Genomic DNA, 288,358 nt, shown 5'->3' on the forward strand with positions numbered 1-288,358 from the left:
TGCTAGTAGGACACTGGACTTAGGACTTCAAATGTTGTGGCCTCTATTCATTGCATCCACCATGACTGATCCCTTCACCTTGCTTCTTTTGGTTTTATTCCAGTATCACTATGGATTTCTGTAGTAATGTAAATAAACATACCCATCACTAAAAAACTGCCTACTACCTCTCTTTTTTAACTGTCTGAAATGTTGAATGCTAATCACATGTAAAGCATAAGAAGGTAATGGATGGAGGGAGATGTCTCAGATAGTGTCATGCTGAGGATGACTAGCAACACAATGTCATAAATGTATGGTCACACCAAACGTTTTATTGTACTATTTTGCACATAGGCTGCTGAAAGATTCTGGACAGTCATAGCCATGAATAGCTTAGCCATTTTGAGTCAGGCCAGATATCCCAAATGTACCAAGTGTACCATCAGTGGCTCCCACTACTTGTGGAATGTGTGCCAAACCATAGAAGCCAGCCTACACATGTGCAAAATCCTCATGTTGAGTAAACCAGATGTAGCTGTCCAGGTATTTCAACATACCTGAGAATACATCCTTCAAGACCAGACAGAACATGGGCTGGGACATCCCAGCAGATAGGGCCACTGTATTTTGGAACAACCTTAGGCCAGGAAGTGCAACACTGCCATGACTTGAGAGATGGGTGGTATCCCATTTGGATGACTAATGGCTGGCATCAGATCAGGCGCCAACTGATGACAAAGATCCATGATTGTCTACCTATCCAGGCAATAGATATGGATGATGGGGGTTATTCCAACTTTGGAGGAGGTGTTAATCTGTCCCAAAAGTGACGGAAAAGTGACGAATTTACCACCAGCCTTATTACGAGTCCATTATATCCTATGGAACTCGTAATACGGCTGGTGGTATATCCGTCACTTTACCGTCACTTTTGGGACGAATTAACACCTCCTCCAAAGTTGGAATAACCCCTGATGTGTCTCTTCTCCATGGCCTGAAGATCTGCCAGTGGACGGTACACAGGAGGTTGTCGGATCCTTCCCCTCCCAGGGTAAGTATGTGGGGCAAAAGTAGAGTATACCATCATTCTATGTGTCCCTTGCAAGACACATCATACATGTCATTTATGAACAGTGAAGTAGCATGTGAGTAGCAGAGGACATAATACACAGCACACATCACCACTCACAATTACACATAAGTGACACGTTTCCCCCTTGTTTTTCCACATATGTGTATACATCATCTAACTGGACAGCAACAATATGTGCATGTAACTTGCCACTCAGACTGTGATTCAATACCCCAAATAGTAAATTGCTCTTGTGGGAGTGGGTGGGGGCTCGGCCCCTAAAGATTTTGGGGGTGATTCCAAGTTTGGCTGGCGGCGGGCGCCGCCAGCCAAACGGGAACCGCCAGAATACCGCTGCGCGGTCAAAAGACCGCCGCGGTTATTCTGAGTTTCCCGCTGGGCGGGCGGGCGACCGCCAGAAGGCCGCCCGCCCGCCCAGCGGGAAACCCCTTCCCACGAGGATGCCGGCTCCGAATGGAGCAGGCGGACTGGGAAGGGTGCGACGGGTGCAGTTGCACCCGTTGCGATTTTCAGTGTCTGCTATGCAGACACTGAAAATCTTAGTGGGGCCTTGTTAGGGGGCCCCTGCAGTGCCCATGCCATTGGCATGGGCACTGCAGGGGCCCCCAGGGGCCCCACGACACCCGTTACCGCCAGCCAGGTTCTGGCGGTCAAAACCGCCAGAACCAGGCTGGCGGTAAGGGGGTCGGAATCCCCATGGCGGCGCTGCCTGCAGCGCCGCCATGGAGGATACCCCAGGGCAGCGGGAAACCGGCGGGACACCGCCGTTTTTCCGTTTCTGACCGCGGCTATACCGCCGCGGTCAGAATGCCCATGGATGCACCGCCAGCCTGTTGGCGGTGCATCCGCGGTCCCCAACCCTGGCGGTCTCGGACCGCCAGGGTTGGAATCACCCCCTTTGTCATATGTGCTTGAGGTTATACCAAAATGATTAAACAATCAAATGACCTACATGACAGGACAAAGCCAGCACTCGTGAATCGCCTGAACAACATATTCGGAATTGTGATGCATCAAAAATAGCTGTTAATAGCATTGCATGCCTATAAAATGACAGGTGTCTGACCTACTCCACTGGACATTAGGAACCCACCATGATCAGCGGTTAAGTCGTCAAAGTAGTAGGCAGATGCTACAGCCAAGGAAACAGCCATAGGTCAACATTGTTGCTTCTGGAGGTATTGGGCAAATGGCTCTGTCCGCCGGCAGTGATGGTTGGGTACGTGTAGGAAGTGACCGCCATTTTCAGCTGAATCTATCCCTTGACTCCTGACACTGATTCCAGCAAGACCTCCACTATCAGTTGCTGTGTACCACCTCTGGGAGCATTAATGCCACGTCCAATGAGTGATAGGGCCCCTGCCTTCTCGCCAGAAGAGTTGGAGAAGCTCGTGGAGGAGGTTCTACCCCTGTATGAATGGCTCCATGGTGCACCAGAGGAGCAGGTAAGTGCCCCATGTGCACACTCTTCTCAGTACTTTGACATATCTTACCTTAAGATAGCCTAGAGTTTGGCTCAGTTTGCCAGATTGTGGAGTCAATGCCCTGTAGGAGCTGTCATTGTGCATCAATGGATGAGTCAGTGGGCATATTTCTCTCAAGTGACAGGTAGTGTGTCCTGAGTGTGTATTGAGTGTTTCCTGACCCAACTTGTGTTGGATGCACATGACTAGGTGAGGAATCATAGCAGTCATCCCCAGGCAACTCTTGACATCAGATGTTATCAATGAGTGGTCACATGTGATTGCATGACAGCAGGAAAGGTGAATTCATGTTGTATGTGTCAGTTGTTTGTAAGTTGAGCTCTGTCTATGTTGGCACAGTAATCTCAGGCCCTATCTGGCATTGCTGTACTGTTGTTCAGACGCCAGGTAAAGACTCACTATGCCCCCCAGCTCTGCACGTTGACACCACATGGCAATTGGCTGTAGGCTACATGATGTACTGTTATGCATGTAAGTGTCAGATATGGTGTTTAATGTAGGTCTGTCTGCTCAGCCTGCAGAGATCATGGCCTGTCTATTGTTTCTCACACTAGTAGTTGCAATCTAGGCTGATATGGATTCTCTTTTGCTATGCAAGTGTGACTCTGAACCCACACCCAGTATCCCTGCACAGCATGTTATGATGTCAATTCATGCCTCAGTGCCAATATGCAGCTTCCTCAGCCTGTGTCCAGTGATTAGCATGGAAATGGCATTAGGGGCAGGCTGGTGGACTGTGATTGATGTGCTCTTATCATCTTTGTCAATGTGTTTTACATAGCCTTGACAGCTCCCTTGATCCCAATGCCCTGTTGTTTCTTTAATCCAGCTCAAATGTGGCCTATGCAGGATCCTTGCATTTTGGTAATTGCATTAGCACACACAGGGGTCATTCCAACATTGGCGGTAAAAGCCGCTTACTGCCGCGCAGCAAACCTCCAGCACACCGCTGTGGCCGCGGAATTCTGCCACGGTCATTATGATCCACAGCTCGGAATCCGCCAAAATCGAGACACCCACAGAAGTCTGCCACATCATAAGGTCAGTGATAAACTGACGATAACAAAACCTCCACCGTCACGCCAACAGGAATACGCCCACACTATCACGACTCACGAATCCACGCAGCGGTCTTTCAACCGCGGTATTCCATTGGCGGTACACACCGCCGCGCTCAAAATACACACACTTTTACAAAACACTACCACATTGGACAACTCCAAATACACACACCTGATACACATACACACACCACTCCCACACATCCAATACAATATAAAACACACACCCACATCACCCACAAACCCTTACGTCAACAATTGCGACTGAAGGCCAGAGAGAGACACCACCATCTACAAACTGGCATCGACAGGCACTCAACAGCACCACTCAAACGTCATCCAAGCACCTCACACAACACACGTCTATCACCCAACACATCACAACACACAACACCCCACACATCACCCACACCACCCCATGGCACCTCAAAGACACCCCAGGTTCTCTGAGGAGGAGCTCAGGGTCATGGTGGAGGAAATCATCCTGGTAGAACCACAGCTATTCGGATCACAGGTGCAGCACACCACCATAGTTAGGAAGATGGAGCTATGGCGAAGAATCGTGGACAGGGTCAACGCAGTGGGACAGCACCCAAGAACTAGGGATGACATCAGGAAGAGGTGGAACGACCTACGGGGCAAGGTGCATTCCGTGGTCTCAAGACACCACCTTGCGGTTCAGAGGACTGGCAGCGGACCCCAACCTCCTTCCCCACAGCTAACAACATGGGAGGAGCAGGCCTTGGCTATACTGCATCCTGAGGGCCTCGCAGGAGTAGCAGGAGGAATGGACTCTGGTGAGTCAAACCTTTAACTACTTCATCCCCCACCCACCTGCATGCTATCACATCCCCCCACCCTCGTCCTCACCCCTATCACTCCAACTCCTCACACATGTCCCAATCTCACAAACCACACATCCCAAGCCCTGCATGTAACACCAAAGCATGGACACCCATCACCAAAGAATGGCCACTGCACATACCCATACACCCCCCTAAACCAATATCACACAAGGTCCCACACAGGAATGCAAGCACTGGGGTACAGGGTCACCCACCCATTGCACACCATGGCACACACAGATGCAATAATCATGCCTTTACACCCCTACAGGACCGCTACCCAACGTCACCGGACAGAAGGGTCCAGATATGTCCACTCCACCCACAGAAGAGGCCCACAGGGATGACAACAGCTCTGTCCAACTGGATCAAGATGACCAATCCGGCGCATCTGGGATCTCAGGACAGTCGGTTCCCCTCACACTGGCACAGGCCACTACAGAGCTTCCCCCCTCTGGAAACACCAGCACAGCACCCACCCAGCAGCCCTTACCTCTGTCCCCAGGACACGTCAATCAGCAGTGTGTCCACCACTACAGGGAACCCAGGCTAACCCACCACCTCAACAACAGCAGTGACCTGGGGGCAGTGGTAGTGGGCACACGGTTCAGGGGACAGAGGCACAGGAACACAGGGGAACTGGGAGGGCTGCCGTGGGACAGGGGGAGGACCGGCCCAAGGAACTCACTCTCCATGAGGCCCCCTCCAACATCATGGGAGCCTACCACCATTCCCAGGAGACAATGGCAACGGCACTGGCCAAGTTTCAGGAGACCCAGCAGCTGCAGGAGGAACAGTATTTGGGCTTCAGGGCGGAAGTCAAATCCATCAATTCCACCCTGGGCACAATTGTAGGGGTGCTGAAGGAACTCGTGAACACCAGGAGGGACACTGTTACACAACAAGGGGCCCCTGACACTAGCCTGGACGAGGAACTGCCCACCACCTCTGCGGGCGCTACTGGACAGGAAGCACTGCCAGAAGACCACCACACCAGCACCCCACCCCACCCCCTGCAGATGGAGAACCACCCCGCAAGCGGTCCCTGAGACTCAGGACAAAGACAGAGAATAATGCCAAGACCCCTGCCAAGAAATTAGACCACCCTGATAGTCATCCTTCTGTCCCACTTTGTCACCCTGTCCATCCTTAAACTGCCCCAGCTCCACTTCCTATGCCCCTTTGGACAATGCACCTGTGAGACTAATAGACTGGACTCTGCCATGGACATTCCTCCACCATCACCCCTGACCATTTTACAACCCCCTCCACTATTTAGCACTTAAATAAACACCCTTAAATCACAAAACAATCTGGAGTCAGTCTGTGCTTTCACAATTGTGTATTTGCAATAACTGAGGGAAATAGCAATGTCCATTGTATTGTCAACATACCTATGTCACAAGGCTCTAGTCCATGAGGAAACAGTGACCATACACTGGGTGAAAATGACAGGCACATGCGAGGTAGTACAATTAAATCAGATGTAGCAGCCAGTGTTGTCTTCTTACCTGTGTCTCACTGGAAGTATTGCAGGATCACTGTGTTCCTGTTGTATATGTCCTCTTCTTCTACTTCCTTGCCTTCACTGTCCACAGGCTCCAAAGCTGCCACAACACCTCCATCTGGACCATCCTCCTGCAGAAAAGACACCTGTCACCGCAAAGCCAAGTTGTGAAGCATACAGCAGGCCAGGATGATCTGGCACACCTTCTTTGGTGAGTAGAATAGGGAACCACCTGTCATATGGAGGCACCGGAACCTGGCCTTCAGGAGGCCAAAGGTCCGCTCTATAATCCTCCTAGTTCGCACATGGGCCTCATTGTAGCGTTCCTCTGCCCTTGTCCTGGGATTCCTCACTGGGGTCAGTAGCCATGACAGGTTGGGGTAACCAGAGTCACCTGCAAATTTTGAGGGACAACTGTTAGACACACACTAACTCATAGGGACATCCCCAGACCCAGACACCTAGTCACACTGTATTGGGTCCATGTACTCACTTAATAGCCACACACGGTGCCTCTGGAGTTGCCCCATCACATAAAGGATGCTGCTATTCCGTAGAATATAAGCGTCATGCACTGATCCAGGAAATGTGGCATTCACATGGGAGACATACTGGTCTGCCAAACACACCATCTGCACATTCATCGAATGGTAACTCTTCCGGTTTCTGTACACCTGTTCACTCCTGCATGGGGGGAACAATGCCACATGTGTCCCATCAATGGCACCTATGATGTTGGGGATATGTCCCAGGATATAGAAATCACCTTTCACTATAGGCAAATCCTCCACCTGAGAGAAAATGATGTAGCTCCGCATGTGTTTCAGCAGGGCAGACAACACTCTGGACAACACGTTGGAAAACATAGGCTGGGACATCCCTGATGCTATGGCAACTGTAGTTTGAAAAGACCCACTTGCTAGCACCTGGAGCACCTGCACTTGAGGGGGGATTCCTGTGGGATGGCGGATAGCTGACATCAGGACTGGCTCCAACTGGGCACACAGTTCCAGGATTGTGGTACGATCAAGTATATAGGTGATGATCACATGTCGCTCCTCCATTGTCGACAGGTCCACCAGCGGTCTGTACACATGCCCCAGCGGACGGTGCCTATGGAGGAGAACAGCGAGCAGAGAGTCAACCAACTCTGAGGTACGTAAACACAGCTTAATTGGAAAATATTAGCAAATCGACATATGCCTCTATTAGTGTTTAAGCAAGGCCTAGATATGTGTGACGCATTACAAAATAATGCCATGTGGCCCACTGAAATGGCGGCTCCCTGACCTATAAAGTGGGACAAGGGGATATGAGGTAACTGCGCTGGCATTGTACACCGTTGCGGTAGGAGGGCAAAGACCGCAGCTCAGTCCAGCATTGGTTCACATTGGACCCTATGGGTCCCAGGAGCCAATGACGATGTACGCCAGCGGTGACGGTATGCACCGCCGCGGACGAGACCGCCATTTTCTCTCTGTTCAATCACTTGATACCTGATCTTCGACAGGAGAGGACCTACACTGCAAGTGCTGCTGTGACCTCAGTCTGGAAGAGACAATGGCTCATGTGTCTGGGGAAAGGGCCCCTGCCTTCAGCACGGAGGAGTTGGAAAAACTAGTGGATGGGGTCCTCCCCCAGTACACGCTACTCTACGGTCCTCCAGACAAACAGGTAAGTACACTGTGAGCATGCTGTATGGGCAATGCCGGTGTGGAGTGGTGTGGATGAAAGATGGGGGGGTGAGAATGAGGCGTGCATGAAATGACAGTGAGTGCATGTGCGTTATGGCAAGGGTAGGGATGCGGGCCAATGACTGTGACGGTGCGGACGGTAATAAGTTCTCCTTTTCCCCTGTACTATTCCTGTAGGTCAGCGCCCACCAGAAGGACATTTGGCGTGTCATCACCAAGGAAGTCTGGACCCTGGGGGTCCACCACAGACAGAGCACCCACTGTCGTAAAAGATGGGAGGACATTCGCTGCTGGAGCAAGAAGACGGCGGAGGCCCAGCTGGGGATGGCCTCCCAATGTGGGAGGGGTGTCCATCGCACCATGACCCCCCAGATGTTCAGGATCCTGGCGGTGGCGTACCCAGAGTTGGATGTGCGCTTGAGGGCATCACAGCAGCCACAAGGGGGTGAGTACACTCTCCTTCTGCTGATTCAGCGTGCATTGTAGGTGCAGGAGCAGGAGGGAGCTGCATCCCACATGGCCATGGAGGGTGATGCAACGGAGTCTGAATTCACAAGTGGGACGGAGGGCTAGGGGAGCTCCACGGCGGGGACAGGAGCTGAGACCAGCGATACGGACTCCTCCTCTGATGTGAGCTCCCTTGCGGTGGTGGGCCCATCTGTGCCCCCCCATCTACATGTACAGCCGCCACCCCCCTACCAGCACCGCCCTCTCAGCAGCCCCTCAGCATGTGTCCCGTGCCTGCTCACCCAGGAGGGTGGACATCTTCTTTGCCCCAGGTACCTCAGCCCCTGCCCCTGTCACCCCTGCTGCCCTCAGTGAGGAGGCCATTGACCTCCTCAGGTCCCTCACTGTTGGACAGTCTACCATTTTGAATGCCATCAAGGGTGTAGAGAGGCAGTTGCAACAAACCAATGCATTCCTGGAGGGCATTCATTCTGGTCAGGCAGCCCTTCAGCAAGCTTTTCAGACTCTGGCCTCAGCACTGATGGCAGCCATTGTCCCTGTCTCGAGCCTCCCCCCTCCAACTTCCTCCACCCAAACCCCTGTACCTCAGCCTATCCCAAGCACACCATCAGACCAGCATGCACACACCTCAACACACAAGGGAAGCTTTGGCAAACATAAGCACCACACATCCCACAGGCACTCACGTAAGCATCATACACATGCAGACACACCAATATCCACTGCCTCCACTGTGTCCCCCTCCTCCACGTCTCCCTCCTCCCTCCCTGTCTCATCTCCAGTCACACCTGCATGCACTACATCCTCAGCCACTACGTCCATCACCAGCACGCCCACCACCACACCCCGCTCACGTGCACTTACCACCGCTACTACCATTCACACATCCCCTGTGTCCTCTACCAGTGTGTCTGTGAGCCCTCCTCACAAACTACACAAACGCAGCCACACACCCACCCAACAGCCATCCACCTCACGACAGCCTCCAGCCCATGCACCTACACCCAAAGTCAGCAAACGTACACCTCCTACAACCACTACCTCTTCCTCCACTCCCAAACCCCCTCCATCTACCCATCCCAGTGTTCCCAAAAAACTTTTCCTGTCCAACCTTGACCTCTTCCCCTCACCTCCCCCACCCCTTCAGTCTCCTAGGGCCCGCCTCTCCAGGTCCCAACCCAGCACCTCAGCCACAACATCTGCGGGACCAGTGGTGCCAGTAGTAACCGGCTTCTACAGTGTACCAGGCAGTAGGGCAGCCAGTGTGGCAAGGCGCCAGAGCACGGACAGTCCCCCACCTGTAAAGCACAAAAAGTTGGCCAGTGCCCGGCAGGAGAGGGGAAAGAAATCAGCCACCAAAGCCGCTCCCAGGGGTACAGTTGGGAGTGTGGAGACAGCTGCGCCACCATCCAAGGTGGGGAAGGGGCACAGTAAAACCGGCAAGTCTGTGAAAATCTGCACGGCGGATAAGACTGCCACCAGCACCGCTGCCCAGGACACCACCGCCACCAGCACCACTGCCCAGGACACCACCGCCACCAGCACCGCAGGCCAGTGAGCGCCAAAGATTCCAACGCTACTGAGGCCGCCACGAGCTGGATGAAGCACTCTGGGCACAAAGCCCCCTCCAGAACCAGTGGAGAAATGCATCCACTACCTCAGTCCTTGGCAGGATGAAGCACTCTGAGCAGAAAGCCCCCTCCAGAACCAGTGGAGAAAGACATCCACTACCTCAGTCCTTGGCAGGATGAAGCACTCTGGGCACAAAGCCCCCTCCAGAACCAGTGGAGAAAGACATCCACTACCTCAGTCCTTGGCAGGATGAAGCACTCTGGGCACAAAGCCCCCTTCAGAACCAGTGGAGTATCACATCCACTCACACAGTCCTTGGCAGGATGAAGCACTCTGGGCACAAAGCCCCCTCCAGAAACCAGTGGAGAATGTTATCCACTTGAGAGACTGTGGCTTTGCACTCCCCAGGATTGAACAGTGGGCAAACCACCCACTGTAGAGACTTGAGAGACTGTGGCTTTGCACTCCCCAGGATTGAACAGTGGGAAAACCACCCACTGGAGAGACTTGAGAGACTGTGGCTTTGCACTCCCCAGGATTGAACAGTGTGCAAACCACCCACTGGAGAGACTTGAGAGACTGTGGCTTTGCACTCCCCAGGATTGAACAGTGGGCATGGAGCCCCCTCGTGGATCTGGTGTCGTGCACTCTTCCGGCTAAGGTGCCTCCCCTTCCCTTCCCCCTGAGGTGCCTTTTTTATTTCTATCTGATGCCCCAGCAGTGTTCTCTCCGTCTTGTTCGGGTATTGAGTGCGGGCCTCGCCCATGCCTTTTGGGCCCAGTGCTCCACAGACTATGATAGTGGAATACCTTGGACTTGTATTCTTGGTGTATATATTTGTTTATAGTGTGAATATCTTTATATATGTATATATTTTTGATTACTGTCTTTGGATATATTACAATCATTCAACTCATTTCCTTTTGTCCTTGCATTCTGCCAGGGAGGTTTAGGGGGTGTAACTGTAATGCATCATGATGTATTAGTGGTGTGTGTTGTCGTGGGTGAGGGTGGGGGTGGGAGTATTGCGGGTTGTTTGTGTGTGTGTCACTGTTTTTTCCCTCCCCCTCCCCTGTGTCGTAGGTGCAGTACTTACCATGGTCTTCGCCGCCGGTGTTCGTGCTCCTGGTAGAGGAGCAGGAAGATAAAGGCTGGAGGAATCTGAAGTTCTCGTTCCATGGCATCCTGGTTCCTCGTGGGATGTGTAGAGGTGAGCGTTTCCCCTTCCAAGTCCTGTTTCACGCCGTATTTTTGTTTGCGGTGAATCTGCTTCGGAAAAGGTGGTGGATTGGCCTGTTGTAACTCTGTGGGCGATACATTCTCCTCCGCCTGTCTGTTGGCGGTTACCGCCATGGTGTTTGTTTGTACCGCCTTGGCGGTCGGAGTGTTAAAGTGGCTGTCTATTCTGGTGGTTTCCGCCACAGTCGTAATTCCATTTGTTTTTGCCACCTGCCTGTTGCCAGTTTTACTGCTGCTTTAACACCGACTGCCAGGGTTGTAATGACCACCACAGTGTGTTGTTCACTGATGAGCCATGATATCTGACTCTGGGCATGGAGCGGGACATTGACAATGCATGCCCATATTTTTCAGAAGGTATTCTAGGTCTAGGGGACACACGTGTGGAGGTGTGTATTGTGATGTGAATGAGACAAACATCCCTCCTCCCCCTAAAGTGGCATGTGCCTGCATCTGTCTCTGTCCATGTCTACACATGGATAGGCTTGACTCTTTGTGTGCCCAACATGCCACTCCCTTCATTGTGAGCTATGTGCGAAGGAGCAGTTTTTATGCTGGCTCTGGCCTGTCAGGATTGTATGCAATAGGTGATATTCAGAGGTAGTGGAGGTTTGTGTGCATTCTTGGCTGATGGGTTTATCTGTCAGTTGCCACTTTGTGTGAAGTGTTCCATAGTGTTTCTGAACAATATCAGGTTGCTAACTCCTGTCCCACAAAAGTCACAATTGGCCTACCTAGTCAGTGCACGGCCAGAACTGAGTTGTGTGTAATGCAGCCTATTGGGGAGTGTATGTGGTCATGTCCCTGTGTCCAATGACTGCTATGTGCCACAGGTGGGCAGGATGCTCAAGACAGGTTGTTCTTAGCTTGGCACACTGACAAGTATGTGACTCAGGAAGTTTGTATGGGACATGTGGACATAATTACCTGTCTTGTCTTTTGTATTCATTCAGGTCAATGCCCATCAGAAGAAGCCCATATGGAGAGCTATTGTCAAGAAAGTGCGGACCCAGGGGACCACAGCTGGCGGAGCACCCACTGTCGAAAGAGGTAGGAGGATCTGAGATGCTGGGTCTGGAAGATCGGGGAGGCCCAGCTGGGGCTGTCCTCTCAACATGGATGGGATGCCCGTCGGACAATGACACCCCCCTAATGGCCTGCATTTTGGAGGTAGCCATCCTGGAGTTGGATGGGCATTTGTGGGCAGCACAGCAGCCACAAGGGGGTAAGTAGAAGGCAATGCTCTGCTTGACTCTTTGCCAGGTGATTGAGTAAAGGACTGAGTGCTCCCCTTGACAATGAGGGATGTGTTTTAAGGTCATTTGTGAGCTGATTTGTGCAGATGGGCCTTGTTTTTCCACTTGGTGTGCTCAGCCTTTTGTACCTGGAACCTAGGACCTAGGGGAAACTGTTAGGAATCCTCAGTCCATTTGCTTAGCTGGGAGAACATATGACTGTGTTTAATGTAATCATTTTGTGTATTACCTCATTTGGTGGATGTTAGTTTTCACCAACAGATCACTCCTCCCAAATGTTCAGTCCAAAGGTAATTTGAATGTGGGTCACTGTACTCTGCCATGTGTCTGGGGATATGGGTAGGTTGACATCTGCCACCCAGGAGCAAGTTTTCCCATGTGTATGATGGGTGCTGGTGCCTCACTGCAGTCTGTGATGTGTAGGTGTCCATTATACATGTGACATGACTTACATGGCTAATTTTTGGGTGCTGTAGCAAACTACTCTCCCTTGGTAAGTGAAGGATGTGTCATCACTGCAGCCAAAATTCCTTGTGCCTACACGTTTGTATGTGCTCCATTCCATTTAGGATACATATCAATGTACTTGTTTTAGGCTTTTGCTAGCCATGTGGATGGAATTATGTCTGGAGTCTCTCACATATATGTACATGGAGTACAGTTGTAATGGTACATCTATAATGATCAGCCATTTCTTGGGGTGACACAGACAGGAGTGTGTCATCATGATATGTTGTCCGACAGATGCATTCATTCTTCATGGTATGTCATTAGCGATGTAGAACTGCAGTAGCTATGAGGGACATGACAGGTAGAGCCAGAGTGTGGATCCACTTCATGTTCATATGTACCCTTTGATGTGGAATTATGTTTGGAGGTGCACTGCACCTATGTAAATATTGGGCATTGTGCCCTGCCTGTTGGGATGCATCATGAATTGACTTACAGTGATGTTTGCATCACATGTGTTTGGGGTTAGGGATTCATCCACAGACTGATGCTATGTCTGAGATGTGGGTAGAGATGTTGCTTCTTATTGGACAACAAGTTGGGATACTTTTGTTAGTGTTTGCAAGGTCTGTATCTCTCCTTCCTGCACTGTACAGCTTTCTACTACTAACACACTCAGATGATGTCATTCTTATGGGAGTCAGACATTGGTGGTGGCTATTCTGGGCCTTATAGATTCATTGTTATGTGCGTTCTGGAAGCCTTTCCCCATGAGATTTAGGACCTGACTTCATTGAAGTTCCTTGCAACGCCACATGTGGGGCACGTCAGAGTGACCTTGCTACTACCTCCTTTACTCCTTTTGGGCAGGTGTCACTTATGAAGCTGTACATTGTTATGAAGTGTTCACAGTGACATGGATATTTCCATGTCAGCTATTCCTGGTACAGCACATTTGTACCAGTGTTGTCTGCATTTCCTTAGCCACATTTGTTATTGTTGGTACAATACATCAGTGCAAATTAGAGGTGTACATAGGCTTGTGACTGTGTAATTGGTAGGGTACTGCACAATGGGATCCAATTGTTGGCTACTGGTTCACTGGGGTCTATCGCATGTGGCACCGGTTTGAGGGTGGAGTGGTCACCTAGTTGTGGTATGGTTAGTGTGGTTGCTAGACTTCATAGATGCTATTGTAGTTGGCTGAGAGCCTGCATTTCTCATGTGTTACTTTTGTAATTCCATATGGCATGCATGGTTTAGTATTGCCACATGACTGTGCCACTAAGTTGGCACTTTTTTATGGGGGGCTTCTTCACATGATGGTATGGTTTGTCTCTCAGAGTTGTGATTCAGGTGCTTTCATGTCCATCTTGTGACCCTATTCCTCTTTGTTTTTGCAGCATCAGCACAGGCAGGTGAAGAAGACGGGACCGAGCCGAGTGGGGAAGCATCTGACCACAGGACCTCAGTTCAAGACACTACTGATACAGAGGAACCCAGTGGCCCAGAAGGCATGGGGAGTGCCATGGGGAGACCGGATCAGCATCAACATCCTCGGATTCCTCCTCCAGTGGTCACTCCCAAGTGGTGGTGGACACATCAGGGACCACCCCCAGCACCATACTTGTCCACCACCGTTCTATCACTGACTTTACTGTTGCTCCCCAGCCAGTTGGCCGTGCCCACTTACCTACGAGGGGGGCGTCTCTTTTCATGCAGGCATCACTGCCCCAGCCCCTATAACACCTGCCACCCTCAGTAAGGAAGCTATTGACCTCCTGAGGTCAATCTCTGTGGGTCAGTCCACCATCGTGAATGCCATCCAGGGACTGGCAACTAAAGTCTAGCAGACCAACATATGTTCCAATTCATGGTGCAATGGCTGTCCTACAGAGGTCGAATCACACACTGGCCTCCATACTGATGGCAGCCAGTCGCCCCGTGCCTTCCGTTCCCCCTCCATGTTCTTCTTAGTTCAAATCCCCCTTCCTTGACCTAACCATAGCACACAGACAGGCTCTCATGCATCCACCTCAACAGACAAAGGTAGCGCACACAAACACAAGCACCACAAGACACACCTGCACATACAATATCAACATCCACCAACAGACACAGCAACAGTCACAACTTGCCCTGGCACTCCCCCAGCATCACACAGACAACATCTGGCACACCTACAGTCACCACATGAACAGCCACATATTCAGCTACCATGCCTATCCTACTGCAGATACCACCACAGCAGACCTTCAGACATCTACCCCAGTCACCACCCCTGCAGACACCACAACTACAGACACACCTACATGCACCACATCCACCATACCTGCAGTCACCACCCCAAAAGACACCCCCCCACTATGGCATCTACCAGCACCTCCACTTCCTGTCAGTCCAAGACACATCTACCATACCTTCAGTCACCACCCCAACAGACAGCCACACACCCACCACAACATCCCCCAGCACCTCCATCCCCTTCAGCCCAAGACACAAAAATGCCCTCACTCACCACTCACCCAGCAGACACCCACCACATACAAGCATACTTCCCACAAGCACACAACCGAGACATCCACTACTACATGTCAGACAACCACTCCCTCAGCCTACAAATCCCAGTCCCCTTCTGATTCCTGTCCCCATGTGTCAAAGAAACCTTTCCTGTGTGAACTTGACCTTATTCCTGTTTGCCCTCCTGTACCACACCCAAAAGGACTACAGCCCTCTCCAAGGCTATCCTTTCTACCCCCAAGGCCTTGCTTGCCCCCCCTGAAAGCACCTATGTTCCTCCCCCGCCAAGAAGAAGCCCACCCATCCCAAAAAGGACCTCCCACACAAGCCTAAACCTAAAACCCCTTATGCCCCCCACCATATAATCCCTGAGGTACCTAGCTGATCCTTTGATGACCCTTCCTTTGGAGGCTACATAGCAGTCAGGAGTCAAGTAGGGGGCACCAGGAATGGACTGGCCTATGGTCTTGGACATATGAACTGGTCATTTAATAAACCCTACCACTTATTGATTTGTTGGGTACACCTTTGCCCTACTATCCCATTCCTAGCTTTCTGTTGTTCCTCAGTGACTTTTGTTCTGTGCCTGTAGTTGTGTGTTTGTGGCTGCTTGCTGCTCCATGTGATGTTGTTTGCAGTACGTGAGTTTGTGTGCAGTGCTGTTGTCCTCCAAGAGAAGGACTTCTGTTGTGTGATGGGTATATGTGTGTGTAGAAGCAGTGGTGGTGTCATGGCATTGTGTAGTGTTTGTCATGGTAAGTATTTCCTTTTGTGTTGTGCCATGTGGACATGCATGTGTTGGACTTGTCCCCCTGAAATGGCTATTGTATACATGTGATGTGTATCACCTTGAGTTTGTCGGTGTAGACATGCAGTGTGTTCCCTTGTGCTAAGCTGCTTTGCATTTGAGTGCGCATGTGTCCATTTAGGGGTGTTTCCCTTGCTGCTGGTTAGTGTAGGTGTATGTCCCATGGAGTAGTAGTTGTGTGTGGTTTGTTGACTTTCCCTTCCCCAACGTGTAGCTGGACATGACAATTGCTTTTGGTATTGCTTGTCCCTGAGATCCATCTATGGCCATTTCCTATGTGCATGTAGTTTGAGGGCCCTCTTCAACGTGATATGTATCCCAGTGCACCCTCCTTCCCTGTATGGTCCTGATGCTCCCATACGAGCTGTGTCATTGTGCTGCGCTTTGTCTATTTTGTCCATTTGTCTCTCTATGTATTGTGAATGTCATTGTGCTTCCACTGTGGTGTGATGTGTGTCCACTGCAGGATTGTTTCATGGTGGTGTTGTATGTGCTCCATGGCACTTCGATGTGTGTTGTATGCGTGGACAGCCCCTGGCCAGTGTTTTGTGTGTGTATGTTATTTGAATATGTGCAGTAGTTGTGTTGTTGTTGTTGTGTGTGAGAATGTTGTGTGGCCTTCAGTTTCCCTATACCTGAGCTTTGTGGGCATGTTTAATTGTGTAGTGTTCCCATGCAGTGTGTGTGTGTGCTGGCAGAAGTGTCCTGTATTGTGTGTGTATGTGTCCGTGTTGATGTATGTCTGTGAGTTTGTGTTGCATAAGACATGTAGCTGTTGCCTGTGGCATAACCCCCCCTGTGTTTGCCAGTGCAGAATGCAGTTTTTAAAGGGTTAATGTTACAGATAGGTGTGTATATTTACGGTTGCTCTCATCCATGGTGGTGTTAATTTTGTTGTCTTTCGGCGAGCAGGAGCAGCTGTATGACATTTTTTGAAGGGCTCCATGGCAGCTCTGGACATGTGTAGCTGTCTGCACTTGAGTGTCTCCCTTTATTGTGTCCATTCCTGCCAGCTTCTACATGGTGGTTAGACTGCCACGGTCACATTGGCGGTGTGCAACCTCACAATGGGACCGGCGGAAACATGGGCTCTGCCAGTCTCCTTGTGCTTCTGGGTCACTGTGCCAGTCTGTGCTGCCTGGCATGGCAGCGGACTGCTGGTGGTCTTCTGTCTGTACAACCGCTAAACTCACAATACACTGTCATGCACTGCCAAACTAATAATCAGTCCCTTAGTCCAGCAACTTGCAGAACAGAGGGCCAACCACCCATATATAAATGAGCCCCTATGTTTGGAATGATACTATTTTTGTTATGGTTGATACTGCATAAGGACTACAACCCAATCACGATGGGAACAAACAAAATAATTCCACCTCATAGTTTTTTGTCTTCATTAAGTGTTTTCGCTTCGTACATTTCATTTGACAATATATTTGCTCCACTTTGGCCACCTGTGATTTTCTTTTCCTTCACCATGTTTCCGGCACTAGGGCTCATATTTTGAGTAATTCCCAACTGCCATTGTCGTGCTTTGTTTAGAAAAAGATATAACTGTTCCCTCTGAAGACTCTTTTTTACTTTCCTGTATAAACAGCATCTGACTAGTAAGTGAAGAAGCACAATTTTCGCTATGCACTCAGCATTAACCCAACCAGATTGTAAGTCTTCATGTGTTTTAAATAAATCAAAAATTATTGAGGCAATGCAAATTTATGCTAATTACAACCTTTATCAGTTGAAAATCGATGACCGACTTCACCTAAAGTTTACAGGCAACCTTCCACAAATTAGCAAATAGCTGAAATAGTAGTTGTAATTAAATCTGATGCTTGCACATCGCTAGGCCAAGACATCTAAGATATGCACCATAGAAAGAGATATTGCTAGAATTCACAATAACACATAATCCTGTCGCTTTTGGATTGGGATAGAGTTACTGAAAAATGTAAACACCATTCGCTTCCGCCAAGTACAAGAGGTAGGTCCTTCCTGAATGCTATTTAGTATATTTCTACATTTCACAGAGAAGCAATGTGAAGCTTTCCCGTCCTTTCTGCTGCAAGAGCTTCAAAATGTCAGTAAGGCTGTGCAAAAGGGATGAAACAATTAACATTATAAATAAAAGTGACCATTAGCCACAACAGGCATCTCAAGCCCCATCCCCCAAAAATCTTTTAATGGGTAAAATTTGATGTAGTTTTGTTTCGAAAGTGTCTGCAATCAGTGGCTGCATAAGGTTATCCATGTCATTTGGCTACAAGGTGTGTTAGATGGGAAAGCTCACTGCATAGTATAGAGGCATTTCCCCCGGCCTGACAGGTGTGACTCCCGCCACACCTGTCAGAACCTACAGAGATCAGCTGTGGAGAACCCCAAGGATTCTAGTTGAGTCCCACACTGTTCAACACCTACATGGCAAGCTTGTTATGGCATTCTAGTTGTCAGAAAACTACGGATTGAACATTGTCTTTTATGCCGATGACACCCAGCTGATCATCTACCTGACTGAAAACCCCACACCGGTCAAAAAGAACCAACACAATAGGATGGAAGCAGTCGCCGCCTGGATGAAGGAGAGCTATCTTAAGCTAAACACCGGCAAGAAAGAGATCCTCATCCTGGGTCCCTTCTCCTCAGCCTCAGATGACTCCTGGTGGCCCTCCACACTTGGCAGCCCCCACACCTCCACAGACTAGCTTGCAACCTCGGCGGAGTCCTTGACTCAGCACTCACCATGACCAGAAAGGTCAACTCCATCGCCTCCACCTGTTTTCACACCCTATGGAAGATCTTCAGATGGATCCAAAGTGACTGCTGCAAGGCTGTAACACACACTGTGATCACAGGCAGACTTGACTACGGCATCGCCCTCCATCCTGGAAACACCAAGAGGAACCTGAGCAAGCTACAACAAATCCAGAACATCTCCACTAGATTTATCCTGAACTTCCGCCGCCGAGAACACATCACAGGACACCTGAGAGATCTTCACTGTCTCCCTGTCGAAAAGAGGATGAACTTCAAGCTCATCGTAATTACTTACAAGGCCCTCCACAAACTTGGACCCAGCTACGACAACCACCACATCACTTTTTCCTCCCTTGCTAGATCTCCCCGCCCCTCCCAGCAGTCATTTGCCACCGTACCTGGCAAAAGGAAGTCCTCGGTTGGAGGGAGATCTTTCACCTACCTTGCAGCAAAAGACTGGAACACCTTGCCTCTCCACCTCAGGCAGTCACCATCACTACCTCAATTCAGGAAGGACCTTAAGACCTGGCTCTTTAACTGAATCTTGAGGACCCACCCCACAGTGTCTTGAGACACTATGGGTGAGTAGCACACTTTAAAAATGCTAATTGTAACTGTATTGTAGCATCTTGCTAGCTCATGCATGTATGCAGAGGCCTAGTCCTGTCTCTTATTCTGATAGGACTTGGACTTCTTCTGTGGCCTGGAGGGCACACAAGTGGTGCCCTTGTAGCGAACAAAGGGCTACCTTCCCTGTCCTTTGTATAGCGCAAAAACTGGTGTTAGAGATTGATAGAGTGACCAGACCATTTTATCTGTGGCATTCACAATGTAGTCTCCAGGCCCAACTTGGGTAAAGTTCTGTTGTTATGTGCATGGCAAGATCATGGCAGTGTGTATTTTGAGTGTGTTGTATGTGTAGTATTTTTAGATCATTTGTGAAGGAGTAGGAATTTGTGCCTGAGTGAGCCTGAAAATGGACGCCATTAGGATGCACTTTGGATGCCATGGGCTTGGTATAGCACGAGATGGAGAAAGAGGACAATATTCCCAATAGCTGAAATTAATTGACTGCATTTCTGTGGCTGAAAACAGGGGAGCAAGACACTGAAGTGAGGAGAATGGAGGCAGGGTTACCTTTAGAAAATGCACAAGAACTTTATTTTGGTAAAGAGTTTATGATTAGATCTTCCACTGCCCTTTGAGGGGGGCTGGGGCTGAGAGGTGAGACTGAAGTTTATGTTGTGATAGGTAAGTAAGTTTCCTGATCAGGCATGCCCTTTTGTCTATTCCTGATTACTGCATCAGAGAGGCTAATGACAGCCAGATGCAGAATCCTCACTGTTAATTGAGCCTGTGTTGTAGGTTCTCCAGTCCGGAGACAGCTCCAGTGCTACCTGTTGTGAGAAGCATTCCTTTACATAAAGTCTATGTCTAGAAAACAGCCTGAGAAAGACACTTGAAATAGAACCACTGCAAACAAGTTCTGACGTTTGTGACAGTGGATCCACATTTCCTGAATATAGGTTGTTTATAAAAGTGGGACCAAGCCACCCATTTCAAAGTCCTTCAAGATCCAGGAAGGGAGTGCACCATAGAGCTTTCAAAGGACTGCTGTGTGATTGAGGCTGGTGTCTACTTGACAGCCCGTTTTGCAGAGCTGAGGTGGCATCACTTGAAGTATGAACTTTCAATTGGAGTTGCTAAGGTCTGCCCGAGTGCCTTGAAGTGTGAATGGTTGCTGAGGGAGAAGAAGAGTCTGCCTGGCTGTTAGAAATTGGGTCTTTGGTTGGCATTCGGGTTACCCCCTGTCCAAGCAAGGACCCTCACTCTAGTCAGGGTAAGTCACACACAATCCAAATTATCCTGTGCCCACCCTCTGGTAGCTTGGCACTGAGCAGTCAGGCTTAACGTATAATGCAATGTGTAAAGATTTGTGCAATAAATCATACAATACCACAATATTGCACCACACAGTGTTTAGAAAAATATATAATATTTATGTGGATAAATGCAGGCCAAAACAATTAAAATGCAATAAGTATATGTTGAGATATCACTGTAAAGTGACATAAAGGGCCTGATTACAACTTTGGAGGAAGGTGTTTATCCGTCCCAAATGTGACGGATGTACCACCAGCCATATTACGAGTCCATTATATCCTATGGAACTCGTACTACGGCTGGTGGTATATCCGTCTCATTTGGAACGGATTAACACCTCCTCCAAAGTTGTAATCAGGCTCAAAGTGTCTTAAGTCTTATTAAAGCAAAACAAAGTCTCTTTCAAGCACAAAGTACCTGGTTTGCATGAAAAATCTCCACAAAGGACCGCAGAGGAGGAGATGCGTAGAAACAAAGGGGTGTGTGTCAATTTCTCGTGCCTCACACGGTGATGCGTCATTTAGTTTTCACACAGGGACAGCTGTGCGTCGGTTTCCGGCGTTTGGTCGTGGATCCTCTTCGGGTTGCAGGGTTTTCGGATGCCACGAGGACGATGCATGGATTTCTGGCACTGACAGGACGAAGTCACAGGGACAACGTCGATCCTGTGGGTGCTGCATTGAATTTTCTACCACACGGAAGGCTCTGTGTCGAGTCCTCACTGGAAGTCGGGCTGCATCATTCCGGCTCAGCTGTGCGTCGATCCGGCTCGACTGTGCGTTGATTTTCTGGTCACTACTCTGGCACTGCGTCGATCTTCTCATTGTGAATTTGGGCTGGGCCGTTCTGATTCGGCATGCAATGACATTTTCACCATGGTGCAGGCTGTGCTTCCTTTCTGGCATGCTGTGAATCGTATTTCGCCGCACAAGGAGTCCTTCTTATAGAGATGAAGTATTTGTGGTCCTCAGACTTCAGGGAACAGGAGGCAAGCACCATCCAAGCCCTTGGAGAGCACTTATTCACCAGAGCCAGAGAGCAGCAAGGCAGCAGAGAAACAGCAAGGCAGCAGTCCTTCACAAAAAGCAGACAGGTGAGTCCTTTGAGCAGCCAGGCAGTTCTTCTTGGCAGGATGCAGGTTCTGGTTCAGGTTCTCTTCTCCAGGAAGTGTCTGAGTTGGTAGGGCAGAGGCCCTGTTTAAATACCCAAATGTGCCTTTGAAGTGGGGGAGACTTCAAAGAGTGGCTTGGAAGTGCACAAGGTCCCCTTTCAGTTCAATCCTATCTGCCAGTAGAGGGTGTAGCAGTCCTTTGTGTGAGATCAGGCTACTGTCCTTTGACATGAAAGTGTCAGGCCCTCCATCCTCCCAGCCCACGAAGATCCATTCAAAATGCAGATATATGAAAGTGAGGCTGAGTATTCTGTGTTTGGAATGTGTCTGAGTAAATGCACAAGGGAGCTGTCAACTAAGCCCAGGCACAGAAAGATTTAAGTGCAGAGAAATGCTCACTTTCTGAAAGAAATCCAACTTCACCAGTCAGCAGGATTTTACCATTCCGGCCATACTAAATATGACCTTCCTACTCCTTTCAGATCAGCAGCTACCAATCAAACAATGTATGAGGACATCCCCAATGTTAGCCTATGAAGGGAGCAGGACTGACAGCAGTGTAAAAATGAATTTTGAAGTTTTACACTACCAGAACATGTTATCTACATAGGTACACGTCCTGCCTTTTGTCTACACAGCACCCTGCCCTAGGGGTTACCCAGGGAACACCTTAGGGGTGACATATGTAGAAAAAGGGGAGTTGAATTGGCAGTGAAACTTCACACACAGGCCTTGCAATGGCAGGCCTGAGACAAGGTTAAGGGGCTACTGAAGTGGGTGGCACAATCAGTGCTGCAGGCCCACCAGTAGCATTTAATCTACAGGCCCTGGGCACATATAGTGCACTCTACTAGGGACTTATAAGTAAATTAAGTAGTCCAATTGGGTATGATCCAATGTTGCCATGTTTAAAGGGAGAGAGCATATGAACTTTATCACTGGTTAGCAGTGGTAAAGTGTGCAGAGTCTAAAAACCAGCAAAAACAGTATCTAAAAAGTGGAGGGTGGCAGGCAAAACGTTAGGGGTGACCACCCTAAGGCTGTCAGGTCTAACACTGTCCCTGCAGGAGGTGAGATTAACCAGGAGGAGAAGCACAGTGTGTCCCTTAGGGACATCCAGAGGAAGCAAACCACCTTTGAGGAAGCTGGGTGGTGCTGCAAATGGTCCCTCTAGTCTCTCGAACATGACTCCTAATGGGAACTACATTAGACAACTGCCTGTTTTAGCCCAGTCAGGGCCTTGTTGATGACATCGGCCCAATCAAGGTTACAACTGCTTCTTCCAGGTCAGTTGGGCTGCAGCTACAATGTTGGCATTGGCCTAGTGATGGCTACAAATGTCTGTATTGATAACACCTGCTATGGCTATAGCAATGTCCAAATTTGGGCTGTCACTACCACTACAGACACAGTCAGGATGCACCTGTCATGTGGACGATGTTGGGCTGAAGAAGGTCCAGACCTGCTTCATGGTTGGGTGGCGCAGCAGTAGCCAAAGCCACATCTATGCACCACTTGCCAGGGGTGATGCACCATAGAGTTAAAACTGGGTAGCTGTGATCACAATAAAGCTTCCTTGTCTGGCCATTTAGTGGCCCCCGATGTTGTCTGTACTCACCATAAGCCTGCATTTAGGGAGGAATATCAGGCTGTTATATACACTCCAGTGGGAGCACCATAAACTACTGATTAATGTCTTGAGACACTATGGGTGAGTAGCACACTTTAAAAATGCTAATTGTAACTGTATTGTAGCATCTTGCTAGCTCATGCATGTATGCAGAGGCCTAGTCCTGTCTCTTATTCTGATAGGACTTGGACTTCTTCTGTGGCCTGGAGGGCACACAAGTGGTGCCCTTGTAGCGAACAAAGGGCTACCTTCCCTGTCCTTTGTATAGCGCAAAAACTGGTGTTAGAGATTGATAGAGTGACCAGACCATTTTATCTGTGGCATTCACAATGTAGTCTCCAGGCCCAACTTGGGTAAAGTTCTGTTGTTATGTGCATGGCAAGATCATGGCAGTGTGTATTTTGAGTGTGTTGTATGTGTAGTATTTTTAGATCATTTGTGAAGGAGTAGGAATTTGTGCCTGAGTGAGCCTGAAAATGGACGCCATTAGGATGCACTTTGGATGCCATGGGCTTGGTATAGCACGAGATGGAGAAAGAGGACAATATTCCCAATAGCTGAAATTAATTGACTGCATTTCTGTGGCTGAAAACAGGGGAGCAAGACACTGAAGTGAGGAGAATGGAGGCAGGGTTACCTTTAGAAAATGCACAAGAACTTTATTTTGGTAAAGAGTTTATGATTAGATCTTCCACTGCCCTTTGAGGGGGGCTGGGGCTGAGAGGTGAGACTGAAGTTTATGTTGTGATAGGTAAGTAAGTTTCCTGATCAGGCATGCCCTTTTGTCTATTCCTGATTACTGCATCAGAGAGGCTAATGACAGCCAGATGCAGAATCCTCACTGTTAATTGAGCCTGTGTTGTAGGTTCTCCAGTCCGGAGACAGCTCCAGTGCTACCTGTTGTGAGAAGCATTCCTTTACATAAAGTCTATGTCTAGAAAACAGCCTGAGAAAGACACTTGAAATAGAACCACTGCAAACAAGTTCTGACGTTTGTGACAGTGGATCCACATTTCCTGAATATAGGTTGTTTATAAAAGTGGGACCAAGCCACCCATTTCAAAGTCCTTCAAGATCCAGGAAGGGAGTGCACCATAGAGCTTTCAAAGGACTGCTGTGTGATTGAGGCTGGTGTCTACTTGACAGCCCGTTTTGCAGAGCTGAGGTGGCATCACTTGAAGTATGAACTTTCAATTGGAGTTGCTAAGGTCTGCCCGAGTGCCTTGAAGTGTGAATGGTTGCTGAGGGAGAAGAAGAGTCTGCCTGGCTGTTAGAAATTGGGTCTTTGGTTGGCAGTCGGGTTACCCCCTGTCCAAGCAAGGACCCTCACTCTAGTCAGGGTAAGTCACACACAGTCCAAATTATCCTGTGCCCACCCTCTGGTAGCTTGGCACTGAGCAGTCAGGCTTAACGTATAATGCAATGTGTAAAGATTTGTGCAATAAATCATACAATACCACAATATTGCACCACACAGTGTTTAGAAAAATATATAATATTTATGTGGATAAATGCAGGCCAAAACAATTAAAATGCAATAAGTATATGTTGAGATATCACTGTAAAGTGACATAAAGGGCCTGATTACAACTTTGGAGGAAGGTGTTTATCCGTCCCAAATGTGACGGATGTACCACCAGCCATATTACGAGTCCATTATATCCTATGGAACTCGTACTACGGCTGGTGGTATATCCGTCTCATTTGGAACGGATTAACACCTCCTCCAAAGTTGTAATCAGGCCCAAAGTGTCTTAAGTCTTATTAAAGCAAAACAAAGTCTCTTTCAAGCACAAAGTACCTGGTTTGCATGAAAAATCTCCACAAAGGACCGCAGAGGAGGAGATGCGTAGAAACAAAGGGGTGTGTGTCAATTTCTCGTGCCTCACACGGTGATGCGTCATTTAGTTTTCACACAGGGACAGCTGTGCGTCGGTTTCCGGCGTTTGGTCGTGGATCCTCTTCGGGTTGCAGGGTTTTCGGATGCCACGGGGACGATGCATGGATTTCTGGCACTGACAGGACGAAGTCACAGGGACAACGTCGATCCTGTGGGTGCTGCATTGAATTTTCTACCACACGGAAGGCTCTGTGTCGAGTCCTCACTGGAAGTCGGGCTGCATCATTCCGGCTCAGCTGTGCGTCGATCCGGCTCGACTGTGCGTTGATTTTCTGGTCACTACTCTGGCACTGCGTCGATCTTCTCATTGTGAATTTGGGCTGGGCCGTTCTGATTCGGCATGCAATGACATTTTCACCATGGTGCAGGCTGTGCTTCCTTTCTGGCATGCTGTGAATCGTATTTCGCCGCACAAGGAGTCCTTCTTATAGAGATGAAGTATTTGTGGTCCTCAGACTTCAGGGAACAGGAGGCAAGCACCATCCAAGCCCTTGGAGAGCACTTATTCACCAGAGCCAGAGAGCAGCAAGGCAGCAGAGAAACAGCAAGGCAGCAGTCCTTCACAAAAAGCAGACAGGTGAGTCCTTTGAGCAGCCAGGCAGTTCTTCTTGGCAGGATGCAGGTTCTGGTTCAGGTTCTCTTCTCCAGGAAGTGTCTGAGTTGGTAGGGCAGAGGCCCTGTTTAAATACCCAAATGTGCCTTTGAAGTGGGGGAGACTTCAAAGAGTGGCTTGGAAGTGCACAAGGTCCCCTTTCAGTTCAATCCTATCTGCCAGTAGAGGGTGTAGCAGTCCTTTGTGTGAGATCAGGCTACTGTCCTTTGACATGAAAGTGTCAGGCCCTCCATCCTCCCAGCCCACGAAGATCCATTCAAAATGCAGATGTATGAAAGTGAGGCTGAGTATTCTGTGTTTGGAATGTGTCTGAGTAAATGCACAAGGGAGCTGTCAACTAAGCCCAGGCACAGAAAGATTTAAGTGCAGAGAAATGCTCACTTTCTGAAAGAAATCCAACTTCACCAGTCAGCAGGATTTTACCATTCCGGCCATACTAAATATGACCTTCCTACTCCTTTCAGATCAGCAGCTACCAATCAAACAATGTATGAGGACATCCCCAATGTTAGCCTATGAAGGGAGCAGGACTGACAGCAGTGTAAAAATGAATTTTGAAGTTTTACACTACCAGAAAATGTTATCTACATAGGTACACGTCCTGCCTTTTGTCTACACAGCACCCTGCCCTAGGGGTTACCCAGGGCACACCTTAGGGGTGACATATGTAGAAAAAGGGGAGTTGAATTGGCAGTGAAACTTCACACACAGGCCTTGCAATGGCAGGCCTGAGACAAGGTTAAGGGGCTACTGAAGTGGGTGGCACAATCAGTGCTGCAGGCCCACCAGTAGCATTTAATCTACAGGCCCTGGGCACATATAGTGCACTCTACTAGGGACTTATAAGTAAATTAAGTAGTCCAATTGGGTATGATCCAATGTTGCCATGTTTAAAGGGAGAGAGCATATGAACTTTATCACTGGTTAGCAGTGGTAAAGTGTGCAGAGTCTAAAAACCAGCAAAAACAGTATCTAAAAAGTGGAGGGTGGCAGGCAAAACGTTAGGGGTGACCACCCTAAGGCTGTCAGGTCTAACACTGTCCCTGCAGGAGGTGAGATTAACCAGGAGGAGAAGCACAGTGTGTCCCTTAGGGACATCCAGAGGAAGCAAACCACCTTTGAGGAAGCTGGGTGGTGCTGCAAATGGTCCCTCTAGTCTCTCGAACATGACTCCTAATGGGAACTACATTAGACAACTGCCTGTTTTAGCCCAGTCAGGGCCTTGTTGATGACATCGGCCCAATCAAGGTTACAACTGCTTCTTCCAGGTCAGTTGGGCTGCAGCTACAATGTTGGCATTGGCCTAGTGATGGCTACAAATGTCTGTATTGATAACACCTGCTATGGCTATAGCAATGTCCAAATTTGGGCTGTCACTACCACTACAGACACAGTCAGGATGCACCTGTCATGTGGACGATGTTGGGCTGAAGAAGGTCCAGACCTGCTTCATGGTTGGGTGGCGCAGCAGTAGCCAAAGCCACATCTATGCACCACTTGCCAGGGGTGATGCACCATAGAGTTAAAACTGGGTAGCTGTGATCACAATAAAGCTTCCTTGTCTGGCCATTTAGTGGCCCCCGATGTTGTCTGTACTCACCATAAGCCTGCATTTAGGGAGGAATATCAGGCTGTTATATACACTCCAGTGGGAGCACCATAAACTACTGATTAACCTCCTACACCTCCAGGGGTAAGAAACAAAGTGAAGTGAATTCACAATTGACCTGTGGGGGACATTTGAATTCACATCTGCGCCTGATTCATACTGTTACGTTAACTTCTGGGTATACTCGCCATGTATGGGTTACTTAGGGAGAGTTATCAAGAGCGCCCAGTGCCTATACTGCAACAAAAGGGAAGTGCTGCCAAGCTCACTGTCTTGTGTCTTAAATTGAATGAGTATTTTTTGTTATTTCATTGACTTTAAAAACAACTTTTTCCCTAAATGACAAGCATTAAAGTTAGTGTATTTTTGATTGATTGTTATGTTAGGTAGGCCTAATGCTTGTGTACCTTACCCTCCTGACAAGCTTGTGACTGCTTGCTCCCCTACCTAAAGAGTCCTTGAGAGTCACATATAGAAGGGGTTGTACTTGCCCCAGATAACAGAACCATAGTAGGGCAGGCCAAAGGACTCTAGTGGCAAACAAACTCAGCCATAACAGTTGAGTACCAGGAACCATTGTCAGCACTCCGCGCCTTGCCCCAGAAAATCTGACAATGTGTATTTTATCATTCCCATCAACACTGCTGCTGTAGTGCCATTTTTACAAGTAGTTTCTTGGTGGGCATTTTTGTGAAGGGAAGAAGGGCACACATTCCTCTGCTTCCTGTGTCTTACTTTCATACTGTAGGTACTCTACATAATTTTCAACGTTGTTACATTCATCAAAATGACCCTAATATTGCCAGGCATAAATGTCACTTTTGTCTTCTTTCTGGTGACCCTCTAAGCTAATAAAATATAGACTTAGCAAAGAAGGTCTTTCACTGGCTTGTTGATATTTTATTTTTCCCATAAGGTGCACAATCCTGTCAACATGTCAAATCTAGTGCTATTTAAATCTGTGCATCTGGCAAAGAGAACAACTCATGGTTACATATATTTTTTAAAGAAAATTGGACAACCCTTCCTCAAATTGGAATGTGTGTATATTTTTTAATATTGATTAACGATAGTTCCAATTGGAAATGCAAACAAATTTGCCTTTCCTGAAATCTCCAGGGGCAGTAGTATTTTAATATTGTTTTATGACTGTGACACTGCCAACCAGTGTCACAGCATATGCTATGTCTCAAATACTGCATGTTTAAATTGGCTACACTCAATTGGTATAACTTACCAGTAAGGTCATGGCAAGTTGGTGCCAATATCTCACCAGTGGCACAGAAAATGCCTTAGTAGTTTGTATTACATTGTTTAGTGGCAAAGTAATTTTATAAAGGTGTAATTTGAGGTGAGCATGAACAAACTTCTTTAGAACTAGGAGCCCCAGTAGCTTTGCTGCAGTGAATGAATTGATATCAAAGGTCCCTCCGGTCCTATGTGTTCTTGGGCCGCTGCTCTGCTGTTCTGACTTCAACGCTCCTACTAGCTGCTTTTGATCCTGCCCCCTGCTTCTGCTCCCGCTCCACGGGCTCTGCATAGGCTCCATCTCCTAGACTCCGTCCCACGCAACCATAACTCCTTTTCACAAGGCTACCTGTCGACATCACATCATTCAATAGGGCCACCACTCCAGGGTGACCTAGCAATCCAGTGTGCTCTTGTCCCCCCCAAACCTCGGTGAGAAATACACCCGGGGAGAGTGGCGGAGCTGGACAAGATGCTCTAAGGTCAAGGTCCTGGGACAACTAGGGTCATCAAACAAGCACATCCCCTGACCACCTGCATATGAGACTCCTCATTAGAGTCTGCAGCCCCTTCAAACCTGCTTGCCTACCCCCTTCCTGCCTCTCTCCAGCTCCACTAGCTCAACTAGTGATTCATCCTGCAAGGAGAATCAAAGTAGGAAAACTCAGGAAGTGAGCTGGACAGGCTGTTTGCACCATAATTAGGTCAAGGAGAGAAAGGAAAGCAGGACCAATGGCAGCAAACAAAAGCAAAAGGAACTGCAAAGGGACAATTGGAGTAAGCAGAAAAGGACATTAACACTGGAAGTGCACTGACCCCACCCTCTACCCAGCCTTGGTAACCACAGAATCTACTACAACAGATACTACAATGGGGTTCCAGCCAAAGATCTACAGAAAATTCTCAAGTTGTGAAGGATGCAGGGCAGTGTTATAACAGGCAATAAGGGGCTTAATGGTCTTCCATAGCTCAGATCAATACGTCAAGCATTCAGCCAACCTCCTCAGACAGGAACTAACAAGGATATTAACCCCTTCGCTGGCAGGCCTTTTCCCCCTCAGGTGGCAGGCCTTTTTTTGGCTATTTGGGGCAGTTCGCACATAGACCCCCATAACTTTTTGCCCACATAAGATACCCACACCAAATGTGCGTCCTTTTTTTCCAACATCCTAGGGATTCTAGAGGTACCCAGAGTTTGTGGGTTCCCCTGAAGGAGACCAATAAATTAGCCAAAATACAGCGAAAATTTCATTTTATTTTTTTTAAAGGGAAAAAGGGCTGCAGAAGAAGGCTTGTGTTTTTTTCCCTGAAAATGGCATCAACAAAGGGTTTGCATTGCTAAAATCACCAGCTTCCCAGCTTTCAGGAACAGGCAGATTGAATCAGAAAGCCCAATTTTTCAACACAATTGTGGCATTTTACTGGGACATTCCCCATTTTCATGATTTTTTGTGCTTTCAGCCTCCTTCCAGTTAATGACAGAAATGGGTGTGAAACCAATGCTGGATCCCAGAAAGCTAAACATTTCTGAAACATAGACAACATTCTGAATTCAGAAATGGGTAATTTGTGTAGATTCTACAAGGGTTTCCTACAGAAAATAGCAGCTGAAATAAAACAATATTGAAATTGAGGTAAAATAACTGCCCTTTTTCTCCACGTTTTACTCTGCAACTTTTTCCTGCGATGTCAGATTTTTTAAAGCAATATACCGTTATGTCTTCTGGACTCTTCTGGTTGCAGGGATAAATAGGGCTTGTAGGTTCACCAAGAACCCTAGGTACTCAGAGCCAATAAATGAGCTGCACCTTACAATGGGTTTTCATTCTACACCGGGTGTTCAGCAATTCATTTTCTGAAATATAAGGAGTGAAAAATTGTTATCAAGAAAACCTTTGTATTTTCAAAATGGGCACAGGAGAAGGTGTTGGGAAGCAGTGGTTATTTGCACATCTCTGAATTCCCGGGTGCCCATACTAGCATGTGAATTACACGGCATTTCTGGAAGGAAAACATGTAGAGAAAGACAAGGGGCAATAATACTTGTTTTGCTGTTCTGTGTTCCCCCAAGTCTCCTGATAAAAATGGTACCTCACTTGCGTGGGTAGGCCTAATGCTCATGACAGGAAACGCAACATGGACAGATCACATTTTTACATTGAAATCTGATGTGATTTTTGCAAAGTGCCTAGCTGTAGATTTTGGCATCTGGCCCAGCCGGCACCTAGGGAAACCTACCAAACCTGCACATTTTAAAAGACTCGACACCTAGGGGAATCAAGGATGGGGTGACCTGTGGGGCTCTCACCAGGTTTTGTTACCCAGAATCCTTTGCAAACCTCAAAATTTGGCTAAACAAATACTTTTTCCGCACATGTCAGTGACAGAAAGTTCTGGAATCTGAGAGAAGCCACAAATTTCCATCCACCAAGCATTCCCCCAAGTCTCCAGATAAAAATTATACCTCACTTGTGTGGGTAGGCTTAGTGCCCGCAACAGGAAATGCCCCAAAACACAACGTGGACACATCACATTTTCCCATAGAAAACAGAGGTTTTTTGCAAAGTGCCTACCTGTGGATTTTGGCCTCTAGCTAAGCCGGCACTTAGGGAAACCCACCAAACCTGTGCATTTTTTAAAACTAGACACCTAGGGGAATCCAAGATAGGATGATTTGTGGGGCTTTAACCAGGTTCTGTTGCCCAGAATCCTTTGCAAACCTAAAAATGTGGCTAAAAAACACATTTTCCTCATATTGCAGTGACAGAAAGTTCTGGAATCTGAGAGGAGCCACAAATTCCCTTCCACCCAGCGTTCCCCCTAGTCTCCCGATAAAAATGATACCTCACTTGTGTGGGTAGCCCTAGTGCCCGCGACAGGAAATGCCCCAAAACACAACGTGGACACATCACATTTTCCCAAAGAAAACAGAGATGTTTTTTGCAAAGTGCCTACCTGTGGATTTTGGGCTCTAGCTCAGCTGGCACTTAGGGAAACCTACCAAACCTGTGCATTTTTTAAGACTAGACACCTAGGGGAATCCAGGATGTGGTGACTTGTGGGGCTCTCACCAGGTTCTGTTACCCAGAATCCTTTGCAAACCTCACAATGTGGCTAAAAAAAACTTTTTCTTCACACTTCGGTGACAGAAAGTTCTGGAATCTGAGAGGAGCTCAGCAGCTATTGAGGGAAACCTACCAAACCCAGACATTTCGGAAAACTAGACACCCGATGGAGTCCAGGGAGGTGTGACTTGCAAGGATCCCCCAATGTTTTCTGACCCACATTTTTCCCACATTTCTGTGTGGGATCACTGCACTGGGACAAATTTCCTACCACCCAACATTCCCCTCAGCCTCCCGGTAAAAATTATACCTCACTTGTGTAGGTGGGCCAAGTGCCTGTGACAGGGAAGAGCCAAAAACATGTTGAAATTGAGGGGGTGCCAAAGCAGGTCCAAAAGGGCAGTTTGAAAAAAAAAATGTTTAGGCTGACAAGTGCAGCAGAATTTTTATCGCTATAGATGAGACAATGTTGGGTGGTAGGAATTTTGTGGAATCCTGCAGACTCCGAAAGGTACATCACAAAAATGTGGGAAAAAGGTGTGATTTCCATCAAAGTTGGAGGTTTGCAGGGCGTTGTGGGTAAGGAAATGGTGCGGGGTGCATGTGAAGCACTCCACCCTGGAATCAACCAGATGTTTAGTTTTCAAATGTGTCTAGGTATTATGGATTTTTCTACATGGCAGTGTCCCAAAGTAAAAACAAGTGCAGCCCTCACCATTCCAAGTGGGTCGATTTTGCGAGTTACCAAAACCCAAAATAATCAAATGTCCTCTTGCTTGCCATGGGAAAAGATGTTTTAGTATGCGGGGAGAGCTGAAAGACTGTTACCCCCCTCATTTCGGGTGGGGACATTTCCAGGCCCATACTTGTTGGTAGCCACCACCCCACTATTTTTTTTTTATTCCCTGGCATCTAGTAGACTTTCTGCCCTCCCGGGGTGTGGATCTGGGGTGATTGCCCAATCTGCCAACTGATGAGCAGAACAACTTTGGCCCCATTTATTTGGGGTGGGGGTATGGCCATACCCCCAACCTCTTATTTTGAAAAAAGAAATCTTCCCTGGTCTCTGGTGGGCTTTCTGCCTCCCTTGGGGGAAGATGGGCCTTCCAAAAATAGGCCAATTTGCCCCCAAAGGGGGCAGATATGGCCAACAGTAATCTGCCCTATGGGGAGCGACACTTGCTCAAGGGGCTGCCCCCTCAAACAAAACACACATACCAATCCATGGTGTCTAGATGTTTCTGTCCCCCTTGGGGGCATATTGGCCTAACAAAAATAGGCCGATCTGCCCCCGGGGGGAAGAAATGGCCTAAATAAAATTTCCCCCCAGGGGAGTGTCCCTTGTCTAAGGGGTCACTCCCCATACATATAAACATAAAGTAAATACAAAAATGTATATATAACTGGAGTCTAGAGGCTTCTGCCTTCCCTGGGGGCAGATCCGCCTAATTATATTAGGCCAATCTACCTCGGGGGCAGAAAAGGCCTAAAAATGTTTTGCCCCCACTGGGGAGCAGCCCCTGCCAAAAGAGCCGCTCCCCTTATGCTTTAGTATAAACAAATACAAATTCCCTAGTGTCTTGTGGTTTCTTCCCCCCGGAGGCAGATCGGCCTAATTATATTAGACCGATCTGCCCCCAGGGAGGGCAAAAGTGGGCCTAAAAATAATTTGATACCCCGGGGAGCGACCCTTACCTAAGGTGTCGCTCCCCACACATAAAAAAAATAAAAATAAACAAAAAATAATGATCCCTGGTGTCTAGTGTTTTTCTGCTCCCCCTGGGGGCAGAAATGGCCTAAAAATAATTTGGCGCCCAGGGAAGCAACCCTTGCCCAAGGGGCCGCTCCCCTTATTGAAATTTACAAAAAGAAAATCCCTGTTGTCAAGTGGCCATTTCTGCTGCTGCCCACTCGCATTGTGATCGGGCAGCAGAAATGCTGTGAGAGACAAGAAAGGAAAGGAAAGGTCTTTCCTTTCCTTTCTTGTCTTTCCTGCCCCACCTCCCGGTTGGAAGAGAAATGCAAAAGCATTTCTCTCTGGGATCACGCTGGAAGCCGTCATCAGACATCATTGGAGGGGTCTGGGAGTCAGGTGTGGAAGGGGAAGCGATTCGGGCCAGGTGCAGGACGAGCTGGTCTCGTCCCAGGCACACGGGAACCCTGTGCCTGGACGAGACCAGCTCATCCTGTCGTGTTGACTCTCATTATCCTAAATGAGACTACTGGATTTCTAGGTAGCAGGGTTGTTCCTTGTGTGGGTGACTAAGTCTTACCCACTTGGAAGGACCACTGTCACCTCAAATCCGGTTTTGCTCCGGCTAACTAGCAGTGCCTCTTCTCTCCTAAGGGGAAGAGATGATTGGGCAGCCGAGCGCATGACATCTTTGGAACTTCTCAGGAAAGTCGTGGTCACTCAGATCCAAACCAGCTCTCTCATTTACAGTATGATCTCATATACAAATGACAAAGGCAGTTTGAGTTTTATAGTTTGTTTTAATAAAACGACTGCATTTTAGATATTAAGGCGTGAGCCGCGATAACCAGAACCATACAACACAGTAGGATTGAAATAGTCACGAGGAGAGTGAAACACAAGAATAAAGCTATCATGGTGTTAATAAATTCTACTCTCTCTCAGTTAGTTCTATTTCGAGCACAGCATGTTAAGCTTCTAACTTGCCTTTTAGATTCCCTGGGAAGCCATCAACCCTCATACCTGAGCAAAGGCCTGTGATCTGGTTCAGCATCTGCAACGAGGCAGTCAGCGTCTAGTTGTGGTTCCCTGGTCGGAATCTCCCTCTTGCCTGTATTAGGACAAGGAAGTGTTTTTATAACTAACATGTCAGTGTGATCACAAAATGTCCCTACGCAAGAATGCCAAGGACTAAACTCCTACCACGTCTATCGGCAATGTACCAGACTGTATCCTTGACTGAAGCACAGAGTGAACAAGAATGTTTTATTGAAAACTCCAGTGCTGAAGTAGGCTAAACAGTGTGTTATAAAAAATAAAACAAGACCTTAGAAATGGCTATTTGAAAAATAACAGTATGAAGCTGAATAAAAAGCATTTAGAGCAAAGTGCACAGAGGCTCTATGCTGCGAGCAAAGGAATAAAATACATCCAGGGCAAAGTGCACAAAGGCCTAACGCCTGACGCTAACGCGCAAAGGATACATAAAACTGACCACACTATACCCTCCCCTTGTCGGTAGCAAGTGGTTCTAATCAAAAGTGAAAATAAAAATATGCCCCAGATACAAAAATATACAAAATATATTTCGACAAGTCCAGAGGACATCAAAGCATAAAACCAATTTAAATTTGTAAGCATGTGACGGTAAAGCCAAATCGTTACAATGTCAATTACAAAACATCCAATTCTTAAACAGAAGCCACGGAAATCAGGAGATCCTCCACTTCGACAGAGGTCAACACCGGAAAATCCACGCCAAAAATGATCATGGAGCAGGTGTGTTCCAAAGCCCCAGAACCATCCAGGGCGGCATCCCGTGCAGGGCCTATGAATGAGACAAAACCATCTTCCTCCAGGAAGGGAATCTCATAAACTGCCTCACGAAGCAAACGCAACCGCAGTGCACAAGTCTGGGAATGAGCCCTAATCGGGAACATCAACAGATTAGTATCAACCACTGGGGGGCGCTGCAGAGAGAGAGCGAGAGCCAGTGCATGTTCAAACGAACACCAAAGGCACCAAAACACGGGCTGCACACAATCCAGAACTGGTCGGAATGACAGAGACCAGTCACACTCCAAATGTCCCAGGAGTGTTGCTCCAAAATGCTGCATCAAGCGTTCACGACACAGCTGCGCTGATGGGAGCGCCAATATTAGATCTCGTTGTGGTGAGACAGCCATTGCGGAAGAACAACAGCAACAGCAAAACACCAGCCAACAAAGCCAAAGTAATCGGAAATCCCCCAAAAATGCTTCCGAAAATAGAATGAATAGCCGAGGGTATCAAACCGAATATGGAAGAGAATGCATGAGCAAAACCAACACCAACGGCTTTGAAAAAATGTGCAATTTCAGCAGTGCTGGACGCATTAAATATACGTCCCACGAGTTCACTAAAGTGGCTCGGAAAGTTAGTATTTAATAGGGACTGTATTTCTGCTGATGACCTCGCCACCTGAAGTGCGTAGGTCTCGCGTGCAGATGTAAGGGCCACATGCTTTTGAAACAATAGAGCCTTTAGTCGACTCAACTTGTCAAAATTCACCTTGGAAGTAGCAATGTGAGGCCAGATGTCCGCTACCTCCCTAAATCGAGTGGGGGGAAACAACATATTCCCGCAGCACGTAACAGCCTTGGTGACAATGACTACGTAAACTATTCCGGCACGCATGCCACAACAGGCTTCACTGTTAAGAAGGACGTAGCTGCCGTTTGAAAGCACCTGGAAAGTGTTTTTAATTACTGGGACTGGAAATCCCTTAAGATAGCAAGCCAAGTTTGCAACCGAGGCAATACATGCCCCATACAAAGACAGCTGCTTACAAACCATCGAATGGCTGACAGAAGTTTCGCATTCGCTATCGCTAAGAAAAACCTCCCTCATACCATTAAGACATCTGTATAAAAAGGGAAGCTCCCACACCTCATGTATGTAACTGTCTCCCAACTTCTCATAACTGCCCACCAGAATATGCTTCAAACAAGAAGTGAATTGCAGAGTGGAGATAGGCAAATTGATAACCCCGTGAATCAACCACTCAGCTGACGGAATCTCAGCCACAGTAAAAGGCAACTTCTCCAACTTTTCAATATTTACCATAACATACGTCGCTTCCTTTTTAGCCATTAGCTGTTGTTGATGTGTCAAATTAAAGGAAAAAAATATCACCCTGGCTCGAATGTGCTGCCACGGAACGCGACCTGCCTTCAACCTCTGTAGAGTCCAACCCAACTGCATGATGGACCTCGTTTGACTCTGCCCATGATATAAAGAAGACATATCTGATTTAATAATGTCTATAGCAGAGGAAACAATGTTATCAATCGTATGTACACGGTCGGATAGGGTATGCATTCCATTATCCACAACAGACAATGTTTGTTTCAAATTCTCCTGATCTATCTGCCTTAACCGGGCCGCCGCCTCTTGTTGTGAAAGTTTCCAAATCTCATTGTACACTTCATACAAGAAACGTCTCTTCCAGGGGGCTCTTGGACCTGACAAAAAATCTTGCAAGTCAGTATTATTAGACAGTAACGTGAGATGTGACTTAACTGCATCTAGCGTGGATGACTTCAACCATTGTTGACAAAGTTTCCCCACGCTATATGTAGTAATGATATCAGCATGTTCTGGTGATATGTAGCGAGGGCCTGCCCTACTAGTCCTGAACCCCCCCGAAGAGGTGACAAAACATTGATTACACCCATTAGTGTCTATGGGCCACAATAACCACCCGCCCGGACGTGTCAATGAAGTGTTAAGCGTACCATTCTGGACCCAGTCTGTAAGCTCATTAAACGTGGCATTAATATAGTGCTGCTAATTTCTCAATTTGGAAGGGACAGGTATGCTAGGCAAACTCAAGTCTCTGATTGTTGCTAAGCCCAAACAGCTAGTCTGTTGTACAGTGTCATTTAAGAAAATCATTTGGACAGGAATTATACACGCCCTAAACAATGTGTCTCTACCCCACATTTGCCAATTTTCAAATCAACAGTTTTGGACCAGTATTCATACTCCTAAACCAAAAGTTTGGATACAAAAAAATTTGAATACAGGAATTTAGTATCAGTCAATAACATTTGCTTATTAGCATGCAGAGTAACCTTAAAATAGTAAGACTTAGCACTCTGTTGATTATGCCCAGAAAAATATGCAAATTTATCAGAATAAGTTTTAGAACTCCCCTGTGGAGGAGTCGGGCAATGTTCCCGTTGCATATACTCAAATATTGATTTAGGGCTACTAGCTTTATGAATAAAGTGGTGTCCATAATAATTGTAACAAAACACCATAATTATCTCTAAATTGGTAAGCATCTTCATTTTCATAGACAGTATAATATTGCAATTCTGTCAACATAGAATCCACTGTCTTTACATCCCAATCATCAGATACAATGCCTGGTATAACGATATCATTCATTGACAATTTGAGTACAAATGGTATTTTAATTATTTCCGTGGGACCATATATATCAAACATTACTCTATCCCACACAATCCCTTCTGGAATAGGTACAGCAGAAATGTTCACAAAGGACAAGTCTCTTCGAACCATATGTGATGAAAAATGCGGTTTCAACACCTTCTCCACGTGCTCAATCTCAGATCGTTCAGGAAGAAAATGACCATGTATCACTAGAAAAAAAGTAACAACAAACCCCAGCCACAGAAAAAAAGTCATCATAGCCATGAAAAGCCACAGATAGTACCACGAAACAACAAAATATGTATGTTTGAGCCAACACAGCATCTTACGTGGGCCCAGGGCTGATGTTGAAGAGGACGAGGAGTCCGACACGGTATCATCAGTGGTGTTGAAGCAGCCGCAGGCAGTTCTCGCAAAAGGTGCAACCGTAAACAAAGGAGCAGATTGTGGCTCTCGCCTTGGTACGCTGTAGACTACACTTTCAGTAACATCAGGAGTACTCACAGCAACTTGATCAAAAGATTCCAAATTATTCGCAATTAGTGGAACAATCGCAAGATCAGTTTCCACCCTCCCCAAGCTCGGAGAGGAAATAGCGTCGGTGCAAATCACCTGCAGCGGAACTTCGTCCCCAGTAGTGAGAGGGATTCTGGAACTACTGGGCATCCCTCTTGGTCTGCTGTGCAGAATCGGCCACATGTTGTAACTTGACATTGTCAATGGAAACAAAGCGATTTCCTTTGGAACCTTACAGCGGGGGCAAAATCACAGTTATTGTGCCGTGGATCCCCAGCACAGGGACTGGCACTCGATATGAAGGGCCAAATTATTTTTTCACTGCAACCTTCTCACGCACAAGATCCCCAATTCTGGGTATCCAACCAGTAGGCGTTACTGGTTCATCCTTAATTCCTGTGGAGGCAGCACTGGCAGAAGAGTTATCTTCACGGAATTGTTGTAAATCCTGCAAAACAGTGACACAATCATTTATGTCAAAGGGCGTATCTGCCGTCTCCACATCAGGACCTTCTAGATCAGGAACATACATTCGTGTTCCAAACAGGCACTCATATGAAGTACGACCCCCCAGGGACCTTCTAGGCAAGTTATTAAGTGCTCTCTGTACTCCATTCAGGTGGAACCATAAACAAAGGAGCAGATTGAGGCTCTCGCCTTGGTACGCTGTAGACTACACTTTCAATAACATCAGGAGTACTCACAGCAACTTGATCAAAAGATTCCAAATTATTCGCAATTAGTGGAACAATCGCAAGATCAGTTTCCACCCTCCCCAAGCTCGGAGAGGAAATAGCGTCGGTGCAAATCACCTGCAGTGGAACTTCGTCCCCAGTAGTGAGAGGGATTCTGGAACTACTGGGCGTCCCTCTTGGTCTGCTATGCAGAATCGGCCACATGTTGTAACTTGACATTGTCAATGGAAACAAAGCGATTTCCTTTGGAACCTTGCAGCGGTGGCAAAATCACAGTTCTTGTGCCGTGGATCCCCAGCACAGGGACTGGCACTCGATATGAAGGGCCAAATTATTTTTTCACTGCAACCTTCTCACGCACAAGATCCCCAATTCTGGGTATCCAACCAGTAGGCGTTATTGGTTCATCCTTAATTCCTGTGGAGGCAGCACTGGCAGAAGAGTTATCTTCACGGAATTGTTGTAAATCCTGCAAAACAGTGACACAATCATTTATGTCAAAGGGCGTATCTGCCGTCTCCACATCAGGACCTTCTAGATCAGGAACATACATTTGTGTTCCAAACAGGCACTCACATGAAGTACGACCCCCCAGGGACCTTCTAGGCAAGTTATTAAGTGCTCTCTGTACTCCATTCAGGTGGGCTAGCCAACTACGACTCGTACCTATAACTCTGGCCATTAAGGATTGCTTTAAATCGCGATTTAAACGCTCCACAACAGAATTTCCCTCGGGATGAAATGGAGACGAGAACTGGAGCTGGACCCCCAATGAAGCCATGGTGTCCCTGAATGCCTTAGAGGCAAAAGCAGGGCCTTGGTCCGAATGAAAAGCCCCAACTGCATATGTATCAACAAAGATGCGTAAATCTTTAATAACAGTTAGAGCCAGACCCACACAAATCTGGAGCACGAATCTACAGCAACCAATATATATTTGTATGCACTATCTGGTGTCAGTGGACCACAATGATCCAAGTACACAGACTGTAAAGGTTTATTTGATATCAGAAGGGGCATCTGCTGCAGGCGTCTAGCCGTGGAAACTTTAATTCTTTGGCAGATATCACAACAAAGGACATACTGCTTTGTCTCCTTATTGAGACCAGGCCACCAATAACGAGCCTGTAAGAGTTAAATGGTGGCAGCCACGCCTGCATGTGCAGATGCCGCCCCCTCATGTGCTGCAGTAATTAATCGAGGTCGCTCAATTTTATTGGGCATTTCACATACACCAACGCCTGGGATTTTAACTACAGTGTTCAGCATACCACCCATGCACTAACTATATTTAGAAGGAAATCCTTTAGGAAATGGCATGCCATCAGCCGTAGCCTTTATGGCAGCCAAAATCTCTGTGTCTGGTTTGGAAGTCGAACGAGTTACTGCGGCCACAGTGGCAACTGCCACTGCCGATTTCGCAGCTTCATCAGCCAAAGTATTCCCAGCAACGTGTATTCCAACGCGCTGGTGTCCAAGTGTATGCACAACATGGACTTTAGGAAGCATTTCCTTCAGATACACAACCTTCCCCCACAGCAATTTGTGTTTAATGGTGTTGCCCTTGGAAGCTCTGAACCCATTCAACCTCCAGTAATGTAAATATTCATTGAAAGACTGAACACAGTAATAGGAATCACAAACCAGCAGTGTAACAATCGCCAGATCCGCATGTTCCAAGCCTAACAACAGAGCTTTTAGCTCAGCCAACTGTGCCGTACAGTCTCCCAAGGTCTGTGTATAAGTATGTTGGGGGCAGAACTTTTCCCCCTCCATATAGCCGCTGATCACTGCACATGCAGCAGAATACTGTTGTTTAGTCCCAACCGCTGGTTGCGCAGAGCCATCGGTGTACATGACCACCTGATATTGATCAATAGGCAATGTGCCAGCGGAACCCGGGTACTCCATTTCATATTGAAGAAATTCTTGAGTCTGCAGTTTAGGGTCAAATATGTAATCTACATCAGTGGCTGTCAAAGACATTGCCCATTGTATCCATCGCAGGTGTAAAGCTTTCGAATTAGGAACACTTGCTTTTGTAACAGCCTCTAAGGCTGGAATCGGGGAAACTACAGCGATGCGTTGGCCCTGGGCAAGAGGTCGTTCTTTAATCACAGCCATCTGTACAGCAGTGAGAATTTTCTCAGTCTGTGCAAAACGTTGTTCTGCAGCAGAGTACAAGTGGGACTTGTATGCTATCAGGACTGTCTAGCCCACATTAAAGGTGACATATGTAAACCCAACGGCCCCAGGTATAACCCTGATGACCAGATGCATTTTATTGTCCCGTGTGTGTAAATGCTTTACTGCTAAGAGATCAGTTTGCAAATCGCGAAGAATATGTGTATGCTCATTCGTCCAAAATCTACTCGAAAAATTTGGGCGAATCAACTCGTATAATGGTTTTATACGTGTAGCGTAATCAGGAATGTAAGTTCTGCCAAAATTTAGAAACCCCAATAACGACTGGAGTTTCCGAATCGTATTAGGAGGTTGCAACTGTGCACATTTTTCCAAAAAGTGTGGCGCTAAACTCTTGCCCTCATTCGACAACTCATATCCCAGGAAAATGACTCTGAGGAAGGCAATTTTTGATTTTTTTAAATTAAATTTGTAGCCAATTTCGGCAAATCCCACAACAATGCGGGCTACCCGCCTTAAATGTTGTAGTAACTCATCATCTGACAGATATATATCATCAACATATGACAAAGCTTCAGGGTCTAACTTGTGCAGAATTTCAGTCACACGAGCTGAAAACAGTCCTGGGCTATTCTTATACCCCTGAGGCAAACAACAACATTTTTTCTGAGAGCCAAACGCACTAAAGCTCGTAAAGTTCCTACTTTCGGGTGCTATATTTTGGCAGAAGAATCCATTCGAGATATCCAATGTTGTTTTGTATTTTTTATGCACAATATTATTCATAAGCGCTGCGCTGTGTGAATTTTGTATAGCATATGTGCGTGTATGTCCATTTAAATGTCTGTAATTCACCACTATCTTATAAGAATGGTCCGCTTTAGCTACAGGAAATAAGGGATTATTCATTGGCGAGACACAGGGTTCAATAACTCCCTGATACTCCAATTGTGTAAGTATTTTCCTCACCGATGCCCTTGCCTCAAATTTTATAGGATATTGCGGCTGAGGTTCGCCCTTTATCGGAATTACATGGTAAGGTGAATCCCTATCCCACCCCACATGATTTCTATATAAGGCGGGTGCCTGTGCCAGAGCCCATGTATTACTATAGGACTCTGCTAGCTCTCCCGGAACAAGTGGTGAGAATGAAGGTGTAATAACCTCCTCCCCAACTGGACAGTCGCGAACAAAGTCTGGGGGCCAATCCTGTTCGGCCAGCAGAATGTCATACAATTTGACCACACGATCCCAAAAGATGGCGTTTATAGTGCGCTCAATGTCCCCTTCTAATTGCAAGGTTACTGTATAAACTCTAATAGGATCAGAGACACGCATATCTGCTGTTTCGACTTGTATGAAGTCATCAGTTGCTTTCACCTCCAAATGCTCTAGAAGATTCCGGCGAACTATTGTGACCTCTGCCGCGCTGTCTAACAGTGTTAACGCCCACGTCTTGTTCTTCAAGAGAACTCTCTTCTTGTGTGGCATGTCTAACTGAGACTGCCGCCACCTTCTTCTTTTTACATTGCTGCTTTTGTTGGATCGGTTTCTCTTCTTTCTTGACAGAAACCTCAGTTGAGCGTTGTGATTCCTGTCTCGGTTTCACGTACTCTGTTCTCCGCTCTGACCGCCCACCTGTCTCGTTTCTCTTTTCCGATGAGTCCTGAAAGGAACGAGATTGGCTTGTATCAGTATATTGATATCTATCAGGCGTCTTCAAATTATCCCTATTCCTGAGATTATACCTATTCTGTGGAGTCTCCGGTTGCGGAGATTGTCCCCTGTCTTTTTTCGGTGTTTGCTGTTTTTTCTCCCAGTGCTTTTTAGTACCCTCAGGTTGCTGTTGTTTAGTAGTATCCTTACTACTCTTACCCTGTAACTGTGGTTTTTGCGGTCTAGCCCCTAAACTATCACGACCGATACTTGAATATGTTTCCGCTATTATTCTCGCCAGCTCCCGCTCTTGATTAAGTTGCGGGACGTCTCGAAGATGCATACGCACCGCTAGTGCCACTGCCTCCCCTTTGAGATTACTCAATATAATAGAAGAAACCGAGGCAAAATTGCCCATCAGCTGCATCCCTAAATCTAAGGCTGGGGCAGCCCCATATTCATCTTGACTTTGTTTTAGCACTTCCGGCAGATTAGCCAATGTTGGTGTACCGTGTGCTGTAGTGTAGAGCGCGGCAAACACCGTGCCCCAGGTATTACAATGGTCCACAGTAGGAACCATTCCATACAGCAAACACATCAACAATATTCTATGTTTATCCTGAGGTCCCGTATGGGGAAATACTGCTTCCAGCATATTAATTTTTTGCGCCAGCCAAAATGGAGTTTTCTCTCGTTTTGCCGGTACTTTACCCATAACTGAGTGTACAGTGGCCGGATTGATACCCGGAACCACCGCATGTGGTTGCGCCGGAGCAGCACGCACTGCGTTTGTATTTAGTGTCTGCATTACAAACTGAACTAATCTTCTATATGTAGTCGCTAAGTCTATATATAAACAACGAACTTCAGCCACCGCTAAGTTAGCAACCGCAGGATATGGTGTATATGTAGCCAATAAAGGCCAGGTAGGACCATCATTACTCAGTGGACCTAACCTAACTTGTGCTACGGTGTGGGGGAGGGCGCCATCAAGCCAATTAAGGTGTTCTTGATAAGATAAAGGTATCTCTAAGTATGCATATGCCCTGTATTGTCCAGGGACATTCGCAATAGTGTAATCATGAAAAGTGTGTGTACCCCCATCAACTGCTGGAAATACGACCCAAGAATAAAAAAGCTCTGTTCTATAGGCTGCATGGGCATCCACCACAAACATGACCGGACCCCCCTGGTTCGTCAGACCATGTGCTATCAGATGTCCTGTGAGCGGTTGTCGCATATTAAGCCAGATGTTCGCTATTTGAGGATTCGCCATTATAAAAACAGCACTAGGTTAGAGAAGGCACACCAATATCGGGGTTTTCCTTTCAAAGTTCAAGCTTGAACAACGACCACAAAAGAATAGGATGTATCTATATTGTGGTGGCGGAAATCCTCAGTGCCACGGATGTCTCCGTTAACGGAACCGAGGAGTCAATATATATATGAGACCGAGAGAGTCAGCGGGACCCGAAAATTTGAGCCAGACCAATCGTTGGCGGCGCCATGTCACGTGGGCTCTCATTATCCTAAATGAGACTACTGGATTTCTAGGTAGCAGGGTTGTTCCTTGTGTGGGGGACTTAGGGGGTCATTCTGACCCCCGCGGGCGGCGGAAGCCGCCCACCTGGCGGGAACCGCCAGAAGACCGTACCGCAGTCAAAAGACCACAGCGGTCATTATGACTTTCCCGCTTGGCGGGCGGGCGACCGCCAAAAGGCCGCCCGCCCGCCCAGCGGGAAAGCCCCAACAACGATGAAGCCGACTCCGAATGGAGCCAGCGGAGTTGCTGGTGTGCGACGGGTGCAGTGGCACCCGTCGCGATTTTCAGTGTCTGCTAGGCAGACACTGAAAATCAATGTGGGGCCCTGTTAGGGGGCCCCTGCAGTGCCCTTGCCATTGGCATGGGCACTGCACGGGCCCCCAGGGGCCCCACGACACCCAATCCCACTAGCCTGGTTCTGGCGGTGAAAACCGCCAGAACCAGGCTGGCGGGAAGGGGGTCAGAATCCCCATGGCGGCGCTGCTTGCAGCGCCGCCGTGGAGGATTCACAGGGGCAGGGGAAAACCGGCGGGAAACCGGCGGTTTCCCTTTTCTGACCGCGGCTTTACCGCCGCGGTCAGAATTGCCCTTGATGCACCGCCAGCCTGTTGGCGGTGCATCCTCCAACCCCGGCCCTCGGAATGACCCCCTAAGTCTTACCCACTTGGAAGGACCACTGTCACCTCAAATCCTGTTTTGCTCTGGCTAACTAGCAGTGCCTCTTCTCTCCTAAGGGGAAGAGATGATTGGGCAGCCGAGCGCATGACATCTTTGGAACTTCTCAGGAAAGTCGTGGTCACTCAGATCCAAACCAGCTCTCTCATTTACAGTATGATCTCATATACAAATGACAAAGGCAGTTTGAGTTTTATAGTTTGTTTTAATAAAACAACTGCATTTTAGATATTAAGGCGTGAGCCGCGATAACCAGAACCATACAACACAGTAGGATTGAAATAGTCACGAGGAGAGTGAAACACAAGAATAACGCTATCATAGTGTTAATAAATTCTACTCTCTCTCAGTTCTATTTTGAGCACAGCATGTTAAGCTTCTAACTTGCCTTTTAGATTCCCTGGGAAGCCATCAACTCTCATACCTGAGCATAGGCCTGTGATCTGGTTCAGCATCTGCAACGAGGCAGTCAGCGTCTAGTTGTGGTTCCCTGGTCGGAATCTCCCTCTTGCCTGTATTAGGACAAGGAAGTGTTTTTATAACTAACATGTCAGTGTGATCACAAAATGTCCCTACGCAAGAATGTCAAAGACTAAACTCCTACCACGTCTATCGGCAATGTACCAGAGGCACTAAAAGAGAAACCGCAACAGCAGTGGCATTGAAATATCTTAAGAACAAAATTGCCAGTCCAATCCTTTCTCCGCTGATCAAGGTAATGCAGGAAAAACTCTCCATCACCTACAGCAGTGAATGCATGAGGGGCAGGGATGCGAGCACACTTGACGGCATAGTAATATGATCAATGAGAATGATTTTTGACTTACCAAAATACACCTCATCGGCACAAATAAGACTGGAATTTGTCAAGGAGATACAACTTGCATGCAGAGGAGCATATATTAAACGCTGGTTCAAGATTAAGAGAGTTGAGTCTGGCTCCTTAAATGCTCTTCAGTATAAAAAAAACAATGTAGCAAAGGCTTACCTGCAAGAGCCAATAGACCAACTAGTACTTCATGACCCCTAGGAGGACTCAGAGTCCTACAACAGCTTTAAACAGATTGTCAACAAAATAGTTAAAAATACCTCCTTGGCAGAGGACAAAGCACTGCTGTAGGGGAGGGTGCATGTTTGGTATACACTGCACAGCTACCTTTGGGCAGTTCAGCAACCTTATCTAGGTGCCGAAATTTCTAGACTATCTCAAGAAAAACTATTGTGGTACCGGCTCAGCATCCGCTGTTCTCTGCTCCACTTACCACCATGGAAACGCCCAAAATCAGTATTCAATTGGGCACGTAAAAAGTATGAGATACACCTGCTGTGCATATGTGATAAACTTACACATGAATTTAGATCATTGTTCAAGCCCCTCTTCAATGCCAAAGGAATAAGAATATGCAGGCAGGCAGTGAAAGCATGCTATGCAGGCAGCGGTGTTCAGCTAGCCTGCCACTTTGTACGATTATTGAGTACCGCTGAAAAAAAAAACCCAAAACATCGGGAACAACTTGCAGCCTAATAGATCAAGGATAAACAGATATCTGTGAACGTTTCTCTCGGCCAGAGTATGGAATTCTCTCGTTTTTGCAGTCTATACATAGCCTTGTGACCCTATGGCCTCCAGATCCCCATTTTTTTTTTTAAATTGTTAACATCAGGTTCTATTTTTGATCATTATTTTAACTGATTCTGCCCTTGCTCTTTGCAAAAAGTCTTTAATAACTGTTGACTTGTACATCGATTCTCAATGCCGAAATAGGACTTCATGGTCCCACAGGTTTTATCATAACATAGTAGTATCTTCAATTTGGAACAAGATCAGCTGGGAATCTCAGACTTTGAGGACAGCTGTAACTTAATATTATATGCCTTTATTATTGGAACGGTTTTCATTAATCACACAAATAAAGATATTATTATTATTATAAGAACACAGGTTGGCTGGTAATGCCTCTGCTCCTGGAGGACAATGGGCTTGCCTCTTTTAGCAAACAGACTGTTATGATGTTAACAGTGGCCCGCCTAGCAGAGACTAGCCATCCGGAAAGTGGAGCAGAAAAAGTTGGTAACACAAAGGTAATCTTTCACAGCTCATACTATTGATCTGAAGATCTCATATGGGGATCTCAGGAATTGAAACCGTTTATGCCCACAAACACCCTAATCTTTATGTTTGTGATCCTAGTAGGAGGTAAAACCAGTCCCCTTTCTGGTAGAGGAGAGGACGTTTCATTTTCATATGAGAGTGGCTAGAAGGTAGGCGGGACAAGCTTCTGCAACAAGGACTTTACAGGACTTAGGGGCTGATTTAGTTTGGTGGACGGGTCACTCCCTTACGAATATGACTGATATCCCGTCCGCCGTATTATGCTGTACATAGGATATACTGGAATTGTAATACTGCAGACAGGATATCTGTCACTTTTGTGACAGAGTTACCCCATTTGCCAAACTCTACATCAGGCCCTTAATTATTTTCTCCATCTCTAGAGGACAGCAATACCATGCTGAGTCTTCCCCATGGAGGGCAACAAGATATACAGCTTTGTCCTGCTCAGAGATTTCTGTCACGCATGAAAAGGGTTTAACTAGGCCTCTCAGAGAAGGTATCTGACCTTGTGGTGACCTGCCAAGCTACATTATATAGCCTTGCTCCACCCCAACAAGGACTTAAAAGTGAGTATGGCCTAATTTAAATATTGGAGGACAGGTTACTCAGACACAAAGGGGAAAACCCACCAGCCGGCATGGTGGGCCACACCGCCACATAAAGAACACCATGAGGGCCACCATTGGCAGCCCTCACTCACTGCCAGGCTGCCTCCATCAGGCAGCCTGGCGGCAGTCGAAATTATTATCCAACAGGGCAGCGGTGCTGCCCCCCCGGATAATGATTCCTCAGCCTCCAGTCTTTCCCTGGCGGGTTTCCCCAGGGCATGGCATGGGCAGTGCAGGTGGCCCGGTTGCAGTGCCCCATTGTTCAGCTGCACCTGCTGCACAGAGGCATTGGGGGCGGCTCTGTCCCGGCCAGGCATTCCTGTGGGCCGGCGGCGGAAACAATGTTTCTGCTCGCCGGCCCACATGAATGTACATTATACGGCCGGCAGGGATCCGTGGACGCTGGTGGTCAGTTTTTTGACTGCCAGCATGAACACAGCGGTTTGGACCGCCGTGTTCATAATGAGGGCCATAATTTCCACGCTTGTATGATAATTTAGAAAACATTGAGCCAGATGCACAGACAACTTATTATGTGATCATCTAGGGGAGACAGAATATTTCCACACCTTCATCATGTATGTCCAAAATAAAACACGACGATGAAGGATGACCCGATTGAAGACGGGCCATTTTGTCCACCAATTAAGACAGAAGGCTCTTATGGCCCACTATTGAGAATGTATGACAATCCCCTGAACCCGCTTTGAATCATGTTGGGTGATTTAATTAAATGCTAGTGACAAGGGGATCATTTCCATCTCTTGTATGACCACTTAATAAGCATTGCAATAGGTGTACAAATAGATGCTAGGTGAACATTGGAGGGTAAGGAAAATATATTTTTATGTCCCCACCATGCATGAGCAACTGGAACTAGATGATGACTAAGGATGACTTAAAAGGAAATCGGGTCATCTGGTTCACAAATATAAGACATGGGGGCTTTTGTGGCTCCGAGCTGAGAAGATACTGTACCACCAGAATTCTGTGCTGAGCACCCCAGATGACTAACATAGCAGGCAATGGTACGGAGAGGCCACTGACCCAGCAGGTTTATAAGGCGCCGGTCTGTGAAAGACACTGAGCAGCAGCAGTCCAATGGGGCAACTTCACCGAGCTGGACAAACTGAGGTCTCCCTTTGATGACATAAGGGGAACAGTGCAGGGGGCCTGTGAAGGTCAGAACAGAAGGTTCCGTTAAGATTATGAGTGTGACCGCTGGACATTTTGTGCTATATTCTGAAGGTGTGCCTACATAAGTGTGGTATTCCGTCAGTGAGTACGGTTTCGTCTTCGTTAAAAAACGTACACGATGGTGAGCCGGGGACGATCGGAACATGACATTCCATTAAAGATTAGGAGATTAAAAGTATGATCAAGAGAGGATGTCATGTGTAAAGATGTGGTGCTACATCAGAGCGTAAGGCTTCTGTGCAATACAAAGAAAATCCAAAACTTATTAGTGCAGGTGGTATTTCCAGCAGTCGAGTTCTGTTGATATGATAAAGCACCAAGAAAGTTCTGAGCAACGATTGATAGTGTGGAACACCACCTTGGAGTAGACACCACCTGATTTGACTATGGTTTTTAACTAATATAGGATGCAGACGTGCTAACAACCATAAGGTTTTGATAACCTGAGTAATGGTGAAGTTTGACTGGCAAATGCACATTTTTGCTTAAATTTTGATTACTGTTTTGCACCTCGACACAAAAAAGAAATTTTAAGTCAACACAGGATTCCCATGCTTTCATTAAGTGAAGGAGGTCAAGGGGATGATTAGCTGGTTAAAAGTTCTATAAGGGATAGCGTTGAACTATCTTGATGAAATACGAGTATACCTCCATTATAGTGATAATGCATGTGAAATATGCGTAAGAAGAGGTTGGAGGGACCAGCCTCACTAGATGCTGTAATAATAAGATTGTTTCTCACCTCCAGAGTGTGACAAAAGGGGCCCCTCCTCACCTCTTAGTGACTGATGAGATCCTTCCCTGACAGTTGCATGGTGAGTACAGAAATGTCAGTAAGATTAGATAAGTTAGAGCAGTAACAATGTATCATGCTTTACTGGTTGACAAAGGGTTTTTATGCACTGTTTTGATGAACTATGTGCAGTTTTGTTATCCACTGATGTATGCTCCACCTGGTTGTCGTTGGGCACAATGAAATGTCTTTGGTAATATAGATTCTCTTTGGTAAATGTCTCTATGTGATTTATTGTTCCAGGAGATGCCCAGAGGAAGAAGGTAAGAACTAGTCTTGCCTGTTTCTGCAAGCCGGTTACTAGACATGCTAAGACAGAAGGGATAAGAAAATAGTTGCCCTGAGGAATGCCTGACAGTGGATGCTTTGCAAATTGTTTCTTGGTATGTGGCCGAAACATGTTGACAGATTATATAAGGTGCATGGATCCCTTATAGATCCACATATCACTTTTATCACCTTTCCAATGGAGGGTGTTCTATGTTTATTTTAACCCTACCCAACATCATCCCTAATAACGAAAATGTATTGTATAAATGCTGAGGTAGTTTTAACTAGTTTGTCACCAACTTGGTACCCTACTGACCAGAAGGCGATTTATTTTGATGTCCCTGACGAAGGGGAGTTAGGTTCTCCCCAGGGGCTACAGGCGAGACTGCCAGGTTAGTACCATCTTATCCTGGTGAGTTGGACTAGTCAATGATAAAGCATGCCACTACTAAGTGGGTGAGGTTTTAACATCCATAAGGGGCAGATCCCTTAGGGAGGGGCTATATAAAGGGTGGAATATGGACATGAGAAGAAAGATAAGAGTGGATGAAGAATATTCCAGTGGAAATACATGCTACAGGCACTACTGGCTTGGGGGCCCTGTAGTGAGGAAATTACTATTTCCATGTTGTTGGACTTTTTGCCTTACGCAGGGTCATCCCCAGTCTTTTTGCCTCCTTCCTCCTGGTTTTTCTGACCTCTCGCTGTTGGCTCTAAGACTCTGAGCACTTTACCACTGCTGACCAGTGCTAAAGTGCAGGTGCTCTCCCATCTAAAGTTGGTATGATTGGCTTATCCCTAATTGGCATATTTAATTTACCTATAAGTCCCCTGTACAGTGGTATCTCTATACCCAGGGCCTGTAAATTAAATACTTCTAGTGGGCCTGCAGCGCTGCTTGCGCCACCCACTGAAGTAGACTTTTAAACCTCTCTCAGGCCTGCTAGCGCAGGGCCTGTGTGCGCAGTTTTCTGCCACAGGGACCTGGCATCTAAACTTACTTGCCAGGCCCAGAACTCCCCTTTTACTACATGTAAGTCACCCCTAAGGTACGCCCTAGCTAGCCCTATGGGCAGGGTGCTATGTATGTAGAAGGTAGGACATGTGCCAGGTTGCGTGGCCTGTCCTAGTAGTGACAAACAGCCTAACTTGGTGTCTCACTGCTGTGAGTGCTGCCTTCTCATAGGATTGCATTAGAAATGCCCTGCCTTATGTGTAAGGGGTATTGTCTGATTTATGAGGGGTAGCGTAGGCGTGTTTGGTATGGTCGTGATGGTGATAATAAATGCTGCTTACTGGTGTGGGTGTATTTTTTATTACTATCATAGAAATGCCACTTCTAGAAAGTGCGCATTTATCTGTGATTATGACTGAGAGGCGGGGCACACCTGCATTTGTAAAGACTGTGCCCTGGCCTCACACAATAGGGTCGTTAACCCCCCACTGATGTTTGGAGCCTGTGCTGAAAGGACAGAGGGGGCACTCTCAGAACCAGTTATAACTGGCTGGAACGTCCTCTCCCTACCATTGTAAAACACTGTAAGAACTGACTATAAGTACAGGGGAATTTTCCCCACAATTTGGAGACTCTTGGAATCATCTTGTAACTGGACACCAAAGGCTGAAAGGACTCACCAGGAACCGCCATGGACTGCTGCTGCTGTGCTGACCTGTGACCTGCCTGGTCACTGTGAAGGACTTGCCACTTTGCCTTTCCCTTGTGCTGGCCTGTAGCTGGGCCCTCCACCTGAGGACCTTGTCTTAAGATTCTGCTCCCCAGGGGCAGGGTGCTGTGGCCCCTGACCCCTGAATCCATTTCTTCACGAGGGGTGCTTCTCCGTGGTTTGCAGCGCGCTTATGGAGCCTTGGGAGCTCGTAGGCTCCTGGCTGCATTGTGCCCCTTTAAATAGGATCACCGCAGCGGCTCGGGAAGCTGGAAGAACACTCGTGCACCGAATCGGGTGCAGGCAAGTGTCTGCTCGGGCCCCAGGAAATGTTCCTTTTATGGACAAGCTTGCTAATATGTTTTTCTAACTTGCCATATGTTTTCTAATGTTCCTACTATCGGCATTTTATGATATTCTTATGACAAATGTGTTATGTGTGACTACTGCTAATTTGCAGAGTAACTAATGTGTAACGTTCTGACAACTGCTAAGGTAGCAGGATAGTACTGATATGTGATGTTTGGTCTGATAATTGCGTTGTGTACAATACAGTATATTTTCATATAATCTGGTGTTGTGTTTCCTTTGTGGTGGGGATATTGCGTCACATGTGTTGTGTGTGTTGTGCAGACGCTTTACACATTGCCTCCAGGTTAAGCCTGACTGCTCGTGCCAAGCTACCAAGGGGGTTAGCAGGGGTTATCTTTGACGTGTAACTCCCTTGCCCTGACTAGAGTGGGTAAGTTCTGCCTGGCTGAGGTGCATACCCTAGCCAACCAGAAACCCCATTTCTAACATTGGTCGGCAGCGGTGAGGATAGGACTTGCGCTTGCACAATACCATTGTGACTCATTATTTCACTACAAGGATTGCATTTAGACCATCACACGTTTGGCTTCTCTTAACTTTCTCTCTTTGGTCATTTTTCCTGTTTTCAGTTCTCACGCTTGGGTATTGTGGTTGTCACATTTGAGTTATGTGTACCTTTTCAAGATGGGGCTTACCTTTGATTTAGAGGACCTGCCGTTTTACACGCAGGAGGAATTAGAGGGGTTCTGTAGAGAGAGAGGGCTGCCTGTGGAAGGGGACCTCAGGAGATCTCTGAATTTCTTTGAAAGGTTTGTGACATATACCCAGGGAGGGAGTGTGCTTAGGGTGTACCCAGAGGATCCTGAGTGTAGCGAGGTTCCCAATGGGAGGGCTCCCAGACCTCATCCCTAGAGAGTGGTAGAGAGACTGATCAGGAGGGTGAGAATGACCGGTTGGGGACGCCAGTTGACAGGGAAGGCCCCAGTGATAGGGAGTCCCTTGCTGGGTCCAGTGTAAGAGGCAGGGCTACCTCTCATTCCTTGACGCCTTGTGAGCTAAGAGATAGTCGGGAAGAGAAGGACCTGAATTTGCAGTTAGCGCGCCTAGCTGTTGAGGCGAGAAGGGCTGAGGTAGAGAAGGTCTTAGTACAGAAGAGAATGGCAGAGAGGGCCTTTGCCAGAGAAAGACTCGCTCTAGATCGCAGTCTGAAGGTTCTGGACTCACCAGCGCTGCAGGTGGAGTCCAGTGGTGGTAGCAATGTACAGTGCTGTAGCAAAGATGTTCCTCACATACCCATAGATCTGGTATCTAGGTTCCAAGAGGGGGGTGACATACGTCAGTGGTTAAAGGAATATGAGAGGGCTCTGGTAGAGCGCAGGATCCTGGAGAAGGATTGGGGAACTGGCCTAGGGAGCTTTATTCCTGAGGAGGGGAGGGATGCCCTACTGACTCTAGAAGAGAGTGGCAGGGAGGGGTACTCCGCTGAAAAGAATGCACTGATTGTGAAGTATGGTTTTTCCCCTGAGGAAAACAGAAAAAGGTTTAGGAGTGGTAAGAAACTGTCCCACCAGTCTTGGGAGGAGTTTGTGGAGGATTGCTGCATTGCACTAGATGGATGGGTGAAGGGTAGCACAGTAACCACTTTTGAAGGGCTGTTTAATCTGATTGTCTGAGAGCACCTGCTTCGTTGTTGCTTTTCAGAGCTACGCCAACACTTGTCAGTGTGTGAGCTCTCTGACCCCAGGGAGCTTGCAAAGAAGGCAGACTTCTGGTTGCGTACCAGAGGGTCTGGTGTGGCATTAGGGGGTGTTCCTAATGAGAGTGGTCTAGGTGTTTCCCAACCAGGTGTGGTGGGAAAGGCTTGTGTCCCAGGTAGGTCCCAGTGTATTGGGGCGGGTAAGGCACCCCATGTCCAGTCTCAGAGGAGAGGGAATGGGGTTGGGCTGAGGCCCAGGGTACCTGAGCTCCAGTCCCAGGTCCTGGAGGGTTCCATGAGTGAACGCCAGGAGGTGAGCCTAGCCTGTGCCGTAGGGCCAGCTGTTCAGAAGGATCCCATTTTGTCATTAGGACTTGGGCGGGTGGCTGGTGATAGCGTTCCGCCGGTCCTGGTGTCTGGTAGTCTTGCTCTACAGCGGAGGAGGCGGAAATCCAGGCATAGGGTTGAGAGGGGGCTGTGGGCCCCAGTGGAGAACCTGGAGGGTCAGGGGTCAGCTCTGAGAGCAGAGCCCCCCAGGAATGACATTGGTGAGACCATTTCTGGGCGGTGGGAATCCAGACTCTGTTAGATGGGCAGAGGTCAGGAGACCTGCGCCAGCCAGACTCTTGTGTGGCCCTTGGGGAAGGTGTTTCCCTGGTAGGGGGTAGGTGTGTCCCCCAGGAAGTCCTGGTGCACCAGGCAATGATTCAACCGCAGGGTGGTGACTCTGGGTTGGATGATCAGGTTCAGGGGGTAAACTCTGACCTGATGGGGAGTAGGTGTGCTCCCAAAGAAGTCCTGGTGTGCCAGGCAGTGGTTCAACCGCAGGGTAGTGACTCTGGGTTGGATTGCCAGATTCAGGGGGTAAGCTCTGATCTGGTAGGGGGTAGGTGTGCTCCCAAAGAAGTCCTGGTTCGCTGGGCAATGGTCCAGTCTAAGGGTGTCGTCCCTGGACTAGATAGACAGGTTCAGGGGGTAAACTCTGACCTGGTTGGGGGAGGTGGTTAGTGTGCTCACCCCCCGTGTGAAACTTCTGGTGGCTTCTCCCTAGGTGGGGAGATGCAGGACTCTGGAAGTGGGTTTCAGGGAGGGGGAAGCCCAACCCGGACCCCGATGCAACCCAAGGGTGTCGTCCCTAGGTTGGGTGGTCAGACGCCAGGTAGTGATCCTGGGCTGGCGAGAGAGTTGTGCAGGGCTGCTGTACCCAGCACCCTGGCAAGTGTGGATTCTGGTGATACCCCTCCTAGGAGAGGAGGGCGGGATCCTAGACGGAGGGGTAGAGGGAGGAGAGCCTCGCCTCTAGCCCCTGTAGAACCTATCGGTGCGGACCCTAGGTTGGTGGATCAGTGGCAGGGTAGAGCCCCAGAACTGATTGGAAATGGAGTGGAGACAGGCTGCTTTGCACCTGGGGCTACCGCCCCCCACTCGTTATGGTTTCAGAGACCAGAGGCTCCTAGATGGCCTGGGGCCTGGTTCTGGCCATTGGCAGCTAGAGAACCCCCGTGGGTTGGTCTAGGCTGTCTGGGAAGCATTGACAGAGAGATCCAAGTGGAGTCAGGAAGGCGTAGAACTGGAACATGCCCCTGCTGTTGTGGGCCTGGGTCCTTGTTCTATCGCCCCAATCAGGGAAGTACATCAAGGTATTGATTGTTCTCCCCTGGCTCTTGGCTGGTAGGGGGTTGTGTTGGACTTTTTGCCTTATGCAGGGTCATCCCCAGTCTTTTTGCCTCCTTCCTCCTGGTTTTTCTGACCTCTCGCTGTTGGCTCTAGGACTCTGCGCACTTTATCACTGCTGACCAGTGCTAAAGTGCAGGTGCTATCCCATCTAAAGTTGGTATGATTGGCTTATACCTAATTGGCATATTTAATTTACCTATAAGTCCCTTGTACAGTGGTATCTCTATACCCAGGGCCTGTAAATTAAATACTACTAGTGGGCCTGCAGCGCTGCTTGCGCCATCCACTGAAGTAGACTTTTAAACCTGTCTCAGGCCTGCTAGCGCAGGGCCGGTGTGCGCAGTTTTCTGCCACAGGGACCTGGCATCTAAACTTACTTGCCAGGCCCAGAACTCCCCTTTTACTACATGTAAGTCACCCCTAAGGTTCGCCCTAGCTAGCCCTATGGGCAGGGTGCTATGTATGTAGAAGGTAGGACATGTGCCAGGTTGCGTGGCCTGTCCTATTAGTGACAAACAGCCTAACTTGGTGTCTCACTGCTGTGAGTGCTGCCTTCTCATAGGATTGCATTAGAAATGCCCTGCCTTATGTGTAAGGGGTATTGTCGGATTTATGAGGGGTAGCGTAGGCGTGTTTGGTATGGTTGTGATGGTGATAATAAATGCTGCTTTCTGGTGTGGGTGTATTTTTTAGTACTATCACAGAAATGCCTCTTCTAGAAAGTGCACATTTATCTGTGCTTATGACTCTGGTGTTTTGCAGCTTGACTCCAATCGACGTCTGGGCAGAGTGACAGTTGGGGCTTTTCATGCATACTTTTCAGACAGCCTGTACACAGGGAGGGTGGAGGTGTCACAGAGGTGCATCTGCATACTGAATAGTCTTCCTGGGCGGAGAGAAGGGAGAGGCGGGGCACACCTGCATTTGTAAAGACTGTGCCCTGGCCTCACACAATAGGGTCGTTAACCCCCCACTAATGTTTGGAGCCTGTGCTGAAAGGAGAGAGGGGGCACTCCCAGAACCAGTTGTAACTGGCTGGAACCTCCTCTCCCTACCATTGTAAAACACTCTAAGAACTGACTATAAATACAGGGGAATTTTCCCCCCAATTTGGAGACTCTTGGAATCATCTTGGAACTGGATACCAAAGGCTGAAAGGACTCACCAGGATCCGCCATGGACTGCTGCTGCTGTGCTGACCTGTGACCTGCCTGGTCACTGTGAAGGACTTGCCACTTGCTGCCTTTCCATTGTGCTGGCCTGTAGCTGGGCCCTCTACCTGAGGACCTTGTCTTAAGATTATGCTCCCCAGGGGCAGGGTGCTGTGACCCTTGACCCCGACATCCATTTCTTCACGAGGGGTGCTTCTCCGTGGTTTGCAGCGCGCTTATGGAGCCTTGGGAGCTCGTAGGCTCTTGGCTGCATTGTGCCCCTTTAAATAAGATCACTGCAGCGGCCCGGGAAGCTGGAAGAACACTCGCACACCGCATCGGGTGCAGGCAAGTGTCTGCTCGGGCCCCAGGAGGGATCCGATTTTCTTGTGGCTTCACAGCAGGACCAGGGGAAGGTGCGGGGAGTGTCCCCTTCCCCCTGGCCTCTGCGTTAGGAGCAGGACGATCCTTTTCTGCTGTTGGGTAAAACAGGCATTATTGTGGGCCCACCCCCTTGGTGGAAGGGCCAGTGGAGGCCCCAGAGATCGCGGGTCCCGGGAGGGGCCTATCATTAAACCGGAGGGGGTGCGCAGTGCCCCCTCCTGCCCTAAGTTGTTTTTGCTGGCTTTGGCCCCCCTCGTGAGGGCCGGTTGAGGCCCTCGGTGGCCCCCCAGTAATCACGGTCCCCGGAGGGGCCTGTCTATAAAAGAGAGGAGGTGCATGTCGCCCTCCTCTGACCCCAGAGTATAAGGGAGGCCCCCGTTTTGCGCATAGGAGCGCCGGGGGCCCCATTGTTCGCCTTCTAGGCACTGGAGGTACCTTCATCCAACCAGGTACTGTTTAAAGGACCAATATATTTGCAATCCAAAGTTCTTTCTACAGACTTTTGTTTGATTCATATATTACCTACCTGCGTTTGATGTTTTTACATATGTGTATGCAAATGTTCCTTTTCTGGACATGCTTGCTAATATGTTTTTCTAACTTGCCATATGTTTTCGAATGTTCCTACTATGGGCATTTTATGAAATTCTTATGACAAGTGCTGTGATGTAATAACGTGTTTCCTGACTACTGCTTATGCTTCAGAATACTGAGTACCCTATGTGTTATGTGTGACTACTGCTAATTTGCAGAGTAACTAATGTGTAACGTTCTGACAACTGCTCAGGTAGCAGGATAGTACTGATATGTGATGTTTGGTCTGAAAATTGCGTTGTGTACAATACAGTATATTTTCATATAATCTGGTGTTCTGTTTCCTTTGTGGTGGGGATATTGCATCACATGTGTTGTGTGTGTTGTGCAGACGCTTTACACATTGCCTCCAGCTTAAGCCTGACTGCTCGTGCCAAGCTACCAAGGGGGTGAGCAGGGGTTATCTTTGATGTGTAACTCCCTTGCCCTGACTAGAGTGGGTAAGTTCTGCCTGGGTGAGGTGCATACCCTAGGCAACCAGAAACCCCATTCCTAACACGTGATAAAATATATTCTGTTCTTCTTAAGTAGGACTTCTCTTTCCTCTGAGTTTTCTGTGAAGGTTTGCTGTATAGTAAATGCATAGACTATAGCAGGCTTGTGAGTGTCCCTGTAAATCCACAAATGTTGCAATGAGCTAGGAAGGGTACCTTTGTGTTTACCTATGCCTGCTTGAGAGAGATCCAGCAAGTCTACCTGTGGCCTGAAAGATGTTGGGTCTTGGACTTGAGAAGGTCAAGCTAGGGTGTTTATCCTTGATATATAATGGTAAACTAATGCGGCAACAAGAATATTGTGTTGATAATAATATCGTGGGACATATTATGACCGGTAACAATATTGGGTGCTTTACTTTTTTTTTTAAACAAAGTATTTAAAATCATTTTATTAAATGTGATTTATATAATATCTGTTTTTGATTTTTTGTAACTTTTTATTAGTTTTATTGTTACAGGGTATCATTATTTGAAGGCTATTTATTTCTAATTAATTTTTGTAAAGTTGCTTATTTTTGAGTGTGCTAAGTTTTTAAAATACATTTGGGACATATAAATGGGGAACCAGTGCAGGGCAAAGCAGCAAGCTACCTTTCTGCGCTGTGCTGAGCAAAGTGAAAGGACAGGAAAGGGCATAAAATGCATTCTTGTCCTTTCCCCTGGACCGGTACACAATTGTCTGCCTAGGGCAAACGCAGGCACCCTCACACCGAGGTGCAAGAGTGTCTGAGTTGCATGCAGGATTGTTTTTGTGGAGGAAGGACACCTTCTTATAAATCTGGGGATTGGTCAAAATTCATGGATGTTGCGTGGGAACACCCACCACAACATCCTTGGAACGCCTCCCTTGCACAGATTAAGCCAACTCAGAAATTTCCGCTGCTTTGCCTTGCTCCATATTTATGAAGCCATTTAAATGTATGCAAAGTGGCTTTGCTTGGCCTCATAGATAAGAGTTCAAGGTTTGCGCTGCGGTTGTCTCACAAAAAGTGAGACAACTGCAGAGCAAAGGGTTCATAAATATGCCCCCAAGTTTATTTAAAAATAGATTTTTCTACATATTAGTGGTTTGTTGTGTTTGAAAAGGAAATGGGTGAGAACTTTTTTAAATTATTTATTTTATAAATTGTTAATTTATTTAACACATTATAATCAGAGTATCATTTAGTTTGTTATTTAATTTATCTGTACATTTTCTATAAAAAAACATTTTTAAATGACTTGTTATCATCTATTAATGCTCCAAATTTAAATCTGAATTTTTGTTGACAGTGATATATTTATTGTATTACTTTTTCTTTATATAAAGTGTGGTACCTTGTGGAGAAGTTCGATTTACCATTCCCACTCCAGGGTAAACAACAGTAGAAAAAATATTGGACAGGACTTTGAAGAGATCAGGCTTATTATGTCCAGTCCAACCTGACCAGCAGTACAAAAGGTTTAGACCCCCAAAAAATCACGTTTGCTATTCCTAAACCTAACAAAAAAAATGTAGAATACATAGAATAAATAATATATATATTCACTGAAAAAAGGAATATTATAGGGACTTTATAGTTAGCTTGATGTTTTATTCATAAACAAACATAGAAATTCAGCAGTATTAGTTACACTTATTGTTATACTTATGTTAAGAAACTATGGGGCAGATTTAGAAGAATAGTGGTGCATCAGCTGTGATGTGCCACTTTTCTTGCGCCCCCCCCTACCGGCATCTAACGACCACATGTGTGCGCCGTATTTACAATTCAGCACACCATGGCTCACGTTAGGACAATAGCCCCAACATTTAAGGATGCTACTGTGGTACTTTACAGGATTAGGGACATACATTGTGGAGCTAATCCTGCAAAGTTAAGGGGGCCCATTGAAAGTAATGGGCACATCATTTTAACGCCTGCTTTGAGCAGGCATTAAAAATGACACTAAAAGTGGTGCAGTGAAATCCTGCATACTTGACTGTGCCAATTTTATGGGCCTCCCTGCCCTGGAACATCCCCTTTGCACACATTATGCCTGGTGCAGGCATAATGTGGCAGAAGGGAGGGCAAAGTGGTGCAATGCAAGCTTTGCGCCACTTTGTAAATATGGCAAAGGAGAATGGCCTCCTTAATGCCGCATTAGTGAAAAAAAATTATGCTAGTGTGTTGCTAAGAGGCACTAAGGCCTTGTAAATCTGACCCTATAACTCATGGCCTAAAGTTAATTAATGAAAAGAGCTTTAGTTTCTTCAGTTAAGCATAGCTATAAGTATCACTATAACTGTTTTATCCTATAGATTTGTATGGATAAAACATCAACCTAACTATAACTCATTACCGCACATAAATACAACCACCTCTGTGCAAGGCGTGGCCTGTGACCTGACCCTCGGGTCACCCCCATGCATGCACCCAACCACACACTGCACACGGCCTTTCGCCCTGCACAGTGTTTTTTGGTGTGTGAACAGTTTTTTTTCTATTGTTTTTTGAATCCGCAGATAGTTCACAAGTTTACACAAGGGGGCCACACTGCAAAGCACTGGGGAATATTTTCCCAGGAGTACCTCAGGGACCCCTCTATATCCAGATTTGGTATAATTCAGTACAGCGGTTTGGGCTGTAGTTGTGTCTAAAGTCCCTATGGGCAACTGCATGGGGAAAACGTGTTTTGGGACCCCCCCTTTTCTCAGCCCTCACTTGACGAATAGCCCCAATACTTTCCACATAGCAGCTAAAGAGACAGGCGTACTACTTTTGAAAAAATTTGAAGTTTCGTCAAACAGCACCAGAGTTATAGGCAAAAACATTGCTTCTCCAATGGAAACTAGGACATAACTATAACTACCTACTGGCGATTGCCGGTAGGTAATATATGTGTGGTGTGTGTGTATGTGTGTGTGTGTGTGTGTGTGTGTGAGTATGGGTGTGTGTGTGTGTGTGTATATGTATATATGTGTATATATAGATATACATATATACACATATATACATAAACAAATATATATATATACAAACACACACACATGTATATGTCATAGGAACCTCACCTACCGAAAGTAAACCTCTCTCAGAAAGGTGTCAGGATCCATACATTAAAAAACGATTTAGCACAAAGGAAGGCAGTATTGGGATAAGGACTGGGGGAAGTGAACAGCGTTTTAAGACTAAGGGGGTGATTCTGACCCCGGCGGTCGCAGGGTCGGCGGGAGCACCGCCAACAGGCTGGCGGTGCCCCGCAGGGCATTCTGACCGCAGCGGTTTGGCCGCGGTCAGATGCGGAAAACCGGCGGTCTCCCGCCGGTTTTCCGCTGCCCTTAAGAATCCTCCATGGCGGCGCAGCTCGCTGCGCCGCCATGGGGATTCTGACAGCCCATACCGCCATCCTGTTCCTGGCGGTTCTCCCGCCAGGAACAGGATGGCGGTATGGGTTGTCGTGGGGCCCCTGGGGGCCCCTGCAGTGCCCATGCCAATAGCATGGGCACTGCAGGGGCCCCCGTAAGAGGGCCCCACTTTGTATTTCAGTGTCTGCATTGCAGACACTGAAATACGCGACGGGTGCCACTGCACCCGTCGCACCTTCCCACTCCGCTGGCTCAATTCTGAGCCGGCGTCCTCGTGGGAAGGGTCTTTTGCACTGGGCTGGCGGGCGGCCTTTTGGCGGTCGCCCGCCAGCCCAGTGCAAAAGCCAAAATACCCTCAGCGGTCTTTCGACCGCGGAGCGGTATTTTGGAGGGGGGAAGTCTGGCGGGCGGCCTCCGCCGCCCGCCAGACTCAGAATGACCCCCTAAGCCATTAAGGAGATCACGGGGAAGTAAAGTAACAAGCTTGTGTGAACAGGGAGCATGGCTTGGTGAAACAATGTGTGGACCGCAGGTGGCACAGTGAGCCACGGACCACAGAGTGTGATGTGGGACCGTAGATTGAGCAATAGGCCATAGAATGATGAGACCACAGAGACAAAGGCGGCAGAGAGCAGGTGGAAGCTGAGAGTGAGTGGAGGGAACAAAGTGAGTTAGCAGCCTAAAATATTTCGGGTGAGAGGTTAGAATAAATGTGGGAGGAAGACAAAGATACAAAAGGAATAGCTTCCAACTTTAGAAAGTTGTGAGGAATCAGGGTGGTCCAAAAATACACGTAAATTTGGAATTTTAAATTTGGGTTGAAGTTGTGTTGGGATTTATTGTATATGATTAAGAGTCATTAAAAAAAAGCAGAGAGATCTCGAGGGAAAATAAGCGAGATAAAGAAGTATTGAGCGAGACAGCTGATTGTGGAGAACATCGCACAGACTAAATAGTAAGAAAGTCAAGGCTGTCTATTGTAAGGTAGAATTCCTATACATGCTTCCTTATTTTATCTCTCTCTCTCTCTATCCCCCACCCCCTTCCATCACTTCTTCTCATTATTCAAAGAGCTTTGGCTTGTTTACCACTATCTGTGCTTATGGAATCACCCGATGCGGACAGTATGAATAAGTCGTATATCTTAATTTTCTTTTCAGGCTGAAACCAGTTGCCTGAATGTGCTGCCTTCCCTGTGTGATATGGATTCTACCGCAACCTAAGGCTGTCAGATCCCGAAAAAAGAAGTGCATCGTGACAGTGATTCATGACCAGTGGAGGCGAGCACGGAGCTACGGAGATTATTTACACCCACACTAGAATATAGAGCTCAGAACACGTATGACCCAGTTTAGTCAGTTTTACATCTGTATTTGCATCTACATACTGTTAGCCCCATAAGAAATTTACTAGGTTTAAAGTAGATATTTTCTACATCTATCACATACCGATTGTATAAAGAGCTGCTTTATCTGAAAATAAATCCCCTGAAACAAGTCGAACTGTAATTTATAGTTAGACTGCTATTAAGCAGTCATAATGTATTTCCTGTTGCCCTAGTTGCAAAAGTAAGGAGCTCAAACATTGGCAAATGCAAGTCAGGCATGCGGTTTGTTCTGGGACTTTGTGAAATTTGACGTTAGGAAGAGGTCTGTGGTTTTTCAATGCAGAGCCTTCAGTCATTTTTAAACAGAAAGTCTTCCAAGCCGTTGGAGGGAGTTCCTCCAGACGCACAGCGGGGATGGCAAGCCTTTGATGCTATTTCTTGAAAATTATTTGAGGCGCGCTTGATGGCTGAGGCAGCCTATTGGAGGCCTGGCTCGGTTGTTATTATTTACTGTCGACCCTGTGGTGGAAATCTCCCTTTATACATTTACCACAAGGGCAGCTGCAATTTTTCTGTTAGAGTGTGGTTCTTGAGCAAATCGCCTCACAAATTTAAAAAAAGGTCCCGAGAAAGCATAGAATACTTATTTGAACACAGGAGACATAAATATCCAACAAGTGGTGGGGAGTACCATATTTTGGATCAAGTTGGTATGTGCCACTAAACGGTATCATGTGGTCGCCATCGGTAGATATTTGGTGGCATATTTATACTCCATTTGCGCCGAATTTGCGTCGTTTTTTTCGACGCAAATTCGACGCAAAACTAACTCCATATTTATACGTTGGCGTCTAGCGCCAACGTTCATGGAGTTAGCATCATTTTTATGCGTGAACACCTTCCTTGCGTTAATGATATGCAAGGTAGGCGTTCCCGTCTTAAAAAATGACTCCGATGCATATGCGTCGTATTTATACTCCCGGGCAAAAATGACGCCCGGGAGTGGGCGGGACTAAAAAACCCGCATTAGCGCCGGATTTTAGCGCCTGGGTCAGGGCAGGCGTTAAGGGACCTGTGGGCTCAGAATGAGCCCAGAGGTGCCCTCCCCTGCCCCCAGGGACACCCCCTGCCACCCTTGCCCACCCCAGGAGGACACCCAAGGATGGAGGGACCCATCCCAGGGAACTTAAGGTAAGTTCACGTAAGTTTTTTTTTTTTTTTTAAATTGTGGCATAGGGTGGCCTGATTTGTGTCCCCCTACATGCCACTATGCCCAATGACCATGCCCAGGGGACAGAAGTCCCCTGGGCATGGCCATTGGGCAAGGGGGCATGACTCCTGTCTTTGCTAAGACAGGAGTCATTTCAATGGGGGTTGGGCGTCGTAAAAAAATGGCGCAAATCGGGTTGAGGCGATTTTTTTGCCTCAGCCTGACTTGCACCATTTGTGGACGCCCATACGCCATTTTCCCCCTACGCCGGCGCTGCCTGGTGTACGTCTTTTTTTTAACGCACACCAGACAGCGCCGGCGGCTAACGCCGGCTAACGTCATTCAATAAATACGGCGCCCGCATGGCGCTTCAGAATGGCGTTAGCCGGCGCTAATTTGTTTGGCGCAAAACTGCGTTAGCGCAGTTTTGCGTCAAAAAGTATAAATATGGCCCTTGATTTCTCGATTAATAGACTATACATGCATGTCATCACGGTATTCAGTTACATAGTCTGATCATACCTTGCTGCGATGTTATGGACGTGGCCCATTCTGACCCCCTCACCCCCCGTACCTCTCCCGATTCGCGTACATCAGTGTACCCAAGTTTGGTATTGTTCTGTATAAATGCCATGGCAATTGCAAACTCGTTTCTGCATTAATCTTTCAAATATTTTGCAAGTGCCAAAACTTGATTGTGCAAAGATTGTTTGTGTGTGGATGAGGCATACACACAATCATGCCCAGGGCTTGAAGTGGGCCAGTCTCCCCGGGTCTCAGATCCGGTAGTAATTAAAAACGGAGATTGAAACGGGTCCTTGTTGTGCCGTATATTTGGGTCCTTAACTTCACTGGCAAAGACACTGGCCAATTTCAGAACATTAAATGTGAAAAAAAGTTAAATTACTCCACGTCAGTGTTTTGGTTCCTGATTACATTTCACATGCCTAACAATTTTAGGGAATGCAAAATTAAACAAGCTCTTTCCACGTGTTGTGTTCCTTTATTTTTTCGTACAGCACATTGATCTTGTATAGTGTAAACCTTCAACTGAGTGCCTTACAGGTGTTTCTCGCACTGCCTGTCAGCAGGTCAAATAGGTGCAATTGTGATTCTGTGCACATGTTTGCGAAGTGGGTACACAGTTGTCAAAATATTGACAAGGTGAAATTAAAGGAAAATGCAGTGCTTACACTTGAGCGGCTGTGTTTTGTGTTTGGGGGTGGAGAAGTGAAGCAGATGCAAGAAAGTGCATTCAGGAGAGTGAAAAAAGTTGCTGACTAGGAAAGAGTTGAGGTGTAAGATATGCAGATTGATAAAATATGGAGAGAAAAGGGCATACATGTCCAACAGAGTGAACATAACTGGAGTGGTTGAGATACCCCGAAGACCAATATCCCTTTCAAAGGCCTTGGTTATGTTTATTCACAGTCTCACAATTTTAGGATTGAAACATTTTCTAAATTATTTACAGCAAAATCCTTGTTCTTACTCATTGATCTTAAACAGCTAACAATCACTGACAAAGCCAATAGTGCTGACCGGTTTTAGGAGTTTGTCAGATGTTTTATATCTGGATTCAATAACAGAAAACCTAGAGTGGAACCAAAATACTGGTCGGGTGGCACACTAGGGAAATCAGAGAAATGTGGTATATATGTTCAAGCCACGCTCCTACGTTACAGAGGCCATGCTTTCTTTAGAGACTCTCTCACTTTTTTCATCCAAATTAAAGCCCTGATCATGCAAAAGTTCATTGTAGACTGGAGTCAAAGCTGGGTTGAATGATATAAGCTTGTTTAGTCATATTCACCACATCGCTCGTGAAATACATGCAACTTTAAAATAATTGTCACTGAGGGTCCTGATTCACTTCTGTGAAAAAACATTTTCATCTAGCCTACGCAGTGCTACTCAGTAAATCAGTATAACAGTTTCATTTTGTTTCTCTGGAGACCTTATGATACACACAGACTCCTACTAAAAAGGCCTCCCGATCTCTATAATGAGCAGTCTACCCACTGGAATTAATGGAAATGGTAAGCTCTGAGTATCCCTCCTGCTGGAAGTGTTCTTTTCGAAATCCAGCAGTCTATCACAGTCCCCATCTTAATGTCGTAATTATTGTATAAGTGCTGAGAGGTCTAGCCACGCCTGGCCCTTTCCAGGATGAGCACAGTTAATTGTTCATTTGAAGCCAGCAAAATAAGTTATTTAATCAAAAATGTATTCCTTCTGCATATGTCAAGCTTTATTGTGGTTTAAAATATGTTTTAAAATGACTTGCGTGCATTGGCAATGCCAGTATATTTGGCCTTTGTATACATCTTGCACAGCGAGGAACATGTTAGGAACACACACAGACCAACCCTGCAGCAAACATACACATACAAACAAAAACTGACCCGATGCACAGATATACATATGTAGGGATGGAAGGGAAATACAAATTTTTTTTTCATGCATGGAAGTATTCTACATTTTCCATAGGTGAATAGTAAGTACAATCGTTTTCGAAGGTTTTATTACTGCTCATTGTGTAATGAACTGCAGTCCCTGATTTTCATGCTAAGGTGACTGCTACTAGAACCTGGCTTCTGTATATCTTTTCTCACTATGTAGCAGAGGCACTGACTAAAGTATAACTTGCACCGCTATGATGCACTGCTCATGCCCTCACATATTACATCACTGATGACATATGAAACCTACAGTGGTGCAAGTTATTCTTAGGTCAAATTTTATATCTGGTGAATTTCAGTGCTTTTTGGTTTTAAAAAGTGTAATCTTATTATCACTAGAAGACATGCCAACAGATTCTTCAACCTTTGAGTTTTTCTGTGAATTTGTAATGTAAATTAAAATCTTTCTACCTTTTTTTTAAATACAACACTTCTTCAACCTTTGTTTAAATTCACTTTCTTTTGTATGAATTCACTGAAGAAAACAAAGGTTAAATTGGCATCATATTTAGATGTTAAAAGGAGATAAGAACAAACTTTAAAAAGGCAAGAAAACACTGAAGTGTACCAGTAACACCTAGTGAGCAAGCTATGATTTGTACCCATCATGCTCTGCTTATTACCTAAATATCAGTCATGATATGCTAAATAGCATCATTGATGACATCACTGATGACATCTCAAACCAAGAGCCATATGTGAAGTCTTCAAAGCAAGTATAAATTCTATCTTATATAGTGGACTTCAACATAACATAACACTTAATCTGATGAGGATAACTTAGCCTTGGGTGTTATTTTTAAGTTTCATACCTTCTTTCCCAAACTCGACATAAAAATCTCCCAAAACATCTTAGAAAATAAGCTGAGGAGCAATACAATTTGGTACAAGTCAGTATCATCTGTACGCAAATTGCTATCCTGGTTTTTGATTTTTGTCCCTAGCCTCACACTAATTTAGAGTGTTCAGAGACCTTGACATGATGCTTGAGGTCTTGAGGGTCTGGTTCTGTCCTCTCCTGGTGGTGAGCACTATGCACAATCTCATTGCACTACCTGGTTTGACTGCACACAATTAGGCCCTGCTGACCCACATGTGATTCCAGTTCAAGTTCCTGTCACTAAGGAAGAGAGTTCTCCGCAGAATACTCAGAAGATTGATGTGCAACCAGAACAGCTGTCTGCCTACCAGCCAGCTTCCCAGAGATGAGCAGATATCACCTGAGTCTATCCCTTGCTCGAATTCCCTAATGTGAAGTGCCTTAAAGCCAGCTTGCCTGCTAAATGAGGGAAAACGCTTGCCAACTATACAGGAGGGGTGACTGTTCACGTGGAGTGAAGTGCTACATGACCCTGTGCTTGTGGGCCTGCTAGAGAAGGAGTATCAAGGAGAGTGATCTGTGTGTCCCAAGAGTCAAAGGATATCAGACGGTTTGCTTCATGGTTCTAGGTGGTAACTGTGGTTGAGCAGCGTGACCTGCACTACTGTGATTAGAGCAAAAATGCAGCTTGACTGCCGTCACTGTGACCAGAAGGAAAATACAGTGAGAGCTGCATAACTTTGACATTAAGAAAAGCATGGCCCATTCAAGGTACCTGGCAGACAGAAGTGGAGCCTGTGTGTAACCCTGCTGCCCCTGAAGTTGACCTGGGTGTGCTGCATCTAGATTGATCTGTAAATGACTGCCATGAGCACAGAAAAAGTTCCTACCTGGTAGAGGGTGAGGTGATATCTGTCTGAGTCCACTGCACATGCTAATGAAGCTGCCGCCTGCCAGCAGCAACCTCGCAGAAGAGGCATCTGCAATACGGGTGCCCAAAGCTTGGGAGTAACCTCGCTGAAATTGCAGTTCACAAGCCTTCCAAGAAGAGGGGGTCAGCCATGTGGAGAGGAAGTTGGAAAGCCACCTCACCAGAGGCCCATGGACTGAACAACCAGTTCTCACTCTGTGATACCGAACACTGTGAGAGACTGACCGCTTTGAGGGGTACATTTACAAATATGTCACGCAGTGAAGCACAGCAAGTAACCTTCTTGCCCTGTGTGATAGGGAAAGGGCAGGAATGCACCATATTTAATATAAATTAGCACATTCCTGCCTTTTCCCAGTGACGGTGCACAATGTGCTGCCTAGTGCCAATGCAGGCACTCTTGCACCATGGTGCAAGGGTGCCTGTGCTTTAAGCATGATTGTTTTGTGCAGAAGGGGGCACCTTTCTGCACAAAAATAATCCCCTGCAGCATTTTCCTCTTTCTATGTGTGTTGCAGAATGCAAAAAAGAGGAGAAATAAACATATTTCTCCTCTTTCCACCTCACCTGGGTAGGCGTAGCAGTTCTGGTGAATTGCCAGGTCTACCACTTATGATAAATTTGGGACTGTATCAAAATCCACAGGTGTTGCATGGGAACACCCACGCACCACCACCCATGGAACACCTCCCTGGGGCAGGGTAATACAACGCAGTGACTTGCTGAACATTAGTCTGGATTTATCAAGCCACTCAGGGCCATGCAAGCTGATCATGTGTGGCTTAATATATCACACTTAAGGGCTGCGTTGTGCATACACCCCATTGTTTGGTGCAAAAGCAACACCACCCTGTTAATAAACCCAACCCTCTGACTATAATAGATCTAATCTGCTTCTGAGCCTAACCACAGTTTAGCTTTATACCTGTTGTAAACCGCCTGGACCAGACAACAGTGACCCTGAAAGGGAAAGGTCAGGCAGAGGAGCAGTCACCCCAGCACACAAATTTGCATCTTGCTTACATTAAAACTGTAGTATTTAGCTCTAGTGTGCATTCAAGCTCTTTTCTTCTTGAAAGTACAGCACTGGGTTGGAAAATCCGTTATTTTGCTGTGTGATTGTTGAATCTTGAGCTCAAACACTCCCACTCTACTTCCCTGAGTATCATGTGAATGTTGGCAATCTCTACCACTGAATGTCAAGTGCTGAATGGGTTTACCTGTTCCACTTTGCCGAGCCAAAGTAGGAGCATCCTCAGGACATCAGTATTAAGCTACCTCAACTTCCACAGTTGAGCCCTAGTAGCCTCGGCTGACAATCAGGGTGAACAGGAGTTGAAGGGGGTTTGTTACAATTGCACTATTTTTGAAATTCACACTACAGTAGGTTTTAACGGTGCTACACATTAGTGCACAGGACATCTTTTAATGGGCTGGGTTGCTTAGCTCTTTCAGGATACTCACATTGTCCTTGGTTGGATTTTCAAGTCAACAAAGTGCTGGCCAGGTGGCATTTCTTTGTTTTTTTCATTGGGGACTTTTGGTAACACTTTCTACTACTAATCAAACAAACTTTTCCCATTTTGGAGTTTGAAGGAATCTCTTCACATTCGAGATGTTAGCACTGTCTTTTTAGTAGTTGGTTTAGGATTTGTCCTCTGTATGTTGGCCTAACGTCCACCTTCGGTGGTCTGAAAGTTATTAGTGTTTGCTGGTATATTACAGAGTACACAACATGGGGCAGAGTTCTACCATAACCCCTTCATAAATGCTCACGGACTCTGTATGAAAACCTGTACTATGAGATTACTGTGTGCCTCTAGAGCCCTTCAGGACAACTTACAAGTTTAATAATGTTTGCAATGGGCAATCAATACTTTTAATGATCTTGGAGTTAGCGAAGCTTCAGAACAGAACAATAAAATCTACATTATTTTAGAGCAGAAAGTGGTACGTGGCAAAGTCAAACCTCCCAAAACAGAGAAAGAACAAACTCAAGATGCTGAAACCAGGAAAGAAGATTGCATTAGATGACAAGCTTCCAAATCATAACTATGCAAAAACCAGCACTAAAATTATATTAGGCCAAAAACATCTTTAAAAAAAACAAGGAAGTTCAAAAATTTGAAAAGCCAGCACAAACATGTGACCTTTACCTTCTTTTGAACTCTGCTCTCTTTGTCTGCTCATAATTCTCATTCCTGTGTTTTGTTCAATTTCACAGCTTGTGCTCATGTTTCTTTCTGTTCTATAGTCTACACTCTATCTCCTGGGTCACAACACATGCAACTGGATGTTCTCTGCTCTATTCCTCCAACCTTTGCATTCATGTCACCCTTCTAATCGTGAGTCTCCTCTAGTGGTTCTTTCTCAATCAGTCTATTCATCTAGAAAGGAAGAAAGAAAAAGTAGCAAGGAAAGATGCATTGGCAAAGTCAACAGGTTTGGTTTATTATTATTATTTATGGTCAAGTATGAGCAAATTGTGTTGGTGTCCATGTGGGCTTGAACTGAGCAGACGACTCATTGAATGCAGGGTCAAGTGAGTAAATTACTGTGGATTGATATGTATTTGTGGATGAATGATTCAGTGAGTGACTGACATCATGGATGAACTTGTGAGTGAATGGGTGAGTGAGCGGCATTAGTTGTAGTGGAGAATAACCTTCTGCTACCTACAAGTCTCCTTTGATCCATCCATTCAAACATTCATCTAGTCATCTGCCTATAAATGTGTTCACCCATCAGTGCACTCACTCTTTCATCCATCTACCATTTGATTCACTTTCACATTTATCAACTGTTGGAAAACCAAAAAGCCTAACAATCCTAGGGAGCATAATCGTGACAAAAACTTGTTATGTCAATAAAACACATATTGAGGCTAATGAGCATATGAAATTAACAAAAGAACAACATCCACTTATACCATGACACTCTTGATGTGGCATTCCCTCAACATTTTGCCTTTAACCCTCCTGTTTGGCAGAATTAATTATTGTTTGTTTTAGGCCTCTTTGCACTTTATTACTGCTAAGTAGTGCTAAACTGCATATCCTCTCTCCTTCAACCATGGTTAAATTGGCCTACACCTAATTGGCGCATTTAATTTGCTTGTGAGTATGTAGTAAATTGGTAATTCATGTACCCAGGGCCTGTAAATTAAATGCTACTAGTAGGCTTGAAGCACTCATTGTGCTACTCACTATCATGTTTAAAACATGTCTCAGACATGTCACTGCAGCCTATCACACAATTCTTAACTGCCATTTCGACTTCGAAAAATAAACCTTTTGCCAGGCTTAGACCTTCCTTATTAACACATAAACATCACCCCCGAGTTAGGCCCTGAACGGTCATCGAGCAGGGTGTACTGCATTTAAAAAGTAGGACATGTGAGCTTAACTTTTACATTTCCTGGCAGCAAAAAATCTCCTAAACCATTTTCACTGTTGTATGGCCTATCTTTCCCATTGACTAACACTGAATTACCTTATTATATTTTATAAGTGCTAACTTTGGAATAGGAGCAAATACTGCTTACATTCCGATGAGCTGTGATATAAAATCATCATTAATGGTAAAGTAAAATTTTAAGTTACAAATCTGAAAATGTCACTTTTTGAAAAGTGGCATTTTCTTGTCTTAACGATTTGTGCCACCTGCCAGTGTCCCGGGTCACATGGCTGTGAACAGCTCTGCTATTGGTGTTTGTGTAATTCTTCCAGACATTAACACAAAGAATGGCTTAGGTGTGGACTGGGTGGCTGAGGGAGGTTCTGTTCCCAGCCATCTCAGACTTAAAAGGGCTTTGCCTTCTGTACACACAAAGGAATCTGATACCCAGTCTGTCCTACCTTTTGTCACCCCAGTTTAGAGCCTTACAAGGGTGGAGGAAGAACTTTTCAAATCAGTGTAGAGAGTAGGTTAGGGAATCCTCCACACAAAGGGTGGAACCAGGGATACATATTGGACCTCCACTGCCACTCTTCAGAACAGAAGAAGAACTGCCCTGCTGCCAGAGGAATACCTGCTGCTACGGACTGTTGTGCTGCCTGAGAAGAAAAACTGGACATATTTATCTTTATCCTAGTCCAACCCAGAGTGATTCTAAGAGTCAGATCATTAACCTCCTTCGTGAGCTACAGGGATACAACAATCTTCAGAACCCCCTGCAACTACCTATCTGACCTGATACAACTGGATACAAACTGGACCTGCCTGCACCTGCAACTGAACCTTCCTGGGCCCTGCTGGAGTGACCCCAGATCCCCAAGAGGTACCTTTCCAAGTCCTGGACCCTTGACTGTCATCAAAGTGTACGCAAGAAAAGGTGAATATCTTGTTGTTTGGACTTCTCACTAACACCAACAGGCACTCTGCGTTGAGACTCTGCTGACCAGAAACAACGTCCAGCATGAAGTTCCGATGAGACCTGCTCTTTGTGCTACAGTGACAACCGGAAATGTGAGGGCATCACTTTGTGCTTCAACAACTACAACCCATGGCGATCATCAACATGAACCTATTACAATGACCATCCCTGATGCCTGACCAGCTCTTCGCACTACAGAGACATCAGTCCACGGCATCTGGCCTAGTCTTTGCCCTATAGCAGTGCCCATTCATGATGCACTACCTTATCCTCACAACCTTCTCCCCACAAAAAAAACTCTTCCTGCCATAATCAAAAAGTAACTCTTCAATGGGACTAAATTGGTCCCTGTGTCCTCCCTGTACTTCATCGCAGTTAACCTGAACTTGTGAATTTCACCCCGAGTAGTGCAACCAAATGACCACAAGTAATTTTGTGTTTTTAGGTGCTATCTTCACTAAAAACTTTTAAATGTAATTTATCTGGTTCTACTGATTGGATTTGTCTTGTTCCTGTATCATATTATTTAATAACATTTGCTTTGTCTAAACTGGTTTGGGATTTTTCTTGTGTTGTGGTTTCATTTTATAGCTGCTTGTGTGCTGCATAAGTACTTTACACATTGCCTCCAAGTTAAGTCTGACTGCTTTTGTGCCAAGCTACCGGAGGGTTAATCTCAGGTTAATTTAGTGACTGCTGTGGTTCACCCTGACAGGGCTTATTATTGTTGCCTGATTAGGGCTTCCACTCCCATGAACCAGTAACCTAATTTCTTACATCTACATTTGGTTATAAAATATATCAGTGCATGTTCTGGTATACATATGCAGAGTCATGGCCAGCTCTAGGGTGGTGCGTCAGGGGCAGCGCACTTGGCACTAAGTCTTATAGGGGGGTGCTGTGTTTAAAAATAACACATGGGTTTACAGGCCCCTGCTGCAGAGTTCCATGTGTGTTGAACAGTTATCACTCTCCAAAGAAAATGTCAAGAGAACTGTGGTGATTAATGTTCCTGGTGGAGATAGATTGGAGTTTTGTCTAGTGGTGGTTTTGAGTCATAATAAAGTAGTGCAGAGGGTTAATGTGCCTGTGCAAGGAACGGGTACCATGCAGATCACAGAAATGAGTGAACTATGAGTAGTGCTATAAACAATGAAGCACATGTCAGAGAAGGGAAATGAATGGATGTGGGGCATTGTTTTGGATGGTAGCGAGTGAATTCAATTAGAAGCTGGTCTTGGGGAGCACTAACAAAGACTGCCCTGTGCAGGGGTATATTAATGCCAAAGCAATGGGAATAAAATATTATGTTTCCACATAACTCAACAATCCACATCACCACATACATAAAATTACAATCAACAAACAAGTATTTTTAACAAACAAATCCAGTCATTACTTGTTTAACTTTACTCTAGCTTTTCCATTGCTTAGGATCTCTTGTGGATTGTCATTTTTAAAATCTTTCCACCCGGCTGTATCTCGGTTGTGCCTGCAGGGCTCACCTCATGCCTGATATGTCAGCAAGGACTCTCCGGACTCGGTAGTACCTTACTGGGGTCGTAGAAGGCAGGACATGCAGCCGGCTCTCCCCCCTTGCATCCGGGAATACCATGCATCGATGTGCTGGGGTGGAATCACAGCAGGAAGGGCTGCAGGGGCATGCACAGGCAGCTGGCAGGCACAGAGTCGTCTAGGTCATTTTCTCTGTAAGACACAACCGAGCTGCAGCCTATACACACGTGGGGTAGACCCACTCATCGCCATTGTGGTATTGGGGGCCTTAGGCCCTCATACTGCTAAATAGAGGTGACACTTAGTGAGGGTGCATACAACTGGCCTCGGGCACGTGCGCCTGGCCCTTTTTATTAGCAGGGTCACCTGACTGGTGAGGCCTGTGTGGTGAGTGTGGAAGCCAGCCCTCAGGAGAGTGGCTGGTGGAAACATTAGAACGTGTCCTGCAGGACACTACAGTTCTGTTGTTTTGTAAATGTCATTGTGTTATGTGCTGTTGCTTAATTATAGATGTATCAACAAATGCTGCTACAGTATCTGACACGTTTGTACACGCGTTGTGTGATATTTTGTTGTGGTAGTGATGCATTCAGTTGTTTTTTATGCTGCTCCGATTTTCTGCTGTATTGTTGCATCGTGATTTTGTTGTATTAAACAGCAGTAGCTGTGTTGTATTCCGTTTTGACCACATTAACCCATCCACAATCACATTTTGATAATGGGTGGTAAAAGGTGCCTGAATTGTGCCAACCAAAAACATTTTACTCTGTGTCTTAAAATAGCACATTGCAGTGATCAAGATATGGCTCACCGAGAGGACCCAAGCTGCGAGCCTGTCAAGCCTCCTCAGTTAGGATGGAGAATGACCTCACGATGTTATTACACACATTTGTTTCAACTCATATCCTACCATCTTGTTTCCTAATAACTTGCCCTTCATTTTTGTTGATATGAAATAGAATGTAACTTCTTTGACTTCATTTTGTGATTGGGAATGTATTGCGAGGAAAAACTATCAAGAAACCCAGTGTAATACAAAGCCCAAATATGCACTGGGCAAATATGGATATACCTAGGGTGACAGAAGGCATGCAAGGTTCTGATCTTTTTTATTGTGCTAAAGTGTGAATGAGTGGTATTTGTGTACTGAACTTGGAATCATGCATTAGGAATATTTGGTACACATAGTACTTTTCAAAGTGCTTCTTTTCCACAGTGCAACTTTACAAAAAAAAAAAAGACCAAAGTTTAGTAGGGAGGAATGAGAAATCAGGCGCAAAATGCACCTTTTCCAATTAATTAGTTCAGAAAAAAAGACCACGTTTGAAAAGTATTGGGTGTGTAAAATGAACTGCTGCAATTAACCTAGGCAATTCCTGTAACATTCAGAGCACTAGAACAAAGAGGGCTAATTGACAGCCCCAGATGTGGTGGAAGGAAAAACAGAGCGTAAAAAAGATTTTAAAAATGACAATCCACAAGAGATCCTAAGCAATGGAAAAGCTAGAGTAAAGTTAAACAAGTAATGACTGGATTTGTTTGTAAAAATACTCGGCAGCTCGGCAACAGGCTCCAGGAAGCACGGAGATCACCGACAAAGACTAGTCACCCAAAGACTATTGCACTCAGGCAAGAGCACCTGATGGCCTGAGCACGTCAACCTGCGACAACCACCCTTGTGGCTCCATGCGTGACTGGGATGTGGGCCTGTGGGCAGTTCCTCAGCAACTCCTTCACTTGGCCTGCGATAGGCCTGGCACAGTCCACTCGGTAACGTGGCAGCCCACCAAAGAGCCTTGAGGAGACTCCTGTCCGATGGAGTTCTGGCACAAGAAGAAAGCCTGATGCTGCTCTACCAATGGATGTCAGGTCGCACCAAGGCTTTCAACAACTACGCTTCTGCCATCCAGGTTATCCGCAGTCTTCGGAGGTGTGCCATCCCTGGAGCCGGAATGCCTTCCAGAGATCCTTAAAGTGGACTCCCCACTTCTCCTGAAGCACCAGCATCAAACTGTGTAAATAGACTCAAACACTGCAAGCCCAGGCGGGACAGGACCAACAGGGCCCAAACAACTGTGATGTCATGGACAGGTGACTGAAGTATCTGGCCGTCATCAACACAGCCACTCGTGTCCAGAGCAGTCTGGTTAAACAATGGAGGCGTGTCATGATACCGAGTGCCCAGTTGTACCTGTTCCATGCAGCATATCCGGCGGACAGTCTGAAGAGACTCAGCAATTGTTCTATTGTTTATGTTTTCTCTTCCACAGGTTTGACTTAGTTTGTTTTCTTTTTCAATAAAGTTTGGGAGGGATGTTGTGTCCTGCAGGACACATTCTAGTGTTTCCACCAGCCATTCTGCTGAGGGCTGGCTTCCACACTCACCCCACATCCAATCATCACAGGCGTCACCCGTCAGGTGACCCTGCTAATAAAAAGGGCTGGACACACGTGCCCAAGACCAGTTCTATGCACCCTCACTATGTGTCTGTGTCACCTCTATTTAGCAGTTTGAGGGCCTAGGGCCCCCAATACCACAATAACAAACCTATAAAAAGACAACAGGGCCCTGTAGAGTCCAGCTGGACTCGTTCTAGTGTTTCTGCCAGCCACTCTGCTGAGGGCTGGTCTTACAGATGTAACCCACACCCACCCAACACAGGCGTCACCAGTCAGGTGACCCTGCCAATAAAAGGGGCCGGGTGCACGTGCCTGAGGACAGTTTATTACCACCCCATCACCGTGTCTGCGTCACCTTCCTTACAAGCATGAGGGCCTAGGGCCCCACATTACAGGCCCAACAAAGCAATCAACGTAGACTGCAAAACGCTGACTATTTTGTTGGGCCCTCCACAGTGCAACTCCAGAGTGCAATAAACACAACAACACAACACACAGCACAAAACAGCACACAGCACAAAATCTCAGTTCAATAATGCAGCACAAAACACAGCACAAAATCGCAGCACGACAAAAAAAAGCATAACAAAGCACCACTACAGCGAAGTGGCAACTGGAAACCTGCTTTCATAATGGTATGTGATAATAGCAACTGGTTATGCATCAAGTTGCCACCAAGGACTTCAAATAGCGCCAGTTAAAATGTGCAGGGATCCGGCCAAGCAAGTCCATTCCTGAACTAGGCGTTAGGATTCCTTCCAGAGACAGCTGCGCTCTATCAGAGAGTGCGTACTGTTTTAAAAGTCTGATAAATAGACCCAATCTGAGACTGTTATTTCCCACGGGCATTTAACATGTACTATAAAAGACGTTCTTCTTTTATTGTGCAATTCGCATGTCAAGCATTAAGTAAAACAAATAACCCCTCGACTTTTCTCTCATTAATACTGGGCTTAAATATACAGAGGCTGCGAACACCTCTGCCAATGTGCAAGGATTGGACACAACAAATGATGCCTCGCGCATAGGAGCCTGTCAAGTTGACAATGCCAAACTCGTTGTAAGGGGCCCTAGGGAAAAATAACAGCTGATGTTTCTTTACACTGCACAAAATGTCATTTTTACAAAGTCTAAAACGCAGTCTTTACAGGGCGGTGCGCGGGGCCACTTTGTAGGAACACAAAGCAGAGGTCGTATTAGAACAAACCAGCTCTATCCATCTTCCGTCCTCGCCAGTAAGGAGCGTAGGCCGCTCTGAGGCTGCATAAACACCGAAGGATTAATAGCCGGGGAGGACGATGAGCCCGGATGCAAACTTATAAATGTTGCTCGCTGGAGAGAAAGGAGAACAAGGGATCAATAGGAAATGAGGACTGCAACTGACCAGAGACATCTTAAGGATTTTTGAGGGTCCTGGGACAAACGTACTTTAGGTTCCATGTTCGAAACAGTTTTGAATTTGTGATACAATTTCAACTCTTCCATGCCCTTTTTGACCAGGTCACTGACAGTGCACAGGCGTCCAAATTCTCAATATATTTACGTCTAGTATTCAGGGATAGTGATGTATGTTTTCGGTACTGTAACACAGCAGCAGCTCACTAATACTACAGCAAATAATCTCTATGACAAACTTCCATTACTCGTATGTGAGGTTCTGGTTTAATCTAAAAGGATCCTTTATTTTAATGGTTGCATGAAAACCACATTTCTGGGCTAAATGTCTGTAATAGACTGTGGCACATGCTAGCGCAGGTGTTTAAATAAAAATGATTAATGAGTGTTTATGTATTTTGAATAATGAGTTTGTGATCACAAAGAATGGCCACCAATCTTAACGAAATGTACTAATCAATGTTTAAATATTTTGAAATGTTGAATATATGTTAGACTAATGCAGTAATATGTCATATTGAGGGTTATGCAATAAGCTTTAACTTAATTAATTGTAGACATTAACTTAGCGAGTGTCTTGGCCTACTTGCCAGGCCTCATGTAAAAGCCATATTTCTTAGCGTTTAATAAAATTGCTGACCAAGTGAGTTAAACTGTGAATTTCTATTTTATAGTTTAAGTGTGCTCATAACAAGCTTTTTGTGAGAACCGGCTGCAAGGAGGTGATGTTCTTGCTAATGCAACATTTTTTGTGTAATGTGTGTGAGACTGACTTCCCCAGGACAAGAACAATGAAGATACTGACTAGAATAGAAGCTGCAACAATATTGTTACCTGACAAGCGGAATGATGAGGACATCTTGAGACAAACCAATCAACAATATGAGAACGGAGAAATATTCGAATTCATAGATTTGAGATTTTAATTTTATGGGACAGAATGTGAACACACGATTAACTGACCAATAGGGATTTGGTGGACAGTTTAGGTGACTTTAACTTAACAACACTGCACAGTGAAGAAGACAGACATTCTGCCCTTGCCTTCAGACAGTCATTTTTCCCCATATTTTTCCTGACCAAGAGGTTACTACTTTCTTATGCGTCTTGATTAGAGACATGCTTAACTTTAATGGTTAAAGACTTTGCCCTTTTCAATTCTGATGCTGAAGCCTGATGTCTTGCTGATCGACTGATGTCCTGAGGACGCAGACTGATTCTGCTTTGGTGACCCACACTGAGGATAGATATATCTAAATAGTGATTATCCTGCATCTTTGCTTTTTCTTTCTAGGTACCCGCTGCGCTGTTTTGATAGAACCATAGTTAGATGTTTTTTCAAATTTATGTTACTAATTGCATGAAGCCCAACATGCTGATGCTAATCTTATGTTAGTTAATGATTCTCACTAATGACTTACGATAACAGGGAGTAATACTTGCCGAATTTCTCTGCTGAATTTCTTGTTTGTTATAACGTTGACGCAGTTGACTTTGCTATTGATTTCCACAATAACTTTAGAATGTGTTGTAGTTCAAGCTTTGATTAGATTGTGTTTTTTCTGCCACTTTGGACAACCAGTGTTGTTTCTGTATGTTTTTCATCTGATTTTGAGATTAATCTGCATGACCTCAGCATTGTTAACATAGGGAAATAAACATTCTAAACTTTTACTAAAGGTGTGGTTATTCATGACTGAAAGGTCATGGTGCGTGACAACTACTGACTCCATTAATTATTGATGTTATTGATTACTAATTTATTATTGACTATTGTGTACTGATTATTGATTATGTACTGGATCTACGGTAAGAACATCTTTATTGCGAGTCAAAAGGTTCATCGACCTATTCGTGTCCCCTTGTAAGTTTACTTATTAAGGTCAGACGTGCTAACACACATCACCCACATTAAAATACATTAAAAGAAAACAGTATTTCAAACAATCTGTTTTAAAATTATTCAAGGTCATTGGTGAAAGACTCTGCACAGCAGAGCTGGCTCTATCAGAGGTCTCTTGAAAGGTTGGGGCCCTGGGCCAGAGCCCACTTTGCCCATGCCTTAAAATGTCTCTACAACTGATTGTAAATCTAAAACTCCAGAAATTACCAAATAAATTAACATTTTACTGTTAGGGGCCTAGAGCCCTGGGCTTGTCGCACAGGTATAGTATACATTTTGATGTAATAATAAATGTAATTGTTATAGTGCCTCAATTAATGCACTATGAAACTAAATGATGACCCAGCTACACTGTTCACACCTGCCTTTGGAGAGAGTGACACGCTTCTAGTCTCCACACAAGGATAACTCCAAGTCATTAGAAACTCTATATTCCAGTAAATGTTTTGTGAAAACCACTTCTCAATTTAATGTTAGTGCAAACGGTTTAATTGCATTAAATTCTAGAATGTAATGTGCTGTTAAATGAATCCCAGAACTGGAACTTGGAACACGGTGTGCCTGGTGATGTGAAGTCATCTGGCAATTTGAAATATAGTCTCATCATCTGTAAACTTGACTTGGTCTGGCATTGCTTGTCAAGGTTTTGGTGTCAACCCCTTACTGTAAATGTAATAGTATTTATACAGTGCTTACTACCTTTTATGAGGTGGTGAAGCGTTTTACGGTGAGTAGGCTGCTACCCTGGAACCCAAGGTAGGTGGTTAATCCAGCGATAAGTTTTTTATTGGGATTAGTCATGTGCTCTCCTGAAATAAATTGCATGCATTTATTCCAGTTACTTTGTGATATATTGTATAATATCAGTTAGGTGTGATCGTTGGTGGGGGCTATGAATGGCTGGTGAGATAGCTAGGCAGACATGGGTGAGTCTGAGAGGAAGCTATACTCAGAAATAAAGGGCCATACAGAGCATGAAATGTAAGAAGGTGGTCACTTTGAAGAGAGAGAGAAGAGGATCAGGCGGAACTGACCGTTTTTCATGCAGGGTTTTAGGAATATAGTGGGAGAAGGCTTTCTGAGATAGCAAGCAAGTAGAGGATATAAGCTGTAGAAAGAAACAACATTATACGTAATGCACCATACCTGTGGCAGACAGCCTAAATGTGACTTTGAGTGCACACTACTTTTAAACAATTAATAGCCCTAGTCTTTTGTGTGCCAAACCCAGGACAGCCCTTTTAAACATAGCCTTGACTAACTCAACCTTGGTACAGAGTCTGTGCGTATGTTGCACAAGGAGAGTTGGTGTAAAATAAGGAAGGATCCCATTTAAAAATCCTCACTCACTATTCTGTAATTAAAGTTTTTTTTTCACTCACTCACTCACTAAAAAATAATTATTTTGCACTGCCTGAGAGCACCTTGCCAATGCACAGTCAGATTTATACCCCTTTTTGTCAGCTAATCCTATCCAAGTATATGATGTTAGTGTTTGTGCATCTGCCCATTGTAGTATAGGAAAAAATTTTAACTGAGACCTGTGGGACCTTTTCAAAAGCCCCTGACCTTTTTATGTGCACAAGGAGGGGGTGATATTGTTTTCTCATTTTCTTGGAAGATTATGATTTCTTGTGTTTGTGTATCATTAGAAAGTCAGAAATCTACTTTAAACATTGGATTAAAATATGGGAGTAAATTTATAAAACTGAGCTAAGAGGAACAACAGTTTGTGTGTCCTGGGCACTACAGTCTGTGACGTTTCTAAATATTTTTGTGTTCAAACATCCCTATGTGCTAGCAAATGACACATTCAGATAATTAGATACAGGATTCAGAAGGCTAAATATTTGCACCTTAACAGCACCTCAAGAGAAAACTCTTCTAACACGTCAGTCCATGACAACAGTGCACTTTAGATGGTATTCCAAATATTATCATGCACACAACATTTCTCCAAGCCTTCTGGTGGCCGAAATCTTGCAACCCAGTAACACATCTAGATCAAGACATATTAATTTAGCTCCATGTTAACAGAACACCTTAGGCACAACAGGTGGTACCTCAATCAATCAACATGGTTCAAAGCTACATATATTATCTGCAATTAATACTCACATTCTTGCAACATCTCAGCATACAACACTACATACATATTGACTTTTTATCCAAATTACATAATATAAAAGATGGCTGACACATAACGATCATCTGAAGCCAAAAAGACAAATAAACTCCAGCAGGGCATAGAAATAGAAATGGCTATCACTATGCACATCCATTCCCTTAGCTCTCCACATGTAACCCTGAGAGGGTCATGAAGGCAATCCCCAATATTATCAACTACTGAGCAATACATTCATTTGCTTAAGCTTTTGACCACTACCTTATATGTCTCAGCCTTAGCAGCACTAAACAACTAAACACAAGGTCAACAGATCACTCTGAACACAGTCAATGAGAATCCAATAACCATATTGGGCATGCATGTTTGAAAGTGCTTTGGGATTGTGCAGATGATAGGAATGTGCTATGCAAACACCTACTGTAATATAGCTTAATACATCAGAAAATCCAGTTGTCTAATCTGCTCCCTTAGTCCCATCCAAAGTGACTCCATGGTTCAGCTGGCTGACCGCCTGTACTGAGCTACAGGGACACAACAAGTCTTAGAGGCCTCCCTGCAGCTGTCCAGCTGACCTACTGCAACTAAACCTGCCTGGGCCTGCAACTGGATGTGCCTAAGCCCTGCTGGTCTCTGCTAGAGTGAGTCCCTGATCCCCAAGAGGAACCTCCGCAGGTCCTGGACACATGGGGCCTGATTATGAGTTCAGGGGACGGTTTTGCCTGTCTGCCAAACTTCCGATGGGGAGGTTGCTGCCATGGTGGCTACCTCCATGCTGGGCCCTGAGTTTCCACCCGCTGGCCTAGCGGGAAACACCCTACAGCATTGTCTCTAGCTTGTAATCGACCTGTAGAATGTAGGGTGCACCAGCACCCTCACAATGTTCACTATCTAGAAAACAGGTAGTGAACATTGCAACGGTGCTTGCCAGGGGGGCCACTGCACTGGCCATGCCAAGTGCATGGGCAGTGCTGGGTGCCCCCCTGGGTCCACCTTCACCCTTTCTCCATCAACCTTTTCATGGAGGTGCTACTGCCATGAAATCGCTGGCGGAGAATGAAGTTGGAATCCCCAGGGCAGCGTTGCTTGGAGCGCTGCCCTGGTGGATTAGGACCGCACAACCGTCAGACCAATGGGACAACTAATCCTGCTGGTGCTGGCGGTCCAACTGCGGCACGACCGCCGTGGTCATAATGTGGTGCTCAGACCGCTGCATTGGTGGTGGTCCGAATGCCTCCGCTAGTCTGGCGGTCAAGAGACCACCAGACTCGTAATGACCACTATAGTGTTGAACCAGTTGAGCTTCTTCTAGAAGAAAAGGTGAAATCATGAACTTTTGAGCTCTTCCTGACCACATAGGCCCATTTACATCAAAATCTTGGTGCCCTCGCCAACCAACAATGCAAGCCCATGGTGACTGCCAATGCGAAGCTCCAGCAACAACCATTCATGACACCTGACAGGATCTTTGCACTACAGCAACAACAGTCCACAACACCAGCCTACTCTTTGTGCTACAGTGACAACCTTCCAAGACGCTCTTCCTGCTGTTCGTGGCCTCCTCCACTGCAAATGGAACTCTTCGTGCACCACTATAGAAGGTAACACTTTCACTGTTAATATCCTGCATAACACACTCCAATGCAGTCGACTTGAACTTTTGACATTTTCATTCGCTCTCGCGCAACCAGAGGTCCGCAAGTGGTGCTCTGTACTTTTATGTGTTATACTTACCATAAATCATTCAAATTGTATATATTTCTGATTCTACTTATTGGAGTTTTTCATTTTGGTGTTAAGTAATATGTTAAATGGTACTCTATTTTTCTAAATTGGTATGGGATTTTCCTTGTGTTGAGTTTTCACTCTATTATGGTTTTTGTGCTGCATACATACTTTTCATATTGCTTCTAAGTTAAGCCTCACTGCTTTTGTGCTAAGCTACCAGAGATTTAAGCACTGGTCAATTAATTGGCTTTTGTGGGTCATCCTGACAAGGACCCTGGCTGTTGCAAGAGAAGGGCTAACACCTTTCTCAACCAACAATCTAATTTCCCACAGTTATAAAACAGTAGGTCCTAGTGAGGTCTCAATACATCTTCAGGATGCAGAACAATTACTATTCTTTTCATGGTAAGTAGTGTTCATACGGTTACAGTAATCAAATTAAGATTCCAAAATCCAAAAATCAACTGTGGACAACATGTTTGCTGCTACACAGTTAGAGGCAGGTAGCAATCTAAGGCGAAAGAGCAGTGGTTTTTATGAAGGGTCTGGTATCCAGAGCCACAGTGGATAGTAAAAAAATGATGGATCACAGCACTGACTGCTATAGTAGTTGTTGGAGGCAGCACATTCTGGTTGGCTGTGGCAGGGCCACAGCCAGACAAAACCTACCACTCCATCAGGGGTGGATGATTACACTCATAGTATAACCTGCGCTCACCCTTGGGTAGCTTGGCAATGAGCAGTCACACTTATCACAAAGGCAATGTTTAAAGCATTGGCAGAGCAGTCTTACGTAATGCATACACTGAGCATCGTGAAAGAGACTTCACACGTGCGGTTGGTAAACAAAGGTTGTATTCAACATATACATTAATTAACAACACATAAACATTATGACCTCTGAGCATAATTCACACTTAGTATTATCAGTAGCAGTACTCAGCCATACCACGTTATAATATCACTGGTTGCATGCACACTTGGGAGAAATCCTACATTACCCCCAACCTCCCAGCACCGTTATGTGGTGAGATATGTTGTCAGAACTAGGCCCACCCTGGCAATTATAATGCAATAAAACACAGTTATAGGATACAGCCCAGATCACAACAATATAATTAATATTTATACACAGACAATGACAGCACTTTTAGCACCACCGTGGGCCAAGGCCGCACAGGTAGAACCAATGCTAAAAGTAATATCCAGTTGGCAAGAAATCAACCTGTAAAGCAACAATGCTGGTTGATGTAATCACTAGCAGGTGGTATTCATGCAAGCACTCCCACATGCAGACGTTCACTCAGCACCTGGTGCACAGATATCACATGGTGCTACAGATATCAAGCAGGTCCGTATGGAACACACTTACACATGTACATTCACACAGCACCGTAATGCGCTGCAACTGATGTCTGGCAGATAAGCTGATAGCACAATGCAGACCCCATGGTCCAAACCCTCCTCACCCATCCATCACACCCCTACAACCCTACACCATGGATTATAAAGAAATCACCGCCGAGGATAGCACATGGTGCTAAAGATATCAAGCAGGTCTGTATGGAACACACTTACACACATACAGGCACACAGCACCGTAATGCGCTGCTACTGATATCTGGCAGATTAATTGATAGAACAATGCAGACCCCATGGTCCAAACCCTTCTCAACCCTCCATCTCACCCCTACGACCCTACACCCATGGATTATAAAGAGATCACCCCCCGAGGTTAGGCTGATCTTGGCAAGAGTCACACTTAGTTGATGACCCATTGAAGAAGGTGGGGATGTAGGTGGCAGGTCTGATTAGGAGGCAGTTGACAAACAAAAGGGGGTTGCCAACCACTCAGGAAGTTCACTCAAAGGATGCGGAGCAGAAGCAGCTGAGGGCTCATGTCATGTTGTCCATTGGAATCCAGCAGATGATGTGGGCACTTATGAGGGCACCGCTCTCCAGGTGTCACAAGTGGTGTGGGTCCCTTATGGAACGTCTGCAACAGCCCTGAGACCTCCACAAGTGAACAGGGGGCAAGCCAACAAGCTTGTGGAGAGCACACTTCAGGGTGCCACACAGCAGCAGGCAGTCTGCCCAGGCCAGCAAAGTTTCGGGAAGGATGTGCAGTCCCTTCCAAGGGCAGTAATTCTCCTTGTGCACAACAGATTCCTCTGGCAGTGTGCACCACACAGTACAAGGTCTCTGGTCCCACAAGCTGCAGTATGGCACCACTAGTTATACTTTTGTGTGCCTTTGAAGATGGGGGTGGTTCAGAGGTTCCTTTTTTGAACCGCAGATATCTCCTTTAAATTTCAGTCCTGCCTGCAATTGGTCTGAGGAATGCAGATATTATTCTTTAGTGAGGCCATGACCTGGCCCCCACATGACAAGTTTTACAACCTCTCCCTCTAATCTATACAGGCAGGCCCTCAATGGCAGAAGTCTGTCATTCCAATTGTGTGTCCCTTGTTTATAGCTACCACTGGGGAATGCACAGATGTGCTCCCCCAACCTCCGCTGTCGATTGGAGCCATGTAGAAAGGCACACAATAAACTTTAATGCAGAGAAATGCCCACTTTCCAGAAGTGGCATTTCTCAGCTATTAACAACAAAATCACCCTTGCCATAGGATGGTGTTTCTCACTAACTATTTCAGATGGGAATGATTTCAATCATTCCCCCTTGGTAGCCTATGAAGTGAGAACCCATGAGTATTCTTCACTACGTTAAGAAACACCCTTGTTGCAAGGGCACACATGCAAGCCTACAATGGCATGCTGGACACATGTTGAAACACCATTGTGCAAGCGTGCACTCTTGGGACTAAAATGGCAGGCTGGACACGTCAAAACACCCTTGTGCAAGCATGCATACACTGGTTAGTGCCACTTCCTAACATGCCTAGGAAGGGTGTGTGCACTTTCACACTGTATTTAAAGAGGGAAGTGTCCTGGTCCCTAAGGCCACTAAAGGAGAATCAGCAAAATCCAAAGGAAAAAGCAGAAAGTTTGGAGAAACACTACCTCAGCATGTCAGGTTTAATAGTAGTACTGGTCATGCTTGTCATAAGGGGGCTGAATGTGTTACAGGGGCTTTGGGAGTCGTGTCACCCAGGCAGTAGATCTGCAGTACATCAGACGAATCATTAGTTGGACCTGGGTACTGTTATTGTATTGTGCATCTACATTCTGTCTACAGGAACGTCCAGGTCAAACAAAATGATGTACATGACATCATACAAGATCAGGGCTACCACAATCCTGTCTTGGGCTCCTCACTTTGGTGAGGATTCACCGATGCTCCCATGGCGACCTCACTTCTCCAGCAGGGAAGCCAAATGTCTCAGTCCTTGGTGCTCCCATTGACCCCCTCTGGTATACATGATCAACACAACTAGCAGTCAATGGGATCAGGCATGGTAATGTGCTCCATGGCAGACCCTCCTGGCATGTGGGGGTCCCCCTTCACTACAGTACAGGGCTACAGCCCCTTTCCTCACAACAATCTTTCCCCAGCAGCCCCTCCTGGCATATGGGGTTGCCATTTCACTACCACACTGGGCTCAGGGTCTTTTCTGTACTGCAGTCTTCCTCTGGCAGTCCCTCCTGGCATACTGGGTTGCCACCTTACTACCACACACATACTCTAGCCTGACTGCTGCAGCATGACACATGGATACATTTATGGTGGCCCTCCCGTGGCATATGAGGGCAGCCAACTTTGTTCTACAGAGTCAAATGACCTGATGGGTGAAGTGGCCGTTTCTTAACACCTCACACAGAAAGTTCGACTTCAGTTCCTTCAAACCTCTCCTCTTCCGTACAGAGCACACAGATCTTTGCAAGCAGGCAGATGCTGGTATTCCATGCTCCTGGTCTGGTGGTCTTGGTTTCCCTGGGTAATGTCCCTTCACCCTCACCCAGCAGGGAGACTAGCAGGCCGTGGCTCCAATCATGGTCACAGGAAGAAATCTTGTAGAGCTTCCTCTCCGCACACAGCCTTTCTGGCTGCTTTGGCACATGAGAATCTTTGGTGTTTCAGCTTCCTATTCTTAAAGTTCCTTTCCAGACACCAAATGTGATTTATGGTCTGGGTCTTTGAAGTTGTACTCCGGGACTCTGCTTCTTTTAAAGTACCCACTCCTCTGCTCCCTTTCCCTATAGAAAAACGATTTGTCACAGCAGGAGTGTCTCCGAAGCTGACCTCAGTCCCACAACTCAAGCCATGGGAGTGATTAGAGTTCACACCCTTTACTTAGTATATTTTAAAGTATAACAGTTGCACTTTATGGCAAATGTTTGCACAGCATGTCTGCACTTTATTATTACTAGATGAAGGGTTTGCCTTGCAGTAGGCCTTGGCCAATTTTGCATTATACTGGGAGTAGTATCTTAGCTGATTGTATTAAATTATTATTGTGCAAGTTTTAACTGTTTAAAGTTAAATGTGATAACATGCACTGACTTACTATTTTTCTTAAACATGATGTTTTAGGGGCTATATTGTATTATCATGATAATATTTTAATATGCTTTATGTACATATAATGTTTTTAATAAGTATACATGAATAAACTAAACTGAAACTGGGTACAATTACAGTCATGTGCAGTTGAACAAGGAGAGCTATAGTAGGGGCACCATAATATAGTTGGTCCAGTAGGTATCAGATATAATATAGTCACCAAGGAAGATATTGTTAGAGTTAGAGGTTGTTCTTCATAATGATAAGTAGGAGAAGATGTCAATTACTTTTTAGTCTCAGAGACAGGTACAAGTAGAATGTGCTGAGATGGATGGATGGCTTTGAGAATCATACTGAGGGACATTCAAATAAGGAAGGAGAAAGGAGAGTGGTGACTAAGAAGGTGGGCGTGCATGTGATGTAGAGGTTGGCAGCTGTTTTTTGAAAGCAAGATAGTTGGGTTGTTGGAAAATAATTGAAGCTATTCGGGATTAGAAAACCAAAGACATGAGAGGATGTGGAGGTGATATAAGAAGATGTATAGATCAGGTGGGATGAACTCACAAATGCTCAGAAGTTAGTTTATTTTTTGAGAGAAGTTTTCTGTGTAAGATAAAGATAGTAGGAAGATACAAATAAATGTGTAATCTTTACAGACAAGGCCTGATGAGGTTGGGTTGAGTGTGATTGCAAGTGGGATAGTATTTGTTGTTTTATAGCAATGGTACAGAATGAAGATGTATGAGAGAAGAGGGAGTACGAATCAGTGTGCATTACCTTAACCACCTGTGTGCTCAGACCTGTGGACTGAGCAGACCCAAACTGTGGGAGAGAGTGCATAGCAGCTTAGGTCATTTGCTGTGATGCTAAGACGATGCTCTTGTACCTATAAGGTAGAGGAAAAATGAGTAAGTAATATTACTTCAGAAGGCCAATCAGAGCAGGATGGGTATCATTTGGACCTGTTAATAAGTATCTTAATATTTACAGTTCTCCACACAGAATTTGAAAGGTAACCCAGTGATGTTACAGTATTCTTTTGAATGAAAGAAGTCATGCAGGAAAATATTTGTTGTCTCCTAAAATCAGATTTTGAGGGGTGCCTGACCCTATTGGACATTTGTGAGCATGCTCAGCACTTCTTGGAGCAAAGGGATTGAAGCTGATCTTCCCCTTTGTAAATCTGCCCCTTTGTTGGGTAGTCTAGGAATGCAGCAACAGGCAGAGCGCAGGCTTGCCGGAAGGCTACCACATTTACAGACTCATTTCTCATACAGAATAATTTCTAAACTTATTATGACACTTCACGATTTGTCAAATTTCCCTGCCTCAGCCCAGAATCAGATCTGGCAGAAGAAAATAACTCTGCTCCCCAGCAGAGGAATCAAAAAGGCCTCTCCTCAATGTCTCTAATAACTGGTGACCATATATTTCTCTTTCATCGCCTTGTTTTCTTGCTAATTGTCTTATGCTATGGCACATTTCTACCAGAACACTGAGGTCTCATTAGACACTGGGCCTGATTTAGAACTCGGTAGTTGGAGTACTCCGCCACAAACATGACGAATATCCCGTCTGCCGTAATACGATCCCCATATGATATAATGGGATCTTAATGTTGTGGATGGGAAATCAGTCAAGTTTGTGATGGATTATTCCCCTCCGGTAAGATCTAAATGAGACCATCTGGGCCTGAATATACTGCATTACATGTGCCGGCATTTCAAGCATGAACTGCTACACGTTTCATATTTATCAAAGGTGCAGTTTACTAATCTTAAAAAAGCATCAGTTTCTTAAATCTACATCTCTGTTTTGTGCCAAGAATGAGGATGCACATTGTTTGTGGTTCTTTCTATCCTGTGCCTTCATATTATTCTTTCTCATTTCTTTGTTGGAATCATGAGGCTACTGCAGAAAAAGTGTGATGTAAGTTATTCACCTGCACTTTAATTTCTAATATCCCTGTATATTTTAGAGTAGGTCTGCCTGCCCTTCTGGCCCACTGCCCTCGATCTCTATAACAAGCACAAAGCAAATGCTCACGTCCTCTGTGCTAAATCTTTGGCTCCCAGCTCCTACTCATACAAATCAGGGAACTCCTCTATCAGCAGGGATTTGTGGAGCTGGCTCCTAAATCTGTTTCTATGAAAGAATCGCATGACCTTCTGCTTTGCATTAAGTAGTTCTATCTGCATCCACCTTTATGACAAGGAATACGGAAAAACAAGGAAATTGGTTGCTTCCTAAATCTTCTTCGACGTTGCATCCTGATGTTCGGCTGAAGCCATTTGCCTACCAGAGTTTCATTTCACTGGCAAGTCAGCTGGAATTGAGGTGCTGCCTTGTGCAATAATTTGAGGTTTCAGACACTGTTTGCAATCTGGACGACATATGAAGGTTATTCCTCATATTACATAGTAAAGAGCTTGGCAAGGAGGGCAGAGTTGGCTTGAGGATAATAACCAGCTGTACCCTTCCACAGTCCCTGGCTTTGCATAATAGATTCAAGAACAGTGGCTCCAGAAGGCTCCATTTATACAATACTTATATAATCTTTGAATCATTAATGAACTCCACCAGATTTAGTGGATTTTTCAACCAGTGCTCACAATGTTTATTAAACACGTTATTAATGTTCACTACATACGCTTTTCCTTGGTAAAAAGAGGGGAGGTTAACATTATGCATATTGTTATAGTATGAAAAACAAAGACAACAAAGCACAAATTAAACAACGCAAGCATGTTACATAGAACACGATTCATAAATTTATATTTAGTTTACATTTTTTTACTTTTTCGGGATTAGCACAGTAATATATTTCATGGAATACTACTAGAGGACACAAAGTACTCATTCAGGTTTCAGTAGACTTTAAACATGCATGACCAAGTCAGGTGGAAACGTGTAATTGCTCTTTTAACTTTGCTTTTGTCATTGTTCCTACTTTAAACACACACTCAGACCTGCCAACTCCACCAAAAACCTCATAGCGTGAAGAGGGGGCAGGGCTTGGAGGGGGCTTGGCCTCGTGCCAAGAAGTACCTATGAGGCAGTTTTGCCCCGGCCCAAAACCCACCTCCTTAAACAAACACAAAAAAAAATCTTGCTAAGACTGCTCTTGAAGTGCTGGACTGTCTTTTAATGTTCATTAATGGACATTAGCAAGTATAAACCTCAGAAAACTGGCTGAAAACCACTGTTCACAGTGGTTTTCAGCTTGTTTTCTCTGCCACTGTGTGATATTGACTCCTCACTGGGAGACCGTGCGAGGGAAGCCAATAGCGTGTGTCAGACAGTGGCACTGTGTGAGTTGGCAGGTCTGCACACTGCTCTACACCATTCTAAGATTTGGTGGAGTTTCACTTCCCTTTGCCACTCTGAAAAGGCACTTTCCCTTATCTTTAACCTTTAATTTGGACCAGTTTTATGTGCATTCCCAAGAAAGAAAACTAGATGAAAATGTTTGTAAATACAAACAAACAGCTTTACACTATATATTGATGGACAACCTCAAATTTAATGGTTGTCCCTCTCTGCAGTTTAATTTACAGTAGTAGAATCAGCCACACTTGTGGATTTTACCATGTTGCAAATGCACTTTGCACCTAAAAAACACAACTACTTCTGATTGTAGACGCCTCCCAGTCTGGATTCTGCAAGAACCACAACACTGAGACCGCCCTCATCGCTTGTACTGACGACATCAGAACCAGAGTCGACAAGGGCGAGACCGTCGCACTCATTCTCCTCGACCTCTCCGCTGCCTTCAACACTGTCTGTCACCAAATACTCCGCACAGACCTCCACAACGCAGGTATTCAACACAAGGCCCTAGACTGGCATGCCTCCTTCCTCACTGAAAGAACCCAGAAAGTCTGCCTCCCTCCCTCCCTTCTACTCTACAGCCACCAAGATCATCTGCGGAGTCCCCCAAGGGTCCACCCTCAGCCCCACCCTTTTCAACATTTACATGGCCCACTTGCCAACATCCTCCGACCACACGGAATCACCATCATATCCTACGCAGACGACACCCAGCTCGTCATCTCCCTCACCCGAAACCCTACCACCGCCAAAACCAACCTCCACGCTGGACTCCTTGACACTGCTAAATGGATGACAACAAACCACCTCAAACTAAACTCCAACAAAACCGAAATCATCATCTTCGGCCCCAACAAAATTATATGGGACGACTCCTGGTCGCCCACCGCCCTAGGATCCCAACCAACGTCCGCAAACCACGCACGCAACCTCGGTATCATCCTAGACCCTTCCCTCTCCATGACCCAACAAATCAACGCCATCACCGTCTTCTGCTTCAACACCCTCCTCATGCTACGAAAAACCTTCAGATGGATTCCCATAGAGACCAGAAAGACCGTCACCCATGCACTCATCAGCAGCAGGCTAGACTACGGACACGCCCTCCTCGCCGGCACCACACTCAAGCTCAAGCAAAAACTCCAGAGGATCCAGAACGCGGCCGCCCACCTCATCCTGGACCTCCCACACCATGAACACATATCCTCACACCTCAGATCCCTTCACTGGCTTCCGATCGACAAGAGGATCACCTTCAAAATCATCATCCACGCACACAAATCCCTCCACAACACTGGACCAACGTACCTCAATGAAAAAGTGAACTTCCACACTCCCAGTCGCCACCTCTGCTCCGCCGACCTGGCACTCGCCACAGTCCCCCGCATCCAACGTGCCACCACCGGAGGCAGATCCTTCTCCTACCTCACCCCCAAAACCTGGAATTCGCTCCCCACCAACCTCTGCAAGACTCAGAACCTCCTGCTCTTCAGAAAACACCTCAAGACATGGCTTTTCGAACAGTAATCAACCTCCCTGCCTCCCTACCCACCCAGTGCCTTGAGACCCTTATGGGTGAGTAGCGCGCTCTATAAGTTTTTTGATTGATTGATTGATTGTGTGTATCAGAAAGAGGTGAGTATACTCTGCAGTGAATCAACCCACTTGCGAACTAATGAAAATAACTGTGGGACAGATTTCATTGCATTTGTTGCAACATAGAGTAGCAAGCAAAGTTGCTGCATGCATTCTCTCAAAGGGACAGTACAGGACAGGGCCATATGTACTAAGAGAAGGTGCTGCTTCTCTCTCTCTCTGAGCTAGTTAAATGTAGGCAGCATAGCGGCATGCAAATATTCTGTATGTTAGTGCAAGGGTGTGTGTATGATGTCTAGAATAGATGTTGTACTGAAAGCCTACCCTTCCAGTATGAGTACTATACTTAAAGGTAGTTTAAAACAATTTCCAAGTTGGTATGTGTGCTGTACATTATGGAACACATGCAAAGTTGGAAAAGTTTGGAGAAAATAAAACTTTTCTCTAATGTTGTGCCTGCATTGAGGAGGGATATGGTTTGGGGCAAAGAATACTGGTTACCTTTTTTAGTAGTATGGCTTTGGGCCAAATGCCGTGTGTGTTTGCATGTAACCACATATCCTCCATGGGACACCCCCTTGACAGTAGGGAAAAGTCATTCAAATCAAGAATTGCATTGTAAAATAAAGCTATAAGACTTAAGGCCTCATTTACGAGGCCTGTGGTGCAAGGCACTTTCTGCACCACCCTGTGCCACTGGGAAAAGGCAAAAAGGCACCATTATCTACAAGATATGGCACATTTCTGCCATCTTCCTTTGCACTGCCGTGCAAATTACTGCCTAGCACCAACGCAGGCACTCTAGCATAATGGTGCAAGGGTACCTGTATTGTAGGGATGATTGTTTTTGTGCAGTAAGGGACAACTTCCTGCACAAAAACAACCACAAGAGGTGTTTCCCTCTTTCTATGTGTGCTCCTCTCCGGGAGACTGTGTGAGGGAAGCCATATAGAAAGAGGAAGAAATGGGGAGGAGTAAAGATATTTCTTCCTGTTGCTTCATTCTGACACCACCCTGGAGGTGGCATAGAAATCTGACGCATACCCAGACTTCTAAATCTGGGAATGCATCAGATTCCTTTGGGTTCCAAGGGTGTTGCGTAGGAACACCCTAAGCAACACCCATGGCACGTCCCTTTCACACAGTGTTATGCGTGAAGGGGTCCATATTTACAAGGCCATGAAAAGACACACATGGTGGATTTGGGTGGCCTTGAAAATATGGGCTGATACACTGAGCCACTTGACCGAAAAATAAAATGACTCTCCGGTCGCACAGTGTGCCACTAGGGCCTTGTAAATGAGGCCCTTTGTACTGTTTGTGACATTTTGTATGACACTCCTCTGGTGCAGAGCCTTGATGCACCATCATTCCTTAATTCCTGGAAGTTTTTTTAAACTCTCCATGAAGAGTTTCCAGGGAAAGTGAAATAGGCTGTCCGCAGAGGTCACATATGAACTGCTGAGAGATGCAATGTTTTGCATAATGTAGGTGTTACTAGGGTGCTTACAATAGCTTTCAGTAATTCCTGATGAACATCAAACATATCCTGATGGTGGATGATTTTACTCTGGATAGGGGGTTTATGCGAAGCAAAATCCAACTCCGAGACACTAACATGAAGGTTTCACTTTCAGCACTGGAGAACAAAGTATTCAGAGACTTAGCACAGACACAGATCACTAACTACTTTTTAGAAAACAGAGCTACAGCCTCAGTCCTTCTTGTTAAATGAGAGGCACTTCATAAGTGAACACTGCATTAAAACGAAGGTGGGAGGGAAATCAACATTGATTCGAGACGTAAAATGGCAGGAAAGCAGAGTGAAAGTCCTACAGAAAAAAAGCAAAACAACCCCTTTATACAGGAGGAACAGAGGAAGCAAATGCAAAAGCTAGCACAACCATTAGAGCTGCTAAGATGTTTAGATTATAAGGCTTATCAAGCAAAGATGCACAATAAATGTGATAAAGCTGGGATATTGCATGGCTTGTGAACAGAGATACTTCCAACGCAATCATACATACACAAAATGGAAACATGGCATACTAACAAGCAGAGATAAATCAGGAATTTGTAAATTATTATAAAACTCTCTACAAGAACGGTGGAGAGGAAGCAGACCTAGAACTGTACAGCTATGTTAATAAGGCCCGGTTGAAGATGATCCACCAGGTCTAACTGAAATTTCGAGGACAGAAGTAAAAGTGTCACTTAAAGAAATGGCTAAAGAGAAAATACCAGGAACTGATGACCTTCCCTTTGAATTCTACATCATGTACAGGGAACAACCATCACCCCTGCTTGATAAGTTGCACAAAATGATGCTCAAAGTGCAGTCCTTACCTGCCAAAACTCAGGAGTCCTTCCTAACATTCCTTCCCAAAGCCTAGAAGAGATGCAGGGGATTTGGGCTAGATATATCAATGGGTTCTGCCCATTCTGTGTCTATGAGAAAATGTGTTCAGACATATGACCCTTGGTGTTATGTAGGCTACTATCAGTGCTTAACACTGACTACAAAGTCTTGAGTAAGTTTCTGGCCAGCAGATTCCTCCCATTGATTTCATGTGTGGTCCACCTGGCCTGTTTGGGGGGGACATACCTGGGTGTAACACATTCTTGAATATGAAACAGTTGTTAGAGGAACTGGGAACACTTTGAGCTGGAGATTCTTTATTGCCACTGCTGTATACAAACCTCATAATGAGAGCTTGCATGAGCAAATTGTCTGTGGTCCATGCAGGGTAAGTAGAAGGACCCACTAGGGATCCCCTCTCTCTCCCTGGCTTTTTTCTTTGGTGAAAGTGCTGCTCCAAAGCCTGTTAAACAGTAGGTATAACAACTAGAGGCAGCACTGACCACTTCCCCTGTTTGCAGGTGACACACTGCTGCTCCTAAATGATGTCAACTATGGCACTGACCTGAAGCATGGGGGAAATTTGACAGAGAACCTGACCTAAAAGTGAACTCAAGCAAAGCTTGCATATTCAAGCTGTACCCTGCCACAAACAAAGACATTCTACCAGAGTCATGTCAGTGACTGAAATGGGACCCAGTAACTATTCTGTATTTCAGAGTGCAGATATATCACTCTGAGTTAGGATATTTAGGCCTGCACTGGCGGCATTGAGGCAGAAGTAGCATAGCAGAGAACACTCCCTCTGTTCTCAGCAGAGGGAAGATCCCTGTCAATGATGGTTGCTCTGCCTTGATTACTACATCATTTCAATGCACTACTGATAAAGATCCTTCAAATGATCTTCTGGGAGTTAGACACTGTATTAAAATACTTAGGGCCTGATTTAGATCTTGACAGTATTACCTCCAATCTGCCATGGTGGCAGTCCAAAGTAGTCTGTCAAGCTAACAGCGGGCCGCCTGCCATATTTAGATCCATGGTGGGTCAGCCACCGCCATTGTCAGTGCTACTGGAGTGTACTCTGTCACACCAGCTGTATCCTGCAGCTGACACAGAGGACTCCAGTGCTGGAGATGAGCTCACCGTCGCCGTCCTTACCATATTTTAATAACACAGTCATGCTAGCCATGAATCAGTGGTAGTTTCATGTTGGTGGGAGTTCTTCTCGAAACCTGTTCAATATTGTACTATGGCAGTGGCTATTGACTGGATGTTAGCAGCCCACACCTGATGTATATTGAGTTATTGTGAATGCCTGCAAAACACATATTAAAACACACCTTATTGCAGACCATGTTCCTTTGCCATTCCACTGCAGCAGATAATTTTGATGCAGAAATTGCCACTCTGGAGGCATCTTTTTTCTGTGTTTATTTTTTTCCTCTGCGCATTTTGTTACTGCTATTTTTTAATTTGTCTTTAACCTTTGCGGCACTAGATTTTTTTCACTTATTTACTATGGCAGGGAGGAGGAATCCACGTTTCACAGAGGGAGTATTGTCTGACATAGTGGATGAAATTATTCAAGTAGAGCCACAATTGTTTGGAGCAAAGTACAAAATTCAACTTTATCTCAGAAAAGGGAAATGTGGACCAGATTAGTGAACTGAGTGAATGATGTAGCTAACAATCTCCACATAAAGGAGGAAATTAGGAAGAGGTGGAATGACCTGTGGGTGACAGTGCATTCCCCGGCCTCCAAGCATCACCTTGAGGCCCAGAGGACTGGTGGTGGTTCTCCCAGACCCTCTTACAACTCCTTTCCTGGGGGGATAAGGTCTTGCAAATCCTAAATCCTGAAGGCTTGACTGGAATACCTGGTGGAGTGGAGACTGGTAAGTTGCACTAAGCAATGTCCCAACGGTCACAAAGAAAGTTCTTGCATCATGGCTGTATCTCTTTTATTAACAATGATCAATATGTTTTGTTAGACCAGGATGCCCTGTTGTTGTATATGCAAGAAATAGTGCAATGTAATGTAGCTCTACCTGCCTTTACTTTCATAAATGCACACGTCAGAAAGTTGTGCTTTTGTCAGTCAACCTGTCATGCATGTTGCCACCTTCTTTTTACTACACTGAATTGATGTAATTTCGTACATAATTCATTACCTGTGTAATCCAATATTTGCTACCATATTATGTGGCATGCTGAATAGAAGTATTATCAACACACTATTTACTTTGCAGTGTCCATATGATGACCAATACAATTATTTCCATTAAGTTGTACTACAGTTTGTTTAAGCCTGCTAGGCCTTGAAATGGTTTAGTACTCAATTCTCCTCACAAATATTTTGGGTTGAATGTCTGGTACATGTAATGTACATTTCATAAAAAGAAATGCATTTAAAGACATCTCTTCAACATCATTACTGGAGGTTGCATCTGTGTAAATCAGCCTGCATGTGTAAAATAATGAAAATCACACACAGGCCTATCATGCTAGTAATCTTATTTTACAATTTTAGGTTGCCTCATTTGTAGCTGAGACACATGTGAGGTACAATCCAGATTGTTGCTTTCATATTGTCGGTATTCTTTCCAGGTCCAACCCCTAGGACCAGTGGACCACAGTCTGCTATGGAAGACACCTTCACTCCAGACTAGGATAAAGCCTTTAGTGAAGACTCCGCTACTGCAAGTTTGAATGATAGGGAGCTTCCCAGTCCATCTGGTCTGTCTGGGCTGACAGCTCCAATGAGGCTCACTCGGCCCACACCTACACCTCCCACCCTAGCTACGACCACCCATCAGTCTCAGGATACCTCCACTTCCTGTGTCGAGAGGAACTTTGTACCAATCTTGTGCACCCCCCAGTCCAGGCTGCCATTGAGACAACAGCAACACCGCCTCCAGTTGTGCGAGGACCCAGTGGGATGGGGCACACTGTCTCCAGGGAATAGGGTAGTGGGGGAGGGATTTTGGGAGGGAATCTGTGGTCCAGCAAAGTGAGGCCACTGTCATCATTGCCACCCAGACTACCATTGACCAAGTCTATGGAACACTATAACAGTCCCAGATCATAACTGAGCTCCAGGTCATTAAGAAGGTGCAGAGGGAGCTCATATTAGAAATACGCAATCACGACGACAAAATTAGCTCCATGGCTGGTGTGCTTTTTCACATCTACCATCAGGTGTGGTGGGCTTTTGTGGTACCATCAGCCTCTATCTGTGGTCCTCCTACGTCTGGACAAAATACACCTATGCTAGACAAAGCCAGGGAGGCCCTCCCACAAAAGGAGACTGCTCCGACCACCCTAGTCCCTGCACCTGTGCCCTCCATCCCCAGAGGGAATGGTCATCCATACCACCAGGAGAGGATAGCAAGACCTCCACCACCACCTCCAGGAGACTCAGATCCTTGTTTCCTCCAGTCTATCATTCACTCTGTTGACTATTTCAGGTACACATTTACCTTTTTTGAAGACAATTATATTTTTTACTTTGGACTTCAAGCAATTTTGCATCTACTACTATACTTTCATTCACCATGTTTGACCTTTTTGCCTTTTTCATTGGTTTTATTTTTAGTTCATTTGTGTGATGAAAATTAGATTAGTGGTAATGACACATAGTCAAAGACTTTTGTTGTATTTATTGTGCTATTTCCTTTGTCATGTCTTCTTTCCATTGTCACTTGGTTAAATCTATTGAACAATTAGTTCCAAAGAAAAATTACATATGACAAATAGCTAATGTGTTACCCATTTAATTCAAGCATAACAAATCAAAATCACAATGTATTGGAATTATACATTTGTAGGTAACAAGTCTTTGACAAAATTAGAGCTGATTTTCACAAACCATGCATTACCTAAATAGTCTGTGCTATTTAGAGGTTGACACTCCACGACCTTGACACCCTGGAAGAAATGGAAAATTTCAGAAATCTGAATTAAATAAGCAAAATATTATTGATTCATAGCGTCAGCTGGAGCCCCACATTCTGCCCTCACTACATCAATAACACCAACAGTCAAAATCATTACAGTTACAATAAACATTGAGGCCACAGGACCATTCAAGAATACTGTGGCAGTATCTGGTATAATGTCACAACCACCTTTGTGGTGTGCTACAAAACAGGTCTTGCAACTATGATGAGACACATCAACAGCTTTATAAACTGAATACAAATTGAAAATTTAGCCAATGCGAAGGGAGATCACTATGCTATGGCTTGACATATACACGTGGTTAGATCATGTTAAGCAGCACATATTGCCTTGGTTGCATCCTCCAACAGAAAACAGGTCTGATACAATCTCTAGAACTTCCATTCAATCACCAAGAAAGTTGTCTCTGTACAAGAGCTGTATATCCAAAGTGGGTGTTTGTCGCTGGATCAACCCATGTTCCCTTTGTACTTTCCAACAGCAACATATCACTGCAAATGTCACAACTTTGAAATGTCCAAATGAAGATGGCATGGGTAAGGATACTAAAACAGAATATCAAGGGAACGCTAATGGTTTCACTGAAGACGTTAGATTCAAATGATCAGCTAGGAGGACATGTATACTTAGCACAGGCAAAGAAAATATTTGTTTATAAATACAGTAGTCCATATGAAAACTTTGATCAATAAATATATTTGCCTTGGACATTCCTGAACTGACCATTTCTACTAAATTACAATCACTGACTAATATGTTCAGTATGTCACTATTTGTTCTGAAATTGGATGTTATAAAATGTAAGGGTACACATAAACTCAACTGAAGAAGTGGTCAATGACATATTGACGTAGGTCTTTTACTTCTTCTTCACCACTATCATCTTCATTGGGCATTTTGACATCCTCACCTTGTGGCTCTTCTTGGTCTCCATCCTCTGCGATGATTGGAAAGCTCTGTTGCATGGCGATGTTGTGCAGCATGCAGGAGGCAACTGTGATTTGGCACACCTTATTGGGTGACTACAGGATGGTGCCACCAGTCTTGTCTTGGCACTGAAATCTGGCCTTCAGGAGCCCAAAAGCCCACTCCACTGGCATCCATGTTCTTTCATGGGCCTCAGTGAAGAGGACTTTCCCTGGTGTTGTTGGATTCCTCAGCCGTGCCAACTACCATGATTGGTTGGATACGCTGAGTCTGCTACATGGAAGCAATAAATAGATGGATTAAAACCATATCAAGCCACTGTACATTCCTAAACTAGGATTAAAGTAAACAATCCTCAAGGCATATTATACTTACCAACAAGCCAGGCCCTCTCCAAGTTGTAACAATTGCAGAGGTATGGTGCTGTTCCATAGTACAAAGAAATCATGTGTTGACCCAGGAAACTGGGCACCTGCACTTGAGATGTTTAAATCCAGTAAGAAGAGAACTTGCACATTGATGGAATGGTAGTTTATCTGACAGTGGTAGCCTTGTTCCCTGGCATGTGGTAGCACCAAGGCAATATATATATATATATTTGCCATAAATTGCTCCATCACATGTGTTGCCAAATCCTGAGCTCTTGGAAACTGGATGAAGCTTTTGATGTGTTTCATCATTGAAGCAAGGACTTCTTGTAGCACACAACTAAAGGTTTGCTGTGACATGCCTCCAGATACTGCCACAGTGAATTGAAAAGATACAGTGGCCACAAAATGAAGTACTGCCATGCTTTTCACTATTGGTGTTATTGCTGTTGTATTTCAATTGTGAGGCAGGAGATTAGGCTCCAGATGCTGACACAAATCCATCAATGTTTGCCTATTTAATTTGAACTTGTTTATTATGTGTCTTTCCATCACGGTGGCAAGGTCTGGAAACAGTCTGAAACTTGATGATGCCTTCTTCTACCCATCCCTGAGTTCATATGTCTGCATGCAAACAAAACAAACTTTCACTTAAAATTGTCACACAAGACTTTCACAATCAACACACATTTTATGCCCTGGTTAGATTTGTGATGTTATTGTGTCATATATGTTCCCATAATTTTGAAACATTTTTGCTACTTCAAATCTAAATGTGTTTTTATGTGTGACATTCTGTACAAATAATGTGTAAGTAATACATTTTTTAAATCTTTTTTTCACAATTACTGTCAACTGAAGTATAACATACACCACAGCACTATCAATGTCAAACACAGTAACAATTCACTTCTTTACATGTCATCTTTTGGCAAAAACAGTTTTGTACTTACCTGACATTTGTATACAAAGTAGCCACCATTTTGAGTGCTGGTGTCCTAAAATGGAAGGTGGCTGATCTTGCTGCCAGGACATTGGCTATCTGATGGCCGTCGGCAGAAGTTGACCAAGTAGTAGGTGGAACACTCCATAACAGACACTGCCATACGCTACTGTGTATGACGGATTCACACAAAAGCCAATGGCTGCGTCTGACTCCACCGCAGAGCGCATATGCCATGTACTTGTCCATGACTCCTGGAAAAAAGCTCACTTGCCAGTTAACTCTGCTGACAATAATACCTCCTCGACTTGTGCTGCTGTTACCAACCTCTGGGAACCTGAATGCCATACAAAGCAGGTGACAGTGCCCCTGCCTCCTCCCCTAATGAGTTGTAGCTCCTCGCCAGAGAGGTTCTGACTATGAACAGCAAGCTATATTGGAACTCAGAGGAACAGGTACATGTTTGAGTGGGAAATGTTCCTCAAATTAACTTGTTCCTCCTTTGTGCACTGGCTAATTTGTCCCTTTTTGTTCGAGAGTGAAGTGTTGGTATTGGGGTGTAGTGAACTGAATGATTTAGCTTGGTATTGAATGTTGTCTAACAATGTTAGAAATCTCTGTACATTGAAATGAAACGTTGTCTGATTGAATAAAATCAATTTGCAATTCATATTAATCCCAATTCCAGAATTTATTAGGCAAACTGCAGGTCTCTTACTTTCAGTGGCCAGTAGCCACTGTACCACTAGTACAAATGAAAACATACAGCCCATGTAACGATGAATGAAATGTAAAGAGCAAGAAAAACTTCAAAGTTGTGGAGTTGTCTAATGCTGTTCTGTCAAATTACAGCCTGTAATTTGAAATGAGGGTCTCTGTAAATTTCAAACATGTCATGGTGCCTCATACTAGGAAAGGTATTTTCTGTGCTGCAGGTATAAATTACACAGGCTCTCAATCATCCATACAAATATGTCCCTTTAGCACAGACCCTTGTTCATATCTCACCTGTTAGACCTGGCATCCTTGGCTTAATCTCCCCTGTCTTTTTTGCCTCTGCTTCCTATGTTTTGACTGTGTGCTGGACTCTGTTTGTGCTGTTTTTGGTAGTCTGGGCACTTTACTACTGCTGATGAGTGCTAAAGTGCAAGTGCTCCTGTGTAAATTGTATGTGGAATTGGCTTTTACCTGATTGGCATATTTGATTTACTAGTAAGTCCCTAGTAAAGTGCACAATAAATACCCAGAGCCTGTAAATCAAATGCTACTAGTGGGCCTGCAGCACTGTCTGTCCCACCCACATTAGTAGCCGTGTAAACATGGCTCAGACCTGCCACTGCAATGTCTGTTTGTGCAGTTTTAAACTGCCAATTTGACCTGCTAAGTGTACCCACTTGCCTGGCCGAAGCGTTCCCTTTTTATACATGTAAGGCAGCCCTAAGGTAGGCCCTAGGTGGTCCCATGGGCAGGGTGCAGTGTATGTTAAAGGTGGGACATGTACTGATGTGTTTTACATGTCCTAACAGTGAAATACTGCCAAATATGGAGCCAAGCCTGGGCAAGGCAGGATCTTGTGAACAACAGAGACTTTCCTTTTAAGTTTGCCTACTTCAAAGACAGAAAGGGGTATAAGTAGTGGACCCAAAGCCCCAGATTTTTAGATTACTTCTGGAACCAAGAGGACCCTCTGCCACGGAGAAGAGTTGAGGAGAAGTTCTGCCCCTGTCTGTGACTGTGCTTTGCTGGGCTGTCCTGCAGTTTCTGTTGCTGCTGCTGCTTTTGCTTTTGCTTTTGCTGCTTCTGCCTGTGAAAGGGGGCAAAGACTAGACTTTGTGGTATATTCCTATTGAGAACTTTCTTCAAGGGCTTGGACTGAGTTACCCTCCTGTTTTGAAGTCATCAAAAACTTCATCTGCCAGCACCTGGACTCTCTGCTGAGACTCCTGTCCTACCAAGTGGTGCCCTATCCATTCCCTAGGCCTTTGAAATGTAAAGCAGGTAGAACAAGGAGTGAAATCCATGCACAGAAAGCCATGCATGGATTTTTCAATGCACCACCTGCAATGTGGCTGTAAAAATGACACGCTACCCACCTTGCGGCTGAAATCCACGCACCACCTGCATAGCGGTGGGGAAATCAATGTATCACCTGCATTGCAGCTGAGAACTCAACGCATTACCTGCATCATGGCTGGAGAAACGGCACAACACCTGCTTGCAACTGCTGAAAATGATGTAAACCCCATGCAGTGCGGTTTTTCATCACCGTGCGATCGAATTTCACACGTATCATCGCTGGGTGTCAAAATCACCATGAACCTGCATGGATCCAACATGCCCCGTCTGGAAATCAACACATCCCTCTCTTGCAGGAGAGAAAAATTATGCTTCACCTACCTGACCGGAGAAGAACAACGCACGGACACACATACAAGTAAGGAATCAATGCATCAATGACTTTTCGGATGCATGCTCGCCCGTGTGGCTTTAGTTTTGATGCAAACCAGGTACTTTTTGTAACAACGTTTCCATTCTTTTCTAAGGAGTAAGACTCTTTTTACTTTAAACATTCATAACTTTACTTGTGTATGTTGGATTTCTGTCATGTTGGTCTTGTTTGATTTAGATAAATACTCGCTATTTCTATAAACTGGTGTGGTGTCCATTTTGTAGTGTTTTCACTGTATTACTGTGTCTGTTGGTATAGGTACTTTACACAATGACTTTGAGATAAACCTGACTGCTTGTGCCAAGCTACCAAGGGGGTGAGCAGGGGTTGTGTTAGGAGTTTAACTCCCTTACCCTGGCCAGAGTGAAGGTGCCTGCTTGAACAGAGTGAAAACTGACTGCCAGCCAGAGACCCTATTTCTAACATCACTTAACACCATGGGCTCACTGATCGATGGCAGCTCTTACTCACTGTATGTGGTTCAAGCCATAGAATCTGGCTCTTAGAAGATTAGGCATGAAGCCAATGTAGCTGTGCATGGGGTTATGTGCAAATAAAGAACAGATTGTTTGGGCTTTACTAGCTCACAATGATGTGGACTAAAGAGGAGTGGTTCTCACTACAGAAAAGTGTTCATAGTCCTGGGCTACATGATGTTTGTGGTCTAGATTGGTTACATGAGGAGGTATAAATTGTTGAGGGTAATCAACAGATCACTGTAAATTAGTCCTAGGACATTTACATCTTTGAAAATAATGTGTACTGATGGTTTTGGGAACACATGTGAGAGATGCAACACAATTGTGCCACACCACTACAAACAAATGAAATCACTCAAAACCTCTTTTGTTTTTTTCTCATTCATGCAGGTCAACGCCCATCAAAAGTGGGACATGTGGAAGGCCATCAGCAAGAAGGGTAAGAAGGTGAAGACCATGGGGTTTCATGAGTGGTGCAGCCAGAAAGTCAGCTCAAGTCCAGCTCAGCTGGGCTTCCCAATGAGGCAACCATGTGCGCTGCACCCTAACACCCCTGAATGGCCTGCATCTTTGCGGTTGTCTACCCGAGGTTTGATGGGCAATGGAGGGCCCAGCAGCAGCATCAAGGGAATGAGTTGTCCTATGTAGCTATTCTTGTTGTTTAACCTTTCTAATTTACAGCAATGTTGTTTGGCATCAACATGATGGTTGATGAGGATTTCTGGAGGTTTAAGTTTTTCAAAAGGTATCTAATGCTGTGTTTGGTGTATTTTTGTGTGCTAAAGGTTGTCACTAGATTTCTCATCACAAGCTTAGTACTGTTTTGAGCAGACACATCCTTACCACACCTCAGACACCACACCAACCGCAACACAAACATTCACACTCACTACCACACATATAGGCAACAGCACATCCACAAGTACCACAACCACACACAGAACCTCCATAGCACATCTATCCACACACACAGATACATTGCATGATACACACTCTGTACACAAATGCCCACACTCTCCCAAACAATAGATGCCCAGTAAAAGACACAAACCAAGATGTACATCACATACACCAGACCCACTGGCAACTGCACCATCAACAGACACATGCACATCAGACACTACCACTCCCTCTATTACACAACCTGAACTTCCCCCCAACCACCCTACCCATTTTCCAATGGAAGACCTTCTATTTGCCCTGGCCCAGACCCCTTATGAATCCCAAACCACCTCTCTCAAACTCTTGCCAAACTCTTGCCAACCGTTCCACACCCAACCCACCCCTTCCAAACCCAAACCGTCCCTCCCAAATGTAAATCCACCCCTCACAAATGTATTGTCTGCCCTTACATACCCCAACCCACCCCTTCCACATCCCAATCCACCAGTTCCAAAACCAAACCCACCCCTCACAAACCTAATGTACCCACAAAGTAAGATCATCGAGGTGACTGCTCTCTGCCCCATAGATGCCCCTTCCGGAGGAGGTTGATTACAGCAGTGTGAATAGGAGGCAAGTACTGGGCATGCAACCCAGGCTTGGGACTTTGGGCTTTGACCCTTTGGATTCTTGCGCTGGATTCAAGATACTGGCAATTAGATACAAGGGTCAGAACTCAGATTTCCCTGTAATGAAACCACACTTTAAAACAGGAAAAACGAAACAGATCTTTGCCATTAACTAACATCAAATATACATACGAATAATTGAAACTAGAAACATTACCCGGTGTGATTCAATAATTATCCTGGAATCATCATGTACAAGAATTTCAATGAGAGAAAATAACTGGGTTAATCACAACAAAACTACTTCCAATTCTTCAGTAGTTCAAGAGTCTCACAAGTTCAGGGTTAATATGCAAATATGCAGTGGCAATGAGATTATGGGGGTCATTACAACATTGGCGGTAAAAGCAGCTTACCGCCGTGCAGGAGACCGCCAACACACCGCCGTGGACACAGAATTCCGCCACAGCTATTATGACCCACATACCAAAATCCGACAAAATTCAGACACCCACACAAGTCCGCCACACCAAAGGTCAGTGATAAACTGGCGAAAACAAAACCTCCACCGTCACGCCAACAGAAATACGCCCATGCTATCACGACCCACAAATCCACGCGGCGGTCTTTCAACCGCGGTATTCCATTGGCGGTGCACACCGCCGCGCTCAAAATACACACACATCTCCAAAACACCACCACATTGGACAATCGAAAGACACACACCTGATACACATACCCACACCACTCCGACACACTCAATACTATATAAAACACACACCCACATAACCCACAAACCCCTACAACCTAAAAATCTGAAAGAAGGCCAGAGAGAGACACCACCATCCACAAACTAGCAGCCACAGGCACTCAACACCATCACCTACACTACTTCCATGCACAAAACACCACACACCACTACATATCACCACACTTATCACCACATACACCACCCCACACATCACCTACACCACCCCATGGCACACCAAAGACACCCCAGGTTCTCGGAGGAGGAGCTCAGGGTCATGGTTGAGGAAATCGTCCGGGTAGAGCCACAGCTATTTGGATCCCAGGTGCAGCACACCTCCATAGCTAGGAAGATGGAGCTATGGCAAAGAATAGTCGACAGAGTCAACGCAGTGGGACAGCACACAAGAAATAGGGACGACATCAGTAAGAGGTGGAACGACCTACGGGGGAAGGTGCGTTCTGTGGTCTCCAGACACAACATGGGAGGAGCAGGTCTTGACTATTCTGCATCCTGAGGGCCTCGCAGGAGTCGGTGGAGGAATGGACTCTGGTAAGTCAAATCTTAACTATCATATCCACCACCCTACCTGCATGCTATCACAGACCCCCACCCTCGCCCCCTCCCCTATCACTCCAACTCCTCACATATGTACTAATAACACAAACCACCCATCCCAACACCAAGCCCTGCATGACACAACAAAGCATGGACACCCATCACTAAAGCATGCCCACTGCACATACCCATAACACCCCCCTCAACCATCATCACACAAGCCGCCACACAGGAGTGCTAGCACTGGGGTACACGGTCACCCACCCATTGCACACCAGACACACGCAGATGCAATAATCATGCTTTTACACCCCTGTAGGACCACTACCCAACGTCACCAGACAGGAGGGTCCAGACATCTCCACCCCACCCACAGAAGAGGCCCACAGTGATGACAGCAGCTCTGTCCAACTGGATCCAGATGACCAGCCCGGAACATCGTGGGCCTCGGGACAGTCGGTTCCCCACACCCAGTCACAGGCCACCACAGAGCTTCCACCCTCTGGTAACACCAGCACAGCACCCACCCAGCGGGCCCATACCTCCGTACCTAGGACACGTCAATCAGCTGTGTGTCCACTACTACAGGGAACCCAGAATAACCCACCACCCCAACAACAACAGGGACCTGGGGGCAGTGGTAGTGGGCACACGGTTCAGGGGACGGAGGCCCAGGAACACAGGGGAACTGGGAGGGCTGCTGTGCGACAGGGGGCGGACAGGCCTAGGGAACCCACTCTCCACGAGGCCCTCTCCTCCATCATGGGAGCATACCACCACTCCCAGGAGACGATGGCAAAGGTACTGGCCAAGTTTCAGGAGACCCAGCGGCTGCAGGAGGAACAGTATTTGGGGTTCAGGGAGGAACTCAGAACCATCAGCACCGCCCTGGGGACCATTGTAAGGGTGCTGAAGGAGATACTTAACACCAGGAGGGACACAGTGGCACTCCAAGGGGCCCCTGACACTAGCATGGACGAAGAACTGCCCACCACCTCCGCCGGCGCTGGTGGACAGGAGGCATCGCCACAGGACCACCACACCAGCACCGACCCCCTGCAGACGGAGAACCATCCCCGCAAACGGTCCCTGAAATCCAGGAACAAGACAGAGCACGATGCCAAGACCCCTGCCAAGAAATGAGACCACCCTGATTGTCATCCTACTGTCCCACTTTGTAACCCTGTCCATATTGGAACTGCCCCAGCTCCACTTCCTATGCCCATATGGGCAATGCACCTGTGAAACTAATAGACTGGACTCTGCGATGGACAATCCTCCACCATCACCCCTCACCATTTTACAACCCCCCTCCAATATTGAGCACTGCAATAAACTCCCTTGAAGCACAAAACAATCAGGAGTCAGTCTGTGATTTCGAAAATGTGTATTAGCAATGACAGTGACAAAATGGGTTCTCAAATGTAATGTCAACATACCTATGTCACACATCTCAAGTCCATGAGGAATCTAAGCAGATGACACACGTTGGAAACCACACCTGTGAAACCGTAATGGAAATGTACAACTCAGTTACCATATACTGGTTGAAATCAATAGACAGGATAGAGGTAGAAGTGTGAAAGTACTTGTAGTAGGCAGGAATGTGTTCTCACCTGTGTGTCACTGGAAATAACGCTGGATAACTGAGTCCCTGTTGTCAATGTCTTCTTCCTCTGCTTCCTCCTCCTCACTGTCCACAGGCTCCACAGCTGCCACAACACCGTCATCTGGACCATCCTCCTGCAGAAGAGGCAACTGTCGTCGCAAAGCCAAATTGTGAAGCATACAGCGGGCCACGATGATCTGGCACACCTTCCTTGGTGAGTAGAATAGGGAACCACCTGTCATATGGAGGCACCTGAACCTGGCCTTCAGGAGGCCGAAGGTGCGTTTGATCACCCTCCTAGTCCGCCCACGGGCCTCATTGTAGCGTTCCTCTGCCCTGGGATTCCTCACTGGGGTCAGTAGCCATGACAGGTTGGGGAAACCAGAGTTCCCTAATAGCCACACCCGGTGCCTCTGGAGTTGACCCATCACATAAGGGATGCTGCTATTCCGCAAGATGTTGGCGTCATGCACAGAGCGAGGGAACATAGCATTTACCTGGGAGATGTACTGGTCTGCCAAACATACCATCTGTACATTCATGGAATGATAACTCTTCCCGTTCCTGTACACCTGTTCACTCCTGTGGGGGGGGGGCAGAGTTACATGGGTCCCATCAATGGCACCTATGATGTTGGGGATATGTCTAAGGGCATAGAAGTCACCTTTAACTGTAGGCAAATCCTCCATCTGAGGGAAAACGATGTAGCTCCGCATGTGTTTCAGCAGGGCAGACAACACTCTGGACAACACGTTGGAAAACATAGGCTGGGACATCCCTGATGCCATGGCCACTGTTGTTTGAAATGACCCACTTGCAAGGAAATTGAGTACTGATAGCACCTGCACTTGAGGGGGGATCCCTGTGGGATGGCGGATTGCTGACATCAGGTCTGGTTCCAACCGGGTACACAGTTCCTGGATTGTGGCACGGTCAAACCTGTAGGTGATGATCAAATGTCGCTCCTCCATTGTCAACAGGTCCACCAGCGGTCGGTACACCGGAGGATTCCGCCATCTCCTCACATGTCCCAGCGGACGGTGCCTAGGAAGGACAACAGCAACCACAGAGTCAAACAACTCAGAGGTATGTACCCACAGTCTACCCTGAACACCATTCATACACAGATTCTGGCCTGTATTTGTGTTGTGCGACAAGGCCTAGGTCTGTGTGACGCAGTTGTGAATCAGGCCATGTGGGCCCCTGAAATGGCGGCTGCCTGACCTCTAAAGTGGGACAATGGGATGTGAGGTAACTGCGCTGGCGTTCTACACCGTCGTGGTAGGCGGTCGAAGACCGCAGCGCAATGCTGCATTGGTGAACATTGGACCCTATGGGTCCCAGGAGCCAATGACGATGTACGCCGGCGGTGATGGTATGCACCACCGTGGACGTGACTGCCGCGGACGTGACCGCCATTTTCTAGCTGTTCAATCACTTGATACCTGATTTTCAACAGGAGAGGACCTACACTGCAAGTGCTGCTGTGACCTCGGTCTGGAAGAGACAATGGCTCGTGCATCTGGGGAAAGGGCCCCTGCCTTCAATGCAGAGGAGTTGTAGAAGCTCGTGGACGGGGTCCTCCCCCAGTACACGCTACTCTATGGTCCTCCAGACCAACAGGTAAGTACACAGGGAGCACGTTGTATGGGCTATGCCTGTGTGGAGAGGGCTGGTTGTAAGAGTGAAGGGGGCACAGTTCTGCGTGCATGAAGGACTGTGAATGCATGTGCCACATGGCAAGGCTAGGGATGTGGGCCGCTCACTTCGACGGTAAGTACACAGGGAGCACGTTGTATGGGCTATGCCTGTGTGGAGAGGGCTGGTTGTAAGAATGAAGGGGGCACAGTTCTGCGTGCATGAAGGACTGTGAATGCATGTGCCACATGGCAAGGCTAGGGATGTGGGCCGCTCACTTCGACGGTGCAGTTGGTAATGACTTCTCTTCTTCCCCTGTACATTTCATGTAGGTCAGCGCCCACCAGAAGAAGGATATTTGGCATGCCATCGCCAAGGACGTCCGGACCCTGGGGGTCCACCACAGACGGAGCACCCACAGCCGGAAAAGATGGGAGGACATTCGCCGCTGGAGCAAGAAGACGGCGAAGGCTCAGCTGGGGATGGCCTCACAACGTGGGATGGGTGCCCGTCGAAACATGACCCCCCTGATGTTCCGGATCCTGGCGGTGGCCCACCCTGAGTTGGATGGGCGCTTGAGGGTATCACAGCAGACACAAGGGGGTGAGTACAACATCATTCAGCGGACTTTGCGCGTAGTGAAGGTGTCTGGGTGGGGGAGGAGGGCTGTGGGTTTCCCTAGGCCAAGGCGAGTTCCGTAGGCTAGGCCCCTCCGTAATGCAGTCCATGTGGCACCCCACCCCACCTCTGTAGAGTGGCAAGTACAGGTATACATGCCCCTGTGTCATCTATGTGTGCAGTTGTCGACCATAGCCATGTAGGACATTTCCCAGGAATTACATCTGTAGAGCCCAACAGTGCAGCATAGTGCAGGGGGCTGCTGTGTCTGTATTGTCCGCCAACGGTAGCGGTAAAGCCATGCACTCAACCTGTCTTTCTTCTGTCGCCCCCCCCCTTTTTGTGATCTCCCTGTTCTTGTGTGCATCAGCATCATCAGGTGGGGGTACAGTGGCACCGGAGCACGAGGGAGCTGCATCCCACATGGCCATGGAGGGCCACACCACAGACTTGGAATACACCAGTGGGACGGAGGGCGAGGGGAGCTTCACGGCAGTTACAGGATCTGCAACCAGCGACACGGACTCATCCTCCGATGGAAGCTCCATTATGGTGGCGGCAAAATCTGTGCCTCCCATTTCTACAGGTACAGCCGCCCCCCCCTACCAGCACCGCCCTCCCAGCAGCCCCTCAGCCTTCACCCCGTGTCCGCTCACTAAGGAGGGTGGGCATCACCTTCGCCCCAGGCACCTCAGCCCCAGCCCCTGTCACCTCTGCTGCCCTCAGTGAGGAGGCCATTGACCTCCTCAGGTCACTCACTGTGGGGCAGTCTACCATTTTGAATGCCATCCAGGGTGTAGAAAGGGAATTGCAACACACAAATGCATTCCTGGTGGTCATTCATTCTGGTCAGGCTGCCCTTCATCGAACCCTGCAAACTCTGGCCTCAGCACTGATGGCAGCCATTGTCCCTGTCTCTAGCCTCCCCCTCCAACTTCCTCCACCCAGATCCAATCCCCTGTACCCCAGCCTATCCCAAGCACACCATCAGACCAGCATGCACACACGTCAACACACAAGGGAAGCTCAGGCAAACATAAGCACCACACATCCCACAGGCACTCACGCAAGCATCACACACATACAGACATACCAACATCCACTGCCTCCACTGTGTCCCCCTCCTCGTCGTCTCCCTCCTTCCTCCCAGTTTCGTCTACACTCTCACCTGCATGCACTACCACTACAGCCACTACGTCCCGCACCAGCACACCAACCACCACACACCGCTCACGTGCAGTCACCACCCCCACTCCCATTTACACGTCCCCTGTGTCCTCTCCCAGTGTGTCTGTGACGCCCCCTCCCAAGATACACAAACGCAGGCACACACCCACCCAACAGCAATCTACCTCACGACAGCCTCCAGCGCATGCACCTTCACCCAAAGTCACCAAACGCACACCTCCTACAACCACTACCTCTTCCTCCACTCCCAAACCCCCTTGAGCTACCCGTTCCAGTGTTCCTAAGAAACTTTTCCTGACCAAGCTTGACTCCTTTCCCACCCCCCCTCCAACTCATAGGTCCCGTACTAGCACCTCAGCCAAAAAATCTCCGGGACCAGTGGTGCCTGTTGTTACAGGTATGCGGAGTGCACCGGGCACCAGGCCAGCCAGTGTGGCACAGAGCCACAGCAGAGCCAGTCCCCCCCCTGTGAAGCACCAGAAGTTGGACAGTGCCCGGCGGGAGAGGGGGAAGACTCCAGCCAGCAAAGCCGCTCACAAGGGTCCCGGGGGGAGTGTCAACTCAGCTGTGACTCCTCCCAAGGTGGGGAAGGGGCAGAAGAAATCGCCAAAGTCTGGGAGGAGCAGCACGGCGGAGAAGACCACCATCATCCCCGCTGCCCAGGAGGCCACCGCCAGCCCAATCGTCACTGGCCAGGAGGCCACCGCCAGTGTCACTGCTCAGGAGGGCAGCCCGATCATCACTGGCCAGGAGGCCACCGCCAGAGTCACTGCCCAGGAGGCCAGCCCGCTCATCACTGGCCAGGACGCCACCGCCAGAGTCACTGCCCAGGAGGCCAGCCCGATCGTCACTGGCCAGGAGGCCACCGCCAGAGTCAGTGCCCAGGAGGGCAGCCCGATCGTCACTGGCCAGGAGGCCACCGCCAGAGTCACTGCCAGGAGGGCAGCCCGATCGTCACTGGCCAGGAGGCCACCGCCAGAGTCACTGGCCAGGAGGCCACCGCTGGCCACAGCCCAGCTGCCCAGGAGGGCCCCGCCAGCCACAGCCCACCTGCCCAGGAGGGCCCCGGCAGCCACAGCCCAGCTGCCCAATGAAGGACCGCCAGCCCCAGCCCAGCTGGGCAATGAAGGACCGCCATGGCAAGCCCCGCTGAACAGGGCAAAGACCTCCATGGCAAGCACCGCTGAACAGGGCAAGCACCGCTGAACAGGGCAAAGACCGCCATGGCAAGCCCCGCTGAACAGGGCAAGCACCGCTGAACAGGTCAGAAACTGCAAACTCAAGCACCGCTGAACAGGGCAAAGACCGCCATGGCAAGCACTGCTGAACAGGGCAAGCACCGCTGAACAGTGCAAAGACCTCCATGGCAAGCCCCGCTGAACAGGGCGAGCACAGCTGAACAGGTCAGAAACTGCAAACTCAAGCCCCGATGAACAGGGCAAGCACCGCTGAACAGGTCAGAAACTGCAAACTCAAGCACCGCTGAACAGGGCAAAGACCGCCATGGCAAGCACCGCTGAACAGGGCAAAGACCGCCATGGCAAACACCGCTGAACAGGGCAAGCACCGCTGAACAGGTCAGAAACTGCAAACTCAAGCACAGCTGAACAGGGCAAAGACCGCCATGGCAAGCACCGCTGAACAGGGCAAGCACCGCTGAACAGGGCAAAGACCGCCAACTCAAGCCCCGCTAGCCCATGAGCGGCAGGGGCAGTGACGCAACTGGGACCGTCACGGGGTGAGTGATGCACTCTGGGCACCAGTCCCCCTCCATAACCAGTGGAAAACAGCATTCACTCCGTGTGTCCTTAACAGGATGAAGCACTCTGGGCACAAGCCCCCTCCAGAACCAGTGGAGAACAGCATCCACTCCGTCTGTCCCTAACAGGATGAAGAACTCTGGGCACCAGTCCCCCTCCAGAACCAGTGGAGACATGCATCCAGTCTGTCTGTCCTTAACAGGATAAGGCACTCTGAGCACCAGTCCCCCTCCAGAACCAGTGGAGACATGCATCCACTACCTCTGTCCTTCACAGGATGAAGCACTCTGGGCACCAGTCCCCCTCCAGAACCTGTGGAGACTGTTATCCACTTGAGAGACTGTGGCTTTGCACTCCCCAGGATGGTACAGTGGGCAAACCACCCACTGTAGAGACTTGAGAGACTGTGGTTATGCACTCCCCAGGATGGTACAGTGGTCAACCCACCCACTGTAGAGACTTGAGAGACTGTGGCTTTGCCCTCCCCAGGATAGTACAGTGGGCAAGCCACCCACTGGAGAGACTTGAGAGACTGTGGCTTTGCACTCCCCAGGATGGTACAGTGGGCAAACCACCCACTGGAGAGACTTGAGAGACTGTGGCTTTGCACTCCCCAGGATGGTACAGTGGGCAACCCACCCACTGTAGAGACTTGAGAGACTGTGGCTTTGCACTCCCCAGGATACATCAATGGGCATGGAGCCCCCTCGTGGATCTGGCGTGGTGCACTCATCTGGCTGAGGTGCCCCCCCTTCCCTTCCCCCTGAGGTGCCTGTTGTATTTCTATCTGATGCCCCTGCAGTGTTCTCTCCATTTTGATCAGGTATCTAGTGTGGGCCTCGCCCATGCATTTTGGGCCCAGTGGTCCACAGACAATGAATGGTGCATTACCTGCACTACTAATCGTGGTGTATATTTTGTTTAATGTATATATATATATATATATATATATATATATATATATATATATATATATGTATTTATTTGGTTACTGTGTTTTGATATATTACAATGGTTCCACTCATTTCCTTTTGTCTTTGCATTCTTCCGGGGGGGGTTGGGGGTTGTTACTGTAATGTTTGGATATGCATTGGTGTGTGTGTTGTAGTGGGTGAGGGTCAGGGTAGGGGTGGGGGTGTTGCGTTTGTGTGTCCCTGTCTTTTGCCTTCCCCTCCCCTATGTCGTAGGTGCAGTACTCACAGTTGTCTTCGCCGCCGGCGTTGATGATCCTCGTATAGGAGCAGGAAGACTAGTGCAGGAAGAATATGGAGTTCCGGCTCCATGGTGTCGTCGTTCCTCATGGAATGTGTAGAGGTGAGCGTTTTCCCTTTGAAATGGCTGTTTCCGCCGTGTTTTTATCTGCAGTGAATCCGCCCTGGAAAAGGTGGCGGATTGGTAGGTTGGAATACTGTGGGCGATACATTGCGTTCCGCCTATCTGTTGGCGGTGACCGCCGTGCTGTTTGTCTGTACCGCCGTGGCGGTCTGAGTGTTAAAGTGGCTGTCTTTGTTGGCGGTTTCCGTCACGGTCATAATTCCCATTTTTTTACCGCCGTCCTGTTGGCGGTCTTACCGGCGCTTTAACACTGTCTGCCAGGGTTGTAATGATCCCCTATATTTCTTAATTGTCCCACGTCTTTAGAACACCAACATCAGATTCTGATTGAGAAAACACAGATTGAAAACCAACTATGACCACAAGATCCAGGAAGGCAAAGCTATTATATGAAATTCAACTTTTCTCTAATGTCGTTTCAGTGACGAGATTGATCAGAATTTAATTGCTGGCTTTAGATAAATTTGATTAATCAGCGCTGATCAAGATCCCATATTAAACAGAAAAACCTTTGTTTCCTTATTTGGGATGACTCATGTCTTTCACCAGCACAAGAAAGTGCAATGCAAGAGATTAATTTCAAGGTGCCTACCTTTTACAGGTACAGAGAAGATCAGAAATACTAAGTCAGAACTCAGGAAGAGCATCACTGTGAGAAGTCTGTTGGTGTGAAGCTATAGATGCTGCTGCAAAGAAAGGACTGCTGATGCGAAGACAAGACAGGTAAGAGTCGCTTCCAAGTTCAATGGGCCTAAGCAGAATTTAGTCTGAAATGCCATCTTTTATAGCCGGCCTAAACCAGGTGCAAGGAAACACATGGGGAAAACAGAGGAACTCGTTAGTCCTTATTGTAATTGCTCATGTTTCTCAACTTCTTCAGAAGGATCAATTAAAAAAACAGAAGTTGTCAACTGTTGACATGTGCTTCCTGGATTACCTGGGTAAGGCCCTGGTGGTTGTAGACAGTTGACATGTACTTCCTGGATTACGTGGGTGAGGCCCCAGTGTTCAGAAGTAATCCTGACAACAAGAATTGGTATAGATCTGCTTTGACATATGTATTGCACATAATTGTACTGTTGCTTGCAAGTATTTGTTAAAGATGCATGAGTCAAGTACTAATGTGCACTAAGTATTCTGAGAATGACAGGTAATACAGTGACTTCCCTTGTGTTCTGGCAACAATGGGGTTGATTCTCATCTTGGTCCAGGAGCATGCAGCAATGGTAGGATTTGTGTGACCAGGCTCATGACAGCAGGAAATAGGAAAATAAAGGAAAAAAGGTGAGGTTCATCTTTTTATCTTTCCCTGTCTCCCAACGTATGTGTGGAGGTTTAGCCGCCACGGTTGCTTGGGCAAAAAGGCACATAATCATTTATACAACAATGACATCAACAATTGTGGCTGTGTATGAGTGGTGCGCACTTCCAAAGTTTCTACTGTCTTGGATGTTGAAAGTTCATGAATGAGAAGTCTTATTTGAAGAAGGGAGTGCTCAAGTGGTTGTACACCCAGCCACAGGGTGTGTAAGCTGTTACCTAAGCAAGGTCACAGTCCATATATGAAAAAAAGAAAACCACGGCACATCGCAGGCTCAAGGTAAAATCCATTTATTCCTTGGTGATGTATCAGGAAAAGAGTCCCCTGATCCCATGAAACATACTGGGTAAGTGGTTTGAAAGCACAATACAATTTTCATGTTTGCAAGAAAACAGCCGACACGTGATTCGTCATCATTGACTTTTTCAAGGCTTTTAGGATATAGAGGTTATGACTGTATTAAACGGACTCCAATTTTCAAGAATGTAAGAAAAAATACACAAATTGTGGCATGGATGAAATCAGAGTCCAGAGACCATGGTAAGTCTGTAACCAATCTGTGCTTCTAAGCTGTCTGTGTGTGGCGTCACACATTTTAGCTTCTCTTTTGGTTAGCCTTTTTATTTCTGATATCTCCATGATGTTAGCAAAGATAAATCTGCTTTCCCTCAAAATTGTAGAGTTCCATGTCCCAGGCCTTATGTATGTGGACAATCTAGTTTTAAAGGACAACACACCTACAGCCTTACAATGGAAACTGTAAGCCCAAGATGATTATTCTGAGTCAAATAGCCTCATAGTGAATATTGGCAAAAGAAAGAGGCCTGAGAAGGTTATATGGTATTTATAGAAAGGTCTATAAATATCTAGACCTTCACTTCACCAATAGTTTGAAATGGGACAGGAACCTTAATGCCCTAAAATCTTTTTTAATGACCACATCAAATGCTTTTAAAAGATTCACGGTATGGGGGGTCTATCTGCAAAACTGAAAATTGAAGAAAATAATATTGGGAAAAGGTTAACATTCATTGATGAAATCATGTTTGCCTACTCAGCTTAAATTCCTGAGATGGGATTGCAAATTAGAATTCTACTCATACAAATAGTAGCATTTGGAGACTTTCCAGATTAAAATGAAGGATTAGTTCAAATTATATTGGCTCTATTTATAAATTGAGGGTCCATTACAGCATAACCCACCTTCTTCTATACTGCCTATTATTCTTGGAAGAGAAAAAAAAACTTAACACAAGTTTTAAAAATTTAGTTATAACATCAAATAGGAAAGACCTAGACATTTTATTCTCCACTGAAAATGTGGATACAGTTGTGGTCCTTGCCAGATGTATCAGCCTAATTAAAAGGAATTCTTTTTATGCATAGTGATGAAATCAAGACTGTTACTGTAATCCTTAGGATGTTTGTTTATGAGTACTATCTTGTTGACATTTTAAATCTGATTTAAGATGATCTTCTTTTATGAGTATCTTCTTGTTGACACTTTAAATCTGATTTAAGACAACGTTTGATACAGTGACTAATTAAATGAATTTGTTGTTGATAGTGTTACCAAAATTATTTATTTGCTTCTAGTCCATGTGTATCTTTTCAAATATTTAAAAATGCATGTCTAATCTGTATTTCTATAAGATATTTTTTCAGAAATAAATACATTATCAGCCCTACCATTGCTCCTCAAGTATTGCTAGAAAAACTGTCTCAAGTAGAAGCACACACAGTATTCCAGGGATATCACAGGGAAGGCTACCAGATCTGCAAGAAAGCAGATGCTTGAGAGTACTACAGAGATGGGAGAACAGGGGAATAAATAGATGTCGGCACTGCTGTTGTGGCCTCGTGAAAGAGTACCCTGCTTCACATGGAAACCAAGAGAGGTATGGGAAAGCTAGAATAAGGGCCTGATTTAGAAGTCAGCGGATGGATTACTCCATCACAACGGTGAGGGATAACCCGTCTACTGACATCGAAATCACATTACGGGGCATATTTATACTCCGTTTGCGCCGGAATTGCGTCGTTTTTTTGGCGCAATTTCGACGCAAAACTAACTCCATATTTATACTTTGGCGTTAGACGCGCCTAGCGCCAAAGTCCATGGAGTTAGCGTCATTTTTTAGCGTGGACACCTACTTTGCGTTAATGAGATGCAAGGTAGGCGTTCCAGTCTAAAGAATCAACTCCGAGGCATGTGCGTCGGATTTATACTCCCGGGCAAAAATCACGCCCGGGAGTGGGCGGGTCAAAAAAAATGACGTACGCCCGCTTAGGCGCCGTTTTTTAGCGCCTGCAAAAGGCAGGCGTTAAGGGACCTGTGGGCTCTGAAGGAGCCCAGAGGTGCCCCCCATGCCCCCAGGGACCCCCCTGTCACCCTTGCCCACCCCAGGAGGACACCCAAGGCTGGAGGGACCCATCCCAGGGACATTAAGGTAAGTTCAGGTAAGTATTTTTTTACATTTTTTTTGTGGCATAGGGGGCCTGATTTGTGCCCCCCTACATGCCACTATGCCCAATGACCATGCCCAGGGGACAGAAGTCCCCTGGGCATGGCCATTGGACAAGGGGGCATGACTCCTGTCTTTGCTAAGACAGGAGTCATTTCTATGGGGGTTGGGAGTGAAAAAAAAATGGCGCAAATCGGGTTGAGGTGCAAAAATTGCCTCAACCTGACTTGCCCCATTTTTTGACGCCCAAGCTCCATTTTCCCCTACGCCGGCGCTGCCTGGTGTACGTCGTTTTTTTTAACGCACACCAGACGGCGCCGCCGGCTAACGTCATTCAATAAATACGGCGCCCGCATGGTGCTTCAGAATGGCGTTAGCCGGCGCTAATTTTTTTGACGCAAAACTGCGTTAGCGCAGTTTTGCGTCAAAAAGTATAAATATGGGCCTACATTCTATGGGATTTAGATGATGGCGGATGGAAGATATGTCACCATTGTGATGGAGTAACCCGTCCGCCGAATTCTAAATCAGGCCCTAGGTTGGGCACAGGATGTAATCCTGGTCACATTAGAGAAAAATGCCACAGACACAGGCACCCCCACTAGCACACATAGTGATGACAGACAATGTAAATTGACTATGAACCAAAACCCATATGGGTACTGAATATATATCTAAATAAATGCAAAGATAAAGGGGGCCCTAACCTCATCACATTAAAACACACTTGATAGTTACTATATACTTGATAGATTATTAACTACACCCTGGTCATATACACTCAAGTGACCCAAATTTGACAGTTGTTCTGTGTTTTTCCTTTTTACAGACATTGCAGCAAATAGTACAGCACATCAGACAATGCTGATGATCTACTTTATGGCACAATATACAAAAATGTACATTTGACGGGGTGCTGAAGTGCTTTATGGTGAGTAGCACACTACCCAGGAGCCCAAAGTTAGTGGTCAGCCCATTAGTTATTGGAGTTATTGTATCCATGCATCTACTCCAGTTTTTTTGTGATACGTTAGGGACCTCAGTCTGGTCATTAGAGGGGCTATGTGAGAAGCAATTGCTTGCAGGAAATAATAGACATTGTTATGGTTTCTAAAAAGAACTTTAAGACTGACATGCATAACCTATAAAGTAGTTTAGGCAGACGGGGAAGCAGAGATCCATTAAAAAAAGAAGGTGTGGAAGTATGCAACAATTTTTCCATCAGGATTTTAAGGAAGATAGCAGGAGGAGACAGGGACATCATAAGGATTTTTGGTGGCCTGTGGCAAAATGTTTTTTGGGGGTCTCTTTTCGGAACAGGTTTAAACTTATTATTCAATTTTATCTCTTTGAAGCCCTCTTTCCGTACTGACTGTGCACAGGCATACTGGCCCCAGTTCTGAAGTTGGTACATCTAATATTCAGGTAAAGTGACATTTTTCAATATTGTAATACAGCAGCAGAAGGTCATTAAGTTCAGAGGGGCGTGTTGGTGGTGTTAAACCCCCCTAATAAATGTATTTTCTGGTAAATAGTCAGGAACAGGTGCTTTTACTCGGGTATGGAGAGGTGTCTGTTTGATTTTACCAGCCAAGGCAGACAAAAACAAAAAAACTGTTCTCTCTTTTGAAAGTATTCCAAAATGTTAAGTTTACAAATAATGTATTTTCCCACAACTAGTACCCCTACTAATCTGCATTCCTCTTTCTTTCAACTGCCCCTTAAGACCGTCTCATGCAACCTTCTTGTTGAATAATGTATTTTACCATTATATGTAAGCCTGATTGTTGGAAAATCTGAAGCTCACACCACCCTAATATTACAGGCCAAGCTATGCCCCTGAGCAGCAGCTCACACATTTTACTGCAAATAATCTCTGTGATGTGACACCCTCTCATTTCTCTCATATGGCATCCTGTTTTGATCATAGAGAAACTTTTTTTATGATTGTTGTACGAAACATAAACCCAACACCTTTCTGCAAAATGCCTGTAATAAAAACTCACACATCATTCCCATTAAAAAGTTATCAAATGGAAACAGTATGTAAAACAAGCTTTGAGGATTATTCACTGTCATTATTAGGAACTGGGTTTCTGGTTGGCAGTGGTATTCATCCTGACAACCACGATCTTAGTCAGGTTTTAGGTCAGTGCGACCGATGTGTACCTACACTGGGAGCTGACCTGAAGGGAGTGGGCACTAAGCTCAGGGGGGTGCGCTCTGTTTAGCAGTAGCTTATGATATGAAAGCAATGGCTACTGAGTTCCTTGTCCATCTTTCAGGGAGCAAGAAAAAATTTCAAGATAACTCTTTTGATTAATGTTCCTGCTAGAAAGAGAGATCAGAGTTGTGTCTAGTGGCAGTTTTGATTCACATAAAGTACAGAAGGTTGATACACCTGTTACAAAAACAGATCTGTATTTTATATGGATAGATGAATGGATGAGTAAAGCCAGCCTTTATCAGTGCTTTAAAGCAAATAAAATGTAAATGAGAGAGAGGACATTTAGAGACTAGAGGCACTTTTGCTGGGTGGTAGTGACCAATCCGAGGAGCAGGTAAATAGGGGTGTGTCAAAAAAATTGTTGCACCCGCTGCCACCAGTGGTAAAGCCGGCCCTGACCCAGGTCACGGTAAGTCACAAACACACCCTAAATTAACCTGTGCTCACCCCCTTGTATCTAGGCACAGAGGAGTCAGTCTTAATTAAAGAGGTAAGGTGTTAAGTAATTGTGCAACACTTCAAACAGTAAAACAGTAGACCCACTACATGTAGAGAAACCACACCTGGTTACACAAAAGTGGTAAAGTAAATGAGCAAAACAAAACTAAAATGACAAAATTCCCATAAGTAGCAGTCAAGATATGAATCCTTAAATAATATGCTTAGTTGTGGTGCTTAGAAGCATAAGATGCTAACCAGGGCTATCTAGTTGCCCTACACAGGGCCAAACCTGAAAAGTCAGACCAACCATGATAGAGTTTGGGTTAGATACAGGGACCAGCCTTGGCATACTGAAGGAGTACTTTGGCTCTGAGTTGTGTCAACATCCAGAAGAGGATGCGAGGAGCTAAGGAGGTAATGCGTTGGAGTCAATCCTGAAGATGTAGGTGATGCATCAGTTCCAAGCTGTGCAAAGTCGAGGATGCATTGGGAATGACGGTAATGCGCTGTGCAATCAGAAATTTGGTGTTGTCAATCTTTGCAGCAGCAGTGATACGCCAGTGTTGATGGCAATCGGGTATCCTCAATCCTCGCACCAGTGGCGATGCATTGGTGTCAATGGAGATGGGGAGATGCACCTGTTCCAAGCGGAGCAACAGCATCAATGTGTGGACTTTGGACTGGAGCAGCACTTTATACCCACTTTCCAGGGTCTAGGACTGGATTGGCACCACTTGGCAGGGAAAGAATCTCAAGTGCTGTAAGTGATGAGCTGGAAGTCGTTTGTATCCCTGAGACTTTAGAAGAACAGGAGGCAAGCCACCAAGACCTTAGAGTCGCTTTAGTTCTGGGTCAGAGAGCTTCAGATTCAGTCCTTCTCACTACCAGGCAAGGACGGCAGCAGGCCAGCACAACAGAGCAGGAGTCCAGGAGTACAACAGTCCTTCTTCCTGCCGGATTGTCCACAGGTCCAGACATGTCCTGAGTTGGTGACGTCTGAGGTCCAGTACTTATAACCTGTTGTGGCTTTGAAGTGCACAGAGTGCCATGGTCCAGACTCGCTTTGTGGGGGGGTATTGAGCCCTTTATGTGGGGAATGGACACTATATATTCAGGTGTGTCACCCTCCCCCTCACATCCTAGGCAGGATGGACAATCAGGTTCTCGTCCCTTTTGTAGGAAATGCACTTGCCCAGTTGTCACCCCACCCTAGGCCTGCATTGGACACAGGCCGTATGCACGAAATGGCTAAAGTAAGAAAATGCCACCTTTCTAAAGTGGCATTTTCAAAATTACAAATTTAAAATCTAACTTCACCATAGGTTGTGATTTCAAATTGTGATTTCAGAGTCACCAAATTTAAAAGGTTTTCACTACTAGGACATGTAAAACATAAAAGTACATGCATGTCCTTCTTTTTAAATACACTATACCCTTGGTTGTCTAAGGATTACCTTAGGGGTAATTTATGTGTATTAGTGAAGGAATATTTGGGCCTGGCAAGAGGGTCAACTTGCCAGGATGACATGGCAGTTTAAAACTGCACACACAGGCTCTGCAATGACAGGTCTGAGACATGCTGAAAGATTACTTATGTGGGTGGCACAATGAGTGCTGCAGGCCCTCTAGTAACATTTCATTTACAGGAACTGGCCACAGGCAGTGCCCTTTGTAAATTAAACATGCCAAATTGTGGGGATAAGCCAAGGTTACCATGTTTTAAGCAGAGAGCACCTGCACTTTATCACTGGTTAGCAGTGGTACAGTGCCCAGAATCCTAACAATTCCTATACCACAAAATTGGGTCTCGAGGGATCAATCAATGAATATGAATTGGTACAATAAAACATTAATTATTATTGTCTTAATATATATAATTTACTTTATCTATTTCAATGTACACTCTGCACAGTATTGACCACTTGCCACTCTAGAAACATCTCTGGTACAATTACCTAAACATCACCTATACTCTCTAAAACCATTATATGAAGTACATAGAACTTATGTGCTACTTAGTTAACGGCCGTAGTCCATTTCCATTTCAAACAATACCGGTCCTTTTATTCAGGTAGTCAACTAGGCTAAACTCAAATGCCACGGTCTATTGCTGTAGTTTATACTGTGGAAAAAATAGTTGAGTCCGCCACTGTCCATATATCAGTAAATAACAAGGACTCCTGGTATGTTGATGTCGAAGCATTTCAGCATATTTATTTCTGTCCTGTTCAGGGCCCATAAGGTGCATGTAACACAAATGCCCTAATTACGAGTGTGGCGGTTTGGGCAAAGCCAAACTGATAAATGCCGCCAGTACCACCAGGGCGGTCGGACTGCTGGGCTGGAGGTGAGCGCCCCTCCTTATGCATTATGTCAGAGTTCTAAAGCCAGCAAAAATGAGGTCAGCAAAACAGTAGGCAAAAAAGTTAGCAGAAAACATGGTAAGGATGCCAGGTCTATCCATCATCATGGTGAAACTCTACAGAACAGAGCTGTCCCTATAAGGTGGCCCCCTGAAATGCTGGTGCCCTAGACCAGTGCCCTCTTTGCCCATGCCTTAAAAGGTCTCTGGGCGGAGATTGACAGAAACAGTTTTAAAGTCTGCTCCAAAGGAATGTAGCTTTCACACTTTTTCTAGAGGCACATCAGTGGTGGGGGAGATACTTCCCCCAGTGGAAAAGGAAAGCCTACTTCTTTCTGTCTAGACCTTACAAAACTCCTAGGTTCTGATTTATACTTTTTGACGCAAAACTGTGCTAATGCAGTTTTGTGTCAAAAAGTTTAGCGCCAACTAGAGCCATTATTTAATGCTACCTGGGCGTCATATTTATACTATGACGCTGGGTGGCGCTAAACATCATTAAGAGTCATATTTCTCGACGTTAACCATTGCGCCTTGTCGTAAGGCAAAATGATGTTAACGCCGGAAAAATGATTATAATCCATTTTACAACAATGCCTGCCCGCAATAGTGTTAAATACAGACGCTAACGGATATAATAGTGCAAAGGAGAGGCAAAATTGTCCCAGGAAGCCAGGAGACACCCCAGGGAGACCCCAATCAACCAGGAACCAGTCAGGAGGACACAGACAAGACCCAGGGAAGGGAGAGGAAGAGAAAGTGTTGTTCCAGTGTGGAGGAGCATGAAATACTAGTGAGAGAGGTGACAGAGTATCAAAATCAACTCTTTGTCATCTCAAAATTGCCAATTGGAAGCAGAGAGGCAATTTGGCAGCAGATAATAGACAAGATCAACAGTATGGCAGAGGTCAGGAGAACCATAACAGAGTGCAAGAAACGCTGTCATGACTGCAAACGAAGGACTAAGGAAAAAACGGCAAGGAACAGGAAGGCAGCACTGCAAACTGGAGGTGGGAGTCCAGCACTTGGACGAGATGGAGGCGATGGTTGCAGTGGTCATCCCGGAGGATATTGTCACATGATTCGCAGGACAGTGCAGACTACCAGAAAACACCACAAATGCAGGGTAAGTTGCATGGGGGAAATATATGCTAAAATGTCAAATGCAAGAGTGGGGAGGCACATAGGACCCACACAATGGATGTCAAAGGATCGCAGAGGGACACATTGCACATGAAGCAAGTTGCACCATGCTGACGTAAGATACACATGTACCTATGCCTTGGTAGTACCATGCACCATAACACATACACAACCTGGACATATGTTGATCACCAGGCCTAAATACCTACATGTACATATGCAGCATATGGGATGGATGGCATGTATAATCACTGTGCCTCTGGTTGTGTCATCACAACATCCCTTGCATATAGTCATATCAACCCTACCAACACGACCAAGACTTCAGAGACTAGGTATTCAGTCAATACCATTCCTGATGTAACATCATGGTGGTGTCCCTTGCAGTAACACCTTGCAATTGCCTTTCCTCATTGCCCAATAACATGTGTGCTGCATTTCACCGCACACCAGTCACTGTCTCAACAGTATCCAGACATGTGCTGGTAGCACCACCACCCCGCACATTGACAACATCCACTGAAGGCAGCCACTTCTGCATCATGCAGTCAGGATGCCCTTTGGGTGCAAGGAACAATGAACTGAACAGGCACTGGGGGAATAGCAGGCTGGTCCTGTATCATTGGTAACATGCCACTACCTAGACCAACTAAACTGCTGTAGTGTTGAACCACACATCTTGATACTGAACAGAAATGTGCCACTATAGAAAATATGTACCACAGATAGCAAACAGTAGGTCACAACAGTCACAGGCTGAGCCCACAACTACTCTGACACAACCATGTGGGACACATGTGGATGGGGAAATAAACACACACATAGAACACATGGGGTATGACTGTGAACATAATGGTGTAGAATTCCACATCGTTGGGTGGGGGATGGCGCAAGGGCAAGTCTGGTGTTGTAAGACTGCCAGTGCAGTGTACCCTTTACGGTTGGCAGTATGACTCACACATTGGGATGGCGGCTGGAAATCTGTCTGCTCATGGTAGCTCTGTGGGGCACCTAGTACAACATAGTTGATGGATGAAGTAAAGTCTGTGTCAGTTTTGGGGTGCATTGGGTGTGACAGGACACACTGCACTTAGCTATGCAAATCAGGCAGTTGAAAGGGCAAATGGCAAGGGCATGGGACCCCCTGCACTGCCCATGCCAGGTGCATGGGCTGTGCAGGGGCACCCAAGGGCCACATCACCACAAACCTTTGCATGGGGGTCTCAGCGCCATGCAAAGGCTGGTGGAAATGCAGAAACAGACCTGGTGTTTAGCGTTGAACGTAATACTGGTCTGATGTCACAGGATAGCTGGCATTGCCAGTCTATAAGCTGCTGGAAACCTGCCAGTGCCAGGCAATTGGCCCATGGGGCATTCTCCATTGCTAACAGTTGCCACTATTACTGTGAAAATGTAAAAGTAAACTTCACACTTGGATGCATATGGAGGGTTGAGAACAACAAGATGGTGTCAAACCACAAAAAAGGATATACATCACACCTAGAAGATATGATGCAGCCAATTGCTCCAACTGGGCTTCCCTTCATGTGACATGCAGGTGGGGCATAGGACTGATAGACTACAACTATTATGTACAGGAACAATGTTTGGGTACTAAGATGACAATGAGCCTCCAATAGCAAGTCAGTGACGTGACATATCAAATGCCACAACACAGATAGACTGATTTTACACCATCTCATTGCGGAGGATGATGGCTCTCATGTGGATCTGCCTGTCCTGGAGTACTCCGATGACCTGGATGACCAGCTGACAACCATCAGCTAAGAGACCTTTCAAGACCTCCTTGTATCCCTCCAGACACTACCTCCAGTTGCAAGGAGGAGTATTAATGTAGCAGCCATCCAAGAGGCACCCCCAACACCCCAATAGTATGACCTGCCAGCACCGACACAGCTGTGGACTCCCAGGACCCAGGGACCAGTTTTGAGAGGACAGTAGTAGGAATCCAGTGGGAGCTGGCCAATGAGGTGCAGGTAGGGATGCAAACTATGGCAGCCAACCTAAAGGGTATGCACATGTGCATCATTATGGCCAATGAACAGACAGCAGCCAAGCGAGGCACACACTCCCCAATGCATGGAGTCCAACAGTATCTGAGGGACATAGCTGCTGCCATGAGGGGGAGGCCACAATAACTGCCCTCCCAAACTGGCAGCAGTGGGATTGAGAACAAGCTGGACTCCGTGCACCGGGAAGTAGCCTCCCTCAGGGCAGACATGGCTGCCTACCACAGGGATGTTGCTGCTATCCTCAAAAATCATCAGCTCGTCCTTGCTGAAGGGATGCCATATGCAATTCCACAGGTGGCAGCTGCTGAGAATTGGGAGTCCACATCTCCAACCACTCAAGTGTGTATGACCCCTTCTGCCTCCCCACCACCACCATCAAGGGCCAAGGAGGCACCACACACTTCGAAGAATGAAGATGTGGAACAGATCATCTTCACCCATAGGAGTTGCCTGTAGCACCAGCCCATGCCACATGGGCAGTGATTTTCCATTGTCCTGTGCTTGACATCATGCCAGTGTTAGCACAGTTGGAGATATCCATTCTTCTGCGACACACTGTTGACCTTTCTGCTATGGACTGCAATTGTTTTCACATTTCAATTGGCAATTCATGTTCCTCTGTAGTGAGTGACACTTTACCCAAGCATGTCCCATGACATGTCCCCAACCCTGGACTTGTGTTCTGTCACAAGTGGATAGATTTTATCGATGAGGTGACAGATCTGGACATTGTAAATATTCCACTATGACGCTTGTAAATAAACACCACCTACACCTGTATTGTGACACATCTACTAAGCTTAGGAATTGTGTGTAACATGTCTATTGTCACAGAGTGTCAGTACAAGAGTGCAGGAATGTGGGGGCACATATCTGCGTGCACGGTACCTACATGATGAACGCCGATGCTGGTCTCATCCCCTACAAGCAATTCCCTGAGTATGTCAATAAATGCTGAACACATGTATGCTTCACCCACTGTGAAACAGTTCTCGGCCAATATCATTAGCTGGGAGTACCAGTAGAACACATTGGTGTGAAACAGAGGTGCTTAACTCATCTGTAATTGCCACTGGTTAATTTAGCAGGATAGATATTAAATGTAGGCTGTTGTCAGATGTCCCACAGTGCCCAGCATTCCTACACAGAGCCCAAACAATGACAGCTGAATACCACATCTACCTGTCCAATACAAAGTTAACGTAGTCCCTTTGAGTGGTGGTTACATTGGATGGCATATGCATAGATAAGTAGATGTGTTGTAGATGCCAATGTGACAGCTCAGTTGTAAGAATGTGATGAACATGTCAAGAGAGGGATTTGGAGGCAGGATGGAATCCCTAGGCCAACATACAATTCTCATTGTACACTCATGGGAAGACCCTGAGACCCAAGCATATGGCACATGAAGTAAGGGAGTACCCAAAGATTTTTAATAAGTGAACTAAACTAAAACGAATGAAGAACACCTATTCTAACCTAACCTATCCTAACTATGCATAATCAACAACTGACCCTAACTATCCAATGCTAGACTTATCTAACACATTTAACAACACACTCTAAACATTGGACCCCCACCCCCTTATATTACAAGACACATGCAGAATAACATATACAAAACTACATATGTTTTTCCTATATCTAGATGGTAGATTGTTTATAATTGTTTTCTCTTTTTTTTATACAACACATAAATACCCCAACATTACCCCCACCCACCCACAAAGTAACATGTAAAAAGTAGAAAAGCCACCCCCAAACCCACTTATCCTAACTAAACTACTAACCTAATCTAACCTGACACTAACCCCCTAAAACACACTATAAAGCAATGAAACAAATGAGGAGGGAGGGGACAGAACTGGGAGTGACAGCCATGAAGCCAATTACAGGTTGGCCCCTTTGAGGGTTTCTTTTATGAACTTAAGTCTCTTTGTGTTATTTTCTACCTCCGTCTCCAGACTGTCCAACTTTTGAAGGACCAGTGTTACATCCCTCTGTAGCTCCTTTATCACATTCATTTCCATGGCAGCAGGTGGTGTGGGCTGTGGCACAGATGTTGATGGTGTAGCAGCTGGGGCTGTAGCAGTGGTGGCAGCTGTGCCCCCTAGCACAGCTGTGGAGCTTGGTCCTCTGTGTGTGGCCAATGTGGCCAATGTGGCTCCCCCTTGGTTCAATGCCCGCCATTCCCCTGTGGATCTCTCCCTACGATAGTGGCGTGCCATCCTCCCGAACCTAGATTCCACCGCCAGGATGTGCCTATAGCGGACTGCCCTCTTCTTAAATGCCCGCAGGTCCTCATTGTTCATGTTGGCATCTGTTAAATTGAGACAGGCAACCATCAGTGTCAGCATTGTATGGAGTATAAACAGATTATTAGCTTACACTTTACATCTAATTGCACATGCACTCCAACTCACGTTCCGGATTAAACAATGGCCCTGATAAATACAATGACAACGCTGCTTTAGCATCATTTCATTGACACCAAAAGGACGCGCAACAAGATTAGGAACAAAATCAAATTAGGTGTGCATTGATTTTGTGCCATGTGTAACAATGCAGAGGCAGCATCAACTTCACATAGATCAGGGTCAATATTCCTCATCATCTGTGTCAATTTACAACCATATATCAACAGTAACTTCAATATGTCACTTAGAGTATGGGATGCAGTTGGTAACCATAGGAGTTCAGTGTCGATAGGTAGACATGCAAGACTGAGCAACACGACTGTCACCTATACTGTGAGCATCACATCTACCTACAAATTTGTTGTTCCTCTCCCCCTGTGCCTCAGGAGGGATGGCCATGCATTCCATCATCTCAACTGCCTTGGTCATTTACCAAGGCATGCTCACTCATACATGGAGTCAGAGAGTGGACCATATGTTGGGAGGGCTGCCAACTAGGAAGCTGGTATCCATAGGTCTATCACATCTACAGTTATGCATTCAGGTGTAGACACCCATCAATACCTGATCTGCCAATACTATTCCTTACACACCCAAATCCATGCCAGCACACGTCTGTCCTTGACCTGCATACACGCCTATTACATTCCACATAAGTGTAATTAAATGGAGTACAAAATATGCAGCACCATGCTGGGGGACAATTGCCCACCCATTCCCATGTGTACATTACAATACAGGGATGCACCAAATTATGTACAAAATGGTGCATCACTGTGTTGTGAGAATGACAGTGTGTCCCAGTGCCAGTATTCTCACAACGGAACACTTCTTAGTCACCTATGGGCCTACAAGTGGCTTGTCATCACGTTGTTTGCACAATGCTGCCCATTGAGCACATCAAGCCTCACAAGATATGACTCTGCTTGTGCATGGGGAACCTTTAAATGGGACACAATGTCACCGTCCAGCCTACTTTGATATCTGATTATTTGACAGCTTACCACTTCTAGCATTGTGTGCAACACACATGTCTCACACATACCGAACCCTCAATTACTACACAGGACAGACATTATCACACTTCCTGGATATATCTGGGACCTCAAATCTTAACCAGTGGTGTATGGGGCAGGTCCACCTGTAAGATATGGATGGAAAACCATGCTTGGTGTCATATCACTGTCACTCTTAGCGGACAACATATTACAGTGTGTACTATTTTAGAGGAGTCAGCAAGTTATTCTGGTGTAAAGCAGTCCAACAGACACATCACTGCAAACTCACAATAATACTGACTTTGTGATGGACATGCAGCTCAATCATTAGTCTGCAATGATCATGCGTTGAATATTCCATGACTGATGTGGCAAAGGTGTTTGATGGTATCAAATGCCCCATTTCTAGGGCACCCTAAGGCGGGTAAGCCCCCTTTGCTGACATAATTGCAAGGGTCATGTGTGTGAAATGATAACAATGTAGCGCTATACATGGATTGCCCTACTTTGTTAACACAATCCAGTGAAATATGGTAGGCTGGCAGTGTCTTGGTGTATCAGACATGACACTGTGCCGGGGCAAAGATGTTGCCATGGCCCCTGAAATGTGTGACTTAGTGATGGTTGTGCATGACTTACCAGACATCTGACGTGCATTGGTAAAATGGAAGGACATGTGAAGTCCATGTCTAGACTGGTGCAGTTACACTTCATTCTGGTTGCATACAACCTTTCCACAAGCATTGCATGCAGCACTCCAACACATCTGCTACTGTCATTCAAGAGCGGTGAACAATAAATAGTATGCCAATGGGAGACTCTCCAACAGGGCCACCAATCACCACACCAAGATGGTTAAGCAGATCCTGCTCCCTGGCCACCAGATCTGCCCAGCGATGCTTGAGCTGGTGCTTGTTCCGGGTGCTGCAAAATATCCTATTCAGGTGGTAGAGCACCTTGCCCCACCAAAGCCACCTTGCCTCTGTCTGGTAACCTTGGATTACACTGCCCCCAACTTCAACATTAATGACAGGTAGTGGGCTACAAGCTACATTAAGCCTCCCAGTTCCTCCTCTCCCATCCTTGTCATCCTCCCCCCATCAGACATGATTACCAGGTACAGGTTGACGAAAAAATAGAAATAAATGAATAGAAAGGAAACTTAAGGCCCAAAATAAATCCCAACTAACCCAACTTATCAACTATCCCGACAGACACCCCACAGTACAAGTACAATGATAGACAAAAAAAACACACAAATTTAATGACACTAGGACAAAGTACAGTCAAAAACATGAAAAACACAACAGGAGGGACACCACAAGATACAACACTGAGCAAAAACACACCACCAACTCCAGGACACAACCACACAGTCATAAGAGGCACAGACTGTAAAGAGAAAGGGAAAGTACACCCACTGTACCATGCCTGTTAACAGGATTTCCCATTACATCACTTCCTGTCCCCGTGCGTCACGTTTTCTGTTATGCATGTATTCATTTGACGCATGTGATATTTGTGTGAGTATTTTGGATGCATGACCAATGTGGGTCATTTTTTTTGACACATTACCTTTATGCGTTTAATTAACAGAAAATCACCATTGAGATGAGTGTAAAGGTGCAAGTCATGCTAGGGGCTCATGGGTCGTATACTTTGCGTTTGCAGCTGTTTTTGAAGCATTTGCATATTTTTTTAAATCTATTTCTGATTGCGTGATTTTGTACCATTGTCTATGGATGCACCCGGCATCAACATACAAATGGGCTGTGCTGCAGTGTGGTATATTGTGTATGGCCACATGTGGTAGTCCATGCAACAATGTGATTTGGGTGTGATTGGTCTGTAACACGGAAGGGTGTGTTACAAAGTCAACAGCATGCAAATATTTGCACGTCGAGCACATGTATGCATGTGTGACCACAGTGTATCCACATATGTAGGGCAGTCAGCACTATGCAACAGTTCTGGATTGTGATTGTGAATTGTGTTTACTTATGTGATGTGTGAAGTTGTCTTACAGAGCATAACATTTAAGACGACATAAACAACTCAAGCATTTTTGATGACGGCTGATGAATGCTACCTAGGAAATGTTACCCGACAACTGTCTCCATATGTAGATTTTGAGTTTATGGTGACTTATGTGTGGACTACACATGTGTCTGATGTGTACATATTTGGTACATATTGCGATTTACACACTCTGCCTATATTCCACCCATATTATGTTGTGTCCACAAATATTTGAATAGGCTCATTACATATAGCAATGGTTGTTATTCTTGTGTGATGGACCTGCAGCCTTAGCTGCATATGTTCGCATCTGATGTGCATTCCACAGACGTGTCCGTGCAGAGTGTGAGGTCATGTGTACCCTGTGTCAGAATTGGGCCCCATGGCAGGACTGATTACCATGGATGTACTGCATCGGCCCAAATAATTCCATTGCTTGTCATATCTGGGCTAATCATAATGAACATTGTTACCAATGATGTCCTCCTTGTCACACATGCTCCATGTATCCATTGCAACTCTCACACTGAGTTGTGACAGTGGTCTGTTCAAACATTACTGCCTTACCAAATTTTGACATCCACTGCCTCATGTGTGGGGCACTTGTTACCTCCTATTTGGACAAGTTGTAATTGTGTGTGATGAGCTATTGTTGTACAAGTTGGCAACATAGATGTAATTATTATGTTGTGGTCCATAGATTGTGTCCTTCAGTTGTCACATTCAAGTGATGAGGCTATTTGTGATGTGTGTGATGGTAGCAGTACAATCTTATGCATCACATGTGATGTAGCAACAGTACTTTTCAAATTAGTGTTTGTAACATACTCCCTGAGGTTAAACTCACAATCCTGAGGTATATGTTGTGGAGATTGAAGAGACCAAGCTGGATTGTGTGAATAAGTGAGGTGTTTATTGACAAAATTTACAGGGTGAGTTAAGTGATTTTTAAGTGAAGAAGTTCTCAACTATGTCCAGTCTGCATTTTCCCAGCAGCTGTGTTGTTCTGTTCTCCCTCATTTTCTTCACCAACATCCTCTTCCTCCTCCTCAGGCAGGTCATCTACGTGCTCATAAAAGGTGACATTCATCCGCACACATATATTGTTCAGGATAGCACATGTCATTATGATCTTGCAGATGATGTGTGGGCATAGAGGAGGCTGCCTCCTGTGATGTCCAGACACCTGAATCTTGACTTGAGGATGCCAAATGTCCTCTTTACAATAGTCCATGTCGTCTGATGTCCCTCATTATATGCACGCTTTGCTGCTGTGCTTGGGTTGGGAAATTGGGTCATTATCCATGGCTGTATGCCATAACCCTGATCCGCTGCAAAAGATTGAAGGAGTAAGTTGCTGTTAAGGCTTGCAACAGGTTTGTCATGTAGCATGGCAGTTGATATTTTGAGTTTTTTGTGACTCATATGTGTTTGTGGTATGGTGTGAGTTCCTGGCCTTGTGTAAGATCTTCTCAGCACTGGGTTGTTGGACATGACAATCTTGTGTTTGGCTCAAGGACCTGGGACATATGGGGCTTGATTACAACTTCAGCGGAGGGGATTACTCCGTCCCAAACGTGACGGATATCCCGTCCGCCATATTATGAGGCCAATATATTCTATGGAACTCGTAATATGGCGGGTGGGATATCCATCACATTTGGGACAGAGTAATCCCCTCCGCCGAAGTCGTAATCAGACCCATGATTTGGATTGGTAACTGATGGTCAATTTGTATGTGCCATGCATTGTGTGGTGCACCATTGTATCAGTGTGCTATCACTAGAGGGGACATGACACAGCCTCACAACACAATGGGGTCAGATGTGGTGGTAACATGGTAGCACTACAGAGCATGGACATCCCTTCCATTTTTACATGAGTCATTGCAGATGATGTGCGACATTTAGGGGCATTGAAATGGGTAAGTGACAATGCACAACACGTCTCCAAAATTGGCAGCACTGTCCTGCAACACTAAGACTATGCAAGAATGCCCCATGTGTGACATATTACTAGGCAACCCTTTGTTGACCCCTACGGCAGTTGTTCATATGCAGCCGTGCACCTACACTACCTCCCTTGTACCAGGGTCCTTGGCTAGCTGCCCTGGGGAGGTGGATGTATCTGTGCAGGAGGGGACACCACCCTATACATATGCTGTTTTGATGGCCAATTGGCTCTTTCTGTGTGTGCAGCGGTATGCATCATGTATTGGCGGCACAATCATCTGAGTTCAAAGCACACTCTACTTCCTTATTGCAACCTGCAAACAGCATCCCTGGTGTGGTGTTTCTTGCTGGTGCTGCCTCAGGTTTTAGGTGACACCTACATCTGAGTCAGCATCATCATGCTATGTATCTTGTGGTGAAAGACCTACAGCAACACACATTGTGCACCCCTACCACGCTACATACTGCATGGGAGGGTGGCCGATTTACTATGTGGCTTCAAGTCACATTAAATAATGGTCATCTGCCAAGTTGTACATACAGTGCAGGCCATGACAATGGCACTGTGGGCTTTTTTATAGGTCCCTTGGCGATCCAGAGTGGCAGCTAATGTTTGTGGCAGCCATGATGTGTCCAAGGGTGTGTACCCCATTGTTACAGGATGATCAACATATCTACCAGTGTCTCTCCTATCTTCAAACACATGATTCAACATTTATACTGTCAACACATGCACAGTGAAACCTAGAGGATGGAGCTCAGCTACTTAGAAAATGTGTCCCTTGGCACAATGCATGTGAGGTCAGTGATGTCTTGTATTCTCCTACAGGATCCTCCCATGCTATCCATGATCTGCACTGTCTGACAGTGACTTTGCCCCATGGTGGGCCATTTATGGTATCTGGTACAGACATGATGGTGTTGTGGGTCAGTAAGTGGTGCATGAGAGGTGGCACTACAGTAGGTGTGGTACCACTTATCACACATCTGGCACATGGTATGTGATAGCATTGATCTTTTATTCCTATGTGTCTGAGCCAATGCGTCAGGCAGATGTCTCTGCACACTACAAGTAAGTCAGGAATGTGTTGATGAGATGTAGTTGGTATAGGTAGCAGTCCTGGTATTTGATGTTTGTTCTGGCAGAGATCTGCACGGCATGATTTGAGGGATCTGTCCCTATATGGAACTTTCATAACGTGGGCATTGTGTATGCCATTGACATGGCTGTGCTATTGTTTGTTAGGTGTTCTGTGTGTGAAGTGTACGTAGTAGGCAACCTGTGGGCACTTGTAGTGGTCTGTGTAGTTCTTCTGTTATCAAAAGGTACATATCTATACCTGTCCTTCACGTGGTGTGCCTGTCAAGTAGTGGGTGTGTTACATACATGTGGGTTTATGTGTTTGTGGTGTGCACTGATTGTGCTGTACTCCAGCCTGGTGCATATGTATTGTTACCTGCACATCTGTGTTACTCTGACCATGTGTTAATATAGTGGTGTATGTCCTGTGTATCCTTTAGGGCGTGTTGTGTGTATATTGCTAGGTTTGTTGACTTACCCACAAAGTAGGCCATTTCCATATTGCCCCTCATGGAATTGTTCATTGATCCTGCTGTGCCGGAATATGAAGGCTTCATGGACACTTCAAGATACTTGGCAAAATGTTTATGATTAATGAAAAACCCACTATCCAGTAAAAAATTTAGTTTGCCATTGGTTGTCTAGAAATGCAAACTTTAACATCAACAAATATACAGATATATTGTTCGTGAGAAGGGTTGGCTGGGTCAGTCCCTTTGCTAAAAATCTAAATGGAGATTGTGTTATTAGCTGTAAATACCGAGGGTTGACGTGTAGGCTGATTGACAGAAGAACTAAGAGGTTTCTGCAAGCAGCAAATATATCAATTGTCCCCATAGACTTTTTTTAAATACACCTACAACCTAGGAGGGGTGATGGACCTTCAACTACTAAGACAGGTGAGGTAGCTATATGCACTGATCCTGTTGCAAAAGATTCCTTCCTGTCTCAGATCTGACCAGCATTGATTAACATTAGAGCCATTAGATGAACCTATTGAGACAACTTGTTTTTTAGGGGATAATTATATTCTGGGAGCACATGGCAGGAAGGGGGTCTCGCCACTAAAGATAGTCTGCTGAAACATTATTGGGGCCAGGAGAAAGCAGCAGGACCCTAGGTGGCTTGGATTCTTTTCTCAATTTTATATAGCCATGCTGCAGGAAACTTGGACCTTCAGGGAGCTTATATGGGACGGCTTTGAGAGGTACATTATTCCAGCAGTTGCTTCCCAGGGACCACAGGGGGAATCTGATGCTGTTGGTTCAGATTTCTTTACCTCTAACAATCGTCCCAATAGTGTTAAGTGATAGCGGGATTCAGGTAGTGTCGGTCGTACTGCTATATAAGTAAAATTTTTCTTAAATAAACTTCTATAATTCTGTGTATGAACTGGGCTGCCGGATAGACTTTCTTTTTACTGTATTCACCACTCTGAATTCAAGGTTGTCCATTTGGGGCTGTGACTTTAATGCTATTGAGGGGAGTGAATTTATTGCTAAATCAGGCACACTTATCACAGTGATTGACCCCTTCATGTTGCAGGACGTGTCTAACCATTTTGTCCGACCTGATAAAAAAATAGGAAAGCTGTTGAAGGCTTTGGACTCTTTGGGTCTATCCATTGCAATGTAATTAGTGGTTTACCCCTTAAGTTAATCCCCTACATTTGTTGGTTGGGGTCAGCGTTCTACCATAAATTATGTTTTTATTTCAAGTTGTCTGGAAAGTAGTATTTTTGGAGGTGTCATAGAATCATGTTTTAGCAATAATAACCCCTTAGGATCCTCCCTGATGCTACCTTACTACCCCAGCTCAACAAAAAATGTTAGGCCACCAGAGTTTCACAAAAGGAAAAGGGCTTGATACTTCAGTGGCAGTTCCCAGATATCCCCACGCTGATGAGATTGGTGATAGTTGACTGTAATTTAACTACTGGCTCGCCTGTCCCTGATATCCTAGAGGCTTATGCTAGCACCGGTTCCTTTGTTAGGTCAATTTTGCTTAACCGGTCTGGATGCAGAGGACCTAATGAGTTGAGATAGTTCAGCAAGGAGTGTAGTTCTGCTAATCGTAGGCTCAGAAAGCTACTGAATGCCAGACCCCGGGAGCAGCCGAGTATTGTGGCTGCTAGAACTGTATAAAGGGAGGCCATAAAGAAAAGAAAACAAGACCTGAAGTAAAATTGATGGGAGCGCCTAGTTCCCATTTGTAAATGCAAAGCTACAAGGGGACTTTGGGATATAGTTTATGGTAAACAGGCCTTCCAGCAGGTATTTGATGGATTAGGATCTAGTATATATCCAGAGAAGTATGTGACTCATTTCAGGCTAATCTACTCATCATCCACCGATTTTACAGCAGTGACAGTTGAGGCTTTAGATCAGTCCCCTTTGGAGCATTCTTTTGAGTATCCTGGGGTCATCAGTGCTATCATAGTTAGCCTTGCTACTAAAATCCGAGAATCATGGAAATGTGCCCTAATTGTACTGGTTTTTAAGAAGGGCAACAAACAGGAGCCATGTAGTTATAGACTGATATAATTATTGGACTCCACAGTCAACATAGTGGGGTGGATCATACTTCATCGAACTTAGTCTTAGTTGCAGGACAATAATGTTCTCTGTCCGGTGCAATTTGTCTACAGGGAGGGTTGGGAGACAAATGAGCAAAGTCTTAACCTCAACCTTATCAGTGGGAAGTATGTCACAGCCAAGAAAGGTGCGCCTTATATGGCATTTATCGCCTCAAGCAAATCTTTTGACCGGGTTAACTGGTCTAAGCTGTGGGATATTTTAACTCTTATTGGTATGCCTTCCTCATTGATTGCTTTCTTAAAGAGTTGCATACAGGCCTGAGAGAATCCACTTGATATGGTGTCGAGGGGGAATGTGCAGACTTCTTTGAACTCTCATATGGTGTTCAACAAGTTTGAGTTCTGGATCTCATCTAAATTTTATTGTATACTAATTGAAATATTTCCTTTTTTAACATCCAATGGTAAGGACAAGCCCAAGGTAAAGCCTACATTTATTGCAGCCCTTATGTATGCTGATGGTGTAGTTTTGCTCTTTTATACTCCCAATGGCCTAAGGGGTCTTGTTGAAGCTTAAGTAAGGTTCATGAATGGGTTGAACCTTAATACCAACATTTCTAAAACACACTATGGTCCTCACTATGACACTGGCGGTAAATCCCGCTTACCACCACGCTGATGGCCACCAACTTACCGCCACGGTGGCGAATATCCACTCACCACATTATGACACACACACACCAATCAGACAGAATAGAGTCACATACACAAATCCGCCAGACCAAAGGCCAGTGATAAACTAGCGGTCACAAAACCCATAGCGTTATGCCAACAAAACAATAATTATGACCCACGAATCACTACGGTGGACATTCAATGGCAGTAAACCATTGGCGGTACATACTGCCACACTCAGAATGGACACCCACAGACAAAACAATACTCTATTGGCCAATACGAAAAAAATACACACCTGACAACCATACACACACCACACCCACACCACTATAAAATACACACCCACATTGCCCACAACCCTTTTCCAACATCAGTTACTGCCAGGAGACTGAGAAGAAGAGCACCGAGACAACTACACATACACACCACATACATCCATACACCCCTCATGCACTCCACATGACACACCCCACCACATTACTCAACACACCCTCACCAACACACATCACACAACACCCAGGGCACCACAAAGGCACCCCGGTTTCCCTAAGAAGGAGTTAAGGGTCATGGTGGAGGAAATTGTCAGGGTAGAGCCACAGCTGTTTGGAGCACAGGTATAGCAGAGATCTATAACAAGGAAGATGGAGCTATGGTGGAGAATCGTGGACAGGGTCAATGCCGTGGGACAGCACCCAAGAACAAAGGACGACATCAGGAAAAGGTGTAATGACCTAAGGGGAGAAGGTACGTTCCATAGCAGGAAGACACCAGTTCGCCATACAGAGGAACCCCCACTTCCTCCCCCACAGCTCCCAGCATGGGAGGAGCAAGTCTTGGCCATACTGCATCCTGAGAGACTCGCTGGAGTAACCAGAGGACTGGACACTGATAAGTCAACATTTAATACTTATTACACTGCACCTACACATCTGACTAACCACAATGCCCAGCCCTGCATACCATACCAATGCATGGACAGCCCTCTCAGCCCTGCATGGACGCCCATCACCAAAGCATGTACAGCATAGGGAAACTAACATACCCACAATACATCACCATACCCAAGCAAAAGCTGGCAGGGCAACACCAACCAATGAGGTGAAGCTACAGAAGTACAAATGTCACACACATGAAGCATAATACATCATTTGCATCCCAACAGGTACCCCAGCCAATGTCAGTGGAGAGGAGGTGCCACCACTATCCAGTCCCCCAACAGAAGAGTGATGACAGTAACTCTGGACTTCTGGATCTGGAGGACCTACCAGGCCCATCAGGGACCACTGGACAGTCGGTCACCCAAGCCCACTTAAGGACCACCACAGAGCCTCCCCCTTCAGTATCCCACACCACAGCACCCACTCAGCGTACCCACACCTCTGTCCCCAGGACACTTCAATCAGCAGTGTGCCCACCTGTACAGGGACCCCAGGCCACATCTCGCCCACAAGACAATCCGGGACCTGGGGTCAGTGGGCTCAGCATTCAGGGGACAGGGGTACAGGCCAACAGAGACACTGAGAGGACTGCTGTGCGCCAGGGGGAGGACAGGAGCAGGGAACTGACTCTCCAGGAGGCATTCTCCGAGATCCTGGGAGCCTATCAACATTCCCAGGACACGATGGGCCAGATCCTTGACAACGTGCAGGACAACAGGCCGCTGCAGGAGGGACAGTATCAGGGAATCAGAGATGACTTGGAGGCCATTAACAACTCCCTGATCTCCATTGCAGGGGTGCTGGCAGACATGGCCAACATCATGAGGGAGGCAGTGTCACACTAGTGGGCCCCTACCACTAGCCAGTCAACTGAACAGACCTCCACTTTCGCTGCCGCTTAGGGCCAAGAGGCCCCGCCACAGGACCCACAGGCCACCAGCATCCCTCCCCCTGCAGAAGGTGAACCACCCCGCAACCGTTCCCTACGACCCAGACAGAAGCCAGAGACACTTGCCAAGACCACTGCCAGGAAATGAGACTCTCCTGATTGTCCCCCTTGTGTCCCACCTTGTCCACCTTGAACTGCCATTTCTTCCCTTCCTATGTCTCCTTGGACACTGCACCTGTGCTACAGACTGGTACAATACCGTGGACTTTCCTCCGTCATCACCCCATTCTATTGCACTTTCCCCTCAATTTATTAGCACTACAATAAACACCTTTGGATAAAACTCGACTACTAGTATTTCATGTTTTGAAAATGTGTGTTGATTGAAACAGCTACATCTATTGCAAATTAACTGTACATAGTGAGAGCATAGAAAGAATGACCTGTTGCTTGCTGTTGTGATCACATCACAAAATTGTTGTCATATCACCAACATCTGTAATATGATAATCCATAAGTGACAGTAAGTAGAGGAAACAAGTGGGTATTGCCAGCATGCCAATGCAACAAAGAATATAACAATAGTCATAGAATTGTGAAGTTGCACTCTCTCACCTGTGTGTCATTGGAAGTACTGACGGATCACTAATGTTCTGTTGTCCACATCCTCATCCTCGATCTCCTCATCCTCACCGTCCTCAGGGTCCACTGCTGCCACAGGGGCATCTCCAGTCTCCTCCTCCTGCAGAATTGGTACATGGCGTCTGAGGGCCAGGTTGTGCGACATGCAGCTTGCCACTACTATCTGGCAGACTTTCTCAGGTGAGTAGCACAGGGATCCACCTGTCAGATGGAGGCACCTGAACCTGGCCTTCAGGAGGCTGAAGGTCCTCTCAATTATCCTTCTGGTTCGCCCATGTGCCTCATCATAATGTTCTTCAGCCCTTGTCCTGGCATTCCTCACAAGGGTCAGCAGCCACAATAGGGTGAGGTAGCCAGACTCACCTGCAAGTATTGAGGTACAACATTTAGCCACACACTATCCTATTTTGCTTACAGCAGAGGCATACACCAACATGCATTTGGTGGGGACCAAGGCTCACCTATAAGCCACAACCTGTCCCTCTGTAGTTGGGCCATCATATTTGGGAAGCTGCTATTCCTCAGGACAAAGGCATCATGCACCGACCCAGGATACTTAACATTGACGTGGGAGATGTACTGGTCCGCCAGGCACACCATCTGCACATTCATTGAGTGGAAACTCTTATGATTCCTGTACACCTGTTCATTCTGGCGGGGGGACAAACACAATGGGCGTCATTCTGACCCTGGCGGCCGGTGACCGCCAGGGTCACCGACCACGGGAGCACCGCCAACAGGCTGGCGGTGCTCCCAAGGGCATTCTGACCGCGGCGGTTCAGCCGCGGCCAGAAAGGGTAAACCGGCGGTCTCCCACCGGTTTACCACTGCCCTTGTGAATCCTCCATGGCGGCGGAGCACGCTCCGCCACCATGGGGATTCTGACACCTCCTACCGCCATCCTGTTCCTGGCGGGTCTCCCGCCAGGAACAGGATGGCGGTAGGGGGTGCCGCGGGGCCCCTGTGGGCCCCTGCAGTGCCAATGGCATGGGCACTGCAGGGGCCCCCGTAAGAGGGCCCCACAAAGTATTTCAGTGTCTGCAAAGCAGACACTGAAATACGCGACGGGTGCAACTGCACCCGTCGCACCTTCCCACTACGCCGGCTCCATTCGGAGCCGGCGTCCTCGTGGGAAGGTCGATTTGCCCTGGGCTGGCGGGCGGCCTTTTGGCGGCCGCCCGCCAGCCCAGGGCAAATCTCAAAATACCCTCAGTGACCGCGGAGCGGTATTTTGACGGGGGAACATTGGCGGGCGGCCTCCGCCGCCCGCCAATGTTAGAATGACCCCCAATATGTGTAATGTCAATCGCCCAAATGATATTGGGGATATGTCGCATTACATAAAATCTGGCCTTCACAGTGGCCAAATCTTTCACCTGGGGAAAAGAAATGTAGCTACACATGTGTTTTACCAGGGCAGACAAGACTCTTGCCAGCATGATTGAGAACATTGACTGTGACATTCCTGCTGCCAAGCCCACTGACACTTGGAAAGAACCTGTCACCAGGAAATGGAGCACTGATAGAAACTGCACAAGAGGGGGGATCCCAGTGAGATACACCGCCGTGGACGTGACACCATTTTCTATCTCAAACCTCACTTGTTTTCTGACCTTCCACAGGAGAAGACCTATACTGCATGTGCTGCTGTGACCTGTGTCTGGAACCTACCATGGTCCGTGTGACCGGGGAAAAGGCCCCAGCCTTCACTTTGGAGGAGTTGGAGCGACTGGTGGATGGGGTCCTGAGTACACTGTGGGCACGATGCATGTGGCATGAATGCATGGAGATGTGTGTGAAGGCATCGTGTAAGGGTGGGTGGCTGCTGGGGGAATGTCTATTAGAGGTGTACATGCTGTGAGCTGGCCTATGTGTGTTGCAATGGTGATCAGATCGGGACTGGTGGGCCATGTGTGTGACAGGCTGGACTGTTTGTTTAATGGAGTTCTCCTGTATGTATTACCTCTGCAGGTCAGTGCCCATTAAAACAAGGGATTGTGGCGTGCCCTCACCAAGGACGCGCAGACCCTGGGCTTCTATGGAAGGTGGAGCACTCACTGTCAGAAACAGTGGGTGGACCTGAGACGATGGGCACGGAAGACTGTGGAGGCCCAGCTGGGGATGGTCTCCCAATGAGGAAGGGGTGCCCGTCGGACCCTCACCCCCCGATGGCCCACATACTGGTGGTGGCCTACCCTGAGCTGGATGGGTGCTTGAGGGAATCACAGCAGTCACAAGGGGGTGAGTACAGTGGGTATCATTACAACTTATGGCTGGTGGGGTGGTATCCCAGTGGTGGCTGTGTGTTAGTCTGTGCCCCTAAGGCCAGGCCAGACATAGCAGCAAAGGACCTCAGCAGGGTAATGGTTGCATGGCAAACACAGGTAACCTAGCTTGTTAGTATTCACTTCTAGGCAGGGCTGCATGGGTTCCAGGTGTGCTGCAGTTGCCGGTGAGTGCTCCACCTCATGCCTTGGTGACTAGCCATTTCACTGGTAGTGCAATGAATAGTGCGTAGGCCAGTTCCCTGTGTGTGAGGGTGCTGTGTATGCCAACGGTGGTGTTGGTGCAGTCATTGACCCAGTGTATTCTTTGTCTCTCTCTCCCTCTTTCTTGTTTTGTCATCCTGTCCTTGTGTGAATTAGCATCATCTGGTGGAGGACCAGAGGCACCGGCAACAGAGGGAGCTGCATCCCACAGGACCCTGGAGGCAGAGTCCACAGACACAGAGGGAACAAGTGGTACGGAGGCGAGGGGAGCTCCACGGTGGAAACTGGAGGGGACAACACAGACTCTGATAGTGCCTCAGATGAACGATCCCTGGTGGTGGGGGATACCTCTGTGACCACCCCAGCTGCAGGTACAGCTACCACGCCCATACCAGCACCGCCCTCCCAGTAGCCCCTCAGCTAGCTGCCCGTGCCCGCTCAAACAGGAGGGTGGGCACTCCTTCACCCTAGGCACCTCATGCCCTGCCCCAGTAAGCCCTGCTGCCCTGAGTAAGGATGCTATTGACCTCCTGAGATCCATCTCTGTAGGGCAGTCAACCATTATGAATGCCATCCAGGGGCGGCATCCTAGATGCAGCAATGCACTGCATTCCTAGAGGGCATTCATGGTGGTTTGGCAGGCACAACAGAGAACAATTCAGGCTCTGTCCTCCTGTCTGATGGCAGCCATTGTCCCTGTTTCCACCGCCCCCCCCTCCAACTTCCACTTCCCAGTACCATTCTCCTCAACACCAACCCATCCCAAGCACACAGATAGACGAGCATGCACACAAGGCAACACACAAGAGTGGCACAGGCAAACACAAGCACCACGGTTCATCCCACAGGCACTCACACAAACAACATACCTTTGCAGACACAACAAAATCCACATCCTCCACTTTCTCCACCTCCTCCTCCTCCTCCATCTCCTCCTCCTCCACCTTCCTCCCAGTTACATCCACACCCACACCAAACAGAACACACACCACACTGGTACACACCCCTACAACATCCATGCACCTGTCCCCTGTGTCCTCTCCCACCGTGTCTGTACCCCACCTAAAGGACACAAACGCAAGCACTCAGACACCCAACCGCCATCCACCTCACATCAGCATACGGCCCATGCACCCGCACCCAAATCCAGGAGACATACACCTCCAACAACCACCCCCTCATCCTAGTCTCCCATTAATCCTCCCTCCTCCCACCCCAAAGTCTCTAAAAAGCTTTTCCTCTCCCAAATTGACCTCTTCCCTACCCCTGGCCCCGTCCTGCACGTATGGGCAGGGTTCCAAGGACACAGCCCAGCACCTCAGCCAAACAGTCCACAGGGACAGTGGTGGCACCACCTACTCGTGCTGGTAAGGATACCAGACCTACGACATTGAAGGGGAAGGAGCCAGCACCATCAGGGATGAAAGGGAAGAGTCCTGCACCAGCTGTGAGGAAGGGGAAGGGGCCTGCACCAGCTGTGAGGAAGGGGAAAGAGCCAGAACCAGCTGGGAGGAAGGGGCAGGAGACTGCACCAGGTGTGAGGAAGGGGAAGGAACCTGCTCCACCAGTCAGAGAGGAGAAGAGCCCCTCCACCCCTGCCAGGAAGGGTAAGGGATCCCCGACCCATGAACAGCAGGAGATGGGGCACTCTGCATCAGCGGAAGCTGTCAGGCAAACACCGCCACCACCACCAGCTGTCACAGGGCCCCCACCGCCGGCTGTGGATATGCAGCCATCAGTTAGTGCAGGGGGTGCCAAGAGGCCTCCTCCAACAACCACCACCATGCAGCCATCAGTGAGTGCAGGGACTGCCCAGTAGCGTCCTCCAACCACCACCACAGTGCAGCCATCACTGCCAGCGGGCGTCATGTAGGCCATCTTCCAGGGGCTGCTGTGCGGGCTGCCCTCTCCAGACCCAGTAGGAAAGACACCCACTCCAGAGACTGTGGCCTTGCACTCCCCTGGACAAAGCAATGGGCATGTTGCCCCCTCCAGAACCAGTGGGAAAGACTCCAGAGACTGTGCCTTGCACTACCCAGGACAAAGCAATGGGCATTTTGCCCCATCCAGAACCAGTGGGAAAGACACCCTCTTCAGAGATTGTGGCCTTGCACTCCCCAGGACAAAGCAATGGGCATGTGCCCCCTCCAGAACCGGTGAGCAAGTCACCCACCTGAGAGACTGTGGCCTTACACTCCCCAGGGCAAAGCAATGGGCATGTTGCCCCCTCCAGAACCAGTGGGCCTGTTACCGCATCCGGCTGAGGTGCCCCCCACCACGCCTGAGGTGACTGCCTATTTACAAACTGATGCCCCTGCAGTGTACTATTCAGATGTGGTCCGGGCTTGCGTTGGGTCTGAGACTGTGCCCTGTGGCCATGTGGGCCATTTGAACATTGAACTGGGCAGTGTCCCTTTGTGTACATGTGTACATATCTGTTTCATTGACAAATCCAATTATTGTTTTTGATTTTGATCTGATTAAAATCACTTTCATCCATTCCTTTTGTCCTTGCATTATTCTACTGTTTTTTGGGGACAAATTGTTTTTTGTGTGCAGCTGTTTGTGTGTATAGTGTGTGGTGTCACTCTCATTTTCTTCCCACCCACCCTTGTGTGCTAGGCGGCTGTACTCACTGTCGTCGTCTTTGTCGGCGTTGGTGTTCCAGATGGAGCATAACATAGAAGATCATTGGGAAAACATGCAGTTCGGGTTCCATGGCGACGTGGTTCTTCCCTGTGTCTCCAGTGGTGAGTGCTTTCACTTCTGAGCTCTGTTTCCACCAGACTTTTGTTGGCGTTGGTACTGCCCTGGAAAAGGTGTAAGTTTTGTGTGTCGGAAAATGGTGGGCTGTACTTTGTCTCCTGCATGGCTGTTGGTGGCTTTTGTTTCTGCCCTGGTCGTTGGGGTGGTACATTGGCTGTCTATGGGAGTTATCACCGCCATGGTCATAATTTGGCAGTAATTACAGCCAGCCTGTTGGTGGTATTACCACCACTTTATTACCCACCACCAGGGTCGTAATGAGGGCCTATATATGGTGTGTGGCAAACAGTCCAGTAAACCAAGGCTGATTTCTATCAAGGGCAAAGATATTGGAAGGCGGAGTGAATTTCCATCTTTGAGTGTTATGTTTGATTAAACCAATAGCTGGTAGTCCTGCCTCCCCAATTGCTTTATGCTCTTCAGATAATCCTCTGGTAATTTAAATAAATTCTCCTCTTCTATTGGTAGTAAACCCATCTTGCCACTGTTGGAAGTGTCCAGGATGAAATGGTTCCCCATCTTGACCTATGGGGCAGGCTTGTAGGGTTACCAGGATTTCACCAATTTGCAATGAGAAGAAAATCACTTGGCCCCAGAGACCAATATTTTTTTAATGCATGAGGAGTTAAATTTAGCCTATGTGGCGGACGGCATTAGATATGCTCCTGTGCACCTGTGTCTGGCAGTTTGGAGTAATCAGACTACTGCCCCTACCCGTGATGTGATCAAGGACTAGCTACATTTTGCGCATGGCCACATAATCCTGTGGCTAGTCCGTGTTAGGCAACGGGCAGTTTTGATGGGCCAGAATTGTTTTTTTCCCTACAGGTGATTGAGCACAAGAGAGGGTGCAAAGGTCAGGGAGCAATTTACCCTGAGTGTGAAAGGAATTGAGAGCGAGGGAGAGCCTGGATAAACTAACTCTGAGATTTGATTTGGTGATCAAAACTTGGCCATGGCCTAAGCCTTATCTCTCATTGGCAAAGAATATTTGGGAAAGGTCCCTGTTAATAAAATGTAGAATAGGCTCTATTAGAAGCTATTTATGTGTCCTTCTGGTCACTTTGCTCCCAACATTATATTGACCTGTCCATGTGAGGTTCCTCCCTTCAGATGCCCGATCATTTTACACTGTTTTGCATTCGTTACACCCCTTTTCGCCATAGGCTAGGCACCTATTATCAATTCCTAGAGCCTGCAGATTCTGCCAGCATAGGCCAGCTTTTCTCTTCCTGCAATCTACGTCTGATCCGGTGGTGTGATTTGCTGTTGGAGCTTTTTTAACAGGTGCCCTGAATTGGCGTAATACTGCTACTTTTTAGTACAGCCTGTTTGTATCACAAAGGGTAATCATGAGCTTACTGATTTTTTAAGTGTTCTCAAGAATTTTTCTTTCAATGTTTTATTTATGTATTTTTGCTTATGTCGGTGTTATTTTATTATTATAATTATGCAGAAATATATTTTTATTCTTTTATGATTATTTATCAATAATTGAATAAAGAGTTTACAAAAAGAAAAACCCAGTTCTTGTTGAGACCCTTTTACAAGTGGCTGTCAAGCTGTGCAACATTTAAGCACATCCTGTATCTATAATTACAATTTGAGAACACCACTAATGACCCACTGTATGGAATACAAGCAATACTTTCAAACCCAGGGAGACCTCGTTTGTATACAATCCAATAATACAAAGTGTTGCTACTATTTAGGAAAATCATTTGCACCAGGGTAAACTACAAATATAAAACATATGTTATGTAAACATCCACCAACTTAAAACATAACAAGGGAATTGATAAACACTTTGCAGCAATCATTAGAAAATTCAGACCATGCTTATGTGATCCATTCAATCCTGGGTTCAGAAGGTGTTGTCCCCTGTATGAAGAGCACTGAGCCACTCAGGAACAGACAACATGTCCTGCAGAATGGAAATATCCGAGCTAAGCTTAACCCTTCGGTAGCTATATTACCTCATAGGTTATCTAGTTTTTATCAGTGTAACATACCTTACACAGTAGTGGGTGTCAGACAAAATCCCAAGCCAAAATGGGCAAAATAAGGGTGTGAAAGGAATGGAAACTTATCAAAACAAATTCCAGTCCAAAATGGACTAAGACAAGGGTGTATTTTAGCTTCTCTTTGGTTAGTCTTTTTATTTCTGATCACTTCACAGTGTTAGTAAAGACAAATTTGTTTTCCCTAAAAATTGGAGCAGTCCACACCTCGGGCCTTATGTATGTGGAAGATCTAGTTTTAATGGACAACACACCTACAGAATTAAAACGGAAACTTAAAGTCCAAGGCTATTGCTATGAGTCCACTAAACTCATAGTGAATATTGGTAAAACAAAGAGGATTAAGACGATTGTATGGTTTTTATATCCCCCACCAGGGGATCAGGTCAAGGTCTGTAAGTATCTAAGTCTCAACTTTGCCAATAATTCGAAATGGGACAGGAACCTTGAGGCCCTAACATTTCTTAAACAATAGGGGGTTAGATGCTGCAGGACTAATAAGAGTACACAAAATAAACTATACTGTGTGGATTGCTGATTGTTGTTAGAAATGTAATATAGAAACTTCAAATTTGCCTTTAGATAAGGAAAACTACCCTGGTGATATTGACAACCTATATAACGGAGAAACATTACTGCGAGAAACATCATTCCAAATGAGTCAAACGGATAAATGTGTGATGTGCAGAATTCAAAGTTTTGAATGTTTTCTTTTAAAACTGTGCTTATTTTTTGATCAAACTATACATGAACAATTAAGAAATACAGGTGTTAACGTTTTCATGCAAATAAATGTGAAATCCTACAGTTTCATGTACCTAAAACTACATCTTTTCCTACTGAATGTTGTAAATGATTATAGTGCCAAGTAAGTCAATATTGAATTGAGCCAGAGAAACAAATTAGCTGAGTGTATTTAAGTTATAAAAAACATGAATATGACTGGTGCAGTTTCCTCAAGGGTACAACGGCTCAGGTTGGGGGCATGGCTTCTCTGCCAATCAAGATGGTGGCTGGTGTCTGAGCTCCGGTGTCTCATGAAGCTTACTCCAGAAACAAAAGCCTCAAATTCCCCCTTTGGAGCTCTGCCTGGCCCCAATTTCCACTTGTGGCATGTTTCTGCCTCTTGGGGACTCTATTCCGTGACTCCTGGCATCACTCCATTGATATACAGGTGAGGAGTTTTCTGAGCACTTGCTCTATAAAATGGGACTGCTGCGTTTTCTACATAAAAAATGTCACAGATATTCCAAGATAATTTCTTTGGTGCCCTCCATTGCTTCTATCTTCTCCATAAATAAATTCCACCTGCTTGCCTGGGCTCTTCTACTATTTGACATTTATTTTTGCCAATTCACAAGGATATAGGGAGCCATTATGAGTTTGACAGATGGAAAAGGCCATTCGCCAAACTCCTGTGGTCAGGTTGCCACCAGTGCTCCCCCCTTACTGCAGGCCTCATTAGGAGTTTCTTGCTGGATCAGTGGGCAGAAAGGGTGTGTCCACCGTCTGGCCCAGTGGGAAACAGCCTTCAACATTGACGCCAGTTCCTAATTGAGCTGGCGGCAATGCTGCAGTGCGTAGGGTGCACAAGCACCCGTTGTGCTGTTCACTGGCTGCAAAGCAGACATTGAACAACACAACTGGGCTGGACAATGGGGCCCCTGCACTGCTCATGCCAAGCGCATGGGCAGTGCAGGGGCCCCCTGGGGCTCCCTGCACCCCACCTCTGCCACCCTTAACATGGCTATGCTGCAGCCATGTAAAAGCTGGAAGAAAGGGGGGTCGTAATCCCCAAGACAGCACTGGTTGAAGTGCTGCCCTGGAGGATTAGGACCACCAGCACAGCCAGTCCCTCGTGTGGAGGAAAACTGGTGGTCCAACTGTGGCAACACCTCTTGGTAGCGGTCAGACTGCCACTGCGACACTGGCGACCTGAAGACCGCCAGTGTCGTAATGACCCCCATAGTGTTTAACTGTCATTTTGAATGCTGCTTATTTCTGAAGGTCCCCTCGTAGCAGCAGCCTCCTGCCATTAATCCTTTTCTTGTTCCAGTAGCGGGCTTTGCTCTCGTCTCCATTTGGTGGCCACATTTAAATCTTTAATAAAGTCCTCTCAAAATAAAGTGCTTTAAATTAGGATGGCTAATGACACACTCAGGACTGATGCTACCTCTACTGGTAGAAAGTCTAAGGGGCAGATTTAAGATTTTTCTAAGCTAATCTGGCCCAACAAGGCCAAAATCACAACGCCACATTTACAAAGTGTTGCACTTCATGCATTGTGTCACTTTGTAACCCTTTGCTCTACATTATGCCTGCACCAGGAATAATGTATGCAATGGGGGCGTTCCCCTGAGAGGAGGGCTAAAAAAATGGTGCAAAGAAATCTAAGAGATTTCTTTAGCATCATATTTTTCGTCACTTTTATCACCTGCTCCGAGCAGGCATTAAATTAAGGCACATCTTTGTTTACAATGGGCATCAATAGGCTTTGCAGGATTAGCATCAATGTTTTTGGATGCAGCACCACTTTTTTAAATCTGGCCCTAAGAGAGCTAAAATGATCCTCCATCACTTATCATTTCATTTCCAGATGTCCAGTTCTGGACACCAATCTTGATGATGTGAAGGGCCTTCAACCTTTTATGAGTCCCACGACTTAGAATTTGCAGCAGATTAAAAGAATGTGGATTGTTATGGAGGGTTAATTGGTAGAGATGGAACACCTCTTCAAGATATGACTACCAAAATTCCTCATCTTGAACAAGAGATCCTGAAACATAAACTTTACACAGAATATTTGGAAAACAGGAACCACTGTAACAATCTCCATTTGTATGGTCTCCCTAAAGCTCTTGAGGGATCCAATCTCCTTGAAATCTTCAAGAAATTTCTTCCAGAACTGCTTGCCCTTCCTTCTGCACCTCCTCTCAACTTGCAATGGGCTCATCATCTAAGTTGGCCTGCTCCTCATTCATTCAAGCCTTGAGGCATTATTATGCTGTTTCTTGAATTTACAGACCTTCTTCGTGTTTTGAAAGCTGTTATCCACAAGCAGTGTCTGGTCATAATGTTTTCATATCCCAAGATATTGCTAATGCAACCAATATCAGGCCAAAGGAATTTCTTGTCCTGAGACCTCAAGTGAAACACTTGAAAATATGTTATGGCATTCTCTCTTAGTGTTTATGTAAGATTACCCACAAGGGAACTACCAAATCCTTTGATGATCCCATCGAATTGAAGATGTTCCTATAGAACATCTAATGCAATGGATACTGTTGCTCCAAAGCGCTAAGACACTTTGGGCCAGATGTAGGAAGAAAAATAATTGCGAGTCGGAAATTGCGACTCCTAGCAAATCGCTATTTCCGACTCGCAAAATGAGATGCATGAAAAAATCGCAATACCAAATTGCAATTCGGTGCGGAGTTTCATCGCAATTTGTGACCTCACAATTTGCAAAATTGCTATTTGCGAGTTCGCAATTTGCGAGGTCGCAATTTGCACAAGTGTGTGGTCCGGAGTCGCAAATTGCGACTGGGTCGCAAATTGCACGCAGTTGCAAAAAAAATAATAAAAATCACACTTCCTGGTTCTGAGCAATGACATCAGAACCAGGAAGTACCCCCATGGAACAGGGAGGAGCCTACCCAGCACAAACAGCAGAGGCACACCCAGCTGAGAAGAGCTACTACAACCATGGCATCCCAGGACAAGGAGACACCTAGTGCTGGCAGGAAAAGGAAACTGATTTTTCTGAAAAGGATCTGGAGGTCCTAACAGTGGAGTGCTGCCTGCACCATGATGTCTTGTTTGGAAAGGCAGCAATGATTGTCCCTGACACCCAAAAGAAGAAAATCTGGCAGGACATCCTCACCAAGATAAATACCATTGGAGTCAGCCATCGCAAAATAGATGAGGTCTGCAAAAGGTGGTATGACCTCCGGTCCAGGACATAGGAAAGGGTGGTCGAGCATATTAGGGAGATGCATGGCACTGGAGGAGGACCATCTACAGTACCACCACCTACAGCCATAGAGATCATGGTGGAGACCACTCTGGAGCCGGAGGCAGTAATCGGAATTGGAGACCTTGACAGTTCTGCACCGGGAACATCCAAAAGTAAGTACCAAAATTTACTTATTTACACCACTCTATGCACCATGCACGCAACCACAGTACACATAAGCATGCATCCTCCAGATTTGCTCCATGCCTATGTTGCAACCTATAGAACAGTGCATTATGGGCAATGTAGTTCAGTAGTCCAAATTTTGAGAAATATTTATTCTGAGACATCAAACATATGTGAGGCACTGACAGTTTATCCCCTGTGTCCCACAGGTCTCCCACAAGGACCCACCAACAACCCCACTTGGCTGGGAGATGAACCGGCCACAAACACAGCAGACAAGGCAGCCACAGAAACTGCTGGGTAGTGCATGACTACACCACCTGTCCAACATGCACCAGAGAACATGGATGAGACTGATCTGGGTCTTGAGGCAGGCAACCTGACACCGGGGCCACTGATGAGGGAGATTCAGCCACATAGGTCAGCTGGCTCTGTGTGGGGACGGCAAAGCCCAATGCATTCAGCGAGTGAGGAGGATGTCTCCGATGAACAATTTTTATTTGCATCCTTACTGCAAAGTCACCAGCTGCAAAACAAACACATGCGGGTGATGAATAGGAACCTGAACAGACTGCAGCAGACACTCTCCCAGGGTTTTGCCAATGTGGACAACCAGTTTACTTCCAAGAACACAAACATGGTAAACCTGATAAGCTCCATAAATGGCTTGGTCAGGGAAATGGTGGCAGATAGGGCACATGCAAGGCGCAGAGAGCGCAACACTGCTGCCCCTTTGGACAGACTGAGTGTATCAATTGACCGCCTTGCAACCACAACAACCTGCCTGTCAAGGCGCACAGTGAAGCTGCAGGTGGAACTTGGCCATTTTGCTGGTGATGTGGCAAGAGGACTAGGGCGCATCAGCCATACAGTGGACATGATAGAGACCAGCCAGGCAGCAAGGGGCATTGGCGATACCCCTCAGGATAGCAAGGAGATCTCCAGTGTCAGCAGTGTATCTGCCTCTGATGCATGGATCCTGCGGAGTAGCAGTGCCCGGCAAGGATCAGGGGACCAACCTGGATTGGGCCATGTTGGCCGTAGTCGCAGGAGGCTGTGAGTTACCAATCTGTGTTTTGACTGACGCACATGAACTTAATGTGTCAGACATTACTTTTTGCTTTCTTCGTGCAGTTGAGTTGAAAATATTTTCTGCATTATATTCCTGAAATTAAAGGGATAATTTGTTGTACTACACAACTGGGCTATGTGTGTCTTACATTAGCGAGTGTTGTCAAGGTTGCCACGTACCTGCCAAAGTAGTGGGTTGCAATGTGGTTCCGTCTCTGTCTGCCCTCCATTGCGATACTTCCATCCCCAGGCTGTTGGTGTGGTAGTTCTTGCTCCTCATCCTCCGAATCTGTGTCGTCGGGGGTGAGGTATAGCCCACTTCTGGTGGCAATGTTGTGGAGGAAGGCACAAGTTGCAATGATCTTGCATGCAGTTTCTGGGGAATACTGGAGTGCTCCTCCACTTTTGTGCAGGCATCGGAAACGTGACTTCAACAAGCTGAACGTCCTCTCAATGACAGCTCTGGTCCGCCGATGTCCTTTGTTGTATCGCCTCTCATTCTGATTGCCAGGTGTTAGGTATGGGGTGAGTATCCATGGTCTCAGGGCATATGCACTGTCACCTGTTTGACAAAAGAGCCAAAATTAGCAGGGCATCCCAGGGTTACACAGTGACATGTATTTAAGGCATCAGAGTGTACTCAACAGTACCTAATAAATATCCTTCGCCAAACCTCCCACGTTTTAGGAGTTGGTGTATCCCACTGTGCCTGAATATGTATGCATCATGTGTACTCCCTGGATATTTAGCCACAATGTCAGTAATTACATTATGGGCATCGCATACCACCTGGATGTTTAGTGAGTGGGTACATTTCCTATTGCAGAACCCATATTCCAGATTTGCTGGTGGGCAAATTGGTATATGTGTCCCGTCCACACACCCTATTACATGGGGGAAGTTGGCAATTCTGTAGAAGTCTAACTTGGTGCTGTTAATTTCCACCTCATTCCTGGGAAGGTATATATATCTCGACATATGTGCGAGTATGGCATCTAGGAAACGTCTAAAGAATCTTGAGAGGGCACTTTGGGATACCCCGCCTGCCTCTGCAATCACCCCCTGATAGCTACCCGAGGCCAAGAAGTACAGTGAGCAGAGCACTTGCACATGTGTGGGGATTGAGCAGCCGCGCATTGTCCGGCATTCAAGCTGAGGTTTCAGCAGTTCAATGATCTCTACGATAACAGCACTGCTCAGTCTGTATTTATCATAAATCTCATCCTCAGTTTGTTGAAATAGTGTCTGCCTGGGTCAGTATATCCTCTCCTCTCTCTGCCTCCTCCTCCTCTGCTGGGCAGCCTGGACTCTCCTCCTCCATGCAATTCCGTATAGTGCAGCCATTTTGAGAATACCAGATGCCTTCCGGGTCTCATTTTATACTTTGGTTCTGGTTACCACCTGTTCGGAATCAGTGCTAATCTGGGTGTGCAAAATGGGCTTTTTGCGACTAGTCGTAATTTGTGACTGCCTTTTGCATTCGGTTTGCGACTCGCAATTTGCAACTGTAATTCCAAGTCGCAAAATCAGGTCGCAATTTTTGCAGCTCGGTAATGGGTCGCATCACTATTTGGAACTCCAAAATGGCATTGGTACATACCATTTTGCTTTTTGCAAGGTCGTAAATAGCGCTGCGACCCATTTGCGACTCGTAAAACTTTCCTCATACATCTGGCCCTTTAGGTTTTTTTTCTTTCTCTATTATGCCTTTATTTTTTCTTATTCATTTTATTTTCCCATGCTCAGCAGTAGGTCTTGTTATGGTGTGCACATGTCTCATACCTTTCATTACTAGTAGTCTCCTTAGGTGTGGGTGTTTTCTTATGCATTTCCTTCTTTTATCTCTATTCTTCTTTTCCCCTCTAGTTTCTGTGAGTGCCTATATGATATTTGTCTTCTCTTTTTCTTGTTCATATATCCCCCGTTTTGTACAATCAAATGTGTTATTTGGACTCCTTTCCCTTTATCGCACCTTGTTGCCCTTGTCCCTGTATTTTTGTCCTTTTGCGTTCAATATGTTTAACGTTGTCTCATGCAATGTTCATGAACTTGGCCACCCTGTCAAATGACAAAATGTATTATCTTGTTTATTTAAACTTGATTCTAAAATTGCCTTTTTACTGGAAACAAATTGCAATGCTTCTGAATCTGCTACATTAAACAAACTAAAGGTACTTCAGGTTTTATTTATTCTGCAAGTGATAGTAAAGGTGGTGTGGCTATTCTTTTCATACAACTCTGAAATTACAGGTTGTCTCTATAGAATCTGATAGTGATGGATGTTGGGTGTTGGTTAATATATGATCAACAACAAACTGCTTACCTTGTTCAATGTATATAGCCCTGTTATATCTGACCCCGAGTTCTGGCATTCAATTATGGTCAAGCTAGCTAATATTGTTATGGCAGGTATTTTTAAACAACTGTTAGATTGTTTTTTGTGGATAGAAAATCTAAGTACAAGTGCAAGCCAGATAAATCAGACAAAACATTTCAATCCACAATTATATCCTGGCTATTATTTGATGTTTGGAAAACTTTTAACCCTGAGAAACTGGAATACTCCTTTTTTCCAGTGTGCATAAAACAATGTTTACTACTGATTATATTTTAATTACTAAAGTGTAACTTCTCTCTTTGAAATCTGGTAAATATCCCACTTTCACTTATCTTTTAATTCCCAAACTGGTAGACAGATTTCAATAATTTTCTATTGTCAGATGATCAGTTTATTTCTAAAGCTAATTACAGAATTCTTTAATTTCAATAATTCTGAGGACACGGCTATTGCTAATAATTAGGATGCATTAAAGACTTCTCTTTGAGCCTTCACCAATGCTTATTCAGCCAAAAATGGTTTAAATGCTTATTATTGTCTTTTATTACAAACAAGCAAGCCAATTTCACCACTATTTCTTAATCCATGCTACCTGACTTGATAAAATCTAAATCGGATCTTAGCAAACTGGCCACAGCTGATGCCTGTAATATATAGCTTTAAGTTGAGCCTAAATTTCATGGCAGTCAGAATAATGCCAGTAAAATGTTTGCCAATTATTTAAAAATTAAAACAGAATGCAAAGTTATTGCATATATTATTCATGAATAAAATAAGTATGTTTTATATCTAATACAGATACCTCCATTCCTTTCAAACATTTGATTAAACACTATATAATGAAGATACTTCCCATTCTGCAATTATTATTCAGATATTGTTGTTGAGCTTCCTCACCCACCTTCCTTCCCTATCTGATACATTTGCTGCTCTAGAGGCTGATATTACTCTTCTGGATGCAATTCAATCTCTAAAGAGAACAAAAGCTCCTAGCCCAGATGGGTTTTCTATTGAATTTACTTAATCCATGTCTCCATTTTTTCTCCTGAACTATTAGAACTTTTTGACTCCTTCATTTCTAACTCTATTGCTCGTGGCTCCTTTTGAGAAGTCTTGATAACTATATTAATCACGCTAGATAAAGATCCCACATTTTGCAAAACATAAACATTATAAGACCATTTCCCTTAATAATTACAATTATAAAATGCTGCTAAGATCCTAGCTTCCTATTGAGAATTTGTTGTTCCTCATGTTATTAAACCCAACCATTCTAGTTTTAGTAAAGGGCAATTTGTTACTAGAATTTTCTTTTGACATTTTAGGTCTAGCTGAGAATTTTAGGTTCCCACCCCTGAGCTAGACTTTCTGTTAATGCTTGTTTTCTTTCCTATTTTGATTTACATGAAGGTACTAGATAGGGTTTCCCTCTCCCTCCTCTGTTATTTGTCCTACATCTGGAACCTTTTCTAGAATAACTCTGTTGCAATGCACCTTATATCTAGTTGTAAAGATGGTTCTCTTGAAGTTAAGTCATCTGCTTATGCTGATGACATCCTGATACATATGTTTGATGGCCTAGTGTCTCTGGATTTTTTTTTTAATAAAAATCTCATTGTTTTCTAGGATGTCAGGCTATAAACTGAACTTTATCAAAACTGAGATTCCACCCTTAAGCTCTCTTTGCTATCAACATGCATTCCTTTCAACGTGGTCCCCATTATACCTCTCATGGTTGGGAAGACATGATACTATTAAAATGATGAATGTACCTCATATTCTATATACTATTGCCATGTTACCTGTTACAATCCCTAATTACTATCTTACCCAACTTAATTCCACTTATACAAACTTTTGGTGGAATAATAAGGCTACACATATTACTGTATCTAAGGTTAAATAACGAAAACTTGAAGGGGTGTTTGATTTTCAGATTTTAAATTATACCATTCTTCTTTTTTAATAAGACAGTTTGATGCTCTGATTCATAATTTTCAGAATCAGCCCATATCAATGTGGATTAACTTTGAATGTTCTCTACTAAATGATTTTTCTTTTATAGGTGTTCTACATATATCAAATTGTACATTTACTTCTAAAAATCCCATTTTAAAATACACACATTTTGTATGAAATATAACATGTTAGATAAACTTGATTTTGAGCACTGTTTCTTGTACTCCTTCCTTTGGAACAATACATTTGTCAATTTATATAGTAGATCATTCTATATTAAACATTGGAAGAATAAAAGTATTATTTATGTACACCAATTTGTGGAACATAATTCTATTGCAACCTTTGATCACTTACAAACACAATATCATTTACATGACACCTTTTTAGAGGAATGTAAATTAATTTCTTCCTCTATTAAATGTTTATTTCCAAGTATCACATCATACCTGATTCTCTATTACCAGTACCAGTTATATCTCTTAAGAAGATCTTGTTAACACCAAACTCCAATAGAATTAAAAGCCCATTGTACCTGTTATGACAAGATGATATATTTATCTCATATTCTCTTCACATTTGGGATAAAATATGACTTAAAATATACACACCTTCCAAAGCTGCTTGTATTATAAAAACACTCTTTTTTATCTACCATAAAGCTGTTCGTACATCTACACAAATTGCTATATTTGACCCCTTTATTTCCCCGCTATGTTGGTCCTGTTCCAAATATGATGCTTCTTTATTTCAAATGTTATACAACTGTTGCCATGTTAAAGCTTTTTGGACATTGGTCTGGTCTAAATGTTTAAAAAGTGTTCAATGTAATATTTCGGTTAAACTATAGAATATTTTCTTGGGTTCTTTATCACCTAATATTACCCATTTGCATATTAGACTGCTACTGTTATATCTTTTCATTGCAATTACTTTTAAAGTAATACTTTAATGTTTGAAAGATATTTCAAAAATATCCGTACTCATGTGGCAGAATTGTATATGTGATGAACACACAATACATACTGTATCTTCCTCTACTTTATATCAGAAGGGGAAATTTGATTTATATTGACTACCCTTTACTTATTTTCTCTCATTGCACTCATAAGTTTATGTTATTCATCTCTTTCTCTCTTTCCCCATTTCTGTATCTTGTACTTGTTTTGCCTAATGACTGCTTTGTGAAATTTCAATAAAAAAAATCATTTAACAAAAAAGGATGGTTCTGCTTGAGTGCCAACATAAGGTAGAAGGTAAAATAGCAGTGTAGAAGAAAAAAGAAATAGAATCTTTCCTATTCTCATTTCTGAGACAGCAGGTGTGTAATGACTCATGTACATAGTCTTAAAAAATTATCTTTTTTATCTGACACAAAATAGTGGTATACAGCGTCTGCCCTACCTACTTAAGTTAGGCAGTAATCAGGGTTGGAATGTCTGGGTCAAAGAAACAAATGTTTACCACAGAAAGGCTACTTGAAAACTTGTGTTTATGAACATGGGAAAGCTTGGGGGAGAAGACTGACGTCATGTCGTGAGTGGAGAAGAGGATGTTGGGAGATGGAAAGTTGCCAAATGGGGATGTACCTATCTTAAATATGTAATGTTTTACTTTCGGTGTCTGATAATGTGGCTCTGTGTAGCTGTGAGTCTGACAGAACAGGTGTTTGGGCTGAACAGGGGTCTGGTCTTGTGCTTTTGGATGTTGCCTTATGGTTGTTCATGTTCTGAATCTGGGCTGACAGCTTCTGTTTTCTAAAGTTGTCTTATTTAGAGAGACAATCACCTGCTATTCTAGACTTAGGTTTTTGACCTGACAGTGTGGGAAGACTAAACACAGTAGCAAGAGGCAAATACCTCACAGCAGCCTTTTTGAGACTCAGCACAGTAGTACCTCTTATACAATTGCTCAAATACCATACCATTACAATGAAGGACATGGATTGACTTTATTGTGAGGCAATAACCAAAAGTGTGACCTAATTCTTTAGGAGAGCAACAGATATGGTAGTGGAGAAGGTATATTATATTATAAATAACACAAACATTTACAGTCCTACTACGAATCACCCCTCAGAGTTACTATTACTGGAGGTCTCAGTAATTGTAGGATGGACATAATGCAGACTATGCACTCTTGGGGATCAATATACAGGAATCAGTGTTTCAGTGTAGATTCCTCCATGTTCCTCACTGCAAAGTCAGCACCTTTCAGAAATTTCCCAATTTACTAACCCCATTGGGATTACCAGGGTGTCTCGTAAAGAGTGCTTTATTGTTTTAGGATGGTACAAATAGTTAAACATTGTAGATCGTATTAGCATAGTAGATGGGTGTTTCTATTTGTGGAAGCCTAACATTGCATTAAAAGTTACTTAGGATAAACTACTGTTCTGGCTGACAAGGTTCCTGACCAATTCCTCTATTTGACTTTGAAGTATTCATAAATTACGTTTCATGAGTAATTTGAAGAATAAACTTTTGTATAGCTGAAAAGTTTAATGAAGAGTTTTGCCAAGGGCCAAACAAGAAGGAGAAGGTTTTGACATGATTACCTGTTTCAGGAATTAGGACCAGTACAAGTGATTGTACGTAGTAGAATACTAGTTCATATTCTAATCTATACATGCTTTTACCACTTTAAGTACTTCTCTTGTTTGCTTTCGTACTTTGCAAAATCGTCATGTTTCCTCCTCTTTTCCTGTTTTCTTTCAATCTTTCCATCAATTTTCCTTGTCTTATTATTGGTTTGAGTTATAATATTTTTCTTTCATTTGCTTAATCAGTTACCATTCTGATACTCTATCTTGTTGTCTCTCTTCCACTTTTTTACTATTTGATGTTTTGTATTCATTTTCTATCTGTCTATGGCTACATCCCATCTATCTTATCTGCTATATGTGTCATGTTACGCTTAAAGATTATTGGTCTGTGGTCCATGCACTGTGTTGCTTAGAATGTGCCAGAAGTATGGTCAAATGAAGGGATTGATGGCTCCAAAGATGCCCATGCTAATAAACTCACCAATGTGTCACTCTCTTTCACTGTACATGTGAAACAAGAGGCTGATCCAGACACTGTTTCAACCAGGTGGGGTGTTAAAGAAAGAATCCCTGAGCCCTGAAGGCAATCAATTTGGTGAGTTAACATTTAAAGCAGTAATCCTAGGCAGGATGACTATGTTTTTGTTTCCATGTTGGGTACCCTCAAACCCCTGAATCTTCATATATCACTAAGCTGTCTAGAACACTTTGCTGGTACATATTAAATGAATCTCTTGTTGCAAGTCAACATGTAAGTAGACCACCACCACAGGTGCTTAATTCAGTTACATGGAGCTCAATTGGTCATGGCAGCAACATGTCAAGTAGCATAGATGTTTCTCTTGCTCCTTCAGTTGCATGGTTCCTCTCCATTGTCCAGGCCTGGTCCTCTCATGAAGAACTAATGACAATATCTCTACCTAAAATGTCACCACTATTTACATTCTCACAATCTCTGCTCCCCTTTGCAAAGCTTCACCTCCTGCCCCAGGGGCATAGAAAGCAATCAATCAATCAATCAATCACTGCATTGGTAAAGCGCGCTACATACCCGCGAGGGTCTCAAGGCGCTGGGGAGGGGGGGTGCTACTGGTCTTGAGGAGTCTTCTGAAGGCCAGCAGGTCCTGGGTCTGTCGTAGGATGGTGGGGAGAGTGTTCCAGGTCTTGGCGGCGAGGTAGGAGAAGGATCTGCCGCCGCCAGTGGTTTTTCGGATTCGGGGGACTGTGGCGAGGGCGAGGTTGGCTGAGCAAAGGCTTCGGGTGGGGGTGTGGAAGCTGAGTCGGTTGTTGAGGTAGGTGGGTCCGGTGTTGTGCAGTGCTTTGTGTGCGTGGATCAGGAGCTTGAAGGTGATCCTTTTGTTGACGGGGAGCCAGTGCAGGCCTCTCAGGTGGAGTGTGATGTGGCTGCGGCGGGGGACATCGAGGATGAGTCGGGCCGAGGTGTTCTGGATGCGTTGGAGTCATCTCAGGAGCTTGTTTATAGTTCCTGAGTAGAGGGCGTTCCCGTAGTCGAGTCTGTTGGTGATGAGGGCCTGGGTAACGGTTTTTCTCATGTCGAGGGGGATCCATTTGAAGATCCTGCAGAGCATACGGAGGGTGTTGAAGCAGGACGCGGAGACGGCGTTGACTTGCCTGGTCATGGAGAGAGTGGAGTTGAGGATGACCCCCAGGTTGCGTGCGTGGTCCGTGGGTTCCGGGGCTGTGCCTAGTGACGTGGGCCACCAAGAGTCGTCCCAGGCTGATGGGGTGGGTCCGAGAATGAGGACCTCCGTCTTGTCTAAGTTCAGCTTCAGTCTGCTGTCCTTCATCCAGTCGGCTACGGCCTTCATTCCTCGGTGGAGGTTAGCTTTGGCGGTGTGGGGATCTTCGGTGAGGGATATGATCAGCTGGGTGTCGTCGGCGTAGGAGATGATGTTGAGGTTGTGTTGTCGTGCGACGTGGGCGAGGGGGCCCATGTTGATATTGAACAGTGTCGGGCTGAGGGAGGATCCCTGTGGGACGCCGCAGATTATCTCGGTGGTTTTGGAGCGGAAGGGTGGGAGGCTGACGCTCTGGGTTCTGCCGGAGAGGAAGGATGTGGTCCAGGCCAGGGCCTTCTCTTGGATACCGGCGTCATGGAGGTGTGCTGATAGGGTGCGGTGGCAGACCGTGTCAAGGTCCAAGAGGATGAGGGCAGCTGTTTCTCCTTTGTCCATCAGGGTCCGGATGTCGTCAGTGGTGGCGATGAGGGCGGTCTCGGTGCTGTGGTTACTGCGAAAACCGGATTGGGAAGGGTCCAGGATGTTGTTGACTTCGAGGTAGCGGGTCAGCTGTTTGTTGACAATCTTCTCGGTCACTTTTTCCAGGAAAGGGAGCAGGGAGATGGGCCGGAAGTTCTTGAGGTCCTTGGGGTCCGCCTTGGGCTTCTTCAGAAGGGCGTTGATCTCGGCGTGCTTCCAGCTTTCTGGGAAGGTTGCTGTCTTGAAGGAACAGTTGATTGTTTTCCGGAGGTGGGGCGTGATGGCTGCGCTGGCTTTGTTGAAGACGTGGTGAGGGCAGGGGTCCGATGGGGATCCGGAGTGGATCGAGTTCATGGTTTTGATGGTGTCTTCGTCGCTGACGCTGGACCAGACGGTCAGGCGACTGGTGCGAATGGTAGTCGCAGGGGTGGTGGACTCGGTGATGGGTGCGGGGGTTGGGGTTGAAGCTGTCGTGGATGTCAGTGATAATGTGGTAGAAGAAGGTGGCCAGGGAGTCACACAGGTTTTGAGATGGCGGGATGTCATTGGTGATGGAGCTGGGGTTGGAGAGTTCTTTCACGATGCTGAAGAGCTCTTTGGTGTTGTGTGCGTTGTTGTCTAGGCGGTCCTTGAAGGCAGTCTTCTTGGCGGTCCTCATGAGTTGGTGGTGTCTGCGGGTGGCGCTCTTGAGGTCTGTGTGGTTGTCTGGTGTTCGGTCATGGAGCCATTTCTTCTCCAGCTTCCGATAGGTGTGCTTGGAGATCCGGAGGTCCTCGGTGAACCAGGCGGCTTTCTTGTTGGTGTGGTTGGTTGTAGAGGTCTTGAGAGGGGCGAGGGTGTTGGCGCAGTCGTTGATCCACTGTGTGAGGTTGGTCGCGGCGGTGTCTGGGTCTGTGGGGTCGGTGGGTGGTCTCAGGGCGAGGGCGGTAGTCAGTTGGTCCTCGGTGACCTTGCCCCAGCAGCGGCGTGGTAGCTGTTGGGTGCGGTGGTGTGTGGTGAGTTTTCTGAAGGTGAAGTGGACGCATCTGTAGTCGGTCCAGTGTGGTTCGGTGGTGTGGTTGAAGGAGACGTGGGGGCTCGCGGAGAAGATGGGGTCGAGCGTGTGTCCAGCGGCGTGAGTGGGTGTTGTTACGAGCTGTTTGAGTCCGAGGTTGGCGAGGTTGGCGATCAGGGCGGTGGAGTTGGCGTTGTTGTTGTTCTCGAGGTGGAAGTTCAGGTCCCCGAGGAGGCTGTAGTCCGTGGAAGCGAGGGCGTGGGTGCTGATGAGGTCGGTGATGGTGTCACTGAACCGTGGGCGGGGTCCAGGAGGTTTGTAGATGAGAGTTCCTCTGAGGGTGGTGTTGGGGTCTGTGTGGATCTGGAAGTGCATGTGCTCGGCGGTGGTGAGGGTGTCATCGGTGTTCATTGAGATTTTGATGGAGTCTTTGTGGATGATGGCGATTCCTCCTCCCACTCCGTTGGTGCGGTCTCTGTGGGAGATCTTGTAGCCCTGTGGGATGGCTATGGCGATGTCTGGTGCTGAGGTGGCGTTCAGCCAGGTCTCCGTCAGGAAGGCGACGTCGGGCGGTGGAGTCTAGGAGGTCTCAAAGTTCGATGGCGTGCTTGCGAGCGGAGGGTGTGTTGAGGAGGATGCAGCGGAGGTGGTTGGGTTCTCTGGCTGGTGGTGTGGAGGGTTGGATGCTGGTGAATCTGCAGTTCCGGCAGGTGAAAGGCCCCTGGGTGCATTTCGAGGTGGCCCGGTAGCAGGGGTGGTCTCGTCTGGTGTTGAGTGCGTGGGGGGTGCTTGCATCGTAGTGCAGTCTGGCGTTGCAGGGGGTGCGGGTTCCAGGGGTTCTGGTGCTGGGTGCGGTTCAGGCGCGGACGGGCGCAGACGGGCTTGCCTTCGGCGCGCCTTTGGCGTGCCAGCGGCGCACCCGCTGCGCGCGACCTCTGCGCGCCCGCTTCGCGTCCTCCATATGAGGGCAGAGGGAGGGAGGAGCAGCTGGGAGGTGGGAGCGGGGCGGCCAATGGGAGTGAAGGGGGCGGGGCAGCAGGGGCTCAGCGGCGAGGGAGAAACCCAGGGAAAAACCAGGGGAAAAAACGTTGGGAAAAGACAGCGGGAGAGGGACAACAGAGCACAGAGGTACAGAAAGCAAAACACAGGGGCACAGAATGAAAAAACGAAGTGGCACAGAAGCCAAGCGCAAGGGTACAGAAAAAAGGGAGCGAGTAGTCAGGCGGCAAAAGCATCAATGGAGGTTCAACCCACAGGGGGCTGCGTGGCAGATGGGGGGAGCGACCTGCCTTGTGACAGCAAAACACACCCTTACATGGAGGACAGGCTCAAGCAGTGCTGCACCATGAATGGGTGCTTTTTCACCCAGCGGAATTCAGTGTTACTTGGATTTGTCAGCAGGAAACAATCCTGAGATTACATTTACACCAGTTGGACATGGTTGACACCACTCATTGTAGCAAAGTCAACAGCTGGAAGACCAGGATATGCTCCTGCTGGCTGGAAGACCAGGATAAGCTCCTGACTGTTGCAATGGAGCTCTGCCATTAACCTTTTTTATTAGTGAGACAGACGAAGACCCGGTCACATAGAAGGTGGCATACCAAGTTCCAGAAGCTCTTGTGCTCACTTGATGATAAGCTGCTGGTTAAACATGGGCCTAATCAAGATCCTGGAATATCTGGCACTGCAACCCTACAATCTGCAAGATCCCACCCTCCCAAGTGATGTTCTGGATCACAAGATAAACAATAGACCAGTTCTGCGTAGCAAAGGTGTGCCCTACAAAATATATCTGTATGGGTATTGTTATAACAAGATAATGGAAGGAATTCCTGAATTGATCTCAGTCACTGCCAATTCCTCGGGTCACATCAGAGTCCATTGTTTTTCACCAACGATATCACTCCAGACAAAGGCTAGCCATATGCAAATTAGTCTGCAATAGTAACAGTACTACCGAAACTGAAAGGCCTGACTCCCACAAAAAACCCTAGATCAGTGTCAGTCTCCTTCAACTTTGGCCCCATCAGTGGAGTACAGCTTGAGTCCTTTGGCAAAGTGAACACTGGACCCATATATGGGCATAACTGAAGCACTTAGGGAAATGCTGCTTCGCCTCTTTAGTTTCTCTGAAGCATTGAGTCTATCATGTTTTAAGTCTACCTCATGCCATTATGCAGACATTTAATTTTGGTGTATGCACTGATCCTACATTGATCATTATGCATTAATGAAAACACTCTTAGATTTGATGTGGAGAATAGTAAAATCGTTTTTGCACGTCTGACTTGATTTCAGAATGGTTAATGCAGTCAATTGACAGTACCAGCTGCAGAGTGATCTATCTATCTATCTATCTAGTTTTTTTATGTTTTCATATTTTCATATTTTCTTTGGTAAATTATTGAGATGGTCTACCTGAGTATCGCAGGTTGGCGAGTTTGTTGCGGTCAGTCTTTCAGAACACATTGGATACAGCTAATTGGTTGAAATGTTTGTAGTGACTCAATGTGTGCTATTTTAATGTTCAGAGGTTAGTAAGTAGGAGCTGTGTTGAAACCAGAGAGACACATAGCGAGAGTAGCAGAGAAAGTAGAGTTTTATCCCCAGACTAGAGCCCTTGGAGCGGGGTTCTCGTGAGGGGCTCATCTGTACGTAATGGCGGGGACCTATGCACCATATTTCACAGATATACTGGAGCTATTGATTGCTGAGTGAATCAGACTGACAGGCAGTCGTTCAAAGAATAAATTTATTGCGTTCCTGACACCTGGAAATATGTCAAGAAGAATTCTTATTTATATAGAAAGAAGACTGACCCATCTATACATCTGACTTTCAGCCATATTGTGGAGTTCTCTAGTCATGGTGAGAATACCAGTTTCAGCATATCTGACAGAGAAGTTGAAAGGAAACCTAATGTACACAGCCCAGTGTGAAAGTAGATGGTTGGAGTCTTTTTCCATTTTTCATGTTAGGGGTATTAAATCCCAAAGGATGTCAAAACTATCAGGAATTGTCCACTCTTTCTGTGACTGGGAAGTACAAGTAAAAAAAAAACACAAGAAAAAAATGCTTTGTGGTTGAATCCCCTCGTATATAAGGTGAGAGTAAATGTGCTATATAGATGTTATACAAAATGATGCATTTTGATAGCTAGAACTGAACAACAGCTTCGTCAAAAAGACAATACACATTTTAGCAAGACTTGTTTTCATTACGTGTTCCATTTAGGGCCTGCTGAAATACTTTTGTTGCCCTCACATTTATATTTCTCAGAACAATATGTATTTGAATATTTTAATAATTGTTTTCTTTTGTGAAAAGATTAGCATGCACTGCTATTTTCACTATTTCTGTTATCCAGAAAGTGCCACACCATGTATTGCCCAGCTTGCCGCTGTCAGTCAGGGATGAGCTAACAGATCTCTTGATACTATTTACTACCCCAGAGAGATGGACTGTCGCCTGTTCTTCAATGTGATGAAAAGTTCATTATTGTCCTACAAGTCTGAGCAATCAACACCAAATGATTTTATTGTCCAACAAAGTCTGAGTTAACCTTGTTATCCTCCGTATAATGCTCTTTTCATTGTCCCTGTGAGCTGAGCTCTCAGGGCTGTCCGGTATTGCACCATAGTCTAACCACATTTACTAAATGAACAGTTGCACCACTAGGCTGTCTACATTGCATGAATTTTACTGGCCCAAAGCGCTATGCTTATTACATCGAACTGTACAACACTGCAACAGAATAAATGATAAACGGAGTTCTGAGACTATAAACCTCCCCTTCGAGGTAAGCTGTAGCTGAAGACCACCACAGTTAAAACAATCTAGTGAATAGAAGTAAACACCGGTTTCTGTGAGAACAACCTTAGCCTTAGTAGCTCAGCACAGACAGCAAGGCCTTCCTTATTAATTAATTACAAAAAATATACATATATATAATGTTTAAAATGACCAAAAATACGCTAAGAATTTATGAAAACGTCCATAAAGCTTCCACTTAAAAAACAAAGGACCATATTTATACTTTTTGACGCACAACTGCGCCAACGCAGTTGTGCGTCAAAAATGTTAACGCCAGCTAACGCCATTCCAAAGCGCCATGCGGGCGCCTTATTTATTGAATGACGTTAGCCGGCGCAGCTGACTGGTGTGCGTCAAAAAAAATGACCCACACCAGGCAGCGCCGGCGTAGGGGAAAATGGAGCTTGGGCGTCAAAAAATGGGGCAAGTCAGGTCTGAGGCAAAATATTGGCCTCAACCCGATTTGCGCCATTTTTTTTTACTTCCAACCCCCATTGAAATGACTCCTGTCTTAGCACAGACAGGAGTCATGCCCCCTTGCCCAATGGCCATGCCCAGGGGACTTATGTCCCCTGGGCATGGTCATTGGGCATAGTGGCATGTAGGGGGGCACAAATCAGGCCCCCCTATGCCACACAAAAAATAAATAAATACTTACCTGAACTTAACTTAAGTTCCCTGGGATGGGTCCCTCCATCCTTGGGCGTCCTCCTGGGGTGGGCAAGGGTGGCAGGGGGTGTCCCTGGGGGCATGGGAGGGCACCTCTGGGCTCCTTCCGAGCCCACAGGTCCCTTAACGCCTGCCCTGACCAGGCGTTAAAAAATTACGCAAAAGCGGCTGGACGTCATTTTTTAAGGCCCGCCCACTCCCGTGCGTCATTTTTGCACGGGAGTTTAAATAAGGCGCACATGCCTTAGAGTCATTTTCTAGAAGGGAACGCCTACCTTGCATATCATTAACGCAAGGTAGGTGTCCACGCTAAAAAATTATGCAAACTCCAAGATCTTTGGCGCTAGACGGGTCTAACACCAAAGTATAAATATGGAGTTAGCTTTGCGTCGGATTTGCGTAAAAAAAAACGACGCAAATCCGGCGCAAACAGAGTATAAATATGCCCCAAAGTAACCTAGAAAGTCAACGTCTTCTTTTGGAGGTAATTGTAGATTTGGTGACAAATCTGAAATTACCTACTGCAAATCCTCTTAATGAATGTATTCTCCTATAGGAGACGACAAAGCACCCAGACAACAATTCCAAGGTTGACCAGGCAAAAGATACCAAAGTAAGTGAGGAGAATGAAAAGTACGAATTATCAGATTTCTCAGATAAATCTCGTTGAGGTGGAGACTGCATGCCGCTCTTCCTACTCTATGACCAAGAGACAGACTTCACTATGGCCTAGAGAGACCACCTTGAGATTTAATGAGGATGAGTGTGAATGACACTTTTTTGAATTCATACAATTTTTCATTCAGTTTTTGCAAGCACATATATAGCAGCAGGTAGAAATAAACATAGGAGGACAAAGGACATAAGTTTAGCTCACTGCATGTTATGCACCTATATTTGTGAACAGTGTCATACTTTGGAGAAGAAAAACAAAAACGGCAAAGTAGAGGTGCTTGGCCAAACTGTGATATGTGAAGACTACTTGTTGAAATCTTGTACACAATGGTGTGAACAACACAAGCACACCTCCTATTATTATCACTAGCTTTTTCAACCTGCGTAATATACCTCCTGCAAACGTTAAACTGAAATAGAGTAAACATAATCAGGGCACCTGCACCGTTCACTTACCATCTATATTGCTCCCTCTCTGGCCCGATATGCTGGTCTCTACTCAGGAAAGCTTAACTCGAGAAAAGGTAGGCCAAGCATCCTCCTCGTTTTTCCCTCTGCACTAACTTAACACTGCAATTCAATGCTATGCCTCCATGTTGGCAGAAAATAACAAGCATTTGCAATGCAATGGGCCTCGCGTTTGCTCAAGTTAGAGCTATTACCATTGTAAACTCCTAACCGGACTTTTCTTGCCACATAAACTGAATATTAAAAGATAAACAGTTTCACATAAGTGAGCCGATGGCCATGAAGAAAACACACAAAAGGAAACAGAAGTTAGCTCGCAGTGAAACATATTGGCAAAAGTGCAATTATCAATGTAACAGGATCGATGTCATGCAAAGCGTGTGACTAATGCCCAGCAAGACCGCACTGTCTACAAAACAAAGAGGAAAAAGTAGTCCACAAACCATACAGAAAACATGGAGCCTTGTATGTTTTCAGTAGTTGGTGGTGCGCTTGAGAAGGGCTAAACACCAGAAAAGGCATGACGTGTGCATGCCTTTCACTAATCAAATCAAGCGAATTTTAAAAGGCAAGCCCATGAAGCAACCAAAGTGATGGGTGTTGTTACCAGCCCGTAGAGATATAACAACAGGGACAGAGCGCTTTGTGCGCTCCACCCTAAAAAACTAGAGCACTGAAACCATGATTAAATCACCTGTGTGTGACCCCCACCACGCGGTACTGCAAACAAGGGAAACAGGCTTGGCAAAAAACAAAGTTAGCAGTGATATAAAAGCTACTGAGGCCACAGTCATGGTGCACTGTAAACCTTATCACCCAACTGTGTTTTGGCACCACCAGCTGTTCCTGCAACTACAATCAAAAGTGGTGTTGTGCAACCACAAGGAACCATGAAGTGAACACCACCCAAGACAGCTGCTGTTAACATAACAAACATAGAGCTTAATTAAGTTATGTAAGTTTAACATCGATAGCAGAGCCAGTAAGCAACACAATGAATAAATGCTGTCCTGTGACCGTAAAAGAAAATGAGAAAGTGAGCAGCACCCAAGCACCAACTGTAACCCTAGATAGAGAGTACAAATGCTTAAGAGTGACAAACCATCTGAACAGGGGCCTGAACCCTGGAGCCTCAGATTAAAGATCTGGGAAAGATAGGCCCAGGTAGATGAGCAGACCCATTTAAGTGAGGTCATTTAACATGTTACTGTAATTCTTCTGCAAGGCCACTAACATAGTTACTACCGCAGCAGAACTCAAGGTGAGGCAACCAGTGTGGCCCGTTTTCTCACTCGGACCATGCATCCTCGTGTTTAGAAGAATGGGAGTAGAAGCCCCACGTGCACATTACATAGGTGCTTTGCAAGGAGATGCCTATTCAGCCATTGCAATTGGTGCTCTACAGATTGAGCTATCCAGGAGCACAAATGCTGCCACCTCCACACCTCGCAGAGTTTACATGTCCGTGACAGGTGGTTTGTGTAGTGTGCATATGTGGGCACAGCCAGTACGCGCTCATGCTCCATAGTAGGCCTCTGAAAACACACAGACTACTCTGCACTGACTCCCACCCGCTCTGAAACTAAAATGAACACATTGCTCTGTCCCCACAATGAAAATGTTAGAATGCGCCACCCCTCACACAGCCGCAAAAAGCAAAATGAATGCAGTCTATTGCGACAGCAACTTAAAAACTAAAATTAGGTGCCCTCAAATAGCCACTATGTATCAAAGTGAATGCAGTGCGCTGCCGCAAAATCAAAATGTGGCGCCCAACCTGCTGCATTAAAAAATAAACACGGTGTACTGAAACTGTGAAGTAAACACAAAACTGTAATGACCCAACCGCCATATCTAAACTAAAAGTGGTGCATTGCAATCGCGAAGTAAAAATAAAATGTGGTGCCCCAAGCAGCCACAATAAACAAACTAGATGTCCTGCACTGTAACTTTTGAAGAAAACACAAAAAGCACCACCTCCAGCATTGCAATAGCAAAGTAAAGACGGTACACTGCAACAACGAAGTAAAAAATAAGCACTGCATCCAAAGCGATTGCGATAATCAAGTAAACGCGATACACTGCAACCACAAAGTAATAAATAAACATTGCACCCCATGCAGCTGTAATAATCAAGTAAATGCAGTGCACTGCAACCACAAAGTAAAAACAAAACGCGGCACCCCAAGAAGCTGTGATATGTCCAAACAAGCGAGATCACGCTGGACGGCCTAAGACGAACGGTCAAACAAAAATGCACACTTAGGTTTCTCCAGCCTGGCTGTGTAAACAAACCAGGCTGGAAAAACTGCACAGGCCCGGGGCTTGAGTCTGAGCGGCAGTTCAAGCCACTCAGACCGATCCTGACACTGCTTTTGCTGCAGCGCCAAGAAATCCTAGCTATTATCTCAGACCAAAATAGTGGATCTCATGCCTTAGGCCGATGGACCACACAACATTGATTAAAGAGGATGTCAATACTATGGCCCTCATTACAACCCTGGTGGTAAAGTCCGCTGACCGCCATGCTGATGGCCACCAACATACCGTGGCCACGGCGAAAATCCACTACGGGTATTATGACCCACACTTAGAAATCCTCCACAATACAGATACCCACACAAGTCCGCCACACCAAAGGTCAGTGATAAACTGGCAGTACCAAAACCCACACCGTCACTCCAACAGGAATACGCCCACACTATCACGACCCATGAATAAACGCAGCGGACATTCAACCGCAGTAAACCATTGGCGGTACACACCGCTGAGCTCAAAATACACACACATTTACAAAACACAACCACATTGGACAATTCAAAATACACACACCTGACACACATACACACACCACACCCACACACTCACACCACTATAAAACACACACCCACATTACCCACAACCCCTTACAACAAAATATTTGGAAGAAGCAGAGAGAGAGAAAAGCAAAGACAACACCAGCATCCAGAGGCACACAACACCATCACTCATACACCATCCACGCACCTCAAAGAACACACCCCAACCCATCACCCCACAAATCACATCACACATCACCTCACACATCATGGAACCTCAAAGACACCCCAGGTTTTCTGAGGAGGAGCTCAGGGTCATGGTGGAGGAAATCATCCGGGTAGAGCCACAGCTATTCGGATCACAGGTGCAGCAGACATCCATTGCAAGGAAGATGGAGCTCTGGAGGAGAATTGTCAACAGGGTCAACGCAGTGGGACAGCATCCAAGAACACGGGATGACATCAGGAAGAGGTGGAACGACCTACGGGGGAAGGTACATTCCTTGGTATCCAGACACCAGGTAGCCGTACAGAGGACTGGTGGTGGACCCACACCTCCTCCCCCACAACTAACAACATGGGAGGAGCAAGTCTTGGCAATAATGCATCCTGAGGGCCTCGCAGGAGTAGCAGGAGGACTGGACTCTGGTAAGTCATATCTTTACTATTATATCACCCCCACTCTACCTGCATGACATCACAAACCCCAACCCCTACCCTCACACCCATCACTCCAACACCTCACATATACCCCACTATCACAACCCACACATCCCAATACCAAGCCCTGCGTGTGACAACAATGCATGGACACCCATCACAGACCTGCATGGACACCCATCACCAAAGCATGTCCAAGGGAGAGACTCACCCAGTGCACCCAATCACCACTCACACAAGGACCAAGGCGAAATTGCAAGCACAGTAGTAGAGGGAAACACACCCATTGCACAAGATGGCACACACAGATACAATAACAATGCATTTACACCCCAACAGGACCCCTACACAATGTCACCGGACAGGAGGTGCCAGCCATATCCAGTCCCCCCACAGAAGAGGCCCACAGTGACGACAGCAGCTCTGCACACCTGGATCAAGATGACCAGCCTGGCCCATCAGGGACCTCTGGACAGTCGGTTCCCCTGCCACAGTCCCAAACCACCACTGAACCTCCCCCCTCAGGAAACACCACCAGAGCACCCATCCAGTGGGCCCATGCCACTGTCCCCAGGACGCGTCAATCAGTAGTGTGTCCACCACTACAGGGACCCCAGGCAACCCCACAGACACAGGACGATCAGGGACCGGGGGTTAGTGGTAGTGGGCACACAGTTCAGGGGACAGAGGCACAGGATAACAGGGAAGCTAGGAGGACTGCTGTGTGACAGGGGGAGGACAGGCACATGGAACCCACTCTCAATGAGAATCTCTCAAACATCCTGAGAGAATATCACCATTGCAAGGAGACCATGGGCACGGTACTGGCCAAGAGGCCCGCCAGGAAATAAGACTCTCCTGATTGTCACCCTTCTGTCCCACTATGTCACCCTGTCCACCTTGAACTACCATTGCTCCACTTCCTATGCCCCCTTGGACAATGCACCTGTGATACCAAGAGACTGGACTCTACCATGGATATTCCTCCACCATTATCCCAGACCATTGCACATCCCCCTCTACTTATTAGCACTTAAATAAACACCCTTGAATCACAAAACAATCTGGAGTCAGTCTGTACTTTCACAAATGTATTATTACAACTTCTTCGACAAATATCAATGTTAATGTTTATTGGCACATACCAATGTATGACAGTTGTTGGGCAGCAGTAAACATAGCAGAAGACAGAATGAGGTACCCATATCTGTGAAAAGGAAAGCCAAAGTGAACTGTCAGAGTCCATACACAGAGGTTAAGAGGCTGGCTAACTTATACAATGTCCTACAGTAGTCGGATATGAGTTGAGCAGTGCCAGTCTCTTACCTGTGTCTCACTGGAAGTACTGCATGATGATGTTGTTTTGGTTGTCAATATCTTCTTCCTATGCCTCCTCTTCCTCACTGTCCACAGGCTCCACAGCTGCCACAAGACCATCATCAGGCCCATTCTCCTGCAGAAAAGGCACCTGGTGTCGCAAAGCCAGGTTGTGCAACGTTCTGCATGCCACGATTATTTGGCACACCTTCTTTAGTGAGTAGAATAGGGAGCCACCTTTTAGATGGAGGCACTGGAATCTGGCCTTCAGGAGGCAGAAAGTCCGCTCAATAATATGCCTAGTTCGCCCATGTGCCTCATTGTAGCGTTCCTCTGCCCTTGTCCTGGCATTCCTCGCTGGGGTCAGTAGCCATGAGAGGCTGGGGTAACCTGTCACCTGCAAATGTCGATGGACATCTGTTAGACCCACACTAACCCTTAGGGACTACCCCACACCCAGACACCCAATCATACTGTGTGGGGACCTTGGGCTCACCTATTAGCCACACCCGGTGCCTCTGGAGTTGCCCCATTACATAAAGGATGCTGCTATTCCTCAAAATGTAAGCATCATGCACAGAGCAAGGATACTTGGCATGCACATGAGAAATGTACTGGTCTGCCAAACACACCATCTGCACATTCATTGAATGGTAGCTTTTTTTATTTCTGTACATCTGTTCATTCCTGCGGGGGGGGGATAAATGCCACATGTGTACCATCAATGGCACCAATTATGTTGGGGATATGTCCCAGGGCATGGAAGTCAGCTTTCACTGTGGCCAAATCCTCCACCTGGGGGGAAACGATGTAGCTGTGCATGTGTTTCAGCAGGGCAGATAACACTCTGGTCAACACATTAGAGAACATTGGCTGAGACATCCCTGATGCCATGGCCACTTTTGTTTGGAAGGAACAACTTGCCAGAAAATGGAGAACTGACAGGACCTACCCTAGAGGGGGGATGCCTGTGGGATGGCGGATAGCTGACATCAGGTCAGGCTCCAATCAGGCACACAGTTCTTAGATTGTGGCCCGATCAAGTCTGTAGGTTAGGATAATGTGTCTGTCCTCCATTGTCAAAAGATCCATTAGGGGTCTGTACACTGGAGGATGTCTCCATCTCATATTCATCCTCAGCGGTTGAAGCCTAAGGAGGAAAACGGTGAGCAGAGGGTCATATTCACGCATCTATTGATATAATGATGCATCTCTTCATTTACAGAACCAGTATGTGAATCCGAGAGTCAGTTGATGTGCCAATGTCTGCTGTGACGCAGTTCGGTGCCCTGGCCTGTGCCCCCCTGAAATGGCGGCTGCCTGACCTGTGAGGAGGGACAAGTGAAAATGAGGTAATTCTGGTGATGTTGTGCGCCGTTGCGGTTGGCAGTCGATGAGCGCCGTGCAACTTCGCATTGGTTATCATTGGGCCCTATGGGCTCCATGAGCCAATGGCGATGTACGCCGGCGGTGATGGTATGCACCGCCACGGACGTGACCACCATTTTCTTTCTGTTCACTCACTTGCTACCTGACCTTCAACAGGAGAGGACCTGCACTGTAAGTGCTGCTGTGACCTGTGTCTGGAAGCGACAATTGCTCATGTGTCTGGGGAAAGGGCCCCTGCCTTCACTGCGGAGGAGTTGGAGAAACTGGTGGATCGGGTCCTACCCCAGTACCGTTTAGTTTTTGGTCCTCCAGACCAACAGGTGAGTACACTGTCAGCACAATGCATGGGACATGAATGCATGGAGTGCTGTGTGTTTAAGCCTCGTGGAAGGAGGGAGTGGCTGAGGGGTCCTGGGTAGAGTGCTGCTTGTACGGTGGTCAATGTATGTGCATTAGTGGATGGGAGGGATATGGTGGGCCATGAGTGTGACAGTCGAGACAGTATGACCAATCCCTGCTGTATTTTTTCTGCAGGTCAGCGCCCATCAGAAAAAGGGTATTTGGTGTTCCATCACCAAGGAGGTGCGGACCCTGGGGGTCTTTGACAGGCGTAGCACCCACTGCCGCAAATGGTGGGAGGCCCTACACCACTGAGTAAGGAGGCCTCCCAATGTGGAAGGGGTACCCATCACACTATGACCCCCCTGATGTTCCGGATCCTGGTGGTGGCATAGCCGGAGTTGGATGGGCACTTGAGGGCATCACAGCAGTCACAAGGGGGTGAGAACAGTCTCATTCAGCTGACTCTGCACGCTTTACGAGGTGTCTGGGTGGGGGATGTAGGCTGTGGGTTCCCCTAGGCCAGGGCGAACTTGGTACGGTAGGTCCCTTGTTAGGCCAGCTCTGTGGCACTCCAACCCCAATAGTGGTAGTGGCCATCTACAACTATTCGAATGGGGTTAGGCATAGTACCCCATGGGCAGGTGTTTTTCCTACTAACTGCTAGTGCATGGACTAGTACATAGGGCTGCTCCCTGTGTGTTGTGTCCGCCAACGGTAGTGGTGTTGCTGGCATTGACCATGTGTCTCCTCTGTCTTTCCCCCATTCTTGTTTGTCACCCTGCCCTTGTGTGCATTAGCATCATCGGGCGGAGGAGCAGAGGCACCGGAGACGGAGGGAGCTCCATCCCACATGGACCAGGAGGGTGGATCTACGGAGTCTGAAGTCACCTGTGGGATGGAGGGCAAGGGGAGCTCCACGATGGGGACATGAGGGGACACTACAGACAGCGACTCCTCCTCCGGTGGAAGCTCCCTGGCTGTGGCGGACACCTCTGTGCCCACCTCAACAACAGGTACAGCTGCCACCCCCCCTACCAGCACTGCCCTCCCAACAGCCCCTCAGCATGTTTCCCGTGCCCACTCACCCAGGAGGGTGGGCATCTCCTTCACCCCAGGCACCTCAGGCCCTGTCCCAGTCAGCCCTGCTGCCCTCAGTGAGGAGGCTATTGACCTCCTGAGATCCCTCAATGTTGGGCAGTCAACCATTCTGAATGCCATCCAGGGTGTCAAGAGGCATTTGCAACAAACAAATGCATTCCTGGAGGGCATTCACTCTGGCGTGGCGGCCCATCAGAGAGCATTTAAGGCTCTGGCCTCTGCACTGATCACCATTATCCCTGTCTCTAGCCTCCCCCCTCCAACTTACTCTACCCAGTCCCAATCCCCTCAACCCCATCCTATCCCAGGCACACCTTCAGACCAGCATTCACCCAAACCAACACACAAAAGTGGCTCAGGCAAACACAAGCACCACACTTCATCTCACAGGTACGCACACAAGCACCATTCCCATGCAGACACACCAACATCCCCTGCCTCCACTGTGTCCCCCTCCTCCTCCTCGTCCACCTCCCTCCCAGTAGCATCTCCACTCACACCTGCATGCAATACATACTCATCCACTTCCTCCATCACCAGCACGCCCATCACTACACACCCCTCACTGGCAGTCACTACCCCTACATCCATGCACACGTCCCCTGTGTCCTCTCCCACTGTGTCTGTGACTCCTCCTCCCAAAGTACACAAACGCAAGCACACACCCACCCAACAGCCATCCACCTACCAACAGCATCCAGCTCATACACCTGTACTCAAACACAGCAGACTAACACCTCCTACAACCACTCCCTCTTCCTCCACTCCCAAATCTTCACCCTCTTCCCACCCCAGTGTCCCTAAGAAGATTTTCCTAGCCAACATTGACCTGTTTCCTACCCCTCCCCCCATCCTTCCCCACAGGCCAGGGTGGCCAAGACCCAGCCCAACACCTCAGCCACCAAGTCCACGTCCGCTGTGGTTCCTGCAGCTGTCAGAGGCTCAAAGGGGGCACCCGTCAGGCCAGCCACTGTGCCACCAACCCCTGCCCAATCAAAGACCATTCCGCCACCTGGCAAGGTGAAGAAGGGGACAGCATTCAGAAGGGGAAGGAGCCACAACCACCCAGCAAGGCCACCTCAAAGACTCCAGCTGCCAGACCCAAGGTAACCCCACCATCTGCCAAGGGCAGCAAGGGGCACAAAACACCAGGCAAGGCACTTCAGCCATCTGAGCATGCAGGTGAAGGCTTGGTGGCTACCAGCACAACTGCCGGCACCGCCACCTATACCGCAGCCAGCACCACCACCTGCACCGCCGTAAGCACTGCCGCAAGCCCAACCGCAAGCACCACTGAAAGTGGCACCACTGCCAGCAGCAGCAGTCCCAGTCGGCAGCCGTCCTGGAGCCTCCCACCACCCCTAGCAGCACCAGCACCGCCACTACCACCAATGTGCAGCTGTAGCCGCTGGCAGGTGGACTGTAGCCCTGCCTCCATGGAGTATCATGCATCCTGACCAGTGCAAATCTTGTGGGTCTCACACCCAGGTGAGGGACTGTGACCCGGCACCCCCCACATGCTGCATCACTGGGCAGAAAGCACCCTCCAGAACCAGTGGTGAAAGGTATCTACTCACCGCATCCTTCCCAGGATGAAGCACACTAGGCACAATGCCCCCTCCAGAACTAGTGGAGAAAGGCATCCACTCACCGCATCCTTCCCAGGATAAAGCACACTGGGCACAAAGCCCCTTCCAGAACTAGTAGAGAAAGGCATCCACTCACCGCATCCTTCCCAGGATGAAGCACACTGGGCACAAAGCCCCCTCCAGAACCAGTGGAGAAAGGCATCCACTTGAGAGACTGTGGCTTTGCACTCCCCAGGACCAAGCAGTGGGCAAACCACCCACTTGAGAGACTGTGGCTTTGCACTCCCCAGGACCAAGAAATGGGCAAACCACCCACTTGAGAGACTGTGTCCTTGCACTCCCCAGGACCAAGCAGTGGGCAAACCACCCACTTGAGAGACTGTGGCTTTGCACTCCCCAGGACCAAGCAGCGGGCAAACCACCCACTTGAGAGACTGTGTCCTTGCACTCCCCAGGACCAAGCAGTGGGCAAACCACCCACTTGAGAGACTGTGTCCTTGCACTCCCCAGGACCAAGCAGTGGGCAAACCACCCACTTGAGAGACTGTGGCTTTGCACTCCCCAGGACGAAGCAGTAGGCAAACCACCCACTTGAGAGACTGTGGCATTGCACTCCTCAGGACCAAGCAGTGGGCAAATCACCCACTGGAGAGGCTTGAGAGACTGTGGCCTTGCACTCCCCAGGACATCGTTGTGGGCATGGAGCCCCCTCCAGGAGCAGTGGCGTCGTACCATCTTCCGGCTGAGGTGCCCCCCCTCCCTGTCCCCCTGAGGTGCCTGTGTGTTTTCGACCTGATGCCCCTGCAGTGTTCTCTCCGTTTTGAGGCAGGAGTCAGTGTGGGCTTGGCCCATGTGTTATGGCCCAGTGGGCCACAGACTATTTTTGTGTGGACATTGTCCCTCATTTTGCATATATTGTATATATTGTACATACTGTTTATTTATTTATGAATGTTTTTCTCTTGAATTCTAATATAACACTAATTTGACTCAATTCCTTTTGTCCTTGCATTCTTCCAGAGGGTCACAGGGTGTATATGTAATGTTGTTGCATGTGTTTGTGTGTATGGTGTTGGGGGTGAGGGTGGGGGTGGATGTGTCACTCTCTTTTTCCTCCCCCTTCCCCTTTCTACTAGGTGCTGTACTCACTGTGGTCGTCGTCGCTGCCGTTAATGCTCCTGATATATGAGAAGATACACCAGCATGGGCAGAACGTGCAGCTCGGGCTCCATGGCGTCCTGGTTCTTCGTTGAGTGTCGAGAGGTGAGTGGTTTCTCTTCCAAGTACTGTTTCCGCTGTGCTTTTGATGGCGTTGGGACCACCCCGGAAAAGCTGGCGGATGGGCGGGTTGCAATGGGGTGGGTGGTACATTGTCTTCCGCCTTGCTGTTGGCGGTGACCGTCGCGGTGTTTGTTGCTACTGCCGTGGCGGTCGGAGTGTTAAAGTGGCTGTATGTGTTGGCGGTTTCCGCCGTGGTCATGATCCCATTCGTGTTACCGGCCGCCCTGTTTGTAATGAGGGCCTAAGTTTTAATTCGCCGTAGCTTCATTGAGGAAATCATTAGCTAAACACAATTTATAACAATTTCTTCTTCTCTTCCGTCTCATCTGTGGATCAATTGTTCCATCACGTCAAAATCTCATGTTCAGGAAGAAACTTCTAACAATGTTGCATCTACTTCCATCCCCGAAGAAAAACCACATGTTAGGGATATTTTCTGAGCAATAGGACAGTCAAACTCTAGCAATGACCTAATAAATCTGACCTTGTAAGGCATACCACAAAATTCCACTAGGGGTAGCTGTTTACACGTCTATAAGCTATTGAACACACTCTTTTTAAGTAAGCATTGAGCAATGAAAAACAATTCCATTATAAGCTAAAGTTAGCCTAAGTAGAAAACATAATGGATTATGGTGGCCATTTACAAAAGTCACCCGTTTTTTTTCGCTTTCAGAAAAATTCATATTAGTTCATCATGATCAATACATTATTAATTGTAAATGTCATCAATAAAATCTCTTCTCTCACACTTTCATGCTAGCTTTAGCATAAAAGCAGCACCAGGATTGCTGAGGAGGACGAGCGTGGCGGCAGGAAACAACGGTGGTGGTAGGGTCTTTTTACGACAGTGTCTTTTTAAAAAAATGTATTTGTTACCCCAGTCCCGTCGTCTCCCCCCCCCTTGATACTTGCAGCAGCTGATGCTTACAGCTTCTACTCCCATAAATTACACCCACTTCCTCTCCATCTCCCACCTGAGTGAGTCACAATCCCCCTGGGTCACGGCCTGGATACCAAGCCTCCTATGGATTGCCAGAGTGTTTCTGTCTTAACCGGCCTGCCCCTTAGATGACAATTGCTTCTCTGAGGTGGTCGCATGACCGCAGCCTATGGGTTGGTTGGCCCGAGTTTCTTTGTTCTTCAGGGCCTCAATATTCTTTCTGCTTCTGGCTTGGATCCAGTTGACTTCTGCCTTGACTCCAGTACCACAAGTCCACCCTTCCAAACTAGTGTTGTAATAGGTAAATGGGAACAAACACCTTCGGTAATGCACAGCAGGAAAAAACAGTAAACAAAAACAAGCTCATTGGATATAAAAAATAAAGTAGACAAAGACATTACCTAGGTCATGTAAACACATGGAACGTGCCCATGCAGCATTCATAGAAAGAGACCTTAACAGAGACCAAACAAGAGTGCACACAAGAAAAGCAGGAAGTGAGGAGGAATAGGACATTGTTTATATTACACATGACCCCTTTCATTGAGGAAGATGTAATAGAAGGATGCTTGAATAATGAGTGCTGAACGGTCACCTTCAACTCAATATAGTACGTAAGAGGGGAAAGAGAGGAGGAGTCAATAGACCACATAGCATATCATATTCCCACACTTAAAAAAGCTCAGTCAAGTGTCAAATCCCCACAGGGTACCTGGATAAGGCTCTCAAATGATGCACTCTTCTCTGTGCTGCCATAGTCACAAAAGGATGTGTCTGCCTACTTCCAAGCAGCATATTGTTCCATTTTTAGATTTTCCACTTCAGCACCATATTAAGGCTTGAACCGTAAAATAGCCGTCTATCTTAGAAGTTCATGTATAAAGTCACAACCACAAAGGACAAGTTATTTTCCATTTCATCACCTAGCAATCAAAGCGACCAAACCTACTGAGTAGACCATGCGCTGGTCTTCCTCGCACACCCAAGAATGAAAACATCAAAAGACACAGGTGTGCAAATGTACATAAAGAACACGTGCAACTGTACATCAGTGGGCAAAAATAAATGAATGTTATCTCACAGGTGAGATAAAAAAGAAAATAACACTGTGAGCACTATTAGGCCAGCGCTCAAACCATTGACGCAATTACCTACAATGTTTTATATTCAGCCACCGAGTAAACTTGATACCTGATATGGAGCAGCTGATCTCCAACCACCAGTCCACGTGTTCTGCCACATTCCTGTACCACATACTGTGCCACAATAGTGTTGTATAGCTTGTTTACTTGAAACCCCCAGAGCAGTCAGACATTGACAGGCGTAGCCCGTGAAGCTTTCATCCGCTCTGAGAGACAGCAGCAGTCATAGCTATGCAATCACCACGAGCAGGCAGTAGGCAAGAAAACGTTGAAAGAGTTGGAGAAATATGTTTAATTGAATGTGGTGTATCTCCTCTCCCTTCTTTTCACCTTACTCCTGAACGACCATGTCTGTCCCACTAGACGTACAGCTACTCTACTTCCTCAGCCTTTACTCCACATATAGAGCACTATAATAATACTCTGTCAAATAACACCAGACACAGAAGGAATAACCCTATTGGCATGTAAAGCAGTCATTACACCACATCTGGTCCCAAGAGCATACTCAGTCTAGTTTTCTGTCTAAATGCAGCACCTACTAACCCTTAGCCCCTGTTGGACTCATAACACCTTACATCAGGATTTTTTTAATGTCAGCTGACTAGATTAAATCCTACAGCTATCTAAATCATTACACCTGAGGTTGTCATAAAATTAAGACACCACTACTTTTAATTTTCTCAATTGTTTCCCTCTCTGCACTTTGGGTTGACTCGTCGCCAATGTTGTATTTACTGTGCTTGTTTATCAAAAACATTAACTCCCCAGCAATCTTCATCATTTTACATTGGAATTTTAGTGCGAGTATAATCAAACCGTTTATCAGAATGTTATGCACAGGACCAGATTTCTCATGGCTTAGCACCAGTGCAATATAACGTAAGTGATGCAAACCAGTGAAAAGTCTTGAATTGGGAGTACTTTCCAGCACAAATCTTAATTTGAGCTGGAAAGTAACCCTAAAATAATGCAAAATAGCTGTTTGTTCTACTTTATGTCAAGGGGTGCCCAATGGGTGGTACATGGACGCTCCCATACAACCATACATGGATTTTGACCCAAAGCCTTATCTACTCTAAAAAGGAACCCAGGTCTTTGTAGCAAAAATATAGGCATCCCCAAGGGTGGAGTAATATTTCAGAAACATTTCTCTTAAAACAAGTTAAGAACCCTCCCAGTACAAAACCTATTCTAGATATCACAACCTTGCAAAGTGGTACACGGGTTTGTGTGTGACTCTACAAAGACTAACGTAGCATAGAATATGACAGGAGCAGATCATATATATATATATATATTTATATATATATATATATATATATATGGGACAGTCCTGGTGTCTTCCTTTCATGAAAAGCAGTGCATCTTGGTTGCTGCATTGCATGACTTGTTACTAAATTTTATCAGTTTCTATGTCTTAACTTCATCTGTACAGCCTGTTATGGAACATTAAAGACAACAAGGCATTAATGGAATCATATACACAATATGCACCGGCACCCACTGACACTGTGAAACATTTTTACTGGAATGATGAGTAAAACTTGGGGTTGTATAGTGTGTACTCATAGTTCAGCTTTTTGTCTAACTATCCATAATTCAAATGAAAAAAATCACAAAAGATGACAGTTTTTTTCAAGGGCCTTACCTCTTACCTTGTGATGTGGTTAATATTTGGCAGTCAGGTTATTAGATATTTAGTTTATCATATAGTTTTACTTGCATTTTTTGATTAACATGTATGCATATAATGTGGAGGTACTGTGCATGTACTTACCTTTTACTCATGGTAGCTAGTGACCTTTAAAGACTTAGGTGGTCATTATGGCTATGTCAGTCCTCCTTGAAGACTGCCAAAGCCACGGGCACCAGAAGACCGCCAGTGCTGGTGGTCTTCCACCCACCATATTACAGGAACTGCTGGATTTCTATCACACTCTGGGTGGAAATCATGCAGTAGCCGTGCAGGCAGGCAGAGGTGCTGGGGTGGTTCTATCACCGGCCCGCTCCATCAGAAGGACACCGCCCACGTATCATGTGCAATAATATGGCCTGGCAGTGCCCTGATGGCGGGCGCTGCTGGAGGTGGAAGCATCCCTTCCCGTTCCCTGCTGGACAACCTCCTCCCCCGACCAGTTGAGTTGATCATCTGACAGGGGAGGGGGGTGGGAGGGTGTGGGGTGTTGTGTGTGCTTGTGTGAGTGTGTATTGTTTGCGTGTGTGCATAAATGTGTGTATGTGTGGGTGTATGCATGTCTGAATTTAGAAGTGTGCGCGTTTATGCATGTAAGTGTGTATGCATGTTTGTACACGAGTATGAGTGTTGTGATGAATTCATGTTTGTCTGCGTGTGAGTATGCATGTTTGGATCGGTGTGAGTATGCGTGTTTGGATGGGTGTGAGTATGTTTGTTTGGGTGTGAGTATGCATGGTTGAATGCGTGTATGTGTGCTGAGGTGAATGCGAGTATGGATACATGTGAGTGAATGTGTGCATGTAAGTGTAGGTGAATGAGTGTATGTGTGATGCGTGTGAGTGCCTGTGTGTGTGTACATGTATGTGGGGAGGGGATGTGGGTGCAGTGTCTGGAGAGGGGTGGGGGTGCTGTATCTGAAGGGGGTGGGGGAGGGTGGTGTGGTGTCTCGAGGAGGGGTGGGGGAGGTGGGCACTGTGTCTGGGTATTGTGCTTGCTGGGGGGTGGGGTCTCCGGTAACCTTTCAGCCAGGGTTTTCGAGGGGGTGCTACCGCCACGGAAACCCTGGCGGAAAGGCAGCTCCTAATACCGCTGGTGCACGTCTCCGCCCAGTGTCTTCGACCGCCATGGCGGTATGAGTTGAGATGTGGCATCTTGGCAGAGGCCAACCCACCACACTCATAATGTGGCGGTCTTTACCGCAAGCCTGTTGCAGTGAAACCTCCAACTTTGCCCTCCAGGTTCATAATGACCCCCCTAGAGCCTCATTACAAGTTTGGTGGTCCATGGGCCTCCATAGTGGTGGTAGCTGTCCGACCGCAGCAACTTTGGCTGCCAGTCTGCTCTGTTACAAGTTTGTCGGCTGGACCACCAAAAGACTGCCAGCAGTCCACTGGCACTGACATGGTATGTAAGATGGGGATTGCAGTGGTCCTGACCACGGCAGCCAGTGTTGGAGATCCTGGCATTGGGACTGCCATAGCCATTATGACCTACTGAACTGCCAAGCTTTTAATGGTGACTACAACACCATGGAAGGCTTGGTGGTCAGTCAGGTAAGGACCCCAAAATTGGTGGCCCTAAGGGCATGACCCTATGGAGGGGGAGGCGGGGACCGATCTGAGCCCCCCAAAAATTTGGAGTGTGAGAACCCACTGTGTCCCATGCACGGCATAGTTCATGGGCGCTGTCTGCCCACTGTTTCCAACAGGTAGGGGAACTTGGGCAGCAATGGCTCCATTCTACTGTCCCCTGCTGCCGTCTGCCAGTCGTGGCTGCCTTGTGGGAAACTAGGTTTGTCAGTCAGGCACCGTTCAAAGGATAGCTGAAATGGTGGTCTGTCCGCTAAACCTTTAAGGCCTCATTTACAATAACTGATGCATCTCTGCATTGCAGCAGAGATGTGCCAGAAATACATGCACTGCGTCAAAAAAAATTAGGATTCCATGGATGTGTCATATTTATAATACGGCGCTCCATGGCACAAGGTCCCAGGTTGCATCAGAAATATTTACAAATCTGAGGGAAGTCTGCCGCAAGGCATCCACTCAAAAACTGATGCATTGCTAAAATTGCCATCAGAACTGATGCAATTGCAGCAATGAGTCAAAAATTGAGGCAGTGTGTCAGTTCAGATTGACACAATGGGGGTTATTACAACTTTGCAGGAGGTGTTAATCCATCCCAAAAGTGGCGGTAAAGTGACGGATATACCACCAGCCGTATTACGAGTTCCATAGGATATAATGGACTCGTAATACGGCTAGTGGTATATCCGTCACTTTACCGTCACTTTTGGGACAAATTAACACCTCCTCCAAAGTTGTAATAACCCCCAATGTGCCTAATATGTGAGGACCAATGTAAAAGACTGTAAAATGTTGGAAAATCACCTTCGGGACTTGTACATTGATCCTGGCTGTAAGAGGTAATGTATGAATATTACTATGTGTGACATTACAATAGGCATAGGGGGTCATTCCGACCCTGGCGGTCAAAGACCGCCAGGGCCGCGAATGACGGAAGCACCGCCAACAGGCTGGCGGTAAAGCCGCGGTCAGAAAACCGGGGCCGGCGGTTTCCCGCCGGTTTACCCCCGGCTGGGCGAATCCGCCAGGGCAGCGCTGCAAGCAGCGCTGCCTTGGTGATTCTGACCCCCTTCCTGCAGCCTGTTTCTGGCGGTTTTAACCGCCAGGAAGAGCCTGGCGGGAACGGGTGTCCTGGGGCCCCTGCACTGCCTATGCCACTGGCATGGGCAGTGCAGGGGTCCCCTAACAGGGCCCAGAGCGGCTTTTCACTGTCTGCTTAGCAGACAGTGAAAAGCGCGACGGGTGCAACTGCACCCGTCGCACCGCCGCAACACCGCCGGCTCCATTCGAAGCCGGCTCCTGTGTTGCGGCCCTCATTCCCGCTGGGCCGGCGGGCGCTAACTTGCTTAGCGCCCGCCGGCCCAGCGGGAATGTCAGAATGCGGGAAGCGGTATTTTGCCCGCGTGGCGGCCAAATGGCACTTCCCGTCTGCCGGGCGGCAACCGCCGCCCGCCAGAGTTAGAATGAGGGCCATAGTCTACTGATGTGTGCGAAGAGACCTGAGTATGTGTGAAATAGTGAATGACAGTATAATGTAAGTGTTTACAAGTATATGTTGGAATATGAAGTGGAAATACATGTATTGCCTACCTTATGTGTGTACTTCCCTTTTGTCCTTTGGAGTATGCAGACCTGGACTTTGAGAAACATACCCCCTTGAGGAAGTGACAATTCTGGCCTATCCCTTGCAAAACGTACACAACGTCACAGTGCCTTGCTGCAGTGGATAATGGGATCATAGGTGCCATGGTTCCAGGTTGATCAAGGGGTGCTACAACATGATGATCACATGTTTAAACCTATTACAAACAATGGGGAGGTGCAAAAGGGACATCTTCCAGGGTGTGAAGTGACTTCAAATGGCCAGATTCCTGTTTTAAAGCTACTGCATCAGTCCTTACACCTGAGTTTTGGTGGCGTAGGAATTCTGACACATTTCAGGCTATGCATGACACAACCAACAGAGGAAAATGTTGCAAATACCACTGTGTCAGATTGAACACCACCTTTCCAAACATTTTTTGGCACAATGCGTCACTTTGTAAATATGGAGGTAGCATTGCGAGGCTGCTGCATCAAACAAAAATGATGAAACAGTGGTGAAAGCTCCTTGTAAATATGCCTCTTATTACATTGGTATATTGCCACACCAGCACTTTTTGTCTGCCTCCTTGCGATCAGCTTCAAAGACAATTTTCCTCAACACATTATCAATCAGGAGCACTCAGTTAGCAAGGCAGAAGCCTGCATGTTCTCCAGCCCCTAATCGTTCTTTTACTGATTTCCACAGCTTGGGTTCAGAATCTGTACAGAGCACAGAAGCACTCCAAAGTTGCAAAACATTGACAGGCATTGCCATTGAAGCTCTCATCCACTCTGAGAGACATCAGCAGTCATTGCTATGCAATCAACATGAACAGGCAATGGGCAAGCGAAAGATGAAAGAGGGAAATCAGAGAAATATTTTTCATTGATATGTGGTGTATGTCCTCCTCATTCTTCCTGCCTTACTACTGAACAACCTTGTCTGTCATACTAGAGGTACATTGGAAACTCTTCCTCACCAAAGATACGGCCAACATGGGGTAAATAAACAGTACATAATGATGGAAGTTTGAATAATCAGCAGCTAGTGGCTAACTAGAAGAACTCCATAGGAGGTAGTATGGGTTTAAATTTAGGGGCAGGTTAGCATTTTCTATTATGACTAAACTCTTACTTGGGCGATTGGTAATTTGAACATTCGAAGAGCTTTCAGTGAGCAGAAAGCCATAAGTGGTGCTCAGCTTGGTGGGGCACTAACAGCACAAAAAGTATATATGTTTGGATTGTGTATGCTTCGCCTGTGCCAGAAGTTCTGAGGTACACCACAAGCTACTGCGGCATGACCACTACATTATACAAGAAGCCACAGTGTAACACTTGCTGCAAATATGTAGTGAAATCTGCTAATACAGTTAACCTGGTACCATTGAATCACTTCAGTGAAAATGAAATATCCACTACTGGGCACTGCACTTACTCATGGATGAGATTCTGGAGATCCCTGTTTGTATGTATATTGTTTAATGTAAGCATGGACTGTGTACAGAGTACAACAGACTTCAGATGTCTGCATTATTCATCTGGTGATAAAATTGTGTCATTATAGCGAACAAAATATTAAATATTGATGTCAAAATATCAACAATTAAGATATTAGTTTTACATATATGAAAATGTAAAGCACAGAAATATTGACTACGTAAATGTAGTCAACACCAATACAGATATTAAATATTCAAAATAATACATTAGTAAAAAATGGTACGTAATTTAAAATAAACATTTTGTTTCAATGAAATAGAAACAGAATTGACAAAAATATTAACATGTATAGATTAAAAAATCTAATGCAATGATTTCTATAGAAATACAAGAACTATAACATAAAATAATTAATTTAAAAACATACATTACATTTAAACAGTAAAAAATTTTAATACACAGTAGTATAATTTTACAATATAAATTGCATCAAATATGTTTTATCATTTGAATGATTTAAATAAATCCTTTCAAACTATTAAATGTATTTTAAACAAAAACATCACCTACATTATAAAGATAAGGAGCTCTTTAATAAATATCTTGTAGACTTCCATCAGAATTCCATCAATTCCAGTGGTTTTGCATTTAGTATCTTTTTTAGGACATTCAGCACTTCTGCTTGCTCAATTTTCCCAGAAAGAACTTCCTTACATTTCAAGGGGAACTGAGCTAGATAAAGTATTTCAAAATATCGAATGAAATCGAGAACAGCCTCAGCTTCTTCATATACACATCGATACTGCCCTACAAATGCCTCAGCTATTGCCTTTTCATCATTTTCCGGCCTACCGGTAATTGGATTTTTAAGCTTATGCACCCTCTGTTGATTTTTTTAAAGTTTTCTTGACCAGGCCAGATATTTCCCTATTTGCTGGCTCTCCTCATAAACCTTTTGTTGGAAGGCTTTGTCTTCCGCAATCATGTCCACCAGAAACAGATCCCTAAGTTCCTGCTTAGCTTTTTATAGCAAACCTTTCTTTGCCTAGTACACTACCACATTAACTGATTTGCCCTTAAGTGCAGTCAGCTCATTGAGAACCCTATCAATATCCAATTGGAGTTTCTGGATTTGCTGCTGGTGGACCTTATTCTGTCTCGCTTTACAAGCTATAGCTTGCCCCCTAAAAGCAGCTTTAAATGCTTCCCACAATATAATTACAGTTAATCTAAAAACAAATCGTTTACAAAACATCTCATCCAGCCAGTTCAAATCTGAAAGAAGCGCCTTATCAAAATGCCATCTAGGCTACGCTTTTGGTAATAGCCCTAATTCAAACTGGAAACTTACCACTGCATGATCAGAAAATGAGTTAGCCATAATTTATACAACACCCCATTTCCATGTATTAGATACCAGAAACAAATCTATTCTAGAGGCAGAACAGAATTGCTTAGAGAAATAGGTGTATTTGCACCGTCCCTTCATTGTCTAGCCGCTAGGGATCCACTAAACTAAAATCCTGCTTCATTACTTGCAATAACCACGCAGTTTATGGCTTCAGTTGTTTTTTCCCGAATAAGACAAACCCCTTTTCAAATCCTATATACATTTAAAATCACCTCCAAGCATCATCAAACACTCTGCATCTATAGCTAAATTGTAAATTTCCTTCAGAGACTGTGTATCATCGGACAGAGGTTCATAATAATTCACAAAATTCACCTTTACCTCCTGATTTACAGCTTCCCCCCAAATCTAGTTCCCCTGCTTAACCCTTTGAACACATTTAATTTCACATTCTAGGGAGTCAGCGAATAATATCGCTACGCCCCCCACCGTAGCCCCTGCTGAATTAAAAAACATACACAAAAACCTCCTGGGAAAACACCATTTTAGGGTATTAATTTTCATATGAGTTTCCTGAAGATAAATAACATTTGTCCAATAAGACAGAAGCCTTTTCATTAAAGCTCCACTTTTCCTTTTATTCCCTAGCTCATATTATAGAATTTTGGCATATTTAATTTAACCCATTTTCAAAACAGATAAACACTGCACAACCTAGAATCCTGCACTTACTACCTTGATTACATACTTGGGTATCAGCTTACTTTACATATTCAAGCTCCTCTCACCACTGGTCACCTCTAGTTCTTACCCTTCCACTTTTGATTGCAAAAAACACCCCCCACCATGGTACCCAATCCCCCATGTCCTTGGTACCGGAGGTACACCACCGTCCCCGCAACCAAGGTTCCCACACTTGGTAGTATCCAGTGTTTGCAGTGAGAACCCCCGCATTGATAAAACCTCTACATCTGAAACACTACTATCGCCCCCAATAACAAACACCATACTTCATACCCCACAAACACTTCACTATATTTCTCAAAACTCTCTTAGTATCATCCTATTGAGTTTCCTACCATTTAGGATTTTGTCATTTTTACAATGAAAGCCTGAGCTTCTTCTACTGCTTGAAATACGTGGAAGTGACCCTCAGCCAGTGCTTTGAGCTTTGACTGCTGGAATAATGAGGCTTTTACCCCCGATACTGCAATGTCTGAAAATACTCTCATATGGGTACTATCCATTAATGGAAATGATTTTTGTTGATTGCTATTTCAAGACCTGCGCTCTGAATCAGTAATCTGAAAAATTCATATGACAGGCTGGGGAATCTTAACATTCGTTGACTGGGCTGCTGGGACTCTGTGTGCCCTCATAATGGTCAGGTGCATCTGTCAAGATGCATTTTCTGATAAGGGAATCAATTAACTGAATTGCACTCTGTCCTGAGCCTTGAGACTAACTACCTTCAGGAATTCCAACAAACCGAAGGTTGGAGCATCTTGAATGATTCTCCATTTCTTTTACTTTCTTTTCTAAGTAGCGCAATCACTTTTGCTCATCTCAAACTTGCTTGTTGAAAGAGCCCATTTTGTCCTCTAAGTCAGAAATTTTCTGCTCAGTCTCCTGCAACTTTTTTGCCTATTGCTCAAATGCCACAAATTCATGCTCAATTCTTAAAATTTTTGATGTAATTTTTCAATTTCTTGAGCTTAGTGTTTCCACAGGATCTCTAATTATGGAAAAAAATACCTCCACCAAGACTCTCATTGGCTCAGTTGATTCAGTTTGGAATGGCCGGTTCATATCCATGGTGTTACCAACATTATTGGCACCGTTCTGGAATTCTGGTCTCAAATTTTCGGAAGGCTGTGTATCAATCCCATACTGTCAGTACCAATCTCAAACTGCCGCTGCTCTAACTCCGAATCTTCTGAATACGGAGGCAAAGCAGAAGCCATTGTCAATGACTCATGACTAGCATCCTTATCTACATCCGTAAATTGAACTCACATTCAAACCAGAAGTATCAATTCCACTCTATATCTTGCAGACCTTCCTCTTATCCACGAGGCCAGTTATTGTCCTGTGAAACAATGGATAATCTTTGACACTTCTCGCTGAACCCCACCTTACAGCCGTCGGGGCAGAGGGAGGAGCTGGAGTTACATCTGTCATCGTTCAGCCATTACTTAGTTGAAGTGCATTTTTATACCTACCTTCCTGCTCCAGCCCTGGTTGATCTACTTGTGAGGCAACCCCCACCATGACAGCTGGGAAGGACTGAAGTAACTACACCAACTGCACCAACTGCTTGCTTGTCCCAAGGGAATATGAAGAATGTTCTGACATAACACCACAGCTTTCACTTAATATTTCCTTTTCCGTGGTCCTATGGGATACAACCAAAAGTCCTTGCCCTGCCCACCTCTTTCCCTTCATGTGCAAAGCTGCAGATGAGTTCACAGGGGATTTTGCACTTAGCTTCCTCATTGCCTGCAGCAGGCCTCCTGGCACCCGCAAGTCACCACCTGGCCGCACCCTCTCACAGTGAATCCTTGGGTAATGGACACTTACCTCAGGAGAAAGGAGAGAGACATACAGCCTGCTAGCAACTTGCCAACAGCTGCTCACGCTGTCTACCATTGTTGACTAATCTGGCTTATGCTTCTCTCATGCCGCTGCTTTTCTCCTGCTGTCGAATGCTCCACAGTTTTCGGGTGCAGCTCAATGTCCCTTCACATTAGACCCACTCAGCCTGCCAGGACAGCCCACAGGACTCACTGACACTTGCCGGTTGACACATCGTCTAACATCGACATAAGGGGAGGGGCTGCTTCTCATGAACACTAGCAGCACAGCATGTGGACTCCTCCTGCTGCCCCAAAAAAATGATATGCCATGATTGCTAAATAGAACATGATACAAAATCAATCTAAACAAACGTTCTTGTGATTACATTTATTAACACATATTCGTTTGTTTATGTTTGTTAAAAAATATTCCATTATAAAATATAAACTCAGTCTATGTTTTTTGAACCATTTAAAAATGTAAAATAGCAACTTATTAAATATCAATATATGATTTAAAATTAATAACTTACATTTCTATATACAAATATTTAAAAAACACAATACAACAGTACACAGTACAACAGAAAAAGTAACCACTGTAAAAAAAATTTTTAAAAAAAATAATATACAATGATGACTACAATCTTCCAAACATTAGGAAAATTGGAAGTAGTAAAATTCACTATTCTAACTCTAGTCCCACTTAAAAAGTGAAAGTGCTTAAATTGAAGGGAGTTAGATTTACTATACTAACAATCCAATAAAAACTGTGATAATTGCATATATATGGAACTGAAGGGCAAAAGTACTATGCTAGTTCCAGTCCCTCAAACATTCAGAAAGGTGTGCTAATTGATTGTAAGGGGTATCATTTACTATTGAATCTCTAGTCGAACATACTTGGGTTAATTTGCATAAGTCGGAGGGGGTATATATACTATTCTAATTCCAGACAACATAAATAGGGGAAGTGCATATATTGAAGGGAGTCAGATTTACTAGTCTAAGTTCATCCCGACATATGTTGGGAAAAGTCAAAATAGGGGGTGACAGTGGAGAAGAGTCAGATTTACTACTCTACTGCAGCCAACATGATTAGCAGAATGTGCAAATATTATAGAGGGTCAAACCAGTTTTAACACCAGTTCTACAAATGTCAGGGAAGACTATGAATTTGGAGGAATCAGTTTCACTATTCTTAATCAAGTCACATAATCACTTGGGAAAGGGCATATCTTGGAGTGGCAATTTTTGCTATTCTATTCTAGCTCCAGTGCAACATAAGTAAGGCAAAGTGTATAAATTGAAGGGGTTCATGTTCACTGTTCTAACTTCAGTCATAGGTAAATAATTTGGGACATAAAAACGAAATATGTTGCTTTATAAACCAATATTAAGGAATACATGCTAAATATGTTATGTTAAAATGAAAATTGAAATTAAAAATAATAACACATTGAATCTCAATGACACTGTTATGATTAAAGTTAAAATGTTATTTTACATTTATATATTAATTTAACCACTAAACACAAAAAACAACCTTAAAATAATAACCTACACATTCAGAATACTAAATTAAATATAAAAATATCACTAACATCTTCATAAATGCATCTAAAATAATGATCTTAGTAAGAATGCAACCAGTTCCTGAGTTAAGAGTAGGAAACTACTTTCTGTTCAAATTATTAACTGTAAATAAATGCACGCCATTATATTAATACAATAGTTCTTTAAATTTGGCAAAACAAAAACAATTGACATTTTTAAAAAAATGTTAGCATATCATGAAAATAAAAAGCAAATGAAAAAATAAAATAAATTCAAACAAATAATGCATTAAAAATATATTTAAAAAATAAATACATTATTAGCATGTCATACAGAAAAAGGTAACTTTTTAAATTGAATTAAGCAGTTCTCCCCAATCACCTAATAAAACCCGCAACCCCTAACAAACAAAAAATATCAAATATAATATTATAGGTGAGCAGACATAACTTAATTAACATTTATAATTAACATTGATTGAATAAATAATCATAACTTAATACATTTACATGATATATAACACAATATGTTAGTATATGACACTGTAAACATTGATATGATTTCCAAAGATAAACAAGATATACTTATCTTAATTGTTTTGTCCTACAATATTTTGGCAATATTTCGACTATGATATTTTGATTTATTATGTTTGTAACAGTGATTGCGAGGAGTCTTGACCAGGTTTTATTGTATACATTTTACATTTGTGATAGTTTTACTGTATCTTCCTCAGTGGTTCAATCTAAAAATGGCTGAGGCCCATCATGAGTGGTAGGCTAATGACAATAAATCAAGTAAGCATAATCGTTAAGAACTCTCTATCCCTTTTTTATATATGTGGGTGATTGTGGTCTCAGCATAATTCCTGGTAAAGGCTTGTGGTTTGTGTGGTCTATATAGGTTTTTTAATTGATATTGAACATGGACCCTCATATATTGAGTCAAATTCTGTTGTGCTTTTTTAATTGTTATTTGAAAAAAAACAAATACATTTGGCTGTAGTACAAATCCAATTGTCAGTGTAGTGAGCGGGTTATTTCTCAACATATTTCAAGCCTGGTCCCAGAAAACTCTATGAATGATGCATTTGCCTTCAGTTACAGTCGTAGGTACAATACGACAGGAGAGCTGTGATATGTGTAATTCCTGGCATTCTCCTTGGGAATGAGGGTTGTGACCATAAAGTGTGATATTTGGTGACATTCATAATTTTTATAACTTTTAATACATGTGTTTAAGCATGTTTGAGGCACAGTGACCTTCTTTCACCAAGTTGTACAAATGCACCAGCTATTCAAACATGTTGCAGCAATTTCTTGTTTCCAACCATGTTGTGAGGTGGAGTTGGGTCACCTGAATATATGCGGTAATGTAAATTGTATTGAATAATGGGTCACATGAATACACTGAAGAACAAAGGGCATGAGAGAAGACCCCAGTGAAATCTCAGTGTAGCTCAGGTTATGCCTGAGCATGCAGAGCCATGCCTGATGTGTCTTCTTTGGTGAAATAGATAGGTAATGACCAACATAGGATGCACAACAAATCTACCTAGGTACAGTTGTATTTGTAGCCATTGATCCACACTATCATAAGTAATAGATAGATGACATTGAGAAGTTATAAGGCTATAGAATGCTCATCCCAGTAAAGAGGATGTCTGTGCAGATATCTACCAGCAAAGATTCTATTCCTGAGGGCTAAATATGTGGTAGATGTACATCAAACATTTCTGGTTTCAGTATATTTCAACGGTTGTTGATCAGAATCCACAAAATTAAGTTGTGTGGGAATGGTTAATTGTGGATTAGGTGGCAGTTGGCCTACCTTTTGAATCACTTAGAGGTTCAATCAACTGTGGGATAACCTTTGCAGTTTCAATGAGTCTGTGATACTAAGCACAGAGGGCACGATTCACAAAAATAAACTTAAAGTCTGAGTTTAAGCCTGAAGTCTAACTTTTGACTTCAGGTTTAAACGTAGGGCCTGATTACAACATTGGCGGTCCAGCCATGGGGAGGAGTCCACTGTCATGCCAGCGCCATTGCAATTATATTGCAATGTTCCTGCTGGGCTATCCAGCAGGAACAATGCTATAGCATTGGCCTCAGCTCCCTTAAGCGGATAGTGTGCATTCCGATGATGCTAGGCAAGGGGGCCTCTGCACTGCCCATGCCAAGGGCATGGGCAGCACAGGGCCCCCCGTGGCCTCTAGCACTGGCTTACTACCAGCCTTTCCATGGCTGGATCCACGCCATGGAAAGGCTTGCTGTAAGTGGGGTTGTGATCAGCATGGTGGGGCTCAGGTCAGCGCCGCTGTGGCTAAGCACAACCTCCACTGCCGTCAGCCCATCACCATCGATGTTCCTGGCAGAGATGATGGTCTTGAGGCAGTCCAGTCTGCCAGGGTTGTAATGTAGCAGTGGGATAACCTGGGGTGTGGCGGTCCCACCGCCAACTCAAGAGTTGCGGTCTGAAGACCACCACACTTGTAATGATGCCCTTAGACTTCAGGTCTAGGTTTACCTTTGTGAATTGGGCCCAGAGTGTTGATTACTACTGAGATGTTTGGGGGGAAATGTCTGTTTGCTCTGTATTTTAATTTTAATTATAGCTGCCAGATTTTTTTATTTATTTATGGTTTTTCTCTGCAGAAATAATTTTTCATTTTTTTGCAATTGTAAGGTATTTATCTATTTTTTTTGGGCTGTGAAATAAAATGAAATTGCAGCAATTTTTATTTAGCTGGTGAATGTGTTCACACTTTAGTGTATGTGAGGTTACAATGGGCTAAGGTGTGTATTTGTGAGTCACACTGACCTTAAAACATTATAATTGTAGTGTAGTAATAGCACATCTGCAGTTCTGTTAGGAAATTAGATTCCTTTTATTTTTAACAGTGTATTCTATCAATATACAGAGCAATTGGAGACTCCTTGTCAAGAGTCTCAGCATAGACAGATACACAAAGGAAGACACAAAGGGCCTCGTTATCACTTTGGCGGTCTCTGGACTGCCATGTTGGGGTTGGCGGCCAACAGGCTGGCAGAGAAGACAGCCAAATAATGACCATGGCGGTATCCACAACAGAATACAGCTAAAACACCGCCAGCACTATCTCTGTGGTCTGGCTGCCACGGGTGACGGTAGCCTCCTGGGGGCCAGTGGAGACCATGTCTTCAATGGAGAGATTATGAGGTTGCACAGCACCAAGGTTTTTGCTGCGGTCACAACACCATGGAAACCCAGGCAGAAACAAACTGCATAAAAGGAGACACTCACCTTAAGGAAGCCATACTCATCCAGAGCTGCCATGGAACCATAACTAGACTTCATCCTGCTGCTCCTACTCACCCAGAGACTCCGGAATCAACACCAAAGATGACAATAGCAACCGTAAGTACACATACTTACCTGTCACTGTTGTAAATTGCCAAAGCAAGTACTCTCGTACAACATACCAACGGGAACAGGGGGTGAGGGCAACACACACACCTAACCTGAGACTAACATGCACACTCACAGACAGCCACATACACACCCGCACATGCACAGTACACACACTACGGCCATCACACACACAAACGTCGAAATCACACAAAAACTCCAGGATATACAGCACTGGACCAGCCACACACAATAACCCACAGTACCACACACATGACAACAACCCCACAACCACTACACCAGCAATGCATTGGCAAGCACGCGCAATAGACTATACCCAGTGACAAATCACATATACAACACAACTTACCACCAACAGTGAACAAACACACACAATCACATAACCATACAATGCAGCAATCAACATACACAGCAAAAACACAGCATATCGTATCTGACATACCATGCACCAAACATGCACACGTACACAGTCAAAGCACACAAAGCCATACAACACTGCAACAAATACATGTCGACACAAACATTACTCAATACCATGACAACAACATATCCCCAACATACACATGTCCATCACACAAGACACACCTATCATTGGGGGACAAAAGCAATGCACACAACCTCATATACTGCCCAGAGAAAACAGCTAGCACAAGCACCACTTACACACAATTATTCACACACAGTGTCAGCCATGAACAAATCTGCCCCAAGAAAAGAAATGCAGGACAAATATATAACGTTGAAACCAACAACTGGTTGGTCCAAAGAAGTATTAGGCCAGTCCAATTTCAAATAGTACAAAATGCACAAAATGCACATATTGGTGCCCTGAACTTGATTCCTGCTACGTAACCTCTACAGGTAGGGAGATCAAGTGGACAGGCAGACACCTCAGTGATTATTGGTGAGGTGTAGGGGGGGTTTCGGTCTAGGCTTCGGAAGGGGTCCTTTGGGATTGAGCTTGGGAGGGGGGTTTAGGTTCACGCTTAGTGAAGGGTTGGGTTCTCTTGGGAGGGGTAGACTTCTTAGCAGGGGAAGGGGCAGGTGTACTTGCAGGGATGGAAGGGGAGGCCTTGGAGGTGGAAGGGATGGGCCTGAAGAGGGAAACAGAGGATTTAGGGGACTCACAGTGGAAAGAGGAGTATGGACATTGTCAAAACATGAAAGGAACACTTTTTTGACACACAGGATGGTCACCAGAAGGTGGTTTGGGGTGAAGGGTGAAGAACTGGTTATCTGATGTGTATGTGTGGCTGTTGTGGGTGCGTGTTTGTGGGAGGTATGCTTGTGGCTGGTGGGTGTCTGTTGGGTGGGCGAGTGAGGGTGTTTATATGTATAGGTCTTAGGGAGGTGGAGGTGCTGGGGGATGCTGTAGTGGGTAGGTTACTGTCAGCTGGGGTGGTGAGTGCAGGTATGGTGGATGTTCTGCAAGTAGGTGTGTCAGTGGCTGTGGTGTCTGTGGATCTGGTGACTGGGGTGCGTGTCTGAGGGTCTGCTACTGAGCTGACTATGGGTAGGATAAGTATAGTGACTGGATCTGTGAATGATGGTGTGGTGTATGCAGGTGTACCAGGTGTAGTGTCAGTGTTACTAGAGGTGGTGATGGTGTCAGGGCAGGTAGTGACTGTTGCTGTGTCTGCATCTGTATGTTGCTTGTGGGCATGCCAGTGGTGTGTTTTGTGGTGCCTAGGTTTGTCGGAGCTACCCTTGGATATTGAGATGGATGCATGCCAGTCTGTCTGTGTGCTTTGGCTAGGTTAGGGAAGGGGGAATTGGGTTTGGGAAGAGGAAGGTGGAGGGGAATGGGAGACAACGGTTCACAGGCTGCCACCAGTGTGGGGGCCAGAGCCCGAAAGTACCTCTGTAGGCCAGCCAGTGCACTGTGAATGCCCTCCAGGAATGCATTTCTCTGTTGTATCTGAGTTTCCAGTCCCTGGATGGTATTCACCATGTTCAACTGACCCACAGAGATGGACCTCAGGAGGTCAATAGTCTCCTCAGTGGGGGCAGCAGGGATGACCAGGACAGGGGCAGAGGTGCTTGCGGCAAAGGAGATGCCCACCCTCTTGGGTGAGTGGACACGGACAAATGGGTGGGGGCTACAGGGAGAGTGGTGGTAGTAAGAGGGGTGGTGGACTTAGATACGGCTGGGGTGGTCCCAGATGGGTCCGTCACCACCAGGGAGTTTCCACTGGAGGAGGATTCTAAAGATGAAGAACAGGTACCTGTCTCCCCCATGGCACTCCCCTCACCCTCCGGGCCACTGTGTCACTCTTTTTCAGTGGTATCATGACTTCGGTCCCAGTGGCAAGCAGCTTCCCCACTCGGCTGTAACCCGTCTCCTTCGCTTGCCGATGAAGGTACTGAGAAACAGAGAGAGAGGTAGGGTCATCACATTCTTCACATAAACATACATTATACCATGTACAACTGTAATATTACATTTATGTGTAAAACATCCCCAGGTAGAAACCATTTTCAATCAACATCATGCCACAACAACATACTTTCCACAAAACAATGTGACAACAATTTCACACACAACATAAGCCAACTATCTGACCACTTCATCACCATCCTATCAGAACATCTACAACACAAACTTTACCTGAACAAGATGATTTGTCAACATTAACAGTGTGTCCCTATACAGAGCATTACTGTGAAACAACATTCCATCTAGGGGAATTAGCGTTGACTCTGATATCACATTTATACATACTCCAAATCTACTCTTGCTCAGGCCATTACCAGATGTCATGTCCTATTAAAGTTACCTCATAACATTCCAATTAAAACACAGCATGTTTCTTAGCAATCACATTTATACCTTGTAACTGTGTCTACACCATTCGCAAAGGCAAAAAACACAGATGCACCTACTCCATTTGGCCTATCCAAAACTGCAGTATAATAGACTTCAAATCCATTCCAACAGCACGTGTATCAATAGTGAGTTTGCAAAGGTTGATAGATACTTTGTTTCCCTATTCATCTTAGCATTTCTCACATAGTACATAACATTATGTACAGCAATAGGGGCCTACTCAGCACACAGGATTTACCCACACACATCCCCAGGCACCATATCAACACATGTAATACAATGGACGCCTGTCATGTGCATGAAGGACACATCAAATTTAACTGATGCTGATGATTATCAACGTCACGTCAACAATATCAAAATACCAACATCACTATCAGCACTTCAAACATGAATAACCTTACATCATTGGTGTAAAGTTACACTGACATAAACAAGCTCTTAAGTGGGCATAAATGAGACATACACCTAGAATCTAGCAAATTGACTGATAACATATACCATTCTACAAACATGTGAATTTCAACTACAAAACCAGCAACACAATGAAGTCAGTGCAAATTGAGCTTACCAATACAAACATCCATCTAAACAGATTCAGAATAGCTAAAGTATGTATGCCAAACTTGAATCAGAAATCTTGAATATGTCAGGAATTAACAATGTACACGCGATGTTGGCAAAAATAGTGTATATTGTACCATTTATGAGATATCCTGCCTATGTAGCATGCCCACAATACATTTCCTAAGGGAATAGCAAGCTAGCCACTTACCTTAACAATACCATGTCCATGGGTCGAATGCACTCACATTTCAATGACATGTCTTGCACTAGGCATGTAGAAATACCACCATGCTTTTCTTCTTTTAGGAAGTCTACTCTGATTAAACATCAATATTTTCCATTGTACAGTCCACACTTAACAATCGGGACACCTCCTCACACCTCTGCTTAAGTGTGGCAAGTATGCTACGTGAAATTTCAGATTGAGTTCACATGGAGTTTACATTCTAGTTCACAGCTCATGAATAATTGGCCTGTTTCTCACCTGTCATAGCCTATGTTGCCAATAGAGCTAGATCCAGTAGAATAAGGATGGACAGAGACTAAAGACCTAAACGACTTAACAACAGGATATCTGGAGTGTGGATCATTAGGTGGTAAAGATGTCCCACCAGCTTATATAAGGACCAGTATAGTGGTACACATATAACACTGTCTCATGTGCATCACCACATTCTTCAAAACAATATGGTTCACATAGCTGGGTTTTATGTCTCTATACACAGTAGAATCTCCACACTTGTATGTCAATGTGACTTACCACATTGTCACAGCTTATATATTTACACATTTTACACTGAACTGGCAGAGGAATGTGCATGTGTTCAGTCAGTACGTACTCCCTTGTGGCTGACGTGCCCTCAAATGCCCAGACCACCAACAAAATGCAGGTTATTAGAGGGGTTCAAGGTCTGACGGGCACCCATCGCTCATTGGAAGGACATCCCCAGCTGGGCCTCTGCGGTCTTCCGGGCCCAGCGTCTCAGGTCCTCCCACCATTTCCTACAGTAGGCGCTCCACCAGCTGTGGACCCCTAGGGTCCACACTTGGTTGGTGATGGCAGGCCTGAGTCCCTTCTTTTGATGGGTGTTGACCTGCATGGATGACACAGACAAAAGGAGAACATTCTATCCACTTGCACCATCCCAACACAAGTGGTCAGAATACTTCAGTCACAGTAAGTAGGCAAAAATACCCTTACTCTCAGTCAAAACTCAATCACAATTTGCCATCTTCAGCCAGCCCATGGGTGAAGTGGAGTCCCCCAAACAACATGCATAAACAAGCATGCACAGTACCTAGTATTGGCTAGACACATATGACCATGCCACATGATTATCCATAACATGGTATGTTTCAGTAAACATTTCTCACACCATTATTGCTGTACATGCTGCAATCTATGTTGTGCATAAAGGAAGTTAGAGTACACACTAGCCAGCATGTATCACTACTGTATGTCTGGCTCTGCACATGAACACATTTCCATATACCCAGACATGATCGCCCAGTCCCACACTACCTCACATTGCCTGTTCACCATCATACATTCCATATTTCACATATTAGTATACCATTGGACTCACCTGCTCCTCTGGTGCACCATATAGCTGTTCATAGAGGAGTGGGACCTCACCCACAAGTTTGTCCAGCTTTTCTGGAGTGAAGGCTGGGGCCCTATTACCTGCAGGATGTGGCATGATTGCTCCCAGAGGCAGTACACAACAGTTCATACAGTGGAGGCCTTGATGGCAACAGTCTCATGAGTCAAGTGACCAATACTGCAGAAGATGGCGGGCACATCAGCCACGTACATGACCGTCACCGCCGGCAGACATCCCAATTGTCCCGGGTCTGCCAAAGGCAGCAATTTGTTCCAATGGCAGCATCCACTGCGGTTGTGACCACCTACCGCCATGACGACATCCACTGGTAGAGGTAGGTCACTTCGTCATGTCCAGTACAGTAGGTTGGGCAACTGCCATTTTAAGGCAATTATATGTATTGAAAAGTAATGGAATCTGGATCATTGAACAAACTATTAGTTTGTGCTGCCTTCATGTTTAGTGGTCTAATTGTGCATTTGAGTAGTAAAGCCTGGGTAACAGTGGAATTCGTGGTTATGGACATGATAACCTATTCTAAACATCCTATGTGCAACGACAATGGAGTATAAGTGCAAAAAATATGTCTCTCATGTAAACCAGGTTGGAGTATCAAACACTGACAATCACAGACAAATATGCATGTATAGCACATCAGAGGATTCAGGGAACGTGAACCCAGGGGACTGTCACAGGATGCATACCAATATGCTGTACTTTGAATGTTGTATGTTGTATCTGACATCATGTGGAGATATGTGTGACTTCCATTTGAACATGTCCTTGATGTGTACAAGTCACCTACAATCTTACATTTCTCCCACATAGTTATCCTGGCATGAGGAGAGGAAGACAACCTCCAATATACCACCCACTGGTAGACCTGGAGACCATGGAGGAGAGAGACATAATACAGCTCTATCTCTGAATAGGTATACAATCATGGATCTTTGAGATCAGTTGGAGTCAGACCTGATGTTTGCCATTCGCAATACCAATAGCATACCTCCCATCATTCAAGTCATGTCAGTGCTACACTTCCTGGCCACTGGTTCCTTTCAAAATAGAGTAGTCCTAACTGCAGGGATGTCTCAGCGAACGTTGAGTCTGGTTTTGAAGGATGTACTGTATGCATTGTTGAAACACCTGGACAGCTATATCAGGTTTTCCCAATATGCGGATTTGGCAATTATGCTTTGGGACACAATCCACATGTGGTTGTAGCCATAAATGGCACCCATGTAGTGTTGGCTCCTCTCAGTGCCAAGGAACAGGTATACAGGAACAGGAAAAACTACCACTCTATCAATGTCCAAGCGGTGTGTTTGGCAGACCACTACATTTCACAAGCCTGTGCAAAGTATCAGGAATCAGTCCATGATTCCTTCATCATGTAGAAGAGCAATATCCTTCTGCTGGTGACACGAATGTACACAGAGAGGGCCCGGCTGTTTGGTAAGTCACATTTGACATGTGTGTTTGCAGAGTTTATCTTGTGCTATCACAAATGTGCATGTCCAAGATATATGTTTGTGTTGTTGTAACTATTCTTTACAGGGGACTCTGGCTACCCAAACCGTCCTTGGTTGTTGACACCAGTGAGCTACCCAACCACGCCAGGGGAAGGTGGCTTTGGAAAGACAAGACCTGCAGTGGAGCAAACCTTTGGGCTCCTGAAAGCATGATTTTGCTGCCTAGACACACCTGGAGGAGTTCTCCTCTACTCATCCAACAAGGTATGTCAAATAGTTGTTGCCTGCTGCATGCTCCACAACCTTGCCCTGAGATGTCAGGTACCATTCATACCAGATGAGGGGGAGCCAGCAGAACCTGTGGAAATACAGATTTGCCAAATGATGATGAGCCAGGTGAAGATGAAGTTATAGACTTCATGCAGATCTCACCAATCAGTACTTCAACTGACTCAGGGTATGTGATGTCTTCTTAGTGAGCTTTTATGTTGTAACCTACTTTTGATGGCTGGCATGTCACCTCCTATTTATTCATCTGTGAGGTCTTAGTTAGCTCCAATGCCAATGCATGCAGAATGCAAGTTAGTACTGTGTATAGTACATTGTGGCATACAGTATCCTGAGATGTTACTGCACAAGCAAAATAACACTTGTACAAATGACTTGTCAGAAGTGATGTTTGTTTACAAATATGTCCCATCCCTTATTTCTGTCAATCACAGAATTGCTGAGTTTCTGTTTGGCTCTTCATCATTGCAAGTCACAGAAAGTGTCAGAGGCAGATCGAAATTGCACATTGAAATGAGATGTGGACATGGATGAAACCAGGTACACATTGGCATGAGTATGTGGAGTGCAACTAATATGGCCAGACTGTCACGAAACTGGGGTGGAAGTGTCAAGAAGAGCTGTTTGGTACTGGAGGTGGTCAAATGATGTCATGTGGGTGTCCATATGTATCTGACACATGCAAAAAAGTTGAACCATAGCCTCAACCATCATAATATTCTTGTTGCATGTGACCTACCTTGAACATAGCTTTCAGTGTGTTACTACTTTGTAGACCAATCTGCATGCCTCTGTGGACTGACATAGGTGATTGGCAAGCCTATAGGTACGTGACCATGGCAATTGGAAGGTTTCTGGACAGGGGAAATCAGCACTGATCTCTGTCTGCATCGTGGGGACTGATTATTAGGAAGCTAAGGTGGGGGCATGTGATAAGGCTTTACCTGGAGATACAAAGGACCAATCTGTATGGCTCTAGGCTTGTAGGAAGACTGACATGACCCTAACGTCTGTAACCTGTGGCTTAGTAGTGTATCACACCACAGCTGACAATCTGATGTCACTAGCAGTACTAATCTATGTGTTGTTTGCAAATCTAGGAATATATGTGTGGAGATGTCCAATACAGCTGTTTTTGTTTATGTCTATGTTACAATCCTAATGTAATAAGTCTTGTGGTGATACAGTACACGTGTGATGTCGACAACAAAGGTTATACAATACAGAGGGACATATTGATAATAGAATTGCCATACATGACAATTGTACATGATTGATAAATGACACACAAAACCTGTTTTAAAGCTGTATTTTTGGGGGAGTGCAAATCAATGTGTGAATTGAAACAGAAATAACACAAAGTTAAGAGTGAATGGTTCAGTCATGGTGGCTGAAATCATCAGGGTAGCTGCTATACCATTTTGAAACACAAGTCCAGTGTCCTTGCACCATAGGAAAAAGGAGTTAAGATTTACAACAGTCAATAGGGTGTATCTGTGGCACACATAGGGAAACAAACAGGAGAGGTTCACTTCCTGGCAGTGGATTTGGTATTGGCAACTTCTCCTCCTAGATGTCTGGGTGGACATCTACATTTGCGGGGGTGGGTGTCCTCAGCGACAGAGGGTGATGTGTCCGAGGCATGTTCTTCCCCTGGCAGAGCCTCCATTCTACCAGCAGCTGCAGAAGTTTAAGGGCCTGAAGAGTCATTACTAGTAGAAGAGGCCTGATTTGTGGCAGACCTACTCGGGGTAGTGTTGATGGTGGGCGAGGGTGCATCGGAAAAGACAGCAATGTGTCAATTCCTTCCTCGCAAGGGAGGCCGTGCATCGTTTCTTCTCTGGTCAAGTCGGCGATGCGTCGTTTTTCTCCCTAGCAAGAGAGCGATGCATCGATTTCCAGACAGGGCACATCAGACCCACGCAGATACTTTGACACTGAGGGAACAATGCATGGCAAATCCTGTTGCATGGTGTTAGAAAACCACTCTGTGTGGGGTTTGCATTGGTATCAGCAGCTGCAAGCGTGTGTTGTGTGTTGTTTCTCCAGCTGCAATGCGTCAATCTCCCAGCCGCGATGCAGGTGGAGCATCGATTTTAGCCGCAAAGCCGGCGGAGCGTCGTTCATCATCCGAGTTGCAGATGGTGCGTCGTAAATTTCCCCGCACGCCGTTCTGTGCATAGATTTTCAGCTCTTGTCTGCCACCTTCCCCTTTCAAGGGCCCAGGGACTGGATAGGACACCACTTGGCAGGGCAGGAGTCTCAGCAGAGAGTCCAGTTGTTAGCAGAGGAAGTCTTTGATGACCCTCAGACTTCAAAATTGGAGGCAAGCACAGTTCAAGCCATTCGAGATTCTTCACAAGGAGAACTATACTACAAAGTCCAGTCTTTGTCCCCTTTCACAGGCAGAAGCAGCAACTATAGTATAGCCCAACAAAGCACAGTCACAAGCAGGGGCAGCACTTCTCCTCAGCTCTTCAGCTCTTCTCCTTGGCAGAAGTTCCTCTTGAATCCAGAAGTGATCTAATTTGCAGGGGTCTTGGGTCCAATACTTATACCCCTTTCTGCCTTTGTAGTGGACATACTTAAAAAAAAGTCTCTGTACTTCACCAGATCCTGCCATGCCCAGGCCAGGCCCCAGACACACACTAGCGGGTTGGAGACTGCATTGTGAGAGGGCAGGCATAGCCAATTCAGGTGAAAGTGACCACTCCTCCCTCCTCTCCTGGAACAGATGGCTCATCAGCATATGTAGGCTACACCCCAGCTTCCTTTGTCTCACTGTCTAGAGGGGGGTCTCAAACAGCCCAACTGTCAAACTGACCCACACAGGGAAAATAGAAAATATTTATCTAAACAAAACAAGACCAAAATGACAAAGATCCAACATACACAAGTCAAGTTATTAATTTTAAAAGCAAAACAGTCTTAAATCCTTTTGTAAACAGTAAAAACACTGTTAGCGTTGAAGAGTACCTGGGTTGCGTCAAAATAACGTATGGGGAGTGTGCTTTAAAAAAGGGTAGCAATGCGTTGATTTCTCAACTGCGAACGAGACCGTGCGTCATTTCTCCTTCTCTGTCCGGTTGGGTCGGCGTACATCGGTTTCCCTCGCCGCAGGAGAGCGATGCGTCGATCCGAGAAGCACTCAGGTTCGAGCAGGCGTTGCATCATTTTTCCGTGCCCAGCAAGGTTTACATCAAAAATCCTGCCGCACGGTATCAGCGCTGTGTAGGTTGCGATGTTACTAGCCTCCGTTACTGGCATGGCACGTCGTTTCTCCACCCGCATACGGCAATCTTCCGTAGGCGGTGCGTCGCAAATTTCCTTGCACGGCGGTCAATGCGTGGATTTTCAATCTTGGTCTGCCAGCTTCACCTGTTAAGGCCCCAGGAATTGGATAGGGCACCACTTGGCAGGGCAGGAGTCTCAGCAGGGAGTCCCAGTGCTGGCAGGGGAAGTCTTTGATGGCCCTGAGACTTCAACAACAGGAGGCAAGCTCAGGACAAGCCCTTGGAGATTTCTTCACAAGCAGGAATGCACAACAAAGTCCAGTCTTTGTCCGCTTACACCAGGCAGAAGCAGCAACTGCAGGATAGCTCCACAAAGCACAGTCACAGGCAGGGCAGCACTTCTCCTCGGCTCTTCAGCTCTTCTCCAGGCAGAGGTTCCTCTTGATGTCCAGAAGTGATCTAAAGTCTGTGGATTTGGGTGCCCTTCTTAATCCTATTTTGGCCTTTGAAGTAGGCTTACTTCAAAGGAAAGTCTCTTGTTTGTGAAATCCTGCCTTGCCCAGACCAGGCCCCAGACACATAATAGGGGGTTGGAGACTGCATTTTGTGAGGCAGGCACAGCCCTTTGAGGTGTGAGAGACCACTCCTCACCTCCCTCCTAGCACAGAAGGCTCATCAGGCTATGCAAAAGGTGCAAGAGAAAGGTGCAAACAGCCTAACTGTCAAACTGACCCAGACAGGGAATCAACAAACAGGCAGAGTCACAGAATGGGTTAAGCAAGAAAATACTTACTTTTTAAAAGTGGCATTTCCAAGGCACAATCTTAAAATCAACTTTACTAAAAGATGTATTTTTAAATTGTGAGCTCAGAGACCGCAAACTCCAAGTCTATCCGCTCCCAAAGGGAATCTATGCTTTAATCATATTTAAAGGCAGCCCCCATGTTAACCTATGAGAAGGATAGGGCTTGCAACAGTGAAAACCGAATTTGGCAGTATTTCCCTGTCAGGACATATAAAACACATTAGAATATGTCCTACCTTATACATACTCTGTACCCTGCCCAGGGGGCTACCTAAGGCCTACCTTAAGGGTGTCTCACATGTAAGAAAAGGGAAGGTTTTCTTGCCTTACCCATTTGGTGCCTGCAGCCTGTCTCATAGCCACATGACTGGGCGTAGTTGACAGTTGGGCTTTGTTTATTCCTCCTAGACATCCACACATAATGGAATAGGGAGCTTAGATATGACAGGATGGGCCCTTACTGGAAGGATGGGAGGCAGGAGCAGAGCCCAGCCCCACATAACTTGAGTAGGCTGCGTCCTTACTCCTCACGAAGGGCTGCATATCCCCTGTAGTTAGTCTGGAGCAAGGGCCAGGAAAACAGGGCACCTGTGCACTTCTAAGGCATGCCTCTAGAAGCTTCTCCACACTTCAAAACACAACTGGGTATAAATACTAGACCTCAGACACCATCTCTTCAGTATACTTCTGGGCCTGTGAATACTCCACCAGGAAGTAAGACTGTTGTGCTGCTGAAAGGACTGCCACGCTGCTGGAGTGCTACTCTGAAGGACTATTGCCTGCTTTGCTGACATGCTGCCTTCTTCCCTCTTGCCTGGGTAAGAAGGACCGGACCTGCACCTCTTGAACACAGAGTGACTGCAAGAGCTAGTTGGCTGGCCTCCTGATCTGAAGCCTTAGGGACACAACAGGCTTCCAACAATCTCCCAAGCCAAACTGATGCATTGGCGCTGCTGCGTGGATTGGACCTGTCACACAGACCTGCATGTCCTCCGCAGCTTCATCAGAATGGCCACAGCACAATGCGTCTAAGGCACAGGCCCTAAGGTCCCTCATCAAAGGCTGCCTCGCCAATGACACCAGACTCTGCATCACAGCATAGCAGCTCCTCAGAACCAACACATCAACTCGACTGTGTGCTGCATCCTTGATGCCAGACTTTGCATAGCAAGCCCTATTGACAGGATTCTCAATGATAAAGCAGCCCTCACCTTTCAGTTTTGCCGCATCTCAGACCTGATGCATCTCTTTGGCTGCACGACGAATCCCAGTCACAGATCCTCACAACGCTCCACAAACAAGGATTTAAGTTTAAGGTACTTTGTTCAGTGGGTCTAACTCGGTCTCAATAGCTGGCCCACACTTCATGGCTGTTGGCCTCAACTTGCGACTTTGCCCCGGTGCAACAAGATATCCACAGCTGGTGTTTTTTGTGCTTTTCGGTGCTCTTTTCATCAAAAGCTTTAACATTGCATATCTCTGGTTCTTCTGACTGGATTTTTGTTGTTTTGGTCTTGTTATGTTTATTAAATAAATTGTTATTTTACTAACCTGATGTGGGGTCCTTTTTCAGTGGTGTTGTTGCTTTATGACTGTTTGAAGTGTTGCAGAAATACTTTACACATTGCCTCTAAGTTAAACCCGACTGCTCTGTGCCAAGCTCATCAGGGTTGAGCACAGGTTAATTTAGGGTTGCTTGTGCCTCACCCTGACAAGGATTGTGGGTGCTGCTTGACCACCTCACACCCCAGTCAATCAACACCCACATTTCTTACTATCCCTATATGTAAAAATAACATCAAGCATCAACTCCAAAGAAGGGATAAAGTTGAAACTACACATCCCAAAATACCTTGGCTACTGATAAACGTATTTATGTGTTTTGGGCAATATTGAATGGTGTTTTTGTTCACGTTTTTAGGGTTGAGCGCACAAGCACTCCATCCCTGTTGTACTCTGTCTTTGGGCTTTTAAACCCTCTCATGTCATGCCTGTCACTTTCACTGATTCGTGGGCTTGCCTTTTAAAATCCACTGGATTTCATGAGTGAAAGGCATGCATACATCATGCTTTTTCCGGTGTTTAGCCCTCTTTGAGCGCACCGACCAACTACTGAAGACATATGAGGCTCCATGTTTTCAGCATGGTTTCCGGACTACTTTATCTTTTTATTTTCCACACAGTGGGATTGCGCTGGGTTTTACATAGCGCGCTTGCACTCGTTCTTTTGATTTTTTATTTCAGCGCGATTGTGCGTCATTTAATGTAGTGCAATCGCGCTCATTTGTTTTCTTTCAATCTGTGTGGCAAGAAAAGTCCGGTTAGGAGGTTACAACCCTAATAGCTCTAACTCGAGCAAATGCGAGACCCGTTGCATTTCAAATGCTTGTTTATTTCGTTGACATGTTATTTCCTTTGGAGTATTATGTATATTTAAGTATATTTAGGTTGCACTAAAAAAACATTTTTGCAAAAACTCTTCAATTGTTCACGTATTGTCATGTGTCATTTTTGTCTTCACGTGTCAAACATTAGAAACATAAGATGTGGACGCTATAAGAAGTGTTAATAGAAAATCAATTCCGATGTCAATTACAATAACTAGATTAACTAAACTCATGCCTCATACTTGTACTCTTAAATGAAAGGTGAGTGGAATCTATGGTTATTGGATGGCACTTATTTTGCTTGATCTATAATGACCCCTCCCGATGAGGCCGTATCAGAGGAACAGAAAGGGGAGCTACTCTTTAATTGAGCAGGGACATAACAGCCGTTTTAGGATCATAATCTGAGCAGAGAGAAGTAATCTACCTATAACCAATTGAGGAAACAGGAAGAAAATAATCGTCCATTTATCTACTTTTCGACATGTATCCATTAGTCCTGACCGTCTGTAGAGTTGTAATGCAACAAGCAGCTCTTTTTGTTAGCAGTTTTTGTCTTTCTAATTACACTTATGGGGAGTTTGTGCCCTTGTTTCATGTGCTCTCATTTCGTTAGGACCCGAAATTGAGGTAGAAATAAAATACCTAGTAAATAAAGTTAACACCAAAATCAGAATCTTCCAGGTGAGGTATTGCCTCCTCCCTCCAACTCTCGGAACAGTGGGCAAGACTGTAATGCTGCATGTGTACTCCCATTCTGTGGTGCAAAAAGTAAAAGGCTGTGGTTCTGAACTGCAAACATTTTCCAAGATTTTAAAAATGGGAACATTTTTGTGGGGAAAAATTGCAGAATGCTGCATTTTTCGCAGCACATTGGGATTTCAATTCAGACGCAAGTGAGAAAGGGATCCCCAGGACACTGTTTATGAGTGCCCCAATGTTTTTCATCCAGGAGGTTCGGTATTTGACTAGAATGGTCAAGACTGGCTGCGCTGTCCTTATCCCTGGCACAAAACCTTTTGTTGATGGCAACTGTGGCAATATGTTTTCTCTGCTCACCACATGCATTTACCTCCTACTGGGAGTTCATATTTAGTTGCTGGTGTTGTTATTTACCTCAGGCAGCTATGATGTGTACGGATGCCCTGGTATTAAATTCATTTAGCTGTCAAAATGAGAAAGTGCAAACAGCCCAGGGGCAACTTCCTGATAGCATACATCTTCATTGTACAACCTGCATCTACATAATGAAAAATGTCAAGGTGTAGTGAAGGGAATAATCAGATATGCTGGAAATTCAAACTTTTGAGTTGTGAAGTGTATAAACATCAAATGCACTCGCTCTCCAGTTTCAGGCCTCAGCATATGAAAAAGGTTGAAACCTCCAATTCTGTCACTACTCGAAAATCTCAAGATGTCCAGACATGGAATATATAAAAAACACGTGCACAGGTTGGACTGTCTGAAAAGAAATTCCCGAATGACTCGACAACAATTATTTTTCAGTTTATATTTTCACTCTAAAGAGACAAAGCCCGTACATAATATCAGTGGAGCATTGATTTATGTGGGCACTATCTCATAACCGACACATATTGTTTTAGAATTTAGGCCCAGATTCATACCCTGTTGCGCTGAATTAGCATCATTTTTTTACGCTAATTCTGCCCAAACTTAACTTCATCTTTATATTTTGACGCTAGACAAGTCTACTGTCAAAATATTTGAGTTAAAGTAATTATTTGGATGCGTGAACCCACCTTGACTCAATGAGATGCAAGGTGGGCATTCCTATCCAAAAAATGATTCTAAGGCACTAGTGCCTTATTTATCCTCCCATGCAAAAATGGTGCACGGGAGGGTGGTGGTCCTAAATAATGGCGCTAAGCAGGCTGGGTCAGGGTAGGCGTTAGGGGACCAGTGGACCCATTTCCTTAGTCAAACACCATGGAAAGAGCCCACAGGTGCCCTCCCCAACCCCCAGGGACACCCCCACCAGAGGGACACCACAGGATGGGGGACCCCATCCCAGGTAAGTAGAGGTAAGTATTTAGTAAAAATATTTAAAGTGCCATTGGGGGCCCTGAAATGGGCCCCCCTACATGACACTGGGTGCAATGGCCTTGCCCAGGGGCCCCTACTCCACTGTGCTTGCCATTGGGGTGGTGGGCATAACTCCTGTCTTTTTTAAGACAGGAGTCATGTGGTATGGATGGTTTGGGTCAGAAAACGACGCTAGGCTGGCTAGCATAATCTTTTTTTACTTTAACCAGCCTAACATAATTTTTTGGTGCAAAGCGCCCTTCTCCCATACCGCCAACCCCACCTGGGTAATGTCATTTTCCATAACGCTACCCCACCCTTTGTGCCGAATTGTGCCATTCCATAGATTTGGCGCCCAGCTGGCATCCTGGAATGACACAAGCCGGCGCTATACTTGCTGACACAAAACTGCCCAAGGGAGGGCGTTCCCCCATAAGGAGGCCCAGAAAAATGGTGGTGTGAAATTTACGAGAGTTTACTGTGCCATTTTCCCATCATTTTTAATGGCTGCCTAAGGCAGGTGTCAAAGTGACGCATCCATTGTTTCCAATGGGCCTCCCCATGCATTTCTGGGACTAGCGCCATCATTTTCAGCGCTAGTCGACTAATGCACCACAATAGCCTCAAAAAACAGGAAGCTATTGTGCTATCATGTGCCATGGTGTGCCGTATTGTAAATACAGCACTACCATGGTGACGTTAGGGGGCACAGGGGGGTGCAAGAAAAGTGGTGCATCATCGTTGATGTGCCACTTTCTTGTAAATATGTCCCCATGTATTTTAGCTTTTATTCAGTGAATTGCTGTCTTTTTCGGTGCAAGATGCTCAGATGGGGAGTTATTCCATTGCTGGTCTTATTGATAGCTGACTTATGCCCTGCACTTGCATTTGGGTAAGATTCACAGCGGGGACCTTTTTTTCAGGTGCATTCTTTAAGGAACAAGATTTACACAGGTATTCCTTCTTACTCATCAATGGGAAGGTTATGTATTACTTATTTTGCAAAGGAATGCAATTAGGAAAGGTCATGCCCTCTGTAGGGAGTTTTCTTGGGCCCTACGGGTACTGGGCCTAGAACAGAAAGTTGAACTTTCCTGGCTTTTCTATTAAGCAAGGACTAGCAGCCAAGTCCTGGGAGGTGAAGGTGAAGGGTAGGCAGTGTACAGTGTACAACCCAACTATCACTACAGCAATAAAGATGTGAATGTCCAGCCATTTGTGAGCACACAAGACTTTAATAGTAACTGAAGAACACTTAACTATATCTAACGCACAAATTGTAACTGAAATGATAGAAAGTGCAGTACAAAATAAACAAACCACACTAAATTAAATATCTTATATCGTTAGAACTGTTCTCCTGGATGTACATCCTGTCTATTTTCCAAAGTTACAAAATGGTTGCAAACATCTACATGGTCCCCTAATATAAAATACAGTACAATAAAAATGCAGTTATAGAATCATTAAGCAATGCTTGCAAATAAAACAGTGAATGCGGTTTCAAAAAACTGTGGAACAAGGCATTAACTTTCGCAAAGATTAGGACAGAGGCAGCAACAGCAGGCGGCTTCAGTCGTTTTTTTAGCAAGGAATTGCCGGGTAGCCCTCGGGTCTGCATTCTGTAAAAACACCGATAGCATCAGGTTTCATGCAGGTCGAGGTAAAAGAGTTTTATTGCTCAAGTTTAAAAGCCGACTCCCAGAATGCCTTGCAGCTTTCGCTGTTTAGCTGCAGTGCACCAGGTACACTACTTTCCATGTGGCTGATTTGACAGGAAACCATGGGATGTCACATAGACAGGCCTGAAAACACACAATAGCAGAGAAAGAAGATTTAGGGGATGGGGTTTCCCTTTGTGGCCTGCAGACACTTCCATCTTACAACTATCATTGTTTCAAATGTAAATGTTTGTGAATAGCTACATGAAGCCTAATCACAAGTGAACCTCGTTAAATGCGTTACTGTGCTCACCAATGTTCCAGATGCATTTTGATCATTGTGTGCTGAAATATTGAATTTCTGTGTACTGTTGCCAAAGTTCACCCACCTAAGACGTGATTACTTAGTATGCAATTCAGAACCAGGAGCGGCACGCCAAAGAATTACTTTATTTTGTTACTTTGATTCTAGACTTACACTAAGGTCCTCATTACAACTCTGGCGGTTGGTGATAAAGAGCAGTAATACCGCCAACAGGCTGGAGATAACAAAAATGGAATTATGACCACGGCGGAAACTGCTCAGACAGACAGCCACTTTAATACACCAACCGCCATGGCGGTAACAACAAGCACCAGGGCAGTAACCATCAACAGCCAGGCTGAAGACAATGTACCGCCCACAACATTAGAACCAGCCTATCCGCCAGCTTTTCCGGGGCGGTACTAACGACATCAAAAGCACAGCGGAAACAGAACACAAAAGTCAAAGGACTCACCCCTGGAGCCATAGGGAACAACCACGACGCCATGGAGCCAGAGTAGCACATGTTTCCCATTCTCGTCTACCTTTTCCTGTATTACGAACACCAACGCGGGCGAAGACGACCACGGTGAATACTGCCGCCTAGCACACAAGGGAAGGGGGTAGGAAAAGGAGAGTGACACACACACACAACACGTAACACCCCAACCCCCAACACCATACACACAACCAGAAGCAGCAACATAACATATCTACCTTGTACCCTTCAGGAATAATGCAAGGATAAAATGATTTGAAGAAAGTGAGTGTAATATGATTAAAGAACATGAATAAGTGCATTACATTACAAACGTATATACATATCTACAAATGGAGGGACACTGCCCAGTCCTCAATGTCCATGGGCCATAGGGCCACAACACATAGGCCAAAGCCCCACCTCACTCCTGCAACAACTCGGAGAGAACACTGCAGGGGCATCAGGTTGAAAATACACAGGCACCAGAGGGGGATGGGGAATGGGGGGGCACCTCAGCCGGAAAATGGTACAACACCACTGGTCCTGGAGGGGGCTACATGCCCTGTGCGATGTCCTGGGGATCACAAAGCCACAGTCTTTCAAGTGGGTGGTTTGCCCACTGCTTGGTCCTGGAGGGTGCAAGGTCACAGTCTCTCTAGTGGGTGGTTTGCCCACTGCTTGGTCCTGGGGAGTGCAAGGCCACAGTCTCTCTTCTGTGTGGTTTGCCCACTGCTTGGTCCTGGGGAGTGGTTCTGGAGGGGGCCTTGTGCCCAGTGTGCTTCATCCCGAGAAGGATGGGGTGATTGGATGGCTTCTTCCACTGGTTCTGGAGGGGGCCTTGTGCCCAGTGTGCTTCATCCCGAGAAGAGTGGGGTGAGTGGGTGGCTTCTTCCACTGGTTCTAGAGGGGGCATTGTGCCCTGTGATGCAGATCTTGGGGAGTGCAAGGTCACAGTCCCTCACCTGGGTGTCAGACCCACTGGATTTGCAGGGGCCAGTATGCACAACAGGCCATGGACGCAGGACTACACACTGTCCACCAGAGGTGACGGCTGCTCAGAAGTGGCAGTGGTGGGGCTGGTGTAGGGGCTGGCAGTGGGCGGGGGAGGCTCCAGCTCATCCCCTGCAGCCTCGGACCGCTGCCCACTGGGGCTGCTGTTGCTGGCGGTGGTGCTGGTGGCAGTGCTGGCAGAGGTGAGGGGAGGATCCAGCCCATCCCTTGCAGCCTCGGACGGCTGCCCACTGGTGCTGCTGCTACTGGAGGTGGTGCTGGTGGTGGTGCTAGCAGTGGTGGGGGGAGGCTGCAGCCCATCCCCTGCAGCCTTGGACGTCTGAACCACGATGGTTGGTGGTAAGGGCTCAGAATGAGTCCCAGCACCAGGCCTCCTGTCCTTACTGCGTGCTGGTGCAGGCCCCTTCCTGTCAGCAGCCGGGGATTGCCTCTTGCCCTTCACACCAGCAGCTGGTGGTGCCTCCTTGCCCTTGCTTGTCACAGCTGGTGGTGCCTCTATGCCCCTTCCTAGTCACAGCTGGTGGTGCCTCCTTGTCCTTCCTTGATGTACCTGGTGCAGGCACCCTGTCAGTGTTGCTGCCTGGTTCCCGGGATCCTCTCCCACCTGCAGTAGCTGTCGACACTTCTATGCCATTGGACTGGGTGGCTGAGGTGCTTGCCTGGGTTTTCTTCACCCTGGCTTGACGTGAAGGACGGGGGGAGGAGGGGTAGGGAAGAGGTCAATGGTGGAGAGGAAAAGTTTCATATGGACATTGGGGTGGGAAGAGGGTGAAGGTTTGGGAGTAGAGGAAGAGGAAGTGGTTGTAGGAGGTGTCTGTCTGCTGTGTTTGGGTGCAGGTGCATGGGTTGGATGCTGTTGTAAGGTGGATGTCTGTTGAGTGTCTGAGTGTTTGCATTTGGGTACCTGGGGAGGAGGGGGCACAGACACAGTGGGAGAGGACACAGGGGCGTGTGCATGGAAGTGGGGGTGGTGACTGCCAGTGAGGGGCGTATAGTGATAGGCGTGATGGTGGTAGTGGATGAGGATGTATTGCATGCAGGTGTGAGTGGAGACGCTACTGGGAGGGAGGTGGATGACAAGGAGGAGGGGGACTCAGTGGAGGCAGTGGATGTTGGTATGTCTGCATCTGGATGGTGTTTGTGTGAGTGCCTGTGGGATGATGTGTGGTGCTTTTGTGTGCCTGAACCACTCCTGTGTATTGTCCTGGGTGCATTCTGGTCTGCCTGTGTGCTTGGGATAGGTTGGGGTTGAGGGGAATGTGATTGGGCAGAGGAGGTTGGAGGCGGGAGGGTAGAAACAGGTACAATGGCTGCCATCAGGGAGGAGGCCAGAGCCTTGATTAATCTCTGTTGGGCCGCCATAGCAGAGTGAATGTCCTCCAGGAATGCATTTGTTTGTTGCAAATGCGCTGCCAGCCCCTGGATGGCATTCACAATGGTTGACTGCCCAACAGAGATGGATTGTAGGAGGTCAATAGCCTCCTCACTCAGGGCAGCAGGGCTAAATGGGGCAGAGCTTGAGGTGCCTGGGGCAAAGGAGATGCCCACCCTCATGGGTGAGCGGGCATGGGAAACATGCTGAGATGCTGCTGGGAGGACGGTCTGGTACGGGGATGGCGACTGTACCTGTAGTTGGGGTGGGCACAGAGGTGTCCACCACCACCAGAGAGCTTCCATCAGAGGCGGTATCACTGTCAGAACTGTCCCCTTCAGTCTCCGCTGTGGTGCTCCCCTCACCCTCCGTCCCACTGGTGCCCTCACCGTCTGTGGATTCGGCCTCCTGGGTCCTATGGGGTGCTGCTCTCCCCAACGCTGGTGCCTCTGCTCCTCCGCCAGATGATGCTAATGCACATAAGGACAAGGTGACAAAACAAAAATGGGGGGATGAGACAAAGGATACCCCTGGTCAATAGCGGCAACAACACCACTGTTGGCGTACACAACACACTCACACACAGGGAACAGCCCTACGCACTAGGCAATGCACTGCCAGTCACAATGCTAGTCACCAGCCCATTGACAGGGATATCTAGCGCCAATTGCAGCATACATGAGACCCACAGACCCCTGGCCAGTAGTGGAGGCCTACTAGCTTGTTTGGAGGAGGTTGACATCTGACCCTGCCCAACATGGGCCCTCCCCTGCACTGGTCGGCCTGGCCTAGGGGCACACACAGGCCCACATCCCCTACCTGGATGCCACTCCAGCACATGCAAGTAGTATGTTGGGGCACTTTACTCACCCCCATGTGGCTGCTGTGATGCCCCCAAGCGCCCATCGGGCTCCGGATAGGCCGCTGCCAGTATGCAGGCTATCAGGGAGTGAGGGTTTGACGGGCACCCCTTCCTCATTGGGAGGCCATCCCCAGCTGTGCCTCCGCCGTCTTCCGTGCCCAGCGTCTCAGGACCTCCCGCCGTTTCTGACAGTGGGTGCTCTGCCTGCCGTAGACCCCCAGGGTCCTCACGTCCTTGGCGGTGGCACGCCATATACCCTTCTTTTGATGGGCGCTGACCTGCAGAGGAAATATACTCAGGGAAAGGTATTAGTTAGACCGTCCTGAGTGTTACACTTATGGCCCACCTTACTCCTTCCTATTCCCCTTACACACAAACATGGCCCAGCATAAAAGCTGCACCCTGCCCGGGGCCCATCCACCAACCCCCTCCGACATGAGGCACATTATCCTCGCCTATAGAATAGACAGGGCCACAATCACAGAGCTGTGTGCCCAATTGGATCCTTTCCTGATATCTGCTATCCGCCACCCCACTGGGATACCCCCTTTTGTGCAAGTCCTATCTGTGCTCCATTTCTTGGAAACTGGTTCTTTCCAAGTGGCAGTGGGCTTGGCAGCAGGAATGTCACAACCAATGTTTTCAATCGTTCTGGCCAGAGTGTTGTCTGCCCTGATTAACCACATGTGCAGTTACATCGTTTTCCCCCAGGTGGAGTATTTGGCCACAGTGAAGGCTGACTTCTATGCAATGGGACATATCCCCAACATTATTGGGGCTATTGATGGAACACATATAGCATTTGTCGCTGCCCCGATGAAATGAACAGGTCTTCAGAAATCAAAAAGGTTTTAACTTGCAGAATATCCGATGGTGTGTTTGGCAGACCAGTACATCTCACATGTCAATGCTAATCATCCTTGGTCGGTGCATGATGCTTTCATCCTGAGGATTAGCAGCATCCCAAATGTGATGGGCCAACTCCAGAGGCACAGGGTGTGGCTAATAGGTGAGCACTTGTTCCCACCCAGTAGATGTTGGTGCGTGGGTATGGTGTGGGCCATAAGGGTTAGTGTGTGGCTAACAGTTGTCCCTCGATATTTGGAGGTGACTCTGGCTACTACATGGCTACTGGCCCCTATGAGGAATACCAGGACAAGAGCAGAGGAACGTTACAATGAGGCACATGGGTGAACAAGAAGGATAATTGAACGTACATTTGGCCTCCTGAAGGCGAGGTTTCGGTGCCTCCATCTAACAAGTGGATCCCTGTGCTACTCATCTAAGAAGGTCTGCCAGATCATCGTGGGATGCTGTATGTTGCTCAAACTTACCTTGAGACGCCATGTGCTTTTTCTGCAGGAGGAGGAGGCTGGAGATGGCTGTGTGGCAGCAGTGGAGCCTGTGGACAGTGAAGATGAGGAGGCATATGATGAGGATGAGGACAACAGAAGTGCAGTGATACGTCAATACTTCCAGTGACACACAGGTAAGAGAGTCTAGCTTCACATTTCATTGACAGTTTAATGTTTGACATTGTCACTGGCAGGCTGTGACTTCCTTCTTCTATAGTTACTCAATGTACCCTTTGGCATCTCTATTTTCAGATATTGGTGCCCCACTATTGCTCCTGGTGTATTCACTGCAGCCAACTACAGGTCTTTCCTTAGTATACATTACTGTACAGTTGAATTGCAATGTTTAAACCTTGTTAAATGAATACATCATTTGACATACTCCATACTTGTATTTATTCAAAGTGTGTTTATTGCAGTGCTCTGAAGAAAAGTGGGTAGTGTAATGGGCTGGGTTGATGATGGAGGAAAGTCCAGGGTAGAGTCCAGTCTATTTGTTACACAGGTGCATTGTCCAAGGGGGCATAGGAAGGGGAACAATGGTAGTTCAAGTTGGACAGGGTGACAGAGTGGGTCAAAAGGTTGACAAGCAGGAGAGTCTTATTTTTATTTCCTGGCTGGGGGTCTTGGCAATAGTCTCTGGCTTCTGCCTGGATCACAGGGAATGTTTGCGGGGTGGTTCTCCTTCTGCAGGGGGAGGGGTGCTGGTGGCCTGTTGGTCCTCTGGCAGGGCCTCCTGTCCACTAGCAGCAGCGGAGGTGGAGAGCTGTTCAGTAGTCTGGCTAGCGGCAGGGGCCCGCTGGTGTGACACTGCCTCTCTCATAATGTTGGCCATGTCTGCCAGCACCCCTGCAATGGAGACCAGGGTGATGTTAATGGACTTCAAGTCCTCCCTGATCCCCAGGTACTGTCCATCCTGCAGCCGCATGTTCTCCTGCAACTTGTCCATGATCTGGCCCAGCATATCCTGGGAATGTTGGTATGCATCCAGGATCGCGGTGAGTGCCTCCTCGAAAGTCGGTTCCCTGGGCCTGTCCTCCCCCTGGTGCATAGCAGTCCTTCCAGCTTCCCTGTTGTCCTGTGCCTCTGACCCCCGAACCGTGTGCCCACAGACACGGACCCCAGGTCCGTAATTGTCCTGAGTTTGTGGGGTGCCCTGGGGTCCCTGTAAAGGTGGACACACTGCTGATTGACGTGTCTTGGGGACAGAGGTATGGGCCCGCTGGGTGGGTGCTGTGGTAGTGTTTCCTGAGGGGGGAGGCTCTGTGGTGGTGTTTGACTGGGCTTGGGTAACCGACTGTCTGGAGGTCCCGAATGGGCCAGGATGGTCATCCAGATCCAGGCGAGCAGAGCTACAGTCATCACAGTGGGCCTCTTCTGTGGGGGGACTGGATTTTGCTGGCATCTCTTCTCCTGTGACATTGGTAGGGATACCTGTGGGCATGTAAATGCAGTGTTATTGTTTCTGTGTGTGACATATTATTTATGGGTGGGTTGCCCTCTATGGTTGTTATTGCCCTGGCAGCTTTGCCTTGTGTCAGTTGTTATTTGGTGGGCTAGCTGTTTCCCTCTGGTGTGCATGCTTTAGTAATAGGTGTCCATGCAGGTTTGTGAGTGGTGTCCATGCATTGGTGGTGCATTCAGGGCTTGGGATTAGGATGGGTGAGATGTGATGGTGGGGTGTGTGGGAGGTGTTGGAGTGATGGGAGTGCGGGTGGAGGTATGTGATGGCATGCAGTTAGGGGGGTGATAGAGTTGAGAGTTGACTTACCAGAGTCCAGTCCTCCTCCTACTCCTGCCAGGCCCTCAGGATGCATGATTGCCAGGACTTGCTCCTCCCATGTTGTTAGTTGTGGGGGAAGAGGCGGGGGTCCACCGCCAGTCCTCTGTACAGCTAGTTGGTGTCTTGCTGCCACAGAATGTACCTTCCCCGTACGTCGTTCCACCTGTTCCTGATGTCATCCCTTTTTCTGGGTTACTGTCCTACGCTTTGACCCTGTCCACGATTCTCCGTTGTAGCTCCATCTTCCTGGCAATGGATATCTGCTGCACCTGTGATCCAAATAGCTGAGGCTCTACCCTGATGATTTCCTCCACCATGACCCTCAGTTCCTCCTCAGATAATCTGGGGTGTTGTTGTGGTGCCATGGGTGTCGTGTGAGTGGTGTGGGTGAGGGTGTGTAGGGTGATGTGTTGGGGTGTGTGTTGTGAGGTGTGTGGGTGGTGTATAGGTGATGGTGCTATGTGGCTCTTGATGTGTGGGTGTTCTTGCTGTCTCTCCCTGTTGGCAATGGTTTGTATTTGTAAAGGGTTGTGGGTAGTATGGGTGTGTGTTTTATAGTGGTGTGGGTGTGGTGTGTGTATGTGTGTCAGGTGTGTGTAGTTTGAATTGTCCAACATGGTGTTGTTTTGTTTGAGTGTGTGTATTTTGAGAGCAGCGGTATGTACCGCCAATGATTTACCATTGTTGAATGTCCGCTGTGGTGATTCGTGGATCATAATGTGATGGGCATAGTTCTGTTGGCGTAACGGTGTGGGTTTTGCTACCACCAGTTTATAACTGACCTTTGGTGTGGCAGAGTTGTGTCTGTGGGTGTATAGTGACGGATTGGTATGTGTGTGTCATAATATGGTAAGCGGATATCTGCCATGGTGGTGGTATGTTGGCGGCAGCTAGCATGGTGGTAAGTGGGATTTACCGTCAATGTCATAATGAGGGCCTCTGTTTTTAAGAGGCATTTTTCATTTACACTATGGCTCACAGGTACCACGCTGACCTTTCCTAGCTGCACTCTTTGAAGACTAACATGGGAGGGTAATTTGATCACATGGAACATACACAGACTAGGAAACTCCAAAAAGGAAAGTCAATCCTTGGTGTACAGGGATAGATATGGCTTTGAGAGTGTGTACCTCCAGGAGACCTACGGGTCAACTGACTAAATCATTCACATGCATTTGGGAGCAGAATAACTATTTTGCGTACTACAGCACTTACAACAGAGGTGTCGCTATACTCATTCAAATATCCTTGGGATTCTACCTGACATTTCAACATGGAGATACAGAGGAGCAGTAGCCATGTGTAGAGGGCAAACTGAATGGCACACATCACCCTGCTTAACTTCTATGCCCTACTGAAGGCAACCCTGAGTTTTTTTGAAGATGTCATGTTCCTGTGTAGTGACCTGGTCATTGAACTGCTCTGCCTCCTGTAGCTCCACCGGTAAGTAGAGCCCTCATTCCTCTGAACTCCTGACCTCTGTCAGGAGCTCGAGGCACTCCTCCACCCGCAGGCCTCTGCCTGCGCCTCATCCCTGGTGTTTAGTGGGGAGCTCTGCTTTCTACATAACCTCTGTCCTCCTTTTTTTTGCTTCGCTCTCTGTGTGCTTTCTCTTCTGTGTCTGTCCCTTTTGTGCTCCTTTTGCCTTTCACACTGCTCCATATGCCTTTTTGCCTTGCTTCTGCATTACACTATTTTCTTGGATTTCTCTCCCCTCACTCAACTCTCTTTCTCTCTCTCTCCTCTCTCTCTCTCCCCCACCGCTTCTGCCCCTGCGGCCCTGCACCCCTACGCTCTCTCGTGCTACATTCCAACCGCTGCTGCCCCCGCAGCCCCACACCTTTTTTTTGTGCCATTTTCCTCCTCTGCTCTCACCTCCCAGCTGTCCTCTCCCCCACTACTTAATAGCGGACACACCACTGGTGCGCCAAAAACAAGACCGTCTGTACCTGGACCATGTCCAGTGGCAGATCCTCTGGTTCTCGCCCCCTGCCGCAACACTCGACTCCGCTACGACGCCACCACCCTCCTTGCGCTTAACACTGGCCACTCATCCACCTGCCGTCAAGCCACCCCACAGCTCACCCACTGACCCTTTTCCTGCTGGAACTGGCTCCAGCCTCCATGTCAATGACTCACCCACCAAGACAGGGCGCTGAGGAAATTCGATTTTTAATACGATCGTATCGACCCGCCATTTTGTGGCCCGCCGCCATTTTATGTTGCCTTCACTCAGGCAGCACAGCGAACGAAGTCCATTCTGCCTTTTCTGCTTATTCTGCAACATGGTGTTCAAAACAGTCTTCTGCCTCTATCTTTACAAGGCTGGTATTAAGGTCTGACCGAGTACACTAATCCCTGTCTGGTTTTCTAATCCTTGTTTCAACTATCTGTAGGCTCACACTATTCTCCGCCGATCTTATCTTATCGTCTGGCCTTCGCTGTCCTTTGCTAGTATTCTCTCATTTCACAACTGTCCTCCAAACGCACACAAACTTATCACACCACATGCAACTTCGTTGTGGATCGGTTAATGAATTAGTTCAAGGGAGGAGTGACAAACACAGCTGGAGGGGAGGCAACCTTAAGTCACTTGATACTTTGTTCTGTCTTGTTTTCCGACATTTCTATTGGCTCTGTTCTATCTTTACATTATTCTTACTGGCTCCTTTCTATGTGTTCTGGGAGTGTATGTAGTTAATAAATGTTTTTATACGGTATATAAGATTGTGCGCCACAAAGTAAAGTGGCAGTCTCCTGAGAACATACCTTGTGTACTTCTTGGACAACTGTACTAGCTGCAGCTAATAAAATCTGATCTTTTACGCCTGACAGAGTGTCCCGTGTCTCTGTTAGTTGAGGCAGGTGAATCCAAGGAGATTTCAGGCGTACCCTGCGCCGCCAGGCCCATAAGGTTCTGGTTCTTCAACTGGCGCCCAACGTGGGGCGGCTTCAGCGGTACCGGTTCTGCCTGAAGGTCGTGAGGAGCCCCGCAAGACAATTCTGGAGGAATCGCGAGCCACGTCAAGCGACCCCTGTATGTCGAAGTGGTCCGAAGGTCTTTTTCAGCGCGGTTACTCCTTCCTGACGGCTACTGACGACTGCTGCCCTGACTGCCGCCCTGCCTTGGCCCTTTCTTTGATGATGTATGGTAAAGCGAGACGATAGACGGGCCTCTGTTGGTGTAAGAAGACATCCTTAGTTAAGTATTTGGTGGGTCGCGCCCACAAATTTTGGTCTTTGTTTTGTCCTTAGGTCCTTAGATTTGGCCATTGCAGTGGCCAAAGCCGAGGGGTAAGTGCATTTGTGCTGTGTAAACTGAAAGTTTTACCCCCTTGATGTTTGTGAACAGCCAGTAATAATCGCGAGATGTCTGGTCTGACTAAGTTTGGAAAACTTTGTTGCTTTGGTTGTAATAGGGACTCCCAGCTTGAGGACTCCTGTCCGATTCCTTCGGTTGGAACTCCCACATATGAGCTCTATTCTAAACATGGTGTTGGTCCTATTGCCTTTAATAAGACATGGACCCGATATACAAAGAAAGATGGTGTTTTAAAATGGCCAGAAAATGGTAGTTTCGAAACTGATGTGCTAGATAATTTAGAAGCAACGTTATTTAAAAGAAAAGCCCTGCCGGCAATGTTTGACTCTTTTCGCCTTTGGCGTAAGGAAGCCAAACAGAGAGAAATTAAACAAGCGAAACGAGATAGGAAAACACAGGGAATGACGATTATACAGGCTGCTCAGCAATTCAAAGATGATGAAATAGATAATGCAATGGAAATTTCAGACAGACAGCATCGAATGGCAATAGATAAATGCTATCCGACGTTGCCTATCTCTTCCCTTGATAAAAGAAAAGATTTTGAGGAAGATTCCTTAATGTCCCACTTATTGAAATTGCCTCCGCCCTATGTACAAGGTGCTAATGCACCCCCGATGTTACAGCCTGTTCAGCCGCCAGTTGTGCTTCCGCCTGCTCCAGCTTTTCCACACTTGCCTCCTCAAGTATTGCCTATGCCAGCTTTGCCTTTAACTCCTTTGCCTTCTGCTCCTTTGGCAATTCCTAATGCTCCTTTAGTTAATTCACCTAATACCTTGTCCCCTATCCTTATGTCAAATTCTCCATCTACACGTAAGCGATTTACCGATACTGTCTCTGGTCTCTTATCACCTTTCTTTGAAGCTTTAAACGTGTCAACAGCTTTTTCTCGAAGACAGTCTCGTAGTCAATTCCCAGACTCCGAAGAGCGAGAAAAATTGGACTCACTTGCTTGTAGATGGATCAAGAAGGGTCCCCAATATAGTACGTCTGATATTATGTCCACCTTTCTGCAATGGAATGCACCTACGCAGAGATATGTTTTTAAAGTTATGTGCGATACTCTCGCTAAAGAATGGGAGGATATGAATTTGGGTTCGGTCCCACAGGATCTGTTAGATGTTCAGGCTGACTTTGACAAAGGACTTATTGTGGGTCCTAAGGTTGAAAACGCTGTCAGAACACTTATTTCTTTCAGATCCCTATTGTTCTCACAGACTTTTCCTGATTCTGATCCTTCAGTTAGGACAGCACTGAAAAACTATCCCATGAGAGAGGTTTCTCCAATATGGAAGGAAGAAGTTGTAGCAGCAGGTGCTAATCCAGCTATTCCTGCGCATTTTCAGCGCATATGGATACATGTCCCCTGGAAAAGGTCTGAAGTTTTAGCACTTAAACAGTCACTACCAGATCCACGCAAAAATCCTGCTGGTTACTATAAAGAGTTGTCGCAAACAGTTGATGCATGTACTATGAATCTAGCAGATATTGACATGTTGATGGGAAATGTAGTTCCACAGACAATATGGGCTAAAATTCGTAGAGAGGATCACGCTCAAGAATTAGGCGGCGATTGGAACGCTATTATTGCCGCAGATAGAGGTCAAGTAGGTGGTGCAAAGCCCGATGCTTTGATCTCAGAACTCCCTGGTAGGATTATTACATTAATGAAAACAATGATGCCTGCTTTGAGAGTTAATTGGGATAAGCTAGCAGCATGTAAACAAAAGAAAGATGAAAGTGTTTCCGATTTCTTTACCCGATTCGAGGAGACATTCATTGATCACAGTGGTCAAGATATGGCTACAGAAGGGGGACAGCGATTATTTGTGGATAAGTTCGTATATAACTTGCTTCCTGAACTATCACACAAGCTAAAAGACTCCGAGAGTTCATGGGCAGTTTCTTCTTCCGCCCAGATATTGGCTACTGCACAATATTATGAAAATAGAGACAAAGAAGAAAGGGAAAAACAAGAGAAAAAGACGAAAGAATTAAAAACTAAAGTTCTCTTGCAACAGGCTTATCCTCCTCGTTATGTTCAGCCTCAGTTTCAACAGCCTCCGCAGTTTCAGAGGTTGTATCAAAAGCCTGAACCATTCATTCCAAGACCTTTGCTAGGTCCCAATCAATGTGCTTATTGTAGGGAGGAAGGTCATTTTAAGAACAATTGTCCGGCATTGTTGCAGCGTAATGGAGCAACATCTGCTTCACGAGGTCGTGGTGGTCTTCAGTCAGCAAATAGAGGTAGAGGTCGAGGTGTGTTAACCCAAGGGCAGCGTTCTTTTGTTCCTCCAAATTCCGGAAATTACTTTGACCAGCAAAATGTTAGGTCTACACAGTATTACAGTGAGGATCAGTATATTGAAGGAGGGAATGAAAGTCTTCATTTTGAATAGGACAGCCATGGACAAAGTAAGGGGGTTACGTCAATTCCAGTGGATCAGAATGGACCTTATGTTAATGTCACTACAATGGGTGTTTCAGAGCCATTTCTTTTAGATACTGGTGCCATGAGAAGCTCTATCATTCATTCTAAACTCCCTGGCGCACCTTTGTCTGGCTTAACGAATGTATCTGTAGGATTTTCTGGCGCCCCTGTTCGCAATCCAGTTTCTTGCCCTTTGCCTGTTTCAATAGGCCCTTATGATTTAGAAGCTCCGCTTCTTCTGACGAATGGTTGTGGTGAAAATCTGTTGGGTTTAGATCTATTAAAAAGAATGCATGCTACGATATATTGTTCACCTTCTGGTGTATACCTCACTCTAGGACAGAAAATGACTAGTCCAATGTACTTATCAAAAGATCAATTCCCACCTGAATTGCTTTCTCTTCCCGAAACGCTTTGGGCTACGGGTCCGAATGACGTTGGTTGTCTTGAGATCCCACCTTATGTTGTTACTCTCAAGCCCAATGCTGAAATGCCACGTATTCCGCAATACAGAATCTCTACTGAAGGTGAGAAAGCACTTCTGGAAATTGTCCATGATTTGATTCAGAAGGGTGTGGTTGAGGAAACGAGAGGAAATACATGTAACAGTCCTGTTCTTCCGGTTCTTAAACGCACTAATCCTTCTCAGCCTCCTGTTTATCGTTTTGTAATTGATCTTCGGGAGGTAAACAAGATTGTCGTACCGCAGTTTCCTGTAGTCCCAGATATCACTGCTCTGTTGACGATGATACCTTCTACAGCGACTTGGTTTTCAGTTATCGATTTAAAGAATGCTTTCTTTAGTATTCCCATCGCCGAAGAGAGTAGAGATATTTTTGGTTTTTCCCTCGGAGGCCGAAGCTTCCGGTTTAAACGCGCACCTCAAGGTTATTGTGAAAGTCCCTCTGTTTACAGTCAAGCTCTAAAATGTCATCTTGATGCCTTTTCCTTACCGTCCGGTGCCGCTCTCATTCAGTACATGGATGACTTATTAGTTGCAGCTGATTCAGAGGAGATTTGCAAAAACGTGACCGTTGCACTGTTGCGTTATTTGTTTGATCTGAATCACAAGGTTTCTCCTTCTAAATTACAATATGTCTGTCGCGAGGTGACTTATTTGGGTCATCTCTTGTCAAAGGAGGGACGACGATTGACCCCCGAACGAATTCAGGCAATTGCACAAATGTCAGTGCCATCCACACAAAGAGAGGTACGTGCCTTTTTGGGCATTACTTCTTATTGTAGACAGTGGATTCCGAGTTTCTCTTTATTGGCTAAACCGCTGTTGGCGCTAACTTTAAAAGATACGCCTCAGCCTCTTCCGTGGACTGACGAGTGTCAGAAGAGTTTTACTGATTTGCGTATTGCTTTGTGTTCTGCTCCTGTATTGGGTACTCCTGATTACAGTAAGCCCTTTACGCTCTATGTCCACGAAAGAGAGGGTTGTGCATTGTCAGTCTTAACGCAGCGTTTTGGAGACCAACAGCGACCATGCGCATATTTCTCAGCTACGTTAGATCCAGTAGCTAAAGCATTGCCTAGTTGTCTTAAGGCGACAGCGGCAGCAGCAATTTCTATTCGACAGTCTGCTGGAGTAGTGCTAGATAATACTCTCATTGTTATGGTGCCACATGCAGTGGATATTTTACTAAATAGGACAAAAACGCAGCATCTTACGAGTGCTCGGTTGTCCGGATATGAGCTGACGCTTTTGGCTAGTCACATACACATCAAACGATGTAATACCCTGAATCCAGCTACTTTGTTGCCTCTTCCAGAAGAGAGAGATGTCTCTGAACAGCATGATTGTTTTCTCCGTACTGAAGAAGAGACTAAGGGTAGAATTGACCTAAAAGACACGCCATTAGTGAATCCAGATGGAACACTATGGGTAGATGGTTCTTGTTTCAAGCTCCCGAATGGAGATACAGTTTCAGCCTACGCTATTACTACTTTGCATACGATTGTGGAGACAGCACGCATTAGACATAATTCAGCTCAGGCAGCTGAATTGATAGCCTTAACTAGAGCGTGTGTGTTATCCGAAGGAAAAAGAGTAAACGTGTACACTGATAGCCAATACGCTTTTGGTGTAGCGTTTAACTTTGGGCGCTTATGGAAGGAAAGAGGATTCTTTACTTCCCATGGTACTAAGATACAACATGGTCAATTAGTGACTGAACTTCTTGAGTCACTTACAATGCCTACTCAGATAGCGATCGTGAAGTGTAGTGCACACAAAAAGATTGTGGACGATGTTGGTCGAGGAAATGCATTTGCAGATGAGGTAGCGAAAAAGACAGCCAGAGACAACACAAGTCGAATGTATGTTGCAGGTCCCGCAAACTGCGTAAGAGAAAAGGGAATGTGTGAAGATACAGTAGAGAGTGTGAAATCAATTCAAGGAGAGGCTACGGAGAATGAGTTGAGAAAGTGGAAGGAAAGTACAGGAATGTTAGATGAGATGGGATGTTGGGTTGAATTATCAGAACATCAACGTTGGCTGTTACCAGATGCTTATGTACTACCTGTAGTTACTATGGCACATGGTCCAGCTCACCTAAGTGCAAAAGGAATATGTAAACTTCTGGCTCCAGTGTGGCAAAATGAGGGGATCCCAAAGTGTGCAAATAATGTAGTAAAACATTGTATTGTTTGCTTGATGTACAATCCGGGAAAGGGAACCCCAACTCCAGCAGGTCATTTTGCTCCTCCAACATATCCATTTGAGGTTTTGCAGATCGATTATATTCACATGGAACGATGCAACAACCTCAAATATGTTCTGGTGGTGGTATGTGCTTTTTCTAGATGGGTAGAAGCCTACCCTCTGAAGGACAATACTGCTTTATCAACTGCCAAAATACTTTTGAAAGAATTCTTCCCTAGGTTTGGTTTGCCGCGCATTGTCTGGAGTGACAATGGGAGCGAATTTGTGGGTCAAGTCATGCAAAAAGTTTGTGCAGGCCTTGGCATAAAACAGAAGTTCCACGTGGCGAATCACCCACAGTCGGCTGGTTTAGTAGAATGCTACAATGGAACCTTGAAGCTTAAAATTGCTAAGGTGCAAGCTAGCACAGGACTTAATTGGCCTGATGCTTTACCATTGGCTCTTCTGTCCACCAGAACAGCAGTACACTCTCGTTTGGGGCTTAGCCCTTACGAAGTGATATTTGGTCGCCCAGCTAATGTATGGGGAGTTCCTCGCCCTAAGAAATACTCAGACTTGCCATACCCGATGTTGATTGACTACTTGCATGACCTTACAACTAAATTGCGTGTTCTTCATCAGCAGGTTCAGAGTGCTCTACCAGAGGCTTCCACAGACCCAAGTCATTCCATCCGACCAGGTGACTGGGTCTGCACGAAAAATTTCCAACGACAGAGAAATTTGGAACCCAGATGGAGAGAGCCACGCCTGGTTCTTTTGACCACAAGAACAGCAGTTAAAGTCGAAGGAAAGAAAAACTGGGTGCATGCCTTGCACTGCAAGAAAGTGCCTTTGCCCTTGCCTTTCGATCAGTGGGTCCGTAGAGGCATCAGTGACTCTGAAAGTGAGAAAGTTCCGCAATTTGTACCATTCAGTGATGCGCGTCTAATTGGAACACTTTCTGAGAAAGAGGACGACGACATCCTTCAAGAAGCAATACCATCGCATCGTCGCTTGAACACGACAAATCCAGGAACATTGTTTCAAAACCAGACTGCCTCTGGACAGGAACGCTATAATTTGAGACCAAGACCAAAGAACTTGTAAATTTCTCTTCTATGTAGTACTCTATCCCGGTTGCAGGGTCACGGTAGGAGTCTTAGTTACGACCTGAGTAAGTGGCAATAGGCCTGCAGGACCTCACAGTGTCATAGGACGGTAGATAATCGTGACTACAGTGATTGAGGAAGATTGCCGTGAGCATCCACTTAGAAAGATGGAGGCTACATTAGATAAAAGAGAAAGTAAAAATGTAAAGAATAATTGTAAAGAAATATGTAGTCGTTGTAGTATTGCTCTATGCGTCATTATATTGTCGTGTATTCTTTTGGCATCTGTAAACTGGATCATTATTACTCTGCAGCAAAAAGTTGTCTCTTCTCCTACCTCTACATCTTCTTCTACTATCTCTCCGCACCTATTCCACACTCTTCCCCAGCATGAACTCATCAGAAGAACTGAATACTTTAACAATTCCTTCGTCCAGTTATTACATCAACATCAGTTAGTGATCAATACAACTGACTGTTGGGTGTGTGGACTCATACCACATACGGTAGAAAAAGGAATGCCATATTTAGTTCTTCCATTCTCCTATGAAGGTTCCGCTTGGGCTTATTTTGTCATTTTCAATAATGCATATCAAAGTAAAATTAAACAACCTGTCAGTTCACATAGTGTTGGTTCAGATTTCAGTCATAGTTTATTGATAAAGGGAATGGTAGCTATGGCTAAAATCATGGAAAAAAGTGAAGCTTCCATAGATGAAAGAAAAGCATATACCAATTGGAACATAACTAATTACATTTCCAGCCTCAATGATAAGGTTGAGCAAGGAAAATCTCCTCCGATACGGGTCATACTCCAACAAGGAAATTTCTGTCTGCAAATAAATGGTAGAACTCCAAACACCGGACAAAGAGAAAGTTTATGTTCCCATACATATGTTTATTCAGCCCTGAATTCACCGCCGTTAGTACCATCTCAAGGTACATACTTCGTTTGCCACGATAGGGCTTATACATGGTTGCCAGCTGATTTCTCTGGTACTTGTTATATAGCCTTTCTTCTTCCCCCTACATACACCGCTCCTGCGAACCATCATAAAAATAGATATGGCAGAGGGATTGTGGATTCGAAAGACACAGCAGGACAAGAAGGAGGAGATTTCCTCAAAGGATTTCTTCCCTTCTGGGGTCCAATGGCCAACAGCAGAAATATAAGGCAATTGGTTCGTGTCGTAGAAACCACCATAGACATCACTGTAGGAGCTTTAAGTAACATTACAGCTGAACTACAGGCTGATCGTCTTATGACCTTGCAGAACCGTGTTGCCTTAGACTTTGGGCCTGATTCTAACTTTGGAGGACGGTGTTAAACCGTCCCAAAAGTGGTGGATATACCACCTACCGTATTACGAGTTCCATAGGATATAATGGACTCGTAATACGGTAGGTGGTATATCCGCCACTTTTGGGACGGTTTAACACCGTCCTCCAAAGTTAGAATCAGGCCCTTTGTTCTTGCGGACCGTGGTGGAGTATGCAAATTGATCGGATCAAGTTGCTGTATTTTCATACCTAATGACGCTCCGACAGTATACCAAGCTATCTCTAAGTTACACATAATCTCCGAGTCGATTCATCAGGACGAAAGAGATTGGTCCTTTTCAGAGTGGTTTTGGGGATTACTGTCCAAATGGGGTTGGAAGGTATTGACATTCTTTGGAGTAATTTTAGCTTTTATATTCTCTTGTTGTCTTTGTATGCACTGCGGTCCTGCCGTCTGCAACCTATGTGCTACTGCATGTACTCCCAAACCCAAGTCACAAAGAGCAGAGAATATCAAAATGATGGTACAGCAACAGCTTGATGACCTCATGGCCATAGACATCGACTCAGATTAACATGAGTTTGTGTATCTTGCCTGAGTTCTGGCAAAAGGAGGGTCTGAGGAAATTCGATTTTTAATACGATCGTATCGACCCGCCATTTTGTGGCCCGCCGCCATTTTATGTTGCCTTCACTCAGGCAGCACAGCGAACGAAGTCCATTCTGCCTTTTCTGCTTATTCTGCAACATGGTGTTCAAAACAGTCTTCTGCCTCTATCTTTACAAGGCTGGTATTAAGGTCTGACCGAGTACACTAATCCCTGTCTGGTTTTCTAATCCTTGTTTCAACTATCTGTAGGCTCACACTATTCTCCGCCGATCTTATCTTATCGTCTGGCCTTCGCTGTCCTTTGCTAGTATTCTCTCATTTCACAACTGTCCTCCAAACGCACACAAACTTATCACACCACATGCAACTTCGTTGTGGATCGGTTAATGAATTAGTTCAAGGGAGGAGTGACAAACACAGCTGGAGGGGAGGCAACCTTAAGTCACTTGATACTTTGTTCTGTCTTGTTTTCCGACATTTCTATTGGCTCTGTTCTATCTTTACATTATTCTTACTGGCTCCTTTCTATGTGTTCTGGGAGTGTATGTAGTTAATAAATGTTTTTATACGGTATATAAGATTGTGCGCCACAAAGTAAAGTGGCAGTCTCCTGAGAACATACCTTGTGTACTTCTTGGACAACTGTACTAGCTGCAGCTAATAAAATCTGATCTTTTACGCCTGACAGAGTGTCCCGTGTCTCTGTTAGTTGAGGCAGGTGAATCCAAGGAGATTTCAGGCGTACCCTGCGCCGCCAGGCCCATAAGGTTCTGGTTCTTCAGCGCAACCATCTCAGATGCATCCTACTCAACACCCGCTCTAGTCACAAACATGCCTTCAAACTCTGGAACCTACTCGACTCAGCCTCCCCAGACGTCACCTTCCAGACCGAGACCTGGACGAACCCTTCCTCAGTGCCTGACATCGCCATAGCCATCCTGGATGGCTACATGTTCACCCGCAGGGACCGCACCAACAGACCAGGAGGAGGCATCACCATCATCCACAGGAATCCCCTCAGAATCACTACCAGCACCGAAGACACCCTCAGCACCACTGAACACCTGCACTTTCAGATCCACACTTATCCAAACACGACCCTCAGAGGGACCCTCGTTTACAGACCCCCGGCCCGTGAAAGCAGTTCAGCGACTCCATCTCCAACGTCATCAGCACGCAAGCCCTCTCATCCACAGACTACATACTCCTCGGAGACCTGAACTTCCACCTCTATAACACCAACGACAACAACTCCACCATCCTGCTCGACAACCTCGGCCTCAGATGACACATGCTCGACCCCATTTTCTCCACCAGCAAACACGTCTCCTTCAGCCACACCACCAAACTCCACTGGACCGACCACCGCTGCATCCATTTCTCCTTTGAGAAACCCACAACACACCATCTCCCGCAATGGATTCCCCACTGCAGATGGAACAAGGTCACAGAAGACCAGCTGATCACCACCCTCTCCCGGAACCCACCTATCAACACCGCCGACACCGACAGAGCAGCACGCAACCTCAGGCAATGGATCGACGACTGTGCCAACACTCTCACCCCGATCAAGAATCCCTCTAACAGATGCATTGATAGAAAGGCCTTCTGGTTCACCGCCGACCTCCAAGAATCCAAGCAAACATGCCGAAGACTCAAGAAAAAGTGGCGCCTAGAACAGACACCAGACAACCAAACAGCCTTCAAGAACACCATCCACAGACCCCATCAATTCATCCGAACCGCCAAAAAAACTGCCTTCAAAGAACGCATCGACAACAATGCACACAGCTACAAGGAGCTCTTCAACATTGTGAAGGAACTCTCCAACCCTGGCTCCAACATCAGTGACATGTCGCCATCACAAGACCTCTGAGACTACCTAGCCACATTCTTCTACCGCAAGATTGCAGACATCCATGACAGCTTCAATGCCCAGACGCCCCCATCAACCACAAACACCACAGGCTCACAGCCCTTCAGCCTCCTGCTCTCCTGGACCCATGTCAACGACGACAACACCATCAAAACCATTAACACCATCCAGTCTGGCTCAATGTTCAACAAAGCGAGCTCCGTCATCGCATCCCAACTCCGGAAAATCATCAACAGTTCCTTCAAGACCACCACCTTCCCGGAGAGCTGGAAACATGCCGAGATCAACGCCCTCCTCAAGAAACCCAAGGCAGATCCAAAGGACCTCAAGCACTTCCAATCCATCTCCCTGCTCCCCTTCCCGGCAAACAACTGACCCGTTTGCTCAAGGAGAACAACACTGTGGACCCATCCCAGTCCAGATTCTGCAGCAACCACAGCACTGAAACCACCCTCTTCGCTGCCACTGACAATATCAGGACCATACTTGACAACGGTGAAACCGCGGCCCTCATCCTCCTGGACCTCTTGGCCGTGTTCAACACTGTCTGCCACCACACCCTACGTACACGCCTCAATGACGCAGGTATCCGCGATCGACCGGTGGACTGGATCACCTCCTTCCTTAACGGCAGAATTCAGAAATTCTGCCTCCCTCCATTTGGCTCTGAAGCCACCAAAATCATCTGCGGCATACCTGAGGGATCATCCCTCAGCCTGACCCTCTTTAACTTCTTCATGGCGCTGCTCGCAAACATCGTCACAGCCACATCACAGCCCACATGAGAGACCTGCACTGGCTCCCCATCAACAACAGAATCATGTTCAAACTCCTCACTCATGCTCACAAGGCACTACACAACACTGGACCAGAATACCTCAACAGACGGCTCTCCTTCTACACCCCAACCCAACAGCTTCGCTCCGCTGACCTTACCCTCGCCACCGTCCCACGCATCCATAGAATGACCACTGGTGGCAGATCATTCTCCCACCTCATCACCAAGATGTGGAACACTCTTCCCACCCACCTATGGCAGACACAAGACCTACTTACCTTCAGGAGACACCTCAAGACTTGGCTGTTCGATCAGGAGCAGCCCCCCCATCAGCACCTTGAGACCCTCACAAGTGAGTAGTGCGCTTTACAAATGCTTTGATTGATTGATTAATTGTATAGGCAACTTATGGCTTATAATATAATTTGGGGAGGAACTCAACCTGATCCTAAGCCCTTAGCCCTTAGCCTTAGATCAACAGTAGCAACGTCAATCGTACTGACCATCTAAAGTCTGCTAGGGTGCTGTGTCAGATAATTGCCATGGAGAGACTGGGAGACATGTGGATGGAGATGTATGATCAGGAGAGAGTGCATTCTTACTGTTTCGCAGTCCACAATTCTTATGTTTGCATTAACCTCTGCAGAAGTGTTCCCGTGGATTGTAAATATAGCACATTAACTCTATACTCTGTCTGATCACTCCTCAGTTGCCCATGGATTTCCCTATTGTGACATTCAGATATGTTGCCTTCCTCTAGCACCTTCATGGGGTTACGATGTAGTTATTTCATAAAAACATAGGCTCTTTGACAAGCTTTGTTTTTGAAGTGCAGGGCTTCACCACATGCAAATCGGATGCAGCTGACACCTGAGAAGATCAGGCTGGGACAACTGGAAACAACATACACATTGACTCACATCCCACAAATACTGTCAAAATTACACAAGACTGCCCAGAAGGTCAGGGAACTTGCAAACAGGGAAATAAGACATATGGCTAAGGATACTGAGGCCAGCATATATGGGGAAGGGAATCGCCCAAGCAAAACTCTTCATAGTTGCTTAGGAGAGTGGACACACAGGATGTTATCCACTGACTCAGGCTTAAAACTTGAGAAATATTAGCAGACAGGAACAATATAGCCTATGAGTTTCAGTCGTATTATGCTTCTCTGTACTACAAGTGGGGCAACAGCAGACTCTGATATGCAACCCTACCTCGATGGCATTACACTTGCTTGGATCTCAGTGGCTAATAGGGAATGCCTCATCGAGGCCATAGACATAGAAGAGATAGCATTTGCCATTGACAGCTTGGCAAATGGGAAGTGTCCAGGCACAGATGGTCTAACAGCTGAATTTTTGGAAATGTTAAGTTGATACTTGTAGCACAGATCACCACACCTTACCAGGAGGCAGTGGAGAGTGGGGACCTCCACCAACCATTATGGAGATGCTCATTACAGATATACTGAAACGTGGAAAAGTCAGACAACTGTGTCAGTCCTACAGACCAATCCCTACTGAACCTAGATACTAAGATACTGTTGTGCATTATTGTGAACAGATTCACTCCATTAATGGCCAGCATGGTATTACCGGAACATTGACATTTCATTCCAGGCAAAGCCAGGTTCAACAATTTGCATACTCTTTCTGCTGTCATGCTGCAGGTTCACCCAATGGTGAATGCTGTCTCTGTGTTCCTAGATGTCAAGTAGGCATTCGACTCCTTTGAGTGGGCTTTTTTTCACTGTCTTACCCAGGCTAGGCATTCCTCTTGAAATTATGAACTTACTTAGCCTGCTATACACTATCACTTTTGCACGAATCCGCATTAATGGTTTACTCTTGGAACCATTTCCTATTGGTAGGGGTACAAGACAGGGGTGCCCCATCTCCATCCTTCTATTTACTCTAGGTATGGAGCTTCCGGCCACATGAATCTAAACTACACACCTTCATAGGGGGCTCACATTCATGAAGTGCGTATTACTGTTGTTATACGATGACATACTGCTTTTAGTAAAAGACCCAGAAACACACCTTGCACTCCTCATAGCTGAAACAGTGCGAAATGGAGACATGTCTCGGATACAAATTAATTGGTCAAAATCAGAAATGTTCCCATTAACTGTTGCGGCTGGCAATAGACTTCCTGGTATGCTGGTGTGATGGCTTGGTCTGATACTTAGGGATTACACTCCACAGAGACCGACACCAAATAGTACTGGAAAACAATGGCACAGTGCTTGCTAAACTAAATAAACAAATCAAGAGCTGGATAACACTCCCACCGTTAATGGCTGGTGTTAGCATGTCAGAACTTAATAAGTAAACTTACAAGGGGATGTGAATAGGTCGATGAAACATTTGACTCGCAATTAAGATGTTCTTGCCATAGCTCCAGTACATGCAAATCAATAATCAATAACCAATGCACAACAGCAATAATCAGCTACAATCAATAACAGTAATAATCAATAGAGTCAGTAATTGTCAAGCACCATGACCTTTCAGTCATGAGTAACCACACCTTTTGATAAAAGTTAGATTATATATTTCCCTGTATTAACAATGCTAAATTCTTGTATATTAATCTCAAAATCAAATGAAACACATATAGAAACAATACTGGGTGTCCAAAGCAGCGGAAGAAACGTAATGTAATCAAAGCTTGAACTTCAACACATTCTGATGTTATGGTACAAATTAAGAACAATTTAGTAACACCAATTTGGAAAACATCTAACTGTGGCTCTATTAAAACAGTGCAGTTGGTACCTAGAAAGAAAAAGCAAATATGCATAATAATCAGCAGTCTAATTCAATATACCTATCCTCAATGTGGATCAGCAAGCAGAGTCAGTTTTTCTCCTCAGGACATCAATCGATCAGCAAGGCATCAGGATTCAGCATAGAAGTTCAGAAAACACAATTCTTTAAGCATTAAAGTTAAGCACGTCTCTTGTCAAGACGCAAAATGGGCAAGAATGAGCTAAGACAAATGTAAAATGCTGGGTTCTTCTCAGTGCAGTTCTGTTAAATTAAAACTCACTGAACTATTTCCCAAAACCCTATTGGTCAATTAATTGCATGTTCACGCTTTGTCCAATAAAACTAAAACTCCAAATCTATAAGTCCTACCATTACTCCATTCACATGTCATTGATTGGTTGTCCTGCAATGTCCTCATCATCCGGCTTGTCAGGTAACAATATTGTTGCAGCTTCCACTCCAGTCAGTATCTCCATTGTTCTTCTCCTGAGAAAGTCAGTCTCACACGCATTACACACAATGTTACATTAGCAAGAACAGCATCTTCTAGCATTCGGTTCTCATGAGAACCTTCCGTTGTGAGCACATTTAAATAATGCAAAATGGAAAATCACAGTTTAAGTCTCTAGGACAGCCATTTATTAAACGTTAAGAAATACAGCTTTGACATGAGGCCTGGCAAGTAGGCCAAGACCTTCGCTAAATTAAGGCCTACAATTAATAAAGCTAGAACATAACGCATAACCTTTAATATGGTATATTACTACATTAGTCAAACATATATTCAACATTTCACATATTAAATTACCAGTAAGTAAACTTTGTGAACATTGGCGGCCACTCTTCGTAATCACATTTTCAAATGTGTGCATTATTTTTCTACATTATTATATTTTCGACTCAAACCCCTTATTCAGAATACATGAACACCTATTAATATTTTTTATTAATACACCTGCGCTAGCACTGGACATTTTGCACTGATTAAAATGCGGTTGCTTCCCAAGTTTCTGTACTGCTTCCTGAATATCCCAACACCACTGAATCAAATATTTTTTTGCAGAATTAAGAGCAGCTTTGACTAGGTTGGTGTGGTCTGACTGCCACCTGAGACTATGCTGGGAAATACTTACACTAACTTATGATCGGAAAGGGTTCACAGTGCCAGTTATGGAAAAATATTATAACAAAGTGCAGTACAATATGTTACATTCTGGTTCTGTCAGACACATGATTCTCCCCATATCCCTATAGAAAAAGACCAGGTGCTGCAGGGTGAGCTACATGCCTGCATAGCCACCAGAAATCTAAGACCAACCCAGACCACACTGACGGTGTGTTACACCACCTGGCCTATATGACACATTGCAGCCAAAGTGGGCCACTAGCAGTTATACTCACCACACATAGTCCTCCTCAACAACTGCTCCCACCTCCCAACATTGGATAGCGGAGTGGCACGCCAGCTGAGAGAGTGGCAGGTGTCCTTAATAGTGGACACCTATTCATAGATGGTGCATTTCTTACCCTTGACCGCATTTGGCCTGCTAGAGACACCACATCACTTGATGTTTTTGGCTATATGCGTCTGGGACATGCAACATCATATGTCTATAATTCTGGCCTACATGTAGACATGTACAAGCACTGAGCATAGAGACCTGGGGAAATGGAAACAGATATTGTTTCAATATAGACCTAGATGTATGGAAGTATTGCTGCTCCCAAACTAAAGCCATGTGAAATCTCTGGCTTCTTTCACCTTATGTGGGACTGCCCACCAATCTGACACAACTGGGAAGACATTTGTTATGCCATAACAGAGATAGTAGAAACCACTATTAACTGCATACGCTATAGTAAGTAAATTATGAAACTGCTCAGGCAGCTGTTAGGAGTGCTACTTCTGTTGGCAAAAAAAATGCTGCCCTAGAGTTGGATTAGGTGCCCTCCTTTTAAGGTTGCTGACATAGCTGAAAGATGCTGTTTTCTCTAGAGAATAGGTGAGAACTATGCAGAGCTACAACCTCCCCAAGTCCATCCAGAAAACATTTGGGAACTCTTCAGGTAATGTCTAGACTCAAAAACCGGCATTGATAATGCTGTCTAACGCTGTCCAGTATTATTATTGTACCTGCTTTGTCCCCAATTGTACTGAAACATACTAAAGTACTGCCTACATCACTGTTTAATCCCCAAATGTACTACTGTTTCATATAGTCCCCTTATAGGGGGGAATTTAATGCTGATCACTCTTCACTGATGGACTCCTGAGCCTATAATATTTGCCTCTGTATGTAGGATTATACTGTCTTAAACTGGAAACTAATAAAACAAGAAAAGCAATTTAATGCATTCTAGAATTTGTAGTCATGGCACATTTTAACGAAACAAATCAGACTATCATTTGAAACTGGAACCTGGTGTATCTGATGGTATATAGAGTGATCTGGTAAGTTTACTTTACTAGCAGACAAAAAGGAAGAGAACAGCTGTGGTCAGAGAGGGAGAGACTATGAACCCACAGGATAAGCCAGTACCTCTCACATGAGTGGAGATCCGAAACACACAGCAAGAACCAGAACCTACCTAAGGGTGAGGGACCACAAACATGCAGTATAAAGACTATAATCTGAAGGGCTAGTGCAGTGAGAGTCAGAACCTCTTAAGGTGAAGAGCAAGTACATGTATCGAGATCCAGTAGCTCTTGGAGGGTGAGGGGCCAGAAACATCCAGCAAGAGCCAGTTCCTCTTATGAAGGGTTATGACGGGGCAGGGCAGGAATATGTATCGAGGGCCAGCACTTCTCAGAGGATGAATTACATCCATAATGTAAAACTGTCATCACCAAGAAAAAGTGCAGTAGCATTCATGTCTAGGGAAGGGAAGTGGCAGATTGTGTAGGGCAGAGCTTACGGTCCCCACCATTATTGACACAGAGATACCTACATCCCCTCCTTCAAGAGCACTCTGACCAGGGTAGGCTGTGTTGGTCAAAACCAACTGCCCCTTTTGTGGCTGAGAGCACTGAATCTGGACCTGCAAAGAAGAAGGTCCATTTCTAATTGGAGTAGGTCTGAGCCACCTGCTTCCATAAGCACTACCACTGAGATACCACCACCTGTGCCCCTATGGGACCATTGAAAAACAGTAGTTATCTGTTTGCCCAGCCCTTTCCTTGGTATGCTAAGTTTTTGTTGTGATGCAGGCTAGAGGAGCCAACAAGTGCCAAGATTTTGAGAGTGAAGTGGCAGATGCCTAACAAAGGGTATCAACTGGCTTAATTTGATACAGATTTGAGTTCTGGCACAACATGTTCACATTCATAAGCTAGTAAAAGCAAAATATGCATAGACTTAGCACTGGCTTACCTGATTACATACACACAGTAAATTTGTTTTGATAATATTTTCTTTTCCAAAGGTACTGAAGTAAGGCTTTCAGGCATGCTGTATAACTGGACATATGCCTTGCAGCCATTCACGTCTGAAATGCATGCTTCAGGTGTAAGTGAAAAAATATGTTGTCTCCTGCTTCCATACTGCACTTTTTTGCAACTAGGAAGGTTCTCTACATGAAGGCATTTGATTCAACAGAGTGGCAGCTATGGGAAAGCAAACCAAATGACTATTTAAAAAGCTTTAAGGTGACCAAAGGTAGAAGTCTAAAGCATAAGAGATGGTATCTCAATTTTATTCTGCTCTTGCTCACAGACAGAGAATGAAACCACGCACCTAAAAATCACACTGTCCCTAGTACACGCAAGTTCTTGCTAACTAGCAGTGGCAGCCCATAATGTGCAGTAGGGATGGGTGGGCACAACCACACATACGGTCTAATGCAAAAGCATTCACACACCCTCATATCCATCGACACTCTAACACTCACTCACACAGATCCATTCACGATAGTACACACATACACCCATTATTAAAAAGCACATACACATGCCTGTACACAGCATGCACATAGACACACATTTACACATACACATATGCATCCAACATTTAATAAGGACTTACTTGCCGTGGAGGTGACATTGAGTGATGCGAGGGAGCAGTGGAAGCCCCATTGGCTCATGGAGGTTCAGAGAAAGACGGGACTACTGGAAAATCCTTGTGCCTTCTCTCACTGGCTGACATATTGAAAGGAGAAGGTTCTTTACCTTGTTACAGATTGGGATGGAGTTAGTGAGAGTTGCTGACCCCACTCCACTCTGTGATAGGGCGTCATTGATTGACTCCAGTGCTTAAAACTGAAACGCGCTAGTCTAAGTCTATTGTGACCCTCCCCCTGATCGTGATGGAGTGGATAGATCACGAGGGGCTTTGCTGGGCTGAATAGGTCACACTCTCAGGGATGTGAAATCTTCAGCCTGGCAAAGTTTTGATTAGGCTGCCAGGTGTGTGTGCATTTAAGGCAGATACAGCGCGTGGCTACCTGACCAGACAAGGAAGAGCACCTGTCATGCTGCCTTTTGCTCAGCCTGAAACTCTTCACGATTTGCAAATGGGTGGGGGGTGGGGCTCCTCCACCCTTATTGACAGGCTGCCACTGGTAACTGGAACATATATTGGAACCAGAAAATCCTAAACATGAAGCAGTGGGTGTTGCTCTGTGGTTTCAAGCTGTGAATTCTGGATCTCCTGCACTAAATTGTTGTTTTATCGAGTTAGTGCATACAATATGAAAAGTATGATTTCTTGACAAATGAGTACGGAGTTCCATCCAGTTCCTGCACTAAAAATGAGATCCTGGGGAAAATGATGTGTGCCATTACAGAATTATTACTTAATATTAACAATGTAAACATAAAATCTTCATTTCAAGTCTTTATGAAAAGGGCAGTAAAATGTCATATGTAACACTACTCAGAACATTATACGCTGAATGATGACTTATTATGCAGTGTACTTGGGTAGGCATTCTGACCTAATATCTCCACTCTGCATTTAGGTTGCTGCCTACATGTAGCTGGTTCTTTGAACAATCTGAATTCTAATTTCATGGCCTATTGTTCAGATTCCATGTCTCAAGCCAGCAGTTCTTCTATACAGTTTAACAGATACTGTGGATGTTAGCTTTTTATATAGCAAAATACCAAAGCAATGGTACCTTTCGACAAGTTGAAAATGTATTTTCACCATTTGAATCACTTGTACTGTCACAACATATTTCTTATCTTTTTGGCGTCCTACATTGGCAGAACTCTTCAGTTTTGCCAGTTCATGCTGTATGCATGTGAGAAAATGGTGCAAATAAACTAGATCAATGGTTCCCAACCTTTTGACTTCTATGGACACCCACTTTATCATTTCTGCAACCCAAGGACCCCCACTGAATCATTATTGGAATCTGGGAACCCCAGCTGAGTCATTACTGAAAGCTGGGGACCTAATCTGTTAATATTATTTAATTTTCTGAGCAGTTGCGGACCCCCTGAGGAGCAGTTGCGGACCCCCTGGACCACAGGTTGGGAATTACTGAACTAGATCATCAGCATAAAATAGGTCAAGGATCTGCTCTGCTTTCCTGACTCTGAGATTAGGTACAAATGTGTAAAACAATTGCACCCTCTGTGTTGTCTGTGCCATGTTGTGCCATGTTTTGCTTTTATCTCAAGGTTCCCATGCATATTTACTTTTTGATAGAGTTTATAGGGCTACTAATATATAGTGCCTCCCCAAACTGCAGTTAGGTACCCCAAAGCGGTACCTTTTGAGTGGCCTGCAGTGAGAAGACCCTCAGGTCCCCCTGCATAACTCTTGGCTGGTGGCAGCATAATTGTGTACTTTGGGGTGAAATAGCTGCACTCAGAGAAGCTGTCTTCTGGCTTCCCCTAAGTTTAGGGGCTTAGGGTGGCAGATCGCCCTTCTTTGTGCTTTGGAAGAGACCCATCAGCTACACTAGCTGTACTTGTTAAGAGGTACAATCAGTGCAGAAGTTTCCAAGACAAATAGGCCGTTATCTGCTCGAGAATACCATAACTGAGCCACAACTGACCAGAAGCTAACTAAACAACACATCTGTTCTTCAACTAAACTATGCATGCTAAACACCACCCAAAGAACCTCAGAAGGGCACTTTTGTTTCTAAGAAAGCTTAATCAGGGGTTAGCCAGGAGTGGTTGGTTACCAAACATGGATTTCATCAATTGATACAATGAAATATTTAAATACCATCACAATATTGAATTATTTTTAACAATCAGCTTACTAATTGATTTCACTGCCCCTGCTGTGTTTATTTTTATAGTTAAGTCTATTCACATTATCTGCACTAATTGAGGGCATTCATTTAAATAAAGTATTTAAAATAAATAGTGCAAATTATTTGCATATTTGTTTATGATAACAGTAGTTTCAGAAGTCAATAATACTGCAAATAATCTTGTAGTCTTGTAGGACTGATGGTTGCCAGAATTCACCATCTCCATGTAAATGCGGAGGTGGTTTGTCTCACAGTCAACCAGATTCCCTGCCTCAAGATGGTATGTGGGCTCAACCTGCACGTTGAGGGTTTAGGGCTTCTAAAAACTTGTCCTTGCTTTTCAAAGATGCAAAAAATGTACCCTGCCACCCAACGGGGAACAGAGATTTAACCTTCCCTGGGTGACACACACAACATTGTACCAATTAGGCTTGAGCGGAACTTGCAGAGTTTTACTCTGCAGAATTCCACAAACCTAGAGAAAAAACCATAGTATTCCCAATGAACTATGCAAACAAGCAGAAGAATGTTTGTTCACCATTTGTGCTGCTTTTTCAGACCAGAAGCGTGTTCTGCACTGAAAAATCAGAGCAAATGGTACCACATGGTCCCCAAGGGCACGCCATTTTGTTTTGATTGCTTCTGTTTTTCCTTCCTAGCTGCATTACTTTTTACTATCTCAATCCATCCAACCCCATTTGCCCTTTCCTATTCCTTCATCCCAACATTTTTATATTTAGTTTGTTACTGTGCCACTGTCCCTGGGTTTATTTTTGTGTTTATTTTAACATTTTGTCAACTTCTTGATACATTAGTTACTCCTTATTCCTTTCCTAGACCATTCTGTATGTCCTCCTCCTGTTTTCCACTCAAATCCTACTTCGTTAGTTCCTTCCTTCCTCCTCGAGTATTTCCCTCTGTCTATTCTATCTGCAGCAGTGTTATATGGTTCCTACGAATCAAGTATGGTTGTGTATCTGGTTAACATAAACATTAGGATATAGGGCTTGCTTATTTCATCAGGGAATGTTAACACAACTCTTAGCTAGCTCATAGTGCTCCATCTGGACCCTAAACATACCAGGGTACCAGATGGATTTTGCAACCTTAAACATGAATTCTTAGATTCCTAAGGAAAACATGGAAACAGATTTACCCTTTTGTTGTCATTCTGTGTACCCAAGACAAGACACAGAAAAGATGCAGATGTGTCTTTTAGTATAGTTATTGCAACTATCTTATTCTTGCATAAGAACCATGAGCTGCGATCATTAGGCAAACTAAATAAAGCATGGTAACCAGCATTACAAAATGGTGAAAAGGATAAACAGTTCAACCATGGTAATGTTAGTGTGTTAGTGAACTCCTATCTGCTGCTACCTACACTATAGAGAGCATAGTAGGTGTACTCTCTGCCAGATCTATTGGAACAGCCTGACCTGGGTAAGATGTAGCAGAAAGCCAGGAATCTGGTCAGGTGTGGTGTAGACTAATTGTCCTGTGCGGGGTAGAGGTCAGAATCAGTACGAGGGTCATCCAAGCTGCATCACTGGCACTGGGTGCTCTTTTCCAGGATACTCCCAGCATACATGCTCCTCTGATTAATATGGCACAGAAGCAATGTTTATAACACAAGACCCGTTCATTCCACACTGTGGCAGAAGTGCAGGCTTGGCGGTGTGATATGTCTGCAAATGCGGAGCTGTTCCCCACAGACAATGATAAGGGTATCAAGTTCTGTGTGTTCTGCCTTGGACAGAGTGTACATACTAGATGGCATCAACACTTACAAGAAGCAAGGATGAACATAAACGGGATGTAAAAGTTTACTAGCAAAGAGAAATGCTAAGATACAATGTGCATTTCAAAAAGGAAGCTCTAAATGGGCCCTCACGTGCATTCATTGGTGCCTTTTGCACCCCATGGGGCAGCGCTGATGGGTAGGGGTGCAGCCCACCCCATCTTTTGCGAGGTGGGAATGGCAGTACTCATTTGTTGGGTGTAGGGCAATCTCCTCCGAATGCAAGCAGCGTGCGGCAAGCCCAGCAAGGGCTATGCCATGCAGGAGGGTCAGCAGCTGTGGAGGCACATGCAGCAGTGTGTGCAACACAGCACCAGATTCACTTGTATCTAACAGCAGCTGTTGCACCACTGGGTAGATGTATATACATGGTACAGCACCCTTGATTGTTTTATGCAGAATGGGACATTTCTTTGTACAACAATCCTTAGAGGTAGGAGCAACACAAACCCTTGAGACAGTAGTGGTGCATAGCGCCAAACTGACAGGGAGGATCTAGGAAGTGTAGGAGGGTAGTGGAAGTAAAGTGAATTATACTGCTAGGATTCTGTTCCAGTGTGAGCTTGGGCTAATTTAAGACATGATTATCAACTCATCACCACTTACTCTTACAATGTTAGCAAAGTATATCAGGGTTGTCATGTAACTAATTTGCGCTCTTCTCTGTGGCTTTATCTCTTTATGTAGCTCATGAACCCAATCTCCTGGGTGTGCATTACGCAATGAAGGATGGATTTGACTCATCAAAAGGGGGCGGAGAAGCAAAGATCATTGTTTGAAATGCATGTATAGTTCAAAATGTTATGGTTTGAGGTTTAGGATTATGAAACAAGGGATAGGCTATCTAATTGAAAAAGTACAATGCTGTGCCTGTCAAAAATGTGTTCATAGTACCACTAATCAATGTTTTTTATCTTCTTTCTGAAGAACCTAAGGGCAAGTAGGCGTCTTCTGTTCTGGGTACCACCAGCACTGTCCACCACCGTGCACACAGCCGATGGTTCTGCTGCCCCACAAGTAATTTTTATCCTCCACCACTAAAATGATGGCCTTCTGCATACTCAGTATTGTTTCATGTTGAACGTTTGCATTTCCCTGTGTTTTTTTATCTTCTGTTTCCGCAGTTGACTTTCTCCTGATTTTGCGTTTCTTCTGCTCTTTTTCCTTTAGCTTCCCCTTGCCCCTCATTTACAATTACATGTCTTGTTGTTGTTGTGTAGTACCAAGAAGGGAATACATTGTTGGTAACGTAAAGAGGATTTCACAGCCAGGCCCAAGTGGTACTCTAGTCCCCAAACATGTTGGTTTTTTTTTCTTGATCAAAAAACCTGTCAAAAATATAGGGCAGACAAATAGATCATCATGATTATGGACCCCCAGTGTTGTCTTATACTAGCATGACAGTGCAGCATGGCAGGAATGTGAGAAAGGGCCTCTTTTGTCATGGAAGACCCCCCTCGTTTTGCCTGGAACATGATGTGGTTTTCAAGTGTAAGAGTTCTGGGCTCCTGCTAAAGGTTCCAGGGAAAGATCTCTTTCCCCAAAATTATGCTATGTTTGGCACTTCACCCACCTTTTGTAAATCCTTTGTAAATGGTACCCCTGGTACTTAGGCCATTGGTACTGAAGAGGGTCCCTCAGAACTGCAGCACCAATTGTGCCAATCTGAGAGGCCTCACACCATCCTCATGCAGGCTGCCATTGCAAGTGTAGGACAAGATGAATCTAAAATTTCAAACTCAACATGACACTCATCTTGAGTGCGATGCCCTCTATCACTGCATGCAATATAGGTAAGTCACGCATCTGGCAGGCCTTACAGCCCTAAGGCAGGGTGCACTATAGTGCATATGAGGACATATGTGTGAATGAGCAGATATGCCCCTACTGTGTCTTTCCTAAACCTTAAGACATAGTAAGTGTACAAAGAAGCCAAAGCAAATGCATGTGCTGGACACTGGTCATTATTAGTTCCCCAGCTACATGGTGGTCTCTCTGAACCCTGGGCTGTTTGGTATCAAACAACTCAGAATAATAAACCCCCACTAATGTGGGGGTTGGATTTATTGTAACATTAACCCAGAGGGTACCGTAGAGGTGCCCCCTGCCAAACCTAACAGCTCTGGCATGGTTGCTGAGTGTTCCTATCCAGCCTGCCGCCACCAGACACAAGTCTGGGCTCCCGGAGTGAGAGCCTTTAGTTCTCAGGAGCCAGAATACAAAGCCTTTCCTGGGTGGAGGTGTTGCCCCGCCTTCCACAGGCAGGCACCCTGCACCAGCTCTCAGCTCTAAAGGCTTTGCCACCTTTGAAATCTGGCCTCCACCTCTGCTTCTAGGAGCAGATGGCTGCCCAATGGTTCTACCCACACATTGGGTGGGACACTGTTGGGAAAACTAGCAAGGGCAGGAGGAGTGGCCATCCCTAGTCTGCACAATCCCTCAGGTGTGGCAGGCGAGGTGACTACGCCATTTCATTTCCTCCATCTTGGAAGGCAGGAAAATAGCCAATCAGGGTAAGAGATGTGACCCATTCCCACAGGAAGCAGTCACTTAGTGGGTGTAGCCACATTAAGGTAAGTGGTCCATTGGCCACTACCAGGTAATCCACCTAACACCCCTTATATGCAGTATTTAGTGGGCATCCCAAGACATACAGTTCAGATTTGATGGACACAAGAAGACCAGGAACAAAGAAGACCAGAGGCACGAGAACTGCAGTCTTGCTGCACAAAGAAAAAGGTGCCAAACCATGCCTGCTGCTCCAAATGACTCAACAATCACCAGTGAAGTATTCCCTGGAAACCTGAAGGACTCTACAAAACGCCAGAGCACTTACAGCCTTCTAAAAGCCACCAAGAACCTCCCTCTGAATGAAGGCATCACACCCTGCACACTGCAGGCAAGAAACCAGTGAAGTCCAGTTCAATGACTGGCTGCTGACCAACAAACTAGACCCAGCAGCCTGACCAAACTAATATAACAGACCCAAGGGACAAAACCTACCAGTGTGCCATGTTTGGTGGCACTGGGACTTTCAGGGTCTGAGAAGTACCATTGCCCTGGGCACCGGATCCCCAACATTAGACACCCAGAAGCATAGTCCACTCTATATTCCCAAAAGCTTAGAAGTAAGCACCAGTCAAGGGACTTCAGGACACCCAAGAACCACCCCCAGGGTGTCCCTTCTGACCTGCAACATCTACCCTCCAATTGACCTGCTCCTGGCTCCAAGGACCCCAAAGCGCGCAACTCCTGGCTGAGCAATCTGTGCTGCACCGGGCCTCCCTGGCCCCTGCATCGACAAACCAGCTGTGCTCTAGAGGTCCCTAATCCCTTTCGACCTCCACCCTCCAAGGAGACTTACAGGACTTACCTTGATGTTCATCTGTGCAGTGTGTTTCCAAGTAGTCCCTCCCTCCGTTGTGCACCAGCTCCAAGACTTTCAGCTGCTGCTCCCACTTGAACGGGGAACCACTCAAATGTCTCGGGGCTGGCGAACAGGACATCTTGATGACCTTGACCTAAAAATAGAAGATGACACTTGTGAGAGCATTGTCTGATTTTATATGCATTTTTAAAGATTTTCCCATTGATTCCTGTGGTGGTTCATTACGCACAAAAACTGAACATTTTCTAAATTTTGAAAAATCATGACTAAAAAAGTTCTTACCATAAATTGATGAACTTGGTCTTAAACTATGTTAAAAAAAACGGGAAGCATTTTTGTAAATCTCAAGTTCTTCTGTTGAGTGTGTGTCCACATTTATTGAAACTGTGAGTACAACAAATGCTTACCACAGATAAGCCTAACTGCTGGCCCGCGCTACCACAAAAACAGAGCATTAGGTGTTCTGTTTTTTACCTCTGGATATCAAGGTGGGGTTGCCAGGATTCTCTATACAGTGCATGTTTTTTTCGTACACTATATAGAGATTCAGCCTCCTACATTTGGTGGATCAGCAGTGGATACAAGACTTCGTTTGCTGATACCACGTTGTCACTAAGTGATCACATGAATATCTCAAAAAATTGTATTTAGCCTAGTTGTATTTTAAAATTGGACTATTTTACAAAATTGTAAAATTAATTGAGAGGCCCTATTTAGGTCCCTAAAATAGTGATTAGAATTAAAAGTCTTTACTATAGCTAGGCCTTAAAAAAAGTTTTACAAAGTTTGCAAAAGTTTTTCTAAAAGTTCAAAAGGACCCACCTTTAGTGAGAAAAATATCTGATGCAGATAACTAGAGTCAGGAGCCCGACCTGACCCCTTGGTTGGGGTTGAAATACCCAAGATTAAGGGCTCTGTGCAAAGGATACCAAATTCACACTGGTGCTCATGCTGCCACAGAGACTCATATGAGACTTGTGGCAGAATATGAGACTACACACCCAGAAGATGAGGGTGAACCCTCAGAGAACTGAGAAGAAGGTGAGGAGGAAGAGGTAGGGTTCTCTGTCTCAGAAGTAAGAGCCCCCTCAGAGGAAGATGTGGCTCTGGCTACGTTGACCAAACGGCTGGCATTAGAACCTCAACCTTTGGAAATATAGATAAAAGGAAGGGAGTTGTGTCTAGAACCAATCTCTGGTGGCAGCATACAAGTAACTAGGGAGAAAGAAAAATCTTTTAACTAAAATCCTCCAAAGGGGTTGTTCCCCCTTTTTCAGAAGATTATATCACCAAATGGTTTTCAGCCTATGAGAGAGCCCACATAGCCAGGGAAGTAGATAGGAAAAATTGGGGCTCTCTCCTGTGGGATGAGTTCTCAGGAAAATACAGGGATAGGCTCCTGACATTGAACGAGGCAAATGCTAAGTCCTATGACCTCATGAGGGCTACTTTGACTGGGGGCTTTGCACTTACAACTGAAGAATATGGAATAAAATTTAGGGAGACTCAAAAAACCCAGAGACAGTCCTGGGTAGAGTTTGTGGATTTTTCAGTACAAATGCTGGGTGGCTGGTTAGAAGTTAACAACGTACAAGATTGTGATGGGCTCTACAATCTAATTGCGAAAAAGCATCTTTTGAGGAAGTGTTACAATGAGAAACTACATCAGTTACTGGTAGACCCAGGTCCACTTTTTCCTCTGGAGTTGGGAAAGAAGGCAGAACATTGGGTAAAAACAAGGATCAACAAAATAACCGCTGGTGGGGCAGACCAAAAAAAAGAGGCCAAAAAGCCTCCCTTCTCCAAGGGAAAGATGGGAACCAAAACAAAAACAAAGAGGTTTCATCAGCCCCCCAAAAACCTGCAAAGGAGGGTGGGCCCCAGACTCCTCTTAGTCGAAGGGTGGGTACAAAGGTAGACACTTTGATCCCAACAAGGTTTGATGCCATGACTGCAAAAACAAAGGACACCAAACTGGAGACCCCAGCTGTAAAAAACAAAAAGACTGCCTCCAGTCTACCTGCAGTACCTGCAGTTACAAATCTCCAGATGGGACCACAGTTGTGGCCTGACCATGTCAGTGAACCTACAAAGGCAACATTAGTCACCGAGGGAGGGGTAGACTTATCATGTGCTGTCTGGCCTACTAACATGTAAAAATACAGGCAACACCCTTTGATTAATGGGAGTAAGGTAGAAGCCTTGAGGGATACAGGGGCTAGTGTCACCATGGTGACCCGGCACCTGGTCCACTCAGATCAGTACCTGATCAGAAAAATATATCCTGTCACCAATGCTGACAATGTCAGAAAGAACTACCCTGTTGCAATGGTATCTTTTGACTGGGGGGTGGGGTTAGACAAAAAGAAGTGGATCTGTTACCATCCATCCCTGTAGACTGTCTGCTTGGAAATGATTTGGAGTAATCTCCCTGAGCTGAAGTTGAGCTGAGGGCTCAGCAAGCAATGCTTGGGCTCACAGAATGAGGTTGTGTCAAAAACAGGGCACAGGGCAAACTCCAGAGTGGAATAGAGGTGTTGGATTTTGGTAGAATGGACCAAACTCTCCAAGAGAAGAGGCAAGAAGACTGGGGGACCAGCCTCTACACAGATTCAAAGTCAGAACCAGTCTTCCCAGGAAGAGGACTTGTTAGCCCCAGAGGGAACTGAACCTGCAGAGCTTGGGCCTTACCACCCAGAGCTGTTAGGAGTAGGGGGACCCTCTATGGAGACTCTGCGCCAGGGACAAAAAAGCTGTCCCACTATTGAATGCCTGAGGCACCAAGCGAAACAGGAAGAAAAGGGTAGTGTCAGTGGTACCGTCAGGGTCTATTAGGAGGATGGACTCCTGTATACTGAGGCCAGAGACCTGAAGCCTGGTGCAACCAGAAGAGTGGTAGTGTCCCAACAAGACAGAGAGCTCCTTCTCTCTGTAGTCCATGACATTCCCCTAGCTGGGCATCTGGGCAAACAAATCTTGGAGCAGGCTAGTTAATCTCTTTTACTGGCATGAGATGTCCTAGAATGTGAAGGACTTTTGTCAGTCCTGAGTCACCTGCCAAGCAACCTGAAGGCCCTCTCAATCCCATTACATGTGGTTGGGGTGCCCTTCAAAAGGGTAGGGTTTCGACATTGTTGGCCCCCTTGACCCCGCTCAAACAGCTTTAGAAACACAGACGCTAATGGTAGTGGGTCATGTCACTAGATATCCTGAGGCCATCCCTCTGAGGACCAGCACTGCCCCTGCAGAGACCAAGGCCCTCCTGGGAATTTTTACTATGATTGGATTCCCTACAGAGGTAGTACCAGACAGGGGTTCAAATGTCATGTCTGCATACTTGAAACACATGCAGCAGGAATGTGGAGTGACTTATAAGTTCACTACCCCATACCATCCACAGACCAATGAGCTGGTTGAAAGATTTAACCAGACATTGAGAAGCAAGATTGGAGAACTCCCTGAAAAGCTTAGAAGGAGATGGACACATCTGCTTTTTGACTACAGGGAAGTGCCACAAAAGGGAGTAGGGTTTTCCCTGTTTGAACTTGAATTTGGGCATCCTCTTAGGGGTCCATTGAGTCTTGTGAAGGAAGGCTGGGAGAGACAACGTAAACAAGACATTGTGGATTATGTACTTTTCCTTCATTCCAGGAATGCTGAATACATGAGGAAAACAAGCAAACACCTTCTGGCCAGCCAGGAGCTCAAGAAGCACTGGTAAAACCAAAAAGCTGCTATGGTGGGGATACAACCAGGACAGCAAGTTAGGATTTTAGAGCCTGTGGCTCCTAGGGCTCTCCATACTAGGGGTCTGGGCCCTACCCCATACTTTAAAGGAAAGGGAATGTCTCCTACTCGGTAGACCTTGGTAGTTGCAAAAATCCCAAAAGGATAAAACATGTCAACCACCGGAAGCTCTATTTTGACAGAGCTGATGTCACCATCTTCATGGTTAACGATGTAGGAGAAGAGGAAGAGAGTGGACCTCTCCCCAATCTCTTCTCTAGCAACCCACAAGATGGTTCTGTGGATGAAGTGGTCTTGTCAGACATCCTCTTAGGACAACAGCAGGCTGATTGCAGGCAAGTCCTCAACCAGTATGCTGATCTATTTTCTCTGACTCCTGGCAGGACTGGTGTTCCCATGATGTGGACACTGGGGACAGCTTGTCTATCAAAAACTACATTTATAGTTAATCAAACCGTGTCAGAGAAAGCATCAAAGTTGAAGTCAATAAGATGCTGGACTTGGGTGTCATTGAACCCTCTGAGAGCCACTGGGGTAGCCTAGTTGTTTTTGTCCCCAAACCTCACTCCAAGAGAGAAAAATTAGAAATGATGTTCTATATGGATTATGGGGGTCTCAATTCCGTAACCAAAACTAATGCACATCCAATTCTAAGCGCTAATGAGCTCGTAAACAGATTAGGGGTAGACAGATCTCAGAGTACATTTGATCTTACATCTGGATACTGGCAGATTGGCCTGACCGCTGAAGCAAAATAAATATCAGCTCTCTCCACCCCAAGTGGGCACTATCAGTTCACTGTGATGTACTTTGTGTTAAATAATGACCCTACCACCTTCCAGAGGTTGGTGAACCAAGTCCTAGCTGGGTTGAAATCGTTTAGTGCAGCTTATCTAGATGTTATCGCTGTCTACAGCTCCACCTGGCAGGATCATCTGATCCACCAGGAAAGGTCCTTAAGGCCCTGCAAAAGGCAGGCCTCACTATCAAGGGCAGTAAGTGCAAAAGAGGGCAGTGAAAGGTTGTATACGTGGTCCATCTGGTAGGTGGAGGCCAAGTTCAACCACTACAGCCCCATGATCCAGACAATTCTATTTTGGAAAGCTCCAACCACCCAGACTCAAGTCAGGGCATTCCTTGGCTTGACTGCATATTATAGGAGGTTTGTGGAGGATTAAGGCACCATAATGCCCCCTCTCAGAGAACCTACCTCCAAAAAAAATGCCCCAAAAAATCAACTGGATAGTTCGTTTTCAAAAGGTGTTTGACACTCAGAAGGATGCAGTGTGCTCTGCCCCAGTCATGAAGGCTCCAGATTACTAAAGGCAGTTTTTTGTCCAGATGCCTCAGAAGTTCAGATAGGAACAGTTCTTGCCAAGACCAACGATGAGGGACATGGGCAGCCTGTTGTTTTTATAAACAGAAGACTACTTCTCAGGGAACATAAATGGAGTGTCATAGAGAGGAAAGCCTTTGCTGTGCTCTGGGCCTTGAAGAAGCTGAGGCCATACTTGTTTGGCTCTCACTTCATAGTTCAGACAGACCACAGGCCTCTCAGGTGGCTTCAACAGATAAAAGGTGAACGAATGAGGTACCTACCAAATTCATAACCAATAGCATATGTCCTATGCATTCCCTTCTGCCTCTTATCCTATCATAGAATCATAGCCTAGCCTTACCTTATGCCCTTCCCTTATTCCTAAATCCTCCTAATCCTGATCCCTATTCCATTAGGAGAAATGTTTTTTTTGTTTTTTTTATGGTTGATGCAATGGATACATTGTTTTTTAAATGTTGTCAAGCAATAAATAACACAAACCGCCAAAACTGATTCTTTTTGATACAAAAACACACTGATAGATACCTAACCTAACTGCAGTGAGTTATTGCTGGTGCATCTTGTGCAAAATAAATACTTAGGTGGCTATGAAGTATCTAAAATGTGTGTATTATGTTTCTCACCAAGCGCAGAGGCCACCACCAGAAGCACCGTCACAACTGGGAGATTGGTGGAGGTGCAGGCAACAGAGGGAGATATTGTCCCAGTGGTGGCAGGAAAAAGTGATGTCACCTTGCTTTCATATTGATAATGTACTGTACTGGTTAAGCCAGGTAGATATCCCGCCCATCACCTCCAGTATCCAGTCCCTGCTCTTGGCATCTCACCACCCAAAACTGAAGCATGGTGTAATATCTAGTGCTGCTGCTGCAGTGCAGGGCATGATTGAATTAATGTGCATCTGCTGCAGCACAGTGGCACCATGTAAGTAAGTGAGCATTGCACAAACCAAATACAAGATGTGTTTTCCAGTGCCCACTCAGTTGTTAACTAGGGTTTCACTTAATCATTCCTTCTTTCTGAACCACCCTACGTACAAAAGTAAATTCTATCACAACATGTGATGTCTGTGCCACATTTCTTTGTCCAAGTGAAATTAATACCCATTACGGATTAGTGGTTCCAATATTTTTCCTCCCATCAATCAATGTGGCTTTGTAGTGCTTCTTCACATTGATGATGGGAGGAAAATTATTTATACCATCAATCCGTAATCCGTAGTATATGATCGCTCAACCAACCATTCCATAGCTAACTTCTACCTAGCCCAATCGCTATGACTTACCTCTCTGTGGACTCATTTTCCCCACTGCCAAGTGAATGTAATTCTGGGTGTAATGTGGGTCTAAAGGCCTGATTTAGATTGTTGGGATACTCTGAGACAAGCTGCACTATCTATATTCTTCTGTGCACTGTCTACTATAATTCGGCAGATGAGATATCCAATATCCACCAATTTGTCCCACCTGCCAGACTATCAGTTTAAGCTTATGACCTAAGTTTGGACTTAGTGTGATAGAACGGAAGAGGGAATTGTAGAAAGGGAGGGCCATTGGAATTTTAAGTTCTCATAACATGCTATAGCTGGCATGCCCAAAAAACATGCTGGAGAGTAACCAGACCCACCATCATGGCTCCATTAGGTTGCACAGCCAAGTATTATTTGTGCAGCATACATACAGATATGCCCTGCACATTAATGACAGATAAGGTCATCCAAATGCTTTAACACACAAAGGGGGTCATTACAACATTGGCGGTAAAAGTCGCTTACCGCTGTGCAGAAGACCGCCAACACACCGCCGCGGAATTCCGCCACAGCTATTATGACCCACAGCTCGGAATCCGCCAAAATCTAGACACCCACACAAGTCCACCACACCAAAGGTCAGTTATAACCTGGCGATAACAAAACCTCCACCGCCACGCCAACAAGAATACGCCCACTCTATCACGACCCACGAATCCACGCTGCGGTCTTTCAACCGCGGTATTCCATTGGTGGTACACACTGCCGCGCTCAAAATACACACACATTTACAAGACACTACCACATTGGACAAATCGAAATACACACACCTGATAAACATACACACACCACTCCCACACATCCAATACAATATAAAACACACACCCACATCACCCACAAACCCCTACGACAACAATTGCGACAGAAGGCCAGAGAGAGACACCACCAGAAACAACACTAGCATCCACAGGCACTCAACACCATCACTCACACAACATCCACGCACCTCACACAACACACCTCTAAATATCACCCCACACATCACAACACACGCCACCCCCCACCACCCCATGGCACTACAAATATACCCCAGGTTTTCTGAGAAGGAGCTGAGGGTCATGGTGGCGGAAATCATCCGGGTAGAGCCACAGCTATTCGGATCACAGGTGCAGCACACCACCATAGCTTGGAAGATGGAGCTATGGCGCAGAATCGTGGACAGGGTCAACGCAGTGGGACAGCACCAGGTACTAGGGATGACATCAGGAAGAGGTGGAACGACCTACGGGGGAAGGTGCGTTCCGTGGTCTTGAGACACCAGATTGCGGTTCAGAGGACTGGCCGTGGACCCCCACCTCCTCCCCCAGAACTAACAACATGGGAGGAGCAGCTCTTGGCTATACTGCATCCTGAGGGCCTCGCAGGAGTAGCTGGAGGAATGGACTCTGGTAAGTCAAACTTTTAACTACCTATCCCCCACCCTACCTGCATGCTGTCACATACTCCCACCCTCGCCATCACCCCCATCACTCCAACTCCTCACACATGTACCACTATCACAAACCACACATTCCAAACTCAAGCCCTGCATGCAACACCAAAGCATGGACACCCATTCCAAAGCATGTCCACTTCCAATACCCATACACCCCCCTAAACCATTATCACAGAAGGTCCCACACAAGAATGGAAGCACCAGAGTACAGGGTGACCCACTCATTGCACACCATGGCACACACAGATGCAATAATCATGCCTTTACACCCCTGCAGGACCCCTACCCAACATCACCAGACAGGAGGGTCCAGACATGTCCACTCCACCCATAGAAGATGCCCACAGTGATGACAGCAGCTCTGTCCAACTGGATCAAGATGACCAGCCCGGCCCATCTGGGACCTTGGGACAGTCGGTTCCCCACACACTGACACAGGCCACTACAGAGCTTCCCCCCTCTGGAAACAAAAGCACAGCACCCACCCAGCGGGCCCATCCCTTTGTCCCAAGGACACGTCTAGCAGCAGTGTGTCCACCACTACAGGGAACCCAGGCTAACCCACCACACCAACAACACCAGGGACCTGTGGTCAGTGGTAGTGGGCACACGGTTCAGGGGACAGTGGCCCAGGAACACAGGGGAACAGGGAGGGCTGCTGTGCAACAGTGGGAGGACAGGCCCAGGGAGCCCACTCTCCACGAGGCCCTCTCTAATATCATGGGAGCCTACCACCCTTCCCAGGAGACGATGGAAATGGTACTGGCCAAGTTTCAGGAGACCCAGCGGCTGCAGGAGGAACAGTATTTGGGGTTCAGAGAGGAACTCAAATCCATTAATTCCAACCTGGGCACCATTGTAGGGGTGCTGAAGGAACTCGTCAACACCAGGAGGGACACTGTGGCACAAGAAGGGGCCCCTGACACTAGCCTGGACGATGAACTGCCCACCACCTTTGCCGGCGCTAGTGTACAGGAGGCACCGCCACAGGAACACAACACCAGCACCCCACCCCCGGCAGATGGAGAACCATCCTGCAAGCGGTCCCTGAGATCCAGGACAAAGACAGAGAACAATGCCAAGACCCCCGCCAAGAAATTAGACCACCCTGATGGTCATCCTTCTGTCCCACTTTGTCACCCTGTCCATACTTAAACTGCCCTAGCTCCACTTCCTATGCCCCTTTGGACAATGCACTTGTGAGACTAATAGACTGGACCCTGCCATGGATATTCCTCCACCATCACCCCTGACCATTTTACAACCCCCTCCACTATTTAGCACTTACATAAACACCCTTAAATCACAAAACAATCTGGAGTCAGTCTGTGCTTTCGAAAATGTGTATTTGCAATAACTGTGGAAAAATGCTATATCTATTGTATTGTCAACATACCTATGTCACACAGTTCCAGTCCATGCGGAAACAAAGCAGAGGTCACACAGTGGGACCCACATCTGTGAAATCGAAAGGGAAAATGACAACTCAGTGTCCATACACTGGATGAAAATGACAGACAGATGAGAGGTAGAAGAATTAAATCAGATGTAGTGTAGCAGGCAGTGTTATCTTCTTACCTGTGTCTCACTGGAAGTATTGCTGGATCACCGTGTTCCTGTTGTCTATGTCCTCTTCTTCTGCTTCCTCGTCTTCACTGTCCACAGGCTCCACTGTTGCCACGACACCTCCATCTGGACCCTCCTCCTGCAGAAAATGCACCTGTCGTCACAAAGCCAAGTTATGAAGCATACAGCAGGCCACGATGATCTGGCACACCTTCTTTGGTGAGTAGAATAGGGAACCACCTGTAATATGGAGGCACCGGAACCTGGCCTTCAGGAGGCCAAAGGTCCTCTCTATAATCCTCCTAGTTCGCTCATGGGCCTCATTGTAGCGTTCCTCTGCCCTTGTCCTAGGATTCCTCTCTGGGGTCAGTAGCCATGACAGGTTGGGATAACCAGAGTCACCTGAAAATGGCGAGGGACAACTGTTAGACAGACACTAACTCTTAGGGACATCCCCAGACCCAGACACCTAGTCACACTGTATTGGGTCCATGTACTCACCTAATAGCCACACACGGTGCCTCTGGAGTTGCCCCATCACATAAGGGATGCTGCTATTCCGCAGAATGTAAGTGTCATGCACTGAGCCAGGAAACTTGGCATTTAAATGGGAGATGTACTGGTCGTCCAAACACACCATCTGCACATTCATTGAATGGTAACTCTTCCGGTTTCTGTACACCTGTTCACTCCTGCGGGGGGGACCAAGGCCACATGTGTCCCATCAATGGCACCTATGATGTTGGGAATATGTCCCAGGGCATAGAAGTCACCTTTCACTGTAGGCAAGTCCTCCACCTGAGGGAAAACAATGTAGATGCGCATGTGTTTCAGCAGGGCAGACAACACTCTGGACAACACATTGGAGAACATAAGCTGGGACATCCCTGATGCAATGGCCACTGTTATTTTGAAAAGACTCACTTGCTAGGAAATGGAGTACTGACAGGACCTGCACTAGAAAGGGGATTTCTGTGGGATGGCGGATAGCTGACATCAGGTCTGGCTCCAACTGGTCACACAGTTCCAGGATTGTGGTACGATCAAGTCTGTATGCGACAATTACATGTCGCTCCTCCTTTGTCGACAGGTCCACCAGTGGTCTGTACACCGGAGGATGCCGCCATCGCCTCACCTGCCCCAGCGGACGTGCTCTATGGAGCAGAACAGCGAGCAGAGAGTCAACCAACACTGAGGTATGTAAACACAACTTTGTAGCAAAATGTTTGAAAATCGATATATATGTATTAGTGTTTAAGCAAGGCCTAGATATGTGTTACGCAGTCAAAATTAATGCCATGTGGCCCCCTGAAATGGCGACTGCCTGACCTGTAATGTGGGACAAGGGGATATGAGGTAACTGCACTGGCGTTGTACACCGTTGCCGTAGGTGGTCGAAGACTACGGCGCAATCCTGCATTGGTTAACATTGGACCCTATGGGTCCCAGGAGCCATTGACGATGTACAATGGCGGAGACGGTACGCACCGCTGCGGACTTCACCGCCATTTTCTCTCTCTTCAATCACTTGATACCTGATCTTCGACAGGAGAGGACCTACACTGCAAGTGCTGCTGCTGCTGTGACCTCAGTCTGGAAGAGACAATGGCTCATGTGTCTGGGGAAAGGGCCCCTGCATTCAGCATGGAGGAGTTGGAGAAACTAGTGGATGGGGTCCTCCCCCAGTACACGCTACTCTTCGGTCCTCCAGACAAACAGGTAAGTACAGTGTGAGCATGCCGAATGGGCAATGCCTGTGTGGAGTAGTGTTGATGAAAGATGGGGGGGGAGAATGAGGCGTGCATGATACGACGGTGAGTGCATGTGCGTCATGGCAAGGTTAGGGATGCGGGCCAATGACTGTGATGATGCGGACAGTTATATCTTCTCCTTTTCCCCTGTACTATTCCTGTAGGACAGCGCCCACCAGAAGAAGGATATTTGGTGTGCCATCGCCAAGGAAGCCCAGACCCTGGGGGTCCACCACAGACGGAGCACCCACTGCTGTAAAAGATGGGAGGACTTTGCCGCTGGAGCAAGAAGATGGCGGAGGCCCAGTTGGTGATGGCCTCCCAACGTGGGAGAGGTGCCCGTCGCACAATGAACCCCCTAATGTTCCGGATCCTGGCGGTGGCATATTCGGAGTTGGATGAGTGCTTGAGGGCATCACAGCAGCCACAAGGGGGTGAGTACACTCTCATTCTGCTCATTTAGCACACATTGTAGGTGTCTGGGTGGGGGAGGTGGGCTGTGAGTTCCCCTAGGCCAGGGCGAGTTTAGTATGAAAGGTCCCTTCTTGAGGCAGGCCCTGTGGCACCCCACCCCACCTGTGTTCAGAGCCAACTACACCTAGTCAGGCTCCTGTGACTTCCATGTGTGCAGCAATTGGGCATAGGCCTTGTAACCCATTTCCCTGTGATTAATTAGGGAACTCTAAGTGCACGGCATAGTGCAGGGGGCATCTGTGTCTGTAGTGTCCGCCAACGGTAGCGGTATTGGATGCACTCAACATGTCTTTCTTCTGTCTTCCCCCACCTTTTTGTGGTCTCCCTGTTCTTGTGTGCATTAGCATCATCAGGCGGAGGAGCAGTGCCACCGGAGCAGGAGGGAGCTGCATCCCACATGGCCCTGGAGGGCGACACAACAGAGTCAGAAGCCACCAGTGGGACGGAGGGCGAAGGGAGCTCCACAGCGGGGACAGGAGCCCGAGACCAGCAACACGGACTCCTCCTCTGATGGGAGCTCCCTTGCGGTGGCCGGCCCCTCTGTGCCCACCGCATCTACAGGTACAGCCGCCAGCCCCCTACCAGCACCGCCCTCCCAGCAGCCCCTCAGCGTGTGCCCCATGGCTGCTCACCGAGGGGGGTGGGCATCTTCTTCGCCCCAGGCACCTCAGGCCCTGCCCCAGTCAGCCCTGCTGCCCTCAGTGAGGAGGCCATTGACCTCCTCAGGTCCCGCACTGTTGGGCAGTCTACCATTTTGAATGCATCTAGGGTGTAGAGAGGCAGTTGCAACAGACCAATGCATACCTGGAGGGCACTCATTCTGGTCAAGCAGCCCAACAGCGTGCTTTTCAGACTCTGGCCTCAGCACTGATGGCAGCCATTGTCCCTGTCTCTAGCCTCCCCCCTCCAACTTCCTCCACCCAGACCCAAACCCCTGTACCTCAGCCTATCCCAAGCACACCATCAGACCAGCATGCACACACCTCAACACACAAGGGAAGCTCAGGCAAACATAAGCACCACACATCTCACAGGCATTCACGCAAGCATCATACAAATGCGGACACACAAACATCCACTGCCTCCACTGTGTTCCCCTCCTCCTCGTCTCCCTCCTCCCTCCCAGTCTCGTCTCCACTCACACCTGCATGCACTACATCTTCAGCCACTACCTTCATCACCAGTACACCCACCACCACACCCCGCTCACGTGCAGTCACCACCTCCACTACCATTCACACATCCCCTGTGTCCTCTCCCAGTGTGTCTGTGAGTCCACCTCCCAAGGTACACAAACACAGCCACACACCCACCCAACAGCCTTCCACTTCCAACAGCCTCCAGCCCATGCACCTTCACCCAAAGTCACCAACCGTACACCTCCTACAACCACTACCTCTTCCTCCACTCCCAAACCCCCTCCATCTACCCATCCCAGTGTATCCCAAAAAAATTCCTGTCTAACCTTGACCTCTTCCCCTCACCTCCCTAACCCCTTCAGTCTCCTAGGGCCCGCCTTTCCAGGTCCCAATCCAGCACCTCAGCCACAACATCTGCGGGAACAGTGGTGCCAGTAGTAAACGGCTTCTGGAGTGCACCAAACAGCAGGGCAGCCAGTGTGCCAAGGAGCTAGACCATGGACAGTCCTCCACCTCAAAAGCACAAAAGGTTGGCCAGTGCCCGGCGGTAGAGAGGCAAAACATCTACCACCAAAGCCTCTCCCAGGGGTACAGTTGGGAGTGGGAAGACTGCTGCGCCACCATCCAAGGTGGGGAAGGGGCACAGAAAAACAGGCAAGTCGGCGAAAACCTGCACGGCGGACAAGACTGCCACCAGCACCACTGCCAAGGACACCGCCACCACAAGCACCGCTGCCAAGGACACCGCTGCCACCAGCACCACTGCCAAGGACACCACCGCCACCAGCACAGCGGAACAGGACACCACCACCACCAGCACCGCTGCCAAGGACACCGCCGCCACAAGCACCGCAGCCAAGGACACCGCTGCCACCAGCACCGCTGCCAAGGACACCGCCGCCACCAGCACTGCTGAACAGGACACCGCCGCCACCAGCACCACTGCCAAGGACACCGCCGCCACCAGCACAGCTGAACAGGACACCGCCACCACCAGCACCGCTGCCAAGGACACCGCCGCCACCAGCACCGCTGCCAAGGACACCACCGCCACAAGCACCGCTGCCAAGTACACCACCGCCACCAGCACCGCTGAACAGGACACCACCAGCACCGCTACCAAGGACACCGCCGCCACCAGCACCGCTGAACAGGACACTGCCGCCACCAGCACCGCAGGCCAATGAGCACCAAAGCTTCTGATGCTACTGAGGCCGCAACAAGCAGAATGAATCACTCTGGGCACAAAGCCCCCTCCAGAACCAGTGGAGTATCACATCCACTACCTCTGTCCTTGGCGGGATGAAGCACTCTGGGCACAATGCCCCCTCCAGAACCAGTGGAGTATCACATCCACTGCCTCGGTCCTTGGCGGGATGAAGCACTCTGGGCACAAAGCCCCCTCCAGAACCAGTGGAGTAAGGCATCCACTACCTCAGTCCTTGGCAGGATGAAGCACTCTGGGCACAAGGCCCCCTCCAGAACCAGTGGAGTAAGGCATCCACTTGAGAGACTGTGGTTTGGCACTCCCCAGGATAAAGCAGTGAGCAACCCACCCACTGGAAAGACTTGTGAGACTGTGGCTTTGCACTCCCCAGGATAAAGCAGTGGGCAACCACCCACTGGAAAGACTTGTGAGACTGTGGCTTTGCAACTCCCCAGGATGCAGCAGTGGGCAACCCACCCACTGGAAAGACTTGTGAGACTGTGGCTTTGCACTCCCCAGGATAAAGCAGTGGGCAACCCACCCACTGAAAATACTTGTGAGACTCTGGCTTTGCACTCCCCTATGAAACAGCAGTGGGCATGGAGCCACCTCGAGGATCTGGCATCATGCACTCATCTGGCTGAAGCGCCCCGCTTCCCTTCCCCCTGGGGTGCCTGTTATATTTCTATCTGATGCCCCAGCAGTGTTCTCTCCGTTTCGATCGGGTATTGAGTGTGGGCCTCGCCTATGCATTTTGGGCCCAGTGGTCCACGTACTATGATGGTGGAATACCTTGGACTTATATTCTTGGTGTACATATTTGTTTATAGTGTAAATATATATACGTATATTTTTTATTACTGTATTTGAATAGATTACAAACGTTCGACTCATTTCCTTTTGTGCTTGCATTCTTCCAGGGGGGGTTGGGGGTTGTAAATGTAATGTATCTACATGTACTTGTGTGTGTTGTAGTGGGTGAGGGTGGGGGTGGAAGCGTTGCGTGTTGCATGTGTGTGTGTGTCACTCTTTTTTCCCTCCCCCCTCACCTGTGTCGTAGGTGCAGTACTCACCGTGGTCTTTATTGCCGTCTTTGTTGTTCTTGGTAGAGGAGCAGGAAGGTAAAGGCTGGGAGTATCTGGAGCTCAGGTTCCATGGCGTTCTGGTTCCTCGTGGGGTGTGTAGAGGTGAGCGTTTTCCCTTCCAAGTCCTGTTTCCGCCGTGTTTTTGTTAGCGGTGAACCCGCCCCGGAAAAGGGGGCGGATTGGCCTGTTGTAATACAGTGGGCGGAACTTTGGCTTCCGCCTGTCTGTTGGCGGTTACCGCCGCGGTGTTTGTTTGTGGTCTGAGTGTTAAAGTGGCTGTCTATGTTGGCGGTTTCTGCCATGGTCGTGATTCCATTTTTTTTACCACCGGCCTGTTGGTGGTTTTACCGCCACTTTAACACCGACCACCAGGGTTGTAATGACCCCCAAAGTGTTCTGTTATACTATGAAATTAAGTCCTTTAAAAAAAACATATTTTCTTTTTTCTTATTTGATTATATGTTGGTCTTCTAGCTTAAAATGATTCCTTCTACTCAGTGCTATGATTGATTACCTAGCTATGATGTGATGCATGGGTGGGAAAAACTTGGCCCAGGTTGTGTGTGAATGACTAGTACGGCTACCAATATCATCAATCATCACATCCAAGTAAAATTCCAATGGACCTAGGGGAACAGCAATTTTCCTGCTACCGTACTGTGTCACTATAGACAGTATAATTAAGTGTTTGAGGTGAGCATCATAATTTGTGTTTTTGTATTTTGTCCTTCTCCTACTTTCTTGATAAAGCAACTCCTATTGATGGCGACAGGCATCAACCAGAACCAGCCTACCCACCAACAAAGCAGGTAATAGCCGCCTGGCTGTGGCAGTAAATGTTGGAGGATGTCACTCCCGAATATCACTGTCTGATGGCCCTGGAACTTGAGGTGCAGGAGGTACAGTCCCAGGTCTAACAACAACAGGGTACTTCAGGCTGCTAGCCAAGTCTACCTCTAACTCAGCCATGCTACCACCACCACCTGCAGCAGGGGTTTTCCGCTGTCACCGATATTACCACCGCCCTCCCCTCTTTGTATGTAACACACCGCCTCTTCCAATGAGACCAAGGATGGCTGGCACACCTTACATGTGAGATGCACTTCTCTGTCAAGGGCAGCAGGACTTGAGACTTGGCCCATGAACCTGGTACACTCAAGGCCAATCTTTATTGTTTTTTTGTTTTGGTGAGAGGGCATGTTATGGGTGGAGAAGGTGGGACACAACATTGGGGAAATGGTTTTACATTGAACTTTGTTATATTTAAGTTTGAAATAACTTTTTGGGACCCTTTGGCTTGGGGGGCCTGTTGTGGGTGGAGCCGGTTGTTTCTAAAAATAAATGGTGTTTACTTCTTTTTTCTTTGTCATCATTCATTATATGTCTTTCTATTGCTAGTTTGTTTCTATAATTTATTAGAGCATTGTTAAGTGTACTGTTGTTACCCCTAAACTTCTGTACCTGAAGTCCCTTCCCATGTATTATTTTAGCAGAAGGTTACTTGCCTCCTCCCGCAGTCCAGTTATACCCCGTCACTAGAGTGGCACTGTCTAGGAAAATTAGTAAATTTAAATCTGTTTCACTTGATGAGGTTTTGCAGCACCCAGGCACCAATCGATTATACAGTATAGTAGTAGTTACTGTAGTAACTGTCCCCAGGGATGATACATGAGAAATCCAGTTGCACAGTATTAAAAAAACACACTGTATGGGGTTTGTGTCATTATCAGCAGCGGCAAACAGGTGTTGCATTGTTTCTCCAACCGCAATGCATTAATTGCCCCGCCGCGATGCAGTTGGAGCATCGATTTCAGCCGCAAAGCAGGTGACGAGTCATTTATCATTCGTGTTGCAGATGGTGCATTGAGAATTTCCCCGCACGGCATTCTGTGTGTGGATTTCAGCTCTTGTTCTGCCAACTTCACCTTTCAAGGGCCCAGGGACTGGATTGGGCACCACTTGGTAGGGCAGGAGTCTGAGTAGGTGCTTGCAGAGGACGTCCTGGATGGCCCTGAGCCTTCAAAACAGGAGTCAAGCTCAGCTTAAGCCCTTGGAGATTCTTCTTTAAGCAGGAATGCACAACAAAGTCCAGTCTTTGTCCCCTTTCACAGGCAGAAGAAGCTACTGCAGAATAGCCCAACAAGGCACAGTCACATGCAGGGGCAGTACTTCTCCTCAGCTCTTCAGCTCTTCTCCTTGACAAAGGTTCCTCTTGGTTCCAGAAGTGATCTAAAGTCTAGGGTTTTGGGCCCACTACTTATACCCATTTCAGCCTTTGAAGCAGGCAAACTTCAAAGGACAATCTGTTGTTCACAAGATCCAGGCACACATTAGCACACGAGCTCAGATGGTTCATCAGGATATGCAGGCTAAACCCGAGCTCCCTTTGTGTCACTGTCTAGAGGAGATTCACAAATAGCCGAACTGTCAGTCTGACCCAGACAGGTAGTCCACAAACAGGCAGAGTCACAGAAAGGTTAAGGTAAGAAAATGCTTACTTTATTAAAAAAAAGGGGCATTTTCAAACTAACAATCTAAAAACCAACTTCACTAAAAGATGTATTTTTAAATTGTGAGTTCAGAGACACCAAACTGCACCAAACTGCAAATTTCTATCTGCTCTCAAAAGGGCACTCGACTTAAAAGTTATTTAAAGGCAGCCCCTATGTTAACTTATGAAAGAGCTAGGCCTTGCAACAGTGAAAACTGAATTTAGCAGTATTTCACTGTTAGAACATGTAAAATACATCAGTACATGTCACACCTTTAACATACATTGCACCCTGCCCACGGGGCTACCTAGGGCATACCTTAGGGGTGCCTTATATGTATGAAAAGGGAAGGTTTGGGCCTGTCAAGTGGGTAAACTTGCCAATTCAAATTGGCAGTTTAAAACTGCACACACAGACACTGCAGTGGCAGATCTGAGACATGCTTACAGGAGTACTAATGTGGGTGGCACAACCAGTGCTGCAGGCCCACTTGTAGCAATTGATTTACAGGCCCTAGGCACCTCTAGTGCACTTTACTAGGGAGTTACTAGTGAATCTAATATGCCAATCATGGAGAAGCCAATTATACATACATTTTACACAGCAGCACTTGCACATTAGCACTGGTCAGCAGTGATAATGTGTGCTGAGTACAAAAACATCAAAAACAGAGTCTAACACATAGTCAAAACATGGGAAGCAGTGACAAAAAAGACAGAGGAGACCACGCCAAGGATGCCAGGACTAATATCCTACCATCTGTAATTCTCTGCACAGTGGTCTGCCAACATAGACCAAATGTAATTTGTCTATCCTTCCAAAGAACATCTTAACTACTAAGTTAAGAAGTTCTTCTAGCTCTTTCTTACCTGAATTGTTTAGGTGATGGTACCTCTTGAAATCTTCCCAAACCTTATTGCAGGGTTTCCCAAAAGAGCCTTCTTCTTAATAGTGGTTGTATTAATGTTCTCTTCTTGTGCTAGCAGGGAAGACATCACAAAACAAGGTGCCACTTCCACTTATTCCAATGAGGTGATCTCCTATTGTCAGATTAATCAGATAGATTATTTATTCATCACAGGCAACTAGACTGAAAGAAAGCAGATAGTTAGTGGGTTAATATCAAAGACTGAGCCGAGACCACCATGAGAAAAAACCTCTGGAACTAATGTACACAATCGTGGGATACTGGAATAGACTCAGACATAGTTCTGACTCTTCTGCACTATCATGATGTGTTAATTATGTTATCTCTTTCAAGCCATGTAGGTAAGTGGGCTGGTGTGGGCTATTGCATTGTTTTGGGGTTTGATGAATGGATGGGAATGGCGAGTTGGGAAAAGGTGTGACAGAGACAACAACAATATTCCTCAGGTTGGTAAGCAGCACATCATCAAATTTGTTGTGGAAGGAAATGAAGGACACAGTTCAATTAAATACATTTCAAACAGTCCTTCCTCCCCAGACACCCGAGGTATTATATATCTAAATTTTCTGTCACACACACAGTTCTAAGAATGATGATTGTTCAAAGAAAAATGACATTGGATATGAATACCAAATTGAGAATGCATCTGCATTCTTCTTTGGGTATCCATTATGGGTGCCTGGCTGAACCGGTCCAGTCCAGTAAGCACTAAGCAGGAGTGTTATGGAGGGTTTATCTTTCAGGTAGAAGAAAAGAAGGCCTCTGGATTGTAAAACAGTAAAAAGATTGTAGAGTCAAGGAGAAGCCAGTACAGATCATAACCTTCATCAGAAGTGGCCAGGAGCGGTCTAAGATGCAGAGCAAGAGCATAAGCTTCTGCAATCATTCGAGATGACCCATGTGTGAATAACTGAGAGCAATGACACAACCAATCCCAGATAAGAAGCTGCATGTACCTGGCTGATCAATCTCACAACTGTCATAACATTTAGCCATTGTTTTTCCTTTGATGTAGATAACGTCCTTCTTCTGGCTGTTGAGGTACTTTTTACCTGAGACCTCCTGACTCCAACTCTGAGTAACATGTCAGTCCAACTCCCATCTCAAATAAGATTGAGAGAGACAGACCCATGGTGCACTGTTGTCGATGAACAAGAAGAACAAAAGAATTGGAGCATTTTCTGTAAATTGGTATTTGTTAACTAAACTGGTCGGTTTGGTCTCTGAAGAACACAAAAAAAAGTACAAGGAGTGGAACATGCAAGTAAATGTAGCTAATTGTTAAAAGGCCCATCATCTTCAGGCAAAATCACCCATCACTCCCCAAACATTGAAAATCATCAAAATCAAGCTTACAAATTAGTTGAACACCCTCACTGTCTGACACCACATGAATCATCATTGCTCACACTCACTCAATAAAAATCACTCATTGGTGCAATAATTACCTTTTTCAATCCAAGCATGGTGGTAAGTACATAGGTATATTGTATACCCTCTTTTCCCATAGAAGCAACACATAGAAAGTCTTATTAATAATATTTATTGGGACAGCTCTGCTAAGGAATGAAAAAAAGGATAGGCATGGGACGGAGGCAGGCATTGTATTCAATGTCCTTGAAGGGGATAGGGAGGCTTCTTCACTGCATCACTGGGTCAACTACATTCTGGCCATTCATGTGTATAAATGGATGGGCTGCATAAGTGAGGCACAAAATCATAATATTTCTGTAGCAATATTCATTTTTTTGCAAAGCATTTTGATGATACTCTGAAAGTTCTATAGTAGCCTACTAAGACAGGGAAGTAGAGGTCATCCTCAAAATCAAGGGTTTCACCCAGAAGTTGGTCAGCTAATGCACTTAAGTCTGATCAATCACCCTGCTCCTCCTCCTGTGGTGTTTCAGGAACAGTGTATTTGTTTTGTATGAAGTGTTAGTTCATTTAAATCATGATCAATCTCTCCATGTTTTGAGGAGAGAGACTGTGATATTTGCGCCAGCCATACTGAACATACGCTCAGCAGACACAAAGGCTGCCAGACAAGCCAGATACTTTACTACCAGCGTGCTGAGCTCTGGCCATTGCCTCATCGTCCCATACCAATAGACCAATAGGTTTTGGTCCACATAGAACTCTATTGGGTTAACAAGATAGTTTTGGACCATCCTCTGGATAGTAATAGGTCCTGTCACTTGCTTGACCTCTGGCGCTATAACCTCTCCACTGACTTAAGCCCTTTTACTTGAAACCTAGCCTTTGCAGAGTTTGGGTCCAATTCTTCTGTTGCTGGACTTGTTGCTGGTGCTGTTGTGGTGTTGGCTGCTGTGATAACAAAGCACTGCTCTCTCTGGAGGTTGAAGGTTGCATGACAGAACTTCTGCCCTGGACTCTAACTTCCATTTCTTCTTCATCCAGATCTCCCACTTGCTCAACAATCCACGTCTTGTATAGTGAAACATCCCCTTCTGAAAAAGGAATGCATGTGGGCAGTATTTGTTTGTATCGTGGATCAACCATTGTGGCACAGATGTACTCTTTGGAGGACACAGTCTCTCTTTGCAGCTTCGGATTAACAGCCAAGTGAAGAATTAGGTTCTCAGTTAACTCATGCAGTTCTCCGCTCAGCGAACCATAGCGACACCTTTTTTAACTGGTCCTGTAGCAGATGCAGCAACGGGATAGCTTGGCTCATTGTACTGTACAACATGTTGACTTCTCATGTGAAAACCTCAAGAGGAAGTAGCATTTGTGTCAAGCATTTGACCAGGCTCCATTTGCTCATCTCCACAGTCATGCTTTTCCCAGTTGCATCCCCTCCTCTTTGACGGACATAGTCAGTGATCAGTCTGTAGAACTCAAACAGAATTTGGAACATGTAGTGGGTACAGTTCCATCGTGTTGTTATCTCATGTTTAAGGATTTTAACTTGTACTCTATCAGCCTCAATTTTTTCTGAACTTTAAAGGAATGGCTGAAATTAGTGCCCATTATTCTTGGGGTTCCCAGTATGTTCCTGACTATGGGCTTGATTTGTATGTTGGTGGTAATGGTACCACCATTGACTCATTGACTAAAAACCAGTCCACCTCTGTGATGGTCTGCCCGCAAAATTTAGATGTTGGTGGTCCCATAGATGAAAGCCCTCATTTAAACGTCCACCTCAGCTAAGAAACACCTCCCGCGTCAATGCCAGGAGTGTGAAAAGTGGATGCCGGCGGGATCCCAGCCACCCTCCCCGCCATGCAAATTTGGATGTGCTTTACCACCAAGAAAAAAGTGGCGGTCCAACTTTCACTTACTTGGTGGATTGGGGGAAAAGGACATGAAAGCTCACCTTTTTTCCCCAACCTACCTCCATCTATGACTGGACACAACTGGAGAACACCTGCCGTCATTACTGCTGCCATCTCACTGAGAAAGCACGATCTCCCCATTGTCAGACTCTAAGGTAGGGAACCTGCATTGCCAGGGTATGTTTGGTGGGTCCCGCACAGGAAGCCGGGACTACTGCAGGTATATACAAGTCACAGTAATATTGTAAAATCACTGTGACATACATATGTTGGGGAGACAACATGACTGGGGACACACTGGCACAATACACATATCACTCACATACATATACAAACATACATAACTGTCATTGTGGTGCCATCATTCATTGCCAAATGAATGCTGACACCACAATGATGATACACTCACACTTTGCAATGGTGTCCATGTGTGTGCATTGCAAGGGGGCCTGTAACGGTAGGTTTAAGAAATCTGTTGTGTTTGTGAATCAGTATGTGTATGTTTGTGTGTATGTGTAGACTGGCTGGTTGAGGTGGAGGGAGCTGGAGTAGGTGATGTGGGTGTGTTATATGTGTGCCACTTGCATGTGATACCAATGTTGTTGTGTATGTAGTATGGGAGTGTGAAACATTCAGGTGAGTGCTGTTGTTGTGTGGAAGACATTGCTGTGATGTCTTTAGTTCTGCATGTGTGTGTGTATATATTTGTGTAGCTGAGTGTCTAGTTGTGTTGGTTGTTTGGGCTGTGTTGTGTGTGGGCAAAGTGTCAATGGTTTGTCTGTGTGTGTTGTGTCGTGAATATATGTAAATGTGTGTTTTCGGCATGTACAGGTTGTGTTGTGCTGGAATTGTAATGGATGGTGGTGTGTAGGCAGTTTGCAGTTTGTAGTGCAGGGGGACACATATGGCTAAAGTATAGTGTGTATGTCTCATGTTTCTCTATTCTGTAGCCGCTGCCATTGTATGGAGTTTATTGGGTCCTGCCGCCGTCTCTATCTGTTGACAATCCGTTGCCAGTCCTCCACTTGCAGAGCTGTAACATCTAAATACGGCGGGTGAAACACTGTCAACTTCATGGTTTCTCGGGTGCGTTGCTGATGCAGCTTGGCGGTAACACCAATGAGTTCACTACCCCATACCATTCACAGACCAATGGGCTGGTTGAAAGATGTAACCAGACATTGAGAGGCATGTTTGGAGGATTCCCTGAAAAGCTCTGAAGAGATGGCCATGTCTGCTTTTTGAGTACAGGGGAGTGCCACAAAAGGGAGTAGGGTTTCCCCCCCTTGAACATGTGTTTGGGCATCCTAATAAGGGTCCATTGAGTCTTGTGAGGGAAGGCTGGGGAGGCTTTTCAAGCAACCTAAACAAGACATTGTAGATTATGTACTTGTCCTTCGTTCCAGGGTGGCTGAATGCAAGGAGAAAGCAAGCAAAGACCTTCAAGCCAGCCAGGAGCTCCAGAAGCACTGGTATGACCAAAAAGCTGCTATGGTGGAATACCAACCATGACAGCAAGTTTGGGTTTTAGAGCCTGTGGCTCCTAGGGCTCTTCAAGAGTAGTAGTTTGGGCCCACCCCCATACTTGAAAGAAAAAGGAAGGTCACCTATTTGGTTGACCTTTGTAGTTGAAACAATCCCATAAGGATGATACATGTCAACCACCTGAAGCTCTATTTTGACAGAGCTGATATGACCATGCTCATGGTTATAGATAAGGGACAGGAGGAAGAGAGTGAACCTCTCCCCAATTTCCTCTCTAGGAACCCACAAGATGGTTCTGTGGTTGAAGTGGTCTTGTCAGATACCCTCACAGGACAACAGCAGGATGATTAAAGGCAAGTACTCAACCAGTAAGCTGACCTATTTTCTCTGACCCCTGGAAGGACTAACTAGTGTACCCATGACTTGGACACTGGGGACAGCTTGTCTGTCAAAAACTAAATTTATAGGTAATCAAACAATATCAGCGTAAGCATCCAAGTTGAAGTCAACAAGATGGTGGATTTGGGTATTATTGAACCCTCTGAGAGTCACTGGGATAGCCCAGTAGTTGTAATCTGCAAACCTCACTCCAAGAGAGAGAAAAATTAAATGATGCTCTATGTGGATTATAGGGGTCTCAATTCAGTAGCCAAAACTGATGCACACCCAGTTCAAGAGCTGATGAGCTCATAGACAGATGAGGGGCAGCCAAATCTCGCAGTACCTTTGATCTTACATCTGGATACTGGCAGATTGGCCTGACCCCTGGAGCAAAAGAAAGATCAGCATACTCCACCCGAAGTGGGCACAAACAGTTCATTGTAATGTGCTTTGTGTTAAATAATGACTCTGCCACCTTCCAGAGGTTGGTGAACTAAGTCCTAGCTCAGTTGGAATCCTTTAGTGCAGCTTATCTAAGTGTTATTGCTGTCTACAGCTCCACCTGACAGAATCATCTGATCTACCAGGAAAGGTCCTTGAGACCCTGCAAAGGCAGGCCTCACTATCAAGGCCAGTAATCAACAGATAGGGGAGTGAAAGGTTGTATACTTCGGCCACCGGGTAGGTGGAGGCCAAGTTCAGCCACTACAGCCCCAAGATCCAGACAATTCTGGCTTGTAAAGCTCCAACCACACACACTCAAGAAACATTCCTTGACTTGGCTGCATATTATAGGAGGTTTGTGAAGGATTAAGGCATCATAGTGCCACCCCCCCCCCCCCCAGGAGAACTTATCTCGAAGAAAATGCCCAGAAAGGCCAACTGGTAAGTGAGTTTTCAAAAGGCTTTCTACACTCTGAAGATTGCAATGTGCTCTGCCCCAGTCCTGAAAGCTCCAGATTACTCTCTGCAGTTTCTTGTCGAAGCAGATGCCTCAGAACTTGAGATAGGAACAGTCCTAGCCCAGAGCAGTGATGAGAGACATGGCCAGCCTGATGTTGTTTTTATAAGCAGAATACTACTCCACAGGGAACAAAAATGGAGTGCCATAGAGATGAAAGCCTTTGCTGTGCAGTGGGTCTTGATGAAGCTGAGGCCATACTTGTTTGGCTCTCACTTCATAGTTCAGACAGAACACAGGCCTCTCAGGTGGCTTCAACAGATGAAAGGTGAACGAACGAGATACATACTAATTTCATAACTAATACCATACGTCCTTTGCATTTCCTTCTTCCTCTTATCCAACCTTGGAATCATAGCCTAGCCTTACCTTATGCCCTTCCCTTATTCGTGTAACCTCCTAATCCCCATCTCTATCCCTCAATTGGGAGAAACATTTTGTTTATGGTTGATGCAATGGCTACATGTTTTTTCAAATGTTGTCAAGCAATAAATAACACAAACCTCCAAAATTGATTATTTTTGACAGGAAGACACATTGAAAAATACTGTGTTATTGCTGTTGTATCTTGTGCAAAATAAAAACTTAGGTGGTTATCAAGTATCTAAAAGGTGTGCACTATGTTTTTCACCAGGGGCAGAGACCACCACAAGACGTACCGTCAAAACCAAGAGATTGGTAGAGGTGCAGGCAACAGAGAGGGATATTCTCCCAGTGGTGGTAGGGACAAGTGATGTCACCTTTCTTTCTTATTGACAATGTACTGTACTGATTAAGCCAGGTAGATATCCCGCCCATTACCTCCAGTATCCAGTCCCTGCTCTTGGCATCATATTACCCAAAACTGAAGCAGGGTGTAATATCTAGTGCTGCTGCTGCAGTTAGTGCAGGGAGTGATTTAATTAATGTGCGTCTGCTGCAGCACAGTGGCACCAGGTAAGTAAGTGTGCAATGCACAAACCAAAGAGAAGATGTGTTTCCAAGTGCCCACTCAGTAGTTAACTAGGGTTTCACTTCATCATACTGTCTTTCTGAACCAACCTACCTAAAAAAGTAAATTCCATCTCAACACGTGATGTCTGTGCTACATTTCTTTGTCCAAGTGAAGTTAATTCCCACTACGGATTGACAGTTCCAATATTTTTCCTTCCATCAATCAATGTGACTTTGAAGTGCTTCTTCACATTGATGATGGGAGGAAAGTTATTTATACCATCAATCCATAATCCGTAGTACATAATCACTCAACCAACCATTCCATAGCTGACTTCTACCTAGCCCAATCCCTATGACTTACCTCTCTGTGGACTCATTTTCCCCACTGCCAAGTGAATGTAATTCTTGAGAATAATCTGTAATAGAGCTTTGGGTGTAATGTGGGTCTAAAGGCCTGATTTAGATTGTTGGGATACTCTGAGACAAATGAAAGATCCCGTGAGCTGCACTATAGTTCTGCATATTCTTCTGAGCACTGTCTGCTATAATTCGGCAGATGAGATATCCGATATCCACCAATTTGTCCCACTTGCCAGACTATCAGTTTAAGCCTATAACCTAAGTTTGGACTTAGGGTAATAGAAGGAAAAGGGCATTGTAGAAGGGGAGGGCCATTTGAATTTTAAGTTATCATAACATGCTATAGCTGGCATGCCCCAAAAACATGCTAGAGAGTAACCACGCCCACCAGCATGGCTCAGTTATGTTGCGTAGTCAAGTATGAATTGTGCAGCATACATACAGACATCGCCTGCACATTAATGACGGATTTGGTTTTTGTTTAAAAATATTTTTATTGGCATGTGTTGGTTTGACAGAAGTTATGATAATATAAAACTTTGTTACAACTATATCATTTTGAGCTTAAATACGTTTTTGTGGTCTTTACTGTCCTTATACATAGAGCTCAGTTCTTTGCCTCCAGCTATGTCTCATTTGTCAAGACTCTGGCCATAATGTGCTTTAGCATTTTATGAAACCTCTACCAAGATTCCTAAGGAAAGAACTGATATTATGCCCTCGGTGGGGCCCACCTGCTGCCTAGAGCACACCCACACCATTTCAAACCATACAGTCAAATAAGCTTTATGTTACTAAGATATCATTCTTCGAACTAATCAACTGTGTCCTCATGTCGTGTATTCTCTAGTGATCCCATGACGTTATTTGAGCAGCAATTGTTCACCTGTCGCCGCTAGGCTGGCAGCCCTAAGTTCTATCTTGTAAGCACCAGTGTTCTCCAGGTGAACACTCTGGTTTTAATGTTAGGATCTTTCCCTGGGACCTCCACAGTGCTGGGCTCTGTTTAGGCATCATCAGGAAGGTCAATAGCCTCCCACACCTCTATTATTTATGACCAAAGATACACTATTTGGTTGGAGTCAAAGCCCCTGTGATTCTTGACCCCTCAAAGTCCTCGCCTCCACCCTGGCCCAGCGTGTGACCTCGTGTACCCATGTAGTGAGTCGGGGTCCCTCAGGTGCTTTCCAGGTTATCACTATCCTACGCCACGCCAACACTAGAGCCAGTTCTATAAATCTGTTCCCTACCTTTATAGGAGGTATCCTGACCAGTAGGACCAGTGGAGATTTACATCCACTACCTCTGTCCTTGGGAGGATGAAGCACTCTGGGCACAAAGCCCCCTCCAGAACCAGTGGAGTAAGGCATCCACTACCTCTGTCCTTGGCAGGATGAAGCACTCTGGGCACAAAGCCCCCTTCAGAACCAGTGGAGTATCACATCCACTACCTCTGTCCTTGGCGGGATGAAGCACTCTGGGCACAATGCCCCCTCCAGAACCAGTGGAGTATCACATCCACTGCCTCTGTCCTTGGTGGGATGAAGCACTTTGGGCACAAGGCCCCCTCCAGAACCAGTGGAGTAAGGCATCCACTTGAGAGACTGTAGCTTGGCACTCCCCAGGATAAAGCAGTGAGCAACCCACCCACTGGAAAGACTTGTGAGACTGTGGCTTTGCACTCCCCAGGATAAAGCAGTGGGCAACCACCCACTGGAAAGACTTGTGAGACTGTGGCTTTGCAACTCCCCAGGAAGCAGCAGTGGGCAACCCACCTACTGGAAAGACTTGTGAGACTGTGGCTTTGAACTCCCCAGGATAAAGCAGTGGGCAACCCACCCACTGAAAATACTTGTGAGACTCTGGCTTTGCGCTCCCCTATGAAACAGCAGTGGGCATGGAGCCCACTCGTGGATCTGGCGTCATGCACTCATCTGGCTGAAGTGCCCCGCTTCCCTTCCCCCTGGGGTGCCTGTTATATTTCTATCTGATGCCCCAGCAGTGTTCTCTCCGTTTCGATCGGGTATTGAGTGTGGGCCTCGCCTATGCATTTTGGGCCCAGTGGTCCACGGACTATGATGGTGGAATACCTTGGACTTATATTCTTGGTGTACATATTTGTTTATAGTGTAAATATATATACGTATATTTTTTATTACTGTATTTGAATAGATTACAAACGTTCGACTCATTTCCTTTTGTCCTTGCAATCTTCCAGGGGGGGTTGGGGGTTGTAAATGTAATGTATCTACATGTACTTGTGTGTGTGTTGTAGTGGGTGAGGGTGGGGGTGGAAGCGTTGCGTGTTGCATGTGTGTGTGTGTCACTCTTTTTTCCCTCTCCCCTCACCTGTGTCGTAGGTGCAGTACTCACCGTGGTCTTTATTGCCGTCTTTGTTGTTCTTGGTAGAGGAGCAGGAAGGTAAAGGCTGGGAGTATCTGGAGCTCAGGTTCCATGGCGTTCTGGTTCCTCGTGGGGTGTGTAGAGGTGAGCGTTTTCCCTTCCAAGTCCCGTTTTCGCCGTGTTTTTGTTAGCGGTGAACCCGCCCCGGAAAAGGGGGCGGATTGGCCTGTTGTAATACAGTGGGCGGAACTTTGGCTTCCGCCTGTCTGTTGGCGGTTACCGCCGCGGTGTTTGTTTGTGGTCTGAGTGTTAAAGTGGCTGTCTATGTTGGCGGTTTCTGCCATGGTCGTGATTCCATTTTTTTTACCACCGGCCTGTTGGTGGTTTTACCGCCACTTTAACACCGACCACCAGGGTTGTAATGACCCCCAAAGTGTTCTGTTATACTATGAAATTAAGTCCTTTAAAAAAAATCATATTTTCTTTTTTCTTATTTGATTATATGTTGGTCTTCTAGCTTAAAATTATTCCTTGTGCTCAGTGCTATGATTGATTACCTAGCTATGATGTGATGCATGGGTGGGAAAAACGTGGCCCAGGTTGTGTGTGAATGACTAGTACGGCTACCAATATCATCAATCATCACATCCAAGTAAAATTCCAATGGACCTAGGGGAACAGCAATTTTCCTGCTACCGTACTGTGTCACTATAGACAGTATAATTAAGTGTTTGAGGTGAGCATCATAATTTGTATTTTTGTATTTTGTCCTTCTCCTACTTTCTTGATAAAGCTACTCCTATTGATGGCGACAGGCATCAACCAGAACCAGCCTACCCACCAACAAAGCAGGTAATAGCCGCCTGGCTGTGGCAGTAAATGTTGGAGGATGTCACTCCCGAATATCACTGTCTGATGGCCCTGGAACTTGAGGTGCAGGAGGTACAGTCCCAGGTCTAACAACAACAGGGTACTTCAGGCTGCTAGCCAAGTCTACCTCTAACTCAGCCATGCTACCACCACCACCTGCAGCAGGGGTTTTCCGCTGTCACCGATATTACCACCGCCCTCCCCTCTTTGGATGTAACACACCGCCTCTTCCAATGAGACCAAGGATGGCTGGCACACCTTACATGTGAGATGCACTTCTCTGTCAAGGGCAGCAGGACTTGAGACTTGGCCCATGAACCTGGTACACTCAAGGCCCATCTTTATTGTTTTATTGTTTTGGTGAGAGGGCATGTTATGGGTGGAGAAGGTGGGACACAACATTGGGGAAATGGTTTTACATTGAACTTTGTTATATTTAAGTTTGAAATAACTTTTTGGGACCCTTTGGCTTGGGGGGCCTGTTGTGGGTGGAGCCGGTTGTTTCTAAAAATAAATGGTGTTTACTTCTTTTTTCTTTGTCATCATTCATTATATGTCTTTCTATTGCTAGTTTGTTTCTATAATTTATTAGAGCATTGTTAAGTGTACTGTTGTTACCCCTAAACTTCTGTACCTGAAGTCCCTTGCCATGTATTATTTTAGCAGAAGGTTACTTGCCTCCTCCCGCAGTCCAGTTATACCCCGTCACTAGAGTTGCACTGTCTAGGAAAACTAGTCAATTTAAATCTGTTTCACTTGATGAGGTTTTGCAGCACCCAGGCACCAATCGATTATACAGTATAGTAGTAGTTACTGTAGTAACTGTCCCCAGGGATGATGCATGAGAAATCCAGTTGCACAGTATTAAAAAAACACACTGTATGGGGTTTGTGTCATTATCAGCAGCGGCAAACAGGTGTTGCGTTGTTTCTCCAACCGCAATGCATTAATTGCCCCGCCGCGATGCAGTTGGAGCATCGATTTCAGCCGCAAAGCGGGTGACGAGTCATTTATCATTCGTGTTGCAGATGGTGCATTGAGAATTTCCCCGCACGGCATTCTGTGTGTGGATTTCAGCTCTTGTTCTGCCAACTTCACCTTTCAAGGGCCCAGGGACTGGATTGGGCACCACTTGGTAGGGCAGGAGTCTGAGTAGGTGCTTGCAGAGGACGTCCTAGATGGCCCTGAGCCTTCAAAACAGGAGTCAAGCTCAGCTTAAGCCCTTGGAGATTCTTCTTTAAGCAGGAATGCACAACAAAGTCCAGTCTTTGTCCCCTTTCACAGGCAGAAGAAGCTACTGCAGAATAGCCCAACAAGGCACAGTCACATGCAGGGGCAGTACTTCTCCTCAGCTCTTCAGCTCTTCTCCTTGACAAAGGTTCCTCTTGGTTCCAGAAGTGATCTAAAGTCTAGGGTTTTGGGCCCACTACTTATACCCATTTCCGCCTTTGAAGCAGGCAAACTTCAAAGGACAATCTGTTGTTCACAAGATCCTGCCTTTCCCAGGCCAGGCCCCAGGCACACATTAGCACACGAGCTCAGATGGTTCATCAGGATATGCAGGCTAAACCCGAGCTCCCTTTGTGTCACTGTCTAGAGGAGATTCACAAATAGCCGAACTGTCAGTCTGACCCAGACAGGTAGTCCACAAACAGGCAGAGTCACAGAAAGGTTAAGGTAAGAAAATGCTTACTTTATTAAAAAAAAGGGGCATTTTCAAACTAACAATCTAAAAACCAACTTCACTAAAATATGTATTTTAAAATTGTGAGTTCAGAGACACCAAACTGCACCAAACTGCAAATTTCTATCTGCTCTCAAAAGGGCACTCGACTTAAAAGTTATTTAAAGGCAGCCCCTATGTTAACTTATGAAAGAGCTAGGCCTTGCAACAGTGAAAACTGAATTTAGCAGTATTTCACTGTTAGAACATGTAAAATACATCAGTACATGTCACACCTTTAACATACATTGCACACTGCCCACGGGGCTACCTAAGGCATACCTTAGGGGTGCCTCATATGTATGAAAAGGGAAGGTTTGGGCCTGTCAAGAGGGTAAACTTGCCAATTCAAATTGGCAGTTTAAAACTGCACACACAGACACTGCAGTGGCAGGTCTGAGACATGCTTACAGGTGTACTAATGTGGGTGGCACAACCAGTGCTGCAGGCCCACTAGTAGCAATTGATTTACAGGCCCTAGGCACCTCTAGTGCACTTTACTAGGGAGTTACTAGTGAATCTAATATGCCAATCATGGAGAAGCCAATTATACATACATTTTACACAGCAGCACTTGCACATTAGCACTGGTCAGCAGTGATAATGTGTGCTGAGTACAAAAACATCAAAAACAGAGTCTAACACATAGTCAAAACATGGGAAGCAGTGACAAAAAAGACAGAGGAGACCACGCCAAGGATGCCAGGACTAATATCCTACCATCTGTAATTCTCTGCGCAGTGGTCTGCCAACATAGACCAAATGTAATTTGTCTATCCTTCCAAAGAACATCTTAACTACTAAGTTAAGAACTTCTTCTAGCTCTTTCTTACCTGAATTGTTTAGGTGATGGTACCTCTTGAAATCTTCCCAAACCTTATTGCAGGGTTTCCCAAAAGAGCCTTCTTCTTAATAGTGGTTGTATTAATGTTCTCTTCTTGTGCTAGCAGGGAAGACATCACAAAACAAGGTGCCACTTCCACTTATTCCAGTGAGGTGATCTCCTATTGTCAGATTAATCAGATAGATTATTTATTCGTCACAGGCAACTAGACTGAAAGAAAGCAGATAGTTAGTGGGTTAATATCAAAGACTGAGCCCAGACCACCATGAGAAAAAGCCTCTGGAACTAATGTACACAATCGTGGGACACTGGAATAGACTCAGACATAGTTCTGACTCTTCTGCACTATCATGATGTGTTAATTATGTTATCTCTTTCAAGCCATGTAGGTAGGTGGGCTGGTGTGGGCTATTGCATTGTTTTGGGGTTTGATGAATGGATGGGAATGGGGAGTTGGGGAAAGGTGTGACAGAGACAACAACAATATTCCTCAGGTTGGTAAGCAGCACATCATCAAATTTGTTGTGGAAGGAAATGAAGGACACAGTTCAATTAAATACATTTCAAACAGTCCTTCCTCCCCAGACACCCGAGGTATTATATATCTACATTTTCTGTCACACACACAGTTCTAAGAATGATGATTGTTCAAAGAAAAATGATATTGGGTATGAATACCAAATTGAGAATGTATCTGCATTCTTCTTTGGGTGTCCATTATGGGTGCCTGGCTGAACCGGTCCAGTCCAGTAAGCACTAAGCAGGAGTGTTATGGAGGGTTTGCCTTTCAGGTAGAAGAAAAGAAGGCCTCTGGATTGTAAAACAGTAAAAAGATTGTAGAGTCAAGGAGAAGCCAGTACAGATCATAACCTTCATCAGGAGTGGCCAGGAGCGGTCTAAGATGCAGAGCAAGAGCATAAGATACTGCAATCATTCGAGATGACCCATGTGTGAATAACTGAGAGCAATGACACAACCAATCCCAGATAAGAAGCTGCATGTACCTGGCTGATCAATCTCACAACTGTCATAACATTTAGCCATTGTTTTTCCTTTGATGTAGATAACGTCCTTCTTCTGGCTGTTGAGGTACTTTTTACCTGAGACCTCCTGACTCCAACTCTGAGTAACATGTCAGTCCAACTCCCAACTCAAATAAGATTGAGAGAGACAGACCCATGGTGCACTGTTGTCGATGAACAAGATGAACAAAAGAATTGGAGCATTTTCTGTAAATTGGTATTTGTTAACTAAACTGGTCGGTTTGGTCTCTGAAGAACACAAAAAAAAGTACAAGGAGTGGAACATGCAAGTAAATGTAGCTAATTGTTAAAAGGCCCATCATCTTCAGGCAAAATCACCCATCACTCCCCAAACATTGAAAATCATCAAAATCAAGCTTACAAATTAGTTGAACACCCTCACTGTCTGACACCACATGAATCATCATTGCTCACACTCACTCAATAAAAATCACTCATTGGTGCAATAATTACCTTTTTCAATCCAAGCATGGTGGTAAGTACATAGGTATATTGTATACCCTCTTTTCCCATAGAAGCAACACATAGAAAGTCTTATTAATCATATTTATTGGGACAGCTCTGCTAAGGAATGAAAAAAAGGATAGGCATGGGACGGAGGCAGGCATTGTATTCAATGTCCTTGAAGGGGATAGGGAGGCTTCTTCACTGCATCACTGGGTCAACTACATTCTGGCCATTCATGTGTATAAATGGATGGGCTGCATAAGTGAGGCACAAAATCATAATATTTCTGTAGCAATATTCATTTTTTTGCAAAGCATTTTGATGATACTCTGAAAGTTCTATAGTAGCCTACTAAGACAGGGAAGTAGAGGTCATCCTCAAAATCAAGGGTTTCACCCAGAAGTTGGTCAGCTAATGCACTTAAGTCTGATCAATCACCCTGCTCCTCCTCCTGTGGTGTTTCAGGAACAGTGTATTTGTTTTGTATGAAGTGTTAGTTCATTTAAATCATGATCAATCTCTCCATGTTTTGAGGAGAGAGACTGTGATATTTGCGCCAGCCATACTGAACATACGCTCAGCAGACACAAAGGCTGCCAGACATGCCAGATACTTTACTACCAGCGTGCTGAGCTCTGGCCATTGCCTCATCGTCCCATACCAATAGACCAATAGGTTTTGGTCCACATAGAACTCTATTGGGTTAACAAGATAGTTTTGGACCATCCTCTGGATAGTAATAGGTCCTGTCACTTGCTTGACCTCTGGCTCTATAACCTCTCCACTGACTTAAGCCCTTTTACTTGAAACCTAGCCTTTGCAGAGTTTGGGTCCAATTCTTCTGTTGCTGGACTTGTTGCTGGTGCTGTTGTGGTGTTGGCTGCTGTGATAACAAAGCACTGCTCTCTCTGGAGGTTGAAGGTTGCAAGACAGAACTTCTGCCCTGGACTCTAACTTCCATTTCTTCTTCATCCAGATCTCCCACTTGCTCAACAATCCACGTCTTGTATAGTGAAACATCCCCTTCTGAAAAAGGAATGCATGTGGGCAGTATTTGTTTGTATCGTGGATCAACCATTGTGTCACAGATGTACTCTTTGGAGGACACAGTCTCTCTTTGCAGCTTCGGATTAACAGCCAAGTGAAGAATTAGGTTCTCAGTTAACTCATGCAGTTCTCCGCTCAGCGAACCATAGCGACACCTTTTTTAACTGGTCCTGTAGCAGATGCAGCAACGGGATAGCTTGGCTCATTGTACTGTACAACATGTTGACTTCTCATGTGAAAACCTCAAGAGGAAGTAGCATTTGTGTCAAGCATTTGACCAGGCTCCATTTGCCCATCTCCACAGTCATGCTTTTCCCAGTTGCATCCCCTCCTCTTTGAAGGACATAGTCAGTGATCAGTCTGTAGAACTCAAACAGAATTTGGAACATGTAGTGGGTACAGTTCCATTGTGTTGTTATCTCATGTTTAAGGGTTTTAACTTGTACTCTATCAGCCTCAACTTTTTCTGAACTTTAAAGGAATGGCTGAAATTAGTGCCCATTATTCTTGGGGTTCCCAGTATGTTCCTGACTATGGGCTTGATTTATATGTTGGTGGTAATGGTACCACCATTGACTCATTGACTAAAAACCAGTCCACCTCTGTGATGGTCTGCCGGCAAAATTTAGATGTTGGTGGTCCCATAGATGAAAGCCCTCATTTAAACGTCCACCTCAGCTAAGAAACACCTCCCGCGTCAATGCCAGGAGTGTGAAAAGTGGATGCCGGCGGGATCCCAGCCACCCTTCCTGCCATGCAAATTTGGATGTGCTTTACCACCAAGAAAAAAGTGGCGGTCCAACTTTCACTTACTTGGTGGATTGGGGGAAAAGGACATGAAAGCTCACCTTTTTTCCCCAACCTACCTCCATCTATGACTGGACACAACTGGAGAACACCTGCCGTCATTACTGCTGCCATCTCACTGAGAAAGCACGATCTCCCCATTGTCAGACTCTAAGGTAGGGAACCTGCATTGCCAGGGTATGTTTGGTGGGTCCCGCACAGGAAGCCGGGACTATTGCAGGTATATACAAGTCACAGTAATATTGTAAAATCACTGTGACATTCATATGTTGGGGAGACAACATGACTGGGGACACACTGGCACAACACACATATCACTCACATACATATACAAACATACATAACTGTCATTGTGGTGCCATCATTCATTGCCAAATGAATGCTGACACCACAATGATGATACACTCACACTTTGCAATGGTGTCCATGTGTGTGCATTGCAAGGGGGCCTGTAACGGTAGGTTTAAGATATCTGTTGTGTTTGTGAATCGGTATGTGTATGTTTGTGTGTATGTGTAGACTGGCTGGTTGAGGTGGAGGGAGCTGGAGTAGGTGATGTGGGTGTGTTATATGTGTGTCACTTGCATGTGATACCAATGTTGTTGTGTATGTAGTATGAGAGTGTGAAACATTCAGGTGAGTGCTGTTGTTGTGTGGAAGACATTGCTGTGATGTCTTTAGTTCTGCATGTGTGTGTGTATATATTTGTGTAGCTGAGTGTCTAGTTGTGTTGGTTGTTTGGGCTGTGTTGTGTGTGGGCAAAGTGTCAATGGTGTGTGTGTGTGTTGTGTTGTGAATATATGTAAATGTGTGTTTTCGGCATGTACAGGTTGTGTTGTGCTGGAATTGTAATGGATGGTGGTGTGTAGGCAGTATGCAGTTTGTAGTGCAGGGGGACACATATGGCTAAAGTATAGTGTGTATGTCTCATGTTTCTCTATTCTGTAGCCGCTGCCATTGTATGGAGTTTATTGGGTCCTGCCGCCGTCTCTATCTGTTGACAATCCGTTGCCAGTCCTCCACTTGCAGAGCTGTAACATCTAAATACGGCGGGTGAAACACTGTCAACTTCATGGTTTCTCGGGTGCGTTGCTGATGCAGCTTGGCGGTAACACCAATGAGTTCACTACCCCATACCATTCACAGACCAATGGGCTGGTTGAAAGATGTAACCAGACATTGAGAGGCATGTTTGGAGGATTCCCTGAAAAGCTCTGAAGAGATGGCCATGTCTGCTTTTTGAGTACAGGGGAGTGCCACAAAAGGGAGTAGGGTTTCCCCCCCTTGAACATGTGTTTGGGCATCCTAATAAGGGTCCATTAAGTCTTGTGAGGGAAGGCTGGGGAGGCTTTTCAAGCAACCTAAACAAGACATTGTAGATTATGTACTTGTCCTTCGTTCCAGGGTGGCTGAATGCAAGGAGAAAGCAAGCAAAGACCTTCAAGCCAGCCAGGAGCTCCAGAAGCACTGGTATGACCAAAAAGCTGCTATGGTGGAATACCAACCATGACAGCAAGTTTGGGTTTTAGAGCCTGTGGCTCCTAGGGCTCTACAAGAGTAGTAGTTTGGGCCCACCCCCATACTTGAAAGAAAAAGGAAGGTCACCTATTTGGTTGACCTTTGTAGTTGAAACAATCCCATAAGGATGATACATGTCAACCACCTGAAGCTCTATTTTGACAGAGCTGATGTGACCATGCTCATGGTTATAGATAAGGGACAGGAGGAAGAGAGTGAACCCCTCCCCAATTTCCTCTCTAGGAACCCACAAGATGGTTCTGTGGTTGAAGTGGTCTTGTCAGATACCCTCACAGGACAACAGCAGGATGATTAAAGGCAAGTACTCAACCAGTATGCTGACCTATTTTCTCTGACCCCTGGAAGGACTAACTAGTGTACCCATGACTTGGACACTGGGGACAGCTTGTCTGTCAAAAACTAAATTTATAGGTAATCAAACAATATCAGTGTAAGCATCCAAGTTGAAGTCAACAAGATGGTGGATTTGGGTATTATTGAACCCTCTGAGAGTCACTGGGATAGCCCAGTAGTTGTAATCTGCAAACCTCACTCCAAGAGAGAGAAAAATTAAATGATGCTCTATGTGGATTATAGGGGTCTCAATTCAGTAACCAAAACTGATGCACACCCAGTTCGAGAGCTGATGAGCTCAAAGACAGATGAGGGGCAGCCAAATCTTGCAGTACCTTTGATCTTACATCTGGATACTGGCAGATTGGCCTGACCCCTGGAGCAAAAGAAAGATCAGCATACTCCACCCGAAGTGGGCACAAACAGTTCATTGTGATGTGCTTTGTGTTAAATAATGACTCTGCCACCTTCCAGAGGTTGGTGAACTAAGTCCTAGCTGAGTTGGAATCCTTTAGTGCAGCTTATCTAAGTGTTATTGCTGTCTACAGCTCCACCTGACAGAATCATCTGATCTACCAGGAAAGGTCCTTGAGACCCTGCAAAAGGCAGGCCTCACTAGCAAGGCCAGTATTCAACAGATAGGGGAGTGAAAGGTTGTATACTTCGGCCACCGGGTAGGTGGAGGCCAAGTTCAGCCACTACAGCCCCAAGATCCAGACAATTCTGGCTTGTAAAGCTCCAACCACACACACTCAAGAAACATTCCTTGACTTGGCTGCATATTATAGGAGGTTTGTGAAGGATTAAGGCATCATAGTGCCCCCCCCCAGGAGAACTTATCTCGAAGAAAATGCCCAGAAAGGCCAACTGGTAAGTGAGTTTACAAAAGGCTTTCTACACTCTGAAGATTGCAATGTGCTCTGCCCCAGTCCTGAAAGCTCCAGATTAGTCTCTGCAGTTTCTTGTCGAAGCAGATGCCTCAGAACTTGAGATAGGAACAGTCCTAGCCCAGAGCAGTGATGAGAGACATGGCCAGCCTGATGTTGTTTTTATAAGCAGAATACTACTCCACAGGGAACAAAAATGGAGTGCCATAGAGATGAAAGCCTTTGCTGTGCAGTGGGTCTTGAAGAAGCTGAGGCCATACTTGTTTGGCTCTCACTTCATAGTTCAGACAGAACACAGGCCTCTCAGGTGGCTTCAACAGATGAAAGGTGAACGAACGAGATACATACTAATTTCATAACTAATACCATACGTCCTTTGCATTTCCTTCTTCCTCTTATCCAAACTTGGAATCATAGCCTAGCCTTACCTTATGCCCTTCCCTTATTCGTGGAACCTCCTAATCCCCATCTCTATCCCTCAATTGGGAGAAACATTTTGTTTATGGTTGATGCAATGGCTACATGTTTTTTCAAATGTTGTCAAGCAATAAATAGCACAAACCTCCAAAATTGATTATTTTTGACAGGAAGACACATTGAAAGATACTGTGTTATTGCTGTTGTATCTTGTGCAAAATAAAAACTTAGATGGTTATCAAGTATCTAAAAGGTGTTCACTATGTTTTTCACCAGGGGCAGAGACCACCACAAGACGTACCGTCAAAACCAAGAGATTGGT

Source organism: Pleurodeles waltl, chromosome 2_2 (genome assembly GCF_031143425.1).
Source record: "Pleurodeles waltl isolate 20211129_DDA chromosome 2_2, aPleWal1.hap1.20221129, whole genome shotgun sequence".
Classification (NCBI taxonomy): domain Eukaryota; kingdom Metazoa; phylum Chordata; class Amphibia; order Caudata; family Salamandridae; genus Pleurodeles; species Pleurodeles waltl.